General features: G+C 44.5%; 2 protein-coding genes across 2 annotated transcripts; one reads left to right on the top strand and one right to left on the bottom strand.

The window, feature by feature from the left end:
* Window positions 1-74,690: 74,690 nt before the first annotated feature.
* LOC122938632 (cytosolic beta-glucosidase-like) lies at window positions 74,691-183,741 on the bottom strand. Its single transcript, XM_044294288.1, has 6 exons — window positions 183,610-183,741; window positions 145,844-145,979; window positions 97,605-97,832; window positions 93,421-94,223; window positions 91,421-91,544; window positions 74,691-75,011 (listed from the first exon to the last, which is right to left on the bottom strand). Exons 2-6 carry the CDS (start codon window positions 145,908-145,910, stop codon window positions 74,812-74,814), a joined length of 1,422 nt encoding a protein of 473 aa, XP_044150223.1. The 5' UTR covers window positions 145,911-145,979; window positions 183,610-183,741; the 3' UTR covers window positions 74,691-74,811.
* Window positions 183,742-183,809: 68 nt separating this feature from the next.
* On the top strand, window positions 183,810-246,211 carry ADGRA3 (adhesion G protein-coupled receptor A3). The gene is made up of 19 exons (XM_044294275.1): window positions 183,810-184,301; window positions 197,684-197,755; window positions 207,313-207,384; window positions 208,192-208,263; window positions 213,870-213,941; window positions 215,630-215,790; window positions 220,215-220,428; window positions 221,094-221,258; window positions 224,700-224,901; window positions 227,282-227,431; window positions 228,711-228,872; window positions 231,481-231,684; window positions 238,691-238,910; window positions 240,120-240,328; window positions 241,398-241,522; window positions 241,988-242,111; window positions 243,933-244,078; window positions 244,470-244,565; window positions 244,646-246,211. The coding sequence occupies exons 1-19, from the start codon at window positions 184,090-184,092 to the stop codon at window positions 245,883-245,885; spliced, it is 3,918 nt and encodes a 1,305-aa protein (XP_044150210.1). The 5' UTR covers window positions 183,810-184,089; the 3' UTR covers window positions 245,886-246,211.
* The last annotated feature ends 42,147 nt before the right edge of the window (window positions 246,212-288,358 follow it).

Raw genomic sequence — 288,358 nt, 5'->3', positions numbered from 1 at the left:
ATGTTCTCACATTGCTTCTCCCCACATGGCCCCCTCCATGTTGTAACATTGCTTCTCCCCACATGGCCCCCTCCATGTTCTCACATTGCTTCTCCCCACAGATTCATGGCCCCCTCCATGTTCTCACATTGCTTCTCCCCACATGGCCCCCTCCATATTCTCACATAGCTTCTCCCCACAGATTCATGGCCCCCTCCATTTTTGTTATGTTGTCACATTTCAATTTCAGCCCCTGGTCGGTGGTCCCCTCCTTAATGCCAACTTGTCAGTGTCACACAAATCACACTCAACCAACCAGGCTGTCCTGAGTCCTGACCTGTCCAGACTCCTTTCTGTTAGGCTAGGGGCCGGCTCTTCAATCTTTCATGTCTGTGTGCGGGGTGTGGACTGTCAGCAACTAGGGCACTCTGCAGACAGTGAGAGGACTCCTCTCTCCTTCTCTGTTCTGGGCTGGCAGCTTCGCGGCGCTGCTCACTCTCAAGACACTCCCCTTTGTTGCCATGACTGCGAGGCTGGGGGCGGGGGGAGGGCGGCAGCACTGTGGAAGACTGGCTGACACACACACAGCCACGCTCACGCTGACTGACTGTAAGTAACAGCCGCTAGGGCTGCAGCTAACGATTATTTGAATAATCGATTAGTTGCCGATTAATTTCTACGATTAATCGATTAATCGGCAAAAACGACAAAATTACAAAACAGAGAGGTTTATATGATCTTACTTGAAAAAATATGTTCAAAGGCCATATTAAAACAAATTGTGGACGACACTATTATGGGGGATCTGTGGACGACACTTATGGGGGATCTGTGGACGACACTATTATGGGGGATCTGTGGACGGCGCAGTTATGGAGAGGGGGGGATCTGTGGACGACACTATTATGGGGGATTTGTGGACGGCGCAGTTATGGAGAGGGGGGATCTGTGGACGACACTATTATGGGGGATCTGTGGACGGCGCAGTTATGGAGAGGGGGGATCTGTGGATGGCGTAGTTATGGAGAGGGGGATCTGTGGATGGCGTAGTTATGGAGAGGGGGATCTGTGGGTGGCGTAGTTATGGAGAGGGGGATCTGTGGGTGGCGTAGTTATGGAGAGGGGGATCTGTGGGTGGCGCAGTTATGGAGAGGGGGATCTGTGGACGGCGCAGTTATGGAGAGGGGGATCTGTGGACGGCGCAGTTATGGAGAGGGGGATCTGTGGACGGCGTAGTTATGGAGAGGGGGATCTGTGGACGGCGTAGTTATGGAGAGGGTGATCTGTGGGTGGCGTAGTTATGGAGAGGGGGATCTGTGGACGGCGCAGTTATGGAGAGGGGGATCTGTGGATGGCGTAGTTATGGAGAGGGGGATCTGTGGACGGCGCAGTTATGGAGAGGGGGATCTGTGGATGGCGTAGTTATGGAGAGGGGGATCTGTGGACGGCGTAGTTATGGAGAGGGTGATCTGTGGGTGGCGTAGTTATGGAGAGGGGGATCTGTGGACGGCGTAGTTATGGAGAGGGGGATCTGTGGACGGTGCAGTTATGGAGAGGGGGATCTGTGGGTGGCGCAGTTATGGAGAGGGGGATCTGTGGACGGCGAAGTTATGGAGAGGGGGATCTGTGGATGGCGTAGTTATGGAGAGGGGGATCTGTGGACGGCGCAGTTATGGAGAGGGGGATCTGTGGATGGCGTAGTTATGGAGAGGGGGATCTGTGGACGGCGTAGTTATGGAGAGGGTGATCTGTGGGTGGCGTAGTTATGGAGAGGGGGATCTGTGGACGGCGTAGTTATGGAGAGGGGGATCTGTGGACGGCGCAGTTATGGAGAGGGGGATCTGTGGGTGGCGCAGTTATGGAGAGGGGGATCTGTGGACGGCGCAGTTATGGAGAGGGGGATCTGTGGATGGCGCTGTTATGGAGAGGGGGATCTGTGGGCGGCGCAGTTATGGAGAGGGGGATCTGTGGATGGCGCTGTTATGGAGAGGGATCTGTGGGTGGCGCAGTTATGGAGAGGGGGATCTGTGGGTGGCGCTGTTATGGAGAGGGGGATATGTGCACTGTTATGGGCATAACAGTGCACAGATCCCTTTCCACATAACAGTGCACAGATCCCCCTTCCCATAGCAGTGCCATACACAGATCCCCCCCCCTCCCCATAGCAGTGCCATAGACAGATCCTCCCCCCTCCCCATAGAAGTGCCATACACAGACCCCCCCTCCCCATAGCAGTGCTATACACAGACCCCCCTCCCCATAGCAGTGCCATAGACAGATCCTCCCCATAACAGCCCCGGCCCCGATGCTTATAAGTCGGACTAATCACGTCTGCATCTTTATTTTACCTTTTTACAATGACGCTCCTGTAACAGCCAGGCAGAGCGGACGGCGGCGTAACGTCACTCACGTGACGCACCTGCTCCGCCCACCTCATGAATGAAGGAGGCGGAGCAGGCGTGTCACGTGAGTGAGTGACGTTACGCCGCCGTCCGCTCTGCCTGGCTGTTACAGGAGCGTCATTGTAAAAAGGTAAAATAAAGATGCAGCGACCGCCCGCCCGGATAGCAACGAATCGGCGATTATTCGATAACTGGATTCGTCGACAACGAATCCAGTTATCGAATATAATCGATTAATCGTTGCAGCCCTAACAGCCGCAGGCTGAAAAATACAGGGGTGCAGGCGCAGCTGCAGGACCGGGTCGGGATCCCTGCTTCTCACCGGTCCTGCGAACCGCCTGTAATTTTAACAAACGGTTCGGCAGAACCGGAGAGAACCGGCTGGATCCCATGCCTGCTCGTGTCTCTTCACTGCTGCTTCTCACGTGATGTACTTGCGTGAGGTATGCAGTCGCTTGTTTCTGAGCGCTGGCGGGATGACGTAATCACTCTTTTCCAGTGCGTGTCCAGGAAATCTTTCTCTTTATATAAGTGCACTTATTCTCCAAGATAGGATTCGGGGTCTTTTCGTCTGGGATGTTACCCAGATGCTCACCAGAACAGGTGAGCATCTGGGTAACATCCCAGACGAAAAGACCCCGAATCCTATCTTGGAGAATAAGTGCACTTATATAAAGAGAAAGATTTCCTGGACACGCACTGGAAAAGAGTGATTACGTCATCCCGCCAGCGCTCAGAAACAAGCGACTGCATACCTCACGCAAGTACATCACGTGAGAAGCAGCAGTGAAGAGACACGAGGGACGCGAATACCGCAGCCGGGACGCCGGCACATCGAGCGGCCGAAAAAGACCATTTACTAGTCCCACTGAGCAGAGCGCAGGCGGAGGTAAGCCCACACCTGTGGGAAAACTTACAATCTTTTCACTGAATTGACATTCACTACAGCGATCATTGTCGCCACCGTATAAGAAACTAATAGAACCACATTATATAGTGGATTAAATAACAGCTTTCCACCCAAAGAAAATATCTTTGTGGGTAACTCTAAACAGCTGATAATTTGCTAGTGATGAGCGGCAGGGGTCATATTCGAATTCGCGATATTTCGCGAATATTTTTTAGAATATTCGTCGAATATTCGAAAATTCGAAAATTCGCGATTTTTTTTCTTGACAAAAATCGGCAAGGTAATGAGTGTGTAATATGCGAATTTTCGTAATTCGAATTTTCGGATTCGAATTTTTATTGCGAATTTTTCAACTTAACAACTATTAGACAAAGAAGATTATAGCACTATTAGCTAAATTGCTCTATATTCGATTTTTTGAATATTCGCTATATTGCTATAACAGTTTTTTCGAATATTCGTAATATATAGCAATATAGCGAATATTCGAAAAAAACGAATATAGAGCAATTTAGCTAATATAGTGCTATAATCTTTTTTTATAGTTGTAATTTTTTTCCAATCTGAACTTCAGATGAGAAAAAAATTACAACTATTAGACAAAGAAGATTATAGCACTATATTAGCTAAATTGCTCTATATTCGTTTTTTTTTCGAATATTCGCTACATTGCTATAACTTCTAAAACAAGAATATATAGCAATATAGCGAATATTCGAAAAAACGAATATAGAGCAATTTAGCTAATATAGTGCTATAATCTTCTTTGCCTAAAAGTTGAAAAATTCGCAATAAAAATTCGAATCCGAAAATTAGAATTACGAAAATTCGCATATTACACAATCATTACCTTGCCGATTTTTTCAAGAAAAAAAATCGTTCATTTTCGAATATGACCCCTGCCGCTCATCACTACTCCTAAAGTCAAGTATATTGCAGCCTTCTTATTGGCCCACAAGCTAGAAGCAGGAAGGGATCATGTGTACTGATTAAAAAAAAAAAAAAAAAGGAAAAAAAAAAATCGAATATTCGAAATTACGAATATATATAACTATATTCGAAATATTCGCGAATTTTCGAAGTACCTATATTCGCGATAAAAATTCGAAATTCGAATATTCGTGATCAACACTATAATTTGCTTGAACAGTGTCAGCTGTGGAAATTGCTACTTTGTCTTCCTGGAAATTTGCTGTGCAGGAATTATCATCCTAAACACTGACTACTAAATGTTGTCTTGCAACATTGAGGATAAATAAAACTATATTTCACATTGTATTTGTATGTAATAAACCGTGTTATTCCTTATATGAGTGCCAGTCCAACCCATTTTTCTATTACTAATTTGCTTTGAGGCGTGTCTCAATCTTTGGACTAGAGCACCTGCCCTGAGGGGACAAAGGTGAGCGGACCCTATTTTTGATTAATTCCAGGGTTTACATTAGCCCCACCTATCTTGAGGCCTGGGACAGCACAAATTTGCTGGGACTGTCTCTGAAAATCAGGGACAGTCCTGGCAAATTTGGGACAGTTGGCAGCTATGTTGTTCTGGGCCTGACTGCTGAGACCCCCCCCCCCCCCCCCCCCCCCCATGGTTATAATGGAAAATAATGGAATTCGTAAGACGGAATTCAAAACGGAAACCTTTTGAAGCATTCCATTTTGATCTGTCATGGTCTATGGGCAAGCATAACGGATCTGTCTGGTTTCCGTTATGCAGGACGGAAAAGAAAGTCCTGTCAGAACTTTATTTTCCGTATATAAACAATAACGGAATTCATAACACTGATGTGAACCCACCCCAATGGAACGCAGAGTCATTACCCATCAGGTTCTGATCCTGGGATTTGGTTCTCTATTTAAACCACTTCCTGGCCTTGTGCCAGTGATAGTCTGTGACTCACTAGCTGTTTTCCTGGTTGCGTATTTTGGATTACTAGTATTTTGACCTCGGCTTGTCCTTTTGACCACTCTCTGTCTAACGTATTGGTACTGAGTTTCCTGTCTGGTTCTGATCTCCGTTTGGCTATTTGACTACTCTCTCTCGACTTAGTACTTTGTTGTCCTCCTGGTTCTGATCCATTTCAGTACGCTTCTGTTTCTTGTTTTTGTCCCTTGGTATTGTTTGTCCTGTTGCAGACTTGCTACTTAGAGTTTGCAATGCAAGTAGGCAGGGAAAGTAGACGGGGTTCTAGTTAGGGCTCACTGTCTATGTCCATCCCTACATACTTACATTACAGTTGGGCTTGGACCAGGGGCATAGTTATATGGTAAGCGGCTGCTGTAGGGCTCTAACTCAAAAGGGGCCCATCAAGGAGGCAGACTAAAAGATATTATTGTCAGGGCCCCCTCAAAAGTATTATACAAAAGCACTGTAGGAAACATATGGATCAGCTGCCGGGCCTTGTCTGACTAGCCACAATAGTGAGGGTTGCGAAGAAGTTGCTGGGGGATGGGGGGACCCGTTCAAAAATTTGCTGTGGGCCCAGTCATTACTAGTTACTCCACTGGTTTAGACAAGGAGATAGTGCTTTTTGTCCTACTGAAGACAGTACACAGGGAAGCTCCTGCTCCAGCCACTTGTATTACACATGGCCACAGGACAATGACGAGAACATGGATCATCTCCTGGGACACAGAGGGAAAATTTATTTACATATTTCTGAGTTTTAACAGTAATAGGAAAAATAGACCGAAGGGAAAGGAGATGAAGAGGAAGTACTGGGATTTTTTTTTTTCTTTTTTTCTTTTGTGTGCTTTTTCTGTGTTTAGTGTTCCTTTAACCCCTTGGGCCCTGGAGGATTTTTCATTTTTGTGTTTTCATTTTTTACTCTCTGCCTTTCCAGAGCCATAGCTTTAAAAAATTTCCATTCACTGTTTGAAGGTTTGTTTTTTGTGAGACAAGTTGTACTTTCTAAAGGAAACATTTAGTATTGCATACAATGTAGAGGAAAGCTGTAACATAAGGTGAAATTAGGGATAAAGCACAATTTTTTTATGGGTTTTGTTCCCTATGCAGTAAAACTGACCTGTTGTCAATCTCCGTACAATTATAACAAATGCCACATTTATTTAGTTTTTATTGTGTTTTAATACTGAAAAAAAAACATCATATTCTGACTCCCATAACTTTGTTATAGTTAGGCCTACGGAGCTGTGTAAGGGCTCATTTATTGTGGGGCATTTTGTAGTGTTTACTTATTCCAGTGTGCATGACTTTTCTATCACTTTTTATAACATTTTTTGGAAGGTAAAGCAATGAAAAATTTATTCTGTTACGTCATTCACCGTATGACATAAATATTTTTATATTTTAATAGTATTGGTTTTTTTTTTATGCAGATATATGATGTTTATTTTTTATTGTTACTTTTTGTTATTTTTATATAATCTTTTGTGAAAGGGGGGATAATTAGAATTTTTATATATATTTTTTTTTTGCATTTTTAAAAACTTTTTTTTAACTTTTTTAACCACTTCAGCCCCGCTAGCTGAAACCCCCTTCATGACCAGAGCACTTTTTACACTTCGGCACTACACTACTTTCACCGTTTATCGCTCGGTCATGCAACTTACCACCCAAATGAATTTTACCTCCTTTTCTTCTCACTAATAGAGCTTTCATTTGGTGGTATTTTATTGCTGCTGACATTTTTACTTTTTTTGTTATTAATCGAAATGTAACGATTTTTTTGCAAAAAAATGACATTTTTCACTTTCAGCTGTAAAATTTTGCAAAAAAAAACGACATCCATATATAAATTTTTTGCTAAATTTATAGTTCTACATGTCTTTGATAAAAAAAAAATGTTTGGGCAAAAAAAAATGGTTTGGGTAAAAGTTATAGCGTTTACAAACTATGGTACAAAAATGTGAATTTCCGCTTTTTGAAGCAGCTCTGACTTTCTGAGCACCTGTCATGTTTCCTGAGGTTCTACAATGCCCAAACAGTAGAAAAACCCCACAAATGACCCCATTTCGGAAAGTAGACACCCTAAGGTATTCGCTGATTGGCATAGTGAGTTCATAGAACTTTTTATTTTTTGTCACAAGTTAGCGGAAAATGATGATGATTTTTTATTTTTATTTTTTTCTTACAAAGTCTCATATTCCACTAACTTGCGACAAAAAATAAAAAATTCTAGGAACTCGCCATGCCCCTCACGGAATACCTTTGGGTGTCTTCTTTCCAAAATGGGGTCACTTGTGGGGTAGTTATACTGCCCTGGCAATTTAGGGGCCCAAATGTGTGAGAAGAACTTTGCAATCAAAATGTGTAAAAAATGACCGGTGAAATCCGAAAGGTGCACTTTGGAATATGTGCCCCTTTGCCCACCTTGGCTGCAAAAAAGTGTCACACATCTGGTATCGCCGTATTTAGGAGAAGTTGGGGAATGTGTTTTGGGGTGTCATTTTACATATACCCATGCTGGGTGAGAGAAATATCTTGGCAAAAGACAACTTTTCCAATTTTTTTATACAAAGTTGGCATTTGATCAAGATATTTTTCTCACCCAGCATGGGTATATGTAAAATGACACCCCTAAACACATTCCCCAACTTCTCCTGAGTACGGCGATACCAGATGTGTGACACTTTTTTGCAGCCTAGATGCGCAAAGGTGCCCAAATTCCTTTTAGGAGGGCATTTTTAGACATTTGGATCCCAGACTTCTCACACTTTCGGGCCCCTAAAAAGCCAGGGCAGTATAAATACCCCACATGTGACCCCACTTTGGAAAGAAGACACCCCAAGGTATTCAATTAGGGGCCTGGCGAGTTCATAGAATTTTTTTTTTTTTTGCATAAGTTAGCGGATATTGATTTTTTTGGGGGTTTTTCTCACAAAGTCTCACTTTCCGCTAACTTAGGACAAAAATTTCAATCTTTCATGGACTCAATATGCCCCTCACGGAATACCTTGGGGTGTCTTCTTTCCGAAATGGGGTCACATGTGGGGTATTTATACTGCCCTGGCTTTTTAGGGGCCCTAAAGCGTGAGAAGAAGTCTGGAATATAAATGTCTAAAAATGTTTACGCATTTGGATTCCGTGAGAGGCGAGTTCATGTGAGATTTTATTTTTTGACACAAGTTAGTGGAATATGAGACTTTGTAAGAAAAAACAAAAACAAAAACAAACAAAAAATTTCCGCTAACTTGGGCCAAAAAAATGTCTGAATGGAGCCTTACAGGGGGGGTGATCAATGACAGGGGGGTGATCAATGACAGGGGGGTAATCACCCATATAGACTCCCGGATCACCCCCCTGTCATTGATCACCCCCCTGGTAAGGCTCCATTCAGACGTCCGTATGATTTTTACGGATCCATGGATCGGATCCGCAAAACACATGCGGACGTCTGAATGGAGCCTTACAGGGGGGTGATCAATGACAGGGGGGTGATCAATGACAGGGGGGTAATCACCCATATAGACTCCTTGATCACCCCCCTGTCATTGATCACCCCCCTGTAAGGCTCCATTCAGACGTCCGTATGATTTTTACGGATCCATGGATACATGGATCGGATCCGCAAAACACATGCGGACGTCTGAATGGAGCCTTACAGGGGGGTTATCAATGACAGGGGGTGATCAGGGTGATCACCCCCCTGTCACTGATCACCCCCCCTGTAAGGCTCCATTCAGACGTCCGTATGATTTTTACGGATCCATGGATACATGGATCGGATCCGCAAAACACATGCGGACGTCTGAATGGAGCCTTACAGGGGGGTTATCAATGACAGGGGGTGATCAGGGTGATCACCCCCCTGTCACTGATCACCCCCCCTGTAAGGCTCCATTCAGACGTCCGTATGATTTTTACGGATCCATGGATACATGGATCGGATCCGCAAAACACATGCGGACGTCTGAATGGAGCCTTACAGGGGGGTGATCAATGACAGGCGGGTGATCAATGACAGGGGGTGATCAGGGAGTGTATATGGGTGATCACCCGCCTGTCATTGATCACCCCCCTGTAAGGCTCCATTCAGACGTCCGCATGTGTTTTGCGGATCCGATCCATGTATCCATGGATCCGTAAAAATCATGCGGACGTCTGAATGGAGCCTTACATGGGGGTGATCAATGACAGGGGGTGATCAGGGAGTGTATATGGGTGATCACCCGCCTGTCATTGATCACCCCCCTGTAAGGCTCCATTCAGACGTCCGCATGTGTTTTGCGGATCCGATCCATGTATCCATGGATCCGTAAAAATCATACGGACGTCTGAATGGAGCCTTACATGGGGGTGATCAATGACAGGGGGGTGATCAATGACAGGGGGTGATCAGGGAGTGTATATGGGTGATCACCCGCCTGTCATTGATCACCCCCCCTGTAAGGCTCCATTCAGACGTCCGCATGTGTTTTGCGGATCCGATCCATGTATCCGTGGATCCGTAAAAATCATACGGACGTCTGAACGGAGCCTGACAGGGGGGTGATCAATGACAGGGGGGTGATCAATGACAGGGGGGTGATCAGGGAGTTTATATGGGGTGATCATGGGTGATCAGGGGTTTTTAAGGGGTTAATAAGTGACGGGGGGGGTGTAGTGTAGTGTGGTGTTTGGTGCGACTGTACTGAGCTAGCTGAGTCCTCTGGTGGTCGATCCTAACAAAAGGGACCACCAGAGGACCAGGTAGCAGGTATATTAGACGCTGTTATCAAAACAGCGTCTAATATACCTGTTAGGGGTTAAAAAATTCGGATCTCCAGCCTGCCAGCGAGCGATCGCCGCTGGCAGGCTGGAGATCCACTCGCTTACCTTCCGTTCCTGTGAGCGCGCGCGCCTGTGTGCGCGCGTTCACAGGAAATCCCGTGATAGGCATATACCTGTGAATATATTGGAATATACCTGTGATAGGCATCAGAGCCTCCAGCACATCCTAGTCTATCATTACAAGGTAACAGCTTCGCTGATCTTAGAAAGGGAAAGCTGTTACCAGCACGGGAATGCATCGCTCCCTCATTTTCACCACTCAGGTGACATGGTCACTTTTTACCATGGCATCTGAAGGGTTCAATGTCTGGGATAAGCATTATCGTCGATCACAGACAATAGCCCCAGGTGTCTGCTGTATGGCACGCCAACTGGCACTATATTTAAAGTGATAACCTCCACCATACATGGCTGCTGGCGGTTGTCTAAGGGTTATGGGGCAGATACTTTTTTCTAGCAGCGAAATGGAAGTTTAATAGCATTATCCGTAAATAAATACAGTAATATTTCAGTAACAAAAAGTGATAATGAAGGAACAATTCATGGTGCTTGGGGGTTTATTCCAAATAATTTTGTCTAATATATTTTTTCTAAAGATCAGAAACCAGTGAGTTTACCAAATATGCAATAAGAGCAGATATCTGGAGGGGGGCAAATACTTTTTGTTTATAGCACTCCACTGACATTTCTATGTAAGCGGCTGATTCTGTTGACATGGAAACTACTTTTAATGATTGCCTTTAAAATTAATGTTTTCCACTTTTTAGACGTCATTGATTACCAGTGGAGGATGGCATTTTAAAAACTGCATAATAATTTTAATCACAGTTAACGATGAGCCGCAGACCGGGGTTGTAATGCATGGATTATATGTCATCCTCATGTATGCTTTTTGTGTGTTATCGGTAAATTCTGTGAGGTCTGAACACATGGCAGATCAATACCATTGAACAGTCAGAACAGATTTTGAATAATACATAAATTAATGTTAAATGTACAGTCTAGTACATTGCCGGATCAATCCCGTCCTCGAAATCTAAGCTGGAGAAAGCGCTGACTGTGCATTTACATAATCTAAATCTTACAATTAATCATCTGCTTCTACAATTTACATTAATCTAATGTAATAGTTGAAAAGAAATTACTGTCTGATAAACATAGATTGAATCAGCAGTGTGATTTATTTTGTCTTTTTATGTGAATTCTGGCTCTGGCAATGGTATTAGGCTTTTACAGCTTGTACAAGAAAACATGATCTGAAAATTACAAATAATTGCTGTGGATTTCCTATTTAGTCATTGGGATTTCAAAGCACAGGTAAATACATAGCTATTATCAGCCCCTGATTTTTATTATTACGTCCTGTAGAGGTGTAGGTTACTCAAAATGGGAGTTCTGACTCCAAGACTACACTGTGCCTGTTACTACAGATGAGAATATTCATGCCAACATGGATGACTGGATGGGTTCAAATAAGTAGCAGTTACAGCTTTGCTCTTCTGTATGAGAGCACCCAAGGACCCTCTGCCACAGACACTGATATTATATAATATATGGAGATAAGTATTTGGACACATCTCTTAATTAGTGTTGATGAAGCATGCTCGGCCGAACACCAGTTCGGTTCGAGCATCACGATGCTCAGCACATTGCGGTGTTCGGCCGAATACCGCGTGTGCTCGAGCGCGATGCTCAAGTCTCCTCCCCGTACGTTTGTTGGCTGCTACACAGCCAATAAATGGGCAGGTAAGTACTGCCACTCACTGTAATGCCGTAGCCATGTTGGTTACTGGCATTACAGTGATTGGGTGTGGTAGCAATATATATTTTTAGCGCAGCCTGCGCTAAATTGCTAAAACTTGTTAGAGACCCAAAAGTCCTTTTAAGGACTATTGTTGTATCTGGCAGCAATATATATTTTTAGCACATCCTGCGCTAAATAGCTTGCAACTGTTTGGCCGATGCAGACAGCGACATTATCTGCGCTACATCTCTTGTGTAAAGTGTGCGCATACTAAAAATATCTGTGACATCCAGTGTACCTTTTCCATAGACGGTGTCCGCTGCGGACAGTTACATTACGTGCACTACATCTCCTGTATAAATATCAGTGACATTCCCTGTACTTTTTTATTAGACGCTGGTGACAGCAGCAACATTACCTGCGCTACATCTCCTGTATAGCGTTTGCGCATCATAAATATCAGTGACATTCAGTCTAATTTTCAGTCTAATTTTTTCGCTGCTGGTGGCAGCGACATTACTTGTGCTACATCTCCTGTATAGAGTTTGCACATCCTAAATATCAGTGACATTTATTTGTGCATACACTTACAAAACCTGTGCTAGTGTACGTGTGACAAGTTGCAAGCATACAGTGGATATAAAAAGTCTACACACCCCTGTGTAGACAAAGATAAATCATTTCAGAACTTTTTCCACCTTTAATGTGACCTATAAACTGTACCATTCAATTGAAAAACAAACTGAAATCTTTTAGGTGGAGGAAAGAAAACAAAAAACTAGAAAATTGTGGTTGCATAAGTGTGCACACCCTCTTATAACTGGGGATGTAGCTGTGTTCAGAATTAAGCAATCACATTAAAAATCATGTTAAATAGGAGTCAGCATACACCTGCCATTATTTAAAGTGCCTCTGATTAACCCCAAATAAAGTTCAGCTGCTCTAGTTGGTCTTTCCTGAAATTTTCTTAGTCGCATCCCACAGCAAAGGCCATGGTCCACAGAGAGCTTCCAAAGCATCAGAGGGATCTCATTGTTAAAAGGTATCAGTCAGGAGAAGGGGAAAAAATAATTTCCAAGGCATTAGATATACCATGGAACACAGTGAAGACAGTCATCATCAAGTGAAGAAAATATGGCACAACAGTGACATTACCACGAACTGGACGTCCCTTCAAAATTGATGAAAAGACGAGAAGAAAACTGGTCTGGGAGGCTACCAAGAGGCCTACAGCAACATTAAAGGAGCTGCAGGAATATCTGGCAAGTACTGGCTGTGTGGTACATGTGACAACAATCTCCCATATTCTTCATATGTCTGGGCTATCGGGTAGAGTGGCAAGACAAAAGCCTTTTCTTACAAAGAAAAACATCCAAGCCAGGCTACATTTTGCAAAAACACATCTGAAGTCTCCCAAAAGCATGTGGGAAAAGGTGTTATGGTCTGATGAAACCAAGGTTGAACTAATAATTCCAAAAGATATGTTTGGCGCAAAAACAACACTGCACATTACCAAAAGAACGCTATGCCCACAGTGAAGCATGGTGGTGGCAGCATCATGCTTTGGGGCTGTTTTTCTTCAGCTGGAACTGGGGCCTTAGTTAAGCTAAAAGGAATTATGAACAGCTCCAAATACCAGTCAATATTGGCACAAAACCTTCAGGCTTCTGCTAGAAAGCTGAACATGAAGAGGAACTTCATCTTTCAGCATGACAACGACCCAAAGCATACATCCAAATCAACACAGGAATAGCTTCACCAGAAGAAGATTAAAGTTTTGGAATGGCCCAGCCAGAGCCTAGGCCTGAATCCAATTGAAAATCTAATTTTTTTACAGCACAGAAACCTGACATTTTAACAGGGGTGTGTAGACTTTTTATGTCCACTGTATATACCATTTAATATGCAAAAGGCGAGCAGTAAGGGACGGGGAAGTGGCCGTGCTGCTGATGGTGCACGCAGAGGCCGTGACCCTAGACACGGTGAAAATGTGCCTGATGCCAAAGCACAAGAAACACACTCATCCACGATACCTAGCTTCATGTCCCAGTTTGCAGGGTGGCGCAGGACACCACTCTCGAAGTCAGAGCAGTGCGACCAGGTGGTCGGTTGGATTGCAGCATATAATTCTTCCAGTCTCAGTAGCCAAGAGTCTGGTAAACAGAATCCTCACCCTGATCCTCCTTACTTCCACCATGGAGAGTCTTGACAAACAAGTGATCCCACACTTGGATATTCCGAGGAGCTTTTTTCATCGCCATTCCTTGATTTGGGCCTCTCGCCAAGCCCACTTGAAGAGGGACATGAGGAGATCGTGTGCACCGATGCCCAAGCTCTTGAGCATCCACAGTCACAAGAAGATGACGGTGGGTAACGGCAATTAGTGTTTCACTAAGTGGGTGATGATGATGAGACACAGTTGCCAATAAGTCATCGGCAATTAGTGTCTCAAGAGGTTGATGATGAGGATGAGACACAGTTGTCGATAAGTAAGGTTGTTGTTAGGTCAACATGTCAGGAGGATGACCAGAGTGAGGAAGTGGAAGAGGAGGTAATGAACGATGAAATCACTGACCCAATGGGATCAAAGAGGGAGGGGCCCCCCTTCCTCCCCATCACCCGCTGCTCTGTTGTGACAGCGAGTGATGGTTACCATGGCAACCAGATGCCTTTATAGGCTTCCGGCTGCTAAAGGCAGAGGTCTGATCAGATTAAGTGTAAAGTGAAAATACAGTACAGTACACTATATAGTGTACTGTATTGTATTATACAGACATCAGACCCACTGGATCTTCAAGAACCAAGTGGGTCTGGGTAAAAAAAAGTAAAAAAAAAAACACATTTATCACTGATTAAAAAAATAAAATTCCCTACACATGTTTGATATCACCGCGTCCGTAACGACCTGATCTGTAAAACGGTCATGTTACTTTCCCCGCACAGTGAACGCCCAAAAACTATGATGAAATTAAAATTTTGCCCACCTTACTTCCCAAAAAAGGTAATAAAAGTGATAAAAAAAAGTTGTATGTACGCCAAAATAGTACCAATCAAACCTTTGCCTCATCCTGCAAAAAATGAGCCCCTACATGAGACAATGGCTTAAAAAATAAAAAAAAGTTTGGCTCTCAAACTAAAACATGATTTTTTCGTAGGAAGCCTTCCCAAAATTGTGGAAGCTGTTTTTGCTGCAAAGGGGGGATCAACTCCATATTAATGCCTAGGGATCTAGAATGGGATGCCATAAAAGCTCCTGTAGGTGTAATGTGTAGATGTCCTAATACTTTTAGCCATTTAGTATACATGGCACATGATGATTAGGAGGCTCTTTTACAGATCTTGCAATGTGGCCAAGAACGTTTAGGTAACAACTCTGACTTGTAGTAGAAGGCACTGTTATATCTAACCTAGTAAACAAGTCACAATGCTTCAATCTACTGATCATAGTGGTCCCAGGGGTCAGATCACATTCCAACATTAATGGCCTCACTTAAGGATAGACCATTGATTGAAAATTCATAAACCACTCATTAATTATAGTTATGTTAATTAATTATGGTAAGGTTGTATTAAAATTGAATCTACTTGATTATTTAATGGGGCATTTCAATTATGGAAATTCAGGGAACATTCCCAAGGTATATCATATCACTTAATCAAGCCCACCAACCAGAAAATAAAAGTGTTTTCGCAATCCAGTAGGGTTGATGGGAATTTAATGGAGCTGAACTGCAACACCACAGACAGATGTGGCGCTGTTTTTGGAAGAAATCAGCCATGTTTTACCGGGAAATTTCTTGCAGAAAGGGATTCTAAGGCCTCATGCACACGACCGTTGTTTGGGTCCGCATCCGAGCCATCATTTTGGCGACTCAGGTGATGACCCATTTATTTCAATGGAGCTGCAAAAGATGCGGACAGCACCCCGTGTGCTGTCCGCATCCGTGGCTCCGTTCCGCGGCCCCGCAACAAAAATATAACATGTCCTATTCTTGTCAGCGATTTGCGGACAAGAATAGGCATTTATATTGCCGGGGCCCGTTCCATTCCACAAATTGCAGAAGGCAACACGGGCATCTTCCGTTTTTTGCGGATCCGCGGTTTGCGGACCACAAAAACGGCACGGTCGTGTGCATGAGGCCTAAAGGGTATCTATCCCAAAACACGCTTGGACATGTTGGACTCTGTCAGATATCAGCTGCAGATGTTCCCACTCCCATCTTATTTAGGTTATCTCTAGAGATGAGTGAATCGAAGTTGACTAAGTGGAATTCGATCCGAATTTCAGGAAAAATTTTATTCGCACCGAATCTGAATCTTATTTTTTCCTAAAAAGTCGGCTGCACGCATTAGGACATGGAGCAAGGAACTCTGGGAACAAGGGATCACCCACAATGTCATGCATGCAGCCAATCAGCAGCCAGCCAGCCCTGTGATGTCACAGCCCTATAAATAGCCTCAGCCATCTTGGATTCAATAATTTTCTAGTGTGCGTAGTGCAGGGAGAGACGTCAGCAGGCACTATGAACATTGGTGGAAAATAGTGTCAAGAGAACCAGAACTGCAAAGTTCGGGTCCGTACCAAACTTTGCGAGTTCAGGTATCCGGACCGGAACCCGAACTTTGCAGCAAAAGTTTGGGTTTGAGTTCGGTGTTCAGGCATTTAACCCCTTCAGGACACAGCCTTATTTCACCTTTTTCAGCCTTATTTCATTTTTTGCTAATCTGACCAGTGTCACTTTAAGTGCTGATAACTTGAAAATGCTTTGACTTATCCACGCCATTCTGAGATTATTTTTTTCATCACATATTGTACTTCATGACAGTGGTAAAATGATGTTAAAAAAAATTCATTTTTATTTATAAAAAATACCAAATTTACCAAAAATTTGTAAAAAATTGCAAATTTCCAAGTCTACTTCCATAATACATAGTAATACCTCCAAAAATAGTTATTACTTTACATTCCCTAAATGTCTACTTCATGTTTGGATCATTTTGGGAATGATATTTTATTTTTTGGGGATGTTACAAGGCTTAGAAGTTTAGAAGCAAATCTTGAAATTTTTCAGAAATTTTCAAAAACCCAATTTTTAGGGACCAGGTCTGAGGCTGTGAGGCTTACATAATAGAAACCACCCAAAAATTACCCCATTCTATGAACTACACCTCTCAAGGTATTCAAAACTGATTTTACAAACTTTGTTAACCCTTTAGGTGTTTCACAAGAATTAATGGAAAATAGAGATATAATTTCAGAATTTCACTTTTTTGGCAGATTTTCCATTTTAATAATTGTTTTCCAGTTACAAAGCAAGGGTTAACAGCCAAACCAAACTCAATATTTATGGCCCTGATGCTGTAGTTTATAGAAACACCCAATATGTGGTCGTTAACTGCTGTACGGGCACACGGCAGGGCGTAGAAGGAAGGAAATGCCATACGGTTTTTGGAAGGCAGGTTGTGCTGGACTATTTTTTTTTACACCATGTCCCATTTGAAGCCACCCTGATGCACCCCTAGAGTAAAAACTCTATACAAGTGACCCCATCTAAGAAACTACACCCCTCAAGGTATTCAAAACTGATTTTAGAAACGTTGTTTGGTACTAGTTTAGGGTACATATGATTTTTGGTTGCTCTACAGGGAGTGCAGAATTATTAGGCAAGTTGTATTTTTGAGGATTAATTTTATTATTGAACAACAACCATGTTCTCAATGAACCCAAAAAACTCATTAATATCAAAGCTGAATATTTTTGGAAGTAGTTTTTAGTTTGTTTTTAGTTTTAGCTATTTTAGGGGGATATCTGTGTGTGCAGGTGACTATTACTGTGCATAATTATTAGGCAACTTAACAAAAAACAAATATATACCCATTTCAATTATTTATTTTTACCAGTGAAACCAATATAACATCTCAACATTCACAAATATACATTTCTGACATTCAAAAATAAAACAAAAACAAATCAGTGACCAATATAGCCACCTTTCTTTGCAAGGACACTCAAAAGCCTGCCATCCATGGATTCTGTCAGTGTTTTGATCTGTTCACCATCAACATTGCGTGCAGCAGCAACCACAGCCTCCCATACACTGTTCAGAGAGGTGTACTGTTTTCCCTCCTTGTAAATCTCACATTTGATGATGGACCACAGGTTCTCAATGGGGTTCAGATCTGGTGAACAAGGAGGCCATGTCATTAGATTTTCTTCTTTTATACCCTTTTATGCCAGCCACGTTGTGGAGTACTTGGACACGTGTGATGGAGCATTGTCCTGCATGAAAATCATGTTTTTCTTACCTTGCAGACTTCTTCCTGTTCCACTGCTTGAAGAAGGTGTCTTCCAGAAACTGGCAGTAGGACTGGGAGTTGAGCTTGACTCCATCCTCAACCCAAAAAGGCCCCACAAGCTCATCTTTGATGATACCAGCCCAAACCAGTACTCCACCTCTACCTTGCTGGCGTCTGAGTCGGACTGGAGCTCTCTGCCCTTTACCAATCCAGCCATCTGGCCCATCAAGACTCACTCTCATTTCATCAGTCCATAAAACCTTAGAAAAATCAGTCTTGAGATATTTCTTGGCCCAGTCTTGACGTTTCAGCTTGTGTGTCTTGTTCAGTGGTGGTCGTCTTTCAGCCTTTCTTACCTTGGCCATGTCTCTGAGTATTGCACACCTTGTGCTTTTGGGCACTCCAGTTATGTTGCAGCTCTGAAATATGGCCAAACTGGTGGCAAGTGGCATCTTGGCAGCTGCACGCTTGACTTTTCTCAGTTCATGGGCAGTTATTTTGTGCCTTGGTTTTTCCACATGCTTCTTGCGACCCTGTTGACTATTTTGAATGAAACGCTTGATTGTTCGATGATCACACTTCAGAAGCTTTGCAATTTTAAGAGTGCTGCATCCCTCTGCAAGATATCTCACTATTTTTGACTTTTCTGAGCCTGTCAAGTCCTTCTTTTGACCCATTTTGCCAAAGAAAAGGAAGTTGCCTAATAATTATGAACACCTGATATAGGGTGTTGATGTCATTAGACCACACCCCTTCTCATTACAGAGATGCACATCACCTAATATGCTTAATTGGTAGTAGGCTGTCGAGCCTATACAGCTTGGAGTAAGACAACATGCATAAAGAGGATGATGTGGTCAAAATACTCATTTGCCTAATAATTCTGCACGTAGTGTATATTACACTTTTTTTTTTTTTTTGGTTGATTATCTTAGGTAGGGTCTTATTTTTTGCAGGATGAGATGACGGTTTCATTGGCACTATTTTGGGGTGCGTGTGACTTTTTGATCGCTTGCTATTACACTTTTTGTGATATAAGATGACAAAAAATTGATTTTTTTACACCGTTTTTATTTTAATTTTTTTACGGTGTTCACCTGAGGGGTTAGGTCATGTAATATTTTTATAGAGTAACTTATTACGGACGCGGCGATACCTAATATGTATACTTTTTTTTATTTATGTAAGTTTTACATAATGATTTCATTTTTGAAACAAAACAAAATCATGTTTTAGTGTTTCCATAGTCTGAAATCCATCGTTTTTTTCAGTTTTTGGGCGATTACCTTGGGTAGGGTATTATTTTTGCGGGATGAGATGACGGTTTTATTGGCACTATTTTGGGGTGTGTGTGACTTTTTGATCGCTTGCTATTACACTTTTTGTAATGTAAGGTGACAAAAAATGGCTTTTTTTACACCGTTTTTATTTTTATTTTTTTACGGTATTCACCTGAGGGGTTAGGTCATGTGATATTTTTATAGAGCAAGTTACTACGGATGCTGCGATACCTAATATGTATACTTTTTATAAATTTATGTAAGTTTTACACAATGATTTCATTTTTTAAGCAAAAAAAAACATGTTTTAGTGTTTTCATAGTCTGAGAGACATAAATTTTTCAGTTTTTTGGCGATTACCTTGGGTAGGGTATGATTTATGCGGGATGAGATGACGGTTTTATTGGCACTATTTTGGGGTGCGTGTGACTTTTTGATCGTTTGCTATTACACTTTATGTGATGTAAGGTGACAAAAAATGGTTTATTTAGCACAGTTTTAATTTTTTATTTTTTACGGTGTTCATCTGAGGGGTTAGGTCATGTGATATTTTTATAGAGCCGGTCGATACGGACGCGGCGATACCTAATATGTATACTTTTTTATTTATGCAAGTTTTACACAATAATATAATTTTTGAAACAAAAAATGATGTTTTAGTGTCTCCATATTCTGAGATTGTCTTAGGTAGGGGCTCATTTTTTGCGGGATGAGGTGACGGTTTGATTGGTACTATTTTGGTGGGCAAACGCCTTTTTGATCGCTTGCTGTTGTACTTTTTGTGATGTAAGGTGACAAAAAATGGTTTATTTAGCACAGTTTTAAATTTTTATTTTTTAAGGTGTTCATCTAAGGGGTTAGGTCATGTGATATGTTTATAGAGCCGGTCGATATGGACGCGGCGATGCCTAATATGTATACTTTTTCTTTTCCCCAATTTTTTACCAATTTTTTTTTAACTTTATTTGGGGAAAATGACGGTTTAGTTTATTTTTACTTGAAACTTTTAATTTTTGGGGGGAAAACTTTATTTTTTCAACTTTTTTTCACTTTATTTTTTGTCCCACTTTGGGTCTAATCCTTTACAATGCATTCCAATACTTCTGTATTGGAATGCATTGGCTGTAAGAGTAATACTGTGTGTATTAGGCCTCATGCACACAACAGTATTTTTTCACGGTCCGCAAAAAGGGGGTCCTTTGGAGCTGCGATGTCTGTGACCGGCCGGGAGCTCCTCCTACTGGTAAGTGACAGATCATTAGGCAATGCGCCGCACAGACCGTCACTTACCAGTAGGAGGAGCTCCCGGCCGGTCACAGACATCGCAGCTCGCAGGTAAGTATAATGCGTCTACAAATTGCTAAGTAACCATGGCAACCGGGACTGCAATAGCATCCTGGTTGCCATGGTTACCGATCGGAGCCCCAGTGATTAAACTGGGACTCCGATCGGTACTCTCCGCTGCCACCAATGATAGGGGGGGAGATTTTAATTAGGAGGGGGAGGGAGGGGGAGGGCCCACTGGCCACCAACGAGTTAACTACAGGGGAGGGAGGGGGGGGCCGGCCACATTGGACAACAAAGAGTTAACTACAGGGGAGGGAGGGGGGCCCACTGGCCACCAACGAGTTAACTACAGGGGAGGGAGGGGGGGGCCGGCCGCACTGGACAACAAAGAGTTAACTACAGGGGAGGGAGGGGGGGCCCACTGGCCACCAATGAGTTAACTACAGGGGAGGGAGGGGGGGCCGGCCGCACTGGACAACAAAGAGTTAACTACAGGGGAGGGAGGGGGGGCCGGCCGCACTGGCCACCAATGTGCTAACTACAGGGGAGGGAGGGGGGGCCGGCCGCACTGGGCACCAATGTGTTCAATACAAGGGGGTGAGGGGGCAGTCATGTACACAGTTCTTTTAGTATATTCTAACTAGAAGCGTCCCCATCACTATGGGAACGCCTCTGTGTTAGAATATACTGTCGGATCTGAGTTTTCACGAAGTGAAAACTCAGCTCTGAAAAAGCTTTTATGCAGACGGATCTTCTGATCCGTCTGTATGAAAGAAACCTACGGCCACGGATCACGGACACGGATGCCAATCTTGTGTGCATCCGTGTTCTTTCACGGACCCATTGACTTGAATGGGTCCGTGAACCGTTGTCCGTCAAAAAAATAGGACAGGTCATATTTTTTTGACGGACAGGATACACAGATCACGGTCTCGGCTGCAAAACGGCGCATTTTCAGATTTTTCCATGGACCCATTGAAAGTCAATGGTTCCGCGAAAAAAAAATGAAAACGGCACAACGGCCACGGATGCACACAACGGTAGTGTGCATGAGGCCTAACTCATACAGTTTCCGGCCTGTGAGATCTAGGGGGCTGGATCTCACAGGCTCGTCACCGGAAGGCAGCGCAATGTCCTCCTTAGGCATCGCGCTGCCTTCCATGCCATCGGGTACGCCCTACAGCCGCATGGGGACCCGATTGCCGCCGCAAATCGCAGGTAGAGCCGCAAACCGCAGGTCTGAATTGACCTGCGGTTTGCGGCGATCGCCAACACGGGGCGGGGTCCTTGCATTTTGCCGAGGTGCCTGCTCAATGATTTGAGCAGGCACTGGGTTCCGATCACCGTGCGCCGGGCGGCGGTGATCGGAAATACACATGACGTACCCGTACGCCCTTTGTCCTTAAGTACCAGGACATCAGGGTGTACCGGTACACCCTGTGTCCTGAAGAGGTTAATAAAGCTTGTTGAAAGGCTGCAGGGCAGCCAATCAACAAGCTTTTAAGCTGTGGGCACTTAGAAGCCATCACAGCCATGCCTAGTAATAGCATTGCTGTGATTGGCCGGTGTATCATGTGACCCAGCCTCTATAAAAGCTGGATCACGTGTAGCACCGCCCATCAGCTCTGAGTAGTGCAGGGACAGGAAGCAGGCAGCTGAAGTGAGGGAGAGTGTTAGGAATCTCATCTGGCTATTTATTCTGTGGGTGGCCTACACCCCTGACACAGAAATATAAAAAAATAATCTGACTGTTAATTCTGTGGGTGACCTATAGCGATTTTTTTGTGGGCGCAATGCACCATCTTTGTACCCCTGACACAAAAATATAATAGTTAATCTGGCTGTTAGTTCGGTGGGTAACATATACCCAAGTTTGGTGTGAGGTACACCAGCACTCCATCCGTGACAGGGAAATGAATATAGTTAATCCGTCTGTTAGATCGGTGGGTGACATATACCCATTTTTTGTGTGAGGTACACCTGCACTGCATACGTGACAGGAAAATTTATATAGTTAATCTGTCTTTTAGTGGAGTGGTTGACCTAAAAGAATAAGGAGAGCATCAAATATGGGACGTGGCCCTGGTCATGGTGCTGCCGGTGTTGGTGGAGCTCCTGTTGCAGGGAGAGGACGTGGTCAATCTGTGACAGCTACAATCCCAAATGAAACACCTTCCTCAGGTCGCGCAGGAGACAGAACGTTCATCATTTTTTTTAGGCCCGAATACCGGTGTACGAATGGTAAAGCCAGTAAAAGTAGAGGCGGCAGTAGATTAGTTTGCTGACAGTGGCTCCAGTTCCTTCACATTGTCTCCCACCCAGTCCCCTGCTGAAACCACAGAGTTGGCACCTGCAGCCCATGGGCATCTATCTTTCACCTCACCCCTTTGCAAATCAGGCAAGCAGTCTGAGCCCCAAGTCATGCAGTAGTCTCTTATGCTTTTTTATGACTCTGCTGGCAGGGTTTCCATGGGCCATCCACCTAGCCCTGCCCCAGAAGTGGAAGAGATTGAGTGCACTGATGCCCAAGCACTTATGTTTCAGGATGTGGACATGGGAGGACCACCGCAGCACATCTCTGATGATGATGAAACACGGGTGCAAACTGCTGCGGCTTTCTGCAGTGTGCAGAACGGCAAGGAGGGCAGTGGTGAGGAGTGGGTGGAAGATGATGTGGAGGATGATGAGTTCCTAGACCCCACATGGAATCAAGGTCATACGAGTGACGTGTGCAGTTTGGAAAAAGAGGTGGTGATCACACAGCGCCAGCCGCACAACAAAAGAGGGCTCAGGGTGCAAAAGCAGAGTGGCCGTCCCCTAGCCGTGGCCATCCCCTAGCCAGTATGCCTGCTACTGCCCACTGCACCCAGGGACTGAGCACACCAAGCCAGCTCCAAGGAGTTTCCTGGCATGGCAGTTCTTCAGACAATGTGCTGACGACAAGACGTGAGTTGTTTGCACGCTGTGCATTCGGAGCCTGAAGCGAGGCATAAATGTTCTAAACCTGAGCACCACCTGTATGACCAGGCATCTAAGTGCAAAGCACGAGCTGCAGTGGAGTAGACACCTCAAAAACAATGAAAGATCTCAGGCTCCTTCTGCTCCCTCTTCTGCTGCAGTCTTGGCCTCTTCCTCCCCCTCTGGAGTGACAGGGGCACCTATCACCCTGCAAATAGATGATGTGGCAGCAACACCTCCACCACCGTCCCATGGAAGCATTCAGCTGTCCTTCTCGCAAATACTGCAGAGAAAGAGGAAGTACCCTACTACCCACCAGCAATGCCTGGCCCTTAATGCCAGCATTTTCAAATTCCTGGCCTTTGAAATGCTGTCATTCTGTCTGGTGGAGACAGAGACTTTTAAAAACCTAACAGTACGTGGATCCCAGCCGCCATTGCACAACACCATCTGTGGCAAGGTCCACATAACCACCGATACGTGGACCAGTAAGCACGGACAGGGACATTATATCTCCCTAACTGCACACTGGGTAAATGCAGTGGCGGCTGGGCCTGATAGCAGTTTGGCGCATGTCCTTCCGCCACCGAGGATTGCAGGACGTTTCTCGTTGCTCCTACTCCACTTCCTCCTCTGTTTCCTCCTCTACCACCTCCTCATCCGGTCAGCATAACACCTGCACCACCAACTTCAGCACAGCCAGGGGGAAACGACAGTGGGCTGTTTTGAAACTCATCACCGCGCAGGAGCTGTGGACGGGCATGTGTAACGCCCCAGAGTGACATTAACATTTCTGCACCCTGCTACTATCTCTAATGGTCTAACAAAATGTCATCTTATGTATTTTGTCCAGGTCCTCTACAATGTGCATTTCTAATCTTTGCAACCATTTATGGTTGTGTGCCTTGCTCACCAGCAGGTGGCAGCAAACACGGCAAAACTGCCGTTAGGTAAAATAGAGCTTCCCATTCCATTCTAACCCCCCAGGAGAGAAGTGGGCGAGTGCTACTTCTTGCAGGAAGGGTGGGGAGCAGTGAGAGTTAGTCTAGATTACACCCTACTAGGGGACAGGTGTGCAGGGACACGTCTCTGATGGAAGTCTCCAAGCCAGCCAGAGCACCTTCAGAAATGCTGGCCATGGAGGCCAAATCTTGGAACCTCAGGAGCCAGGAGAAAAGTTCCCTGGCCTATTCTAAAGACAGACCATACAGAAGAGAAGTGCAGCATACAGAAGAAGCAAAGTTATACAGTCAGTCTGTCAGTATAATAGAGCCAGAGAGAAACAGATGTAGCTAAGTCAATTTAGCCTGCCAGTTTATTGCTAAATCCTGTTGGGACAAAGAAAAAGCTTGAAGATTGTATTGGATGAACATTTTTTTCAAGTAAAGCTGCTGTTCAACTTTATATAAGGTTTGGACTAAATTTTTCTTCCAATCTCTCAATTATTCCCCCAATTTATTGCTTCGGAGCCAAAGTGTGGGGTCCAGCTATATCCAGGTAGGAGCACTGTGACACATATAAAGGGACATTTTAGGCCTCATTATACCACTCCGCATTACTATACCTGGGTCGCATTAGATAGAGGGCCCTAGTGGGGAGGAGATCGATGAGTGGTTGGTGCCACTGAGCATCAAGCCCGGCATGGTGGTGTGCGATAACGGGCGAAATCTCGTAGCAGCTCTGGGACTAGCCAGTTTGACGCACATCTCTTGCCTGCCGCATGTGCTGAATTTGGTGGTGCAGAGGTTCCTGAAAAATTATACTGATATGTCACAGCTGCTGCAGAAAGTGTGAGTTGTCTGTGTGCGGTTTCGGCGTCCTCACCCTGCTGCTGCTCGCCTGCCTGTGCTGCAGCATAACTTCGGCCTTCCCGCTCACCGCCTTATATGTGACGTACCAACAAGAGGAGGAGAAAGAGGGATCATTTCCACGGTTATCAGGCCAGTGATTCACAAGTGGCTCGGAGGGTGGGTTCCTGCACCAACAGAGGCCAGGTACGCAACTGTCCAGCCAGGGCAAAGTTCTGCAGGATTTGGAGGATGATGATAAAGAGGAGGAACCGTGTTCACAGCAGGGACACCCAAAGCAGCTCATAGGCATCATTGGAGTGTGGCTGGGGGTATACAGAGGACACAGACGATACACCTCCCACAGAGGACAGCTTGTTGTTGCCTCTGGGCAGCCTGGCACAATGTTGCAGTGCCTGCGCAACGACCGCTGAGTTGCCCATATTCTAACTTGTGCTGGTTACTCGGTGGCCACCCTGCTGGATCCCCGCTACAGGGACAACATGCCGTCCTTAATTCCATCACTGGAGCATGAGTACAAGTGCATATTGGTAGACACGCTGTTGATGGCATTCCCACCTGACAGCAGGGGCTCAGTGGAAGCACAAAGTGAAGGCAGAGGAAGAGGAAGAAGTTGCAAATGCAGCTGGGGCACCGCCAGCACCTCAGAAAGGAGGGTTAGCATGGCCAAAATGTGGAAAAGCTTTGTCAGCACGCCACAACAACCAGCACCACCAGCTGATATTGAATGTCTTAGCAGGAGGCAGCATTTCAGCAACATGCAGTATGTGGATTGGAAATAAATAAATCCAGGGAAAACAAGGACACATACAGATGTAATTGTGTATAAACAAAAACAACTTTTTGTTTATACACAATTACATCTGTATGTGTCCTTGTTTTCCCTGGATTTATTTATTTCCAATCCAGGTCTGTGAGTAGGGCTTCATTAGGGCAATAGAGAGACTTAGGTACAGGGGCAGGGTGTCTCCACCATCAGGAGACATCCCTGTGCACAGGATTTTAGATCTAGAGGGTTATCTAGGGAAAGACTTTTCCCACCCATTAACCTACTACCCCCAGTTTCCTAGTCAACATTCTATTGACCCCACCTAAAAGTTTGTCCTATCTTTAGTAGGAGTTTTTTTTTTCAAAATATCCATCGTACTTAGGATATCACCTGAGCAAACTGTCTTTGCTCCATAACCCAGTTTAATAATAAAGGTATAGTTTTTAGTAAGCACGTTAAATTCTACTTTTTTCTAACTGTCAAATGGGATGGTCACGAAATTCTGGTTTTCCAGGACCTAGCTTAAACCACTCTTAAGAAAAGGAGAGCCCTCAAGCCCCTAACAGATTGGCTCAGGGGAAGGAACATTCCCTACAGATGGACATTCCCATTCGGCCTCACCTTTGTATTTGAGGGCTGCAGGATGTCCATTACATATCACCTGGATCTGGACACAGTCTATGATCATCTGAACATTGGCCCACTTGACATCCAGGACTGGGACCCGGTTCAGGACCTGATGGGACTGCCAGCCCTTCCTCCCTCTGAATCTTGGGACAAACAGCTCACCCCTAAGCAACTAAGAGAAAGAAGAGGAATGCAGAAATCTACTCCAAAAACGCTGTCGTTAGGAGAATAAGAACTTAACATATAGGTGATCAATCAGCCTTGTCCTAATTCAAGCACTCTCAATTGCTGTTTTCCTCTTCTCCTCCCCCTCCCATGTCCTATTATCTTTATTCTCTCCCTTGGGACAGCCTCAGTCCTCAGCCCCCTCTGGTCTCACCTGACCAATAACAAAAATAAATAAATAAATGGCCACTGAAACATGTTTTTCTTTCTCTCTCCCCCCTACTTACCATCTATCTTACCTATCTAATCACCTAGTGATCTTCACATTATCACTACAACCTCAATACTATTATTGCTAATATTAATGCAAATAATAATGTGGTGCTGTTATTTCAAGTTAAAACAGTTTTATACTGTTTGTATTACAAGTAGATGTCTCGCTGATAGCAATATTGAGATATATCAGACTTGCTAATGTTGGTGATGAGAGCAGCTTCTGGAGGGCTGGCCCCTTCCCTTTTACCAGATTATGATGGCAGACCATAGCTTCATATAATGTTAAGGGTTTTAATGCCCCGTCCAAAAGATGCCAAATCCTCTCATTCGTGAAAAAAAATAACTGTTCTTTCCTGTTATTACAGGAAACACACTTTAAATTTAACCACTACCCAAACCTATCCCATTCCAAATATCCACTCTGGTTTCATTGTGGTTCAAATTCTTTAGCCTCAAGAGGCATAAGTGTGGGATTTAGAGGGGATGTGCCTTTCCAGTACTGCTCTCATATACAAGCTCCAGATAGATGCTATATTTTACTCAAGAGACATATATCCAACCAGGTCTATACACTCATTAATATTTAGGCCCCTAACACCAACCAACGAAACTGGTTAGAGAGTATCACCCCAATGATAGACACATTTAAAGAGGGCCCCCAGATTGATTCAACTTGTGACAAATCAGCCCTTTCTCACAAGGCATTAAATGCAATTAAAAAAACAGCTCCACAGCCAGCACCTTATAGATGTTTGGAGAGCCCTTAACCCAGAATCCAGAGACTACACATTCTTCTCGCATGTCCATGGCTCTTACCACAGACTGGACCATATTTTGATATCTAAAGAACACCTCAATCTCTGCAACAAAGCCTGGATTGATTCAATCCATCTATTTTACCATTCTCCAGTCATAGCATCTATCTCTACCCCTGAAATGTCCCCCAGAACTTTTAGTTGGAGGCTTAATGAACAGTTATTATCCTCAAGGGAACAGATACTTAAGCTACAGGAATCCATGGATGAATTTTCCACCAATGTCCTCCCAGATACCTCCCCCCATGTGGTTTGGGATACCCATAAAGCCTACATGAGAGGTCAGTTTATCAGCATAGGCTCACTACTTAAAAGAAAAAGGAAAGCACATGTAGACTGCCTGTTATCAGAAATCCAAAAAATAGAAACCCTCCACAAAAAATCCCTCCAAGATGCCCAATTATCCCGGCTTTGCAATCTTCGGGCAGAATTAAAAAATTATCTAAACACACAATCAGCCAAGTTCTTTTTACATTCACAATACAAATTTTTCGCACACGGAGACAAGGCCTCCAAATTCATGATGAATAGGATCAAAAAGAGAAGAGCACATAACTATATCAACAAAATAGCCAGGCCAGATGGTAGCCTTGCCCTCACAACAAAAGAAATAGCCCAGCTATTCCAAGAATATTATCAGGCCCTCTACAACATCCCCCAGAAAGAGAGGATCGCAGATTCTTCTTCCACCTATCACCAAATTAAACAGTTTCTCCAAAATATCCTTCTTCCTAAGCTAGAAGAATCCCAAAAGAAGGCACTAAGTTCACCATTCACACCGGAAGAATTGACCTTAGCTATAAAAAACCTTCCTAAAAACAAAGCCCCTGGCCCGGATGGTCTACCAGCCCTATATTATCGTACATTCAGTGGATCCCTGGTCCCTCACCTCTTAAAAATTAGCAATTTATAACTACAAGGCAATCCCCTGTCTCCAGACATGACTAAGGCACATATTACAATAGTCCCTAAAGAAGGGAAAGACCCAACTCAATGTGCGAATTACCGCCCCATATGTCTTTTGAACTTAGATCTGAAGCTCTTAGCCAAAATGATGGCCAACCGTCTTTCCCCCCTCCTCCCACTGCTTATCCACAGAGACCAGACGGGGTTTGTAGCCGGAAGAGAGGGTAAGGATAACTCAACCAGACTAATTAATGCTTTGTTCCACGCTAAAAAAACAATCCCTCCCCCTTGTTCTTATCAGCACTGATGTTGAGAAAGCATTTGATAGAGTGAAATGGGATTTCATGACCCTCATGCTAGAAAAGTTTGGATTCCCTTCAGCTTACATTATGGCAATCCTTTCAATGTACTTAAAGGGGTTGTCCAGGTTCAGAGCTGAACCTGGACATCCCTCCATTTTCACCCCGGCAGCCCACCTGACATGAGCATCGGAGCAGTTCATGCTCCGATGCTCTCCTTTGCCCTGCGCTAAATCGCGCAGGGCAAAGGCATTTTTAGGAGTTCCGGTGACGTACCGGGGCTCTCCATGGGGCTGACAGGAACCCCGGTGACGTCACCAGCACTGATGGGCGGGATTTAGCTCTGCCCTAGCCAGTAAAACGGCTAGGGCAGAGCTAAAGCCCGCCCCTCAGAGCCGGTGACGTCACCGAACACACTGCTGGGCGGAAGTTACCGCCCGGCAGTGTGTTATTGTAAACACAAGAGCCTGTGCCCTGCGCGATCTAGCGCAGGGCACGGGAGCGCATCGGAGCATGAGATGCTCCGATGCCAGGCTCAGGAGGGCTGCCGGGGTGAAAATAAGGGTATGTCCGGGTTCAGCTCTGAACCCGGACAACCCCTTTAAATGCCTCAGCATCAGTGATCGTGAATAATTCAGTTTCCCCTTTATTTGTTATAAAAAATAGAACTAGGCAGGGCTGTCCCCTCTCCCCCCTAATCTTTGTATTAGTTATGGAACCTTTACTTCAAACTATCCATCAAGAAAACAAAATAAAAGGCATTAAACTGGGGGGACAGGATCATAAGGTCGCTGCTTTTGCAGATAATCTTATGATAATCACAACCAACCCTGAAACATCCCTGCCCATTGTCTATAACATTTTGGAAGTCTTTAGTCCTCTATCAAATTTCAAGATCAACCAGAACAGATCCAACGTCCTCCCAGTAGGTCTCGGACCTTCAGTTAAACAAAAACTGGCCAAAACGTCCCCTTTCAACTGGGAAGCCCCCTTTCTCACATATATAGGGATCAAAATACCTCAGGGTATAAACAAACTCTTCACACTCAATTACACCCCTCTCCTTAAGTCCATGCAAGACCAATTGACCAAATTACACTCCCCAACACTCTCCTGGTTTGGCCGCAAAAATATGATTATGTCATTAGCCCTTCCCAGACTCAATTACCTTCAACAGGTTCTCCACATCCCCATCCCGAAAGAATACTACAACTCCCTCTCAAAACTAATCAGATCTTTTATTTGGGACGGCAAAAAATCTAGTATTTCCATAGCAGTCCTCCAGAGACCCAGAGCTTTTGGAGGTATTGGCCTTCCCTACCCTCTTTTATACAACAGAGCAATTCTCTTGACAAGAGCCTTTGACTGGTTTAGACAATCACCCCACAAATCATGAATGGGGATGGAAACCTCTCATTCGAATGACTAATTTAGGGGTCTCTTGGTGGACACTCGCAACTTCCCTTACAAATATCTAAAAGCCTGTCCAACGGTTAAAGCTACCTTGGAGACATGGAAATGGTTCCAGGATTCTAATTTTGGTATTCCTATCCACTCTCCTATTGTGCAAATTAGGGATGTACTAGACCTAGCTTCTGGTGAATTGAAACAGTGTATACCTCTTCCACTCCGTCACTCAGAAATCCCTATCCTGTCTGTGTTTAGTGACTCTGGGACTCTGTTGGAAGGTGAAACCTTTCTATCCGCTATCCAAGCTCCTTCAACCAATCCTTTTATTGTTTCCTTTCTATGGAACTACATCTCCAAAAACATACCTTACCACTCTCTAATCAGACCTCTCACGTGGTTTAAATCCCTGATACAAAACCAAGACACCGGATATAACATGTAGATCTGGAGAGGGAAGCTCGGATGTCTGTTGGCGCTGCGGTGAGAAAAGGGCAACCTTCTACCACATATGGTGGACATGTCCACCTATCCACAAATGGTGGGCAAAAATATTTTCAAGGAGCAATAAAATCTGCAACTCAACAGTCCTGCTGTCTCCTCAATTAGCCCTCTTGGGATAACACTCATTCGATACACCCCTTAGGATTCCTCCCTTATTCAACAAATTAATAATGGAAGCACGTCTCCTAGTACCGCAGTGCTAGCTCTCAACCGATATCCCCTCAGAAGATCAATGGGTCTGCAAAGTAGACACAATTTACAGATTTGAAGAAACGCCTGGGAAAATAGAACTTACACTAAGTTCAAGGTTAGCTGGAAAGATTGGGAGTTATAAAGAAATTTTAAATAGAATTGCTGCTCAACAATAACATCAATTGTAATGTCTTAACATCAATTGTAATGTCTGAACATTAATTGTAATGTCTAAACATTGTCTATCTATTGTCAATCTGATGAAACATCTACTACCCCTGTTGTACTTGTACGGCCTCTTTTGATATATATTGATGAAGCCCTGCCGATGCACCCCTAGAGTAGAAACTCCATAAAAGTGACCCCATCTAAGAAACTACACCCCTCAAGGTATTCAGAACTGATCTTACAAACGTCGTTAACCCTTTAGGTGTTACACAAGAATTAATGGAAAATAGAGATACAATTTAAAAATTTCACTTTTTGGGCAGATTTTCAATTTTAATAATTTTTTTCCAGTTACAAAGCAAGGGTTAACAGCCAAACCAAACTCAATATTTATGGCCCTGATTCTGTAGTTTACAGAAACACCCCATATGTGGTCGTAAACTGCTGTACGGGCACACGGCAGGGCGCAGAAGGAAAGTAATGCCATGGAAGGCAGGTTTTGCTGGACTGTTTTTTTTTACACCATGTCCCATTTGAAGCCACCCTGATGCACCCCTAGAGTAGAAACTCCAAAAAAGTGACCCCATTTTAGAAACTACGGGATAGGGTGGCAGTATTGTTGGTACTAGTTTAGGGTACATATGATTTTTGGTTGCTCTATATTACACTTTTTGTGAGGCAAAGTAACAAGAAAGAGCTGTTTTGGCACAGTTTTTATTTTTTGTTATTTACAACATTCGTCTGACAGGTTAGATCATGTAATATTTTTATAGACCAGGTTGTCACGGATGCTGCGATACCTAATATGTATACTTTTTTATATTTATGTAAGTTTTACACAATGATTTAATTTTTGAAGCAAAAAAAACATGTTTTAGTGTTTCCATAGTCTGAGAGCTATAATTTTTTCAGTTTTTGAGCGATTACCTTGGGTAGGGTATGATTTTTGCGGAATGAAATGACGGTTTTATTGGCACTATTTTGGGGTGCGTGTGACTTTTTGATCGCTTGCTATTATACTTTTTGTGATGTAAGGTGACAAAAAATGATTTATTTAGCACAGTTTTTTATTTTTTATTGTGTTCATCTGAGGGGTTAGGTTTTACACAATAACAGCTTTTTTAAAACAAAAAAATGATGTTTTAGTGTCTCCATATTCTGAGCCATAGATTTTTTTTTTTTGAAGCGATTGTCTCAGGTAGGGGCTCATTTTTTACAGGATGAGGTGACGGTTAGATTGGTACTATTTTGGTGGGCAAACGCCTTTTTGATCGCTTGCTGTTGTACTTCTTGTGATGTAAGGTGACAAAAAAATTGTTTATTTAGCACAGTTTTTATTTTTTATTTTTTACGGTGTTTATCTGAGGGGTTAGGTCATGTGATATGTTTATAGAGCCGGTCTATAAACAGATGATACCTAATATGTATACTCCCCCCCCCCTATTTTTTACCAATTTTTCTTTACTTTATTTCGGGAAAAATACGTGAAACTTTTAATTTTTTGGGGGAAAACTTTATTTTTTCAACTTTTATTTTCACTTTATTTTTTGTCCCACTTTGGGACTTGAACTTTTGGAGGTCTAATGCCCTTTACAATGCATTCCAATACTTCTGTATTGGAATGCATTGGCTGTATGAGTAATACTGTGTGTATTACTCATACAGCTTCCGGTCTGTGAGATTCAGGGGGCTGGATCTCACACGCTCATCACCGGAAGGCATGTCTTTCATGCCATCGGGTCCCCCCCTACAGCCACATGGGGACCCGATGGCACCACCCGCCGCAACCGCTGGTAAAAGCCGCAAACCGCAGGTCTGAATTGACCTGCGGTTTGCTGCGATCGCCGATGCGGGGGGGGTCACATGACCCCCCCGGCGTTGTGACAGGATGCCCGCTGAATGATTTCAGCGGACATCCTGTTCCGATTAACCCCCACCGCGCCGCAATGTAGTTTTAAAGTTAGGACTCGGCAAACATGGCGTACCGGTACGTCCTAAGTCCTTAAGGGGTTAAAAGTTTTATTTTGCTGTATAGAAGTTCAGGGACAGGACAGGGAAGAATCATTCCACAGTATTGAAGCAGAGCAGTGTTCAGTAGGGGAGGTTACAGCCTGGGTAATAGGAACAATCCTATTACACCTTGCTGCACTGACTACGGATCCAAATTGCCATTATACAGCTCTGTAATTCCAGCAAACCGTTCTTGTTTGATACAGCAATTAACAGGGTTTATTATAAGAAAATATTTCTACGTCTTATTTGCCCTTGTGCGGTGCAGTTATATGTTCTAAAGCATTTTTTGGCTTGCAATAGTAGGAAAAAGGTGCTTATTAGCCATTGTGTGGTGAAGTGAGAAAATTACAGCCCTTTTTGGCGTGTATTAGTGGCACAAAAAATATATTTCTTGCCGTTCAGCGGTGCAGTTATATGTTCTAAAGCATTTTTTGCATGTATTAGTGGCACACAAAAAAGTATTTGCCGACGTGTGGTGAAGTGAGAAAATACAGCCCTTTTTGGCATGTATTAGTGGCAAAACAATATATATTATTTTGCCGTTCAGCGGTGCAGTTATATGTTCTAAAGCCCATTTTCGCCTATATTAGCGGCACAAAAATGTATTTGACATTGTGTGGTGAAATGAGAAAATTACAGCCCTTTTTGGCGTTTATTAGTGGCAAAAAATATATATATTTGCCATTCAGCTGTGCAGTTATATGTTCTAAAGCCCTTTTTGGCGTGTATTAGCGGCACAAAAATGTATTTGACGTTGTGTGGTGAAGTGAGAAAATTACATCGCTTTTTGGCATGTATTAGTGGCAAAAAATATATATTATTTGCCGTTTAGAGGTGCAGTTATTGTTTTAAAGAGTTTTGTGGCATGTATAACTGGAAAAAAGTAAGGCCCTATTTGCCATTCAGCTGTGCATTTATATGTTCTAAAGCCCTTTTTGGCGTGTATTAGTGCCAAAAAAATATATATTATTTGCTGTTCAGCGGTGCAGTCATGTGTTCTAAAGTCTTTTGTGGCGTGTATAAGTGGAAAAAAATAAGGGCCTTTTTGCCATTTAGCGGTGCAGTTATATGTTCTAAAGCCTTCTTTGGCGTATATTAGTGTGCAGCGGACCGGACCGCAGGAGCAGTATATAAGTGCACGGTGGGCTGATGGGGGTAGTAGTTGTACTCACGGTTTTGCAGCTCCCTGCGTCGGCGTTCAGTGATGAGGAAGACAACACTAAATCCTCCAAGGCACTCTCCATTGCAGGGAACACCAGCCAGATGGAAGTTGAGGTGCCCTTGATAGTAGTGGGTATGCTTAGGGTGCTTTGATGGCTGGGCCCATGTGTTTGTGACGCTAGCAACGTGAGGTGCAGTTAGCAGATGATGTGGAATAAGGAAACCAAGTTTCTTTTCACAAACTCCCAGTACTTTACTGAAGCTGATCCAAAGGTCATTAATCTATGCAAAAGTCATTTACAGCAAGGCAGCTTTTACAGTGATTCATATTAGTTCCCAGAAGGTGCATAAGGGGCAGTTTTCTATGACAATCAATCTTTCTCCCTTGCTTCTCCAGGCTGGAGGGATGGACTATCTCTGCTGTACTGTTTAATCAAATACTTTTGTATTCTCTCTAGGAATATTATATTCTGACAGATGGCCTTTCTGTCCTTGGTTAACGACAATTACCTTCCTTTGCCAATATTATCACTCCCTCTCTTAGTTGCCTGGTTCTTCTGTAATCTTTCCCTTCTATGGGCTGGTACATATAATTAACTTTGGAGTCTTTCTAACTCTCCAAGATGGCTGCTGAGGTGTAGCCTTGTGCTCAGACATCACACACACACACACACACACACACTTACCTCCTTCTCATTCTCCTCTGTACAGTTGGCAAGGTGGAGTCAGCCCTGAGAAGCTTGTTAGAACCTCCCTCTCCATATGCAATTTTTTTGGAACTCATATATAAGCACAATTCACATGAAACACAATCACAGTAGAAGGCCGAATGTACACGGCCGTGTTCCGCGGCCGAGAGAGGTCCGTGGTATGCCGGGCTGGATTCCTGTTCAGGGCAGGAGCGCACGGCGTCATTGGTTGCTATGACGCCGTGCGCTTCATGCCGCCGCCGCTGTACAGTAATACACTATTACTGTATTACACATTCCATCAGCAATCGATCATCGAAGCGATTGCCAAGAGACAACAGCATGCATGCACTCATCCAACGGCGCAGAAGCTGAATGTGCTCCTGGCCAAGTTGCTGGTGCTGCAGTCCCTCCCTTTCCAAGTGGTGGACTCTGCACCTTTTCAGAGAACTGCTGGCTTGTGCCGAACCAAGGCGGAGAGTCCTAAACCATCATTGTAGAACAGAAGGTGGGCCAGTCCTTGAGCCTGTTGGTGCATGCCTAAGTGCACGGCAGCGCCGACGTCTGAAGCTGTAACTACGGTCAGGGACAATACATGTCCTTTACGGCACACTGGGTAAATGTGGTTCCTGCACAGCCATACTAGCAACTTGGCCAGGTGACGCCACTTCTACCTCCACATTCTCACACCGCTGGTCCTGTGACAATGTCCACCTCTGTCTCCTCATCCTCCACCATGTCCTCAGCCTCCACTGCAGGGACAATTCACAGTGCTTCTTCAGCATACCACATGAGCAGGGCACGGCGGTGTCACGCTGTTCTGCCTGGGCGAACTGAGTCACACAGGGGAGGAACTGCTCTGTGTCCTTCATCAAGAAATAGAATCCTGGATTTCTCCGCAGCAACTCAAAATCGGAACCATGGTGACCGACAACGGGAAAAACATAGGGTCGGCACTGTGTCAAAGAGGGCTGAGCCATGCTCCCTGCATGGCACAAGTATTCAATCTGGTTGTCAAGCGGTTCCTGAAGTCTTCCACCCATCTGCAAGACATCTGTCACCGCCAATCCTGTGAGAAGGTCTGACAGACGTTCTTCTATACCTCTTGTATGATGTTCTTTGTTTTGGTTTCACTTTCTCATCTCCTTTCCTTCTGCCAGGTGCCACTTATTCAGACTAATCCTTTTCCTTTATATTCCCTCCCACACTGCCTCACTTTGCGGTTTATATTACTTCCTGAATGAAGTGGTAATTGCTGGAGGCTGTGTCTGCCGTTCAGATAAGTCCTTTACTTTATTGTGTTTCCTTGCTGGCTTGATTCTAGGTGACCCTGACTCGGTTCGTATTAAGTGCAGGGAGCCGGTGGTCGTGTCCCCTCACTATTATAGGGTTTTCAGGTTACACAGACTTAGGTACGTGGGCATGCAATCGTCTACCATAAAGATCTTTGCATGGGCATAGCAGTCAGAGAGAGCTCTTAGGGTTTTATAGGGCTCATCTATATGCTCCTTAGTTTGGGAACAAGCCAGTCGCTCGTTTATTTATAAGTTCCAGCTTTCTGCTAACTTCATCCGTGACATTATAAACCGCCTTGCTTGTAGTTCCCGTTTTCTGCTACCTGCCAGGGTGGCGCTAGACAGCAAGAATATTGTTTGCGAGATTTTTGTAGATAGTGGAGCTGCTGTCAATCTCATTGATAATCAATTTGCAACAACGCATGGTTTTCAGGTATGCACTTTGGAAAAGGATATACTTGTTTTTGCTATCGATTCTGCTCCACTTTCTCAAAGATCGTTAAAGGGCATAGTTCACAATATCCGTTTGACGGTGGGTGACGCTCATGTTGAGGATATGTCATGTTTCGTCTTAAGCGGATTACCTACTCCTCTAGTGTTTGGGCTACCCTGGCTCACTAAACATAACCCCACCATTGATTGGCAAGCAAGGCAAATAAATGGTTGGAGTGAGTTTTGCAGAGAGAATTGCCTTACGGCGTCTCTTTCAGAGGTTTCTACCAAGACTGTGCCATCTTTTCTCTCTGAATTTTATGATGTGTTTTCCGAGAGTGGTGTCCAGGAGTTGCCCCCTCACCGGGAGTACGACTGCACTATTAATCTCATCCCAGGCGCCAAGCTGCCAAAATCACGACTATACAATCTCTCCCAACCTGAAAGGGTCGCTATGCGTACTCATATCTCTGAGAGCCTGAGAAAGGGACACATCCAACCCATAAAGTCGACTGTTGCCGCAGTTTTTTTTTGTTAAGAAAAAAGATGCTTCTTTAAGACCTTGTCTGGATTTCAGGGAGCTGAAAGGGTCATTTTGAGAATTTGGTTATGCCCTTTGGTTTAATGAATACTCCGGCTGTCTTCCAACATTTTGTGAACAGCATTTTTTATCATTTAATGGGGAAATTTGTACTGGTGTATCTAGATGACATTTAGATTTTTTTTCCCGATTTCAAGACTCATCGGGACCATCTATGTCAGGTCTTGCTGATTCTGCGGGAGACTAAATTGTACGCTAATCTGGAAAAATGAGTGTTTGCGGTTCCGGAGATTCAATTTCTTGGTTTTCTTCTCTCCGCTTCTGGTTTTCGGATGGACCCTGAGAAGGTCTGCTCTGTGCTTGATTGGGAGCTTTCTGAGAATCAGAAGGCACTGATGCGGTTTTGAGGTTTTGCCAATTATTACAGAAAGTTCATTTTGAATTATTCCTCTGTTGTTAAGCCACTCACTGATATGACTAAAAAGGGGGTGGATTTTTCCTCGTGGTCGGTAGATGCGCTTAAAGCCTTTTCTAGTATTAAAGAGAGTTTTGCTTCCACTCCCATTTTGGTACAACCTGATGTCTCTCTACCCTTTATTGTTGAGGTGGATGCTTCTGAGGTAGGTGTAGGTGCGGTCGTATCTCAGGGTCCCTCTCCTGCCAGATGGTGACCGTGTGCCTTTTTCTCAAGGAAACTCTCCTCTGCAGAGAGAAATTACGATGTGGGAGATAGGGAATTGTTGGCCATCAAATTAGCTTTTGAGGAATGGCGCCATTGGTTAGAGGGAGCCAGACACCCTATTACTGTCTTTACCGACCATAAGAATCTGGCCTACTTGGAATCGGCCAAGCGTCTGAACCCGAGACAGGCCATATGGTCTTTGTTCTTTTCTAGGTTTAATTTTGTTGTTACGTTCCGCCCTGGGGTTAAAAATGGGAAGGCGGATGCCCTGTCGCGTTGTTTTCCGGGAGGGGGGAACTTTGAAGACCCTGGTCCCATTTTGGCTGAAGGGGTGGTCGTCTCTGCTCTTTATCCTGATTTGGAGGCAGAGGTTCAGGCAGCCCAGGCAGAGGCTCCTGATCTTTGTCCTCCTGGGAGGTTGTTTGTGCCTCTCGCTTTACGACACAAGGTTTTTAAGGAGCACCACAATACTGTCCTTGCTGGGCACCCGGGGAGTAGAGCCACAGTGGATCTCATTGCTCGGAGATTCTGGTGGCCAGCTCTTCGTAAGATGGTTGAGGGTTTTGTGGCAGCCTGCGAGACCTGCGCTCGTGCCAAGGTCCCTCATTCACAGCCATCGGGTTCTCTCCTCCCGTTACCTATTCCTTCCCGTCCTTGGACGCATCTGTCCATGGACTTCATTACGGACCTGCCTCGTTCCTCGGGGAAGACCGTGATTCTGGTGGTAGTGGAACGATTTAGCAAAATGGCACATTTCATTCCCTTTCCTGGGTTACCCAATGCTAAGACGCTGGCGCAAGCGTTTGTTGATCATATTGTTAAATTGCATGGCATCCCTTTAGACATTGTTTCTGATAGGGGCACGCAATTTGTTTCCAGATTCTGGAAGTCCTTCTGTTCTCGCTTGGGGGTTCGGTTGTCATTCTCTTCTGCTTTTGACCCGCAGTCGAATGGTCAGACCGAATGCGTCAATCAGAATCTGGAGACATACCTGCGCTGTTTTGTGGCGGAGAATCAGGAAGATTGGTATTCTTTTTTGTCCCTTGCTGAGTTTGCTTTAAATAACCGTCGCCAGGAGTCCTCTGATAAGTCACCATTTTTTGGTGCATATGGGTTTCATCCGCAGTTTGGGACATTCTCTGGAGAGGGGTCTTCTGGTTTTCCTGATGCGGAGAGATTTTCCTCGTCTTTGTCATTTATTTGGCAAAAGAATCAGGGTAATCTGAAGAGGATGAGCGAGAGATATAAGCGTGTGGCGGATAAGAGACGCGTGCCTGGTCCGGACCAGAATGTGGGTGATCTGGTGTGGTTGTCTACAAAGAATATCAAACTGAAGGTTCCCTCCTGGAAGTTGGGTCCTAAGTTTATTGGGCCTTACAAGATCTTGTCCGTCATCAATCCCGTTGGCTTCCGTCTTGATCTTCCTCAGACTTGGAAGATCCATAATGTTTTTCACAAGTCCCTATTAAAACCTTATGTCCAACCCACTGTACCCTTCTCTTTGCCTCCTCCTCCGCTTATTGTTGATGGTAATCTTGAATTTCAGGTCTCTAGGATTGTGGATTCTCGCCTTATCCGTGGTTCTCTTCAGTACCTCGTTCATTGGGAGGGTTATGGTCCTGAGGAGAGGATGTGGGTCCCAGTGGCGGACATTAAGGCCACTCGTCTCATCAAGGCTTTCCATAGGTCTCATCCTGAGAAGGTGGGCTCTAAGTGTCCGGAGTCCACCCGTAGAGGGAGGGGTACTGTCACCGCCAGTTCTGTGAGAAGGTCTGGCAGACGTTCTTCTCCACCTCTTGTATGATGTTCTTTGTTTTGGTTTCACTTTCTCATCTCTTTCCTTCTGCCAGGTGCCACTTATTCAGACTAATCCTTTTCCTTTATATTCCCTCCCATACTGCCTCACTTTGCGGTTTATATTACTTCCTGGAGGAAGTAGTCATTGCTGGAGGCTGTGTCTGCTGTTTGTTAAGATAAGTCCTTTCCTTGCTGGCTTGATTCTAGGTGACCCTGACTCCGTCCGTATTAAGTGCAGGGAGATGGTGGTAGTGTCCCCTCACTATTATAGGGTTTTCAGGTGTTACACAGACTTAGGTAAGTGGGCATGCAATCGTCTACCATAAAGATTTTTGCATGGGCATAGCAGTCAGGGAGAGCTCTTAGGGTTTCATAGGGCTCACCTATAAGCTCCTTAGTTTGGGATCAAGCCAGTCGCTTGTTTATTTATAAGGTCCAGCTTTCTGCTAACTTCATCCGTGACAACATCCTAAAAATGGCCAGAGACCTTTGCATGCACTTCAGCCACTCGTACACCGCAAAGCACACCCTCCTTGAGCTGCAGCGACAGAACGGCATCCCTGAACATAGGCTGATATGCGATGTGTCCACCCATTGGAATTCCACCCTCCATATGTTGGACCAACTATACGAACAGAGAAAGGCCATAAACGATTTCTTGATGATCCAAGTGGACAGGAGTACTCCCCTGTGTAACTTCGATGTCCGCCAGTGGCAGCTCATGCGTGACACTTGCCGTTTGCTCAGGAAGGGCATAATCAGTGACGTCAAGACAAACTTACTGCTGACACCCACTCCACTCTGTCAGGGGGGCTCTCCTTGTATAAGCGTTTAATAGAACAGGTTCTGTAGGAATCTATGTGGAATCAGTGAATTGGTGTAAAAGTAATGCGCTCTTTCACACTATAGTAGAATCTTGGGCTTCTGCTCGGTTCTTTATACCTGGCGCTAACATTGACCTGTAAGGCTGAGTTCACACTTGAGTTACATATTTGTTCAGTTTTGGCCCTGTAACTGCCCAAATAAGTGAAATGTGCAGTGATTCTAAGACTGACGCCTGTCATCTGCATGTCATACTAACTTACTGTATTAATTCACTAACACAGAAGACTCCCTATGCGTGTTACTGCAAGGCACAGTGTTCTACACCACTATAAAGGCTCTCTGCAGCCAGGAAATAGGCATTTTTTAACGCGATTCTCGACTAATCAAATTTTGGAGAAATTCGCTCATCTCTAGTTATCTCACATTAAAGAGTTTGCCTGTGATACTATAGAGCTGAATTGGATGTACTTTTACAACCCTATAACCATTTGTATTTAATGTCACTCAGCATATTAAAAATCACAGTTTAACTCAGAATCTAGTCTAGAAAGAATCGATTGGAAGCTATTAATTCTGACTACATAAAAAAATTGGCTGAAAATCAGCAAAGTTATAATAAAGTGCTTTGTAATGGTCTTTATTTTTACTGTCGGTTTAGTGAGTGTTACTCGGGCTCCTTACATCTGGGATGAGAATGGTGATTTCTGGTCAGATTTTGGCTTGTCTCCAACAGCAAAAACTAATGGATTTTCTAAAAGCCTGAGTTTTTATCAGGCAACTCAATATCTTGTCCATCAGATGACTGTGTGTGGCTAATATTTCATGCCTAATTGTGATAACCTATATCATATTGGCTTGATAGTTCACTCCTTATTGGCATAGTAACACAAATAGGTCACTTGTGAGGTAGAATGGTAGATTACTTGTAATATTTCTTTGAAATTGAAAAGATTTGTTGATAATTTTTTTTTTTTCAAACAATGGTTGCCTAGCATCAGATACTACGACCAGTGACAACACTGGATCTCGTCACTCTTCTGGAGGGAAAAGCAGTCACTGAGTACAGTGCAGAAACCAAGTACTAATTGTGATTATGGTTATTATAATCTTTATTATTATTGATAAAATAATAAAACACTTTAAAGGGGTTTTCCAGTTTCAGAGCTGAACCCGAACATATTCCCTTTTTCACCCAGGCAGCCCCTCTGATATGAGCATTGGAACATTTCATGCTTTGATGCTCTCCCTTGCACTGGGTTGCATAGCACAGCGCAAGGGCTGTTTGTTTATATTTTATACACTGCTAGGCAGAGGCTTCCACCTAGCAGTGTTGCCGGTGATGGCTAAATCCCACTAGTTAGTGCCGGTGATGTCACCGGGCTCACTGCTAGGTGGAAGCCTCTGCCTAGCAGAGACCCAGTACATGACAGATCTAATGAAAATGCCCTTGCCCTGGGCAATTCAGTGCAGGGCAAGGGCGAGCATCGGAGCATATTTGGGGGGCTGCCTGGTTCAAAAAGGTGAAATGTCTGGGTTCAGCTCTAAGGCTAACGCTTAGTGACAATATTTTGAGGGCACTGTTGCCTTTTTCACATCGCATCTAGTGATTGTTAATGGGATCACATTTGGCACGTATGACCTTTTACAACCGCTACATGACGGTCGCAAGAAATCCAATACTACTGGATTTTTGGTCACTGGCCACAAGTCACATGTGAGTTTGCCATCATAGACCACAATATGAGTCGTGGTGTGCGACTTAGGTTACTTTCAAACTAGCGTTTTCTCTTTCCGCTATTAAGATCCGTCATAGTATCTCAATAGTGGGTGAAAACGCTTCCAGTACTTCAATTGGCCTGGAAATTTGTGTATGACATTTTCCGGGTAGCGGCCCAAACTCTGCTGGTCTCCATTATAGTTAGTGGGGCCGGACAGAGATTTACAGAATCCAGTAATGCCGAAATGCAGAGAGATCCGGCTTAAGAACTAGTGTGAAACTAGCCTAATGTAGTGACCCAGTGGATCACTGCTAAAGAGTTAATTTTCAGCTAAAAAAAAGTTCATTGCTTTTTTTTGTGCACTATGTATACCTCTGGCACTCCAGCTGTTAAGCTACAACTCCCAGCATGCTCTATTCACTTTATGGGAGATCCGAGTGTAGCCGAACCCTGGTCTAACCATTACAACTGAGCCTGTACAAGGGTCAAACAAAATGGCCCCTGAGACTCAGCTATATGCCACCATTATATCCGTAATCTTTTTACCCTAAAGCCTCATTCACACATCCGTGTCTGTGCTCAAATCCGTGAGCAGGTGGTCAGTGATGCATCCGAGAAGCTGTACGTGAAGGATCCGTGTGTCCGTTTTTTGCTGTCCGTGTTGCATCCCTGTTTCACTGACACTGAACAGCTGAAAAATAATTTTTAAAGCATCTTTTCTTAATGATCCGTGAAACACGAATGCAACATGGATGGCATCCGTGGTTTTCACTGACCCATAGAGTTAAATGGACGTGATGGATCCGTGAACAAGGATAAAATAGAGCGCGCATCCGTGCTAAAAACACTGACCCAAGGACCTGAATGGGGATGTGTGCTGTCCGTGGAGAACACGTACAGCACACGTCCGTGAAACACTGACGTGTGAATGAGGCGTAATCCTGATGTCTACAAGAATGTTAATCGTTAGAAAAGTTATAATCACTAAAATGAGACACAACTTCTTCTGCTGGTGACAGGTGCCCTTTAAATGAACTTCATTTCTGCCCTCCCAGAGTACCCCTTTTAGTGGCTGCTTAGAAGAGAGGTGTTAGAAGCATACAAATAATACCAGTTTTGTAAATTTCTAACAAACTGCGATAAAAAAAAAACACTAAACGAAAGTACAAAGATCGAAAGGCAACCTACTGTTTTTATGTCATTCATCTTAAATCTAATTGACTAACTTAATAAGCTTTGACAAACATATCCATCCTTGGCCTTTCAGAAGTACATGCTTGAATAGGTAATTGTGCTGCACTTAGGAAGGGCGTTACTTTGCATGCTGTCAGTGCACAATGACAAAAACTCCTCTATGGAAATGTTATCCCATGATGTTTCTTTTGAGGCCGGTGGACAGCAAGGAGTTGCATTAAAAATGATTTTCTGTCAAAGTTAGAAAGTGATCGTCCAGAGCAACATTGTAATACATAAGATTTCTTAATATTTTACAGGAGGGGGAAAAAACGTAAAGGGGATAGCAAAACAACTCAGACGGTGGTAATTGGATTTTCTACTTAATTGCAATCCTGCCACAACAATATTGTCATTCAATTTGAAAGGAAAGCTACCAAGAAAATTGTTACAATTGATATTGCGCATAAGCCTCGGAAAAGTGGCAGAGCATTCTTTACAGGAACGCAATATTGTGAGGATAAATCCAAGGAAATACAATAAAACCGTACAACTAATCATCATTATTTTATCGAGCCACTTCCGTAGTATTTCGGTAAATAACTTAAAGGACATCATTTACTTTATATTTCAAAGCTAAAAAAGTTTTCCAGTGTTATGCAAAAAATTGTAACATTAAAAAGATCAACTTATAGACTTTCGCCCATATTTGCAAATGGCCCTCTTCAGACAAGCGGGTGTCACGCTGCGGACTCGCAGCGCAGTACCCGGCCTGAACTTCCAGCACTGCCGGGGTCGTATAACATTATATTGATTTATGATGCTATTTAACCCCTAGGCCTCTTTCACACGGGCGTCATGTTTTTGGCCTGGTTTTTGGTACCCAACCCCGAACTTCTTCACAGAAGTTCGGGTTTGGGTTAGGTGTTGTGTTATAACATGGCTATAAGGGAAAATAATAGCATTCTTAATGCAGAATGCATAGTACAATAGGGCTGGAGGGGTTAAAAAAATAAATAAAAATAAGTTAACTCACCTTAATCCACTTGTTCGCGCAGCCGGCATCTCTTCTCTCTTCATCTTTGCTGTGCACAGGAAAAGGACCTGTGGTGACGTCACTGTGCTCATCACATGGTCCGTCACATGATCCATCACCATGGTAAAAAAAAAAGATCATGTGATGAGCGCAGTGACGTCATCAAAGGTCCTATTCCTCAAAGATGAAGACAGAAGAGATGCCGGCTGCGCAAACAAGTGGATTAAGGTGAGTTAAATTATTTTTAATTTTTTTAACCCCTCCAGCGCTATTGTACTATGCATTCTGTATTCAGAATGCTATTATTTCCCCTTATAACCATAAGGAAAAATAATAATGATCGGGTCCCCATCCCGATAGTCTCCTAGCAACCGTGCGTGAAAATCGCACCACATCCGCACTTGCTTGCGGATGCTTGCGATTTTCGCGCAGTCCCATTCACTTCTATGGGGACTGCGTTGTGTGAAAAACGCACAAAGAGGAGCATGCTGCGATTTTCACGCAACACACAAGTGATGTGTGAAAATCACCGCTCATGTGCACAGCCCCATAGAAGTGAATGGGTCCGGATTCAGTTCACCTCAGGCATTGCACCCGCATGGAAATCTTGCCCGTGTGAAAGAGGCCTTACAGTTCTGGAATGTATTAGATGACACTGACATAATGCTGTCAGTGTTATCCAATACATTCCAGACCTCTAAGGGTTACATAGCATCATAAATCAATATAATGCTAAGCGACACCGGCAGTGAGAGTCTGCAGCGTGACACCCACTCGTCCGAAAGGGGCTTATGTCAGAGAAGATAATGTGGCATAAACTGGCACAATCCATCCCATTTTTGGCACAATTTGGTACACCTAGTTCTTGAAAAATCCTCTGCAGCTAGGTCACCAGGGAGTGTGACCTTCCAGAAATGGGGTGTGGCTTTGTTTTTTAAAGGTCTGGCCTCAAATGCTACAGTTAGCACCACAATACGTAAAATTCTGTCTCACAGTATGTCCTGTTTCACACTTGTGTTTAAGAGATCTGACAGGCTGTTCTGACAGGGAACAGTCTGCCGGATATCTATGCATTCTGGCATTGCAGGAAGCAAACACATCGCCGTTCAGCCCCATTCACTATAATGAGGACCGGCGGCAATGCAGCCGCAACCTGGAAAATATGCTGAGAAGCAGCTGGACAAATACCACTACATGCAGCTTCCAGCAGTGCTGGATCCGAACATCTATAGCAGGCTACCCCCCTGCCGGAACAGCCTGCTGGAGATCGGAAATGCAAATGTGAAACAAGCCTAAGCCAAACAATAGTTAGTATAGTGTTATGGTCCATTCCCATGACCATTGTTACGGTTACTCCCAGGCTAGCTGGAAGCTGGACCGCTTGGATAGTCTGGATCTCTGTTTAGGGAGAGAGAGAGGAGCCGCTTCGTCTCGATATCCAGAAGGATCCTGTAAATGTAGAACAATCCCACTAGCTATCTTACAGCTAGGATAATCTTTCCCCCACAAAACGAGACGAGGCTGCGATTTGAAGGTCAAACTAGGTCTGACTGCCCTGGGGCATACAGACTCTTTTATTTACAATCCACCAACATAGTACTGCCCACAGGGGTTTGAAATACAACCAATCAATCCGTACAATAAACACAGACACTCCCACGCACAATCCTCCTCTCTGTCTGTGATAAGATTACTGAATACAATGGCAAATATAATTATCACAGGCAGAGAAATACAGTTTTATAAAACATATCACAGGAACCCCAAAACATACAATAACCCCATAACAAGTATATCCTCAGAACCGGGGGATCTGGGTGAACCACATAACCGAAATTCACCCAGATCCGTTCAGTAGTCTGGAAGATACAGTTTTATGCCAGTTACACCGAAAGTATACAAGTTATACAGAAAATAGTTACTAATAAACGTGTCCCTTGTTTGGTAGTTTCAAACTACTGAATGATGTCTCTGTGCACCAAATACCGGCGAGATGGCACCGTGTAGAAAAGTCCAAACAGTGTCTGTGAGTTAAAATGGCCGCCATCCATTGTTCTCACCATGTGCTTCATCCATTCAGACTAACAGGGTGAATAACAGTTTTGTAACAGTGCTCCCTTTTTGTGGAACACTCTGGCAGACACTGTCTGACCCCTTTTCGGGGCAGACTAAGGCTGTCCAGACCGCTGGTTATGCTGGGCTGAGGTCTGTTTGTCTGGACAACCCGTCGGCGTTGCCATTCTGTTTCCCAGGTCTGTAGGTAATGGTGAAGTTGAAGGGTTGTAACGATAAACTCCAACGTAAAAGTCTGCCGTTATCCCCAGAGACCCGGTTTAGCCACACCAACGGGTTATGGTCTGTAACCAGAGTGAATTCTTGTCCATACAAATAGGGAGTCAATTTCTTTAGTGCCCACACCAAAGCCAAACACTCTTTTTCTACCGCTGCATAGCTGACTTCGCGTAGCAGGAGCTTACGGCTGATGTAGACAACTGGGTGCTCCCCTCCGTCTTCGCCTACTTGGCTGAGGACAGCTCCCAGCCCGAACATGGAAGCGTCTGTATGGACGATAAAACGCTTGTTAAGGGCTGGGGCCGCCAAGACAGGAGCGTTAACAAGAGCATTTTTGAGAGCTTGGAAAGACGTTTCACAGTGGGGAGACCACAGGACCTGTCGAGGTAAGTTTTTCTTGGTCAGGTCAGTCAGGGGTTTGGCAAGTGTGCTGTAGTCTGGTACAAACCGTCTGTAGTACCCTGCTGTGCCCAGGAATGCTAGGACCTGAGTCTTAGTGGTGGGGGTGGGCCAATTGGCGACAGCTTCTATCTTGGCCGGTTCTGGTCGCTGTTTCCCACACCCCACCCGGTGACCCAGGTACTGTACCTCGGCCATCCCAAAGTGGCATTTTTCTGGCTTCAGAGTCAGGCCAGCAGCCCGGATCTGATCCAGAACCATTCCTATGTGAGCTAAGTGGTCCTCCCAGGACTCACTGTGGATCGCTATGTCGTCCAGGTATGCGCAAGCAAAACTCTGGAAGCCATCCAGGAGCCTATCGACCAAGCGCTGGAATGTAGCTGGGGCATTCTTCATCCCAAACGGCATTACCTTAAAATGATATAAGCCGAACGGGGTGACGAATGCCGACTTGGGGACAGCCTCCTGGGCCAGGGGGATCTGCCAGTAACCCTTGCAGAGGTCGATGGTGGTCAGATAATTTCCCCTGGCTATACGATCGAGTAGCTCGTCTACCCTGGGCATAGGGTAAGCGTCCGTCACTGTCTTTTCATTGAGCCTCCGATAGTCTACGCAAAACCGGGTTGTACCATCTTTCTTGGGCACCAGGACCACTGGGGAAGCCCAGGGACTATCGGAGGGCTCAATTACCCTGAGTTGGAGCATCTCATCGATCTCCTTCTTCATCCCTGTCCTAACTGCCTCGGGGATTCGGTAAGGAGCCTGGCGTAAAGGAGCTTGTCCCGGGGTATCTACCTGGTGGGTGGTTAAGGTAGTGTACCCTGGCTTCTGGGAGAAGGTGGGGCTTTTGGACTGCAGGAGTTGATTAAGCTGCTCCCTTTCAGTGGGGCTAAGTCGATCCCCTATCTTGACCTGAGCTACTATATCTGTGTGGGGACTCTTTTCTAACAGATCTGGAATGGGTAGACTGTCGGGGTCTTCCTGAGGGGGACAGCATACGGCCGTCACGTTCTCCGGCCGCTCAAGATATTCTTTGAGCATGTTCACATGGAATGTCTTTCTAAGATTGCTGTCATGGCAGCTAGCTATTACGTAAGTGGTGTCTCCCCTTTTCTCCACTATCTGGTAGGGGCCCTGCCAGGACGCCTGCAATTTGTCTGTCTTAACTGGCTTAAGCACTAACACCTTTTGCCCTATGGTAAAGATTCTCTTTCGGGCCCCCCGATCGTACCATACCTTCTGTCTTCTCTGGGCCGATTGGAGGTTAGCCTGCACTGATTTGGCTAATTGCTCTATTCGGTCCCTGAGTTCCAGCACGTACGGCACAATGGGGACACCGTCAGTCTCCATCTCTCCCTCCCAGTGCTCCCGAATCAGGTTTAGGGGTCCCCGTACCTTTCTTCCGTAGAGCAACTCGAAGGGAGAGAACCCGGTCGTTTCCTGGGGCACCTCCCAATAAGCAAATAGGAGGTGCGGCAGAAAACGCTCCCAGTCTCGGTATTCCTGAGTAAACGTCTTGAGCATTTGTTTGAGGGTCCAATTGAACCTCTCACAAAGTCCGTTCATCTGGGGGTGGTATGGAGAGCTCAGGAGGGACTTAATTTTGCAAACCTGCCAGAGTTGCTGAGTCAATTCGGCAGTAAATTGGGTGCCTCGGTCGGACAGGATTTCTTTCGGAAATCCTACCCGGGAGAACACCTGCACCAGCGCATTCGCTACCGTATCCGCTTGGATGTTGGATAGGGCGACAGCTTCAGGGTACCTGGTAGCGTAGTCCACTACGGTAAGAATGTAGCGCTTACCGGAGGGACTAGGGGTAGCCAGCGGTCCCACTAGGTCAATAGCAACCCTGCTGAAGGGTTCCTCCACAATGGGCATATTTACTAGATGAGCTTTAGGGTGATCGCCTCTCCTCCCTACTCGTTGACACACATCGCAGGTATTACAATAAGTCCTAACATCAGCGTGTACCCCTGGCCAAAAGAACGTGTGAGTAATGCGGTGTAGTGTGCGGGTTACAGCTAGGTGGCCTGCCAAGGGAATGTCGTGTCCTATCTTGAGTATTTCTCGACGGTATTTGTGGGGCACTACCAGCTGTCGCCTATGCTGCCCCCTTTTCTCCGTCAAGCGATATAGCTTTCCCTTTTCCCATAAAAAGGTTTCGTTATCTGACCCGCTCCCTCCGGTCTCTGCTCGTTCCCGGTACTTTTGTAATGTCGGGTCAGTCTTAGACTCTGTTTCGAAAGCATCTGGGGTGTCCCAGGGTATGGGACCTAACGGGTCAGTCAAGGTCGGGGTAGGTCTTACCTGTGTCTCCCGCACTGGTGAGAGTTCTCGCTCCGTTCGGGCTTGGGCTCGGGTAGTCACTGGGTTCGCCTCGTTGTTGTATACTGGAGCATAGGCAGAAGTCATGGGGCCCAAATCGTTGCCCAGTAGTACTTTGGCAGGTAAATTATCCATTATGCCCACGTTCACGACCCCCTTTCCCGCTCCCCAATCAAGATGTACTTTAGCGGTCGGAATTTTGTACACATCCCCCCCCGCCACTCTAACGGCCACAGTCTGCCCTGATCGCTTGTGCCCCGGCACCAAATGGCTCTGGACCAGTGTAATGGTAGCCCCCGTGTCTCTTAACCCCTCGGTAGATTGCCCCTCGAGCCATACTTTCTGCCGATGGTGCTAGCGGTTATCCGAAGCAGCATATACAGGATCTGCTTCGTGAAGTGGTCCCAAATATTCCTCCATAGGGGCCTCTTGGTTAACACAGAGCGCCCGGGCAGGACGAGATGACCCAGAGGGGTAATAATAATTCCGGGGGGTCTGGTGTGCATTAAGGGGGCAGCTAGCCATGCGGTGCCCTGGTTGCTTGCATCGGTAGCAGGTCGGTCTGGGACGATCAGAGTTGTTATTCGGTGGTCCTGAGTACCGTATGGGCCCAGCGGGCACCGGGGCTCGGAATTCGGTACTTGGCGACGTATGGTAAACATCTTGGTGTTCGACCCGTGCTGGGGTTCGGTAGTTCGTGGGTTCGTGTAGACGGGAGTCGTAATGTTCATCGGCCAATTTGGCTGCTTGTTCTAAGGTAGAAGGTCGTCTGTCTCGCAGCCATTCCTTCCCCTGCTGCTCCATGCCATTATAAAAATGTTCTAAGAGAAATAATTGTAAAATTTCCTCACCAGTCACAGCTTTACTTCCGCTCATCCAGTGATTTGCCGCTCTCCGCATTCGGTGCGCCCATTCCATATGTGTGTCGTTAGGCTTCTTTCTCGTGCTACGAAATTGTCGGCGATACGTGTCAGGAGTTACAGCGTACCGCCGCAACAGTGTCTCTTTGACCAGCGCATACTGTGTCACTTCCTCAGTGCCCAGAGTCCGAAATGCTTCCAGAGCTCGCCCGGATAGTTTCCCAGACAATATCGTGGGCCACTCTCTGTTGGGAATCTGGTGCAGGGCACATTGCCTTTCGAAGTCCGCCAAATATTCATCGATTCCTGTCTCGCTCTCTAGGAAGGGTCTAAAAGCCGCATAGGGTATCTTTGGCCTCCCGGCGTTTTCGACAGGAACGATTACCTGCGGTGCTTCGGCATTGCGATGTGCGGTCACTAGGCTGAGTTCGTGGGCTCGAGCCTTCCGTATATCCTCGTCCGCTTCTGCCATCAACTGCTGCACCAGTTCCATAGGTGGGTTCGGCCCGTATAGCGAGAGCCTCTCCCGAACAATCCTGGTCTTTTCGTCACCACTCGTGGTCGGGGTTTCTGCCATCGTGAAGCCCTGATCCAATTCGGTTAATTCTGTGATCAGTTCCCTTCTCGGACGGTTGCTGGCATTCTCCCCTCTGCTTTCGAGTAAATCCTTTAGGGTCGCACGTTAAAATTTTTTCGTAAGCGCTCTCCATCCGTTCAGTACTTCTCCTAGGAAATCCAGGACAATCCCACCGCTGCCATCCAAATGTTACGGTTACTCCCAGGCTAGCTGGAAGCTGGACCGCTTGGATAGTCTGGATCTCTGTTTAGGGAGAGAGAGAGGAGCCGCTTCGTCTCGATATCCAGAAGGATCCTGTAAATGTAGAACAATCCCACTAGCTATCTTACAGCTAGGATAATCTTTCCCCCACAAAACGAGGCGAGGCTGCGATTTGAAGGTCAAACTAGGTCTGACTGCCCTGGGGCACACAGACTCTTTTATTTACAATCCACCAACATAGTACTGCCCACAGGGGTTTGAAATACAACCAATCAATCCGTACAATAAATACAGTTTTATAAAACATATAACAGGAACCCCAAAACATACAATAACCCCATAACAAGTATATCCTCAGAACCGGGGGATCTGGGTGAACCACATATCCGAAATTCACCCAGATCCGTTCAGTAGTCTGGAAGATACAGTTTTATGCCAGTTACACCGAAAGTATACAAGTTATACAGAAAATAGTTACTAATAAACGTGTCCCTTGTTTGGTAGTTTCAAACTACTGAATGATGTCTCTGTGCACCAAATACCGGCGAGATGGCACCGTGTAGAAAAGTCCAAACAGTGTCTGTGAGTTAAAATGGCCGCCATCCATTGTTCTCACCATGTGCTTCATCCATTCAGACTAACAGGGTGAATAACAGTTTTGTAACAACCATGACCATATGGCCGCTGGTCCACAAAACACAGACACTGGCTGTGTGAACCGGGTCCGTGATCTGCAAGATACGGCAAAAAGATAGGATATGTCCTATCTTTTGTGGTACGGAGGCATGGACCCAAACGTCCATGGAAGGGCTTCCGATTGTTTGTTTCCGTATCTTGAGAGCACTGATCCATTCAAGTCAATGGGCCTGCACCTGAGATGCAGACTTCACTCGTCCGGTGCCTGTGTTTTGTGGATCCACTGTTTGCGGTCCTTACAAATGGGAGGAGAGGAGAAGAGGTAGGACGTGGAGCGCCGGGAGTGTGGCTTTGTGGGATCTGACAGCGTTGCTCCCACTGGGCTCAGTGATAGTAGGCCAGGTGCCTTCTTAAGGCAGTCGTCCCTAGGTGAGTGTTGGGCTTACTGCGACTTATGCGTTGACAGCACAGGCTGCAGATGGCAACACTATTGTCAGCAGCTGACAAGTTAAAAAAAAGCTCACACTGCAGAGCCATGTGCCGGCGTCCTGGGAGCGCAATATGTGACCGTGAGTGGTGGATGGCTCGCTCTAGATACATTTGCAGTCTGCTTTTTGCCTCCTGTGCACTGCGAGTTCTGCCTGCTTCTTCTGCTTCTCCTCCCTATCTGCTGCTCCGTCTCTCCCTCTGAACTCCCCTCCTCTTCCTCTCTGACGTCCATCGACATGTCATCATCGCCACCTTCACCACCATTGACATTAGAGATCTCGGAGTAGGCAGCAACACCAGGACCACCCTTCTTGGGCTGATCTGGGTACTGTCGTCAGACCGCTGGGTGAAGTTGCTACCTCCTCTTCGTCATCCGATGCCAAGAATGGCTGCGCATAGGTAAGTTCTGGGAATGGATGGGAAAATAATTCCTCTGACTCGAGTGGAGGGGCTATGGTGGTGGTGGTGTCTTTGGGAGTGCACACAGCAGAGAGTGAGGAGGGTGCAGATACAGAGGATGAGGAGGGTGCAGAAGCGGAAGGCTGAGTGAGCCACTCAACCAACTCTGGTGCGTCCTTTGACATAATCACACGCACCTTCTCCAACTTCCCACTTAGGCTCCGGCCTGGTGCACCTGCCAGACCCTTACCACACCTGTGGAACAGCCTGCCTCTTCCTCTGCCTGTCAATTTCAAAATGACCCTGTGCCAAAGTCCCTAGAGAAGAGCAGTATTTGTGGAAGCTGATATATGGCAGGCCTCAATCAGTTGTTAGTTGAAGCTGGTATATCACCCTCAAGCAGTAATTTTGTGGACGCAGGTATATGGAAAACCCCAATCACTATTTTGTGGCAGCTGATAGATCGCAGCCCTCAATCAGTATTTTCTGGAAGCATACAAATGCACTATAATATACTTTGTATGTTAGAAAGTATATTATAAGTATATCACACGCCTCTGTGTATCACACCTATTGATAGCACAACATTACCAGTCCTTAAAAAGACTTTTGTGGCCCTATTAGCTAGCGTTTGGTGTCCCTAAGTTTCTAACAGTCTGTCCCTGCTCCACAAAGCAACCTCTCCTTACACTGGCAAAACACATAATGTAAAATGGCTGCCAGATCAGGTTCTGTTATAGGGTTGGGGGTGTGTCTATGTGCTGAAACGTCTCAATTGGCTGTCCTGTCCCACCTGATGGATGTGTCATGGGTCAAAGTTCGGCGCAAGGCAAAAGAATATTGAGCGTACGGACATAGCCATATGTTCGCATGTTCGGCGGATCGCGAACCGACCGCCGGGCAAACTGCAAGGCCATCACTACATGTGAATAGGCCCTTAGACAGAAATGTCTATCCCTGTACCAGATTTATGAATCAGCTAGCATGAGTACCTTTTCTAAATCTGCTGCAGGTCAAGACAAGTTTGTGATATATATAGAATTAGTAAATTTGCCCCTTTATGTTTTAATTTCTCAACAGTTTCAAGATCTCTGATTGCTGTAGGTGAATAGACAGCTAAAAACCCGTCCTACTGAGATATATCCAAAGCTTGTTACTAAAAAGTACTTATACACTTAAAAGGAAGTTTCACCTTAAAGCATACCTGAATTTAAAAAAAAGTTTGCATAATGGCTTTATGTTTTTGTACAATCAGAACTGTGAAGGAACAGCAGTTTTTTTTGGGCTTCCTTAAATTAGCTTTCAGCTAAATTAATCCCTGTTTCAGCTGCACAGCTAGATGCATTTCACTCAGAAGCAGTGAGTTTCTTCCTTCTAGTGAAGTTAGACACCACTGTATGCAGTGACCTTACTTCCCTTACTCCCCACTATGTTTGTTTTCTTCTAGGGAGCTCAAAAAGCTGATGGGGTGGAGATCAGCCTTACAGAAAGACATGAGCCTCTCTGCTCTTCATAAGCAGTGTATAAGCAATGCTTCTATCAGGCTAACAATCTCAGCTAGACCCCTAGTGGCCATGACTTTTAAGCTTTTTCTCAAAAGATTTTTGAAATGATTTAGAAATTTGATAGTTACACCATTCTCTATTAAATTGTATGAAAGAATAGTGACTCTTTAAAATTTGTTAGAAAATGTCATTGGGTTATGTGCTCTATACCCCCCCTCCAAACCTACCAGTAGAATACGGGGAGCTATTGTAGAACCGCTAATCATTGGGGTGCAGGGTGTCAGACCCTTGATGATAAAATAGCATAGTAGAGCGGCCATATGAGCTGAACAGCCTGCACAAAGTGGACAATGCAGCAGTCGACTGTATAATAAGATCATTCACAAGCAAAGAGAAAGATAATTAGAGAGAAATTATGGACAGATGACTACTGGAAGGTGTGAGAAGGTTGCATTACATCATGCAATGCAGACAGTAATGGGCCTCTTAGAGATGGCAGAACATACTGGTCTAAAACCTGCTGCTCAATACTTGCTATTTGTACCATTTTCCACCTAATACTAGTTTCAAATGACCCACTAACCCAGGAGTTCAATTAGAATATTTCAATAGTCAGATGACTATAATTCCTGCTTCTGGTATTGTGATTAAAATATAACTTTTATTTCTATTTTTAATAAACAATATACCACAATAAACATAAATGTGTTATTAAAAATACATATGGAGGGCTAGTCTTTTAGAGGCAGGTTCTCTGATTTTGGAAAAAGGAAACTATGTATCACTAGAGGCCAAGTGAGGCTATTTGTGTCCATCTATATTAATAGACTTGTGTCTACCCTGTGTAATACACCTTTAATTCCTAGTGTCAGCCGACACTGGGCCTTATTCATCTAAGCCACACCTTTGTTGGCTAATCGTTTTCCTAAACATTCCCTAATTAATATATATGTATCTTTGATAGTAATCTCTCTATCGTGGTACTTCCAGTACTCTCCTATTTGACTGACACTCAATGGGTTCGGCGCCTGCAGGTCACCTATCCCTAGACCTTTTTAGCCCTTCCATATTTGTTAAAAAGACGTTAGAAACACAGCTCCCCCAACATGTTTCACCGCAAAGGGGCTTCTTCAGGGGAATGGAGCTACTGTCAACACGAGTGCTTCCTATTCCGAAAGCTTAATTCTAGAGAGGTGGGTCTCTCTTTGTAATTCACCTATCATTCTGCTTCCCCGTGTTGATTGATGTCCAACTAGGTCCAATAACATCCATTTTCCTGCGGGGAGAGACTGCGTCAGTGTCCGGTTACTGAGAAGACTTCCGGGTCGGAGGAATCAATGCGCATGCTCAAAGACTTAGATTATTTTAATGGTCCTTTGCCCCCGTATAATACGCATGCGCCAGGACTTAGAACCAGGAGTCTATCCTGCTTCTCCCGGTCTGCGTCCGCGTCCGGTATCTGCGCATGCTCAGGGACTTAAGTTTATTTTACACCTCCATTGCCCCAGTAAAATACGCATGCGCCGGAACTTATAACCAGGAGGCCATCATGCTTCTCCCAGTCTCCATCATCTCAGCAAAGTACGTATGAACTGGAACTTGGAACCAGGGGGCCATCTGGGACTTAGGCCAGATCAATCACTCTGAAGGTCCAGGGGATGGATATCGGTACTTAGATCCACAGATTAACTCAGATCTATCATTTCCATATGGGCTATGTCCCTTATGGGACTCTTTTCCTTCTTTCCTGTACTTAGCACGTTATACCGTTAGACCTATCTATATCCCATATTAATGTATATATGTATTGGTACTTTTAGATCCGGTACCCATTCATAGATAATGTTCCTCTATATTCCATTGTAGGATACCCACTCATAGATAATATTCCTCTATATTCCATTATAGGATACAGGTATTAACGCTTCAGTTTCCCTTTAGGAGATGACCAGGGACTTAGCTTTGTTAATATCACATTTCCCGGACACATATATTCGAATTAAAGACCTTTTTGCCCTCATATTCGGCCCTTACTGTCTTTTACAGGATTTTACATATACCCAAATTAAAAGCTCCAATGCTCCTCGATCTTCCCAGGCACCTAGTTGCCGAACGTACCAGGACTGTTGTTTTTTCTCATTCATATTTATTTTATGTTTTTTATCCTCATTTTCAGATCTCCTCTCGCCTTATCAAGATATTTAATATTTATTCATTGATGGAAATCCATATGTTACATTCCTTGGATGTGTCACAATCTATGCTTTCTGGACATGTTTATTCATTTATTTTATTATTATAGTGTTTTTAGAATTTTTAGATAAATATATAGGAGTCCTCTCTCTATTATCATGGAGCTCCGTTGAACTCTCTGAAAATTATTATTATTATTTCAGGGTATCATATAAATGCCGTATATGTGAAACCCTCATTCAGGCCAATTGGACTCATTGTACTGAGTCTCTGAATCCATCTAGCTTCATTCTGTAAACGTTTTTTATCTAGATCTCCCCCTCTAGGGCCTATAGTTATTTTTTCAATGCCCCAAAACCATAGGACTGATATTTTATTTGCATGTATATACTTGATGTGTCTTGCAATAGGTGTATCTTTATTAGTCTCTATAGAGCTCAGGTGACCTGATATCCTACGTCGTAGTTCCAGGAACTACGACGGGAAGCAGAATGATAGGTGAATTACAAAGAGAGACCCACCTCTCTAGAATTAAGCTTTCGGAATAGGAAGCACTCGTGTTGACAGTAGCTCCATTCCCCTGAAGAAGCCGCTTTGCGGTGAAACATGTTGGGGGAGCTGTGTTTCTAATGTCTTTTTAACAAATATGGAAGGGCTAAAAAGGTCTAGGGATAGGTGACCTGCAGGCGCCGAACCCATTGAGTGTCAGTCAAATAGGAGAGTACTGGAAGTACCACGATAGAGAGATTACTATCAAAGATACATATATATTAATTAGGGAATGTTTAGGAAAACGATTAGCCAACAAAGGTGTGGCTTAGATGAATAAGGTCCAGTGTCGGCTGACACTAGGAATTAAAGGTGTATTACACAGGGTAGACACAAGTCTATTAATATAGATGGACATAAATAGCCTCACTTGGCCTCTAGTGATACATAGTCTCCTTTTTCTCAAATCAGAGAAACTGCCTCTAAAAGACTAGCCCTCCATATGTATTTTTAATAACACATTTATGTTTATTGTGGTATATTGTTTATTAAAAATAGAAATAAAAAGTTATATTTTAATCACAATACCAGAAACAGGAATTATAGTCATCTGACTATTGAAATATTCTAATTTTCCACCTAAGCAACACTTCCCAGACAGGTGTGTCACTCCAAAGCCATCTCTCTTTGTTCCCAATCTGTTAGGATGTGACCAGGCTGCAGCGTGTTCCTGACTTTGCTGATCTGCTCATTTCCTTAATCTTTGCCTGTGCTGACTACAACACCTACCGTTCCATCCTGTGCGTGACTACTTTTCCAAGTGTCACATCTGCATATGTTCTTAAATGTGTGACCAGGCGTCAGCATCCTTATCCTGTAAGACATTTCAAGCTTCTGTCACGGCTGTAAGTGAGCAACACACAGTGAATAGCGACTGACCGGACCCAAACTAGGGAGGATAAAGGGTGACCCCTGTCAGACCCTAAAAGCTCTCCCTAAGCTGCTATGCACATGTCCGGATCCATATGGTGGATCGAGACATGCCCGCGTACCTTAGGCTGATGACCACTGAAACCCCTACATTAGTGGAAGGGGCACGGCCACCGGTGCCCTGCTCAGTATATGGACAGAACCGGGGTCGCCTCGGATCCAGTCAGCAAAGAAACAAAAACACACAATGTCTGAACACTTAATTGAAGGAGTTGCGGCTGCAGTGAAAACAGATCCAAAGTCAGCAGACAATATCCGAAGTACTTGCTTCAGCAGAACACAAATCCAGTGAAAAGATATCACACAGGTGAAGTTACTCAAGCGAGAGATACAGCTCAAATGAAAAGTATAATCCGCACCTCTACAAAGGAGGAGGGGTGATTTTGAGGCAGCGAAATCAAACACAGGAGGGACAGCTGGGAGGAAGGAAACAGAAAATAAAGACCTCATCACAGGGGCGGAGAAACAGGGCAGAGGGAACTCCTCCAAGCTCTAGTAGTGACATCATCACAGGGGTGGAGAAACAGAGCTGTGAGAACGTCTCAAAGCTCTGGTAGTGACAGCTTCTTCCTCTTTCTTTATGGCATGTGAATATTTTCGGTTCATAAAAAGGAGATAGAAATGTCAAAGTCTGTTCCAACTATGACTTCAAATTCTGTACTAAAGGAACACTAAACCTACAAATGGAAGATACAAGTAAAACTAGAGATAATTCTGCCACCACTATCTGGTTGCCTACAGGGTTTTCTGTCTGTTCCTGAAACGGTCTTGTACAAATCCTGCAGAGAAAGAAAAGGGTTAATCTTCTGCTAATTTATTCAATTTTTGGCTGGCTATGTTTGGGCTTATATAAGGGCCTTAAAGGGCATCTGTCAGCAGATTTGTAGCATTGAAACTGGGTGACCTGTTACATGTGCGCTTGGGAGCTGAAGGCATCTCTGTTGGTCCGATATTCATACGTGGCCGCATTTCTGAAGTTTTAATATATGCAAATGAGCTTCTAGGAGTTACCGTTACACCTAGAGGCTCAGCTCTCTATGCAACTGCTACACCCTCTGCACTTTGATTGTCTGGGCCAATTAGTGTGACTGTATGAATGGGTCCACAAATGTTCCACAAGTTTTAATTTCAATGGGGCCGCAAACGATGTAGACAGCACACCGTTGTTCCATTCCAGCTTCGCAAAAAAGATAGAACATGGCCAATTTTTTTCTGTTTTGCAGACAAAAATAGGCATTTTTATAACGGGCATAAATTGCAGAACGCACACATGCGGCATCCATGTTTTACGAATCTGCAATTTGCGGACCACAAAACATGGCACATCTCCAATTCATTTTCCGTTATTCTGATATACTTTGCCTGTCGTCAAGGTGTTAAAGACTATGAACACGTTGGGGAGCAAATTTTGATGATTGCACTTTACTCATTTTGGGCTAAAAATAAATTTTTCAGTTGTTCTGCACACTATCACGTTCTGTTTTACACTGATCCCATCATGTTGCTGTTCTAACGGCTCACGTGAAGCCCTTATCTCTGAAAGCCTGACAGCTCATAAACACTCATAATAGCTACATTCTTATCAAATAGATAAAAATATGGCTTAAATGAGTGTTTAGGATCTGTCAGGAATTAATAGATAAGGGCTTCACGTGAGTCGCCAGAACAGCAACATGATGGGACTCAGTGTAAAACAGAATGTAATAGTCTGCAGATAGACTGAAACTTAACCCTTTAAAAAAAATATCTATTGAAAAATTTTTTTGCCCAAAATGAGCAAAATGCAATAATAAAAAAATCGCTCCCAAAGGTCTTCATAGCCTTTACTGCTATATTCTTGTATAATCTTTATAATACAGCCCCCATCGTAATGCACTGATGACTGAATATACATCAACAATTAAGAATGCACATCCTATTTGCTTTACCATTGACAATCTAGTTCCTTTTTAATTGCTAATATGATAAATTAAGAATAAAATGCACTGAAATACTGCAGGGACTGTTGGTTTTTATTATTTTAACCTCGTTGAAACATTAATTTATAGAACTAATTACTAGACTGCCCTTTGTATTATAAATCTTTGGCAGGAAAAGCTGGCTTAAAGCAATTTACAGAGATACAGATGGTCATTTTCTTTCACAATCTCAGCATGCTAGTATCAAAAATATACAATACACTACAACTAACTAATAAATAAGGGTAGCTTTACACTAGGCATTGGGGGTGCAATTAAATTGGATCTAGAGAAACTCTTATATTGAGGTGTGAGCACAGGATTTCCTGTACATATCGTTGAACTGTTAGTGTCCCTCGTATCACTACTAGGATGATCAAACTCTCATATGCGATGGCTCCCCAGATCATCACACCAGAAGTTGGGGGAGTGTGTCGCTCTACAGCAAAGGCAGGATTGAAGTGTTCACCATGAGGCCTTCATACTCGAACCCGACTATGAAAGGATCTCAAACAGAACCTGGATTAGTTGCTAAAGGCAATACGGTTCCAGTTCGTAGCAGTCCAGGTGTCACGTGCTTACCTGTCCGTGCTCCCATGGTGAGCCTAGCTTCTCTGTGGGGGCGCCATTGCTGTGGCAACTAACCCTGGCGACACCAGGGTTGGTTGGTCTATCAGAGTGTAGGGATGCTAGGCCAATCAAGCTCAGAGCCGGTATCCCGTGCGTGCTAACATTAAAGGGAACCTGTCACCAGTTTTATGGTGTCCTAACTAAGGGCAACATAAATGACTGATTCTCTTAGCAAAATGCTGGGTCACTTTCTTTAATTGACCCAGTCAATCTGCCAACATCTTGTATTAAAAAGCTCCAGCTCATATTGATGAGTCCTGAATATTCATGAGCTCCTGACTCTCCCCGCCTACCTGCTGCTGATTGACAGTTATTTTCCATATAAATCAGCAGCAGGTGGGGAGGGGAGTGGCTATAGCTCTGAATAAAAAAAAACGCTGGACTCACTGACATCACGCTGGACTCAAATCAGCTCATTAGCATGCGGCATGTGGCATTTTTGTGTGTATATTATGAGGTAACCATCTGTCACACCAGTAAGTAAATACATCTAAGGCACTTTTTAGTAGTTAGTGATTGTATATAATTAGTTAGATTATAATCAAATATCCACATGACAGGTTCCCTTTAAGCTATCTATCAGATAGCAGGGATACCAAGCCAATCAGGCTTGGCGCCAGTGTCTCGTGCTTCCTGGGATATTTAAACAGGCGACTGCTGGCCAAAGACGCATGTGGTTGGTTTTCTTAGCCTCACTAGTGTGTTCTGAACTACCTTTTGGATTCTCTGACCTTTGGATTGCCTGTGACTTTACCTACGACTGCCAATTTTACTATTGACATAATTTCCTGGTGCTGGCTCTGTCGGGTATTGGACGGAGTTTGATTTTGGATACTGATTTGATCCTTGTTGTGCCCATCTGGTTCTGAGCTGGTCTGTCTGACTGCCCTTCTCCAACTTGTTTAGGCCCTGTGCACTTAGCCAGGTGAGGGACCATTGCCCAGTTGAGCCATTTAGGGCAGATCATGCAAGTAGGTAGGGACAATGGTGTGGGTTTAAGGCTGAACTTTCACACGTAATGGGGAGGGGGCAACACAAGAAAACACACATAAGGAAATAAACCAGAGTCTAGGCCTCAAAGCTAAGGAAGAGGGATGGTGACCTCCTAGGAATCTCTAGACCTCTCCCTGACTCCTGCCAGTATGAGTAGACCCTGAAGGTGGAAAAACTCATACACTGGAACCTAGGCCCTCGAGACCCTAGAAATCTCTAGGAACGTTGGCAGGGAAAGAGACTACTGGTTCTTTCCCAGGTGAAGGACCCAGCGTCTCCCTGAGGCCTAGAAACACAACACACAAGTGTCACAACAAAATTCACAACAAAAGCACTTATCTATAAAGAGGGAAAGGAGAAGCCGGTGATCCACAGGAACAACACACCAGCTCAACAAACACCAAGCAGGAAATATCAACCGCATGATAAGCAGTGTGAGAGTGAACTAAATAGAGCCTCAGTAATGACCACAGGCAACACCTGACAAGGGGTGTGGTCATCACTAAACAACAAACTGCAAGGTGAGACCAGAGACTGTCAGATATCCTCACGTGCTGCCAAGCTCCCTGAACTTCTGCCAATCTCCCTGACCAGGGCCGTGACACCTACCTTATGTGACAACACGTTTATCGTTCACTACACAATTGCAAACGAAGAAGACAGTGGCTGGCTGTCAATGACAAACCCGTCATGTGTGCTGTGACACCACATTTCCTTCTGCTAAGAGCCTGGAAATGCTCCAGTGAGAGACAGGGGTGTGTATTGAAGGTGCCACATGTCTCTAGATGGTGGACAATGAAACCGGGAGATGTTTGTGTTTGTTTAGCTGATCAAATAATCCTCTCTACCAGTGGTCTATCTGGGCAGCCCAGAGACTGTTCACCATGTGGGCCTGCACTCACATAACCACTGCTCTCAACACCTCGTAACAGCAGTAAATTTAACAATATCTACACTACAAGGTGCTGAAATGTTTTTCTGGATCTCTGGCATCATCAAGAGAAATTTCTATAATTGAACAGCTGTAGGCAAGCTGAGGGGCAGTACATACACCAAAATCTTCCCAAGCTTATGGCTAGCCACCACTGGATATTTAAAGTACCTTCCCACCCTTGTGGGAGGATTCCTGAGAAATAGGTTCTATTTGTCTACCTTCCTGCAAAGGTATGCTACTTGTTTTGTTCAATCCCCCTCTTGTTTCTGGATTTGACCTTTTACTGCCTAAACGGACCTCTGCCTGATCTCTGTACAAACCCTGAGCTGCCTGCCCTGACTCTTGGACTGATCTCGGCCTGTTCCTGACTACAGCTTTTCCTGACCCCTCTGTGTTTTGCACCAGTGTTTCTAGACCCCCATTCGTCAGCAGTCTACTGAACAAAGACTACTCCAAGAGATAGCAGCCTGGTGGCTTTCCTGCAGCAAAAGCATATTAAAGGTAAAGACCAGGAGGGCCACTTAGAATGGACTTGTAGGAGTAGCCCCAGGTCACATTTGTTCAGTAGACACAGAGGATCAAAATCTGCTTTGTAACAAACCCCTTTAATATGTACAGGTGAAACGCAAAACATTAGAATATTGTGCAAAGTTCATTTATTTCAGTAATGCAACTTAAAAGGTGAAACTAATGTATGAGATAGACTCATTACATGCAAAGCGAGACATTTCAAGCCTTTATTTGTTATAATTTGGATGATTATGTCCTACAGCTTATAAAAACTCCAAAGTCACAATCTCAGATCCCCTTTGCTCAGGGGGTATGGACTAATTAGCTGACACTTTGAGCCTAGAATATTGAACCTTTTCACAATATTCTAATTTTAAATTGCATTAATGCAACTCCTTTTAAGTTGCATTACTGAAATAAATGAATTTTTGCACAATGTTCTAATTTTTGGAGTTTCACCTGTATTGTAATTGACCTACCTTGAGACAAGAGGGAGATATCAGAATACTTCAGACTCCCATTAGATGTTTCAGCTAAGAGTCACTGATCATAGATATACCCAGATGCAGAGAATCTGAAAAGCAGCCAGCACTGGAGAAAATGCCCAAAGGTACTGACTACAACGAATAGTATAATGATATATTTTGAGTACAACATTTCTGGTAAAATTGGTTGTTCTCCAACAGAATCATACCTCCAATCATGCTCTGACAAAACAGCTGGTTGGAAACCACTGAACTGTCTTTATTTCAGATTTGGACTGCATGAGTACTTGTACACGACATTGAATTAAAATGTATTTGAATAGCAACATCAGTAACTGTGGCTGCAATACTATCTACTTCCTGCTGCATCAGTGACGGCCGAACATAGAGATATGACATCATTGGCTGTAGCGGGTCACCACTGCATGTGCATGTGTCCGGCAGGAAGTTGAGAATGGCGGGAGCTCTGAATTCTGGGAGCAGTGGGTGATCGTTAAGATAAGTATACATTTTTTTATTTTATTTTTACCTCCCACCTGAGCCATTTACTTTTTCCAGGAAAATGCCTATTAAGTGAAATTACGCAACAGTTTTGGTTCAATAAACTGTATTTGCTGCCTGTATGCTAGAATTACCACCACACAATAAGGTATAATCGTCCTACTTAATAACAGATGTTTCTTCCTAGAAATATTAGAAGATGGCATGGTGGATGGTGAGTTGTAGGATTTTGAGAACACAAATCCTAAGCTCATGGATATGCCTATACAGATATTTTGTTTCTTGACTTTTGTCTTGACTGAACATATCTGGAGATGTATACTGTAGTACATGATGATCAGCTTAAAAAAAACATGATTCTTAACACTGTCAGGAATTCTTTATGCTATACGTGTGGCCAGCAAGTGGTTGTGAATTGCACCATTTAAGGGTTATGCTAGCATGTTGCATTATTGTATAAAATTTGTTTTTCGAGAAGTTGAAGTCCCTAACAAAATCTGTAGAAAGGTAGGAGTGGACACATCTGTGCAATATGTGCATATAATGAAAGTGAAGCTTCAGGTATTTTGAGGGAACGTTTTGAGGTGCATCCTAAAAATGAAAATATTCAGAAGATTTGGAACCATTTTATATGTCCACTAGCATTTTGTATCATTTTTACTTTGTATCATCTCATCAGAAACTCATCACGTATTATGAAAATTTCATTATATTGATAGTATCATTATTAGTATAGCAATAATGGTACATTTCTGAAAAGTCAAGGAGCATCCTCACATTGGGGATTCTACCTTTTTATCAGTGGTACAGCTTGTTTCAATTGGGCCTCCGCACAGTGACTTTCCCCAGGCAATCACATTTCCTTCTGCTATGTTTGCACAGAACACAATGTAATAAACCAAAAGAACTGAGATCATGAATTTCTAGTGTTTTGCTATGACCTGCAGATTTCTCTGCTGCACCATATGCAGGCACCAAGATCTATGAATTTTAAGTTGTTCTCTTCCATTGTGTTCATTCTAAATGCATTACAATGAAATTCTGTGCAAATCTTGGCAAATAATGGCTTGGTAGGATTTACCAACAATAGTAATGAAACACTAAGGTAGTACACCAAATACTTACCCCCCCAGACCCATCTATGCCTCATTATAAACCTCGGCACTATACATATTTAGTCTCCTGAAGACTACCGCTTTTTCTAAAGGAAAACGATCCAGCTCCTGCAACCCCCAAATGATCAGCTGTAATTACCATGGGAGTATATTTCATTACTGCTGTGTTGCATTCAAATGAATAGCGTATGTAACAGATAGACAGTCCAGGTCAGGCAGAGCAGAGCCATATTTAGAGGCTCCCTACTCTGGCTCAAAAAGGGAGGTCATAAGTGTGGCAGCCATCCTATAAACACCTATACACTACGTGCAGAATTATTAGGCAAATGAGTATTTTGACCACATCATCCTCTTTATGCATGTTGTCTTACTCCAAGCTGTATAGGCTCGAAAGCCTACTACCAATTAAGCATATTAGGTGATGTGCATCTCTGTAATGAGAAGGGGTGTGGTCTAATGACATCAACACCCTATATCAGGTGTGCATAATTATTAGGCAACTTCCTTTCCTTTGGCAAAATGGGTCAAAAGAAGGACTTGACAGGCTCAGAAAAGTCAAAAATAGTGAGATATCTTGCAGAGGGATGCAGCACTCTTAAAATTGCAAAGCTTCTGAAGCGTGATCATCGAACAATCAAGCGTTTCATTCAAAATAGTCAACAGGGTCGCAAGAAGCGTGTGGAAAAACCAAGGCGCAAAATAACTGCCCATGAACTGAGAAAAGTCAAGCGTGCAGCTGCCAAGATGCCACTTGCCACCAGTTTGGCCATATTTCAGAGCTGCAACATCACTGGAGTGCCCAAAAGCACAAGGTGTGCAATACTCAGAGACATGGCCAAGGTAAGAAAGGCTGAAAGACGACCACCACTGAACAAGACACACAAGCTGAAACGTCAAGACTGGGCCAAGAAATATCTCAAGACTGATTTTTCTAAGGTTTTATGGACTGATGAAATGAGAATGAGTCTGGATGGGCCCGTGGCTGGATTGGTAAAGGGCAGAGAGCTCCAGTCCGACTCAGACGACAGCAAGGTGGAGGTGGAGTACTGGTTTGGGCTGGTATCATCAAAGATTAGCTTGTGGGGCCTTTTTTGGTTGAATCTGGAGTCAAGCTCAACTCCCAGTCCTACTGCCAGTTTCTGGAAGACACCTTCTTCAAGCAGTGGTACAGGAAGAAGTCTGCAAGGTAAGAAAAACATGATTTTCATGCAGGACAATGCTCCATCACACGCGTCCAAGTACTCCACAACGTGGCTGGCAAGAAAGGGTATAAAAGAATAAAATCTAATGACATGGCCTCCTTGTTCACCTGATCTGAACCCCATTGAGAACCTGTGGTCCATCATCAAATGTGAGATTTACAAGGAGGGAAAACAGTCCACCTCTCTGAACAGTGTCTGGGAGGCTGTGGTTGCTGCTGCACGCAATGTTGATGGTGAACAGATCAAAACACTGACAGAATCCATGGGTGGCAGGCTTTTGAGTGTCCTTGCAAAGAAAGGTGGCTATATTGGTCACTGATTTGTTTTTGTTTTGTTTTTGAATGTCAGAAATGTATATTTGTGAATGTTGAGATGTTATATTGGTTTCACTGGTAAAAATAAATAATTGAAATGGGTATATATTTGTTTTTTGTTAAGTTGCCTAATAATTATGTACAGTAATAGTCACCTGCACACACAGATATCCCCCTAAAATAGCTAAAACTAAAAACAAACTAAAAACTACTTCCAAAAATATTCAGCTTTGATATTAATGAGTTTTTTGGGTTCATTGAGAACATGGTTGTTGTTCAATAATAAAATTAATCCTCAAAAATACAACTTGCCTAATAATTCTGCACTCCCTGTATGCAGTAATAGGGTATTTGGACAAGGGTTGAATTTATCAGACAACTCCTTTAATTAAATGACTGTGAAGTTAAAAACCATCATCACGAGATGTGTATACAGGCAATTATGCAAGGTGGACCATTGAAAACAGAATATTTCCCTTGTGTGGTTAGTACAGGATAATGGAGGAATTGCATACTTACCTGTTACAGGAGATGCTGACAGTGGTTTCCGCCAGTGGCTATGCAAAGTTGTGTCCATCTTATCATATCTGGAACCTCTTCTGCAACACCATATTCCAGCAAAACGTTTAACCCTTAAAATGAATACATTTTATTTATATCAATTAAAATCCAGAAAAATAAATTCCATATACAAACAGACAGTAATCACTAAAGGTCCACTAAGATAAGATCCAAAGTAAGCAACCTTGGAACACCAGGGAATGTAGGGAATCTGTCCCTTTTTACTCTCCCTGGTCTATTCCTAAGCCCAGGGAAGACCCCTAATGGTGGGGACTCCCTGTCCTCGAACCTGGGCTATTACGACCCTCACACGGCCCTACCGGGGTGATGAAGGAGGGTGTAAACATACGTGATACCCTAAAAGAGTGCTTACAAACGGATAGATTATACAAAAAAAAACCCACAAAAAACACATACACCCTACCCTTAATATAGGGCCTATTGGTGGACTATATATACACTCCTAGTCCTGATGTTATAACAGGCAAATAGTTGAGTGACAGTACACCATCAGATATACGTAATTGAAAGAACTCAGACACGTTTCCCCCACTTTATGGGATCATCATGGGGTCAATAGGATTTGGGTGATGGATATCAACATAGATAATAAGATATCCGTAGTTACATAATTGATGCCACATAGGATAGAAAAAGAGCACCAGTTGTCAGTAGCTGGAGGAGATCTCAATCATTCGGACACAATACAGACAGTTTAATCAAAGCACCAGGACCATCGCATAACTTAGCCGGAGTTCATTGCAGAAATCTGGGGAAGAAAGATACAAAGTAGAAGAAAAACGTATCCTGCAAAAGACCTTCACCAGTGCCCAAAACAATAGAAAGGAACTCACAGTCTCTGTACGCTCACTTTAACATCATAGGTCCAATGGTGCAGTTAATGTATTCCTTCAATCAACATACATGACCCCTACTGCAGTGGTCAGCAACCATCGCTGTCTAGTCAGCAAAAACAAGGGGGGATAATTTCCCCAACTTACAGTCTGTTGTCCGTCTCAGGATCCGATCGTCCCCAAAGCTCCTCATTTGGCCCATCACTAAGCTCAACAGGTACCCCCTTTTTATATGCTTAACACATTCAAAAATGCCACCATACGTCAATAGACGCAACTACATCAATTCCAGTAATGTGATATGCTCAGAGACGGTCGTCTTCCGATCGGTGGAACGCAACACAGTGCGATCGCGTGCTCAGTTCCAGTCATGTGATTTCAGCCGGTGGAACGCATTGGAGCGCAGTCATGTGATCGCTTCAGATCACCTGGTTTTTTGATCTGTGACATCTTAAAACGTGTAACAAGAGTAAGAGACGCCCCAATGCGCTGTACAGCGCTCTCTATCCGAATCTTCGCCACCCTACTATATGAAGGAAGTCTATAGAGACCCAAAATATATACACACCCGTATCTAATCATTATTGTCCCAAAGAGGGCAAGATAGGTAAATATCCATTTAGTGCATCCATGAATAGTAATATATCTGCGGGCGAAGAGACACATGGTGAAAAGGTAACAAAAGTATATTAATTAAATGTGGTGAATGAAGTCTTCACCAAAAACCATCAAACAACCTAAAGATATAAAGGTTGTTATATTATCCAACGAACAGTCATGTTCGCTGGCCATAATGATACTTAAATTCAGATACTTCCCGCATCTGGCCAGTTTAAGGGCATTCAGAATTTCATCGGGCCTGGCAATACATAACAGGGGACAGTCCAGAAAAGACACCAGTTTAAAATTAAAGGTAGTCAAAGAAAACAGGCAAAAGTCAGTCTCAGTCTTGGAGGGTAAGTCTTTCTTTAGTGAAGCTAGGAAATTACAAGACAGATTCAGGGGTAGGGGATATCCACAGACTGTTTTTAAAGGAAGCCTTTAAGAATGCTCAACAACAGAATCGGGCTGATCTTTTGGTCCTGAGGTCAAGGGCTGAAGACAAACATCAACCTCTGCGGATAATCTCTACATTCGATGCAGCCAATCATCAAGTGATGACTGTATTGAAAAGATATTGGCCTATATTATGCATGGACCCTGGTTTGTCTAATGTTCTTACTGATCATCCTACTGTCACCTATCGTCGTGGGAAGAGTATAAAGGACCGTCTAGTCCATAGCCACTTTACATCTCCTATGAAAATGGGCACGTGGCTGGACTGTAAACCTATAGGTGTTTTTAAATGCGGTGACTATATGACTATATCTCAAGGTCCAAGGCCATTACTTGTTCTGTAACAAAACTGATTTTTCAGGTCAGGGACTTTATTAACTGCAGAAGTAAAGGTGCTATATACATCTGCCAGTGTACATGTCCAATGGACTATATAGGGGAAACAGTGAGACAGGTGAGCAGAAGGATCTGTTAAAAAGAACGTTACGCCAGTGGCATTACATGTCAATGAGCTCCATGGGGGGGGACCCAAGATGCCTGAGGTTCTCTATCCTTGAACTTGTGCCACCCCCCCCGGGGGGGGGGGGGGTGATTGGGATAGGAAGATCCCTCAGAAGGAATGTGAATGGATACATCGGTTCCGGTCCCAGTCCCCCCTCGGGATTAATGAGAGACTAACTGTTTTCTTTGACTACCTTTAATTTTAAAATGGTGTCTTTTCTGGACTGTCCCCTGTTAAGTATTGCCAGGCCCGATGAAATTCTGAATTCCCTTAAACTGGCCAGATGCGGGAAGTATCTGAATTTAAGTTTCATTATGGCCAGCGAACATGACTGTTCGTTGGATAATATAACAACCTTTATATCTTTAGGTTGTTTGATGGTTTTCGGTGAAGGCTTCATTCACCACATTTAAATAATATACTTTTGTTACCTTTTCACCATGTGTCTCTTCGCCCGCAGATATATTACTATTCATGGATGCACTAAATTGATATTTATCTATCTTGCCCTCTTTGGGACAATAATGATTAGGTACGGGTGTGTATATATTTTGGGTCTCTATAGACTTCCTTCATATAGTAGGGTGGTGAAGATTCGGATAGAGAGCGCTGTACAGCGCATTGGGGCGTCTCTTACTCTTGTTTTAAGATGTCACAGATCGAAAAACCAGGTCATCCGAAGCGATCACGTGACTGCGCTCCAATGCATTCCACTGGCCGGTATCACGTGACTGGAACTAAGCACGCGATCGCGCTGTGTTGCGTTCCACCGGTCGGAAGACGAGCGTCTCTGAGCATATCACACTACCGGAATTGACGTAGTCGCGTCTATTGACGTATGGTGGCATTTTTGAATGTGGTGAGCATATAAAAAAGGGGGTACCTGTTGAGCTTAGTGATGGGCCAAATGAGGAGCTTTGGGGACGATCGGATCCTGAGACGGACAACAGACTGTAAGTTGGGGAAATTATCCCCCCCTTGTTTTTGCTGACTAGACCGCGATGATTGCTGACCATTAGTGTCTGTCCTTTGCAGTAAGGGTCATCTTTGTTGATTGAAGGAATACATTAACTGCACCATTGGACCTACAGTATGATGTTAAAGTGAGAGTACAGAGACTGTGAGTTCCTTTCTATTGTTTTGGGCACTGGTGGAGGTCTTTTGCAGGATACGTTTTTCTTCTACTATGTATCTTTCTTCCACAAATTTCTGCAATGAACTCCGGCTAAGTTATGCAATGGTCCTTGTGCTTTGATTATACTGTCTGTACTGTGTCCGAATGATTGAGATCTCCTCCAGCCACTGACAACTAGTGCCCTTTTTCTATCCTATGTGGCATCAATTATGTAACTACGGATATTTTCTCTATGTTGATATCCATCACCCAAATCCTATTGACCCCCTGATGATCCCATAAAGTGTTTTTTTTTCAATTACGTATATCTGATGGTGTACTGTCACTCAACAATTTGCCTGTTATAACATCAGGACTACAAGTGTATATATAGTCCACCAATAGGCCCTATATGATAGGGTAGGGTGTATGTTTTTTTTTGTATAATCTATCCATTTGTAAGCACTCTTTTAGGGTATCACATATCTTTACACCCTGATTCATGACCCCGGTAGGGCCGTTTGAGGGTCGTAATAGCCCAGGTTCGAGGACAGGGAGTCCCAACCATTAGGGGTCATCCCTGGGCTTAGGAATAGACCAGGGGGAGGAAAAAGGGACAGATTCCCTACATTCCCTGGTGTTCCAAGGGTGCTTACTTTGGATCTTATTTTAGTGGACCTTTAGTGATTACTGTCTGTTTGTATATGGAATTTATTTTTCCGGATTTTAATTGATATAAATAAAATGTATTAATTTTAAGGGTTAAACTTTTTGCTGGAATATAGTTTACGTTGACTAACCCAGATAGATGTCATTATTTACTTATTTGCTGGACTAGTACACTTCTGCAACACCACATATTCCAAATTCTGGACATGAATTTCAACTTGCTGTTTCAGTTTGGGCACTGTCTGGGGATCCGTTTCATAAACCCTACCCTTCAGATGAGCCCCAAAGATAAAAGTCTGGTGACCGTGGAAGCCAAAACCTTTTGTTACTGTAGGTTCTTTGAATCCTCACACCCGTAAGACCTCAGCAGCTACAGGCCGGTAGCACTGACCTCAGACTTGATAAAGACCCTCTCAACCATCTTCACCCCCTGGTGAGGTCTTCATTGGATCCACTGCAGTTTGCCTACCAGCCTTCCATCGGGGTGGATGATGCCATCATGTACCTCCTACACAGAGCTCTAACTCACCTGGAGAGGCCTGGAAGCACTGTGAGGATCATGTTTTTTTTTCTTTTTCTCCAGTGCTTTTAACACCATCCAACCTGGACTTCAGAGGGACAAGCTGGAGATGGCAGACTTTTCCATCAACTCCCCAGACTGCCACCTACAGAAGTTCTCTGATGACTGCCATAGTCAGCCTTATCACAGGTGAGGAAGACTCAGAGTACAGACAGGGGACACAGGATTTTGTGGACTGGTGTCAGCGGAAACAGCTCCAGATCAACACAGGCAAAACCAAGGAGTTGGTGGTGGATTTCCGAAGACACAGGCCCTCTGCTTTGATTCCGGTGAACATACAGGGAACGGACATTGAGGTTGTGGACTCTTATAAGTACCTGGGTGTTAACCTGAACAACAAACTGGACTGGAGACATAACACTGATGCTCTTTTCAAAAAGGGTCAATGCAGACTCAATCTGTTGAGGAGACTGAGGTCCTTTGGAGTGCAGTGGACGCTCCTAAAGACCTTCTTTGACTCAGTGGTGGCATCAGCCATATTCTATGGTGTGGTTTCTTGGGGGAGCAGCTTATCTGTGGCTGAGAGACAGAGATTAGATAAGCTCATTACGAAGTCCAGCTCTGTCCTAGGTTCTCGCCTTGATCCAGTGCAGGAGGTGGGTGACAGAAGAACTCTAGCAAAATTAACATCATTGTTAGACAATGTCTCCCACCCCATGCACGAAGCTGTTATGGAGCTGGAAAGCTCCGTCAGTGACCGACTGCTGCCTCCTAGGTGCACAAAGGAAAGTTATTGGAGGTCCTTCCTCCCAGCAGAAGTTAGGATTTATAACCACCACTGTTCCCAGAAACCCGGTAGTGAATTTTTAAAGTAAATTCTGTGTTATGTTTTTCTTATATTTTACTCTTTAATTTCTAATTACTCCTATTTTGCTGCAGTTGTGAATGTGACTGCTGCTGTTATGCCAAAATTTCCCCACTGAGGGACAATAAAGGGATTTTCTTCTTCTTCTGAATCCCACTTGAATGTGTCAAAGGAACATGAGCATCATTATGTGCTTAAATATACAATATACTTGTGATCAGTTACCTGTATATATAATTGCTTAAACATGTCCATGTGTTCACAATTTCATCAAAGGATATTGGATCAGTTTCAGCACATGTCAAAATGTTCTGCTGACGTCTATCTGCTGGGATAAATTTCACATTGATTTCCTCAGGCTTCAATAATCTTCTCTTGAAGGTCTGCAACATCACGATCACAGCAACGAATCTTGTGTTAACCGCCGCACCAAATCATGTATATTGCATTCTACTGGAATAAGAAGGTCCAGAAATTGACCATCAAAACAGTTCTGCGTTTCAGCAAATGATCACGTGTGTACATGCGCATGTTCATGGAAGGAAACCAACCCACATGACAGAGCTGAAGCTGTTTTGTATGGAGGAATGGGCTAATATTCCTCCAAGCCTACGTGCAGGACTAATCAACAATTACCAGAAAATGTTTAGTTGCAGTTATTGCTGCACAAGGGGTCACACCAGATACTGAAAGCAAAGGATTATATACTTTTGCCACTCAAAGATCTGTGATATTGGACCATATTTTTTTTTTCAACAAATAAATGACCAAGTCTAATATTTTTCACTTATTTGTTGGATTAGGTTATCTTAATCTACTTTTAGGACTTGTGTGAAAATCTGATGTAGTTTTAGGTCACAATTATGCAGAACAGTAGAAAATTATAAAGGGTTCAAAAACTTTCAAGCACCACTGTAGGCCTCTATTATCAAAAGACTTTGCTGAATCAAACATAGCATGCTGGCACACACAACATTACTGCCCACTCGACTGGCAGGGAAGGTAAGATAACCCTAATCCTCATATGTTTGTTATTATCCTGTACAACCCACGGAAGGGAAGCAGGGGGCTGTTTTTTGTGGTTCACTTGTAAAACACCTGGCTAAACACTTGCTTGGAGAGAAGGTATTCCTGGCACCCCTCCTTCCATGAACACTGAGCTCATCAGCATGTGTTCTCAATAGAGAGGGGGGAGTAAGCTTCTGCCAGACAGCACTGGCAGTGGCTTATCTTTTAGATCAAACGGATCGAACATGTTGAAATCTGACTTGCTCGAACCTTCTTTCCCCCAGCTGTTGGAAACCAGTGAGAGGTCGGAGTGTCCCTCAGTAGGTTTGGTCAACCATCATTTAATGTGTATCGCCTCTTACACCACTTTCTGGGTGACAACACCAGTCACAGCGAGCTAATAGGTTCCTCTGTTCTCACTGATTTCCTGGTAGACCTGTGTTTAGGCAATAGCCCAAACAGATCTAAAGAGTTAAAAGACACATTTAGGAATATATAGCAAGGTATTTTATTGGTTCTTTCCCCCTTTTTTTTCCTTGTAATGTAGTTGGTTCGTGGTACCTGGTATTTGACTGCCGTGTTCATGAAGTCTGAAGTAACTTTCCTTGTATACGGCAGGGGCAAGGAGGCTAGAAATCAATTAGTATGTAAAAAAGAGCTTAGCTCTTACATATTTCTGAAAAAACACTGTTCCATTGAAGATGACACAAGTGTGTTCTCCAGTATCTCCAAAAAACCCAAAAACATCACAATAAGAGGAAGTTGGCACATATTCTATTTATAAATCAATTCATTTCCTTTTACTACTTTGGCATACTCAATAGCAGAAAAGTACGGCGTTCTTGGAAGATTCGGCTGGTTAAAATCCACATGGAACAATCCAAACCGAACACTGTAGCCAGAAATCCATTCAAAGTTGTCAAGTAGGGACCAAGCAAAATAACCTCTAACCTTCACCTCATCTTGTTTGATAGCTGCCAAGAAAACAGATGCAATGTGTTAATGATTATTATTACATACATCAGTACATTTTTCCCAGTTGTAAAATTGAAAAAGGATATAAGTATATAGCATATGGTGAGTAAGTAATGCAAAGCTATGAGTATTTATGATACCCTTTGTATAGTATAATAAAAGCATTATAGTTTTATATTAAATGTAACATTTTATTTAGCGGATTTCTTAGGGCTCTTTCACACCTGCGTTTTTGTCTTCCGGCATAGAGTTCCGTCATCGGGGCTCTATGCCGGAAGAATCCTGATCAGGTTTATCCTAATGCATTCTGAATGGAGAGAAATGCGTTCAGGATGCATCAGGATGTCTTCCGTTCAGGACCGGAACGTTTTTTGGCCAGAGAAAATACCGCAGCATGCTGTGCTTTTTGCTCCGCCCAAAAATCCTGAACACTTGCCGCTAGGCCGGATCCGGAATTAATGTACATTGAAAGGCATTAATCGGGACTTAAGCTAAACGTCGTTTCGGCGCATTACCGGATCTGACGTTTAGCTTTTTCTGAATGGTTACCATGGCTGCCGGGACGCTAAAGTCCTGTTTGCCATGGTAAAGTGTAGTGGGGAGCGGGGGAGCAGTATACTTACCGTCCGTGCGGCTCCCGGGGCGCTTCAGAGTGACGTTAGGGCGCCCCACGCGCATGGATGACGTGATCGCATGGATCCCGTCATCCATGCGCATGGGGCGCTCTGACGTCACTCTGGAGCGCCCCGGGAGCCGCACGGACTGTAAGTATACTGCTCCCCCGCTCCCCGCTCCTACTATGGCAACCAGGACTTTAATAGCGTCCTGGCTGCCATAGTAACACAAAACGCATTTTGAAGACTGATTCGTCTTCAAATGCTTTCAGTTCACTTGCGTTTTTCCGGATCCGGCGTGTAATTCCGGCAAATGGAGTACACGATGGATCCGGACAACGCCAGTGTGAAAGAGCCCTTACTTTTTTTTTATAAAGGTGTAATTTTAGTGGCATTTTTTTCTGGGGGAAACAGTAAACAAGCTTGTTGTCAGACAGCATAATCTTCTATAATAGAGTGAAATGGTTACATTTTTCTACATCTGAATCCAGCAGCATGCCTAAACCACCAGAACAACAAGCTCTTTGCAGACACTGAGCAAGTAGGAATGTTGGGGAGATTTCTGCTGTGAAACCTGCAGAATAGTGAATGCAGCTCTAAACTATACACACAGTGTAACTAAAGCTGCCTGTACAAATTAGATAAATGCCATTTGAACCCGCCAATTTCGGCCGGACCAGACGATCATCTAATATGTATGCATGTATGTCCCCACTAGTGATGAGCAAATCGCTCAAAATTCTAATCGGACTCGATTTGGCTAAATCGGTCAACTGGTCTAAATTAATTCTACCCAAATCGAAAGTACTTCAATTGGCCTGGAAATTTGTGTATGACATGGTCTCTTAGGGTACTTTCATCCTAGCGTTTAAGTTTTCCAGTATTGAGTTCCGTGACCCGTCATAGGGGCTCAATACCGGGAAAAAAATGCTTTAGTTTTGTCCCTATTCATTGTCAATAGGGACAAAACTGAACTGAACAGAACACAATGCTCCAAAATGCATTCCATTCCGTTTAGTTGCGTTCCCAGACCGGAGAACAAAACGCAACATGTTGTAGTTTGCTTTCCGTCCTGAGATGCGGAGCAAGACCAATCCGGCATGACCCCTAATGCAAGTCAATGGGGACGGCTATGTTAAAGATAAAACAACCGGATCCATTCATAACAGATGCAGATGGTTGTATTATCAGTAACGGGAGGGTTTTTTGCTGGACCCTGCCGCATCCAGCAAAAAAGCTAGTGTGAAAGTAGCCTTTGAACTCATATTTTTTCTCTCTTTATTCTCTTTTTTTTTTACTAATCTTTTCAATTTCTCTCACTTTGTCCTCAACATTTGCCTGAATCAAATTGCCAACAAGTCGGATTCTGATACAACTCACATTTTTGGCAGATGTTGAGGGAAAGCTGAGAGATTTCCTGCTGGCAGGTGTCTGGCAGTGGGTTATTCCCCTCTCCCTATTTAAAGGACATGCACGCTCAGCCAAATCGAGCGTACAGATGTAGCCAGCGTTATTTTGTGTTGCGTTAATGCATTAATCCAGTGAAAACATTGGTGGATACATCTGTCAGAAGAAATAGCCGTCCACCGCTATTGGCAACGTATGGCCGCCTTCAGAATCAGTACGAGATAAGTGTTCACACATTTGCAACTTTTTTTGCAAATACATTCTAGATGTAAAATTGTGTTCATGTCGTATAACAAATTATATGATATTTGTAGTTAATGTAATCTTCTCAAGAAAAATGTTTATCCAACAAATAAGAGCACAACTACTCCAAATACTGTAGAAAAAAAACACACATCCAAGTAGAACTTCTATAATCCATCCAAAGAAACCGAGAAAAAAGGCAAAGAAATGTAATAGCGTGATATGCCAATATGATTTATGAAGCACTGAGGCAGTGAAAGTAAAGTAAAAAGCAACCTTTGTGTGCTCAACTTCTCCTTAAAACTGAGTGGAATTTTAAGATAACAGACAGAATGGAATGACTGTGGATCCAAGGAAACTGGAACAAATGCGATAAGCGCTGCTCTTCTTAAGTTTCAAGAACATTCACTCGTACCTGAAGACTATATTAAGAAGAAAAGAGCAGGAGCGAACAGGCGAGATGTATCACACTATTCTTAAGGTGTCTCACTAGCTACACATTACTTAAAGCATTTGAACATGTTGCAAGACCCCCGGCTATAATTACTGTGTGATTTAGAGGATTCGGGAGGTGCTGAAGATGCCATTCAATAAAAGACGTTATCTGGCTGTGACAATGCAGTTACCCTGTCAGGTTAAGTGTACTCCCGACATAGAGGTACGTTAGCCCAAAGGAAGCCAAAAGAGCGTCCCTTTAGTCTCCGTCTGGCATATAAGTATACGTAACACAAAAACGTAACACTAACATACGCTTCTCCTTTACATGGGACACAGTGGGTGACAATGCCACTATGTGGTCTCTGTCAGAATCATCTGCTGGGACGTTATGATGTGAATCGTGTGATGAGAAAAGATCCTCGAGGGCTTGACCAATATGCTCCAGGAATCATCTCAAAGGATAGGTTGCATTCTCCATGGTTTCCATGCCAAGAAAGCATCTGCCATCTCTCCTGACCTGTCTGATCACAATAGTGTTAAAATAATCTGTCAGAGGAACAACCTGCTGGAATTCATCGCATGTGGCACAGCCGGACACGGCCTTTCTCCACTGGAGCCATTTGACTATGATGGGACTCTGTGGGAATCCAACCTGTTCATGGCATCAGTGCATGGTTTCTGCTGGTGCAAGCATAATTTTTTTGGGCCCAGCCGAATCCCGGCATTAGTGTCAGAAAAAGGGCAGATCCCGGCCAGGCCCCATTATGGTCAATAGGGCCAGGCAGTGCTCCGGCCATTTCTGGCTAGGCCGGAGACGATGATGTAATGTTTTGAACGGTAGTGTGAAACCAGCCTTAGGTTACTTTCACACTTGCGTTGTTGTTTCCCGCTATTGAGATGCGGCAGAGGATCTAAATACCGGAAAAATACATTTCCGTTTAGTCCTCATACATTCTGAATGGAAAGAGATCCGTTCAGAAATGCATCAGGATGTCTTCCGTTCCAGCAGCATTCCATTTTGTGACCGGACACCAAACCGCTGCAAGCTGCGGTTTTGTGTCTGGTCATAAAAAGGGATCCGGCACTAAAAACTATGTAGCCTAAAAAAAAAAAAAAAAGATCTGTCACCCATTGACTTTCAATGTCTTTAGTGATGGATTTTTTTTTTCCGTTTTCATTGCACACAACCGCATCCTAACGGAATGGAGGCATCCTGATGTGCAAAATCAAAACGGATCCGTTTAATTCCGGTATGGAGATCCTCTGCCGGATCCCAATACCGGATTTACCAACACAAGTGTGAAAGTAGCCTTAGTAATCAGTTTCACATGAAATAACAATTCTGCAGCATCTTTTCTTAGAATGCTGGGATGTTCCTCTGTTATTCCTCCTGGGATGGTATACAATAGATAGATAAAAGGGTGTTACCGCTTCTATGTTCATAAAGCCTGCCCGTACACAAACTTGACAACATTTCCTAGGAGGAACAACAGAGGGGCAGCCAAAATGCAGAAAATACGCTTTACATCGCTATGACTAATGGTGTGGAGTGCTTCCGAAACACGAAAGCGGTATGAAACAAGATTTTGTGGATGTATCATTGGTATTTCAAAAAAGGATGGACCTTCTTTTACCATGAACCCTGGGTGAATTGTGTCAATTACAAGTTAAACACATCTGGTCAGGACTAAATCTGTGAACTGGGTCGGGAGGTGATGGAGATCTGGTTTTCCATTCATGCATTTCACTCATCAGTCCCTGTCCCCAATGGGACTCGCAGTATTAGGCTACTTTCACACTAGCGTTCGTCGGTCCGCTCGTGAGCTCCGTTTGAAGGGGCTCACGAGCGGACCCGAACGCAGCCGTCCAGCCCTGATGCAGTCTGAATGGAGCGGATCCGCTCAGACTGCATCAGTCTGGCGGCGTTCAGCCTCCGCTCCGCTCGCCTCCGCACGGACAGGCGGACAGCTGAACGCTGCTTGCAGCGTTCGGGTGTCCGCCTGGCCGTGCGGAGGCGTGCGGATCCGTCCAGACTTACAATGTAAGGCTACTTTCACACTTGCACTTGATCGGATCCGTTCTGAACGGATCCGATCATATTAATGCAGACGGAGGCTCCGTTCAGTACGGATCCGTCTGCATTAATAACTTTTAAAAAATTCGCAAGTGCGCAAGTAGCCTGCGCGGATCCGTTCAGACTTTCAATGTAAAGTCAATGGGGGACGGATCCGCTTGAAGATTGAGCCATATGGTGACATCTTCAAGCGGATCCGTTCCCATTGACTTACATTGTAAGTCTGAACGGATCCGCACGCCTCCGCACGGCCAGGCGGACACCCGAACGCTGCAAGCAGCGTTTAGCTGTCCGCCTGTCCGTGCGGAGGCGAGCGGAGCGGAGGCTGAACGCCGCCAGACTGATGCAGTCTGAGCGGATCCGCATCCATTCAGACTGCATCAGGGCTGGACGGAGGCGTTCGGGTCCGCTCGTGAGCCCCTTCAAACGGAGCTCACGAGCGGACCAGCGAACGCTAGTGTGAAAGTAGCCTAAGTCAATGGGGACGGATCCGTTTGAAGATGCCACAATATGGCTCAATCTTCAAGCGGATCCGTCCCCCATTGACTTTACATTGAAAGTCTGGACGGATCCGTACGAGGCTATTTTCACACTTAGCTGTTATATGCTAAAATAATGCAGACGGATCCGTTCTGAACGGAGCCTCCATCTGCATTATTATGATCGGATCCGTTCAGAACGGATCCGATCGAACGCTAGTGTGAAAGTAGCCTTATTCATCAATCTCTAAAGCTAGTTTCACACCTGCGACTGATCCGGCATACAATGCCAGGAATCAGCTGGACAAAAACCATTGCGCACAGAGGTTTTTGTCCGACCGATTCCCAGTATATTTGTCGGGTAGCGGCCAGATCTCTGCCTAGTCAATAGGGTTCATTGGGCAGGCGGGAAAACCAGAGAAAAACTCTCCTTTCATTACCTAATCCGAAGAGCGATCCAGGACTACTGCACAGAACTATGGTCAAACATTTTGGGTTTTGCTAAGCTGATCTGTCTTTCCTTTTTCCATCACCCCCAATGCTATATATATATATATATATATTTGAGTGCTTTAGAGAAAAATGCTCTAAGTGAATGTCTTCCATAATTGATGGGTCTGCTTTGAATGCTACTTCAGATGGCATCAGTAGATTAAAGCCACTTACTGAAGATAATCACCACCATCAGCAGCACAGTTTAAAATATTCCTCAGACTGGAAGATTCCTATAATTCATCCTGGGCTTCCTGGTTCGTTAACCTAAAGCTAGAGATACAGAGCTGCTACAACTCCTGGCAGAAGAGCAGCAAAGAGAAAAAAAGAACACAATAAAACTGATGCATAAGCCATTCAGGATTTGTGAATAGCTTGGTGACAACTCCTGTTGGCACTATAATGGACGCCATGATGTGTTGTCACACAAGACTGGTAAAATGGTAGTAGGGCATATGCCTATGTCATATTACAGCTCCTATAGAAGTCTATGGGACCATAATGTAGTCCCATATATTTTTGTATTTCACATGGAGTGTATACACCACGTTCTGTGGGATACTGTATATGGCGGACAATAGGCTTCATGTCAATATTACATTACTCAACGTGAAAACTAGTAAGGATACTGCTGTTTTCTGGGAAGATTACATAGAAATATTTCTAACTGCTTTTCCAAAAATCTGAAACAATGCAGAACAATGTCTGATAACAGATGGCTTTTATGGAATGTCACAGTGATTGGCTGAGCGAGGCTTTCCTAGTGTTTCCTGTTGTGTCAAGGCAGGACAGGAAGTACAGAGCAGAAGGGACTGCAACAAAGAGGGGGAATCGATGGAGGTGAGTATAACTTGTAGTTTTAGTATGTTTTAGACAGTTTTTATATTTAATTTGCTTTGAAAACCCCTTTAATGTCTCGGCTGTGATAACAATTCTGGAGCATCTATTCTTATGGCTCTATGTTGTGCCATTCCTTTATTATTTCTACTAGAAGTTATAAATGAATTGCTAGCAGTCTGCAGTAAGGGTACAGATGGGAGGTAACCAGTTGGGCAGTTGGGGGGGGTGTACCTGCACAGTCTGCAACTATCCAATCAGTGCTGCCATTGTCAGACTGTGCAGGGACCCCCCCCCCCTTTTTTCCAAAAAATTGGAAAAGTTGTCTTTTGCCAAGATATTTCTCTCACCCAGCATGGGTATATGTAAAATGACACCCCAAAACACATTCCCCAACTTCTCCTGAGTACGGCGATACCAGATGTGTGACACTTTTTTGCAGCCAAGGTGGGCAAAGGGGCACATATTCCAAAGTGCACCTTTCGGATTTCACCGGTCATTTTTTACACATTTTGATTGCAAAGTTCTTCTCACACATTTGGGCCCCTAAATTGCCAGGGCAGTATAACTACGCCACAAGTGACCCCATTTTGGAAAGAAGACACCCCAAGGTATTCCGTGAGGGGCATGGCGAGTTCCTAGAATTTTTTATTTTTTGTCGCAAGTTAGTGGAATATGAGACTTTGTAAGAAAAAAATAAAAATAAAAAATCATCATCATTTTCCGCTAACTTGTGACAAAAAATAAAAAGTTCTATGAACTCACTATGCCCATAAGCGAATACCTTAGGGTGTCTACTTTCCGCAATGGGGTCATTTGTGGGTTTTTTCTACTGTCTGGGCATTGTAGAACCTCAGGAAACATGACAGGTGCTCAGAAAGTCAGAGCTGCTTCAAAAAGCGGAAATTCACATTTTTGTACCATAGTTTGTAAACGCTATAACTTTTACCCAAACCATTTTTTTTTTTTGCCCAAACATTTTTTTTTTATCAAATACATGTAGAACTATAAATTTATCAAAAAATTTATATATGGATGTCGTTTTTTTTGCAAAATTTTACAGCTGAAAGTGAAAAATGTCATTTTTTTGCAAAAAAATCGTTACATTTCGATTAATAACAAAAAAAGTAAAAATGTCAGCAGCAATAAAATACCACCAAATGAAAGCTCTATTAGTGAGAAGAAAAGGAGGTAAAATTCATTTGAGTGGTAAGTTGCATGACCGAGCGATAAACGGTGAAAGTAGTGTAGTGCCGAAGTGTAAAAAGTGCTCTGGTCATGAAGGGGGTTTCAGCTAGCGGGGCTGAAGTGGTTAAAGAGGACCTGTCACCGCTCCTGACATGCCTGTTTTAATAGCTTCATGCATACCCCTTGTGATAACAATTCTGGAGCATCTATTCTTATGGCTCTATGTTGTGCCATTCCTTTATTATTTCTACTAGAAGTTATAAATGAATTGCTAGCAGTCTGCAGTAAGGGTACAGATGGGAGGTAACCAGTTTGGCAGTACGGGGGGGTGTACCTGCACAGTCTGCAACTATCCAATCAGTGCTGCCATTGTCAGACTGTGCAGGGACCCCCCCCCCCCCCAACTAGTTACCACCCCTCTGTACCCTTACTGCAGACTGCTAGCAATTCATCACACCCGACGAAGTATGAATGGGGGCCTAGGGATACAGTTGGTGTATGAGTTGAGTAACACTCCTATATTAATAAAGTTAAAAGTCCAAAATCATGGTGACAGATTCCCTTTAACATGGAGCCGCAGGAACTCTGCATGTTGCCCTACCAGTTTCTATCAGGTGATTTATGTACAGAGCTCTTCTCCCACAGTAACTCAGCTTCTATGGGAGAAAGCTTAGTAAATAAGGCATCTGATGAAAATTGGAGGCATAGGGAGGTAAAGCCCAAAGTCCTTCCATAAACAGAGCTATAATACAGCTAACTGCATGAAGCCATAGACTGGGGCGCGTGAGATTTTGCATTTGGGGGATAATATATCTCTTATTGGGAGTGTCTAATTGGCATGCATAGTCTTACAGGCCCAGCAACGCTCCTCTGGAAATCTGGGAAGAGGGTATACAACTATGTTCTTAGCAAGCTTAGCCTCTAATGCTACCAGATGTAAGGCAGCTATCCTATAAGTCAATGTTTGACCCTTGAAACAGTATGATAACTAAGCCAGCACATCATCTGCAGACAGCTGTTTCGGGGTGATTTTGCATGAAATCTTCTGCAAGTTAGTGGAGTAGTCTATTGCACCCGCTTAGCAGGGGCCTAAACTGGGCGCAGTTCACTGACAAAGCCTTCCAGACTGAGGGGCCATATAGTCATGACTCCTTTCGACATAAGGCCATGCATATATAAAAACATAGAGACAGATTCCCAAACAGGAATGGAGGAGCCGCTGTATCTGGTCCCCTTCTATGAAGACATTCAGAATAGTACTTGCTAGCATGTCGCGCGCGACTTTGGAAGTGCACAAATACTTTGTAAGAAGTTTTCGGGATCATTTAGGGTACTTTCACACTTGCGGCAGAGGACTCCGGCAGGCAGTTCCGTTGCAATCCGGACGCAAACGGATGTATTTGTCAGACAGATCCGGATGCGGATCCGTCTCACAAATGCATTGCAATACTGGATCCATCTTTCCAGTTGTCATCCGTAAAAACAGATCCAGTATTTCTTTCTTTCTCATTTTTAAAGGTCTGTGCATGCAGAAACACTTGGGGCGGGATCCGGCATTAATGCATTTCAATGGAAATGAATGCCGGATCCGGCATTTCGGCAAGTGTTCAGTATTTTTGTCCGGAGAGAAAACTCCAGCATGCTGCGGTATTTTCTCCGTACAAAAAACGTAAGGGGGACTGAACTGATGCATCCTGCACAGAATGCTCTCCATTCAGAATGCATTAGGATAAAACTGATCAGTTCTTTTCCGGTATTGAGCCCCTGTGACGGAACTCAATACCGGAAAACAAAAAACGCTAGTGTGAAAGTACGCTTAGCTGGAGTACGGCAGCCCTGGCGTCTCCTGCCCCTCCAGCGCATTAGCTAAATCCTCCCCAAATTCTGAATTTATTACATTTTAGCTCAGGGGAGTGAAGCATTGAAGCTTCTTGTGACTTAGCACATGGGTTTCAAATGTCTCTTTTTTCGGATGCCAGCTACATGTTCCTGAAAGTAGGAACGGCGTGTGTTTGTGTCTGATTGCAGCAGAGGCTTGTGCCGTACCTTCCACGCATCCCCGGGATGTAAAAGGATTTCATGAGAGATGTGCTTCCGTTTAGAACAAAGCTGTCCTTGCTGCATGCAGAGGAGCTCTCATCCCGCATTTATTACCGTCATTTATATACATTGCCTATGTTAATGAATGGAAAGTTCGGGAAAAAGCTTTTTATTTAAGTGAAGACATTTTTCATATCGGCTTAATCTCCCTTTCCTAGAACAACTTTTGAACAGGTGTACATGCTTAGCATCTAGAAGTCGGGCACATTCTGTAGGAATCTCAAAGACGCCGGCTTTAATCCTTTAGATATAGCACTGGAGACGTGGAAGAACACTGCCCTCTCCAGTCTACGAGGAGGCACGATGGAGATAATTACACGTATCACACTTTCAAAACGATAAGAGTAATGTAATGTTTTAATCCAGAAAAATCTGCAGGGTATCATGCGGTATCTATTCCGACTTTTCCGACAGAGCATGCTGAGATATGCAGTTCCACAACTGACACAATAAAAACATTGGCAGCTGAAAGGCATATGCACACAGTAGTGTCGTTTTTGTGGCTTTTCATGCAGCTTTTGGTGCATTTCCTCACCAAATCAACCCCAAAATCTGGATGTGTTACTTGCAGATTTTGTCGTGGATTCTGTCGCAGATTTGGTCCAGATCTGTACATTGCACAGGGTGAAATCCGCACAAGCAATTGACATAACGCTAATTTCACCGCAGGTCAATTTTATGTGGAACATTTCTGCACCATATACATGACATTTTGAAAATCTCATCTACGTAGCTGGTATTATATCATGTTGTGGATTTTCCACCCAAGAAGCAGCGGAGAAACATTCTGCCCGTCAATGTAACACTGACAGGCAGCGAAAGTATTATGTAAGTGACCAGAAATTGCCTAATGAGACAAAAAAGCGAAATTTAGTTCAAGAAATTTTGAGAACATAAAATCTCCATGCCTCCTCAAAAATATAGATTTTTTTTTAAACATAGAAAAAAAATTAAATATAATAGTATTACAATTATGGCTCGACATGTAACAATTGGGTCTAACCAGAATGGACATACTTGGTACTCGTATGTCTGTTCTAGCCGGATATTGATGACCTACCCTTAGGATAGGTCATGAATATTCTCCTCCCAGAAAACCCTGTTAGACTATCCTGCATATACACAGGCTGTAGGCTTCCACGTGGCCTGCAGCAGGAGGGACTGTCCCCATGTGTCTGCTTTTTTTTTTTTTCTGTTGGAGTTTTTCTGAGATTTTGATACTGATGACCTATCCTCAGGGTAGGTCATCAATATCTGATCAGTGGGGGGCCAACGTTCGGCTCCTGTGAGTGCTGTGGCCTACTCTCAGCTTACCAAGCACAGCGCGGTACATTGTATAGTGGCTGTGGTTGGTATCATGCTCAGCCCCATAGAAGTGAGCACCGATGCCTTCTCAAACAGCTGGATCGGTCAGACCACCACCGATCAGATACTGATGACCTATCAGTATCAAAATCTCTGAAAACCCCTATAAAGGGGCTGTCCAGCCTCGCTCTCTCATCTGATCGGGCATTGCTGCACAGTTGTCTTTCTTGCTGTACAACAGTGTCTCTTCATGACGGATGTTGGACTGGGCTGATTAACCCCTTTAATGCTCAACCCCAGAATAAGAATAAATAACATATAACGTTTTAGGTAAATCGATTTAGCAACTTTTGAATAATTTTTGAGTCATTGGAACAATTTTAAACTTCAAGAAATGGGAACACAATAGAGTTCACCCAGGAACATACTTTTTGTCAGGATCCATTCAGCTTTTCTCAGGCATTTATATTTTTTATCTTCACCATCAGACCAATTTTTACACTTTTATGTCAGTCACTATGACAAAACCTGATATAGATGCAGTGCATCAAGGTAATAGCTAAAGTGCCTAATGGTGACATTAGAGTGTACTTCTCTGTTACAATAAAAAAGGACAATATAAGGTGAAGAAGATGTCCTGGGATTAACAAAAGTGCTTTTATGCATAAGGCATAAACTACATAAGCAGGCTTAGATCAATATCCCATGGTTGTAACATGGACGCACTTCACTCAGCCCTTCAGCAGATCCACTGAGCTAAACTTAAAGGGAACCTGTCACCATGAAAATGCAGTGTAATCTGCAGGCAGCCTGTTATAGAGCAGAAGGAGCTGAGCAGAGCGATATATAGTTTTATGGGGAAAGATTCTGTAAAGCTTGTATTTTATACATTTATATTCCTGCTCATTCTGAGCCTTGAGGTCCAGTAGGCGGTCCTATCAGTGACTGACAACCTTCACTCCTCCCCTGTGTATACAGAGAGAGCTGTCAATCACTGATAGGACCGCCTCCTCATAGAGGGAAGGCTGTCAATCACTGATAGGACCGCCTCCTGGACTTCAAAGCTAAGAATGAGCAGGAATTTAAATAAATGAAATACAAGTTTTACAGAGTCTTTTCCCACAAAACTATATATCAATCTGCTCAGCTCCTTCTGCTGTATAACGTGCTACCTTCAGCCCAGACACCATGTTCAAAGTGACAGGTTCCCTTTAAAGTGGTTATCCCATGAAGAGAAAAAAATAACATATCTTGAGAAATACTAACTATTATTTTAACCATATACATTCAAAAAAACACTGCTCTGTGGTGTAATTTTACACTCAAACTATCTGGAGGCTTTGTCTCTTCCCTTTCAGTGGGTGGACAGCAGCTCATCAGTTACCTGTAACTCCAGAAGTACACTGCAATGAGCTCTCCCCTGCATACACACAGCACCAGAGATTCCAGTAATATATAGCACTATGACATGTAATACACTTTACTTCCTCACTGTTTTCAGAGAGATCTAGCTATGTATTTCTATAAATTTAGAAGTATGGACCCATGTATGAAAGATGTCTACGCCACTTCACTATGAAATCATTATGCCAGCACTGAGGGGAATGGAAGCTACTGAGCATGTGGGTCCACCACTAAATACAGAAGAAGGTGGATCAGAATTTCGGTCACATGAGAAATGGCAGGGAGAGCTACCAAAGAGAAAAATAAAATGCACATGAAAAAACGAGCAATATTTTTATTGCAATATATTTGAAATTGCAAGGTAATGCCTTACGTGGGATAGCCCCTTTAAATCAGCATAGAACTCTTAGCCCAAAATAAAATTGGGGGATTATATTTTAAAACATTGGGCATCTTAACCCAAGTTTTCTCAATCTGATCCATTCATGCAAAGCTGCTACGGGAGGACCACATTGTAAGGAACAGGTTTTGAAGTGGGATTTCAGTTTCAGAAAAAAATGATAGTAATTTGCATAATGGACATTAATACATAAATAGGGAGTCTCTTCTCCCTGCGTCCAGCTCTTTTTAACATGAGGGACATTTATCCAGACGGGCGTTCCTATACACCAGTCTTGATCTCCCTGCGTTGGAGTGAGATGCGCCTTATTTATTAGGAGGCAGAAACCTCTTGATAAAGTAGGCTACTTTCACACTGGCGTTTTGGCTTTCCGTTTGTGAGATGCGTTCAGGGCTCTCACAAGCGGTCCAAAACGGATCAGTTTTGCCCTAATGCATTCTGAATGGAAAAGGATCCGCTCAGAATGCATCAGTTTGCCTCCGTTATATCTCAATTACGCTTTGGAGGCGGACACCAAAACGCTGCCTGCAGCGTTTTGGTGTCCGTCTGACGAAACTGAGCCAATGTAAGTCAATGGGGACGGATCCGTTTTCTATGACACAGATCCATTCTGAACGGATGCAGACGTTTGTATTATCTGAATGGATCCGTCTGTGCAGATCCATGACGGATACGCACCAAACGCGAGTATGAAAGTAGCCATAGTTGCATCTCTGGCTCTCCACGCAGCAGAAACTGAAGTCTACACTGGCTAGGAGCTGGAGTAGACTTCAGCTAAGGGAGCATTCACACGACCGTATAAATGGATCCGCATCCGTTCCGTTCCTAAAATTTATTTCAATGGGTCCGCAAAAGATGCGACCAGCACTCCGTGTGCTGTCCGCATCCGTTGTTTCGTTCCGTGGTCCCGCAAAAAAGATAGTCCGGTTGCAGACAAGAATAGGCATTCTCTCTATAGCGCAACGCACACAGCCGGTATCCGTGTTTTGCAATTTGCAGACCGCAAAACACTTACGGTCATGTGAATGCTCCCTTAAACTTACACCACTTTCTGGCACAAGTTATAGTAAATCCGGCAGGCCTCACTAAGACCGCCAACTCCTGTTGGGCCCCACCACTTCTCTTATAACTTTAGAAAAGTGGCAATAAGCTTAAATAGTTGCAAATTAGAGTGCACATATGCCATGCTCCAAAATTTGTGACTTTTTTATGCCGCAATAATGGCGTAAAACCTCTATGTTTTCTCTGAAATGTCACAATGTTTCAGTGTAATACTCAGCTCTTTGTAAGGTTAGGTTCTGTTGGTTTGTCATGCTGTCCATAAATAGGTTCCCTGGTCATGCGATGTCCACATAGGTACAGTACAGTTATTGAGCGTGGTATAGTTTGTGGTGTGTTACCCTGCTGTGTTTATTATATTAGGCCTCTTTCACACTTGCGTTGTCCGGATCCGTCGTGTACTCTATTTGCCGGAATTACACGCGGGATCCGGAAAAACGCAAGTAAACTGAAAGCATTTGAAGACGGATCAGTTTTCAAAATGCGTTCAGTGTTACTATGGCAGCCAGGACGCTATTAAAGTCTTGGTTGCCATAGTAGTAGTGGGGAGTGGTATACTTACAGTCCATGCGGCTCCCGGGGCGCTTCAGAATGACGTCAGAGCGCCCCATGCGCATGGATGACGTGCCATGCGATCACGTCATCCATGCGTGTGGGGCGCCCTGACGTCACTCTGAAGCGCCCCGGGAGCCGCACGGACGGTAAGTATACTGCTCCCCCGCTCCCCGCTACACTTTACCATGGCTGCCAAGACTTTAGCGTCTGGTAACCATTCTGAAAAAGCTAAACGTCGGATCCGGTAATGCGCCAAAACGACGTTTAGCTTAAGGCCGGATCCGGATTAATGCCTTTCAATGGGCATTAATTCCGGATCCGGCCTTGCGGCCTTGCGGCATGCTGCGGTATTTTCTCCGGCCATAAAACGTTCCGGTCCTGAACTGAAGACATCCTGATGCATCCTGAACGGATTTCTCTCCATTCAGAATGCATGGGGATAATCCTGATCAGGATTCTTCCGGCATAGAGCCCGGACGACGGAACTCTATGCCGGAAGAAAAGAACGCAAGTGTGAAAGAGCCCTTAAGCAATAAGCTATGTTGCACTTTTAGCACATATGTTACATTGTTTCTTTATGGTAATACTGTTATTGGTATACTGTTCTGTTATTCTTGTAATGTCTACAGCTATTGAGCTGTGTTCTGCAATGTGTGTCCATCACATGAACGGAAGATGTAAACAGGGAAGATTCATATTAACAGGTTGTCTGACCCCCAATACCAATTTTAGTTATGGACTCGAAAGTGTTTACCTTAAGGAAAAAAAAGGCACTCACCTATTCCGTGGTGCTCTCTCCTGAGCTGAGGCTCTCGTAAATGTTCCTTCTGGTCACTGGCAGACCAAAAGTGTGATGTCTCGTTCATTTACTGGCCTTGGTGGTAACAGGTCTCCAAGCGGTATGTGACCACAATGACAACCACACATCACCACTGAGGCCAGTGTATGGATGCAATGGTGCAGGTGACCCCGGACCAGACATAAGACTTCCGGTCTGCCAGTGGAGTGAGCTGCAGTGAGAGAGAAGTAGAGAGACAGACACGCACAGATACTGCTGGAGCTAATACTAAGAATAGCAAGTTATATTTCAACCCAAGTGTTTTATTCACATCAATTGTGTTTAGTATTTCTCTACAATGTCCTATATGGTGCTTCTGAGTGAGTAAGAGCATTAGAGAGCAGAATCTCCAATCTCCATGTGTAGTCTATGGGAGACATCAGATCCCTAGTCTCCACCCAGCAGCTCAGGGACAAATGAGCCTGCTAAAAAAGAAAGGAGCTAAAAATGCAAAACACAAGTTATATAATGGAACATGTTATTCCTCATGTACATACACATGGCAGATTATTCTGTAAAATTATTCGAAAGTTTAGGCATGTTTTAGTCATATGTACCCATAAATAGTACCAATAAAAACTACAGCTAGTTATGCAAAAAACGCCCTCACACAGCTATAGCAACAGAACAATAAAACCCCAAAAAACAATAGTAGGATAGCATTGTAATCCATTCCACCCAATATATAATAAAATGGTGCTCTTAAAAATGACAACTCTTTGTGTGAAAAACATAAATGTAGATGGAAAATTTTAAAAGTTATGGTCTTGGAAGAAGGGAGGAAAAAAAATGGACATTGCTGCCATACTTGTCTTGGTCAAGATGGGGTTAATCAGTGTGATAAGTAAAGCAATATGACATGCAGATATCCTCCACATCACAGCAATATTACTTCAGTCTTCAGGCATATATACAGTCCTACTATTACACAATATACTTTCCCTTGTGAACCCATATATTATGAACAAGTCTCACCTTTCAGAACTTCTCCCAAAGTTTCTTGAAAGTATCCCCATCTGTGTGTGTCTTGGAGGACTGGAGGGTCATTCTGAGCAAATCCATTCTCGGTGATGTAGATATCTGGGTCACCAAACTTGTCCTACGAAGATACATAAGGACCATGAGTAGCTAATGGACTTTATCATCAGTAATATCTGTGTGGTGAGATTTGTGAGGGATTCAGGCATCAATATTGGTTGAAAAACATCAAATGTTGTGTAGTACGTAGTTGCATGCTATAGTTTATGTTGTTGTAGTCTTGTAGCTACAGTATAGTAGTGCAGTGAAGCCGCCATCCAATTGAGAAGACCTCCAGTGATCGAGAAAAAATTTTCTCTGGCAGGTTTTCAATGCCTTATATCCCAAATATATTGGTGCTCAGTCTTGAGTGGACCAGCTCTCCAGAAGGCTATTTTTCCAAGCAATTTGGAAGTTTTATTATTTTTATACCATTGCATGCAAAGGTTTTTGTATATGAAACCCAGCATTTATGCTGGAAAGCAGTCGGATCACCGCTGGCCTCATTACAGTCAATGGGGATCCGGCGGTGAAGTAGAATATGGCAATGCTGGATCCAAGATCAGGGCGGCTGAGGTGAATGTAGCCCTACTTACAGATAGTCCATCTTTAAGATGGATCATCAATATCAGATGGGACCAAATCTCACGCCTCTGCAGAACAGCAGTTTTCAGAAGCTTCAGAGCTGGAACAGGAACCTGAACTACACATTCCTGTTCACAATGCAATTGCCATGCCTGGACAGCTTAAGGTCCTCTGTAGTTCTGGTGCCTAGTTCTAGCGTCGGAGGTTCTGAAAAGAGCTGACCAGCAGGGGTGCCAGTAGTTGCACCCCCCACCAATCTGATATTGATAACCTATGCTAAGGACAGGTCATCAATACTTGAGTCACAAAAATCACTTTTAATACATAAAGGGAATCAGCAAGGTAAAAGAGGAGAGAATATTTAAAAGAAGAAAAACTGCTACAAGAGGACATAGTTTTAAATTAGAGGGGCAAAGGTTTAAAAGTAATATCAGGAAGTATTACTTTACTGAGAGAGTAGTGGATGCATGGAATAGCCTTCCTGCAGAAGTGGTAGCTGCAAATACAGTGAAGGAGTTTAAGCATGCATGGGATAGGCATAAGGCTATCCTTCATATAAGATAGGGCCAGGGGCTATCCATAGTATTCAGTATATTGGGCAGACTAGATGGGCCAAATGGTTCTTATCTGCCGACACATTCTATGTTTCTATGTTTCTATGATTAGATTAGTCATCTAGAATACTTAATGTGAAAAAAATGTTTTAATATGTCTACAGGCCTTGGTGATCAGATGAAAACACTTCTTGTTCTGATCTCTTACAGGTTCACAGGGAAGTCATAGCAGATGGGCTCACAACTTGTATCCTAGGTTCTCACAAGAGACAAGCTGCCACCAGGAGGCCCTGACACCGGCGGACTCCCCTCTCCCCATCAGACAATTTGAGCTTGCTTGTGTACGTGGGAATCGGCAACAGCTATCTAACTTATATTGCGACTTTAAAGAGCATCTATCATCAGGATAAACCCTATTAAACCAGGCACAATGCGTGGTAGGGTTCATCCTGATGAGTAAAAGGATACCTTCTTTATGTATCTCAGTTGCACAGATGTATCCAGTTTAATGATAGATAAATTAGGTCTTTGGTGTACCGAGGGATGGGGCTAAGCCCCTCGGTGCACCAGGGCCCCTCCATGCTGCACCTTTTACTACCCCAACTGTCCAATTGATTGACAGGGCCAGACATCTTACCTAGCCATGGCATCTTACATCTTTCTTCTAGATGGATGGTTCATACATACTTAGCTAGTATTATAATATTACCCAAGGCCAGTACCTGATGCTTCAGTTAAATGATCTAATATTGTACAATACTCATGTATAACTGGTGTTGTCTTTTATTCTATATATTACCAGTAGAAGAAACTCCATACCTTTATATAAGCCAACAGTTTACGTATGCCCCAAGGAACAACAGCAAGCCATTCCACTCCAGCTTCAACCCATTCAGGATCCTTTATTCCTTCTGCTCCCATGTCGGAGCTATAACTTGGTCCACTTTGCTTTACATTGAGAGGTTTGACTTTTCGAGTAGTATAATAGTTTAGGCAGAAGAAATCGGCTGAGCCTCTTATCATGTTTTTTTCTTCATCTGTGAATTCTGGAAGTCTAGATGTCAGCAATCCTTGTTCTTGACTCTTTCTGGAAATCTCCAATTTCATCACTGCAGGATAATCCCCATCAACGAAGATAGGCTTTGCAAACCAATCGAGCTCAAACATTAAATATCTCTCACGTGCTTCTTGATCATCCCTAGAATTAGGATCCAAAGGCTCAGCCCAATCAGAATTCAGAGCAATGGAGACAAATCCTTTTTGCTTTTCTTTGAAAATGGTGGTGTAGGCATGCCATGCTTTGGCATGGGCTATGATCATGTTGTGAGCTGACTGATATGCACCAAAGCCTGGTTCCTTTTTTCCTGGGGCAATTATGCCCAGCTCATAGCCAAGCCTGGCAACCATAATTGGCTCATTAATAGTAATCCAGAATTTAACTCTGTCGCCAAAGGTAGAGAAGCAAAACTTAGCATATTGCTCAAAGACCTCTGTCGTCTTCTCCGATTTCCATCCACCTTGATCCTCTATGGCTTGAGGCATGTCAAAATGATAGAGCGTCACCAGTGGAGTTACATTCATGGCAAGGAGACTGTTGATCAACTTGTTATAATAATCAACCCCTGACAAAATGATAGCAATATGTTAATACATGATGCAACATCATGGCATAACAATCATACCACTATTTTCAGAAATTCTATGTTGGTAAATAAAAAAATAAAAAGTAGACAGTTTACCAGATAAGGGTATTATTCAACATGTCTCATAAATGGCCCTACTGACTCTATCCTACGAGTGATACATGGTGGCTCAGTATGACATTATTGGGTCATGCATAAGTTCAGAGTAAGCAGAGTTGGCCACGTTGGCTATTTTTTTAAAACCTTTAGTCTCACTAAAATCCATTGCTTTGTTGTTTTTCTATATGACTCTACTATGTTCACATTTTTCAGATCCAGTCAAGTCCTGTCCTGTATATCAATACTCACAAACACCCTGACTAAGGGAAGCATCTTATAGAAGGACAACTTATAAAAGGAGCTGCCAAGATTATTCACACCTCCATTACTCTTCCACAAATATGTTGTCTTTGGCATCAACCATTGCAGATAGGTGCAATGACTGAAGAGCTAAATGAAGTTCGATCAAGCACATGGTGTGTCATAGGATGTTCCTTCTTAACAAGCTAGTTTGTTAAATGTCTCTAGTGCTAGAGTCACCCATTGTAATCGTATGTGACTTTCAAGGAGACTGAAAGTAAGGCTATCCACATGAAATAAAAGGGCTTAGCCAACAGCCATCTCTCCCAAGCCCCCATACACTGTTCAGCTCGGCTGGAGCTTGCATGTTTTCTGAAAGTGGAGAGAGGAGAAAGCCACTGCCACACACCTCTGTCAGTGGCTTATATTCCTGAGAAAAAAAATGATTGGGCACGTTGAAATCCAGCAACCCGATTCTTATCACCCCTGACATCTGCCGTCTAGGTTGCCTCATAAACATTACACATTAGATGGTGAGTTCATCTGATGTATATAAAACAAATCAGTTCTTCATAAATGTACATAAAACAAATCAAATCCCAAATGATTAGTCCTGAATTGATCTGTTTTATATACAATTCAATTATGGGATTTGTCATATTTCATGATTTTCATGTTGTTCTTTGATGCTACTTGTCTCTTCATTATTTTGTACTCATCATCTAGATTACAGCATGCCTAGAGAGAGGACATTTATTATATACGTTGTCTCCAACTTTTGCTCCATAGGTACTGAGAGCATCGTCAGTGCACTTGGCATCCAGTTTTATCCATAGTCTGTGTGGTGAGCTACTAATATATTAACTGAACGAGAGCAGAGGACAGCCACTACACAGTGGACAGCGCCTTCTGCATCTAATACAGTTTCAAGTGCCAGTGGCCGGGACACCCCCTTTAAATCCAGTGAGCCCCCTTTGTTACTGAATATATGCAGAAGAAGGCAGCTCTTATTGCTCTTCAGGGCAACCTGACTCATGACTAACTAGGCAGATATGATGTATTCATGGATCGCTAGATATATGTGCCATACAGGATTCTGAAAAAGCTGTGTAACACCCTCTGTGGGAGCTGTAATGGCAGCCATTTTGGTTGTCAACCAGATTCCAAAATTAGAGTAGAGTAGATGCTCCAAAACTGTTATTACAAGGGAGATGCAAATAGTTACTAAAATAGACATGTCAGAAAAGGTGATAGGTTCTCTTTAAGGAGGACCTTTCACCACTCCTGACATGTCTGTTTTAATAGCTTCATGCATTCCCCATGTAATAACAATTCTGGAGCCTCTATTCGTATGGCTCTATGTGGTGCCATTCCTTTATTATTTCTACTAGAAGTTATAAATGAATTGCTAGCAGTCTGCAGTAAGGGTACAGAGGGGTGGTAACCAGTTGGGGGTCTACCTGCACAGTCTGACAATGGCAGCACTGAATGGATAGAGTGAGTATGTGCAAGGTCACACCCCCTACTGGTTACCTCCCATCTGTTCCCTTACTGCAGACTGCTAGCAATTCATTCATAACTTCTAGTAGAAATAATAAAGGAATGGAGCAACATAGAGACATAAGAATAGATGCTCCGGAATTGTTCTTACATGGGGAATGCAGGAAGCTATTAAACAGTCAGGAGCGGTGAAAGGTCCTCTTTACGGTGAAAATATGTTAATGGTGACTGGCTGACTTCAATGGGAGCATAATGTTCAACAAAACAGGGCTTTTATCATAGCTTTTTTAGCTATTTTGATCATTAGGACCACAACAAGGTCTTTTTGTTATTTTTTCTTCAATGGTAGTGCCACCAGCCTTTTTAATGATAATGCAATCTGTTCATAAAGTAGACCACCTTTGCCTCTTTATTGTAATGAAAGTGAAACAATAAAATAAAATAACACTGCTATCTTCTAAAAGTGAGAGGTTATACAGGTGAGGATCTACTTTTTAAAGGGGGTTCCCACAAAAAACATTTATTACAGCAGACTAGGTGGCAAATCTTTGATCGCTGGGGACCTTACCTATAGGACACTCACCATGAATTCCCTGGTTCTCCTCACTAGCATGACTACTTTGAGGAGGAGCTTTTATGAAGCAATGGATGAGCGTGCACACTGCTGCTCTATACATGTCTATGGGAGTTACAGAATCCCATAAGAGATGTGGGCTTAGTAGCTCAGTGGTTAGTACTGGTGTCTTGCGGCGCTGTGGTCCTAGGTTTGAATCTCACCAAGGACAACATCTGCCTGGAGTTTGTATGTTCTCCCCGTGTTTGCATCGATTTCCTCCCACACACTAAAGACATACTGATAGGGACCTTAGTGAGCCCCATTGGGGACAGCGTGATGTAAAGTGCTGTGGAATATAGTAGCGCTAAATAAGGGAATAAAATAAATAAAATCTCTGTCCCTTTAATGGAATGACAATATACATATCCATCCACTGCTCCATCGGGACTACTTGTGCACATTATTATTCTTCTGGTTACTTTATGATGTACCCCCTTCGTGAGTAATTAGCGAGGGCTATAAAAACTGCTATGCCTTGCTTTAGGCTACATCGTTATAACAGTGTATCAGTTCATCATTTATGGTCCGGGACTTGCATGTACGTGTAGTCCTAGCACTACTCTCATTATTATTATTATGCACTATGCTGTAATACTCCTTTGTATTATAACGCTTCTTCTATGTGGAGATTACAATCGACCCGGATTGCAAATGTCATACCATTTTCTACATGTGAATGGTGACCACACGGACAACGTAGCAGCTCCGCCAAGTCAATCCATGACATATAATTCTAATTAGGACATGGTAGTAACAGACAGGAAACATACCGTAGACCATTTATTTGATCTTCCGCTTGCACCCGTACATAGATTGATGCTGGTGAACACCCAGAATTAATTATGCCAGACAATAGCAATAACCTTGATTAAAGCTTCAACCTTGTATCCGTAAGAAACAATTACCTTTCTGGTTGATAAAACCTGTCGTCCCATCAGGTAACAGACGTGACCAGGAAAGAGAGAAGCGGTAATGAGTCAATCCAAGCTGTTTGATGCATTTCAAATCTTCTTCCCACAGTGTGTAGCTGCCACAAGCTACATCTCCAGTCTGGTTCTTAAAAACTCGATCTCCTCCCTGATGAGTGAACGTATCCCAGATATTGAGGCCTTTCCCATCTGCATCCCATCCTCCTGGCAAAAGTCAAACAGGCAGTGTTTTATTATAGGTCTTTGTGCAGACTATAAATACATGGTGGACATTACTGCAGGACACATCGCAGATAGCTTTACACTTTAGCAAACATGGCTAATGGAAACTGAAAGACTGCAGAGCTAATATAAGATTGCTCTTCACTATACGGCCTCTGTGTAGACCCAACAGGCTATTCCGCTCTTAGAATTAAAGGGAATCTATCAGAAAATATTTTTGAATTAAGTCTCATGCTACACACACACACACACACACACACATATATACACTCACCTAAAGAATTATTAGGAACACCATACTAATACGGTGTTGGACCCCCTTTGGCCTTCAGAACTGCCTTAATTCTACGTGGCATTGATTCAACAAGGTGCTGATAGCATTCTTTAGAAATGTTGGCCCATATTGATTGGATAGCATCTTGCAGTTGATGGAGATTTGAGGGATGCAAATCCAGGGCATGAAGCTCCCGTTCCACCACATCCCAAAGATGCTCTATTGGGTTGAGATCCGGTGACTGTGGGGCCATTTTAGTACAGTGAACTCATTGTCATGTTCAAGAAACCAATTTGAAATGATTCAAGCTTTGTGACATGGTGCATTATCCTGCTGGAAGTAGCCATCAGAGGATGGGTACATGGTGGTCATGAATGCATGGACAGGTCAGAAACAATGCTCAGGTAGCCCGTGGCATTTAAACGATGGCCAATTGGCCCTAAGGGGCCTAAAGTGTGCCCAGAAAACATCCCCCACACCATTACACCACCACCACCAGCCTGCACAGTGGTAACAAGGCATGATGGATACATGTTCTCATTTTGTTTACGCCAAATTCGGACTCTACCATTTGAATGTCTCAACAGAAATCAAGACTCGTCAGACCAGGCAACATTTTTCCAGTCTTCAACAGTCCAATTTTGGTGAGCTCGTGCAAATTGTAGCCTCTTTTTCCTATTTGTAGTGGAGATGAGTGGTACCCAGTGGGGTCTTCTGCTGTTGCAGCCCACCTTTCTTTCCCATTCTGACATTCAGTTTGGAGTTCAGGAGATTGTCTTGACCAGGACCACAACCCTACATGCATTGAAGCAACTGCCATGTGATTGATTGACTAGATAATCGCATTAATGAGAAATAGAACAGGTGTTCCTAATAATTCTTTAGGTGAGTATATATATACAGGGTGGGCCATTTATATGGATACACCTTAATACAATGGGAATGGTTGGTGATGTTAACTTCCTGTTTGTGGCACATTAGTATATGTGAGGGGGGAAACTTTTCAAGATGGATGGTGACCATGGCGGCCATTTTGAAGTCGGCCATTTTGAATCCAACTTTTGTTTTTTCAATAGGAAGGTCATGTGACACATCAAACTTATTTGATTAAGGTGTATCCATATAAATGGCCCACCCTGTATATATATATATATATATTTTTTTTTTTTTTTTTTTTTTTTTTTCATCTACAGTATATTTACGTTATCACAGGCAAGATTACACCTATATAAACCATTCTTAATAGGTGATGGTCACAGTGTATCTACTCCCCCTCCCTGCTCAATGACCTTTGCACAGGTCACAAATCATGTCTACAACTGTCTCCCATAAAAATTATAGTTACTCAGTATGGTGGAAAAAAAGACATACGGTCATCAAGTTCCACCAAGAGAGGGAGAGGGGATTTGGATGAAGGGAAGGGGAGTGGTATACCAGAATCAAATACATTTCCATAAGGACTCATTCAGGAGGCCATAGTGTTTTGAAGATTTGTAAATTGCGGATACCGGCCATGTGCATTCCGCATGGTAACTATAACTATTCTTATCCAGAAAAGAATAGGACATGCTCTATGTTTTTGGCAGGGCCGCGGAACGAAACAACGGATGCGGAGAGCACGCGGTGTGCTGTTTGCATCTTTTGCAGCCCCAATTAAATGAATGGGTTCGCACACATTACGAAAAATTGCAGAACGGAGCCCTGTTAATGTTATTCTGTTCAAAGACATCATTTAAGCCTTCCACATTTTCTGCTGTGATGACCTCCTCAGGTAGATCACTCCATAGAGTCACAGCTCTTATGGTAAAGAGGCCCGTTGCCTATGGAGGTTGTACCTGTTTTTCTATAGACAGAGACAGAGGGGATTTTACATTGAACAGTTTTTCACCATATAATTTGTAAGAGCTTTTATATATTTATATAGGTTAAGGGGGTTTACAGGAGTTCAATTTTGATGGCCTATTCTCAGGATAGGTCATCGAAATCTGATTGGAGCGGGTCCGACACCCGGCACCACAACCAATCGGCTGTTTGAAGAGGCTGCAGCACTGCGGTGAGCAATGTGGCCTCGCCATAGCTTTCCAAGCACAGCGCCTTACAATGTAAAGTGGTTGTGCTTGGTATTGCAGCCCAAGCCAATTCAATTGACTTCCTCATTGGCTCAAGAGGAGGTCACCTCACTCACTGGCTCGCTGGAGCTTCTCCAAACAGCTGATAGGTGGGAGTGCCAGGTTTTGGACCTCCACTGATCTGATATTGATTACCTATTCTGAGGAGAGGTCCTAATTTCAAACTCCTGGGAAACTCGTTTTATCATGTCTCCCCTTAGACTTCTCAAGACTAAATACAATTCTTTTAATCTTTCCTCATACAAGTATACAATTGCCAGCTTGTTAGTGGAGTTGACCGATGCATTTACATGCAGCAATCTCCTCCACAGTATGGGGAGAAGTGATCGCTAATGCCATCGCTCGTCCACATACTGAATCGTTGTTTGTGGGCAGCAGAGAGCTGTTTGGATAGCACGATCTGCTGCCCACAAACTATAATTTAGGTGTCCACACCAAGGACTATATTATCCGATCAATGAGCGTTTCGTTCGTTCATCGGGTAATAAGCAGCGCCGGAAACTGTCCGATTATCACTAAGAAGTGTCCATATGAACGTTCATTAGTGATAATCTGCCCAATGTTAAGGGGCCTTAAAATTCCTGCAGATTTTTTTTATCTATTTCCTGAACGGAGGCGGCCATCTTGCCTGAGCCATTCTTAACAGCATTTAAGAACATTTAAAACTATTAAGAAAATAGTTTTACGGCAGCCCCATAGTCCATAGACACAATGGACTGGAGCTGACCCTATTGACTCCTATGGGAGAGTTTTCTAGGCCTGCTCTGTGCCCTGTGCAGAGGTCACTGTACAAGGAAGGAATAGATAAGCTCAGCCAATCACCTATTGTGAATGGTGGATCCTGTCTTATCTGTCATTCTAATCCTGCCTGTAATGATATCACCTCTGTGCATACTGTAGATAAGCAGGTAACTGCAGTAAAGTGATCTGCACAGACCAAGAAGTGGCGCCTATTATTAGGTTTAGTGGCGAATGCGAAAACTGCAGGTTTTTATTTAAATATAAATATTGACATGGAAAGTAAAAAATAACATCACCAAAAATGATTTAAAAAGAAAGTTAAACATAAAAATGAGATTTAAACAATAGGTCATTTACAGCAGCTTCAGACGCCCCAGCTACTGTTTACAGACGATTAGCAGGTTGTTCCAGGCATCATAAAAGTGTTAGAAAATACATTTAAAAATCCCAGGACTAGAGTGAATTAGAAACTTTATTTCTCAGGATGTCCTTAAGATAATGTATTTCCAGGTAAAAGCTCCCTCACTTTAAATCACAATACAAAAATGTATGAAGCCGCCAACACGGGCAGCAAAGCTATTCCGACTATTGTGTGGATTGTGTTAAAGAGGACCTTTCACTACAATAAAAAATCTAAACTAAGCGTACAGACATGGAGAGTGGCGCCCGGGGGTCTCCCTGCACTTACTATTATCCCTGGGCGCCGCTCCGTTCTCCCGGTATAGGCTCCGGTAGCTTCAGATTTTAGGCTCAACTGGGAGGAGCCTGCCAGTGTCTCCTTCTCCCAGGCTGTAGCGCTGGCCAATCGCAGCGCTCAGCTCATAGCCTGAGAAAAAAAAAACTCCAAGGGACCAAGGGATAGGTTCCGGACGGGGTCATCCTTGTTAGGACGAGTGCCCTGTAGTCAGGCTGCTACTTATCATCTAGTATCATGGCTGAATGGCTAGTTAGCCATAGGGCTTGAACAGGGACCCTACATAGCTGTGTATCATTGCCATCTTCAAGTTGACTGGACATCATCCTTAGATGGGTATGATACGGTTTCAGCTTTTGGGGAAGGATCTGGTGACCGTCCCTTGGTACCGGTAGGACTTACTGGTTACTAGTGCCGCCATGCACTTTATTTATTGTATCATTTCATTTGGGATATTGATGATTGCACTAATCGGGGGTCCACTACCCTCTATCCCAATGTTCGTTTTTGCACACTATTTTTTGGACACCATATATTTTATCTGTATTACAAATAAATGTTATGTTTTAGGATTACCCCTTTCTGAATAATATTATCAAAAAATATCCCAAACTTTGAACATCCCATGGACCACCACTAAATCCCATTTAACGAAATGGAAAGAATATGGCACAACTGCAAACCTAACAAGAGAAGACCCCCACCAAAACTCACAGGCCGGGCAAGAGGGGCATTAAAGGGGTTGTCTCACTTCAGCAAGGGGCATTTATCATGTAGCGAAAGTTAATACAAGGCACTTACTAATGTATTTTTATCCGAATTGCTTCCTTTGCTGGCTGGATTCATTTTCCATCACATTATACATTGCTTATTTCCATGGCTATTACCACTCTACAATACAGCAGCGGTGGTTGTGCTTTTACACTATAGGAAAAAGTGGCAACCTCTCTGGTGGCTGGGACAGTGGGAGTGTGCATAGTTTCACACTTTTTACTATAGTGTACAATAGGGTGTTTCACTTTGTAATGGGAATTTTTTTTAACATTTTTGCAGACTTTGCTTACGCCCAGAGTCTCAGTGATGTAAAAGATATATATGCCAAGAAGATTGGATAATATTTAGAGGTTGCACACTTTGATAAGTTTTGTAAAAGTAGGCAAAAAATATGATTTTTCAATGTTAATTATTTTTATTGGGAAAACTAGAAACCCCAACCTAAAATAATATTAAAACTAGACACTAAGATTAATAGGTAGTGTCTTAGTGTTATATGAACTTTGTTTGTAAATATTAACTCAACTTTGACCGATGCAATCCCTTAGCTTTGCAACGACTTTTCTGTGATGCTCAACTTTTCTGTGATGCTTGTTTTTGTTGTTTGTCTCTGACTGATTCCTTAAACTTTTTTATCAGAGCAAGTCCTCTTTCTGCGGTATCATTGACCACCTTAAGAGCATTCACATGGCTTCTTATAGAATCACTGCAGTATCCTGTCACGTCGTGGATCCCAAACAATTCAAAAAACGTCTTTGTTTTATTAGTAACGAAATGGCTCAGGTCTTTACCTTCAAAAACTAGGTTTTTACCTTCTAATCGTTTCATTTCCTTTTTCTTTGCAGGTTTGGTTTCTAAATTTTTTGTCATATTTTCCTTAACAGCCTGAGTAATACGTTCGTCCAAAAAATCCAATCTTACGTTTGTTTCTGACAAATACCAAAGGCGTCTCTTAGGAACTGTGAGAGCACTTTTTTTGATGTCTGCATCTGGGTAAGTGCTCAGAAGCTGTAGCATATCCGCGACCGATGCTGCTGGACTACAGGGTGGTCGTAGCCATGGAAACGAACAGTGTATAATGTGATGGAAAAATTAAAGGGGTTCTGCACTTTGTTTACACTGATGATCTATCCTCTGGATAGATCATCAGCTTCTGATTGGCAGAACCCCTTTAATCAAGCCAGCAAAGGAAGCAATATGGACAATCACAATACATTAGAAAGTGGCTTATATTGAGTTTCTCTACATGATAAACGTAATTTGCTGAAGTGAGACAATCACTTTAATAAGAGATTTAACTAAGACACTGTCCATAGGACCACTATAAGCCATACACTCCACAGAGGGGGAGTTTATAGAAGAGTGACCAGAAAAAAAAAACATTGGTTAAAGAAAAACAAAAGATAACAGATTTGGAGTTTGCCAAAACAGCATGTGGCAGATTCCCCAAACACATGGAAGGAGGTTCCATGGTCAGATGAGACTAAAATCTCAGAAATTTTGGGCCATCATGGAAAATGCAGAAAACTAAACCATTACTGGTCTCTGACAAAACACAAGTGCATGCCATGATTTTACACTGTAGATTTCATGATTGTGGATTTGTCATGGACAAAACAGGGCACAAATTACATGGACTTGGCTGCAGTTCAGTAATGGTGAGGTTCTTTACAGTGCCACTACTGCAACATTGAAATATATCATATGCTAAGGTTTATTTACAGGTCCGTATCCATTTTGAGAATGCAAAAAGTCAGTGCAAGTTTTGTATTCGTAAAGATCCGAGTTCAGTCAGTGTTTTTTTCACTATGGTTGATCAATTGTTTTTTAAAACAAATTTAGAAGTAATTGTTTCTGCAATAGATCAGTGAAAAATGGACTACACATGGGTGGCTTCTGTGTGTAGTCTGTGGTTTTCACGGACCCATTGAATAGAATGGGTGCCCTCTGTCTGCAAACTGAACCAAAGTAGAACATGCCACACTATTTTTCCTGTGGACCAATCGGCCCCAGAAAAACATGGACATCTGAATATACTGTAACCACTACAGAGAAAGCAGTGGGTCTAGTGGATGATGCTGCAGCCAATGACAAGCAGGGACTCACAGCAGCAGGCATTAGAGCAGACTCTTCTGAGGCGAAGTGGACTACAAATCCCATGAGCACTTGCTCCTCCCTGCAGCCAATAGCAGGGGGACCGGGGGAATGGCTAAGGAAGAAAGAGTAGCCATCTTAGAGACAGCAGCATGGGCAGGAGATGGAAAGACTGAGAGATCTCCACAGACAGAAGTGTTCCCTGTTTCTGTGCAGACATTACAGCACAGTTCTGACAGCTTCTGTATGAGAAGAGAAAGCTCAGCTGCTACATTAACCCTACAGCACAGCCCAGACATCTGCTGTGTTTCCAATGTTAGAAAAGAAAGCTCAGCTGCTGCATTAACCCTACAGCACAGCCCAGACGGCTCCTGTGTTTCCAGTGTTAGAAGAGAAAGCTCAGCTGCTACATTAACTCTACAGCACAGCCCAGACGGCTCCTGTGTTTCCAGTGTTAGAAGGGAAAGCTCAGCTGCTACATTAACCCTACAGCACAGCCCAGACAGCTCCTGTGTTTCCAGTGTTAGAAGGGAAAGCTCAGCTGCTACATTAACCCTACAGCACAGCCCAGACAGCTCCTGTGTTTCCAGTGTTAGAAGAGAAAGCTCAGCTGCTACATTAACCCTACAGCACAGCCCAGACGGCTCCTGTGTTTCCAGTGTTAGAAGGGAAAGCTCAGCTGCTACATTAACCCTACAGCACAGCCCTGACAGCTCCTGTGTTTCCAGTGTTAGAAGGGAAAGCTCAGCTGCTACATTAACCCTACAGCACAGCCCAGACAGCTCCTGTGTTTCCAGTGTTAGAAGGGAAAGCTCAGCTGCTACATTAACCCTACAGCACAGCCCAGACAGCTCCTGTGTTTCCAGTGTTAGAAGAGAAAGCTCAGCTGCTACATTACCCTACAGCCCAGCCTAGACAGCTCCTGTGTTTCCAGTGTTAGAAGAGAAAGCTCAGCTGCTACATTACCCTACAGCACAGCCCAGACAGCTCCCGTGTTTCCAGTGTTAGAAGGGAAAGCTAAGCTGCTACATTAACCCTACAGCACAGCCCAGACAGCTCCTGTGTTTCCAGTGTTAAAAGTGAAAGCTCAGCTGCTACATTAACCCTAAAGCACAGCCCAGACAGCTCTTGTGTTTCCAGTGTTAGAAGAGAAAGCTCAGCTGCTACATTAACCCTACAGCACAGCCCAGACAGTTCCTGTGTTTCCAGTGTTAGAAGAGAAAGCTCAGCTGCTACATTAACCCTACAGCACAGCCCCGACAGCTCCTGTGTTTCCAGTGTTAGAAGGGAAAGCTGAGCTGCTACATTAACCCTACAGCACAGCCCCGACAGCTCCTGTGTTTCCAGTGTTAGAAGAGAAAGCTCAGCTGCTACAGTAACCCTACAGCACAGCCCAGACAGCTCCTGTGTTTCCAGTGTTAGAAGAGAAAGCTCAGCTGCTAATTAGCCCTACAGCACAGTTCTGACAGCTCCTGTGTTTCCAGTGCTAGAAGAGAAAGCTCAGCTGCTGCATTACCCTACAGCCCAGCCCAGACAGCTCCTGTGTTTCCAGTGTTAGAAGAGAAAGCTCAGCTGCTACATTAACCCTACAGCACAGCCCTGACAGCTCCTGTGTTTCCAGTGTTAGAGGGGAAAGCTCAGCTGCTACATTAACCCTACAGCACAGCCCAGACAGCTCCTGTGTTTCCAGTGTTAGAAGAGAAAGCTCAGCTGCTACATTAACTCTACAGCACAGCCCAGACGGCTCCTGTGTTTGCAGTGTTAGAAGGGAAAGCTCAGCTGCTACATTAACCCTACAGCACAGCCCTGGCAGCTTCTGTGTTTCCAGTGTTAGAAGGGAAAGCTCAGCTGCTACATTAACCCTACAGCACAGCCCAGACAGCTCCTGTGTTTCCAGTGTTAGAAGAGAAAGCTCAGCTGCTACATTAACCCTACAGCACAGCCCAGACGCTCCTGTGTTTCCAGTGTTAGAGGGGAAAGCTAAGCTGCTACATTAACCCTACAGCACAGCACAGACAGCTCCTGTGTTTCCAGTGTTAAAAGTGAAAGCTCAGCTGCTACATTAACCCTAAAGCACAGCCCAGACAGCTCTTGTGTTTCCAGTGTTAGAAGAGAAAGCTCAGCTGCTACATTAACCCTACAGCACAGCCCAGACAGCTCCTGTGTTTCCAGTGTTAGAAGAGAAAGCTCAGCTGCTACATTAGCCCTACAGCACAGCCCAGACAGCTCCTGTGTTTCCAGTGTTAGAAGAGAAAGCTCAGCTGCTACATTAACCCTACAGCACAGCCCCAACAGCTCCTGTGTTTCCAGTGTTAGAAGAGAAAGCTCAGCTGCTACAGTAACCCTACAGCACAGCCCAGACAGCTCCTGTGTTTCCAGTGTTAGAAGAGAAAGCTCAGCTGCTACATTAGCCCTACAGCACAGTTCTGACAGCTCCTGTGTTTCCAGTGCTAGAAGAGAAAGCTCAGCTGCTGCATTACCCTACAGCCCAGCCCAGACAGCTCCTGTGTTTCCAGTGTTAGAAGAGAAAGCTCAGCTGCTACATTAACCCTACAGCACAGCCCTGACAGCTCCTGTGTTTCCAGTGTTAGAGGGGAAAGCTCAGCTGCTACATTAACCCTACAGCACAGCCCAGACGGCTCCTGTGTTTCCAGTGTTAGAAGAGAAAGCTCAGCTGCTATATTACCACTACAGCCAAGCCTGTATCCCATGAGGATCTTGCCCCCAACTCCATTGCCACCCAAGCTTCTGAATGCTGCAGCCCCCAGCTGGTTCCCAGGCAAGACAATGGTAAGTACACCAAAATTAGCGCACCAATGTTTTCTGCAACCGGGCCCCAACGTTCGTACTGTGTTAATTGCTAGACTGGGGCGAGTGTGCACTGAGCTGGGCAGGGGCTTCCCAAGTTGGCCACTGGCAGAAGAGGAAGACCCTCCTGCTATCCTATAGAGCTCCAAGCAAGATTTAGGTGGAGGCACTGCATCATAGTGAGGTGAGAACCACCATACACCCCACCTACCAAGGGCTGCCCAAAGGGGTGCTTCAATACATACACTATAATCATTGAAGTTTGAATAAGTCCTTAGGCAGCTTGCTGCAGCAGAAACCTTCCTCTATTGATCTGTCTACACTGGTGACATGGCAAGCTAGACTTAGGTCTCATGCACACGACCGTTGTTTCATTCCGTGTCCGTTGTTCCGTTTTTCATGATTTTCTGTGGACCCATTGACTTTCAATGGGTCCGTTAAAAACTCGGCTAATGCACCGTTTGTCATCCGCGTCTGTCCGGTTCGCGGACCCATTCAAGTCAATAGGACCGTGAAAAAACGCGGAGGCACACAAGATTGTCATCCGCGTCCGCGTCTGTTTTCTTTCTATCATTTGCATGGCAAACTTGACTTAGACTTTTTTTTTACTTCCCTTCATGTCTGGTGATCCTCCAAAAATAAAGGAAGACACACGGAAACAAAAACGGATCACGGAACAACGGAACCCCATTATACGGAACTGAACACAACAACGGTCGTGTGCATGAGGCCTTATGCTAATTCAACCTCATGGGTGTTCCGATCCAATAATAGAGGAGTTTATGGACAGATGGACCCCAGCTTAAAAATTTTGCATTCTGGCTCCTGCAGATGGCAAAAAAACAATAAGGGAGGGAAGTCTTTATTTATTTTTTTATCTCACTCATTTCCAGATTTCTTGTGCCTTTACTTGTATTAATGAGATGTTTAATCTGCATTAAATACTGACGAGATCCACAATCGCTTCTTAAATTATTTATTTCCCAGCAGAGGGAAGATTTACATATGTCAGAAAACTAATTGTGTGTGCAGCGGTTGATTAGAAAAGGATATTTTTGGACAGGATGGACATGAAATGAGTAGCTAAGGGACATTCCTGTTAAAAGGCTGTAAATGACCTTCATCAGTAGAAGTGCGGTTTTCTATAAAAATACAGCTCCTTGTAGAATCTCTTTAGCTCCTTCTGTGATTGCACTCGTCTTTCCCCCAGGCTTTGAGCCCTCACATTAATGGTTAGCTAATGCTTTCCCTATCGGTGAGCAAGGTTTCATTAAAGCGAGAGGTCACTAAAAAGGGTATTTATTTTTTTCAACTTAATTATGAATTAATACAAATAATGTTAAACTTGTAGCACAAGAACAATTCCTGTTTCAACCTTTTCTCAAATGTCAATCCTATATAACATGTTAGTAATATTATTACTAGTGTACATGGTACAAAGGAAACCTTTCTATTGAAATTATAGTTAAAAAAAAAAAAAAAAGATTGCAAATAAGGCAGTTTATATAAAGGAACTGTGTGAAACTTGGGTTATTAAAGAGAATCTCCAGCAGACACATTCCCATCATCCCTTTATGTAGCTCATATTGTAATGGTATTCTTGCATGTTCCACCATACCACTGCTAAGAATAATCCAGCTCCTGTTCACTTTCTTGATCCCAAAAAACACGGTCTGGATAATGGAGAATTATAAATGAAGGTCTAAGGCACAGGAGAGTATAATGACTTGCCATGTGCGGCAGCATGCAGGTCACAAGCAGTGAGAAAACTCCTGCCCACTGCAAAAAGGAAATAGATAATTAGTTGGCAATAGTCGTATTTGCAGGAAGCTGTCTGGAGGAGATGCAATAGCAACTACAGAATACTAAAATATTTGTGCCATCACATTGTTCGCAATGGCCAGGGACATTCTGCCTGATGTTTTATGCCAGTAAATAGTTTAGCACATAAACCTAGTACACTAATAGATATAAAGCTAGATAGCAATTTGTGGTTGTCCAAGTCAATGACAACATGTCATCAGTGTGTTAGAAAGCAATGCAATTATGTCACAGGAGGCCTGGATCTTGGAAGAGCTCCTACGTCTAGGAGATATACCGAAAATTTTGACCAGTACTCAAAATTCCATTCATTTGGTATGGCTGGAAACCCTTTTTTTTATCACCTCTATGTTGTTATCATTAATATGCTGGGAATGTTGTAGAGCCTGTGCTGCTTTCAGGCAATTACAATGGAGAATACCTGTAGTGGCACCACTTTTTAGGCTTTATGCAGAGAAAGTGTGCTGTGAGAACTAGTGCTTGATACAACTTTGTAAAAGTGTCACGGACATACCGAGAAATACGGATGTCCCCGCGACAGTAAGTAGCAGGAGATCTTTGAGACTGGCAACACGTGGTTTGGTTTGACATGTTTATCTTGTGGATCAATGGGCGTCTGTGTTGTTTTTGGTACTGGCCACACCCTTAACCTCCAGGTGTTGTTATTGTGGTCATTTATAGTTGTCTCTCCCACAATGGTGTGTGGTTTATAGCTTCAGTTGGACCTGTGGATAGCTGGTGTTTGGATCTCGGCTGAGTTCCTGGTGCTGCCATAACTTCTTGAAAGTTAAGTGTTACCTTTTCCCTTTGTATTTTGGCTTTTCTGTGTGCTGCAATTCTTTGTTGTTTTGTATTAGGCCTTAGGGAGACTCCCGTTCATTCTTCCTTTTGGAGGAACAGGATGTCTCATTCTTGTCATTAGTACCAGGGTCCTTAGGGTTAGATAGGACCTTAGGTATTCCTGTGTATGAACTCATCTACCTCTGGGGTCTGTTCATACTGGTAGTCAGTCAGGGCTTTGATTAGGGTTTTCACTAGGTGTCCATCTTCATTCCCTAGTTTTCAGGCTTATTTCCTTTTCCCTTTCTCTCCTATGTTCGGTGTGGGGGTTTCCCCCTCACACTAGAGCGTGACATTATAAACCGCCCAAACCGTCATTTTTGTTTTTGTTTGTTCGAGTGCAGCCATGGATCTAATTGCTGCACTGGCAGGACAGTTACAGGGGCTGTCTTTGGAAGTAGATGATCCCCACACAACCGTCTTGCAGGTTCAGAGACCACAGGCTGTTGGTCCTGGTGGTGGAAACCAGGCCTATCTGGAGCGCTAAAGTTGCCCTCCCGGACAGATTCTCTAGGGGAAGTGATCATTTCATTTTGTTTAGGGAGGCATGTAAACTGTATTTTAGGCTACGTCCACACTCATCTGGGGATGAGAAACAGCAAGTCAGTGTGGTTATTTCATTGCTTAAGGGGTATGCACAGTCATGGGCTTTTTCTCTGCCAACCGGATCGCGGTCTCTCTAGTCGGTGGATGAATTTTTCGAAGCTTTGGGTCTTATTTATGACGATCCGGATCGGACATCCCTGGCCGAAACCAAGCTGTGTTGCCTTCGTCAGGGTTATCATTCTGCTGAGATTTATTGCTCTGAGTTTAGGAGGTGAGCTACGGACACTGAGTGGAATGATCAGGCTCTCCGTAGCCAGTTTTGTCGGGGTTTATCAGGGAGGCTTAAGGACGCTTTGGCCTTTCATGAAACTCCTGTGTCTCTGGAGGCTGCTATGTCTCTTACCATATGCATTGATAGACGCCTGAGAGAAAGATCTAGGGGCCCCCACTATCAGGATGTACTATCACATGATGTATCGTCCTCCTCTGACACTTTGGGTGAAGATACTCCTGAGTTTAGGTCTGGGGAAGAGCCCATGCAGTTAGGGGGAGCTACTCCTTGATCCGCTTTTAAGCATACTGGTCGTAAGAAGGGAGTGTGTTTTTTTCTGCAGACAGAAGGGACATTTTATCGGAGTATGTCCATACATTCAGCGTAAAAAAATAAAATAAAGGAAGTTTAATTCCCATCCCATTCATTCTTACTTTTTTAGTACCAGGGTTCTTTAGGGTTAGATAGGACTTTAGGTATTAATGTGTATGAACTCACCTACCTCTGGGGTCTATTCATACTGATAGTCACGGCTTTGATTAGGGTTTTCACTAGGAGGTGTTCATCTTCCTTCCCTAGTTTTCAGGCCTTATTTCCTTTTCCCTTTCTCTCCTATGTTCGGTGTGGGAGTTTCCCTCCCACACTAGAGCGTGACAAAAAGGCCATGAGGTGATATGGACCCATTAGGTCTCTAAAGGGCTAAACAAGGGAGCATAGCGTAACAGATTGTTTAATTTTCACCCTTAACCTCTGCAAGGAGGCATGGACTTTCCCAATGGGAATCCCCATGTTGCTAATCCCAAAGTAGTCAGGTTGTACACTGGTCAACAGAATTCGGTCACAAGCTGTAGACAGGCAGAGGGTAGGATGGGCAGCTGAAAAGAAGACAGGGTCAAGAACACAAGCTGGGTTGATATCAAATGAAACAGGAACAACACATTTTTGAAAACACAGGAGCCAAAATAACCTAACAGATCAGGCTATGTTGAAAGACGGCTTAAGAAGCCTAGGGGACTTGGGCATTAGCTGAAGCCAAGGGTGAATAGTGTGCACTGGCCCTTTTGAAGACCAAGAGACAATGCTCACACATGACCCACATCTGATGCTCATCATGCTAGACAAGAATAGCAGTCAAGAAAAGGATGCCAGACACCCAGAGGGGTGAGACCAAAATGGTAGTTTGCAGAAGTGGCCAGGATAATCAGGAGTGGGGTTAGGGTAATCAAGGGTTTTTATGAAATTTTTGAAGACAAAGTCAGGAGTGAATTGAAAAAAGTACAGAAGATAGATCTTCTGGTATTATCCATGCCTGATTTTGACTTTAAAAACAACATAAAAACACCTGAACATGTGGCCAGTTTCAGACGAGCATGTTCACTGTGTGAAAAACACTCTCTGTGCACAAATTCCTGTGGTGAAATCGGCTCCTTTGACCAGACCGCACAGCATGTCTCTGCCCGACCTCACCTGTAATCATTTGTACTGACTGCATTATGTGAGTACCGTTGAGGTTGGGCAGAGACACAGTGAACACGCTCGTCAAAAACTGTCCTAAGGGTGGTGCTAAGTTCAGGAAAATTGGTAACCGTTGGAATAGCTGACTAGACTTGTGAGGAGATTCAAAAAGAGGGAGGATAAGAGCAGGAGGAGTTCCCAACTGTGGGAGATGCCACTGGAGTGGTAAACAACCTGCTCCTCTCCCAGTCATATCAGTGGTATTATGAATAATTGGCTAGTTCTGATGTATGCATTATTTTATATAACTGTACAACCAGATATTATATACACACACGTCAATTGTCCTCAATAAACGAAATTCATATTTTTTATTACCACACATTATTTTATGTAAAAACATCATATTGTACAAGATAAGCTGACAAACTTCATGGAGTGACTGAACTGCGCTCTGTCGTCTTCTATCATGCTTCCTGGTCATTGCTGTGAACAGCTGTGGTAGCAAAGTGATTCAATCAGTAAGTGAATGGAGGGCTAAGTGTTCCCAATATGTTGAGAAGTCCTAAGGGCCATTCTCAATTGTTCATGCAGATGTAAATGACTCACAGTCCTCGTCAATTAGTTCTCTAATACGCCTGCTTACTCTGCAGTCTTGATGGGAACATGTTGAACAAAGTCAGAACTAGAAGAAATTCTGTATATATTCTACTTAAAGAAATTCTGCTTCCTAGATCAGCTTCCTATACACCGATCTGCCATATTAAGACCGCTTACCTAATACTGAGTACTACATTTCTATGCATCTCCATAAGCACTAAGCTAAGATGCACTGGGTCTGAGAAATAGTTTTCACCGCGAGCACTTTTTCGGCAAATCAGACCGATCAGACCACACGGGCTATACTTCATTTCCCACTTGCATGAATGAATGGAGCAAGGTGGCCCAAAAGAGCTAGTAGTCATCTCAACAATCCCATACCAGCAGAGAAGTCCTGGATTTCAGGTGCTGCACAGTCCTAACTCATGTCACCAGCGACTTCCCTATCAAACTGTTTGCATAGACACATAGCTGTGGTTCACCTGATTAAAACGCTGTTTCTCTTTTGTTGAGCCGAGGCTCCATTTCCACGTTTTCTAACAAATTAGACCTGTGGTGCAATGGAAGTGTTACCATTGATCTTGTTGCACCCAAGCTCCGCTCCTTTCTTTGGCCAGCCCCTCCCTCACTGCTTTGCTAATGCCTGGTCCTGTCAATCAAAGCAGCCAGGGAGGGGCTGGACCCGAACCTATCAGACAATGGGGGCATATCCTAGCGATATGCCCCCATTGTCTGTGACAGGAATACCCCTTTAATTGGTTAGGCTAAATCTTTTCAAACAATAATATTCTTAAGGTGCAATTAAGATGCACCGAGCAGCAGCAGATTGTCGGGGAGGAAGCATTCCTTCCTGACAGTCAGCTGCTCGTTCAGTGATAAAGACCACTGTATTTACATGCAGCGATCACCTCCACGGTATGATGACGAGCGGTCACTATTGCAATCACTCATCCTCATACAGCTGCATTGTTTCTGGGCAGCAGATTGCTGTTTAGACATCTGCTTCCCAGAAACGATGAATGGTGTGCCTGCATGAACGACAGGATCACCCAATGAAATGAGCATTTCACTCGTTCATCGGGTGATCGTGGCACCTTTATATGGGCAGATTCCTGCGAATTCTCATTCCCGACAATCTGCAGGTGTAAATCCACCTTCAGTTTTGAAGAAATGAAGATAAGCTATTTTCTCTTGGATAAGGCTTTCTTTTACTATCTTCAGTTATATCTCTTAGATTGTAAGTTCTTGAGAGCAGCCCCTCACTCCTAGTGTTTCAGTGGTATATTACCCAGTTACGTTGTGATGTCTTTTGTTTTGTACATAAACCCTCAGAATTTGTAAAGCCCTGAGGACTATAGTGGCACTATATAAATAAAGATTATTATATCATACTATTAACAAAGAAGTCGTTTTAAAGAAAGGTCTTGAAAAACTTTCAGATACACTGTCAAGGTAATGGGGTTAAAGGGAAAAAACTAACATCTCTTGTATTGATAATTGTCTAGTAAGATAAATTTTTAAGAAATGTCCTTTTCTTCTACAAAAAAACTGGCCTGGGGTGGTAGAGCTGATGAAGAAACATCAATGAGAGCAGATATTTTAAATTTTTTAAAAAGAACTCTTTAAGGCTAGGGCAACATGACAACAATAAGTCGCACGACACATAGGGAACAACTACATTGCAACATGTGTTGTGCTGGATTTTTTGCTACTGTGGTGTCGCAGTCACAGCGTGTCGCATGTCGCAGTGCAACACCATAGATTATCATTATAAAAATTGTCGCGCGACATTGGTGCAACAAAATGTCGCGTGACAAATGTCGTCGTGTAGCCTAAATCCAGCACAAAAAATATCCAATTTTTTTTACAGCCTATCGCCTATACTACTCCCCAGCTAAACTGGCAGTGTGGTGGAAATCCAGATAAGCCAGATATTTGTGATCGGTGAATACCGTGATCGGATAAATCGCCCCTTCCAACCAATGACGTCATTCCTCAAAAGCCAATTTAATGGCCAGCAACTCTCTGTTACCCACATCATAATTTTTCTCAGAGGAGGATAGTTTAAAAAAAAAAAAATGCACATGGTCGCCATTTACCAGGTGATGGGGCCCTGTGACAAAACTGCTCCTACCCCCACCTTGGATGCGTCCACTTCCACAATAAATGGTTGTGACACATCTGGCTGTACCAATATGGGAGCAGAAGAGAAGAATTCCTTGATAGCAGAATAGGCTTGCAACGCCGAATCAGACCATACAGAGACATCTATCCCTTTCTTAGTCATGTCCGTTAAGGGTTTTACTATTGTCGAATAATTCTTAATACATTTTCCGTAATAGTTGGTGAATCCTAAAAGATCCCAGTCCAATAAAGCACAGACTTTCTCCGTATCCATTTGAAAAACCCGAAGATGACAGCAGGTAGCCCAAGAACTGCACCTCGTGTACCGCAAAAACACATTTCTCAAATTTTGCGAACAATTTATTATCCCTTAGAATCTGTAACACCTTTCTCACATGATTCTGATGTGTTTCCATGTCAGGAGAATAAATAAGAATGTAATCCACAAACCTCTCCACCAGGTGATGAAAGATGTCATTCGCAAAATGTTGGAAGACCGCCGGGGCATTGGTCAACCAGAAAGGCATGACCAGGTTCTCAAAGTACCCCTCAGGAGTATTAAAAGCTGTCTTCCATTCATCCCCTTCCTTGATCCTAAACAGTTTATATGCCCCCCTTAAGTCCAATTTGGAGAACACCTTGGCACCAATAATCTCGTTAAACAAATCGGGAATGAAAGGAAGAGGGTAAGGATTGTGGATAGTAATCTGATTGAGTTCACGAAAATCCAGACATGGCCGATGACCTCCATCTTTTTTTTTATTTACAAAAACAAACCCTGCAGCCAGTGGAGGCTTGGAAGGGCTTATGTGCCCTTTCTTCAAACTCTCGGCAATATATTCTCTCAAGGCCTGCCTTTCAGATTCAGAAAGATTATACAACCTAGATTTAGGCAATTTAGCCCCGGGAATAAGATTGAAAGGGCAATCATATTCCCGATGGGAAGGTAAATCCTGACATCCACTCTCAGAAAACACATTGGCAAACTCAGATATAAAAGAGGGTACAGCCTTAGTAGTAACCACAGAAAAGGATGTATTGAGACAATTATCAATGCAATAGTCATCCCAATCCATAATCTGCCTAGCTTGCCAATCGATAGTTGCCACCTCGGCAGTCAGGAGAAATCGGGTACTACCAGCAAAGGACAAAAGCACATTCTCTGACTCCCCACTCACACCTCCGATAGTCAGATGGGATTTAGACGCCCCTTTTTGTTTCTCTTTTTGCCGCTGAATGCTTGGACATATATTGACAAAATGTCCCCTTTGACCGCAGAAAAAAGATACTCCCTGCTTGCGACTCCTACTTTTGCAAGCAGATCCCGGAGTTGCTCCCCCTTATTGCATGGGTTCATCCCCAGGTATAAGCTCAGGTGTCTCTTCACCCAAAGAGTCAAAGGAATACGGTACATTATGTAATAGAACGTCCTGAGAGAGTGGGCCCTTCGATCTCTCTCTTAGGCGTCTATCAATACGTACAGCCAAAGACATAGCGGCTTCCAAAGACTCAGGATTCTCATTAAAGGCTAAAGCGTCCTTCAGCCTCTCGGATAATCCCTGACGAAACTGGCTACGGAGAGCTGAATCGTTCCACTCAGTATCCGTAGCCCACCTCCTAAACTCGGAACAATAGATCTCCGCCGAAAGCTCTCCCTGACGCAGGCCGCGTAATTTAGTCTCGGTCAGGGAGGTTCGGTCCGGGTCATCATAGATGAGACCTAAAGCTCTGAAAAATGCATCTACTGATCGGAGTGACTGTTATCCGATCGGCAGAGAAAAAGCCCAAAACTGGGTGTCCCCTTCAAGCAACAAAATAATCACACCCACTTTCTGGCTCTCGTCCCCAGATGAGTGTGGACGCAACTTAAAGTACCATTTGCCTCCCTGAACCGAATAAATGTATCACCCCCCCCCCCCCCCCAGAATCTATCCGGGAGAGCAAATTTAGGTTCAGTACAGGTCAGGTAACCACTACTAGGATCAGCCAACAGTGGTCTCTGCATCTGTGAGACGGTCGAGCGGAGGTCATCCACCTCCAGAGACAGCCCCTACAGAGACAGCCCCTGTAGCTGTCCGGTCAGTGCAGCGATAACATCCATGGCTGAACTGATACAGACAACAAAATGACGGTTATTCGGTGGTTTATAATGTCACGATCAGTGTGGGGGGAAAAACTCCACACTAAACACAGGAGGGAAGGGGAACAGTAACTGGCCCTGGAAACTAGGGAAGGAACAGGTCACCTCCTAAACAACCCTAATCCGGGCCCTAACTACCTATCAATATGAATAGACCTTGAAGGCAGGAATATTCATATGCTGTATACCTAAGACTTTATATCCCTATAAGGCCCTGGAATGAGGTTAGGACCAGAGACAACCCATTCCTCCCCAGATGGATGAATGGAAGTCTCTGTCTCAGGCCCAGACTTATCTGAAAGTAGAAAACTGGCAACTCCAGAAGCACCGCAGAGTACAACCGACCAGCTAGTTAGAAGGCAGGAAGAAAATCTATAAACCCATAAGAAGCTGCTACTTATGGGAAAAGTAAATTACCAACAAGCAACACCTGAAGTAAGGGGTGTGGCATTCACCAAAACACAGACACAATAAGATCCACAGTGAACTTGTCAATTTAACCCACGAGTTGCCAGTCTCTCCGATCTCCTAGTACCCGCCACGGGAACGTCCGTGACAGGTATGCAGTAAGCTTCTATGCTCCCTCTAGTGGTGTCGGACTTTTTTCCTGGAAATTCTGTATAAGCGTAAATCAGAGCTCCAAACAAAAGAAACATATCTTATCAAATGAATCATTGCTGCATTTTTGGGTAAACATTCACTTTCAGGACAAACCTCTCAGGGTATTCGTTTTTGGCTTCCTATGAATCAATACAGCACTAATAGGGGTTTCCATCCAAAACACTCATTGATATAATGATACTGTATATGTCATAATTATGGGACCCTCACTAATCCAGAGATTTCATGCAATCACTATATACAGTCATGTGAAAAAATTAGGACACCCTTTGAAAGCATGTGGTTTTTTGTAACATTTTTAATAAAAGGTTATTTCATCTCCGTTTCAACAATACAGAGAGATTAAAGTAATCCAACTAAACAAAGAAAACTGAAGAAAAGTCTTTTCAAGATCTTCTGTAAATGTCATTCTACAAAAATGCCTATTCTAACTGAGGAAAAAGATAGGACACCCTCACATGTATTCCCTCTTAAATTGGCTCAGATCTCACACAGGTATATCACACCAGGTGCACATAATTAGTAGATCGTTACTCTGCATGTTGAATGAGGCTTGCCCTATTTAAACCTCAGACATTTAGTTTGGTGTGCTCCTGACTGTTGAAGTGAGAGTGAGCACCATGGTGAGAGCAAAAGAGCTGTCAGAGGACTTCAGAAAAAAGATTGTAGCAGCCTATGAGTCTGGGAAGGGACTTAAAAAGATCTCAAAAGATTTTGAAATCAGCCATTCCACTGTCCGGAAGATAGTCTACAAGTGGAGGGCTTTCAAAACAACTGCCAACATGCCCAGGACTGGTCGCCCCAGCAAGTTCACCCCAAGAGCAGACCGCAAGATGCTAAAAGAGGTCTCCAAAAACCCTAAAGTGTCATCTCGAGAACTACAGCAGGCTCTGGCTACTGTTGATGTAGAAGTACATGCCTCTACAATCAGAAAGAGACTGTACAAGTTTAACTTGCATGGGAGGTGTGCAAGGAGGAAACCTTTGCTTTCCAAGAGAAACATCGAGGCCAGACTGACATTTGCCAGAGATAAAGTTGACAAAGACCAGGACTTCTGGAATAATGTTCTTTGGACAGATGAGTCCAAAATTGAATTATTTGGACACAACAGCAGAGGACATGTTTGGCGTAAACCAAACACAGCATTCCAAGAAAAGAACCTCATACCAACTGTGAAGCATGGAGGTGGAAGTGTCATGGTTTGGGGCTGCTTTGCTGCAGCAGGACCTGGTCAGCTCACCATCATAGAATCCACGATGAATTCTACTGTGTATCAGAAGGTGCTTGAAGAACATGTGAGACCATCAGTTAGAAAATTAAAGCTGAAGCGGAACTGGACCATGCAACATGACAATGACCCAAAACATACTAGTAAATCAACCAAAGATTGGCTGAAAAAGAAGAAATGGAGAGTCCTGGAATGGCCAAGTCAAAGTCCAGATTTGAATCCCATTGAGATGCTGTGGGGTGACTTGAAAAGGGCTGTACGTGCAAGAAACCCCTCAAACATCTCACAGCTGAAAAAGTTCTGCATTGAGGAGTGGGGTAAAATTTCCTCAGACCGATGTCGAAGACTGGTAGATGGCTACAAGAACCGTCTCACTGCAGTTATTTCAGCCAAAGGAGGTAACACTCGCTATTAGGGGCAAGGGTGTCCTATCTTTTTCCTCAGTTAGAATAGGCATTTTTGTAGAATGACATTTACAGAAGATCTTGAAAAGACTTTTCTTCAGTTTTCTTTGTTTAGTCGGATTACTTTAATCTCTCTGTATTGTTGAAACGGAGATGAAATAACCTTTTATTAAAAATGTTACAAAAAACCACATGCTTTCAAAGGGTGTCCTAATTTTTTCACATGACTGTATTATAGTGTATGGAGATGCAGAAAATATAAAGAAAGAGCATGGAGTAATGGTAAGGGTCCCAGCCACTGATCAGATATTTACGGCACAAAGTAAAAATCGAGTATAAAAGTATATACTGTACATTATATTGGAATTATGGCTGTGCACACTGTTCTCATCCCTAGATAGTCAGATTCTGGTATATTAGTAATTATTATGTATATAAAGAGTGGAAGGTTTAACTAAAACAGGATATATTAAAAGGGTTCAGATTTTATTACGTGATGGCCTATCATCAAGATAGGCCATCAGTAGCTGATCGACAGGGGTGTGACACCCTGAACTGTCACTGATCAGCTGTTTGGGTGTAGCTCCAGCGCCAGGAGCAGCACTGCAGTGACAAGCTCTGCCAACCTCCTGTGCCAGAGCTACACCCAAATGGCTGATTGTCAGAGGTGTGGGGTGTTGGAGCCCACGTCGATCAAATAGTGATGGCCTATCCTGAGGATAGGCCATCGCTTAGTAAGCTGGACAACCACTTTAACCACTTCAGCCCCGCTAGGTGAAACCCCCTTCATGACCAGAGCACTTTTTACACTTCGGCACTACACTCCTTTCACCGTTTATCGCTCGGTCATGCAACTTACCACCCAAATGAATTTTACCTCCTTTTCTTCTCACTAATGGAGCTTTCATTTGGTGGTATTTTATTGCTGCTGACATTTTTACTTTTTTTGTTATTAATCAAAATGTAATGATTTTTTTGCAAAAGAATGACATTTTTCACTTTCAGCTGTAAAATTTTGCAAAAAAAACGACATCCATATATAAATTTTTCGCCAAATTTATTGTTCTACATGTCTTTGATAAAAAAAAATGTTTGGGCAAAAAAAAAATGGTTTGGGTAAAAGTTATAGCATTTACAAACTATGGTACAAAAATGTGAATTTCCGCTTTTTGAAACAGCTCTGACTTTCTGAGCACCTGTCATGATTCCTGAGGTTCTACAATGCCCAAACAGTAGAAAACCCCCACAAATGACCCCATTTCGGAAAGTAGACACCCTAAGGTATTCGCTGATGGGCATAGTGAGTTCATAGAACTTTTTATTTTTTGTCACAAGTTAGCGGAAAATGATGATGATTTTTTCTTTTTTTTTTTTTCTTACAAAGTCTCATATTCTACTAACTTGCGACAAAAAATAAAAAATTCTAGGAACTCGCCATGCCCCTCACGGAATACCTTGGGGTGTCTTCTTTCCAAAATGGGGTCACTTGTGGCGTAGTTATACTGCCCTTGCAATTTAGGGGCCCAAATGTGTGAGAAGTACTTTGCAATCAAAATCTGTAAAAAATGGCCTGCAAAATCTGAAAGGTGCACTTTGGAATATGTGCCCCTTTGCCCACCTTGGCAGCAAAAAAGTGTAACACATCTGGTATCGCCGTACTCAGGAGAAGTTGGGGAATGTGTTTTGGGGTGTCATTTTACATATACCCATGCTGGATGAGAGAAATATCTTGGCAAAAGACAACTTTTCCCATTTTTTTATACAAAGTTGGCATTTGACCAAGATATTTTTCTCACCCAGCATGGGTATATGTAAAATGACACCCCAAAACACATTCCCCAACTTCTCCTGAGTACGGCGATACCAGATGTGTGACACTTTTTTGCTGCCAAGGTGGGCAAAGGGGCACATATTCCAAAGTGCACCTTTTGGATTTCACCGGTCATTTTTTACACATTTTGATTGCAAAGTTCTTCTCACACATTTGGGCCCCTAAATTGCCAGGGCAGTATAACTACGCCACAAGTGACCCCATTTTGGAAAGAAGACACCCCAAGGTATTCTGTGAGGGGCATGGCGAGTTCCTAGAATTTTTTTTTTTTTGTCGCAAGTTAGTGGAATATGAGACTTTGTAAGGAAAAAAGAAAAAAAAAGAAAAATCATCATTTTCCGCTAACTTGTGACAAAAAATTAAAAATTCTAGGAACTCGCCGTGCCCCTCACGGAATACCTTGGGGTGTCTTCTTTCCAAAATGGGGTCACTTGTGGCGTAGTTATACTGCCCTGGCAATTTAGGGGCCCAAATGTGTAAGAAGTACCTTGCAATCAAAATCTGTAAAAAATGGCCGGTGAAATCCGAAAGGTGCACTTTGGAATATGTGCCCCTTTGCTCACCTTGGCTGCAAAAAAGTGTCACACATCTGGTATCGCCGTACTCAGGAGAAGTTGGGGAATGTGTTTTGGGGTGCCATTTTACATATAACCATGCTGGGTGAGAGAAATATCTTGGCAAAAGACAACTTTTCCTATTTTTTTATACAAAGTTGTCATTTGACCAAGATATTTTTCTCACCCAGCATGGGTATATGTAAAATGACACCCAAAACACATTCCCCAACTTCTCCTGAGTACGGCGATACCAGATGTGTGACACTTTTTTGCAGCCTAGATGCGCAAAGGGGCCCAAATTCCTTTTAGGAGGGCATTTTTAGACATTTGGATCCCAGACTTCTTCTCACACTTTCGGGCCCCTAAAAAGCCAGGGCAGTATAAATACCCCACATGTGACCCCACTTTGGAAAGAAGACACCCCAAGGTATTCAATGAGGGGCCTGGCGAGTTCCTAGAAATTTTTTATTTTTTGCATAAGTTAGCGGAAATTGATTTTTTTGGTTTTTTTCTCACAAAGTCTCACTTTCCGCTAACTTAGGACAAAAATTTCAATCTTTCATGGACTCAATATGCCCCTCACGGAATACCTTGGGGTGTCTTCTTTCCGAAATGGGGTCACATGTGGGGTATTTATACTGCCCTGGCTTTTTAGGGGCCCTAAAGCGTGAGAAGAAGTCTGGAATATAAATGTCTAAAAATGTTTACGCATTTGGATTCCGTGAGGGGTATGGTGAGTTCATGGGAGATTTTATTTTTTGACACAAGTTAGTAGAATATGAGACTTAGTAAGAAAAAACAAAAACAAACAAAAAATTTCCGCTAACTTGTGCCAAAAAAAATGTCTGAATGGAGCCTTACAGGGGAGGGTGATCAATGACAGGGGGGGTGATCAATGACAGGGGGGTGATCAATGACAGGGGGGTGATCAAAGACAGGGGGGTAATCACCCATATAGACTCCCGGATCACCCCCCTGTCATTGATCACGCCCCTGGTAAGGCTCCATTCAGACGTCCGTATAATTTTTACGGATCCATGGATCGGATCCGCAAAACACATGCGGACGTCTGAATGGAGCCTTACAGGGGGGTTATCAATGACAGGGGGTGATCAGGGTGATCACCCCCCTGTCACTGATCACCCCCCCTGTAAGGCTCCATTCAGACATCCGCATGATTTTTTACGGATCCATGGATACATGGATCGGATCCACAAAACACATGCGGACGTCTGAATGGAGCCTTACAGGGGGGTTATCAATGACAGGGGGTGATCAGGGTGATCACCCCCCTGTCACTGATCACCCCCCCTGTAAGGCTCCATTCAGACATCCACATGATTTTTTACGGATCCATGGATACATGGATCGGATCCACAAAACACATGCGGACGTCTGAATGGAGCCTTACAGGGGGGTTATCAATGACAGGGGGTGATCAGGGTGATCACCCCCCTGTCACTGATCACCCCCCCTGTAAGGCTCCATTCAGACATCCGCATGATTTTTTACGGATCCATGGATACATGGATCGGATCCACAAAACACATGCGGACGTCTGAATGGAGCCTTACAGGGGGGTTATCAATGACAGGGGGTGATCAGGGTGATCACCCCCCTGTCACTGATCACCCCCCCTGTAAGGCTCCATTCAGACATCCGCATGATTTTTTACGGATCCATGGATACATGGATCGGATCCACAAAACACATGCGGACGTCTGAATGGAGCCTTACAGGGGGGTGATCAGGGAGTGTATATGGGTGATCACCCGCCTGTCATTGATCACCCCCTGTAAGGCTCCATTCAGACGTCCGCATGTGTTTTGCGGATCCGATCCATGTATCCATGGATCCGTAAAAATCATGCGGACGTCTGAATGGAGCCTTACAGGGGGGTGATCAATGACAGGGGGTGATCAGGGAGTGTATATGGGTGATCACCCGCCTGTCATTGATCACCCCCCTGTAAGGCTCCATTTAGACGTCCGTATGCGTTTTGCGGATCCGATCCATGTATCCATGGATCCGTAAAAATCATGCGGTCGTCTGAATGGAGCCTTACAGGGGGGTGATCAATGACAGGGGGTGATCAGGGAGTGTATATGGGTGATCACCCGCCTGTCATTGATCACCCCCCTGTAAGGCTCCATTTAGACGTCCGTATGCGTTTTGCGGATCCGATCCATGTATCCATGGATCCGTAAAAATCATGCGGACGTCTGAATGGAGCCTTACAGGGGGGTGATCAATGACAGGGGGTTGATCAATGACAGGGGGTGATCAGGGAGTGTATATGGGTGATCACCCGCCTGTCATTGATCACCCCCCTGTAAGGCTCCATTTAGACGTCCGTATGCGTTTTGCGGATCCGATCCATGTATCCATGGATCCGTAAAAATCATGCGGTCGTCTGAATGGAGCCTTACAGGGGGGTGATCAATGACAGGGGGGTGATCAATGACAGGGGGTGATCAGGGAGTGTATATGGGTGATCATCCGCCTGTCATTGATCACCCCCCTGTAAGGCTCCATTTAGACGTCCGTATGCGTTTTGCGGATCCGATCCATGTATCCATGGATCCGTAAAAATCATGCGGACGTCTGAATGGAGCCTTACAGGGGGGTGATCAATGACAGGGGGGTGATCAATGACAGGGGGTGATCAGGGAGTGTATATGGGTGATCACCCGCCTGTCATTGATCACCCCCCTGTAAGGCTCCATTCAGACGTCCGTATGCTTTTTGCGGATCCGATCCATGTATCCGTGGATCCGTAAAAATCATACGGACGTCTGAACGGAGCCTGACAGGGGGGTGATCAATGACAGGGCGGTGATCAATGACAGGGGGGTGATCCGGGAGTTTATATGGGGTGATCATGGGTGATCAGGGGTTTATAAGGGGTTAATAAGTGACGGGGGGGGGGGTGTAGTGTAGTGTAGTGTGGTGTTTGGTGCGACTTTACTGACCTACCTGAGTCCTCTGGTGGTCGATCCTAACAAAAGGGACCACCAGAGGACCAGGTAGGAGGTATATTAGACGCTGTTATGAAAACAGCGTCTAATATACCTGTTAGGGGTTAAAAAATTAGGATCTCCAGCCTGCCAGCGAACGATCGCCGCTGGCATGCTGGAGATCCACTCGCTTACCTTCCGTTCCTGTGCGCGCGTTCACAGGAAATCTCGCGTCTCGCGAGATGACGCATATATGCGTGACTGTGCGCCAGCCTGCCACCTCCGGAACGCACATGTGCGTTAGGCGGTCCGGAGGTGGTTAAGCATGGAACAAACAGTATACTCATGCTGCATTTTCAGACACAAAAGCATTCAATAGCAGCTGACACAGTTGTGGAATCCCTGTCAAACAAGTCAGATCCTACACTTAACAGCTATAATTTAACAGCACTGAATCAGGTCGAGAACAGTCAGGTTGACCAGGTTCTGATGCATGGTCGGGTTATGCTCTATTTCTTTCAATTGATGTTGTCTCCCTCTAGTGGCCAAAATGTGTTAATACAGTATACAATAAAGTGTGAACCTTGTGTAGAGGAAAGCTATGTGCTTCTGACAACCGGCAACATGGATTTAATACAAATGAAATCACATAATTTGATTTGTCTCTTTGTAGCAATTTTTGTGTAAATAAATCCTCTTTTATTAGTTTTGTAATAGGTAATAAAAATCCATAGTTATAATAATCTATAAAGTTTGCTGTGCGTAATATTGGTATATTTCAGAATTTATTCTATTGATTTCTCAGTATAAAAGGTTTGAAAGTGAATTTTACTGCATTGATTTTTGGCTGAATTAATTCAAAGATCCCTCCCTCCCCTCCTTGAAATGCACCTTTTTGTTTCAATTTTCATCTGGGGTTCAATATATTAACCTTCAGTAAAATGAACATTTAATGACATTTCAGGCATGATTTTTTACAGTATAATGCCTTGGTGTCAGGGGCTGTGAAAAATAGCTATACCTTTAATTATACATATATCATTACATTATACATATACAAGAGTCCTTTAACCCAGAGCCCGATTGTCTCTCATTCTTGGTAATCCAGCACACAATAAATAAAAACCCAGCCTTGAAAATCTCCTTAAAGTCCTGCAGTAAAAGATGGATTTTTTCCCCTTACTCTTTGCTGCCCTCCACCCCACCTTATAACAGGAATCTTCCCTATTTCTTGCATAGACAATAAACTAAAGATGTCTACATGTGCCAGCCAGTAGAGGGCAGTATTGGTTTTGTGGCATGTTAAAGTATTAAAGAGGACCTTTCACCAATCCTGACCTGCCTATTTTAGTAGCTTCATGCATTCCCCACGTACTAACAATTCTGGAGCATCTGTTCTTACGGCTCTATGTTGTGCCATTCCTTTATTATTTGCACTAGAAGGCATGAATGAATTGCTAGCAGTCTGCAGTAAGGGTACAGAGGGGAGGTAACCAGTTGGGGGGGTGTACCTGCACAGTCTGAAAATAGCAGCACTGATTGGATAGAGTCAGACTGTGCAGGGACACACCCCCAACTTGTTACCTCCCCTCGGTAACCTTACTGCAGACTGCTAGCTATTCATTCATACCTTCAAGTGCCAATAATAAAGGAATTGTACAACATAGAGCCATGAGAATAGAGGCTCCAGAATTGTTAGTGCATGGGGAATGTATGGCGCTATTAAAACAGAATGTGAAGAGCCGTGAAAGGTCCTCTTTAAATCCATGAAAAGCCAGGGGCACCATCATGAGAGGGTAGTGTGTCTTTTGTATACACATAGGAGAGGACACAGGTAAATATAGCTAAACTTCTAGTGGTCAGGGACTTCTGGTAATCTACCAAGTTTGCTGAATTACTGGAATTTTACCATATTCTGTTACCGATAAGGACTCATTTTACTATTTAGATATTGATTGAATTTGCTGGCTGTCGTTGAAAACAGTCGAGAAACTTGTTACCCTAATACCATAGCTAAGCTCCTGTTTGCAGAATAGTTAGTTTTACCTACAGTAGATAACTTCTGAGACCACAAATGACTGGAGCAGGTTCTGTGCAGACACTGAGCCAGGACAGGATCCTAAGTGTCAGGCGCTGCACTGCAAGCCAGCAGCCAGGCAAACAGCGTATGAACATGGCCCTCTGCTGCTGTCAATGTGTAGTTCCAGCCACAGTATGGAGGCCTGGTGGCACGTGTGACATCCCTAGTGCAGGAACCTAGCACATTAATGTGACATGGTCGTACTAATATGTCATGGGAACTAGGATGCTCCTCAAGCTGACGTAATAGTCGGTCACAATAATGGCACAGGAACTGAGCCGGCAACATCACCTATGGGTGCCACCTGCATTGGAGATAAATACAATCCAGGTGGTTTAACCATCTAAGTGGTTCGACAAATGTAGAACTTCCCCTGTCACACCATCAGTGCCCCTCCCAACACTGGTTTCACACTGAAAGGCATAATGCACTCTAGTGTATTCAATAAGCAATCACACAGTCCAGTCCCTGAAAAAACTATATTTAATAATACAACAATATAAGAAAACATACTATTTTCCTATTATTTTGGGGGATACTATCTCTCCTTGGGGAGAGAGTGTCTTAGTCGGCGTGAGGAGGCTTATAGGCCATACATGCTTCTATGGAGGCCTATTTATAGGGTGGAACATTGACTTATAGGATAGCTGCCTTACATCTGGTGGCATCAGAGGCCGAGCTTGTTTGCATCCCTTTCTTCCCAGAATTCCAGAGGAAAATGTATGGCCTATAAGTCTTTTCCAGCCGATTATGGAGCTCTATTCCCAAGGAGAGATAGTACCCCCAGTGGCGTGCCGGGCCGGAACCATTAATTTCAATGGTTCCGCTAAAAAACCGGAATGTACTCCGTATGCATTCCGTTTCCATATTTACGTTCCGTTGAAAGATAGAACATGTCCTATTATTGCCCACAAATCACGTTCCGTGGCTCCATTCAAGTCAATGGGTCCGGAAAAAAAAAAAAGGAACACATACGGATTGTACTCCATATGTCTTCTGTATCCGTTACGTTTTTGCAGAACCATCTATTGAAAATGTTATGCTGTCACGGACGGTGTACAGGAAACAAGACAAAGCAACATGCATATATGACTGAGTGGATCCAAAGCTAAGGAACCAAAAGGGAGACCCCTGCACAAGACCTGAGACTATCCCTGGCTGCTCAGCCTATGCAAAGATCCGAAAGGTGGAGGTTTGCATATCCACGTACCTCGACTATATAACCCCTGAACACCCTACAATAGTGAGGGGACATGACCACCGGCTCCCTACTCCAGACACGGAGGGAGTCAGGGTCACCTGGGATCCAGCAAACAGAAAATAACGGATAAATGTTCAGCACTTAACTTTGTAGCAGACAGGAAAACAAGATCAGCATGCGCACACACTCCAAGAGGAAGTATAAGCCGCCCAGCAATGCACCATGGGGAGGGATTTAAAGGGAAGCAATCAGTCCAACTCCATGACAGCTGAGAGAGGCTAACGAGATGAGGAACTGAACAGCACAACAAAGAGAACTCAAGGAGGAGGTTCTGAAAGGCCTCTGTCAGAGCTTCTCAGCTGTCTGGTTGTGACAGTACCCCTCCCTCTACGAGTGGACTCCGGACACTCAGAGCCCACCTTCTCAGGATGGGACCTATGGAAAGCCCTGATGAGACGAGAGGCCTTAATGTCCGTCACTGGGACCCACATCCTCTCCTCAGGACCATAACCCTCCCAATGAACAAGGTACTGAAGAGAACCGCGAACAAGACGAGAATCCACAATCCTAGAGATCTGAAATTCAAGATTCCCATCAACCATAATCGGAGGAGGAGGCAAAGGCGAGGGTACAATGGGTTGAACATAAGGTTTCAATAAGGACTTATGAAAAACATTATGGATCTTCCAAGTCTGAGGAAGATCAAGACGGTAGGCAACAGGATTGATGACAGACAGGATTTTGTAAGGCCCAATAAACCTAGGACCCAACTTCCAGGAGGGAACCTTCAATTTGATATTCTTGGTAGACAACCACACCAGATCACCAACATTTAGTGTCCGTCAAAGCACATTTTTTGTTCTGGGTTGAAATACAATTCCCAATTTAGCAATTTCCTAATTTAGTGTTTTCTGCTGTATCAGGCCTACTTTAAATACATCCCTAAAAGGGTATATCAGAATCAAGGTGCTGATAGGGTCATTCTCAATAACTTCACACACACGCTACTGTGCATATCCCAGTCTAATTCTTTCAGTAAATCTATACCTGTCACCCAGCGCCTAAATACTAGGCCTCAAATTTATATCCTGCTAAATCTGTCGTTACTGCTGTACTGTTGTGGCTGGGCAAGTTATTTAGTGTCCGTCAAAGCACAGTTTTTGTTCTGGGTTGAAATACAATTCCCAATTTAGCAATTTCCTAATTTAGTGGTTTCTGCTGTATCAGAGCTATTTTAAATCTATCCCTAAAAGGGTATATCAGATTCAAGGTGCACATGGGGTTATGTTTAGTGATCCAGGGTAGCCCCAACACTAGAGGGGTAGGTAATCCGCTAAGGACGAAACATGACACATCCTCAACATGAGCATCACTCACAATTAAACGGATATTGTGAACTATGCCCTTTAATGATTTCTGAGAAAGTGGAGCGGAATCAATAGCAAAAACAGGAATATCCTTTCCCAAAGTGCGCACCTGGAAACCATGAGTTATCGCAAATTGATTATCAATGAGATTGACCGCTGCTCCACTTTCCACAAAAATCTCACCAAAAAATGTCTTGCTCTCTAGCGCCACCCTAGCCGGCAGGACAAAACAGGAACTACAAGCAAACGGAAAACCTTCAATTTCCGCCTCAACCCTGCCAATAGTAACAGACGGAACATTTTTAAAAGATTTTTTCCTGTTTGTTTCTTTATTACTCCCAGAAAACTGCCTGAATCTCCTAGAGGGACAAATATTTGCCAAATGATTTATACCTCCACAACAAAAACAAACCCTCCCATGCGAGCTGAATCTTCTATTGTCAGAAGCAATCAACCCCAGCTGCATGGGCTCCTGCTCAGAAGGGACTGACAGCGACTGAGACCCCTGCGCACAGAATGGGACCGCTGCACTGTCCTGGGACTGAGTATGACAGGAAGGGGACATCTCTCCTCTTTCTCTAAGACGCCTGTCAATACGAACGGCCTGAGACATAGCAGAGTCCAAAGAAATAGGCCTCTCATGAAAGGCAAATGCATCTTTCAATCCCTCTGAAAGACCATGGCAAAATTGACTTCAGAATGCAGCATCATTCCAACCAGTATCAGCTGCCCATCTCCGAAATTCTGAGCAGTATATTTCTGCGGATTGTTTACCCTGGCATAATAGACGTAGTCTATACTCAGCCAGAGCAATACGATCTGGATCATCATATATCTGACCCAGGGCTAAAAAGAATTAATCCACTGAACGGAGAGGCCGTGCCCCCTCCGGCAGCGAAAAGGCCCAGGACTGAGCATTACCTCTGAGCAGCGATATAATGATCCCCACCCTCCGTTCCTCATCACCAGAGGAATGGGGAAGAAGGCGAAAATGGAGTTTGCAAGCCTCTCTAAAACGCACAAAATTCTCACTACCCCCGGAGAACGTATCCGGGAGCGAGATCTTAGGCTCAGAACAAACTCCATGAACGCAAGCTGAACCGGTCACTTGAAGCTGAGAAAAAGTCTTACGGAGATCAGCTACCTCCAATGAAAGACCCTGGAAGCGTTCAGCCAAAAGTGAAACCGGATCCATGCTTGAGACGGTTTTGGCGGCTTATAATGTCACGGACGGTGTACAGGAAACAAGACAAAGCAACATGCATATATGACTGAGTGGATCCAAAGCTAAGGAACCAAAAGGGAGACCCCTGCACAGGACCTGAGACTATCCCTGGCTGCTCAGCCTATGCAACGATCCGAAAGGTGGAGGTTTGCATATCCACGTACCTCGACTATATAACCCCTGAACACCCTACAATAGTGAGGGGACACCACCACCGGCTCCCTACTCCAGACACGGAGGGAGTCAGGGTCACCTGGGATCCAGCAAACAGAAAATAACAGATAAATGTTCAGCACTTAACTTTGTAGCAGACAGGAAAACAAGATCAGCATGCACACACACTCCAAGAGGAAGTATAAGCCGCCCAGCAATGCACCATGGGGAGGGATTTAAAGGGATGCAATTAGTCCAACTCCATGACAGCTGAGAGAGGCTAACGAGATGAGGAACTGAACAGCACAACAAAGAGAACTCAAGGAGGAGGTTCTGAAAGGCCTCTGTCAGAGCTTCTCAGCTGTCTGGTTGTGACATATGCCCAGCCCAATTTTTTCTATGTAATTACTGTATACTGTACATGCCATACGGAATGGAAAAATGGAACAGAACCGAAACACTACTGAAAAAAAAAAGTGGGAAAAACGGCCCGCGAAACACTGAAAAAGACATATGGTCGTGTGAATGAGCCCTAAGGCTGAGTTCACACTTCAGTTATTTCCATCAGTTATTTTGAGCTGAAACACAGAACATAGCCTCAGTTCCCATGTGAAACATAGTTTACATAGCCATATGACATATTTTTTTTGCAGGACAGATTGTTTCTAATGGCACCATTGAATATTGCATAGAATGTAGTGGGAAGCGGTTTTATGGATTTTGCTTGAATGGCTTTCAGTATGCGGTAAAACAGTTCCCTTCATTCTCCGGTGCAATGGTAAGGCAATTCCGCACTAATGCTATGCTGTTATTACTATTTGCAGTTTGTGCTACATTTCTTCATGGGCACAATAGTGCAGACTGTGCCATCAAAGTGTGGGTACTACAGAATGTTACCCTACTCTGATGGCCATCTTTGCATGAGAAGAGCAATTTAGAACACTTGAGGGGCGTCATATTTGTCGCCAGTTCAGGGTAATCGGGCTGTAATTGTGGGGGTGGCTTCTGGGGTGTGGTCTGTATAATACAGGGAGAGGCTAAAGTGGAAATTCAAGCTTTTGATTTTTAGGAAAAAATAAAGCGTGCAGAAAACATCCATGAACATGCTGATCAAGAATAAACAGTAGTATCTGGTATCTATCTACAGTCAAGGTCTGTGGCCTCTTTCACACGTCTGTGATGACATCTGTGACATCAGTGGTTCATCTGAGAAGATGTCCATCAAGTATCTGTGTTTGGTCCTTGTTTAAGCTTTTTGCCCTCCATGTGTCATCCTTATTTCATGTACGCTGCTAAACTGACAATCTCCTACCAATGGTCCATGAAAATCACTGACAGAACATGGATGACATCTGTGTTTTGTCAGTGGTTTTCATGGACCCATAGTGTTGTATAGTAAGAGACAATGCAGTAGCACTCTGCAAACAAAAATAACGTACAATAATGCCATAGTTATAGAAATTCTTCTGGTGCTAATGCTACGCTTATTTAGCAAATTTGCGATTCTTGACAAATACATTTTGTACAAAATTATTTGGGCCTGTCTGCCGACGTCAAGGCAATCTCTGTCAGACAGTAACCTAACACTAAATCCTACCTGTTATGTGCCATAATGGCCACCATAAAATTCAGGGAGTGCAGGTTCCACATGCATGCTGGGTCCACTCTGCTTTTTACCATTTTTGGTGCCATAACAGCCTCCATTAAATCCAGGGATGCAGGTACCAACATGCATGCTAAGCCCACTCTATACCTCTCCTGGTGCCAAATGGCTTCCAATAAATACAATGAGAGCAGGCTACAGCTTTATACTTACTCTAATTAAAATCAGCCTATGGGGTGCAAGACCACCTGGAGTCAGCCACACTTTCAGCTCCAGTACAACTGAAAAAAAAGGGGGTCAGTCAGCACATCCCAAAGTGCAGGTGCATGCTGCCATGGCTAGAAACATACAGGAAAAAAAAGAGACAATGCAGCAGCACTCTGTATGAAGCTGTATAAAGTGTTATCTTATATTTAATCACACTTAATATATTTATTCACTTAGCCTGCGTAAGCTTATTCATTCTCAAATCTTTTGAATTCACGTTACATTACAGGTGTGTTTGGTCTGCATCACAGACAAAGGTGGTGCATGCCTCTATGGTTTTTCCACTGACCAACGGTCTGTCGAAAAATATTAATGTGTAAATAAACACATTAAAAACAATGGATAAGGGTCCATTCACACGTCCGTAGTGTATTGCGGATCCGCAATATACCCGGCCGGCACCCCCCATAGAACTCCCTATTCTTGTCCGCAATTGCGGACAAGAATAGGACATGCTCTATTTTTTGCTGAGCCGCAGACCAGAAGTTCGGGGCCGAAGCCCGGACGTTTGGGGCCGCGGCACGGAAATGCGGATGCGGACAGCACACTCTGTGCTGTCCACATCTTTTCTGTCCCATAGAGGATGAACGGATGCGGACCCATTTGTGGACGTGTGAATGGAGCCTAACTGTGCTGTCCGTGGAGAACATGGACAACACCGTGATTCATTGATGAGTGAAAGAGGCCAATCTCTTATGTACCTGATCATCTGTAGGTATCACTTACCTGCCATTACCTTCATTTTCTTAAGAATTGGTTGCTGCAAAGCTAGCCATACATATTATTTTGTTAGCTTGGCCTGCCGAGAACGGCAGGTTCGTCCGACACATTAATGTATGTGGGGAGTTCCCGACTCTCCCTCATTAGATGATGTCAGCGGAGACAAGGATCGAGCAAAATTAATATTTTTGCTTGATCCTTTTGTTCTCCCAGGAGATAAGCTGCCGCCAGAACTGCTTGGCAGCTGCCTTCTTTACTCTCCTTATAGCATACAGCCGAACATATAAGGGCTCGTTCACACGAACGTTTTTTTGCATTCCGTATACGGAGCGTTTTTGGCGTTCCGTATACGGAACCATTCATTTCAATGGTTCCGCAAAAGAAAAACTGAATGTACTCCGTATGCATTCCGTTTCCGTATTTCAGTTTTTCCGTTCCGTTGAAGCATAGAACAGGTCCTATTACTGCCTGCAAATCACGTTCTGTGGCTCTATTCAAGTCAATGGGTCTGCACAAAAAACGGAAATGCATCTGTATGTCTTCTGTATCCGTTCTGTTTTTGTGGAACCATCTATTGAAAATTTTATGCCCAGCCCAATTTTTGGGTAATTACTGTATACTATATATGCCATACAGAAAAACGGAACAGAAACGGAACAACGGATCCGTGAAAAACGCCCCGCAAAACACTGAAAAAGACATATGGTCGTGTGAACGAGCCTTAAGTATGTGGGGGAGCCTAGAGGGAGAGCTGTTGGCCTACCTTTAGATCTAGTAATTCACAGTTATGATCAATGACTGCAGCCTAGGTACATACTCTAATGGGAGTCTGAAATCCACTATAAAAATACCCACATACTATACTACAATTTATTGATACAGTGATGGTCAGTTCGCAGTGTTCGCCAGCGAACACATGTGGGCTGCCATCTTTAGTAAGGTAGACTCACCCCTCCGGCGATGCACAGGTAAGCCCTTACCTGTAACCAGAGGTCGCGCTACGTTTTTTCTGGAAGAGTAAAAATACTCCTCTTAACATTTTTGAGGAGTATTTTCAGCTGAGGAGGAGTACGAAAGTTGCGGTACTTCAAATACATTATAAATAGGCTTATATAATATTATAAGGTGGCTATTTATGCAGGGAATCCATTACTAGTGTACTCTAGAGCTGTATTCCATGCATAAAGAGCAAAATTAGACAATTTTACGTTTACCAAACAAGGCTGACATCATACAGTAAATATAAAATGATGAGTGGAAAGTTTGAACTCAGAGTACTACACATCTAAGCTAACGGATGCTAAAAATGGGTAGGAGTCGGACAATATGGCCTTTTAAAGGTTAATAAAAATTACTTCATCCACTTGCACACACAGAGCAGTCGCTCCTCTAAGTGCAAGTGGATGAGGTGATTTTCTTTTTTCTTACTCTTAGGCCTCATGCAAACGACAGTTTATTTTCACGGTCCGCAAAAACGGGGTCCGTAGGTCCGTGATCCGTGACCGTTTTTTCATCCGTGGGTCTTCCTTGATTTTTGGAGGATCCACGGACATGAAAAAATAATAGTTTTGGTGTCCGCCTGGCCGTGCGGAGCCAAACGGATCCGTCCTGAATTACAATGCAAGTCAATGGGGACGGATCCGTTTGACGTTGACACAATATGGTGCCATTTCAAACGGATCCGTCCCCATTGACTTTCAATGTAAAGTCTGGAGTTCTTTTATACCATCGGATTGGAGTTTTCTCCAATCCGATGGTATATTTTAACTTGAAGCGTCCCCATCACCATGGGAACGCCTCTATGTTAGAATATACTGTCGGATATGAGCTACATCGTGAAACTCAGATCCGACAGTATATTCTAACACAGAGGCGTTCCCATGGTGATGGGGACGCTTCAGGTTAGAATATACAAAAAAAACTGTGTACATGACTGCCCCCTGCTGCCTGGCAGGTGCTGCCAGGCAGCAGGGGGCAGACCCCCCCCCCCTGTTTTTAACTCATTGGTGGCCAGTGGCCCCCCCCTCCCCTGTAGTTAACTCGTTGGTGGCACAGTGTGCGCCCCCCATCGCCCCCCCCTCCCTCCCTCTATTGTAATAAATCGTTGGTGGCACAGTGTGCGCCCCCCATCACCCCCCCTCCCTCCCTCTATTGTAATAAATCGTTGGTGGCACAGTGTGCGCCCCCCATCGCCCCCCCCTCCCTCCCTCTATTGTAATAAATCGTTGGTGGCACAGTGTGCGCCCCCCATCGCCCCCCCTCCCTCTATTGTAATAAATCGTTGGTGGCACAGTGCGCACCCCCCATCGACCCCCCTCCCTCTATAGCAGTAACAACATTGGTGGCCAGTGTGCGGCCTCCCATCCTCCCCGATCATTGGCGTAAGCGTAGTTCCGATCGGAGTCCCCGTTTAATCGCTGGGGCTCCGATCGGTAACCATGGCAACCAGGAAGCTACTGCAGCCCTGGTTGCCATGGTTACTTAGCAATAGTACAATAGTAGAAGATTCATACTTACCTGCTTGCTGCTGCGATGTCTGTGACCGGCCGGGAGCTCCTCCTACTGGTAAGTGACAGTTCATTTAGCAATGCGCCGCACAGACCTGTCACTTACCAGTAGGAGGAGCTCCCGGCCGGACACAGACATCGCAGCAGCAAGCAGGTAACTATGAATCTTCTACTATTGTACTATTGCTAAGTAACCATGGCAACCAGGACTGCAGTAGCGTCCTGGTTGCCATGGTTACCGATCGGAGCCCCAGCGATTAAACTGGGACTCCGATCGGAACTCCGCTGCCACCAATGATCGGGGGGGGGGGGGAGATGGGAGGCCGCACACTGGCCACCAATGTTGTTACTGCTATAGAGGGAGGGGGGGCCGATGGGGGGCGCACACTGTGCCACCAACGATTTATTACAATAGAGGGAGGGAGGGGGGGGCGATGGGGGGCGCACACTGTGCCACCAACGATTTATTACAATAGAGGGAGGAAGGGGGGGGCGATGGGGGGCGCACACTGTGCCACCAACGATTTATTACAATAGAGGGAGGAAGGGGGGGGCGATGGGGGCCGCACACTGGCCACCAAGCTATTATTACAATAGAGGGAGGGGGGGGGCCGCACTGGCCACCAATGATATTCAAACTGGGGAGGGGGGGGTCTGTCCCCTGCTGCCTGGCAGCCCTAATCTCTTACAGGGCGATATGATAGTACAATTAACCCCTTCAGGTGCCGCACCTGAAGGGGTTAATTGTGCTGATCACGGCCCCCTGTAAGAGATCAGGGCTGCCAGGCAGCAGTCTTGTACACAGTTTGTAGTGTATTCTAACTAGAAGCGTCCCCATCACCATGGGAACGCCTCTGTGTTAGAATATACTGTCGGATATGAGTTTTCACGAAGTGAAAACTTAGATCTGAAAAAGCTTTTATGCAGACGGATCTTCGGATCCGTCTGTATGAAAGCAACCTACGGCCACGGATCACGGACACGGATGCCAATCTTGTGTGCATCCGTGTTCTTTCACGGACCCATTGACTTGAATGGGTCCGTGAACTGTTGTCCGTCAAAAAAATAGGACAGGTCCTATTTTTTTGACGGACAGGATACACGGATCACGGTCTCGGCTGCAAAACGGTGCATTTTCCGATTTTTCCACGGACCCATTGAAAGTCAATGGGTCCGCGAAAAAAAAAACGGAAAACGGCACAACGGCCACGGATGCACACAACGGTCATGTGCATGAGGCCTTAGGCTACTTTCACACTAGCGTTGTTTAAATCCGGCGTTCAATTCCGACACCGGAACTGCCTGCCGGATCCGGAAAAACGTGTGAAAACGGATTACATTTGAATCCTGATCAGGATTTTGATCACAATGAAAAAATGCATTGGAAAAAACGGATCCGCCATTTATGGACTTTAACTTTTTTTTCACATTTTTCGGGTTTAACATGCAAAAGCCGGATCTGGTTTGACTGAACACATTCGGTGTTAAGAAAGGTAGTAGGGAGGAATCGAGCAACTATAGACCAGTGAGTCTGACATCAATAGTAGGCAAATTAATGGAAACCCTATTAAAGGATAGGATTGTGGAACATCTAAAATCCCATGGATTGCAAGATGAAAAACAACATGGGTTTACTTCAGGGAGATCATGTCAAACAAATCTTATAGATTTTTTGACTGGGTGACTAAAATAATAGACGGTGGAGGTGCAGTAGACATCGCATATCTAGATTTTAGTAAGGCTTTTGACACTGTCCCACACAGAAGACTTATCAATAAACTGCAGTCATTGAGCATGGACTCCCATATTGTTGAGTGGATTAGGCAGTGGCTGAGTGACAGACAACAGAGGGTTGTAGTCAATGGAGAACATTCAAAACAAGGTCATGTTACCAGTGGGGTTCCACAGGGATCTGTACTGGGACCAATTTTGTTTAATATCTTCATAAGTGATGATGCAAAAGGCCTCGATGGTAAGGTTTGTCTTTTTGCTGATGACACAAAGATATGTAACAGGGTTGATGTTTCTGGAGGGAAACGCCAAATGGAAAAGGATTTAGGAAAACTAGAAGAATGGTCAGAACTCTGTCAACTGAAATTTAATGTGGATAAGTGCAAGATAATGCACCTGGGGCGTAAAAACCCAAGGGCAGAATATAGAATATTTGACACAGTCCTGACCTCAGTATCTGAGGAAAGGGATTTAGGAGTAATTATTTCAGAAGACTTAAAGGTGGGAAGACAATGTCATAGAGCAGCACGAAATGCCAGCAGAATGCTTGGATGTATAGGGAGAGGTATAAGCAGTAGAAAGAGTGAAGTGCTTATGCCGCTGTACAGATCACTGGTGAGACCTCACTTGGAGTATTGTGCGCAGTACTGGAGGCCATATCTCCAGAAGGATATAGATACTCTAGAGAGAGTTCAGAGAAGAGCTACTAAACTAGTACATGGATTGCAGGATAAAACTTACCAGGAAAGATAAAAGGACCTTAACATATATAGCTTGGAAGAAAGACGAGACAGAGGGGATATGATAGAAACTTTTAAATACTTAAAGGGAATCAACTCGGTAAAGGAGGAGAGCATATTTAAAAGAAGAAAAACTACCACAAGAGGACACAGTTTTAAATTAGAGGGGCAAAGGTTTAAAAGTAATATCAGGATGTATTACTTTACTGAGAGAGTAGTGGATGCATGGAATAGCCTTCCTGCAGAAGTGGTAGCTGCAAATACAGTGAAGGAGTTTAAGCATGCATGGGATAGGCATAAGGCTATCCTTCATATAAGATAGGGCCAGGGACTATTCATAGGATTCAGATATATTGGGCAGACTAGATGGGCCAAATGGTTCTTATCTGCCGACACATTCTATGTTTCTATGTTAATGCAAGTCAATGGGAAAAAGACCGGATCCGGCGTTCAGTCAAAGTGTTCAGGATTTTTGGCCGGAGGTAAAAATATAACATGCTACGGTTTTCTGAAAAGCCTGATCAGTCAAACAGACTGAACTGAAGACATCCTGATGCATCCTGAGGGACGGACTCTCCATTCAGAATGCATTAGGATAAAACTGATCAGTTCTTTTCCGGATTTGAGCCCCTAGGACGGAACTCAGCGCCGGAAAAGAAAACCGCTAGTGTGAAAGTACCCTAAGGGCTCTTTCACACTTGCGTTCTTGTCTTCCGGCATAGAGTTCCGTCGTCGGGGCTCTATGCCGGAAGAATCCTGATCAGTTTTATCCTAATGCATTCTGAATGGAGAGAAATCCGTTCAGGATGCATCAGGATGTCTTCAGTTCCGGAACGGAACGTTTTTTGGCCGGAGAAAATACCGCAGCATGCTGCGCTTTTTGCTCCGGCCAAAAATCCTGAAGACTTGCCGCAAGGCCGGATCCAGAATGAATGCCCATTGAAAGGCATTGATCCGGATCCGGCCTTAAGCTAAACGTCGTTTAGCTTTTTTAGAGTGGTTACCATGGCTGCCGGGACGCTAAAGTCCTGGCAGCCATGGTAAAGTGTAGCGGGGAGCGGGGGAGCGGTATACTTACCGTCCGTGCAGCTCCCGGGGCGCTCCAGAGTGACGTCAGGGCGCCCCACGCACATGGATGACGTGATCGCATGGCACGTCATCCATGCGCATGGGGCGCTCTGACGTCACTCTGGAGCGCCCCGGGAGCCGCGCGGACTGTAAGTATACCGCTCCCCCGCTCCTCCTATGGCAACCAGGACTTTAATAGCGTCCTGGGTGCCATAGTAACACTGAAAGCATTTTGAAGACGGATCCGTCTTCAAATGCTTTCAGTACACTTGCGTTTTTCCGGATACGGCGTGTAATTCCGGCAGGTGGAGTACACGCCGGATCCGGACAACGCAAGTGTGAAAGAGGCCTAAGAAGACGCGTCACAGGCTGCAATAACCCTGTGTGGACTGGCACAGTGGCCCTGTGGCCGAAATGGAGTCATGACCTTTGAACAGACTGTATGGATCCCGAAATTATATAGAGGGATCCGCATGGGATTATAATCATCCCATTAGCTTCTATTAGTTTGTGGCGGGAAAATTTCCCGCCTAAAAGTGTGTTAGGTGAGCTAAAAATAGTTGGTTACTGGGGGTCTGGGGCAGATGTCAATCATTGGGTCAGTAAGTGACCTATGGAGTAGTGTTGCTGGGCAGAGTGGCCTGAGATGCCCAGCAACAGTTGGGTCATTGGTGGGACAGTTTCAAGGCCCCCCATAGTTAGGGCTATATAGTAGCGGTAGCGGGCAGTGTTAGGCTGTCATCTCAACAGCATCTGGAGGAGGTGCTGCCCCCGCCCGCCCTTCCCTGTTGAAAGTTTGTTTTGATTGTCACGGCTGCTTTATTAGAAGGAGGGTGTAAAGTCGCTCACTGAAATGGTGAGCGGACGAGTTAAGTCTGAAGTTTAGGCCGAGCTTATGGCTGGTCTAATTATTGTTTATGAAGTTATTGGTATATATTGATACAGTTTAATTTTGGATTAAGCTAATCTTTAATAAAGCTGGCCGTGGCCTAATTTATTCCACCAAAAATATTTGTGTCCACGTGTTTTATTACTTATTTATAGAGTTGAAGATGTGTAAGTAATCTTATGATACATTCATATGATTTATAATCCCATGCTGCTTCCTCTAATTACAGAACAGGCCGTCTCCGGTTGCTATGGGCAACAGCTGTACTCCTCATGACGCATGCTGCCTGCACTATAGGAGGCTGATGCCCCATGGTTACCTGATAGCAGTGTGGAGAGGGCATTGCTGTGGCTGGCAGCCTGGCACTATTCTGGGGTAGGGTTAATATGGCTGGCAGCGCTGTTTCAGGACCTAATATGGCTGGCAGCGCTGTTTCAGGACCTAATATGGCTGGTGCTGTTCTGCCTGGGGGTAACAAAGTGCCAGTCAGACATGTTACCCCCATGCAGAACAGCACCAGCCATATTAACCCTACCCCAGAATAGTGCCAGGCTGCCAGCCACAGCAATGCCCTCTCCACACTGCTATTAGGTAACCATGGGGCATCAGTGCAGGCAGCATGATTCATGAGGAGTACAGCTGTTGCCCATAGCAACCGGAAACAGCCTGTTCTGTAATTAGAGGAAGCAGCAGTCTGTTCATAAGTCATCTCAGCCACATTACCCAGGGCCAGAACAGTGTGCCAGACCGCCTGCACAGATACGCGCGGGAAACTGTTTACAGAACAGCCCGATGAAGGCCCCCGGCGGCTGTTCTCGGAACTGCCTGCTCCCGGTGACTGCATTTGATTCCAGACCGGCTCCCGGCACAGGTAAGGGCTTACCTGTGCATCGCCGGACGGGTAAGTCTACCTTACTAAATATGGCAGCCCGCATGTGTTCGCTGAAAAAACACTGCGAACTGACCATCACCATTCACACACATGTCTTAAAAAAACACAGTAAAATAATCGGATTGCAAAGGGAAGGCATCACACAGTGGGCTCCAGCACCTGGCAACCCCCTAGACAGGGCACATCCATGAATTATACTGACAGCTTTTCATTTGAGTGTTTGCTACAAACTGAAAGAGGTTTAAAGATGGACGAGCAACGATCTGCAGACCACCACCGCCAGCTTCATTATAGAAGAAGGCTGTCCTGGTGGAACAACCCCAACCAAAAGTCCTAATGGCTTGTGATTTGTGTCTGCCTAAAATTACAGCTTTACCTTTGATTACTATTGGCAAAAGTAAAATGCAACATCTATACTGTATACATCTTTACTCCCTGTTCTAGCTGCTGTATAGAGATTATCTTTATGTGCATTTTTTTTTTTTTTGCGTACATACATACATACTGTATTTTTCACCCCATAAGACGCACTTTTTCTCCCCAAAAGTGCGTCTTATGGGGCGAATGCTTCCATTTTACATCGCAGTCTGCGATTCTGCAGCGATGTATGAGCCGGGAGAGAGGAGGGGCTGGAGTCCGGAACTAGGGGCGGGGCCCAATGCAGTCACTGTACTCTTACACCGGGCCCCGCCGCTCAGCAAAGTATTTATAAACATGAATCCTTATCCTGTTATTAAGTTTAACTAACGCTGCGCTCTCCCCTGTTCCCCTGTATCCCCACAGCACTTACAAACAAGCTTCCATAGCAGGCAGAGCGGACGGCAGCAGTAACGTCACTCACCGACGTCGAGCGTTTGCTCCTCCTACTTTTTGAATGAAGCAGGCGGACAAGGCGCTCGACGACAGTGAGTGAGTGCTTTGGGGATACAGGGGAACATGGGAGAGCGCAGCGTTAGTTAAACCTATTAACGGGATAAGAATTAATGTTTATAAATACTGCAGTAAGCGGAGGGCCGGTGTATTGGGGGACACTGTTATGAGGGGGATCTGTGGATGACATATAGCAGTGTCATGCACAGATCCCCCCCATAACAGTGCCATCTACAGATCCCCCACCCCATAACAATGCCATCCACAGATCCCCCACCCCATAACAATGCCATCCACAGATCCCCCACCCCATAGCAGTACCATCCACAGATCCCCCACCCCATAGCAGTATCATCCACAGATGCCCCACCCCATAGCAGTATCATCCACAGATGCCCCACCCCATAGCAGTTCCATCCACAGATCCCCCATAACAGTGCCATCCACAGATCCCCCATAAACAGTGCCATCCACAGATCCCCCATAACAGTGCCATCCACAGGTCCCCCATAACAGTGCCATCCACAGGTCCCCCATAACAGTGCCATCCACAGATCCCCTATAACAGTGCCATCCACAGATCCCCTATAAACAGTGCCATCCACAGCTCCCCTATAACAGTGCCATCCACAGATCCCCCATAAACAGTGCCATCCACAGATCCCCCATAACAGTGCCATCCACAGGTCCCCCATAACAGTGCCATCCACAGGTCCCCCATAACAGTGCCATCCACAGATCCCCTATAAACAGTGCCATCCACAGATCCCCTATAACAGTGACATCCACAGGTCCCCCATAACAGTGCCATCCACAGATCCCCCACATGACAGTGCGTCATCCACAGATCCCCCATAATAGTGTCATGCACAGACCACCATTAATTCTAAACCCACCAAAAGCACACCTTTTGGTTAAAAATATATTTTTCCTTATTTTCCTCCTCAAAAACCTAGGTGCGTCTTATAGGGCCAAAAATACGGTAAGCTCTCTCTTCATCTTGCTAGAAGCAGAAGAATAAGACCCAGATTGACTAATCCTGTAGATGACGTGTGACCACACGGTCAGGTTTCCTGAAGCAGTTTTTGGAAGCCAAAACCAGGAGTGAGTTAAAAAAAGAAAAGAAGTCATATCTGTCCCTGTGTATTTTCTCTCCTTTTAAGGTCCGCTCCTGATTTTGGCTTCCAAAACTGCATGCAGAAACCTGTGGCTTTAACCTTACAAAGGGGGGCACATTTACTAATGGACCTGCAACACTTTTAGACATAAAAATTGTCACAAGTCCTTTTATCTGTCCGGCCGTGCGACCGGTTTTGCGCCTTGTACGCCAGTTGGGTGTGACAGGGGTGGGGGCATGTCAGGGGCCGTCTCGGGGCTGGCAGGCGCAAATGTTAGCTTAAAACTATGCCAGACAGGGGCTGGCATAGTTTTTACTCGAGGTGCGCGGATTGCCATAGAAGCACCTAATTTATGACCAGGAGCACACCTCACCATAAATTAAACAAATCTAGCAGCAGAGCAGAGGGGGAAACTAAAGCCTCCTGCACACGACCGTATGGCTTTTTCAGTATTTTGCAATCCGCAAAAAGGAAAGAAAGAAAGGAAGAAAGAAAAAGGATGACGTCCGTGTGCATTCTGTTTTTTGCACAACTGAACAGCTGGCCCCTGATAGAACAGTACTATCCTTGTCCGTTATGCGGACAATAATAGGACATGTTCTATCTTCGAACGGAACGGAAATACGGAAACGGAAGACATACGGAGTACCATCCATTTTTTGGGTGGATCCATTGAAATGAACGGTTCGGTATACGGTCCGTATACGGAACGCAAAGAGGCAAGAGGCCTAAGATGTAAAAAGCTGGTCTTAGTAAATATGCCCCAGGATGTCTAGACCTGCAGCAGATTTACCACAGGGGCTCAGGCTGGATGATAAATCTGGTGCAAGGATAGACACTTTTCTCTGACCTTATACCAAGTATTGGGAAGATATTTCCTCCAGAATTGGCCGTGCCCAGTTTCCCGAGAGGCGCACCCCCATTCCTGCTAAGCCTTATACCTTGTTGAGCATGTTGGAAAAAAATCACAGAAACCTTTCATGCTCCAAACTGCACCAATTTGCATCCCTTTTTGGTGCAGACACATTAGTAAATCTGGGCCAAAGCATCTAATAATCAGCAGGTGTTCATTATTTTATTATCTTTGGACTCTTAACATATATGAGTAAAAGTTTCACCTTCTATCGTCCCTCTTTAGGGGACAGCCACGCAGCACGGCTGGGACGCAGCTGAGATGTGGTCGCGAGATAGGATTCTATGAACTCATGAGAACTATATTACTAATCAGTGTTCACCGTTAATGGCTGCATGGTAACCCGCAAACCTTAAAGGGACAGTCAGGCCTTCTGAGCATAATTAGCTCTTTATATGCCCTCCTAGGTCTTGTAATAAGTTTCCAATTCATATTCAAGTATTATCCCTGTGCGCATTGTAAAACGTGAAAAAAAATCTTTATAATCACCTGTCAATCAACTGCCCTTTATGCCCAAGGGGCGTTCTTTGCGCCGCATTTGTGGCCAGCCGCGCCCCAACTGCCGGATCCTTAGACACGCCCATCTCATTAGAATTCACTTCGCTGGGCGGTATTTTCCTGTCCCCGACATTCCGAGATCCCGTGCATGCCCAATACGAAGTTACGGTCATCGGCCTCAATAGGGGACGCAGGCGCGATGTGATCCCGGCGAGTGAGGGTGCTGGGCGCATGCGCAAGATCTCCGAATTTCGGAGACAGGAAAATACCGCCCAGCGAAGTGAATTCTAAAGAGATGGGCGTGTCTAAGGATCCGGCAGTTGGGGCGCGGCTGGGCACAAATGCGGCGCAAAGAACGCCCCTTGGGCATAAAGGGCAGTTGATTGACAGGTGATTATAAAGATTATTTTTCACGTTTTACAATGCGCACAGGGATAATACTTATATGAATTGGAAACTTATTACAAGACCTAGGAGGGCATATAAAGATCTAATTATGCTCAGAAGGCCTGACCGTGTCCCTTTAAAGGGGTTGTCCCACGAAAAATATTCTACAGTTTTCAAACCAGCACCTAGATCTGAATACTTTTGTAATTGCATGTCATAAAAATTTTTTGCATAGCCACTGAGTTATTCAATAAAATCTATCTGTATAGCGCCACCTGCAGTTTTTTTTTTCTTATTTCTTTGTCCTGCTGACTGAGACGGCCGCACATGCTCAGTTTCATCCTTCAACTGCCTTCTGAGCTGTGATAGGGAGAGCATGGACACGCACCCTGAGATGTGATAGGGAGAGCATGGACACACACCCTGAGCTGTGATAGGGAGAGCATGGACACACACCCTGAGCTGTGATAGGTAGAGCATGGACACACACCCTGAGCTGTGATAGGGAGAGCATGGACACACACCCTGAGCTGTGATAGGGAGAGCATGGACACACACCCTGAGCTGTGATAGGTAGAGCATGGACACGCCCCCCTGAGCTGCAGCAGAAAAGACACTCCCCTTGAGATTTCAGCTTGATATAAATCTAGCAGAGCAATGAATGGGGAGATCTCTGGATCCATGTGAGGTACAGGGCTGGTTCTAGCTTTGTTAGACTGAGATTGTCATGTACTATATGATGTCCCATTTTCATTTTGTACATTAGTCATGGGATAACCCCTTTAATAGACATTGTGGTCTTTAAACTATAATACGATTCCCATTTTAAAAAAAAGCAGATGCTTCCAGTTTTACCTTCAATCTGATAGGCCGCAGTTGCTGCTCCCCAAGCAAATGATTCAGGAAATGTTAAAGTCTCCATTTCTTCTCATATATCAAAAGAAAATTATGAGCTTGTTATTTTATTCTACTGTCCAACTCGGTCCTCGACCTGGAATAAAAAAATTAAGCTTATTGGATGCCAGTAACTTTCACAAAGTAAAGTATAGCCGAAGTACAGAATGTGGAACTATAAGGACCTTGCTAATAGTCATATGCACACTAGATGGCGCCATCGCTGCACAAATAGACCTGGTTACATAGTATCAGGTTGTCTGGTTTTCTTTATACTACACATTAGTTAATAATTGCATTTTTCCCTATACAGATCATATAAAAACCGCACCAATAGAAAGCTTCCGTAAACTAAGTCAAGGCAATTTCCACTGAACAATGGTGTGTAGCTTACATTCTGGGGGTCCCCTTACAAATCCAAATATTAGGTGCCTGCAATACCATAAGTGCCCGTTCACACACATACCGTGCATAAAAAAGAAAAATGAAAACTAGAAAAAAAAAAATCATCTCTTCAGGACTGCTTGGCAGTTTTGGCAAATAAACTGTGGCAAAAGGATGTACACAAAAATCCTAGGACTTCCAGCGGCATACCCCAATGAGAACTCTACTCTACAGCGCCACACCTTCAGAGAAGCCGACTCCTGCAAAAGTCATTTATTCTCCTATATTCAGAGAATGCACTGGTCCAGCTGCTCCATGCAGCCATTCCCAAGCTATCAGTGTCAGTGCTAATGCATATGGGCCATGCAATTCATACATCAAGCAATTATCACTATAATAATATGTACAAATATATCCCAATTCATAAACAGTCACTATAGATGACAAGAGAAAAGGGACGAGTACCTAGATAGAAAGTGTGCCATCAATACAACGGATATAAAGAATTATTAGGAACACCTGTTCTATTTCTCATTAATGCGATTATCTAGTCAACCAATCACATGGCAGTTGCTTCAATGCATGTCGGGTTGTGGTCCTAGTCAAGACAATCTCCTGAACTCCAAACTGAATGTCAGAATGGGAAAGAAAGGTGATTTAAGCAATTTTGAGCGTGGCATGGTTGTTGGTGCCAGACGGGCAGGTCTGAGTATTTCACAATCTGCTCAGTTACTGGGATTTTCACGCACAACCATTTCTAGGGTTTACAAAGAATGGTGTGAAAAGGGAAAAACATCCAGTATGCGGCAGTCCTGTGGGCGAAAATGCCTTGTTGATGCTAGAGGTCAGAGGAGAATGGGCCGACTGATTCAAGCTGATAGAAGAGCAACGTTGACTGAAATAACCACTCGTTACAACCGAGGTATGCAGCAAAGCATTTGTGAAGCCACAACACGCATAACCTTGAGGCGGATGGGCTACAACAGCAGAAGACCCCACCGGGTACCACTCATCTCCACTACAAATAGGAAAAAGAGGCTACAATTTGCACGAGCTCACCAAAATTGGACTGTTGAAGACTGGAAAAATGTTGCCTGGTCTGATGAGTCTCGATTTCTGTTGAGACATTTAAATGGTAGAGTCCAAATTTGGCGTAAACCGAATGAGAACATGTATCCATCATGCCTTGTTACCACTGTGCAGGCTGGTGGTGGTGGTGTAATGGTGTGGGGGATGTTTTCTGGGCACACTTTAGGCCCCTTAGTGCCAATTGGCCATCGTTTAAATGCCACGGGCTACCTGAGCATTGTTTCTGACCATGTCCATCCCTTCATGACCACCATGTGCCCATCATCTGATGGCTACTTCCAGCAGGATAATGCACCATGTCACAAAGCTCGAATCATTTCAAATTGGTTTCTTGAACATGGCAATGAGTTCACTGTACTAAAATGGCCCCCAAAGTCACCAGATCTCAACCCAATAGAGCATCTTTGGGATGTGGTGGAACGGGAGCTTCGTGCCCTGGATGTGCATCCCTCAAATCTCCATCAACTGCTAGATGCTATCCTATCAATATGGGCCAACATTTCTAAAGAATGCTATCAGCACCTTGTTGAATCAATGCCACGTAGAATTAAGGCAGTTCTGAAGGCAAAAGGGGGTCCAACACCGTATTAGTATGGTGTTCCTAATAATTCTTTAGGTGAGTGTATAATGTGTGCAATAATATAAAGCTAGTTAATGAGCAACCATGCACATGATAATTTAACCATCGGTGGTACATGATGAGGTCCGGCAGCGGGATCCACATACTTTGTACAACATGTACAGGTGTGGCCCAGGAAGTACTGGCGCAGCAATTAGCGAAGATCCTGCTGCCAGATCGCATAGCCTATGGCCAGCATATGGGAAAACCACACAGGCTGTCATCAAAAGTATCTAGTGTGCAGGTCCGGAACACTTTAACGCAGTGTCCGAATAGCACTATGTCTCCAGAGAGACAGAATTTAAGCCAGCGCATGCGCAGTGCTGGCTCCAGAACAGTGGGCGCCATATTGGTAATTGGAAGCCTATAGCAGGTGGATATACCAACTGTAGAAAAAAAAAGGGCAGGAGAAAAAGAAATATATGAATTCTTAGATGCAAAGAGGTATCTCCCAAGGAAGAGAACCATCTCACCAGCACCACCTCTGGGAAGTGGCTCGCTACGAGTCAAAATCCAGCTTTCCAACAAGAATGGAATTTGATAAGGGAATATAACCGAGCCAAATGTCCATCTGTAGACAGCTGTTTCAGGGTGCTTGCCCCTCGCCAGTATGGAGTAGGATTCAGGCTGGCTCAGTGCGATGCCTTGACTGCAGCTCAGACAGGGCGCTGAATCTCCTTAACCACCTCAGCCCCCCTAGCTTAAACCCCCTTAATGACCAGACCACTTTTTACACTTCTGCACTACACTACTTTCACCGTTTATCGCTCGGTCATGCAACTTACCACCCAAATGAATTTTACCTCCTTTTCTTCTCACTAATAGAGCTTTCATTTGGTGGTATTTTATTGCTGATGACATTTTTACTTTTTTTATATTAATCGAAATTGACCAAAATTTTTGCAAAAAAATGACATTTTTCACTTTCTGTTGTAAAATTTTTCAAATAAAACTACATTTCTATATAAATTTTTCTCTAAATTTATTGTTCTACATGTCTTTGATAAAAAAAAAATGCAATAAGTGTATATTTATTGGTTTGGGTAAAAGTTATAGCGTTTACAAACTATGGTGCAAAAAAATTAATTTACGCACTTTGACTTTCTGAGCACCTGTCATGTTTCCTGAGTTTCTACAATGCCCAGACAGTAGAAACACCCCACAAATGACCCCATTTCGGAAAGTAGACACCCTAAGGTATTCGCTGATGGGCATAGTGAGTTCATGGAAGTTTTTATTTTTTGTCACAAGTTAGCGGAAAATGTTTTTTTTTTTTTTTTTCTTACAAAGTCTCATATTCCACTAACTTGTGACAAAAAATAAAATTTTACATGAACTCACCATACCCCTCACAGAATACCTTGGGGTGTCTTCTTTCCAAAATGGTGTCACATGTGGGGTATTTATACTGACCTGGCATTTTAGGGGCCCTAAAGCGTGAGAAGTAGTTTGGAATCCAAATGCGTAAAAAATGCCCTGTGAAATCCTAAAAGTACTCATTGGAATTCAGGCCCCTTTGCGCACCTAGGCTGCAAAAAAGTGTCACACATGTGGTATTTCCGTACTCAGAAGAAGTAGGGCAATGTGTTTTGGGGTGTATTTTTACATATACCCATGCTGGGTGAGATAAATATCTCTGTAAAAGACAACTTTTCCCATTTTTTTTTATACAAAGTTGTCATTTTACAGAGATATTTCTCTCACCCAGCATGGGTATATGTAAAATGACACCCCAAAACACATTCCCTAACTTCTCCTGAGTACGGCGATACCACATGTGTGACACTTTTTTGCAGCCAAGATGCGCAAAGGGGCCCAAATTCCAATGAGTACCTTTAGGATTTCACAGGGCATTTTTACGCATTTGGATTCCGTGAGGGGTATGGTGAGTTCATGTAAGATTTTATTTTTTGTCACAAGTTAGTGGAATATGAGACTTTGTAAGAAAAAAAAAAGAAAAAATAATTTCCGCCAACTTGTGCCAAAAAAAATAAATCTTCTATGAACTCGCCATGCCACTCAAAAGTGATCTTTATAGCGCCGCAGTGATTTTTTACGGTGTTTTTGCAGTGATCAGAAAAAAAAAATTCTGTCACTGTGGTGGGGCGGACTGAACGCAATTGTGCGCACAAGATCAGGCCTGATCAGGCGAACACTGCATTTTTTGTAGAGCCTATAGAACATGTCCTATTCTTGTCCGCAATTGCGGACAAGAAAAGGCATTTTCTATATAGTTCTGGCAATGTGCGGATCCGCAAAATGTGGAAAGCACATTGCCGGTGTCCAGGTTTTGCGGATCCGCGGATCCTCAAAACACATACGGACGTCTGAATGGAGCCTTACAGGGGGGTGATCAATGACAGGGGGGTGATCAGGGAGTCTATATGGGGTGATTAGGGGTTAATAAGTGACGGAGGGGGGTGTAGTGTAGTGTGGTGATTGGTGCTACTTACAGAGCTGCCTGTGTCCTCTGGTGGTCGATCCAAGCAAAAGGGACCACCAGAGGACCAGGTAGCAGGTATATTAGACGCTGTTAACAAAACAGCGTCTAATATACCTTTTTGGAGTTAAAAAAAATCGCATCTACAGCCTGCCAACGAATGATCGCTGCTGACAGGCTGTAGATCAACTCGTTTACCTCGCAATCCTGTGAACGCGGGCTCCTGTGAGCGCGCGTTCACAGGAAATCTCGCGTCTTGCGAGATGACGCGCCGACGCGTCAAGAAGGAATAACCCGGCCGCCCGCAGGACACATCCCTGCGCTAGGCGGTCGGGAGGCGGTTAAAGGATAACCGTCATATTTTCAGCAAAAAAACAATTTTAGCATATGTTACTGCTGCAGCAGCATTATGCATAAAGCAATCTTTAGTTTCTTCACATACCACAGTTTTCCTTGAGTTTTCTCCTTAGTTACGGCTGTTTTGAATCCTACATTATGAGGATCTTCTCAAGGTGGCTCCTCTGCCAGTTCTCTGAGGCCAAAACTGCTTTCCCTCACTTCCCATACACACTTGCTGTAGACAGCAGCTCCCTGTCAGCCAATCAGATTGGATTACTGAGAGACACGCCTCCTCACTCTGAAGCCTAATGCAGGCATGCAGTGTGAAGGACCGCCCCTCTGTCTTCCTAGCCAGAGACAGATGAGCCATAGCAATGGTCTTTTAAGGGAGCAGTGGAAAGGGACAGAGGACATTAATGAAAGCTGTTATTATAGGTAATTACAGATCTTTTGGCACTCATTGACAGACTAACTCGGGTATACATGCCTAGCTCTAATAAACTAGCAAATAAAAAAATATATGATAGTTATCCTTTAAAGAGACCAGACCCATATGGAGATTTACTGGGAGAACCTCATGGTATGGAGACTTATTGGCAATTCTCCATGGGAAAAGGATATGCAAAGAGGTAAGAGAACCATCTCGCCAGGGCCACCTCTCGGAAGTCGCTCCCTAGGAGTCAAAATTCCCTTGTCAAATCCTGTTGGAAAGTCAGACTTCCTTGGGAGACACCTCTTTGCATATTAATTTCCCAAGAAGCATTGCCAATAAGTCTCCATACCATGAAATACTTCCAGTAAGTCTCCATACAGGACTGGTCTCTTAAGGAGATGCATCACTAAGGCCCCTCTCAGACGAGCGTGTGTCACGCTCCGGACTCACAGCACCAGGCCTGAACTCCCAGCACTGTCGGAGTCACAAAGCATTATAATGATTTATGATGCTATGCAACCCTTAGGACCCTTTCACACGAGCAAGATTTCCGCGCGGGTGCAATGCGTGAGGTGAACGCATTGCACCCGCCCTGAATCCGGACCCATTCATTTCTATGGGACTGTGCACATGAGCGGTGATTTCCATCACTTGTGTGTTGAGTGAAAATCGCTGCATGTTCTATATTGTGCGTTTTTCACGCAATGCAGGCCCCACAGAAGTGAATAGGGCTGCGTGAAAATCACAAGCAAGTGCGGATGCGGTGCGATTTTCACGCACGGTTGCTAGGAGACGATCGGGATGGGGACCCAATCATTATTATTTTCCCTTATAACATGGTTATAAGGGAAAATATCAGCATTCTTGATACAGAATGCATAGTACAATAGGGCTGGAGGGGTTAAAAAAAAAATATAAAAAAATTTAACTCACCTTAATCCACTTGATCGCGCAGCCCGGCTTCTCTTCTGTCTTCATCATTGCTGTGCACAGGAAAAGGACCTGTGGTGACGTCACTGCGCTCATCACATGGTCCGCCACATGATCCATCCATGGTGGTGATGGATCATGTGATGGACTATGTGATGAGCGCAGTGACGTCATCAAAGGTCCTATTCCTGTGCACAGCAAAGATGAAGACAGAAGAGAAGCCGGGCTGCGCGATCAAGTGGATTAAGGTGAGTTAATTTATATTTATTTTTTAACCCCTGCAGCCCTATTGTACTAAGCATTCTGTATTCAGAATGCTATTATTTTCCCTTATAACCATGTTATAAGGGAAAATAATGCAATCTACAGAACACTGATCCCAAACCCGAACTTCTAAGAAGAAGTCCTGGTTCGGGTCTGGGTACCAAACATGCCGATTTTTCTCACACGCGTGCAAAACGCATTACAATGTTTTTCACTCGCGTGGAAAATTGCGCATGTTCCCGCAACGCACCCGCATCTTTTCCCGCAACGCCCGAGTGAAACCAGCCTTACAGTTCTGGAATATATTAGATCAGTGTTTCCCAACCAGTGTGCCTCCAGCTGTTGCAAAACTACAACTCCCAGCATGCCTGGACAGCCTTTGGCTGTGCGGGCATGCTGGGAGTCGTAGTTTTGCAACAGCTGGAGGCACACTGGTTGGGAAACACTGATCTAATACATTCCAGAACTGCAAGGGGCCTATGGGGTTAAATTAGTTGGAGAGGCTATCCATGTCCAGTTCCCCACCCACTTTTCAAAACTGGAGTCAGTGGTGTAAAAATGCGATAAGTTGCAAAAACTTTGTGCAAATAAATTTCCATTTTTACATTTTGGATTTTTCTTCCCCACATTACAATAGACATAACTTTTTTTTTTTTCATTCAAATTAAAAAAATAGCTTATTTTTTGAGGGACAAAATGCATTTTTTTATGACACCGTTTAATTTACCATGTCTTGCATTAGAAAATGGGAAAAAAAATATTTGTGTGGCAAAATTTAAAAAATAACAAAATTCTGTCAAGTTTTTGGGGTTTCATCACAGAGTTCGTACTAAAAATGACATGACGACCTTATTCTGTGGTTCAATATGAATGCGGCGATACCAAACTTGAAGATTTTTTTTTTTACTACTTAATTTAAAAAAAAAATAAAACCTTTGTAAAAATCTCCATTTTCTTTGCATCACTATATTCTGACAACCATAACTTTTTTATATTTCGGTATAAAGAGCTTTATGAAGACTTGTTTTTTGCATAACAAACTGTAATTTTTTTATTGGTACCATTTTTGTAGTATGTAGGACTTTTTGATTACCTTTATTCATTTTTTTGGGGGGGACAAGATGACCAAAAAATGGCAAATAGCGTCTTTTTAATTTTTTTCCATTACGGCGTTCACTGCACTGCAATCAAAAAAAAATTTTTTTTAATAGTTTTGACATTTTCGGATGTGGCGATACCCAATGTGTTAATTTTTTTATTGTTTATATATTTTTATAATTGGGAAAGGGGGATGATTTAAACTTTTAATATATTGGTGTTTTTTTTGTTTTGCTTTTTGTAATAACTTTTTCACTTTTTTTTTATAACTATTAGCCCCCTTAGGGGCCCCGTACATGGGATCTTTTGATCCCCTCTCCTATTCACCCTAATAGATCTCTATTAGGGCTCATACACATGGCCGTTGCCGTGACGTAGCCGTATTGTGGCCCACATACAGCAGGTCCGCAATACACAGGCACCAGCCATGTGCACCGCGCACCATGGATGCGGACCCATTTACTTGAATCGGTCCGCAATCCGGGAAATGTGGTGCTGTGCGGAACGGAGGCACGGATTGGAAGCCCACGGAAGCACCTGCTGTAGGGTTGGGCTTTAACATGGTGTGTACAGAGCCTTATACAATGGCAGCCATGTTTTTTTCTAGTACATTTATGGAAGGGGAAGCAATGTATTGTATCAGGGACAAATGTTAACTCATATCTGCTGCTGATAAAGCGACTAAGATGAGCGATAATTCCCGTTTTACCCCTTCGTAGTCTACACTGAGTGACTTCATCCCCAGCTGAAGACACATGTTAAGCTATGCCTGGCAGCAGATTACCGGCTGATCTGTGATGACAGCTGGAGGGGAGCACTTAGCATGACTCCACTGCTGGACAACCAGAGACGCTTCACCACCAGTAACACATAATTCATGTCAGTAGTCCTGTATGCATTACCTGGAAATTCCTCAAATTAGCTTGGAATCTGGTGATTCAGCAAGGACGTGAAGGGGGCACACGAAGTCTTAGAAAAATAGACTTAGAAAAGATCCTTTAGTGTACAGTCGTGGCCAAAAGTTTTGAGAATGACACAAATATTAGTTTTCACAAAGTTTGCTGCTAAACTGCTTTTAGATCTTTGTTTCAGTTGTTTCTGTGATGTAGTGAAATATAATTACACGCACTTCATACGTTTCAAAGGCTTTTATCGACAATTACATGACATTTATGCAAAGAATCAGTATTTGCAGTGTTGGCCCTTCTTTTTCAGGACCTCTGCAATTCGACTGGGCATGCTCTCAATCAACTTCTGGGCCAATTCCTGACTGATAGCAACCCATTCTTTCATAATCACTTCTTGGAGTTTGTCAGAATTAGTGGGTTTTTGTTTGTCCACCCGCCTCTTGAGGATTGACCACAAGTTCTCAATGGGATCAAGATCTGGGGAGTTTCCAGGCCATGGACCCAAAATGTCAACGTTTTGGTCCCCGAGCCACTTAGTTATCACTTTTGCCTTATGGCACGGTGCACCATCGTGCTGGAAAATGCATTGTTCTTCACCAAACTGTTGTTGGATTGTTGGAAGAAGTTGCTGTTGGAGGGTGTTTTGGTACCATTCTTTATTCATGGCTGTGTTTTTGGGCAAAATTGTGAGTCAGCCCACTCCCTTGGATGAGAAGCAACCCCACACATGAATGGTCTCAGGATGCTTTACTGTTGGCATGACACAGGACTGATGGTAGCGCTCACCTTTTCTTCTCCGGACAAGCCTTTTTCCTGATGCCCCAAACAATCGGAAAGAGGCTTCATCGGAGAATATGACTTTGCCCTAGTCCTCAGCAGTCCATTCACCAAATTTTCTGCAGAAGATCAATCTGTCCCTGATGTTTTTTTTTGGAGAGAAGTGGCTTCTTTGCTGCCCTTCTTGACACCAGGCCATCTTCCAAAAGTCTTCGCCTCACTGTGCGTGCAGATGCACTCACACCTTCACTGGTGGCAGTCCGATCCCGCAGCTGAATCCTCTTTAGGAGATGATCCTGGCGCTTGCTGGACTTTCTTGGACGCACCAGTGCTCCAGACTAAAAAAAATACCTAGTAGCCATTGGCTCCTGAACTGAAAAATTTAGTCACCAAATCAAATTTTTAGTCACCAAATCGAAACCGAATCAAAATTTTGGTATCGTGACAACGCTACGCCGATCAGATCGGCATAGGGTTGTTTTGATACTTATGAAACATTCGGCCCATAATATAACAGTCCTATCCTATTTTTTGGGGTGACAAGGTGACTAAAAAATGGCGAATGCTCACCGCATAGGAGATATTTTTTTATAATTTAATAGTTTGGACAGCGCTATGTAATATGTTTATTTATTTATTGTTTATATATTTTATATGTAAAATTGGGAAAGGGGGGATTTAGGGCTCTTTCACACCTGCTTTATTGTCTTCCAGCATAGAGTTCCGTCGTCGGGGCTCTATGCCAGAAGAATCCTGATCAGTTTTATCCTAATGCATTCTGAATGGAGTGAAATCCGTTCAGGATGCATCAGGATGTCTTCAGTACCGGACCGGAACGTTTTTTGGCCGGAGAAAATACCGCAGCATGCTGCGCTTTTTGCTCCGGCCAAAAATCCTGAAGACTTGCCGCAAGGCCGGATCCGGAATTAATGCCCATTGAAAGGCATTGATCCGGATCCGGCCTTATGCTAAGCTTTTTCTGAATGGTTATGGTTACCATGGCTGCCGGGACGCTAAAGTCCTGGCAGCCATGGTAAAGTGTAGCGGGGAGCGGGGGAGCAGTATACTTACCGTCCGTGCGGCTCCCGGGGCGCTCCAGAGTGACGTCAGGGCGCCCCAGGCGCATGGATGACGTGATCGCGTGGCACGTCATCCATGCGCATGGGGCGCTCTGACATCATTCTGGAGCGCCCCGGGAGCCGCACGGACTGTAAGTATACCGCTCCCCCGCTCCCCACTACTACTATGGCAACCAGGACTTTAATAGCGTCCTGGCTGCCATAGTAACACTGAACGCATTTTGAAGACGGATCCGTCTTCAAATGCTTTCAGTTCACTTGCGTTTTTCCGGATCCAGCGTGTAATTCCGGCAAGTGGAGTACACGCCGGATCCGGACAACGCAAGTGTGAAAGAGCCCTTAAACTTAATATTTCAAGGTACTTTCACACTAGCGTTTTTATTTTCAGGCATAGAGTTCTGTCACACAGGGGCTCTATACCAGAAAAGAACTGATCAGGCATATCCCCATTCATTCTGAATAGAGAGTAATCTGTTCAGGATGCATCAGGATGTCTTCAGTTCAGTCATTTTGACTGATCAGGCAAAAGATAAAACCGCAGCATGCTACGGTTTTATCTCCGGCAGAAAAAACTGAAGATTTGCCTGAATGCCGGATCCAGCATTTTTTCCCATAGGAATGTATTAGTGCCGGATCTGGCATTCAAAATACCGGAATGCACCCGCACTAAATCCGGACCCATTCACTTCTATGGGGCTGTGCACATGAGCGGTGATTTTCACACATCACTTGTGCGTTGCGTGAAAATCACAGCATGCTCTATGTTGTGCGTTTTTCACACAATGCAGGCCCCATAGAAGCTAATGGGGCTGCGTGAAAATCGCAAGCAAGTGCGGATGCGGTGCGATTTTCACTCATGGTTGCTAAGATGACAGTCTACTCACTGTATTATTTTCCCTTATAACATGGCTATAAGGGAAAATAATAGCATTCTTTAATACAGAATGCATAGTAGAAGGTCAATATAATAAACATTGGTGGCGCAGTGCGCCCCCCCAACACCCCAGTATGATAAACATTGGGGGGCGCAGTGTACCCCCCCTCAATATAATAAACATTGGTGGCGCAGTGTGCACCCCCCCAACACCCCTGTATAATAAACATTGGTGGCGCAGTGTGCCCCCCCCCTCAATATAATAAACATTGGTGGCGCAGTGCGCCCCCTCAATATAATGAACATTGGTGGCGCAGTGGGCAGTGCCAATGAGGGTTAAAAAAATAAATAAAAATTAACTCACCTCCTCCAATTGATTGTCTCCTGTTCTTTCTTCAGGACCTGTCAAAGGACCTGTGGTGACATCACTGTGCTCATCACATGATACATCACATGATTCATCACCATGGTAATGGACCATGTGATGAGCTCAGTGACGTCACCACAGGTCCTGAAGAAAGAACAGGAGACCGGCAGCTGCGCGATCAACTGGAGGAGGGGAGTTAATTTTTTTAAATTTTATTTTTTAACCCTCATTGGCACTTCCCACTGAGCCACCAATGTTTCTTATACTGGGGTGTTGGGGGGCGCACTGTGCCACCAATGTTTCTTATACTGGGGTGTTGGGGGGGGCGCACTGTGCCACCAATGTTTCTTATACTGGGGTGTTGGGGGGGGGGCGCACTGTGCCACCAATGTTTCTTATACTGGGGTGTTGGGGGGGGGGCGCACTGTGCCACCAATGTTTCTTATACTGGGGTGTCTGGGGGGGGCACACTGTGCCACCAATGTTTCCTATACTGGGGTGTTGGGGGGGCACACTGTGCCACCAATGTTTCTTATACTGGGGTGTTGGGGGGGGCACACTGTGCCACTAATGTTTCTTATACTGGGGTGTTGGGGGGGGGCGCACTGTGCCACCAATGTTTCTTATACTGGGGTGTTGGGGGGGGGGGGCGCACTGTGCCACCAATGTTTCTTATACTGGGGTGTCTGGGGGGGGCACACTGTGCCACCAATGTTTCCTATACTGGGGTGTTGGGGGGGGGGCACACTGTGCCACCAATGTTTCTTATACTGGGGTGTTGGGGGGGGGGCACACTGTGCCACTAATGTTTCTTATACTGGGGTGTTGGGGGGGCACACTGTGCCACCAATGTTTCTTATGCTGGGGTGTTGGGGGGGCACACTGTGCCACCAATGTTTCTTATGCTGGGGCATTGGGGGGGCACACTGTGCCACCAATGTTTCTTATACTGGGGTGTTGGGGGGGCACACTGTACCACCAATGTTTCTTATACTGGGGTGTTGGGGGGGCACACTGTACAGGGAGTCTAAGGGCTGTTTCACACGAGCGGATGCCGTGCGTGGCATCCGCTCCGTGAAAGAGTGCCAAGACCCGATGCAGACTGCAGAGGCACGGAGCATTAACATGACTGATAATGCTCCGTGCCTCTCTGTGATCTCTTTACTACAAAATCACAGTTGTCATTGTGATTTCGTAGTAAAGAGGTCACAGAGAGGCACGGAGCATTATCAGTCATGTTAATGCTCCGTGCCTCTGCAGTCTGCATCGGGTCTTGGCACTCTTTCACGGAGCGGATGCCACCCCCCCAAAAAATAGAATAGGAATGTTTTATAAAGGGGCCGGACGTTCCATAAAATATGGATTGCATATGACTTTTTTGGTGTTTTATATATTTTTTGAGTGGTATCGAATGGTATCGAGTATCGCAATACATTTTTATGGTATCGAAATCGAATCAAAATTTTGGTATCGAGACAACCCTACTTGATACTGTACTTTATGTAACATACTAAAAAGTATGTTGCTAAAAAGTTAATTCTATGCTAAAGGTTTACATGTTGTGATTTACAGCCTTCCTGGAACATTGGGCCACCGATTTCTTGGCAATATGTTATCAGTAAGGCTACTTTCACACTAGCGTTCGGGTGTCCGCTTGTGAGCTCCGTTTGAAGGCTCTCACAAGCGGCCCCGAACTCATCCATCCAGCACTAATGCATTCTGAGTGGACGCGGATCCGCTCAGAATGCATCAGTCTGGCAGCGTTCAGCCTCCGCTCCGCTCAGCAGGCGGACACCTGAACGCTGCTTGCCGTGCGGAGGCGTGCGGATCCGTCCAGACTTACAATGTAAGTCAATGGGGACGGATCAGTTTGAAGATGACACAATATGGCTCAATCTTCAAACGGATCCGTCCCCCATTGACTTTCAATGTAAAGTCTGGACGGATCCGTTCTTAGAATTTTTTTTAACAATATAATGCAGACGGATCCTTTCTGAACGGAGCCACCGTCTGCATTATATGAGCGGATCCGCTCTGAACGCAAGTGTGAAAGTAGCCTTAATTGCCAAGATCAATGTTTCCTTACATCTGGACGGGGAGCTAAGTGAAAAATCTATTATCTTTTTCTCACCCATGAGCCTTGCCTTAGGTGAAACGCGTAGGGGTTCTTTTTTGTATAAAGGAAGTGTTGGTGTGTGACTACCTGCGGCACACTAAACACTATCCATATATCTACATATTATTGTTTTTGTTGTTTTTCTATCTTCTTGACATTTGTTATATCCCATATCTATAGGGTTTTAACAGGGATACTCTAGGAGTAGACACGGGGACAGGGAACCTCCACCACTAGGGGGCAACCCTGGACTGAGGATAGACTAGGGTCTTACAGGGTTAGTATTCCCTGTGGTCCCCTGATCATCCTCCTTTTGATTTATCTTTTTCCCGTTGCCATTCCATTATTATATTTTTTCTCCTCTGAAGGATTACATCACTTATTATTAGTTACTAGGTACCGTCGAACCAATACCCATTACTCTACCATTAAAGGTATTTTTATAAGTCACGTTCATTCTCTATACTTTATGTGATTTATTACCCAAGTACTCAAAAGGTAGAGTATTCTCTTTTGAATCCCCAATGGTTATGTGTGGGTGGCATATAGTTAACAGGCGGTCTTGGTTAGGTTGCCGGTAGACACGCTGCTCCCCCATGTAGAGCAGAGAGTTCCTATTCAGCAGATCTAGGGACAATACTTGTTTTTGTAAGCTGAAAGCTGCCAGAGAAGCAACTGAACTGAGAGACTGACCCTGAGTGAAAGAGAGCGGACATTTATGGATGGTCGAGAAAAACTTTCAAGGTCGTGCAGGAAAGACTTTACCCCATGTGGAAAGGGTTAATTACCTCCCACCGATCTAATAGTTACTAATACGCCTTTAATATAATCAAACCATGAATGTTAAAAAACACTCAGTTAAGCCGTAACCCCAAAACTACACCCACTTTTTACCCATGTAAATGTGTCTGGTATTTTTTGTTGTGAAAGGTACTACAACTCCCATTCTGCATTTTAGTAATAATACATGTTTGATTTCTACCTCTGGTCTGGTTACTGACTACAGCACCATATGCCGGCCAATACACCCTACATTATCTACAGGGCCATAGCTTTAGTGGAAGCAGGGGAAGCTGCAGCTATGAACACAGAAGAGGACCACCAAGGAGGAGGACTAAAAAGGCATTATATTCAGTACAGACCAAAAGTTTGGACACACCTTCTCATTCAAAGAGTTTTCTTTATTTTCATGACTATGAAAATTGTAGATTCACACTGAAGGCATCAAAACTACCAGGGGGGACACTGATTTCAGATGAGACTCCACCATTGTATGCTCTGTCAAGCTATCATGGCAGGGAATGAACAGAGGTCAATTACATCCACTAAACCGATATGGATGTAGATGTGGATAACGGTATCTACACGGGATGGAGTCTTAAACAGGCATAAGTATAATTGATATGAATATATCTTCCTGTCCTAACCCCTGGTAGAGCGTCCTTTTCACTTGTGCGTTTAGGCTTTTTAGCCGGCATATATCATTGAGCACCCCTTTTATGTGACCCAGCCCTATACTGGCACTTTTGTAGTCACATATAATGGTTTGCACATTTAATATATAATTACACCTCCAGATGATCCCACAATCTACACGTGGGTGAAACGCGTCGAGGCAAGTGAGGTGTTTGACTACAATGTCAACCCTTTAAGTGTATGATCATAATATCAACACTGAATAAGTGTATGTTTGTGTATTTGTGTGTTTGTCTGTATCACTGTTGTGTCTATATTTGTGCATTTCCCATCCAGTCTATTCATATAGCTGATAAATTTAATACCTTAATCTCTTACCTATAAAAAATAATCCACGTGCATTGCTGCACCCCTTTAGGGAGCAGGAAGGGTTAGCAGCATAGGCACGCGGACAGGGGGTCTCCACCATCAGGAGCCCTCCCTGGGCTAAGGGCTTTAGGGTAGGGGTAGATTTAGGGACAGTGTTCTCCCCATACCCCAGTATAAAACCTCATCTGGATGTGGTTTTTGGTCACTATTTGTGTGTATGTCTAATAGATCGACTAAGTGGATCCTTTAGGGATCATTTTAATGTATACCATTAAAATAATATTTTTTAGGGGTTTAATTAATACTACGCTGGATACACATCAAAACTATGAATTAACACATGTGGAATTATATACATAACAAAAAAGTGTGAAACAACTGAAAATATGTCATATTCTAGGTTCTTCAAAGTAGCCACCTTTTGCTTTGATTACTGCTTTGCACACTATTCAAAATTGAAGGCATACTGAACCAGCATGGCTACCACAGCATCTTGCAGCGGCATGCTATTCTATCCGGTTTGCGTTTAGTTGGACCATCATTTATTTTTCAACAGGACAATGACCCCAAACACACCTCCAGGCTGTGTAAGGGCTATTTGACCATGAAGGAGAGTGATTGGGTGCTGCGCCAGATGACCTGGCCTCCACAGTTACCGGACCTGAACCCAATCGAGATGGTTTGGGGTGAGCTGGACCGCAGAGTGAAGGCAAAAGGGCCAACAAGTGCTAAGCATCTCTGGGAACTCCTTCAAGACTGTTGGAAGACCATTTCAGGTGACTACCTCTTGAAGCTCATCAAGAGAATGCCAAGAGTGTGCAAAGCAGTAATCAAAGCAAAAGGTGGCTACTTTGAAGAACCTAGAATATGACATATTTTCAGTTGTTTCACACTTTTTTGTTATGTATATAATTCCACATGTGTTAATTCACAGTTTTGATGCCTTCAGTGTGAATCTACAATTTTCATAGTCATGAAAATAAAGAAAACTCTTTGAATGAGAAGGTGTGTCCAAACTTTTGGTCTGTACTGTATATATATATACACAGTACAGACCAAAAGGGTTAAATGTCGAATTCAGGGTAACAGGAGGGATGGTTAGCTAATGCCCCTTTATAGTGCCTATGCTCTGATGTATACAGTATGCTGTATGGGGTGGACCCAATGGAAGTTACATGGATTAACCATGTTATAATGTGATGTGTTGATATATTTGTATTATTTGAATGTGTAATTCAGGCGTTTACCTATGCTGGGTGACAATTTAGGCAGTGGGGAATAGCAGGAGAAAGAGAGGCGCAAGATATAGTCATTGCCCAAATGATTGCCCTAATGTAAAATGGCGGAATAGGCAGGTGACGTGGCGCGGGTGACTGTTGCAGCACACTGGCGTGCACATGATGCGCGTGGTGTGTGCTGACGCAGCTGACCAGACGTCACAACGCTGGGTCTCTGCTTGCGGGTGACGTACAGCGGTTATGTACCGCTTCACAAGGGGGGAAGGACTGACACATGCGCACTAACGAGGAATAGACGCGGAGTAGTGGCGTGCCTCCATAGAAATCAAGACGCCATCTCCTTCTATTCCATAAATCCCAAGCAAGGTATTATAGATTTTAGGAGATTTTTTATTGCACTATGCACTTTTATACACTAATTATGATTATGAATAATCACTATTGATATGGAAGCTATTAGGACACACATTGATCCGCTTGTATTCATGTTAGCATGTGGTGTTAATGAATGAAGTGTAACATGTCCTGGAAGGGGAGTGCACTGTTTTTGTATTGGTTGATGAAATAATTGGTAACAATTTGATGATGTATTTATACTGGCACGTATGCACTTTATTTTCACCTGACTTGAGAAAGGTTCTGTGAGAGAACCGAAACGTTGTCAAAATTCGACATGTGTGAATAAAGAACACATTTTCTATATTTCAAGGAGTGCTGCGGACTTTCTTTGTTGTCGTCCGTCCTGAATCGAGGGACCACCGCGGGCACCTTACATCTGCATGTGAAGGGAGTGCTGCCAGATTTTATCTATGGATCTATATATATATATATATATATATATATATATATCTGCTTAGAAAATAGATGGAGAGGCTGCCTGGCATGGTCTAAGAGAACTATCTTGACTAGCTACAGCAGGGAAGGTTGCATGGGAGGAGGGGGTTGTGAAGTAGTTGCTGGGAGGTAGAGGGGGAGGGTTATATATTTCCTGTGGGGCCCAATAAATTCTAGTTACGCCACTGATCACAAAGTATGGGTAGCATGTGACAGCATTAAGGATTCCATTATGATGTCACAGTGAATGGTTAGCAGGTGATGGTATCCAGGATTCGATGATGACATCAAAAAGTATGGTCAGCAGGTACAGTATTTAGGATTCCATTACGATGTCACAATATTAAAATAGGAAAGGTGAAGTCCAGTAGACTTCCCCTTTTTTATTCGAGATTTTGTATGGCCGAATCCAGGCTGTGTCCACCCTTCTTTAGCAATTAACGCAGGTGAGCGCTGCATCTATTTGTTTTCTGATTATGATGTCACAATGCATGGTCAGCCGGTGATGGTATACAGGATTCCACTATGATGTCATAACGTCTGGGCAGTGAATAATGGCATCCAGGATTTTATTATGATGTTACAAACTATGATCAGCAAGTGATAGTATTCCGTAATCCATTATGATGTCACAATGTATAGGCAGTGAATGGTGGTATCCAGGATTACATAATGATGTGACCATGTATGGTCAGTAGGTGATGGTATGAAGGATTCCATTATGAAGTCAAATATATAGGACGTGAATGATTGGATCCAGGATTCCATTATAATGTCACAATGAATGGTCAGCAGTAACTAGGTTTTTTTTTATGATGTCATAATGTATGGTCGGTGAATAATGGTATCCAGCATTCCATTATGATGTCACAACGTATGGGCAGAAGGTAATGGTTTACAGGATTCTATTATGAAGTCATAATGTAAGGTCAACAGTTGACGGTATCAAGGATTTCATTATGATGTCACAATGTATGGTCAGCAGATGGTGGTATCAAGGATTCCATTATGATGCAATAATGTATGTTCAGGTGGTGTTGGTATCCAAGATTCCATTATGATGTCACAGTGAATCGTTAGCAGGTGATGGTATCCAGGATTCCATTATTATATCCCAATGTATGATCAGCAGGTACAGTATTTAGGATTCCATTATGATGTCACAATGTATGTTCAGCAGATGATGGTGATCAGGATTCCATTATGATGTCACACGGTATGATCAGCAGGTGATAGTATCCAGGATTCCATTATGATGTCACAAAGTATGGTTAGCAGGTGATGGTACATAGGATTCCATAATCATGTCACAATGAATGGTCAGCAGGTGATGGTATTATGGATTCCATTATGATGTCATAATGTATGGTCAGCAGGTCATGGTATTCAGGATTCCGTTATGATGTCACAATGTATGGGCAGTGAATAATGGCATCCAGGATTCCATTATGATATCACAATGCAGGGTCAGCAGGTGATGGTATCCAGGATTCCATTTTGATGTTATAATGTATGGTAAGCTAGTACAGAATTTAGGATTTCATTATAATGTCACAATGAATAGTAAGCAGTTGATGTAAATAGGATTTTATTATTGTAACGGATCTCCTAGCACCCCGACCGGGTGCCTCCGTTGATGGATGCTCCCAGTGCTTCCCGAGGACTCCAAGCACTCCGCTCTACACCAAAACCACCACAGGAGCCAGGAACAGGAGCAGCTCTTACAAGAGCTAGAAGCAATAGCCAGGAGAGTATACACGTATAGCAATCCCCACACACATGAGATGAGGCTCTATGTTGAATGTAAAACAGCAACTCTTTAATGGGTTATTTTTCAGCCTTTTATGCAGGTCTCCTAGCAAGGGACACTTCCCTTGGCGCCCTTGTAGAAGACTGTGATAGTTTATATTTTAGCCAATCACATGCATTTACAGAATTGAAACCTTCCCAGCAATTGTACACAAAACTCCCTTCCCTCTGTCTGTAACGCAATCAACAAAATACAATCAGAATTGTCTTTGACGCAATTAACTAACACACTGGCATTGTCTGAGACGCAATCCACAAAATACAATTACCAATAACACAAAGGCTACAACCCACATAGAATCCTCCCCTCTGCCTGTGATATAATCATGGCACACCATGGTTAACATAATCATCACAGGCAGGAGAATACACAATGTCCTCTGTCCTGGAGACAACTGAGTTGTAATTCAATTATCTCTCAGGACAGAGGGCAATCGCCAATACACACAGAGAGACAATGGAACAGACCTCACTACTCAACGTATACAATGTCCCACCCTTTACAATACACATAGACATTTAACATCCCAACATAGCGCGTATTGGTTATAAAAGTCTCTTGGACCAGGTTGTACTCATGGCTTTTCTGTCCAAAACAGTTCCACAGATTTAAGCTGTGCGGCCGGTCTGTCTTCTCCTTCAAAGTTAGTATGGGCCATAATCCTGGGGCAAGAGGCTGGCATCCAGGCCCCTCCAAAACCCAGTGGCGAGGTTGGTTTTGCCACAATTATGTCACAATGTATGGTCAATAAATGATAGTATCCAGCATTCCATTATGATGTCACAACATATGGGCAGAAGGTAATGGTTTTCAGGATTCTATTATGAAGTCATAATGTATGGGCAGTAAATGATGGTATCAAGGATTCCATTATGATGTCAAACTGTATGGTTAGTAGGTGATGGTATCCAGGATTCCATTATGATGTCACAATGTATGGGCAGTATAGGGGATGATGAGACCCGCACACCCTGTTTTAGTGGTGGGTGCCCACGGAGGACGATAAAACGTCACGTAGCACAGTAAAGAAATTCGTGGCACACCAGAGTAAATTTGATGCAATTTAATTCATTGATGTTTTACATCATTTCATAACTTCATGTATATATACATAATTTATACATCTGGTGTATAACGTGTCCCAACATTTCGGCCATATATCTGGCCTTTGTCAAGGGATCTGTGAAAAATTATATAAATAGAAATCACTAATAAGTACATAATGATGAAAGTGAAATGAGGGTCATATGCAAAAAATAAACAATAAATGGTCAGGTATATATGTCAAATCAAGAAACAAAACAAGAGAAAATATAATTTCATGGGTATCATCCCTAAAAGAAAAATCACAGTGCGGCATTGACAGAGAACATATGTGGGGTAATAGTAAAGGCGCCATATAATCAAATGGTAGACATGAGTCAGTGGAAGTCACTGAATGCATCCATGTTGGTAAAGTATTGTCATATAAACCAGGGAGTATGGCTGGGTGCCCCACTATAAGTTGTCAGAGGTATCAGGAGATACCTGTTACTGTAAACAGACCTGTTAGGGAGGAAAGAGAAGACCAGCGATTACCTGTGGTTATGATAGCGGAGACCTCGACCGGATGTGTCCGCAGTGAGAGGCGCGCTGGGATTTATAAAGGGTACTAGATTGTATCGTCTCTGTGGTGGCTGCGTGCGTCCTTGATGACGTCACGCCGCTCGCGCATGCGCGATAGCCTCTGCTGGACAAGTGAGGGCATGTGAGTTGCCCTTACTACAGGAATCAAACTACTGATATATAGAGGGCCCTGGTATCGCGTTATAGCTATATGGAGGGCGCTATTGAGTCACAGCTAATGTCTGGTCTGTTGGAGATGTGAAATAATAAAGACAAATAATAAAAACAAATGACATTATGTAGATAGCACCGTCCTCTGTTAGTCACAGGTAATGGCATATAATAATAACTGGGTTATATGGATGAGTGGGAAGGGGGAAGGAACAGTGGGAGGGTAAAGGGTTAGGGGAAGGGAAACAGGGGGAAGGGAAAGGATAAGGAAAGGGGGAGGTTGTGGTGATTGGAGGGGTAATCTCACCCATATGTTCTAGATCTAAACTCCCATTTTATCGAATCTGTGAGGAGAAACATATAATAATTGTTATTAGGGATATAGGATTGAACAGTGATAATAATAACAGCATAAAGTCCATTATATATTAAAGAAGAAATCGCATTCCCGGTTTAATCCTCTAGGGTTCAATGTGTCCAGGCGGTGGATCCAGTAAGATTCCCTTTGTTTAAGCAATAGTAGTACCCTCACAGAGTACCACAAAAATAATCGTATACCAAGAGGCCTGCGCTCGCATCTACGTCCGACATTATTCAAGGACGACGCCGACTTTTGTGACCGCTTCGAGAACATTATCAATAAATGCTCATTTGATCTTATGTTACTAACTATTGACAAAGCCCGGCATACCATAGAAGACCTTCAGAAACAAATTACAGCAACTGAAGAACAACTATCAAGCCTACTATCTACGGAAGAGTGGACAACACTAAAAGAAAAAACATCTAAACAAACCTCTGAATATCAAAAATACACAGAAGGAACCAAAAGGGCCAAATTCATCCGCGACGCCGAGGATTATAGGCTGAACAGAGTGTACAGATGGCGCGACCCCAATTCACAAGCAAGCTGGGACAACAGAAACCACGACTTCTCTTCAGGACAAAGTTCATCCGGCTCGGAAAGCGGAAGGATCAACACCCAACGCCGCCAGCATTTTTTAGGACGAGGACGCAATCGTTACAGACAAGGAAGAGGCGACCGCGGAGAAGCCAGAGGAGGAGATCCAGACAACCGCATTCTGACTCGATCACAGGTAACATGAACAATTTAGTGATGAACATTTCCTCTGTGATTCTCTCACCTGCTCAAATTTCAGTCTTACAAAAAGGGCTATCATTCTGTCCCACTACTCCACTTAATACTTTCCTTCTGGAACAAGAGCTACAACGGTTCTACCGAACCATTAGACTAAAAACACACTTTGGCCAATGTGACCAACCAAGTGTGGTATCAAGTGGAAACATGAATGATGCCCTGGCACTACAAACATTAGGCCTGAGAAACAAAAGCTCCTACATGCCCCCTAAATCATACCACCCAGTAGAGACCTATATCTCATTTACAAAACAAACCATACAACAGACCCTGGATTCATACACCAGGGGTGATTTCAAACATTCCTCTAACCTGACGGTAGAGGAACAGAGAGCAATAAAAGAATTACAAACAAACACAAAAATCATGATCAAACCAGCAGACAAGGGAGGGGCCATAGTGGTCATGGATAAAACAATGTACATTACAGACATTTCCAACCAATTGAATGACCTTGACACATATGAACCTCTCAAAACTGATCCAACCCCGAGCATTGCTAAAAAAATTAAAGACATACTCCGACACTACCAAGAACAAGAGATAATAGATGACAAGACTATCACCTTCTTGACAAAACAACACCCAATTACGCCAGTTTTTTACACTCTCCCCAAAATCCATAAGAACCTTAGCAATCCCCCTGGGAGACCGATAGTTGCTTCAACAGATTCGATACTTTCACCTTTATCCATTTATCTAGATAAGATTCTGACCCCCCTTATCAAAAAATCACGCTCTTTTTTACTAGATACCCAAGATTTTATCACCAAATTGAGTCAGAGCACACCAACAGCTAACTCCATATTAATAACTTTGGATGTTAATAGTCTATACACGTCAATAGAACATCAGAAGGGCATTGAAGCAACTGCTAACATACTCAAAACACAATCCGTACTCACTGGTCAGCAACAAGCATTTTGTCTAGCCCTCCTTTCCACAGTACTACATGAGAATTTCTTCCTCTTTGGCGACACATTCTACATTCAGAAACGGGGAACCGCGATGGGGCAAATGTGGCCCCCCCGTATGCTAATGCATACATGATTTACTTCGAGGAGACACATGTGTACAAACACCCTCTTTTTCAGCAACATGCCCGGGTGTGGTTACGCTTCATTGACGACATTTTTTGTCTATGGAGTGGACCCACATCCAGCGCAGAAGCTTTTCACCAGTATCTTAATAGTATACACCCTGAGCTGAGCTTCACTATGCAAATTGATAGTAATAAGATTAGCTTTCTGGACACTCTAGTACTAAAAGACGAAGATGGTAATGTAGCCTTTGATCTATACAATAAACCAACGGATAGAAACAGCCTCCTACTATACACCAGTAATCACCCAAAAGCCACTAAGAAATCATTACCACGCTCCCAACTTACTCGGGTAGAACGCATCGTCAGCGATTCCTCCACAAAGGTAAAAAGATTAGACGAAATGACTAAGAAATTCATTGAGAGAGGCTACCCCAATGATTCCTTTGCACAGCAACCCAAATCTACAGATATGACCAAGTCACAGCCACAATCCTCTAGACGTATACCCAGTATACTTACTTACCATCCTTTAACACCAAAGATTCAGTACATACTCAAACGTCATTGGCATATACTGACACAAGCCTATCCAAGGATAGCAGAATTTCAAACTCCGCCGCTAACCTGCTATAAACGTACCAAAAACATCAGGGATGGATTGGTCCGAGCAGATATCGGACCATTGACAAAACTCCCACGGCAGAGGTTCCTTGGCACCCCACAATCAGGCACCTTTCCTTGCCTTCACTGTGCACAGTGCTCAAGTGTGATTAAAGGGAACACGGTAACACACCCACATTCGGGTAAACGCTACACCATTAATGACTTTTTTACATGCGACTCCACAAATGTGGTGTATCTGATCAAATGCCCATGCGGACTTTGTTATGTGGGTGAAACCACCCAACATATCAGAGACAGGATCTCGAAGCACAAGTCCACTATCAGGACCAATCAGTTACTTCTACCTATCCCTGCTCACTTTAAGGAACGAAATCACCAGATCTCATCTTTAAGATTTCAGGTATTAGAGCAGATAAAAAACCCACGGAGGGGTGGAAATCAGATACTATTGCTTAAACAAAGGGAATCTTACTGGATCCACCGCCTGGACACATTGAACCCTAGAGGATTAAACCGGGAATGCGATTTCTTCTTTAATATATAATGGACTTTATGCTGTTATTATTATCACTGTTCAATCCTATATCCCTAATAACAATTATTATATGTTTCTCCTCACAGATTCGATAAAATGGGAGTTTAGATCTAGAACATATGGGTGAGATTACCCCTCCAATCCCCACAACCTCCCCCTTTCCTTATCCTTTCCCTTCCCCCTGTTTCCCTTCCCCTAACCCTTTACCCTCCCACTGTTCCTTCCCCCTTCCCACTCATCCATATAACCCAGTTATTATTATATGCCATTACCTGTGACTAACAGAGGACGGTGCTATCTACATAATGTCATTTGTTTTTATTATTTGTCTTTATTATTTCACATCTCCAACAGACCAGACATTAGCTGTGACTCAATAGCGCCCTCCATATAGCTATAACGCGATACCAGGGCCCTCTATATATCAGTAGTTTGATTCCTGTAGTAAGGGCAACTCACATGCCCTCACTTGTCCAGCAGAGGCTATCGCGCATGCGCGAGCGGCGTGACGTCATCAAGGACGCACGCAGCCACCACAGAGACGATACAATCTAGTACCCTTTATAAATCCCAGCGCGCCTCTCACTGCAGACACATCCGGTCGAGGTCTCCGCTATCATAACCACAGGTAATCGCTGGTCTTCTCTTTCCTCCCTAACAGGTCTGTTTACAGTAACAGGTATCTCCTGATACCTCTGACAACATATAGTGGGGCCCCCAGCCACACTCCCTGGTTTATATGACAATACTTTACCAACATGGATGCATTCAGTGACTTCCACTGACTCATGTCTACCATTCGATTATATGGCGCCTTTACTATTACTCCACATATGTTCTCTGTCAATGCCGCACTGTGATTTTCCTTTTAGGGATGATACCCATGAAATTATATTTTCTCTTGTTTTGTTTCTTGATTTGACATATATACCTGACCATTTATTGTTTATTTTTTGCATATGACCCTCATTTCACTTTCATCATTATGTACTTATTAGTGATTTCTATTTATATAATTTTTCACAGATCCCTTGACAAAGGCCAGATATATGGCCGAAACGTTGGGACACGTTATACACCGGATGTATCAATTATGTATATATACATGAAGTTATGAAATGATGTAAAACATCAATGAATTAAATTGCATCAAATTTACTCTGGTGTGCCACGAATTTCTTTACTGTACAGTGTATGGGCATTGAATGATGGTATCCAGGATTCCATGATGATGTCATAACGAATGGGCAGTAGGTGTTGGTATCCAGGATTCCATTATAATGTCACAATTAATGGTCAGCAGTTGATGCAACTAGTTTTTTTTTTTATGATGTCACAATGTATGGTCTGTGAATGATGGTATTCAGCATTCCATTATGATGTCACAACGTTTAGGCAGAAGGTAATGGTTTACAGGATTCTATTATAAAGTCATAATGTAAGGTCAGCAGATGATGGTATCAAGGATTCCATTATGATGTCACAATCTATGGTCAGCAGGTGAAAGTATGCAAGATTCCATTATGATGTCATAATGTATGTTCAGGTGGTGTTGGTATCCAAGATTCCATTATGATGTCACAGTGAATCGTTAGCAGGTGATGGTATCCAGGATTCCATTATTATGTCACAATGTATGATCAGCAGGTACAGTATTTAGGATTCCATTATGATGTCACACGGTATGATCAGCAGGTGATAGTATCCAGGATTCCATTTTGATGTTACAATGTATGGGCAGTGAATGATGGTATCCAGGATTCCATGATGATGTCATAACTAATGGGTAGTAGGTGATGGTATCCAGGATTTCATTATGATGTCACAACGTATGGGCAGAGGGTAATGGTTTACAGGATTCTATTATGAAGTCATAATGTATGGGCAGAGAATGATGGGATCAAGGATTCCATTATGATGTCACACTGCCTGGTCAGCAGGTGATGATATCCAGGATTCCATTATGATGTTACAATGTATGGGTAGTAAATTATAATATCCAGGATTCCATGATGATGTCACAACGTATGGGCAGTAGGTGATGGTATCTAGGATTCCATTATGATGTCACAATGTATGGGCAGAAGGTGACGGTATCCAGGATTCCATTATGATGTCACAATGTATTATCAGCAGATGATGGTATCAAGGATTCTATTATGACGTCATAATATATGGGCAGTGAATGATGGTATCCAGGATTCCATGATGACATCAAAAAGTATGGTCAGCAGGTACAGTATTTAGGATTCCATTACAATGTCACAATATTAAAATAGGAAAGGTGTAGTCCAGTAGACTTCCCCTTTTTTATTTGAGATTTTGTATGGCCGAATCCAGGCTGTGTCCGCCCTTCTTTAGCAATTAACGCAGGTGAGCGCTGCATCTATTTGTTTTCTGATTATGATGTCACAATGTATGGTCAGCCGGTGATGGTATACAGGATTCCACTATGATGTCATAACGTCTGGGCAGTGAATAATGGCATCCAGGATTTTATTATGATGTTACAAACTATGGTCAGCAAGTGATAGTATTCAGTATTCCATTATGATGTCACAATGTATAGGCAGTGAATAGTGGTATCCAGGATTCTATAATGATGTCACCATGTAGGGTCAGAAGGTGATGGTATCAAGGATTCCATTATGATGTCACAATATATAGGACGTGAATGATTGGATCCAGGATTCCATTATAATGTCACAATGAATGGTCAGCAGTTGATGTAACTATTTTTTTTTTATGATGTCACAATGTATGGTCGGTGAATGATGGTATCCAGCATTCCATTATGATGTCACAACGTATGGGCAGAAGGTAATGGTTTACAGGATTCTATTATGAAGTCATAATGTAAGGTCAGCAGATGATGGTATCAAGGATTCCATTATGATGTCACAATTTATGGTCAGTGAATGATGGTATCCAGCATTCCATGATGATGTGATAATGAATGGGCAGTAGGTGATGGTATCCAGGATTCCATTATAATGTCACAATTAATGGTCAGCAGTTGATGTAACTAGTTTTATTTTTATGATGTCACAATGTATGGTCAGTGAATGATGGTATCCAGCATTCCATTATGATGTCACAACGTATGGGCAGAAGGTAATGGTTTACAGGATTCTATTATTAAGTCATAATGTATGGACAGTGAATGATGGGATCAAGGATTCCATTATAATGTCACACTGTATGGTCAGCAGATGATGGTATCAAGGATTCCATGATGATGTCACAATGTATGATGAGCAAGTACAGTATTTAGGATTTCATTATGATGTCACAATGTATGTTCAGCAGATGATGGTATCCAGGATTCCATGATGATGTCACAATTTATGGGCAGTGAATGATGGTATCCAGGATTCCATTATAATGTCACACTGTATGGTCAGCAGGTGATGATATCCAGGATTCCATTATGATGTCACAATGTATGGGCAGTGAAATATAATATCCAGGACTCCATGATGATGTCACAACGTATGGGCAGTAGGTGATAGTATCTAGGATTCCATTATGATGTCATAATGTATGGGCAGTAGGTGATGTTATCAAGGATTTCATGATGATGTCAGAATGTAAGATCTGCAGGTGACGGTATGCGGTATTCCATTATGATGTCACAATGTACGATCAGCAGGTGATAGTATCCAAGATTCCATTATGATGACACAGTGAATGGTTAGCAGGTGATGGTACCTAGGATTCTATTATGATGTCACAATGTATGGTCTGTAGCTGATGGTATCCAGGATTCCATTATATTGCCATAATGTATAGGCAGTGAATGATGGTATTTAGGATTCCATTATGAAGTCACAATGCATGGTCAGCCGGTCATGGGATCCAGGATTTCATTATGATGTCACAATGTATAGTCAGCAGGTGATGGTATCAAGGGTTCCATTATGATGTCAAAATGTATGGGCAATGAATGATCGCATTGAGGATTCCATTATGATGTCACAATGTACGGGCAGTAGGTTATGGTATTCAGATTTCATTGGTGATGTCACAATATAATGTCAGCAGGTGCTGGTATCAATTATTCCATTATGGGATCCAGGATTTCATTATGATGTCACAATGTACGGGCAGTAGGTGATGGTATTCAGATATCATTGGTGATGTCACAATATAATGTCAGCAGGTGCTGGTATCAATTATTCCATTATGATGTCACAATGTATGGTCAGCCGATGATGGTACATAGGATTTCATTATGATGTCTCAATGTATGGTCAGCAGGTGATGGTATTATGGATTCTATTATGATGTCACAATGTATGGTCAGCAGGTGATGGTACCTAGGAATACATTATGATGTCTCAATGTATGGTCAGCAGGTGATGGTATTATGGATTCCATTATGATGTCACAATGTATGGTCAGCCGGTCATGGTATTCAGGATTCAGTTATGATATCACAATGTATGGTAAGCGGGTACAGAATGTAGTATTCCATTATAATATCACATTGAATGGTCAGCAGTTGATTTAAATAGGATTTTATTATGATGTTACAATGTATGGGCAGTGAATGATGGTATTTAGGACTCCATTATGATGTCACAATATATGTTCAGTAGATATAGTATTTAGGATTCCATTATGATGCCATAATATATGGGCAGTGAATGATCGTATACAGGATTCTTCTATGATGTTACAATGTATGGTCAGTAGGTGATGGTATCCAGGATTCCATTATGATGTCACAAAACATGGGCATTGAATGATGGTATCAAGGATTCTCTTATGATGTCACAAGGTATGGGAAGTGAATGATGGTATCCAGTATTCCATTATGATGTCACAATGTATGGTTAGCAAGTGATGGTACCCAGGATTCCATTATGATGTCACAATGTATGGTCAGCAGGTGATGGTATTCAGGATTCCATTATGTTGTCACAATATGTGGGCAGTAGGTGATGGTATCAAGGATTCCATTATGATTTCAAAATGTATGGTCAGCAGGTGATGGTATTCAGGATTCCATTATGATGTCACAATGTATAGGCAGTGAATAGCGGTATCCAGGATTCTATAATGATATCATGTCACCATGTATGATCAGCAGTTAATAGTATTCAGGATTCCATTATGATGTCACAATGTATGGTCAGCAGGTGATGGTATCCAGGATTATATTGCCATAATGTATGGAAAGTGAATAATGTTATCCAAGATTCCATTATGATGTCACAGTGAATGGTTAGCAAGTGATGGTATCCAGGATTTCATTATGATGTCATAATGTATGGTCAGTAGGTGATGGTATCCAGATATCAATGGTGATGTCACAATATAATGTCAGCAGGTGCTGGTATCAAGGATTTCATTATGATGTCACAATGTATGGTTAACCGGTGATGGTATACAGGATTCCATTATAATGTCATAATGTATCGGCAGTGAATGATGATATTGAGGATTCCATTCTGATGTTACAATACATGGTCAGCAGTTGATGGTATCAAGGATTCCATTATGATGTCACAATGTATGGGCAGTATATGATGGTATCCAGAATTCCATTATGATGTCACAATGTATGGTCAGCAGGTGATGGTATCGAAGATTCCGTTATGATGTCACAACGTGTTTAGCAGGTGATGGTACATAGGATTACATTATGATGTCACATGGTATGTGCGACGGACTGAACCATCACTGGGGCTGCTGGAGAAGCCTGAGGGCCAGCCTCCTTCCTACAGACTATGGACCGAGAACTATGAAGACCCCCTAAGACCTTTTAGGGTTACAAGGAACTATGAACCCTGATTTTTGTGTGTAATTTATATGCCACATATTTCCTATTGCCCATTAAAAAGGCATGGTGTGGATTCAGCAACACAAAAAGGGTTAACTCTGCACTGAGACTCCCACTGATTGTGTTAGTGATGGGATTAAGATAGTTGATTATAATAGCAGCCGACTCCTAGATGAGTAGATCACCATATGATACACTCAGGAGATAATCCCATCACATGTGTCTCCACTGTCCCTATTCATTCATTATGGAGAGGGTGAAGATGTCTGTTTGCATGTTGCGTTTGTTAATTGCGTCACAGACAATGCCATTGTGTTTATTGAATAGGGTTAGTTTTTGTGTTTAAACTGTAAAGGATTGGCTGCTCATGTCCTCAGTTCCCAACCAGGTCCACGGGGGTGGTACCCTTGTTGGAAAATGTGTATATAAGTCAATGCTTGTGTGTTCAATAAAGAGTTCCTGTTTTACATTCAACATAGAGCCTCGTCTCATGTGTATGGGGATTGCTATACGCTGTATACTCCCCTGGCTATAACTCCTAGCTCTTGTAAGAGTTGTTCCTGCTCTCTGGATTTAGGACAGGTTCACCCACTGGAGCCTGGAGCCTTGCCATAGGTTCAGGGTGGGTAGGAGACGGTGAGACCTCAACCAAGCTTTGGCGGTTTGTGGGGTCTGCCGTGCTTACGGTGTCAAGTGGAGTGCTTGGTATCCTCGGGAAGCACTAGGAGCATCCATCGACGGAGGTTCCCGGTCGGGCTGCCAGGAGATCCGTTACAGTATGGTCAGCAGGTGATAGTATCCAGGATTCCATTATGATGTGACAAGGTATAGAACGTTAATGATGGTATCCAGGATTCCATTATGATGTCACAATGTATGGTTAGCAGGTAATGGTACCTAGAATTCCATTATGATGTCTCAATGTATGGTCAGCAGGTGATGGTATTATGGATTCCATTATGATGTCACAATGTATGGTCAGCAGGTGATGGCAACTAGGATTGGATTATGATGACACAACTTATGGTCAGCAGGTGATGGTATCAAGGATCCATTATGATGTCACAATGTACGATCAGCAGTTAATAGTATTCAGGATTCCATTATGATGTTACAAACTATGGTCAGCAAGTGATGGTATTCAGTATTCAATTATGATGTCACAATGTATAGGCAGTGAATAGTGGTATCCTGGATTCTATAATGATGTCATAATGTATGATCAGCAGTTAATAGTATTCAGGATTCCATTATGATGTCACAATGTATGGTCAGCAGGTGATGGTATCCAGGATTCCATTATATTGCCATTGTAACGGATCTCCTGGCACCCCGACCGGGTACCTCTGTTGATAGATGCTCCTAGTGCTTTCCCAGGACTCCAAGCACTCCACTTGACACCGTACGCACTGCAGACCCCACGAACCGCCGAAGCTTGGTTGAGGTCTCACCGTCTCCTACCCACCCTGGACCTACGACAAGGCTCCAGGCTCCAGTGGGTGAACCTCTCCTAAATCCAGAGAGCAGGAACAGCTCTTACAAGAGCTAGTAGCTATGCCAAGGGAGTATAGCAAATCTTCAGCGTATAGCAATCCCCCAGTGTCGATCAGTTACCCAAACACCAGCCTCAACATGGTAAAGGGTAAAAACAGGAACTCTTTATTTGAACACACAAGCATTGATTTATACACATCTTCGAACAAGGTTACCACCCACAGGGTTTTGTAAAAACAGCCAATAACCACGTACAATAAACTCAGACACTCCCACACAAAATCCTCCCCTCTGCCTCTGATACAATTACCTCACACTGGGTTGATGTAATCATCACAGGCAGGAGAATATACAATGTCTTCTGTCCTGGAGACAACCGAGACGTAATTCAATTATCTCTCAGGACAAAGGGACATCGCCAATACACACAGAGAGACAATGGAACAGACCTCACTACTCAACATATACAATGTCCCACCCTTTACAATACACATAGACATTTAACATCCCAACATAGCTCGAATTAGTTGTAAAAGTCTCTTGGGCCTGGCTGTACTCATGGGTTTTCTGTCCAAAACAGTTCCACAGATTTAAGTTGTGCGGCCGGTCTGTCTTCTCCTTCAAAGTTAGTATGGGCCATAATCCTGGGCCAAGAGGCTGGCAACCAGGCCCCTCCAAAACCCAGTGGCGAGGTTGGTTTCGCCACAATTATGATGTCACAATGTATGGTCAATAAATGATGGTATCCAGCATTCCATTATGATGTCACAACGTATGGGCAAAAGGTAATGGTTTTCAGGATTCTATTATGAAGTCATAATGTATGGGCAGTAAATGATGGTATCAAGGATTCCATTATGATGTCTCAATGTATGGTCAGCAGCTGATGGTATCCAGGATTCCATTGATGTCACAATGTATGGGCAGTAGGTGATGATATCCAGGATTCCAATAACTGTGGCGGCACGGTGGTTAGGTCACTGGTGCCTTGCAGTGCTGGGGTCCTAGGTTTGAATTTGACCAAGGACAACATCTGCATAGAGTTTGTATGTTCTTCCCATGTTTGCGTGGATTTCCTCCGGGTTCTCCAGTTTCCTCCCACACTCCAAAAGACATACTGATGGAATCCTGAATCTAAGGTCCCTATTATGATATCACAATGTATGTTCAGCAGGTGATGGCATCCAGGATTCCATTATGATGTCACAATGTATGGGCATAGCTATATTGGCGGTAGGGGAAGCGGATGCTATGGGCCAAAACTCAGAAGGAGCCCACCCAGGGGAAGGAGTGAAAGAGTGCATTGTCAAGGCCCCCTTAACAGTATTATACATTGACATGAAAAGTAGTATATACTTGCTCTGCGCTTCTAAGAATTCTCATAGAAATGAATGGGGCATGTTGGGAACTGTAGTTTCACAACAAGCTGGAGTACCGGAGGTTGCTGATCCCTGCTCTATATAATATATACTCTATATACCACTATACTCTATATAATATATACTCTATATACCACTATACTCTATATAATACATACTCTATATAATACATGCTCTATATACCACTATACTCTATATAATACATACTCTGTATACCACTATGCTCTACAGGGCTCCAAATGGCGACTAAAATGGTCACCAATGCGACTTAGAATTGCAAAATGGCGACAGACTTTACAGTCTTGTCGCCATTTGCGCCTAGACCCTCCGCTGAAGTAAGGTCTTGCATCCAGCAGACACAGCAATCCAATAACAGAGCTCCGTACCGTACAGAGCTCTGTTATTAGTGAGGAGGCTGCTGATTGGTCAGTATCAGCGTGCTGCCGTGCCATTGGCTGCTTCTATCACCCCCCTTCTCCCGCGCTGAACGCAGCAGCTTGCTTTTCAGTTATGAAAACGGGAAGTGCGCGCACAGCCGACTGCTCCATAGACAAGGAGCAGCTAAAGTAGACAAGTTTTTCAGTCATGCGACGGACGTAGGTGAGCGTTCTGCGTACACTGCACCATGTGCTGAGAGTGCCCTGTGCCCCCCATGTAAGGGGTAAGTGGTGGAGAAGAGAGGGCAATGATGGTGGACGGCTGCAGTGCGCTCAGCCAGTAACGCTGGGCTTTATGTCTCCTCGCACTAGCAGATGAAACGGATTCCATAGCTGGTTTACGCAATTCTGTCCCAGGACCAATCATCGTAATGTTGTGCAGGGGTTCAAATCGTGACAGTGAATGGGGTCGCATTGCAACCCTACAGTTGTGAGAATTATTGGGGCTGTCATGACAATGTGCAGGTCCCAAAATGACCCCTCTCACTAGTGGTAATGCAGCATTGCTACACTGCGATCTCTGGCCATGTGATGTTTGTCACAGCCAAAGGCCCCTTGCAGACGAGCGTTCCTCCCGCAGCGAGTCCGCAACGTGACTCCCAGCGCTGCCGGGGGGGTCACATAGCATTATATTGATTTATGATGCTATGTAACCCTTACAGTTCTGCAATGTATTGGATAACACTGGCATGATGCTGTCCGTGTTATCCAATACATTCCAGAACTCTAAGGGTTACATAGCATCATAAATCAATATAATGCTATGCGACCCCCGGCCGCGCTGGGAGGTCAGGCCGGGTGCTGTGTTGCGGACTCGCTGCGGGAGTAAAGCTCGTCTGCAAGGGGCCAAGGTCACCATGTAGCCCCAGGCTTATCTAACCTGTGGTTATGTAATAAATGGCCATTTGGGACAACCACTTTGCACTTAGTCCATCCTTTTTGTATGCACAGTACGGCTGATGTGCAGGAGAGGTCCAACGGCGCTCCTCATTAAAACATGGCTGTTACCTGCCAGGCTTCAGGTGGAGTCTCGACAGAAGAGCAGGGTTAGGGCATGCAGCGTCGCAGACATGGTGAGCAGGAGAGGTCGCAATTAGGGAACAAAGTTTTATGCGAATGTTTTCATCCAAAGTCGGTTCGCTCATCCCTAGTCGCAATAACGACTGTACAAGCGTCATTTTCTCCCTAAAAAATGGCTAATGTGTATGAATGCGCACGATAATTTAACTGCCATTCATGGAACAGGGGAGCACACGCCACTGCCGACTGCTCATGAAGTGCCAGGGACAGCATGGCGGGAACGGAGCCTCTGCTGAGTAAAGACCATGTGCCCAGGTGTGCCCTGCAGGCTTCTATCTGCTGCTGGGAGCTCATTGTGGAGGTTTATGAATGGAAAATCTAATAGCCAAGAGGCTAAAGAAAACGCAGTTTCTGACCCTTATGTTACAACAAAAATTTGGCAACTAAAAAAATTTAATTTGGCTCCTAAGTTTTTCAGATTAGGAGCCAATGGCTCCTTGATGTTTTTTTTTTTGTCTAGGGCACTGCTCTATATGATACATACTGTATATACCACTATACTCTATGTGATACATACTCTATATACTACTATACTCCATGTAATACATACCTTATATGCCACTATACTCTATATGTGATACATACTATATATACCACTATACTCTATGTGATACATACTATATATACCACTATACTCTATGTGATACATACTATATATACCACTATACTCTATGTGATACATAGAAACATAGAATGTGTCGGCAGATAAGAACCATTTGGCCCATCTAGTCTGCCCAATATACTGAATACTATGGATAGCCCCTGGCCCTATCTTATATGAAGGATAGCCTTATGCCTATCCCATGCATGCTTAAACTCCTCCACTGTATTTGCAGCTACCACTTCTGCAGGAAGGCTATTCCATGCATCCACTACTCTCTCAGTAAAGAGATGGAATCGCCAACCAACAGCTGCTTACTATCAATCCTCACCTTCTCCTTTTTGTCTTTGGCTGCAGTCTTACATACTTTAGGCATAGGAGATGATTGTTTCTCACCCACTGTGCCTGAGCCATCCTCCATGTTGCTCTTGCACTCTGAAAGTGCTGCAAATGAATTATGGAGAGCCACAGACTGCGGGACATGCCTTCTATCCACAACTCTCAGTCTACCAGAACCTACAGTAACCCATCTTCCATTTCTAGGGGGCCTCTGTGGCAGTGGCATTGCAATGTTCTCAGCCTGAGTTTGTTTACTGGTTAATTTACAAATCTCATATTTCAAAGAGGTAATTTCCTGCTGCATTATGGAGAGCTGTCTACAGATCAGACAGTATCCAAACCTCTGAAGAGTGGAACCTGAAATAAAAGCACAACAATTCCTGCACAGAACCAGGTCTGCCATTGTAAAGAGGGGAAAGATTTTAAATAAACAAATCTTACTTGTTTAGAATGTATCCACCTCCAGATTACCTCCTGAATATCTCCAGTCTTGGAAAAGCAGCAAGCTAATACTGTGTGGATATATATACACACACTCCCACAAAGGCTCCTCCCCCAACAGCAAATTAACACCTTACTCGCCTATGCTCATTTGCAATCAGACAATAGAGATACCGTGTCTAGCAAATTCCTTACCTCTTTTGAAACAGTGACTGAGAATTCACCAGAAACACCCCTGAAGTTCTGCTACAGCGGAAAAACTCTGAGTTAGACTAAGTTAGTCTCCTGAGTATCTCCAATGCTCTTGTAGATCAGCTCTTGGTAAAGCAAGAGCCAGGCTTCAGGTGGAGTCCCGACAGAAGAGCAGGGTTAGGGCATGCAGCGTCGCAGACATGGTGAGCGGGAGAGGTCGCAATTAGGGAACAAAGCTTTATGCGAATCGACTTCGGATGACTACTGTATATACCACTATACTCTATGTGATACATACTATATATACCACTATACTCTATATGTGATACATACTCTATATACCACTATACTCTAGGTGATACATACTGTATATAACACTATACCCTATATGATACATACTGTATATACCACTATACTATATGTAATACATACTCTATATACCACTATACTCCATGTGATACATACTCTATATACCACTATACTCTATATGATACATACTCTATATACCACTATACTCTAGGTAACACATACTGTATATACTACTTTACTCTAAGTGATACATACTGTATATACCACTATACTCTAGGACAGGTGATACATACTCTATATATACACATACTCTATGTGATACATACTGTATCACATAGAGTATATACACTATACTATATGTGATACATACTGTATATACCACAATACTCTAGGTGATACATACTCTATATACCACAATACTCTAGGTGATACATACTCTATATACCACAATACTCTAGGTGATACATACTCTATATATACCACAATACTCTAGGTGATACATACTCTATATATACCACTATACTCTATGTGATACATACTCTATATATACCACTATACTCTATGTGATACATACTCTATATACCACAATACTCTAGGTGATACATACTCTATATATACCATTATACTCTAAGTGATACATACTGTATATACCACTATAATCTAGGTGATACATACTGTATATACCACTATACTCTATGTGATACATACTATATATACCACTATACTCTAGGTAACACATACTGCATATACCACTATACTCTATGTGATACATACTCTATATACCACAATACTCTAGGTGATACATACTCTATATATACCACTATACTCTAAGTGATACATACTGTATATACCACTATAATCTAGGTGATACATACTGTATATACCACTATACTCTATGTGATACATACTATATATACCACTATACTCTATGTGATACATACTATATATACCACTATACTCTAGGTAACACATACTGCATATACCACAATACTCTATGTGATACATACTCTATATACCACAATACTCTAGGTGATACACACTGTATATACCACTATTCTCTAGGTGACACATACTCAATATACCACAATACTCTAGGTGATACACACTGTATATACCACTATAATCTAGGACAGGTGATACATACTACACATGACACCGGCAGTCTATCACACGTCTTGTAGGATACCACGTGACTCCGGGTAGTACAGCGCCGTGGCGCCGCTCGTGTGCTCGCGCAGTCGGGGCTGGTATTGTGTACGTTAGTGCGGGATCCCCCCCTCTTCCCGCTGACATGTCTGTGCCTGGAGAGGAGGAGACAGGGGGGAGGAGGAGACCATCCCGGGAGAGTGGGGGGAGGACAGTCTGGAGCAGCTGTGTGTGCATGGGAAGGAAGGGGCCTCCTCCATACCACAGCCTGGGGCAATAATGTGAGCGGACCTCCCAAGCTGTGCAGCCAGGGACCGTCACCCCGCCGCCGGATCAGTCCTCCCTGGACTGTGCGAGGACTTAGCGCCGAATATTCTCCGCTCAGCAGACAGGGGGCGCCCGCACACAGTCCGGAGACTCTGGCGCCGCCAACGGACAGTACAGTCTGCTCCGGCCCGGGCTGGTAGTCGTCGCTGGGATGGAGGCCCGGGGCCTGGCGCTGCTCGCGCTCCTCTCTCTGGTAGCGTCTGAATGGGCGCTGCCGCCCGGGTGTAAGCAGGACGGGAGGCCCCGGGGAGCGGGAGCGAGGACGGCAGGAACCGGAGGGGACGCGGGCAAGGTGGTGTGTAGCAGCCCGGACAACGGGAGGACCTTACCGCTGGGAGCTCTGCCCAACCGGACCTCCAGCCTGTGAGTACTGCCAGCATGCCGTCTCTAGTCCTACTACAGGCATCACATCTGGTGTAATGTGTGTGTGTATATACCCCTGGTATACTGTGTGTATATGCTCTCATGGTGTAATGTGTATATATACTCACCCCTGGTATACTGTGTGTATATATACTCACCCCTGGTATACTGTGTGTATATATACCCCTGGTATACTGTGTGTATATATACCCCTGGTATACTGTGTGTATATATACCCCTGGTATACTGTGTGTATATACTCTCATGGTGTAATGTCTGTGTGTGTGTGTATATATACTCACCCCTGGTGTAATGTGTGTGTGTGTATATACTCTCATGGTGTAATGTCTGTGTGTGTGTGTATATATACTCACCCCTGGTGTAATGTGTGTGTGTGTGTGTGTGTATATACTCTCATGGTGTAATGTGTGTGTGTGTGTGTGTGTATATATATATACTCACCCCTGGTATACTGTGTGTATATACTCTCATGGTGTAATGTGTGTGTGTGTGTGTGTATATATATATATACTCACCCCTGGTATACTGTGTGTGTATATGCTCTCATGGTGTAATGTGTGTGTATATATACTCACCCCTGGTATACTGTGTGTGTATATGCTCTCATGGTGTAATGTGTGTGTATATATACTCACCCCTGGTATACTGTGTGTGTATATGCTCTCATGGTGTAATGTGTGTGTATATATACTCACCCCTGGTATACTGTGTGTGTATATGCTCTCATGGTGTAATGTGTGTGTATATATACTCACCCCTGGTATACTGTGTGTGTATATGCTCTCATGGTGTAATGTGTGTGTATATATACTCACCCCTGGTATACTGTGTGTGTATATGCTCTCATGGTGTAATGTGTGTGTATATATACTCACCCCTGGTATACTGTGTGTGTATATGCTCTCATGGTGTAATGTGTGTGTATATATACTCACCCCTGGTATACTGTGTGTGTATATGCTCTCATGGTGTAATGTGTGTGTATATATACTCACCCCTGGTATACTGTGTGTGTATATGCTCTCATGGTGTAATGTGTGTGTATATATACTCACCCCTGGTATACTGTGTGTGTATATGCTCTCATTGTGTAATGTGTGTGTGTATATATACTCACCCCTGGTATACTGTGTGTGTATATGCTCTCATGGTGTAATGTGTGTGTGTGTGTGTGTGTATATATATACTCACTCCTGGTATACTGTGTGTATATGCTCTATACTCCTGGTATACTGTGTGTGTATGCTCTCATGGTGTAATATGTGTGTGTGTGTGTATATATATATATATATATATATATATTACACTCACCCCTGGTATACTGTGTGTGCTGATGGTATACAGTCTATGTACAATACACACTCCTGTTATTGTGTGCACACCTGTTCTGCTGTATGTACCTCCGATATTGTTTGTGCCCATTTTGCTGTAGGTGGTATATAACCTCCTTATACTGTGTATACGCCTGTTGGGCTCGATATACAACTGCTATACTGTGTATGCCGGTTATGCTGCGCTGTGCCTGTTGCGCTCTGTGTACCCCTCTTAGGGTACTTTCACACTTGCGGCAGAGGATTTCGGCAGGGAGTTCCGTCGCCGGAACTGCCTAGCAGATCCGGATGCAGATCCGTCTGACAATTGCATTGAAATACCTGATCCGTCTCGCCAGTGTCATCCAGAAAAACAGATCCTGTATACATTTTTTTTTTGTATTTTTAAAGGTCTGCGCAGACCGAAAGGACGGATCCGTTTTGCTGGAACACTTAATGCCGCATCCGTCACTAATATACTTCAATGGAAATGAATGCCCGATCCAGCATTTCGGCAAGTGTTCAGGATTTTTGGCCAGAGAGAGAACTGCAGCATGCTGTGGTATTTTCTCCGTCCAAAAAACGTAAAAGGGACTTAACTGATGCATCCTGAACAGATTGCTCTCCATTCAGAATGCATTAGGATAAAACTGATCAGTTCTTTTCCGATATTGAGCCCCTAGGACGGAACTCAATACCAGAAAACAAAAACGCTAGTGTGAAAGTACCCTAAAACTGGGTATGTTGCGCTCTGTGTCCCCCTCTTATACCGGGTATGTTGTGCTCTGTGTACCCCTCCTATACCGGGTATGTTGTGCTCTGTGTACCCCTCCTATACCGGGTATGTTGTGCTCTGTGTACCCCTCCTATACCGGGTATGTTGTGCTCTGTGTACCCCTCCTATACCGGGTATGTTGTGCTCTGTGTGCCCCTCCTATACCGGGTATGTTGTGCTCTGTGTGCCCCTCCTATACCGGGTATGTTGCGCTCTGTGTGCCCCTCCTATACCGGGTATGTTGCGCTCTGTGTACCCCTCTTTCACACCGGGTATGTTGCGCTCTGTGTACCCCTCTTTCACACCGGGTATGTTGCGCTCTGTGTACCCCTCTTTCACACCGGGTATGTTGCGCTCTGTGTACCCCTCTTTCACACCGGGTATGTTGCGCTCTGTGTACCCCTCTTTCACACCGGGTATGTTGCGCTCTGTGTACCCCTCTTTCACACCGGGTATGTTGCGCTCTGTGTACCCCTCTTTCACACCGGGTATGTTGCGCTCTGTGTACCCCTCTTTCACACCGGGTATGTTGCGCTCTGTGTACCCCTCTTTCACACCGGGTATGTTGCGCTCTGTGTACCCCTCTTTCACACCGGGTATGTTGCGCTCTGTGTACCCCTCTTTCACACCGGGTATGTTGCGCTCTGTGTACCCCTCTTTCGCACCGGGTATGTTGCGCTCTGTGTACCCCTCTTTCGCACCGGGTATGTTGCGCTCTGTGTACCCCTCTTATACCGGGTATGTTGCGCTCTGTGTACCCCTCTTATACCGGGTATGTTGCGCTCTGTGTACCCCTCTCTTATACCGGGTATGTTGCGCTCTGTGTACCCCTCTCTTATACCGGGTATGTTGCGCTCTGTGTACCCCTCTCTTATACCGGGTATGTTGCGCTCTGTGTACCCCTCTCTTATACCGGGTATGTTGCGCTCTGTGTACCCCTCTTTCACACTCGGTATGTTGCGCTCTGTGTACCCCTCTTTTGCACTGGGTATGTTGCCCTCCGTCTACCCCTCTTTTGCACTGTGGGTTTACCTGTAGGGTTTGCTGTCCCGGCCGGCCGTCTCAGTGTGAGCGGTGGATCGCCGTCTGATCCGGTGTCTGCAGTTTTGCTTGTGGACTTTGCTCAGACCTTTAGACAAGTCTTCCGGCTATACCTAATAAAATGCCTCTGTACAGCTCTCCTGCCCTGGCGTCTAGTGTTAAAAACCCGTCCCATGGCTCCAGTGCACGTCCTCTCCTGGTGGCACGGAGCACTTGTAGCACCACGTGTAGTCCCCGTGTGTTATGTGCCGCCGTATGCACGGCAGTGTATTTTCCCTAGAGGCAATAATACTCTTATACAGCGTCGGTATATCCTGCAGCACTTCCCAGCTTTACATGTACAAACATAGACCTTACAGAATAATAAAGGAATTGACAACCCAAGAGCTTACAATCTAATCAGCAATGTGGCTGGTGGCTGGGCACTGTGGCTGGTGGCTGAGGCGGCGGGCATGAGCCTTTAGAGGTATCTGCCAGAAGCAGCTTCGTTCTCCTTAGGAGTCATGCACCCGGCCGTGGCCGTATTGCAGCCCGCAATCGGTGGGTCCACAATACACGGGCACCGGCCGTGTGCACCCCACATCACGGATGCGGCCCATTCACTTGAATGGGTCCACAATCTGGGAGGTACGGATCAGAAGCACTACAGAGTGCTTCCATGAGTTTTCTGTCCATGCCTCCACACCGCAAAAAAGTAGTGCATGTGCACTATTTTTTTGCAGTGCACATAGTCAGATGTGGATCGTGGACCCCGTTCAAGTGAACGGGTCCGCGATCCGCATGTGGCAGCCCCATGGTCGGTGCCCGTGCATTGAGGCCTTAATAAAATAACATGTATGCTCAGCTGAGCCATGTGTGCATGTTTTTGAGAGCTCAGGAGGAATAGCTTTTGGCAGAATGAGCATTGGGCGCACTTAGGGCTGAAACGATTATTCGAATAACTCGATTAAATCGAGTCAAAAAATTCATCGATGCAGTTTCCCTGCATCGAGGAATCGTTTAGATCACGTGATCACGGAGCGGGAGTGAAATTAAGGCCTCCTGCACACGACAGTTTTTTTTCACGGTCCGCAAAAACAGGATCCGTGGGTCCGTGATCCGTGACCGTTTTTTCGTCCGTGGGTCTTCCTTGATTTTTGGAGGATCCACGGACATGAAAAAAAAGTCGTTTTGGTGTCCGCCTGCCCGTGCGGAGCCAAACGTTTCCGTCCTGAATTACAATGCAAGTCAATGGGGACGGATCCGTTTGATGTTGACACAATATGGTGCCATTTCAAACGGATCCGTCCCCATTGACTTTCAATGTAAAGTCTGGAGTTCTTTTATACCATCGGATCGGAGTTTTCTCCAATCCGATGGTATATTTTAACTTGAAGCGTCCCCGTCACCATGGGAACGCCTCTATGTTAGAATATACTGTCGGATATGAGCTACTTCGTGAACCTCAGATCCGACAGTATATTCTAACACAGAGGCGTTCCCATGGTGATGGGGACGCTTCAGGTTAGAATACACTACAAACTTTGTACAAGACTGCCCCCTGCTGCCTGGCAGCACCCGATCTCTTACAGGGGGATATGATAGCACAATTAACCCCTTCAGGTGCGGCACCTAAAGGGGTTAATTGTACTATCATATTCCACTGTAAGAGATCACGGCTGCCAGGCAGCAGGGGGCAGACCCCCCCCCCCTCCCCAGTTTGAATATCGTTGGTGGCACAGTGTGCGCCCACCATCGCCCCCCCTCCCTCTATTGTATTAAATCGTTGGTGGCACAGTGTGCCCCCACCATCGCCCCCCCTCCCTCCCTCTATTGTAATAAATCGTTGGTGGCAGTGTGTGCCAACCACCATCGCCCCCCCCCCCCTCCCTCTATAGCAGTAACATTGGTGGCAGTGTGCGGTCTCCCACCCCCCCCCCCCATCATTGGTGGCAGCGGAGTTCCGATCGGAGTCCCAGTTTAATCGCTGGGGCTCCGATCGGTAACCATGGCAACCAGGAAGCTACTGCAGCCCTGGTTGCCATGGTTACTTAGCAATAGTACAACAGTAGAAGATTCATACTTACCTGCTTGCTGCTGCGATGTCTGTGAACGGCCGGGAGCTCCTCCTACTGGTAAGTGACAGGTCTGTGCGGCGCATTGCTAAAGAACTGTCACTTACCAGTAGGAGGAGCTCCCGGTCGGACACAGACATCGCAGCAGCAAGCAGGTAAGTATGAATCTTCTACTGTTGTACTATTGCTAAGTAACCATGGCAACCAGGGCTGCAGTAGCTTCCTGGTTGCCATGGTTACCGATCGGAGCCCCAGCGATTAAACTGGGACTCCGATCGGAACTCTGCTGCCACCAATGATGGGGGGGGGGGGGAATGGGAGGCCGCACACTGCCACCAATGTTGTTGCTGCTATAGAGGGAGGGGGGGGGGCGATGGTGGTTGGCACACTGTGCCACCAACTATTTATTACAATAGAGGGAGGGGGGGGGGGGCGATGGTGGGGGCACACTGTGCCACCAACGATTTATTACAATAGAGGGAGGGGGGGCGATGGGGGGCGCACACTGTGCCACCAACGATATTCAAACTGGGGAGGGGGGGGGGTCTGCCCCCTGCTGCCTGGCAGCACCTGATCTCTTACAGGGGAATATGATAGTACAATTAACCCCTTTAGGTGCCGCACCTGAAGGGGTTAATTGTGCTATCATATCCCCCTGTAAGAGATCGGGTGCTGCCAGGCAGCAGGGGGCAGTCTTGTACAAAGTTTGCAGTGTATTCTAACTAGAAGCGTCCCCATCACCATGGGAACGCCTCTGTGTTAGAATATACTGTCGGAAATGAGTTTTCACGAAGTGAAAACTTAGATCAGAAAAAGCTTTTATGCAGACGGATCTTCGGATCCGTCTGTATGAAAGCAACCTACGGCCACGGATGCCAATCTTGTGCATTATACTCGCGTGCGCTGTGGCCGGCAGTCGCTCCTTCTCATAGGTCTGTGCGGCGCATTGCTAATGCTGTAAGCATTAGCAATCCGCCGCACAGACAGAAGAAGGAGCGACCGCCGGCCACAGCGCACGTGAGTATAATGCGCTGCTCTCTGCTCACTAACATACCATGGCAGCCAGGGCTTCAGTAGCGTCCTGGCTGCCATGGTAACCGATCGGAGCCCCAGCATTACACTGCTGGGGCTCCGATCGGAACTGACACTGCCACCAATGATTAATACTGGGGGGGGGGGGGGGGGGGTTGCGTTACCAGAGGGGGCAGGCAGATCAGAGGCTGGGGGGGGGGAGGCAGATCAGAGGCTGGGGGGAGGCAGATGGAGAGAGAGTGGTTAATGGAGGCTGCAAGCACCACCATGGCATGTATAAAGTTATTGGTTTAGAGAGGGGTTAATGAAGGCACCTCAAAGGTGCTTTCATTAACCTCTTCAAACCAATAACTTTATACATGCCTAATGCCAAGGTGCTTCCATTAACCCCTCCAAACCCAATGGGCATGTATAAAGTTATTGGTTTGGAGGGGTTAATGGAAGCACCTTGGCATTAGGCATGTATAAAGTTATTAACCCCTTCAAACCAATAACTTTATACATACCTAATTACGTACGTTATTTTAAGTAGCTTTTTCTTATTAGATTACTCGATGAATCGAGAAATATAATCGATAGAATACTCGATTACAAAAATATTCGTTTACTGCAGCCCTAGGCGCACTGATTGGCTGTAGTAGTCTATTCAAATTTTATTTTACCTATCTTCCTGAAGACTATGTTCTGAGATTGTGTCCTTTTCTAGGAGCAGGGGCGTAACTGCCATAGCAGCAGACCATGCGACTGCTGTGGGGGCCAGGACAAGAGGGGGCCCAGTCTTAAGCCTCATGCATACGTCCGTGGAACACGGACCGTGAGATACCGGCCTGGATTTCTGCTGAGTGCAGGAGCACACGGTGTCATTGGTTGCTATGACGCCGTGCGCTTCGTGCCGCCGCTGCTGTACTACACAGCAGCGTCAGCACGACGCGCACAGCATCATAGCAACCAATGACGCTCCTGCACTCAGCAGGAATCCAGGCCGGTATCTCACGGTCCGTTTTCCACGAGGCTTTAGTTGGCATCATCTCCTCTTCTACTGCAGCTGAAAACTCGGTCAGGACTCTGGCCTCTAAAGGAACAACTTTTAGGAAATGAGGCAGTGGAAAAATCGCCCAAGGTTCACTGGTAGGGGTTTAGGCAGGGGGGCCTGGTTTGATCCTTACTATGGGGCCCTTACTTCTCTATGTACACCACTGTCTAGGAGTGTCCGATAATCCAGAATATATAATAATCTGGCACCTATCAGTTCCTGGAGATCTGTGATTTAAGGTCCACAGAGTTATTATACATATTAGTTTTACAGGTAGGATTTACAATGTTATGGTGAGATCTTTATATGACCAGTCTGCTTTTCCAGTGTCGTCATAAACATTAGCGGTCACCCATCATACAGTCATGGCTACCGAGGTGTTAACATGAAAGAGATGAATAATGGACCTCTTCCTGTGGGAAACTCCCAACAGTCCATTTACAGGAGGTGATAAATCCCGGCCATTGACCTGCCAGCCTTCCACCTCTTCTCCTTTATGGCTTGCAGGCTTGGTTTACTAGAGGTCTCCATAGCTAAGACGTCTTCTGCTTGCTTCGCTGTAAATTCCCAAACTTCAGATGATTCTCAAAAGTGGAAACATTCTTAGAAACCACATCAAAGACCCCACAGCTTTGTGGAGGCTCTCTAGTCATTGTGCTCCGGGATTGCTGAGAGGGAACATAACCCCCCCAGCCTAAACATTACATGTCCGAACTGGTTCTCGTCTGGTGTTTCCTGTCATGTATGATGGGTTATTAAGTATCACCGCTTACATAATTGTCACAGATGTCTCACTGGTTAATCAAGACTGGGATGTGGTTATATGGTAATTACAGGACATTATGTATCGGGCACATAATAAAGTCATACAAAGGAAAAGTATCTGGCCTTCATATTCCGAGATAATATTAATGGGCACTTTTTTGGGGTTCAGGGTCCATTACCACTGTGTTTGTCTATGTTTAAAGATGCCCTTTCATGGGTCCAGACATTATAAACAAAGTATCAGGATACGTAGGGCATAGTGCAGGGATCTAACTGCGCTTACTATTTTTCCTGGGCGCCGCTCCGTTCGCCCGCTGTGGCCCCCGTTGTATTTTCCCGCTTGGTATGCTAATTTTAGCATCAGAGCAATGAGAAGGAGACGGAGTCTTGCTCTCTGCTTTGATTGGACAGCGCTACAGCCAGAGAGGAGACAACTCCCACGGAGAAAGACTAAGTCTCCTCCTCATTGCTCCGATGCAAAAATTTGCATACCAAGCGGGAGAATACAACGGGGGCCACTTTGGGTGAACGGAGCGGCGCCCAGAAAAAATAGTAAGCGCAGTTAGATCCCTGCACTATGCCCTACGTATCCTGATACTTCGTTTATAATGTCTGGGCCCATGAAAGGGCATCTGTCAGCAGATTTGCATCTATGACACCGGCTGACCTGTTACATGTGCACTTGGCAGCTGAAGGCATCTGTGTTGGTCCCATGTTCATATGTGCCCGCATTGCTGAGAAAAATAATCTTTTAATATATGCAAATGAACCTCTAGGAGCAATGGGGGCGTTGTCGTTACACCTAGAGGCTCAGCTCTCTCTGCAACTGCCGCTCCCTCTGCACTTTGACAGGGTCAGGCATGAAGATATTTACACTGTCCTGTCAGTCAAAGTGCAGAGGCTGCAGCAGTTGCAGAGAGATGGAGGGACTCTGGCAAGAGCTGAGCCACAGCATGCTGGTTGATGCAGGTATGCTGAGGTGAAGTTATCATCGACAGTCCCTGTCATTGGTGGAGGCGGTAGCATTACCCGCCAGCTTCATAGCGTGACTCTCATTATTATAATGTCATTATGAACGGGGGGAGCGGTGCATGGCGTCTTCCTGACATATGTCCACCACTGCATTAGTGATTACCTACAGTGCAAAGATCTGTGCCATCCATGAAGATCAAGCTGTGTGCAGGGACAGTGATGGCAGTCCAGCAAGATCAAGGTGCGTGCAGGGACAGTGATGGCAGTCCAGCAAGATCAAGGTGCGTGCAGGGACAGTGATGGCAGTCCAGCAAGATCAAGGTGCGTGCAGGGACAGTGATGGCAGTCCAGCAAGATCAAGGTGCGTGCAGGGACAGTGATGGCAGTCCAGCAAGATCAAGGTGCGTGCAGGGACAGTGATGGCAGTCCAGCAAGATCAAGGTGCGTGCAGGGACAGTGATGGCAGTCCAGCAAGATCAAGGTGCGTGCAGGGACAGTGATGGCAGTCCAGCAAGATCAAGGTGCGTGCAGGGACAGTGATGGCAGTCCAGCAAGATCAAGGTGCGTGCAGGGACAGTGATGGCAGTCCAGCAAGATCAAGGTGCGTGCAGGGACAGTGATGGCAGTCCAGCAAGATCAAGGTGCGTGCAGGGACAGTGATGGCTGTCCAGCAAGATCAAGGTGCGTGCAGGGACAGTGATGACAGCATCAGTACAACTTAATTACAGCTGATTGAAGGATATTGGGTGGAGCGTGTATAGGCGACTATATGTCAGGAAATTCAACATGGACTGTAAACACAACGTGAGTAGACCCTTCCAGGATTGCAAAATTTGAGTTGTAGTGAAATAGTAATGGGTGATGCTTGGGTAAGTATTTTATATTGTGTTTGAAACTATGTTATATATAAAAAAAATTAAAATAGATTTCCATTGCTAAAGGTGGGACCCATAGCAGGCCATACCACACCTGTAATGTTTGTACGTGTGTCGCTACTTTTGGGAGACGTGCATACATTTTACATTTTGCTTTTTGCGTTTGGAAAGCCGTTTGTTTAGAGCTTGCAATCCTCCAGGGTCCTGATTTTACCCCAGATGAAAGGCATAATCCCAGTCATCTAACAACTCTTATCATAAACACTTATTTAAGCCCCATTGTTATCAGTAAGATAAGAACTGAGCTATGAGAGCAGAAATAAGGAGCCCATCAGCTCCATGTCTGATGGAGCAGATAGAAATCTCAGCTCTGTACAGAGAAAAGGGTTCAATATTTTTAATAAAGACCAACTGAAAAAATTGATTTTTAGCTCATAATGAGTACAATGCACTAATAAAAAAAAAAAATGTCTAAAGATGTACATAGCCTAGATCTGTGATGGCTAACCTCCAGCTGTGGTAAAATTACAACTCTCAAGATTCACCCCTGCTTGGCTGTTCTCAGAACTCCATAGAAATGAATGGAGAATGCTTGGCGTGCCAGAGGTTAGCCATCACTGGCCTAGATGGTCACTATATCTTCTTTATCACAATCTGGGTAACTCCAGTCCATATGACTTTTTAGAATGAAGAGGGAACCCACTGTTATCCCTGGTAAAGAGACAGAATATAGAGGACTTCACTGGACACCAGTTGAGCAATGGGGTGCGCTCTTCCCCAAAGATCAGATCACTGCTGAGGGATTGAACACAAGAATGGGGAATGTCCCAGTTTCAAACCCATATGAGACAAATCACTGTCATAGGAAAAAGTTGCAATAATCTGCAGGCAGGGCATTAACACATACAACCCCCCTATGCTGTGTACTTGCTGCATGGTCAGTCAGATAGTTGAAAAACCCTCAGGGTGCGTTCAGCCTTGGCAGCAAATGACAGTCCCATGCATATGGATGGCGTTTAGTCACCGTTGTTCAAACTTCTATATCAAAAACAAGCTGGCCGTGGAGTTGTAAATCCACAGCAACACATTAAAGGGGTTCTGCAGTTTTTTTAAACTGATGATCTATCTTCTGGATAGATCATCAGCATCTGATTGGCGGGGGTCCGACACCAGGGACCCCCGCCGATCAGCTGCTTGAGAAGGCAGCAGGTGCTTGGCATTAGCGCTGCGGCCTTCTTGCAGTTTACCGCAGGCCCAGTGACGTCACGACTAGTATCAATGGCCTGGACGGGGCTAAGCTCTGTTCACTTGAATGGCGCTTAGCCGCGCCCAGACCATTGATACAAGTCGTCACTGGGCCTGCGGTAAACAGCGAGAAGGCTGCTGCCAGCGCCGCTGCCTTATCAAATAGCTGATCAGCGGGGGTCCCTGGCATCGGACCCCGGCCGATCAGATGCTGATGATCTATCCAGAGGATTAGATCATCAGTCTAAAAAAAACTGCAGAACCCCTTTACTGTGTTGCTGTGGATTTCACCCCTTCATTGTACAGGGCTGAAATCTGTAAGTCCGCTGTACAAACCGGATTTTCAACAAAGTTTTCACACCTCAAAATTTAATCCGAGGTGTTTTATTTATTTATTTAATTTCTATTAGGCCTGCACAATATATCGCCAAAGCAAATCGCAATTAATCGCCATATCGCAACCGCCAATTGGCCGACCCAAAAATGCTGCAATTATATTACCATATTTTTCACTTTATAAGGCCTCTTTCACACTTGTGTTGTCCGGATCCGGCGTGTACTCCACTTGCCGGAATTACACGCCGGATCCGGAAAAACGCAAGTGTACTGAAAGCATTTGAAGTGTTACTATGGCACGCAGGATGCTATTAAAGTCCTGGTTGCCATAGTAGGAGCGGGGGAGCGGTATACTTGCCATCCGTGCGGCTCCCGGGGCGCTCCAGAGTGATGTCAGAGCGCCCCATGCGCATGGATGACGTGCCATGTGATCACGTCATCCATGCGCCTGGGGCGCCCTGACGTCACTCTGGAGCGCCCCGGGAGCCGCACGGATGGTAAGTATGCTGCTCCCCGCTACACTTTACCATGGCTGCCGGGACTTTAGCGTCCCGGCAGCCATGGTAACCACTCTAAAAAAGCTAAACGTCGTATCCGGCAATGCGCCGAAACAACGTTTAGCTTAAGGCCGGATCCGGATCAATGCCTTTCAATGGGCATTCATTCCGGATCCGGCCTTGCGGCAAGTCTTCAGTTTTTTTGGCCGGAGCAAAAAGCGCAGCATGCTGCGGTATTTTCTCCGGCCAAAAAACGTTCCGTTCCGGAACTGAAGACATCCTGATGCATCCTGAACGGATTTCTCTCCATTCAAAATGCATTAGGATAAAACTGATCAGGATTCTTCCGGCATAGAGCCCCGACGACGGAACTCTATGCCGGAAGACAATAACGCAGGTGTGAAAGAGCCCTAAGACAAACTTTCCCCCCCCCCCCCCCCCCCCAAAAGTGGGGGGAAAATGGCAGTGCGCCTTATAAAGCGATGGTTGACTTTTTACGTGGTTGACACGGATGTATCGCCGGCCGCTATGCTGCACAGCGCGGCCGGCGATACATCAGTTACAGTGCGGGGAGGGAGGAGGGGCTGGAGGCAAGTCGTTATTTTAATGAACAAATGTTCTTTTATTTATTCTATTTTATTTATCTGTTCTGTGCAGTGCTATTAAGAAAATGGCAAGTTTTGTATTTTGTACTTTTGCAGTAATGCAAATATGTTATTTAATTTAGTAAAAGATGTTTTATTTTGAAAAACACTGTGCATTTCAGTTCTTGAGTTAAGGATAACTACATTTCAGCATTATCAGTAATTTGTGTGTGCTTTTGCCTTGAAAATCCAAGCAAATAGACCTCTAGCACAATTCCCTTAAAATATCGCATACCGTTATCGCAATTTTTAGGGCCCTAATCGCGATCGCCCTAATTTCTATGCTGATGCTCGGTATTCTGTGGTTGATTTGCCCTCAAGGTTTGCACCGGTCACTGAGTGAGGATAAACCACAGTCAGTCCTATAGCTCTTCTTCTTTTCTCTGCAGCTTGTGAAAAATGTGCAGATTTTGTTGTCCGACATACGTGATGCGATATAAACATTTTGGCATTGGATGCAGAATGTCAGCAGATACGATGAAGTATCAAATCCTGTGTAATGCTAACCGTTTCTGAAGGGACGCTGGGACAATGACATGGCATGCTGTATGCGAGCTTTGTGGCATGTGGCCCACTCACAATGCACACAGGCGGGATACAGGACATCTAAAGTCACCTTTTTACACAGAAGTTGTAATGTTCAGATCAGGAACTGGAGCCTGATGACATGACCATCACCAGTTCTCTGGCGGACGGAGAGACGATGGTTGAGTTGTGATGGTTTTTGTGCCTCGGACGTATTCTCTTATTTTCCTCACACTGATTCTTCTTGGTCTTTCTAGGATTCTGAATAGCAATAAGATCTCTGACCTGAAGAACGCATCTTTCGAGGGGCTGAGCTTCCTGGAGAGGCTGTAAGTATTTTCCTTGTGATATAATCAAAGACCATGATAAAATGGGAAAGCCCATGCATACTTGGCAGATCTTTATACGAAGCGCCCACTGACAAATTTTCGTGTAACACGGACGCTCCGGCTTGTGAAACGAGTTTTCAAATTTTGTGCAACTTTAAACCACTTGCCTTTTAGAGGTCTCCGAGGAGGTGGCGTTACACAAGTGCTCCTGGTTGCTGTGCTGTAATGGGTCACTGAATTTCAGATTGTTGACCGTCTGACATTTGCGCCATTTTTCTGACGTCATATAAGGCACTTTTTCTTTTTTTGTCCATTTCTACCCTGTACAGTGTCTGCAAGCATGTATTATATCATCACATCAGGTAAGTCCTCATGCACACAACTGTATGTATTTTGCTTCAAAAATGTGCATGGCACGTGGACAGTATCCACGGTTTGCAGACCGCAAAATACATACGTGGTGGGATGGAGCCTAAAGCAGTGGTCTAGCTCTGAGCTTTGATGCCCTGCTGCGCCCTGGCATTGTCTGCGTGGCGTTTGTCACTATGATGCTATGTGAGTAATACGCCATAACCAAGTATAGTAGTATAGGAGGTTTTCTTCTTTTTAGATGAAGTGTTGTGGGAATGCGACTCTTGTGATTGGAGTGGCAGCTTCGAGCGAACCCGGCCTGTTGGGGGAGGTTGTGGTTTTTTGTGTGTTTTACTCTGCAGGAAATTGACTCTCTGGGGGATAAGTCCAAGAACGCTCCATTCATTTTACTTGACTTGCTGCTTTTTCCACATAGTTTCCATGTGCAAATACCACCCAGAGTGTTTTTATTTTTTTTATCTTTTACTTACCTGCTTCATTTCTATTAGTACGGACAATTGGAGGTCACAGATCTGTGATCTGGAAGCCCTGAATGCACTTGCAGTATTCGCGCAGCTAGAGAAGTCCGTTCTTGCCGCATTGTTTTGCCATGTACAGAGCTAATGAAATGGCTCCATGTGTCTCGATTGTCCGTGGACGAGTCCTTTTACTCCACCCGATGTTTTTTCTGTGCTACACATACAGTATTTGAAGCATTGTAATTCTGTGAATTGGGGAAACGTGTCCATCTAATTTTATCATAGATTTGAAAAAGTATGGGTGGGTTTTATAGACTGGAAAATAAAAAAAAAACACACTAAAAACTTAATACGATTGATCTGAGATTGACCAAGGTGCCCCCTTTATTTTGGGTTCTGCAGCAGGGTGTATATTGGGGCAGGGTCACATTAATGCTGCAGTACCGGCTGCACCTCTGGTTTGGTAACAGTCATACAGATGCTGGATATTTTCCTGTGGATTTTAGTTCATACAAGGTGGTTGCCCACCTATTCTCAATGGCAAACAGATATATAGTGATCAAGGTGGCCAGGGGAGCTACTGGATACCATGAAGAGCACATTGTGTAGCATGGGCAGGAACATTACATCTCCTAACCGAGTCAAAAAGAGCAGTAGGACTGGTTCCATGATGTCCTGGACATGCCAAAGGCTGGTCAGTGTTCCATAAAAACCAGATAAGAACGGCCATGGTAGCTAATGACGTTCTACACCATGACACCAGGTGTTGGTCCTGTGTGTCTCTGCACTATGCATAATGGCAGTAGGTGCTCCCCAGCCCTTCTGCGAACTGAAAGAATTTTATTTAAAGTGTTACGGCAAAGCACCCCATCCTAATATACTGTATGTCTAGATGTGATTGAAGCCTAAACAAGAAGTTTCTCATTCACGGCCAGGAAACAGATGTAATGTAGTAATGGAGAGGAATTGAAACGCTGAGAAAGTTAAAACAAAATAGAAAAACTTTGAGCTCGTGCACACGGCCTTAAAGAGGACCTTTCATCAGGCCAGCTCTAGTCTAATTATTATCCTACCTTATAGGCGGCCCCCGCTGATGCCATGGCACTTTTTATTAAAAAAATTCTACAGAACCCACCGTTCATCCGCTGTTTGGCGCCTTATATTATAATAAGGTGACTCTGTTATACTAGGCGGAGACTTGTATTTTCCCTGGGAGTGGTTATCTTCTCACTGGCTGTGAGCGCATCCAGTCAGAGCGCCCCGCTCTTAGGCCCCATTCATACGTCCGCAATTTCGTTCCGCAATTTCGTTCCGCATTTTGCGGATCCGGAAATGCGGACCCACACTACAAAAAAATAGAACGTGTCCTATTCTTGTCCACAATTGCGGACAAGAATAGGCATATTCTATTAGTGCCGTCAAAATGCGGAACGCACATTGCCGGTGTCCGTGTTTTGTGGATCCGAAAAACACACTACGGACGTGTGAATGGGCCCTTAGCCAGGGAGAATGAGCTTAAGTTCTTGCGAGAACTTGAGCATGTAGACATCCTTGAGCTCATTCTCCCTGGCTAAGAGCGGGGCGCTCTGATTGAATGCGCTCACAGCCAGGGAGAAGATAACCACTCCCAGGGAAAATGCATGTCTCCTCCTAGTATAACCGAGTCGCCTTATTATAACATAAGGCGCCAAAATATACGGGGCCAACAGCGGACGAACGGGGGGGGGGGGGGGGGTTCTGTAGAGAAAAATAAAGTGCCATTAGTGGGGGCTCTGTTGCAGATTCTGTTGGAAGACCAGACAAAAAAGCCTCATGCAGCACTCTTTTGTTTGGTAAAAAGACAGGATCTCGAACGGAAACTGAACGGATCCCATCGTAGTCGGGAGAGTCTGTTCAGCTTCTTCCCTGTGAGGTGAAAGTAGGAGGAGGGGGAGCAGGGTCACCAGTGGCTGACAGAAGGAGGGGGAGCAGGGTCACTAGTGGGGTGACGGGGGGGAGCAGGGTCACTAGTGGGGTGACGGGGGGGGAGCAGGGTCACTAGTGGGGTGACGGGGGGGAGCAGGGTCACTAGTGGGGTGACGGGGGGGAGCAGGGTCACTAGTGGGGTGACGGGGGGGAGCAGGGTCACTAGTGGGGTGACGGGGGGGAGCAGGGTCACTAGTGGGGTGACGGGGGGGAGCAGGGTCACTAGTGGGGTGACGGGGGGGGGGGAGCAGGGTCACTAGTGGGGTGACGGGGGGGGAGCAGGGTCACTAGTGGGGTGACGGGGGGGAGCAGGGTCACTAGTGGGGTGACGGGGGGGAGCAGGGTCACTAGTGGGGTGACGGGGGGGGAGCAGGGTCACTAGTGGGGTGACGGGGGGGAGCAGGGTCACTAGTGGGGTGACGGGGGGGAGCAGGGTCACTAGTGGGGTGACGGGGGGGGAGCAGGGTCACTAGTGGGGTGACGGGGGGGAGCAGGGTCACTAGTGGGGTGACGGGGGGGAGCAGGGTCACTAGTGGGGTGACGGGGGGGGAGCAGGGTCACTAGTGGGGTGACGGGGGGGGGAGCAGGGTCACTAGTGGGGTGACGGGGGGGGGAGCAGGGTCACTAGTGGGGTGACGGGGGGGAGCAGGGTCACTAGTGGGGTGACGGGGGGGAGCAGGGTCACTAGTGGGGTGACGGGGGGGAGCAGGGTCACTAGTGGGGTGACGGGGGGGGAGCAGGGTCACTAGTGGGGTGACGGGGGGGAGCAGGGTCACTAGTGGGGTGACGGGGGGGAGCAGGGTCACTAGTGGGGTGACGGGGGGGAGCAGGGTCACTAGTGGGGTGACGGGGGGGAGCAGGGTCACTAGTGGGGTGACGGGGGGGAGCAGGGTCACTAGTGGGGTGACGGGGGGGAGCAGGGTCACTAGTGGGGTGACGGAGGGGAGCAGGGTCACTAGTGGGGTGACGGGGGGGGAGCAGGGTCACTAGTGGGGTGACGGGGGGGGGAGCAGGGTCACTAGTGGGGTGACGGGGGGAGCAGGGTCACTAGTGGGGTGACGGGGGGGGGAGCAGGGTCACTAGTGGGGTGACGGGGGGGGGAGCAGGGTCACTAGTGGGGTGACGGGGGGAGCAGGGTCACTAGTGGGGTGACGGGGGGGGAGCAGGGTCACTAGTGGGGTGACGGGGGGGAGCAGGGTCACTAGTGGGGTGACGGGGGGGGAGCAGGGTCACTAGTGGGGTGACGGGGGGGAGCAGGGTCACTAGTGGGGTGACGGGGGGGAGCAGGGTCACTAGTGGGGTGACGGGGGGGAGCAGGGTCACTAGTGGGGTGACGGGGGGGAACAGGGTCACTAGTGGGGTGACTGACGGGCCAGGCTTTTCACTGCCATACCATGGCCAGGGGGGGGGGGGGGGGGGGGGGGTCTTCTCTCAGATCAGTCACGCAAGTCTGCAGCTCCTTAGCTCTCCAGCGGCCCTGTCATGTTTCCCGGGGTCCTTGGGCAGCGCACACTACTCTCCTTACTACAGCCACCCCCGGGAGCCGGCCCCTTCTCCTTCCAGCTCCCGACGGCTTTCCCTGGCTGACCCGACCTGTATCGCCCTAGCTCGCCAATACCCAACCAATAACAAAGCTCTTTTCTGTAAGGAGCTTTGTTATTGGTTATTTCAGGCGCAGGCTGCATCTCTGCGCTGCCTATGCCATTCACTGCGCTGTTGAATGTGGGGGAAAAGTCTAAGGCGTATTGATACGCCTTAGACTTTTTCCAAGGAGTAAAATCGCCTGAACACGCGTCAGACGCTTGTACAGGCGTAAATGCGACCTCTGGCAGCATGTCTCCCCTCCGTCTGTCCATTTGGTAATGGGGGGTTGTTCTATCTCACATTCCAGTACAGCAGAGGATATTTTTAGCTGTAAGGAGTGACAGGCACTTACAGGGGATAATGGTTTAGTGCTGGACATGGTGACACGTTCAGTCCAGCTCACATCCATATAGTTTCTGGGCAGAGTTTATGGACTCTTATGGAGACGGTAAAACTTCCATTGCTGTTGGATCTGCTGCTCCTAGTTTCAGACGTGTTCTCCCTGTAATACACGCTGGATGTGAGGTCTGTGTGTCCAGCATGCTGCTGTCTTCACTAGCACTCGTGTCAGCACAGCGCCATTCCCAGTCTGATTTCTCCTTCTGAAGCCTATGAGGGAGCTCCTCTCATTTCTGCTGACAGACTGATGGTGTGGAGTGTGATTCCTACCTTCCCCTGCCGTCTGCGTGGGTGCTGTCCTTTTTCTACATTTACATACGTTGTGTGATCTGTCACCCCCCATTAGGCTGCCGGTTTGTGTGCCTTTCTCCTACCTGCCCTCTGATACTGTACAGCTTGTGTTATCTGCCATCCCTGAACACACAGACCCGGCAAAAGGAGTGTACAGTTTAATGAACACTATGTAGAAACTTGCTTAACTTTGCAATGAGACAGCAAATGATCAATAACAAGAAAAAATCATCTGTGCCAAGGGGTCCATAGCCTTGAACATAAGTAAGCCATTAAGAGAACATTACTTTATAACAAGTTTGAATATTTTAACCCATTCCTGCACCATGCCATAAATGCTTGGCATTGCAGGTAGCACGTTCGCACAGCACATCGTGCATTTATGGCATCGGCTCTGGACTCCATGTTGCAACATCCATGTTTGTGTCAAACCCCTTTGCCCCACCCCCACATGATGTGATTAGTACCTCAAATAGGCCTCCTGGTCTGCCAGCGACAGAAGATGATTAGACCTTGCCTTTGGCAGTGTAAAGCTGACAGGTATACTACACTGAACAAAAATATAACACTTTCAGATCTTTGAGTTCAGCTCATGCAAAATGGGAGCAACACTGCTCCAATTTTCCATGAGCTGAACTCAAAGATCTGAAACATTTTCTACATACACACAAGACCCATTACTCTCAAATATTGTTCACAAATCTGTATAAATCTGTGTTAGTGAGCACTTCTCCTTTGCCGAGATAATCCATCCCACCTCACAGGTGTGGCATATCAAGGTGCTGATTAGATAGCATGACTATTGCACAGGTGTGCCTTAGACTGCCCACAATAAAAGACCACTCTGAAATGTGCACAGTTTTGCCTTACTGGGGGGGGGGGGGGGGGTCAGAAAACCAGTCAGTATCTGATGTGGCCACCATTTGTCTCACGCAGTGCAACACATCTCCGTCGCATAGAGTTGATCAGGTTGATGATTGTGGCCTGTGGGATGTTGGTCCACTCCTCTTCTGTGCGACGTTGCAGAATATTGGCAGGAACTGGGACACGCTGTCGTATACGCCGATCTAGAGCATCCCAAACATGCTCAATGGGTGACATGTCCGGTGAGTATGCTGGCCATGCAACAACTGGGATGTTTTCAGCTTCCAGGAATTGTGTACAGATCCTTGCAATATGGGGCCGTGCATTATCATGCTGCAACAATGAGGTAATGGCCGTGGATGAATGGCACAACAATGGGCCTCAGGATCTCGTCACGGTATCTCTGTGCATTCAAAATGCCATCAATAAAATACACCTGTGTTCGTTGTCCATAACATACGCCTGCCCATACCATAACCCCACTGCTACAATGGGCCACTCGATCCACAATGTTGACGTCGGCAAACCGCTCAGCCACACACGCTGTCTGCCATCTGCCCTGAACAGTGAAAACAGTGACTCATCCGTAAACAGAACTCCTCTCCAACGTGCCAGACTCCATCGAATGTGAGCATTTGCCCACTCAAGTAGGTTACGATGACTAACTGCAGTCAGGTCCAGACCCCGATGAGGACGACGAGCATGCAGATGAGCTTCCCTGAGACGGTTTCTGACAGTTTGTGCAGAAATTCTTTGGTTATGCAAACTGATTGTTGCTGCAGCTGTCCGGGTGGCTGGTCTCAGACGATCATGGAGGTGAACATGCTGGATGTGAAGGTCCTGGGTTGTTGTGGTTACACGTGGACTGCGGTTGTGAGGCCGGTGGAATGTACTGCCAAATTCTCTGAAACGCCTTTTGGAGACTGCTTATGGTAGATAAATGAACATTTATTGCACGGGCAACAGCTCTGGTAGACATTCCTGCAGTCAGCATGCCAATTGCACGCTCCCTCAAATGTTGCGACAACTGTAGCATTGTGATGTGTGATCAAACTGCACATTTCAGAGTGGGCTTTTATTGTGGGCAGTCTAAGGCACACCTGTGCAATATTTATGCTGTCTAATTCGCACCTTGATATGCCACACCTGTGAGGTGGGATGGATTATCTCGGCAAAGGAGAAGTGCTCACTAACGCATATTTAGACAGATTTATGAACAATATTTGAGAGTAATGGGTCTTTTGTGTATGTAGAAAATGTTTCAGATCTTTGAGTTCAGCTCATGCAAAATGGGAGCAAAACCGAAAGTGTTGCGTTTATATTTTTGTTCAGTGTACATTGCAATACAGAAGTATGGCAGAATGTTACACTAGCAATCAAAGTGTTAAGTTGCCTAGAAGATAAATGACAAATATAACAATAAGGGCTCATTCACTCGGCCGTATGAATGGATCTGCACCCGTTCCCCAATTTTGCCCAAGGTCTGCGGATCCACAGTGTGCTGTCCGCATCCGTTATTCCGTACCACGGCTCCGCAGAAAAGATAGAACATGTCTTATTCTTGTCCGCAAGATTGCAGACAAGAATAGGCAGTTTTTTATTATGGTTGCGGCCATGTGTGGTCTGCAAATTGCGGAACGCACATGGCCGGTATCCGTGTTTTCTGATGGCATTCATTAACATGCCTTGCAACCAAGGTATCCCTTTTATTTCGTACGTCGTTGAGATGTTCCCCAATGTGACGGCTAAGCGCTCTCCTTGTTTTGCCTACATATTGTGTTCGACAATCACAGGTGATCAAGTAGATGACTCCCGTGGGACGGCAATTGACAAAACCATTGATGTAATGGTTGTATCCACTATCTTTATTGACAAAGGATTTACCTGTCTGTACATAGTCACAGAAACTGCAGTTGCCACATCTGTAGCATCCCTTTACCGGGTTCTCAAGCCAAGTTCTTGGGCTTCGTACGCTGGTGAAGTGGCTATGCACCAGGCGATCCCTCAGGTTTCTGCCCCTCCTATAGGTGATGGATGGATAGGAGTTCAAGGCATACCCTAGATCTGGATCCATTAACAAGGTCTCCCAGTGTCTGGAGATGGTACTGCGGATCTGAGTGGAGGCAGTATCGAAAGTACTTATCACTCTGATAATATCTGTGATTTATTTCTTTGGGCGGTTGGTTGGGTGTAGTAACTCAGTACGCTCCTGACCCCGAACCCTCTGAGATGCGGTATGTAGGACCCCGTCCGGGTATCCACGTTCCTGAAATCTCCTCTGTAAATCACCTGCCTAATTTAATGAATTCTCTTTCTTCCGAGCAATTACGTCTAAGGCACAAATATTGCCCGGTGGGAATACCCTGTTTAAGTGGTCCTGGGTGGTTACTTTCCCGTCTCAACAGGGAATTGGTTGATGTTGGCTTACAGTACATACTCGTCTCTATCTGTCCCGTTCGTTTCTGGATGCAAATGTCTAAAAAGGTAAACAATCCTTCTCGATTACTGATGTGAATCTCAGGTTCATCGTGTTTACATTTAAACAATCCACAAATTTCCTGAATTCCCTGTCTGTACCGCTCCAGATGACAAAAATGTAATCAATGAAGCGTGACCATAACACCACATTGGTAGGACCTGGTGTAGGGGGGCCCCCAAAAACGATGGTCTCCTCCCACCAGCCCACGAGCAAATCTGCATATGACGGCGCACAAGAACTGCCCATCGCAGTGCCCCTGAGCTGGTGGAAGAAGTGACGATCAAAAAGAAAACAATTCCTTGTCAGTACAAACTGTAACAGTTCAACAATGAAGTCGTTATGACTCGAGGATTGTTGGCCCGTGGCTCTCAGGAAATGTCTCCCTGCCGAGATGCCCGCCTCATAAGGTATTGATGAGTAAAGGGCTTCAACATCCACTGATGCCAGGAACCAATTTTCTTCAATCACTATACCCTCTAGCTTAGTCAATAAGTCACCGGTGTCACTGACTAAAGGGTAAACTAACTTTCTGAATGCCGTTTTGAACACTGAGAGGTATAGTTTTTAACGTTTGGGTGATTTATGCGGGAGGGGTTGGGTTCTTTTATAGAGGCCCCTTGAGCCGAATTGCTCCCTAACAGTGTTTCCCAACCAGTGTGCCTCCAGCTGTTGCAAAACTACAACTCCCAGCATGCCCGGACAGCCTTTGGCTGTGCGGGCATGCTGGGAGGTGTAGTTTTGCAACAGCTGGAGGCACACTGGTTGGGAAACACTGCCCTAAAAGATGGGTTTTAGAAACTTTCCTTGAAAGTGTGAGAACATTTCTGCTAAACTTGTAAGACCTCTAAGGTCCCTGAAAAATAAAAGTACTTTCAAAAAATGATGGCAATAAATGTTTAACTATTTTGTGAGGTATTACTACCTCTTTTAAAATGTGACACATGGGATTTGGCTGTGATTTTAGGGCCAATACAGGCTGTGTGCTCAAGGGGTTAACGGTCGGCGATATAGGCAAATCCATGGCTTATTCACTATGCACAGAGGATCCGATCGCCCGGATACATGGTTATAACGCTCTGCATGTTCTGTTATTTGTAAAAGGACAATCTATACGGTGTCTGATCTGTATTCTCCTCTGATTACAGGGATCTTCGGAATAACCTGATCAGCACAATTGAACCCGGTGCCTTTTGGGGACTTTCATCTCTTAAACGGCTGTAAGTAACCCTACAGTATATAGAAATGAATCCAAGATCCATAAGGGGAGACCCCCAGCAGTCACTAGAAAGAGAAGGGTCTGCCATTCAACCCTAAACTTGGAGATTTACATTTCTCAAGGTTGAATGGGACCCTTATGTGCACCGGTCTAAGGTGCTAAAATGTGTAAAGTGGAGGCATTGACATTGAAATCAATGTAATTGTAAAGAGCGTTAGAATTCATTCACTTCCATTACTGTGCGATGTATTCTACATAAGATACACAAGTCTCCTCCGTTCAGCTCCTTCTTTCTAGCAATCACTGGTGGTCTCAGTTTTGCAAATGAAATAAAATGTTCACATAGTTTCTGTATAGATTTGGTAATATATGGTATGTGTAGTATCTGGTGATCGAAGAGGCCACGGCAGTGGTCCAGGTTTTAGGTCTTTAGATACACAGACGGATGGATAGATAGGTAGGTTATGGGGCAGATAGGTAGGTTATGGGGCCGAACTTTGTGTTGAAAACTTGTGAACCAAGAGAGATATTGCAAATCTGATTACAGTAATCGATTTCTGAGAAAATCCCTTGATATGCTACAAGCCCCCCTTCCCATTGGAAAAATGTTCCCATAATTCAGTATGGCTCCTTTCAAGATGGCAGCCATGTTCTGGAAATAGCCTAAAAGATAGGAACCTATAGACATCTATAGATATGAACTTGAAGGAATCTAGTGGTTTCACAAGCGTTAGTGGAGGAAGAAAGCAGACTATATACTGGTTATAGCAGATCTGTAATAATTAATCACTGGTCTTTTTTTTTTCAGAGATCTAGCCAATAATAGGATTGGATGCCTTAATGCTGACATATTTAACGGACTCCCCAACCTGGTTAGATTGTAAGTATATGTGATAAGGATGAACAGCCATATAAAGTAAAATAAAAATAAAATTTGTGAAATTATATAGTTTGGTATTTTAAAAGAATACCACCTCCTCCTCCGATAAATAATCGGTGTGCACCGCCAAAACTAAAAATAATTTGATGTAAACAAAGGGGGAGATTTATCAAAAGGAGGAAAAGTAGAACTGGCTTAGTTGCCAATAGCAACCAATCAGATTTAACCTTTCATTTTTCACAGCTCCTTTGGAAAATGAAAGGTGGAATCTGATTGGCTGCTATGGGCAACTAAGCCAGTTCTACTTTACACCGGTTTGATAAATCTCCCCCAAAGTCTCCTAAGGGTACATTCACAGTTAATGCAACGTATCCGCCGTATTTCACCGGATCTGGCATTGCCAGAGTATCGTTCACGGTCAGAACCCCATGGTCTGCCTGTGGTCTGACCCCTTTCCAACATAAATGCCGGACACAAACTGTTGCAGCATTGGTGCTGGATCAGGCATGCCGCAGTTGTGAACGTTCCCCAACGTATCCTCATCAGTCATTTTTACTCTTTAAGGGCTCTTTCACACTTGCGTTCTTTTCTTCCGGCATAGAGTTCCGTCGTCGGGGGTCTATGCCGGAAGAATCCTGATCAGTTTTATCCTAATGCATTCTGAATGGAGAGAAATCCGTTCAGGATGTCTTGAGTTCCGGACCGGAACGTTTTTTGTCCGGAGAAAATACCGCAGCATGCTGTGCTTTTTGCTCCGGCCAAAAATGCTGAACACTTGCCGCAAGGCCGGATCCGGAATTAATGCCCATTGAAAGGTCTTAAGCTAAACGTCGTTTCGGCGCATTGCCGGATCCGACGTTTAGCTTTTTCTGAATGGTTACCATGGCTGCCGGGACGCTAAAGTCCTGGCAGCCATGGTAAAGTGTAGTGGGGAGCGGGGAGCAGCATACTTACCGTCCGTGCGGCTCCCGGGGCGCTCCAGAGTGACGTCAGGGCGCCCCACGCGCATGGATGACGTGATCGCATGGCACGTCATCCATGCGCATGGGGCCCTCTGACGTCATTCTGGAGCGCCCCGGGAGCCGCACGGACTGTAAGTATACCGCTCCCCCGCTCCCCACTACTACTATGGCAACCAGGACTTTAATAGCGTCCTGGCTGCCATAGTAACACTGAACGCATTTTGAAGACGGATCCGTCTTCAAATGCTTTCAGTTCACTTGCGTTTTTCCGGATCCGGCGTGTAATTCCGGCAAATGGAGTACACGCCGGATCCGGACAACGCAAGTGTGAAAGAGCCCTAAAGGGGTTCTTCAAGATTTTGTAAAACTAGGCAGTGAGCAGAGGGCTTTGTAAATTATATTAAAAAAAAGTTTTAAAAATGCTGCTTCTCCGGTCTCTTCCAGGTCTGCCTTGGGCACATGACGGGTTCAGCCAATCAGAGTCCAGTGATTGGCTGCAGCTGTCAGGTGACCAATGTAGGTAATCACCGCAGGCCCAGCAGTAGCAGTGGCAGTGGACAGACTGGACTAAGGGTCCATTCACACGTCCTGTTTTTTTTCATCCTGAAAAACGGTCCGTTTTTTGCGGATCCGTTGTTCCTGAAAATGTTTCCGTGTGTCATCTGTTTTTTGCGGATCCGCAAAAAACGGAAACATGTATACATTTCAATAATCAAATAAAGTTGTTTGGATTTCTTTGAAAAAAAATTTGAAAAATAAAAAATAAATAAAAATATTTGTTGTGTTTCCAGGAACAGAATGCGCAAAAAACGGATGACATCCGAATGTCATCCGTTTTTTGCGGATCCATTGACTTTGTATTGTACCAGGATCCGATTTTTCAGGACAAGAATAGGACATGTTTTATATTTAAACGGACATGCGGAACGGAACAACGGAAACATTGTGCTGTCCGATTTTTTTCCAGGACCCATTGAAAATGAATGGGTCCAGATCTGGTCCTGATCTGTTCCTGAAAAAACGGAACAGATCAGGAAAGAAAAAATGGACGTGTGAATGGACCCTTATTGTATACAGCTCCCTGCTTGATTTAACAAAGCCTTGGAGAACCCCTTTAATTTGTCCTCATTTTTTAAATGGCTGAACATTTTATTCAGTGATTTTTGTCTGCAGTTGTCAGAGTTCTCCACTGCGGTTACAAATCATTCCTCGGCGCTGATGTTTCCTGGGCAGTCGGCCAGATATGCTTACTATTGACATGGTCCTGCCGTGAATCATGGATTGGCAGACAAGTACTTTTTAGGAAAAGAAAATAGTCCATTTGCTAGGAGTGAGGCCACAAAGGACTTTGCTTCCTCCTAGCAGAGTCTTTAAAGGGGCTGGCCACTTTGTGATGTATTCTGTGCCAGCTTCTGTTATTTCCATCCCTGTCTTTCATTTGTGCTGTTTTTGGCTGGGGCTGCTGCTCCTTTAAACAGGAGCGCTGGCCTCTCGTATTTACATCCCCCCCCCCCCCCCGTCTTGACGGCTGTGCATACTCCCATTATCTGCTCTGCTCTGATGCGCAGACTCCATGTCTGGAGTGCTGCGCCTGCGCATGTGAACCGCATTGGCCAGCATTATAAAGAGGAGGACAACTATTCATATTTGCTGAAGAGGAGCGAGCACTGGAGCGCAGAATGCCAGTGTGCACGCTTCTGTCTGAAGCCGGACCAGAGATAGTAGGGGGACATCTGTGCCGTGAAAAACTTCAACTGCGCAGGCACAGCACTCCGGATATGGGCATCAAAGCAGACTACGGGAGTGCAAGCGCAATTGTAGTTGCAACTATTTCCGTGAAACTAAGCCTTGGGGTACCTGGTGTTGCGTTAAGTCTTAAGTCTGGAGACTTACTGGAAGTACCCCATGGTATGGACGGAGTAGGGTTGTCATGATGCCAAAATTTTGATGCCATAAAAAACTATTGCAGTACTCAATACCACACAAAAAAAATAGACACAAAAAAAGCTGCGTGCATTCTGCATTTTATGGAACGTTCAGCCCATAATAGAATAATCCGATCCTATTTTTTGGGGGCACAATGTAAGGCTACTTTCACACTTGCGTTCGGGGCTCCGCTTGTGAGTTCCGTTTGAAGGCTCTCACAAGCGGCCCCGAACGGATCCGTCCAGCCCTAATGCATTCTGAGTGGACGTGGATCCGCTCAGAATGCATCAGTCTGGCACCATCTGTCCTCCGCTCAGCAGGCGGACACCCGAACGCTGCTTGCAGCGTTCGGGTGTCCGCCTGGCCGTGCGGAGGCAAACGGATCCGTCCAGAGTTACAATGGAAGTCAATGGGGGTGGATCCGTTCGAAGGTGACACAGTATGGCTCAATTTTCAAACGGATCCGTCCCCCATTGACTTTCAATGTAAAGTCTGGACGGATCCGTCTGAATACAAATTGTACTTAGACTTTTTTAGTAAAATATAATGCAGACGGATACCATTGTTTGCATTATAGGAGCGGATCCGTCTGTACAAATACCAGACGGATCCGCTCCAAACGCAAGTGTGAAAGTAGCCTAACAAAAAAGGCAAATCTCGTGGGCTTTTTTTTTTTTTTTTTTTCCTCTTTATGGCGTTCACCACATAGGAGATATTTTAAAATCTTTTAATAGTTCTGACTTTTTCGGACATGGTGATATGTAATATTTTTTTTTGTATTTATATCTTTATATGTAAAATTGGGAAAGGGGGTGATTAGGGGGCATTAGGGTCAATAGCATTTCACACTGTCCCTGCTGCCCTGTGCGTTTTGCAGCCATGGACGGCTTTAGTAGCATCCTGGCTGCCATGCTAACCGACCGGAGCCCCGCGATTTAGCTGCTGGGGCTCCAGTCGGAAACTGCCACTGCCACCAATTATAATACTGAGGAGGAGGGGGGACACACCCTGTGGTCACTGCCACCAATGATTATAATACTGAGGAGGGTGGGGGGCACACTGCGCCACCAATGCATATAATTTGCCACTAAATACAAATGTAGGTGGCGGGTCCCGGCCATATCACACAGCTGGCACCCGACCTCTATGAGAAGGCACAGCGATCCGCCGAAAGACGTCTAATAACCCCTCAGGTGCCTCACCTGAATGGTTCATTGCAGTGGTTCGGCAGATCGACGCGCCCTGTCGATAAGGCCGGGACTCGACGCCTACGTTTGTATTTAGGGGTAAATTATGTTCACTGGTGGCACTGTTGCCACAACCTCTCCCCTCCTTCTCAGAACTATCTCTTCATTGGTGGCAGTGGCAGCCGCGTCACAGTGCGGCAGGAGGGACTCCTCCTTCTCTACTGTGCCGGCTGATGAGAACATGGTGCTAGCCAAGGGCGGCGCATGCCATGGTCTCTAACAGATAACGCAGCCTAGTATCGGAAAATAGCGAATCCCGGTATTGTATCGATCCGGGTACAAAAGTATCGATTGGGTATCGAAAATTCATTCGATACCCGGTGCAGCCCTAGTATGGAGGCTTATTGGCAAAGCTCCATGGAGATTGAATGTGCAAAAAGGTATCCCAGGGAGGAGAACCAGCTTGCCAGTGCCACCTCTTGGAAGTGTCTCTCTATAGATATCTGGACTGGCTTTATTCCGTTGGAAAGTCGTATTTTGACTCCTAGGGAGCCACTTCCAGAAAGTGATGCTGGCGAGATGGTTCTCTTCCTTGGGAAATACTTCTTTGCATTAATGTGACATAAAAGTGTTCCACTCCGAAATCCCGACCATCTTTTCGCTCCACTCTTGAAAATGATGCGGCTCTGAAAATGTCGCAGAATTTTGCGTAAATCCCAGCGTGCGACAGCACTGCAGCATTTACATGTCAAAAACCTGGCATGCTAGATATGATAAATGTTCCCATATTGTCTATTTGAGAGGACAAGGTTTTACCAAATGAGGGCAGATTGTGTGGTTTCCAGAACTGCATTCAGTCTTCCTTGGAAGGATGCTTCTGGAGCCTCGCAGGGCTGGGGTTTGTATGTTCTCCCCGTATGTTTAAGGGTTTCCTCCAGGTACTTTAGTTTCCCCCCACACTCCATAGATAGGGAATTTAGATTGTGAGCTCCACTGGGGACATCGGGTAAAAATAATGGGGGAGATTTATCAAAACTGGTGCAAGGGGAAAACTGGCTTCGTTGCCCATAGGAACCACTCAGATTCCACCTTTCATTTTCCAAAGAAGCTGTGAAAGATGTAAGGTGGAATCTGATTGATCGCTGTGGGCAAGCATCATGATATTAATAAGGGGGGGGGGCGTATAAGACTCTGCATACCGCCACAGATGTCCTCGCACCATAAGAGGGTCTGAGTCCGTTACCTGCTGCGGTCTTCTCATGTCCTGCTCTGTGTTCTGCGTGCACCGTTCAGATCTACAGATAATTACTGGCGTCTAGGCTGCCAGCTCTCTGGTGAGTAATTGCTTTCTTACCTTCATTAGGCTGAGTTAATATTTTTCTCTCCTCCATTAGTTCTATGATTCACTCACAAAATGCCCTTAAACTATGATATCCAGTGAGTGTTCTTGGCGCGACGCCTTCATTGTAGTCAATGATTATGCTGTAATCTGATCATGTATTTACCCTGCGTATGTTTTTTTTCTTTCTAGAAATCTCTCTGGGAATTTATTTTCTTCGCTGCCACAAGGAACTTTTGCTAACCTCATTGCCCTAAAGTCGCTGTAAGTTTCCCGGGTGTCGGATAATGATGGATGTTATAGAGCAGCCCGTGTTCTGCGGATAGGTCTATGGGGAAACTGAAATTCTCACAACCCTGCAAGTTATCACTGAGCAAGTCCCTATTTTCACAGTGTGCCTAGGAAATGCTTGAATGATTCTATAACATTATATTAACATTCACTGGGTATGGAGTCTGATTTCAGATGGGGGTAAATTTGTGTTATATAGGAGCAGTCGCCTCTCCTGACATGTCTGTTTTAGTAACTACTTGCATTTCCCTTGTAATATTTCTGGAGCATCTAGTCTTATGACTAAGTTGTGCCATTCCTTTATTATTCCTACTAGAAGTTATGGATGATTTACTAGCAGTTTACAGTAAAGGTCCAGCTGGGTGTTACCAGTTGGGTGTGTCCCTGCACACTGTCTGACACTGGCACCAATTATTGGATGATGTCAGATTATGAAGGGACACACCCTCGACTGGTACCACCCAGATGGACCTTGATTGCAGACTCCTGGTGATTCATAACTAGTAGGGATAATAAAGAAATGGCATAAGGCAGAGTAATAAGAATAGATGTTCCAGAACTGTAATTACACTGTAATGCAAGTAGTTACTAAAACAGACATGTCAGGAGGGGTGACAGGTTCTCTTCAAACCCTTTTTTTACACTAGGACAGTTTTCACACTGTTAATATACACTAATAAAACCTGAATTATACAATAAAAAAAAAATAATGTTCTAAACCTATACACACATATTTTCGTGAAGACCTGGCACATCATGAAGATGCCATCTGCCATTTGACAGAAATGCATTAAAAAAAATCATATTTGTGTCTTCAGGTCTGTGATGCACAGCACCACCTAAAAGTAAAAGTACAGTATTGGCAGAGTTCATGCTATTTACATCATGACTGTCTGTATGCACATATTCTCACAAAATAATCAATACCAAAGCTCCCCATGACCCAAATACAAGTAAACCTCTGAGGCCCATTTACACGGGAGGAAAGTTGGGCCAATTATTGGGCACAGATGTAACCCGTGTAAATGTGCCAGTGAATGAGCATTTTCTTGTTTGGTGACCCATTGTTTATGCGGCACAGAATGTCATCCTTCGTGGACAGCCCAATGCCTCATGAAAATAAAATATCCTGCTGACAAATAATAGAACTGTATGGGGGGCTAATAATCATAATAGCGATCATTCATCCCCATACAGAGAGGATTATTGCTGCATGTAAATACTAATCGGGAATGAATCTTCATTCTGATCACTGCCCGGTTTATTGACTCCGAGTCAAAAAATATGCTTATTAGATATGCAATGTCCCATTTTCTCAACCCTTTAGCAGAGAAAATATGTGCCTCTTTAATGGCAGCGTGTCCGGAAGAGTTTTCTTAATGAACCAAGCCAGGCGCACATACTCTCCAAGTGCGGCCCCATAAATATTGCCTTTGTTTTGGTATTTAAAATTTTAATATAATTCCAAGATTTCCGTCGTAGCCCTTCTATTATAGTCATGGGAAGTGTTTTACATACATCCTGGGTACTGAGAGGGTAACTCCAACTACAATACGTCTTCTGCATCTTCAGGTTGCACAGTTATTTAGGCAGTGATCTACTGCGTTTTTAAAAGTCACTTAAAATCCTGGTTTCTGACCCATTTTTCTGGTCACTTTCAGTGAATTTCAGACAGAATATCTTCTGTGTGACTGCAATCTTCTGTGGATGCTGCAGTGGGTCAAGGCAAAGAATATAACGGTCCGTGAAACAAAATGTTCCTACCCCAAATCTCTGCAAGGGCAGGCAGTGACGGCGGTGAAACCTGAGCAGCTGACCTGTGGTAAGTAGATGTGCATTTTCAGGGTAATGGGGACCCCCACGTACCTGAGAAGAGGGGTGCCTGGTTCCCCGCTGGGGTGTTAGCAATAAAAGCACAGTCTGAGCATGCCCATTCTCCTGTTTCCATGTCTCCCATAGACTAGTGCAGTGATGGCGAACCTTTTACAGACCGAGTGCCCAAACTGCAACCGAAAACCCACTTATTTATCGCAAAGTGTCAACCTAGCGATTTACCCTGAATACCAATACAGTATATCTTCCATATACTTTATCATTTAGCTATAATAGCCTGCCTACATTCAGTGTGCTGCCTATGCTGTTCATAGTGCGCCCTACTCTGATAAATTTGTCAGGAAAAGTCTAAGGCATACTGGTACACCATAGACTTTTTCCAGGGCGTCAGTGCCCACTGAGAGGGCTCTGAGTGCCGCCTCTGGCACCCGTCCCATAGGTTCGCCACCACTGGACTAGTGGATGTTTAGCTAACACTCCTCTTGTAGGTGAGGGTCCTACAGACTGGTGTGCCATAAATATTCTGTTATTCCATTAAATGGGTCTTCCGTGACTTTTAAACCTCTGGATAGGTTATCAGTATCTGATCAGTGGGGGTCTGACACCCAGGACCCCCGCTGATCAGCTGTTTGAGAAGGCACCGGTGCTCACAATAGTTGCGACCTTCTCTCTGCTCGCCAAGCACAGCGCTGTACATTGTTGGGTGGCTGTGCTTGGTATCACACTCGGCCCTATTCACTTCTATGGGGATGAGCTGTGCCTAGGCCACGTGACTGATGACATCACTGGCCTAGGCAAAGCTGAAGTAAGGTGGCGGGGGTCCCAGATGTCAGACCCCCACCGATCAGATACTGATGACCGATCCAGTAAAAAGGGAGAGCTGATTATCTTATTTTAGTCTGTTTTAGTTAGTATGGCTATTACCTATGGCATAACAATTCTGGAGCCTCTTTTCTCACATCTCTGCATTTTATGGGTCCTCTGCTCACCTCCGGAGCGTTCATGAATGTATCGACAATTCCATGTTACTGTTTCGGTTGTCAGAGGGGTGTATGTTACTACATAGTCAGCACTGATTGCCCAGGGACACAACCCCATATGGTTACACCCAATTGTCAGTGTATGGCTAGGATGAATAATGGAGTAATGGCACAAAAGGGAACCTGCATTGGTTTAAATGGCTAAATTCCAGATGTTACTGAGTCCTTTCCCACAGGACTGTATCTGCTCCGCTCCTTCTGCTCTATAACCTGCTGCCTGCAGACTGCACTGCATTTTCTTGGTGACAGGTTTAGTCACATAATAAAGGATGCAAATGGACGCCTCACGATTCCCTGCCTGCTGCCCTCCACTTCTTCTTCCATCCTGACACATTCTGCTTAGCCAATCACTGTCTGCAGCAGTGACCCGCCTCACACAGTGATTGGCTCATCACAGTCATTATCCGCTGTATGGGGATGGGTGCAGGAAGTGGGCCACCGCTGGCATGCAGGCTCTGTTGGACCGGTGAGAATAAACTTTTTTTTATCTTATTTTTACCCTTTTTGCATCTTAGGGTGGGTTCACATCACCTTTTATGCCTCCTTTTGGTGTATACGTTACAAAAAAAAGATACAAAAACATGGAACTCTGTGGTGGGTGGACGCCACTGTATGGCAACATTCTGAGGCATCCACTTAATGTATATGTTTTTTGGATACGTTAAAAGGATGGAAACAACGTGATGTGAGGCCGCCCTAATTACCACAGTTGAAAGACTCTGTGATGGTTGTGGAATATGTCAGAACACGACTTCATGAAATAGACGCTCTAATCCACCACAGTCTCAACCATTCCTGGGAGTTCCCCAGTCATCTCCTGGTTCTTACTGGTACTGAAAGTAGTGATCCCAGTGTGTTGTGTCCTTGGGCCAGCTTGTAGATCCCCTGCACGTCATGGTTCCCATGTCAGCGGCTGACTGAGGCATGACTTCACTTTCTTGTCAGCGGGTAGATTACGCCTTGGATGTTTACTGAGTAAATAAAACAAGGCAGGACCTGCAGGAGGTATGTATTCAAACAGTGTGCCCCGTACCATGTAGCTACATACACACCACTCCACCCCCGCCTTCACATTGTGTCTTCATGCCCTGCTGCTCTGTGAAGGTGCTGCTGATTGCCCTGGATGCACTGTCAGAACTGCCATATGTGTTGCAGATTTAGATGAGTATCTGATGAGTGACGGGCATTATGGGCACTGTATCGGAGGTCATTCAGTATCTTCTGCATCAAATAAGGTTTACAAAGTGCTAGGAGAAAGACATTGGACTTAAAGAGGACCTTTCACCTGGAAAAACATTGTGAACTAAGTATCCTGACATATACAGCGGCGCCCAGGGATCTCACTGCACTTACTATTATCCCCGGGCGCCGCTCCGTTCTCCCGTTATGTCCTCCGGAATCTTCGCTCAGTAAGTTATAGTAGGCGGAGACTGCCCTTGTTCTGCTGGGCGTCTCCTCCTCCTAGGCTGTAGCGCTGGCCAATCGCAGCGCACAGCTCACAGAAGGAGACGCCCAGCAGAACAAGGGCAGTCTCCGCCTACTATAACTTACTGAGCGAAGATTCCGGAGGACATAACGGGAGAACGGAGCGGCGCCCAGGGATAATAGTAAGTGCAGTGAGATCCCTGGGCGCCGCTGTATATGTCAGGATACTTAGTTCACAATGTTTTTCCAGGTGAAAGGTCCTCTTTAAGAGGCTGGCCATGCACATAAGATCGCTGTCAGCCAGCAGGTGTCACTGTTGATTTCCCCCCTTCCCCATGCACTGAGCCTGCCAGGAAGAGGGGAGGAAGCCACTGCCAATTGAAATCCAATATGCCCGATCCTTATCTGCCACCAGGGAAGAGTCAGGAGGCCTCCATACACATTAGATCAGGGATCAGCAATCTTTGGCACTCCAGCTGCTGTGAAACTACAACTCCCAGCATGCACACTTTCTTGGCTGTTCTTTTAACTCCCATAGAAGTGAAAGGAGGATTCTGGGAGGTTGCTGATCCCTGCATTAGATGGTCCCAAAGTCGGCAGGGTTCAGCTGACATCCAGCTCGTATGGTCAGCTTGTGCGGGATTATAAAGGTTTATTCCCATATCCTAATGTGATGGCATATTTTTTCTCTTAATACCGATACTTCATGAAAAAATGTTAGAACATCTATTCATGAATGCATTGTGCTATTCCTCTATTATTCCTGCTGGAAATATAGGTATATGTTAGCATTACCATTTCCAAGGCTTAACCCTACACATTCTGACATTGTCCAATTAGTGGTGAGTGTGTCGACACTGTAGGGACACCTCCTATTGATAAAAGGAATGGTAACGCCCAGTTGTCAGTTTATTACCATATTTCCATTAGGAACAACAGGGGACTGGAGCAGAGTTATAACAAAAGAGGCTTGTTTTAATGAAAAAAGCAAGTTACAGACTTGCCAAGAGAGCTTCTATGTCCTCTTTAAGGGAACGCTACCCTCACAATTTTTTACCTTATATTAACAACCTATATATGAATATTGTTTGTTTTTTGTAAAAAAAAAAAAAAAAAAAAAGCGGATGTTTTTCTGGAAATATTTTTTGGGGAAGTTACAGCATGTGTTCTATTTCCTGCCCTGGCTATTCATTTCCATACTGTTTGAATTTTACCATGGAAATAGCGACTCAGAGCATCATACATTACACCGATGAGAGCATCTAGTAGAGCTGTTATTCTAATTCTACAATATACTATTTTACTACTAGATATCTTTTCCTCAAAGCAACAGAAAGCTAACAATGGGTTCCTTATCTGCAAATAAGAGCAATATTTTGTATTTAAAGGAATTGGCATCTCAGACATTGATTGCATATGCCCCCAATGTCAAGTAGGTGCAGGTCCCACCTCTGGGGACCCCAAAATGAAGGAGAGTGCACTGATCATGTGTGGCGTGCTCTCCATTCACTTCTATGGGAGTTCTGAAAATAGCTGTATGAGAGTACTCTGCAATCTTCTGAACACCCATAGAAGTGACTGGAGGGCAGCAACCTCACTTCTGAGCGACTTGTTCTGGAGATAGGCGCAGGTCCCACCTCTGGGACCCACGCCTATCTGAGATTGGGGGTGTATCGTAGCGATATGCCATATATGTCTGAGATGACACAAACCCTTTCATTTTTAATGGTATGGTACTGCTGAAATGAAAAAGAAAAACTGACAGAAGTATACCTTTAAGTCCAGTTGGGACAGGGTGCACAGAACTTTTTAACCCTTTATGAACATACTATAGGTGACAGCAACTGTTGCATGTCATATGAGTCCCCATTGACCACTTGGGCTCTGACTGGAGAATAATTTCATATATAACCTTTCATGTAATAAATGTTTTTTCACTTGATTCCAGATTCACCTCTTGAGCTACCTTCTTTTTACATGACCCCTTCTCATCGCCAAGTGGTCTTTGAAGGGGATAGCCTCCCCTTCCAGTGCATGGCTTCCTATATAGATCAGGACATGCAGGTTTTATGGTATCAGGATGGGAAGATTGTGGAAACGGACGAGTCGCAGGGGATTTTCGTTCAGAAGAACATGATCCACAACTGCTCACTGATTGCCAGGTATGTTCTGTCATGTATGGTAATGTTAAGTACTAGGAGCATCATTTACAGCCCAGCAGTACCTGCCTCATCTAGGTAGAGAGTTAAGAGGTTATCTAATTATTATTATTAAAGCACCATTCATTCCATAGCGCTGTACATATGATACGGGGTGCACATACATAATACAGACAATTGCACTAATCATAAACAAGACGGGTTACAAACTGGTACAGAAGGAGAGAGGGCCCTGCCCGTGAGGGCTTACAAGCTACATGGTATGGGAGAAGGACACAGTAGGTGAGGGTGAAGCTGGTCATGGCGGTATAGAGGCAGCAGGGTCACTGGTTGTAGGCTTGTCTGAAGATGTGGGTTTTCAGGTTTCTTTTGAACAGATAAGAAAATTTGATGTCATACAAGCCAGCATCAACCAGTATAGAATTGTTAACCAAAAGTCGTGAGGGAACCTGCCCATTTGGACACCATTGACATTGCTTACGCCTCCCGCATCATCCTTCGTTATCTGCAAAGAAGTCAGTCATGCCTAGGTTGGGAGGGTTGTCTACTGAGGAGACGGCCAGCGGACACCTAGAGAGTAATTTGCATGTGGGGCAGGAATTATGTTAAAGTTGTACATTTATGATAACAGTATTGTCTTGGTGTTGACCCCTTGTATCCCTTTTTAGCGCGCTGACAATTTCCAACATACAAGCTGGATCCACAGGGAACTGGGGCTGCCGGGTTCAGAGCAGGCGCGGTAATAACACCAGGACGGTGGACATTGTGGTGCTGGAGAGCTCAGCCCAGTACTGCCCGATGGAGAGAGTGGTAAACAACAAGGGCGACTTCAGGTGGGTGAACGTTTCATAGCTCAGGGTGAGCGAGCATTAGCCATTTCACAGTGGGTTCATCAGAAGCCTCTCGGTGGCTGTATGGCAGCAGGCTGACCCTGTGAGTACACCCTCTGAGCAGCCATCAGGAGGACAAACCTTCTCACTTGGTCAAAAGCTAAAGGCACTCCTTTGATTTGAGGGAGATTTGTGAGGCAATTTAATGCTGGCGGCTGGCGCTCGCTTTAGTTGGATTTGTTTAACAGCGGTGTATTGTGATGTACATATGACTGTATGATTTGGCCGCTGTTGTTTGGGGATTTCCCTTCCCCCACCGGCTTCAGTAGGTTGTCATGTAAGATCACCAGCAACCTGAGGCCTCTTTCACACTTGCGTTGTCCGGATCCGGCGTGTACTCCACTTGCCGGAATTACACGCCGGATCCGGAAAAACGCAAGTGTACTGAAAGCATTTGAAGACTGATCAGTCTTCAAAATGCTTTCAGTGTTACTATGGCACCCAGGACGCTATTAAAGTCCTGGTTGCCATAGTAGGAGCGGGGGAGCGGTATACTTACAGTCCGCGCGGCTCCCGGGGCGCTCCAGAGTGACGTCAGAGCGCCCCATGCGCATGGATGACGTGCCATGCGATCACGTGATCCATGCGCGTGGGGCGCCCTGACGGTAAGTATGCTGCTCCCCGCTACACCTTACCATGGCTGCCAGGACTTTAGCGTCCCGGCAGCCATGGTAACCACTCTAAAAAAAGCTAAACGTCGGATCCAGCAATGCGCCGAAACAACGTTTAGCTTAAGGCCGGATCCGGATCAATGCCTTTCAATAGGCATTCATTCCGGATCCGGCCTTGCGGCAAGTCTTCAGGATTTTTGGCCGGAGCAAAAAGCGCAGCATGCTGCGGTATTTTCTCCGGCCAAAAAACTTTCCGGTCCGGAACTGAAGACATCCTGATGCATCCTGAACGGATTTCACTCCATTCAGAATGCATGGGGATAATCCTGATCAGGATTCTTCCGGCATAGAGCCCTGACGACGGAACTCTATGCCGGAACAAAAGAACGCAAGTGTGAAAGAGCCCTGAGACAGCAGCAACCAGGCAGCAGTGGAGACCCATGAGGGAAACAAGCAAAGAATAATATAACGGTTATAAGGACTAAAAGGAAACAAAACCCAAACCGCCCTGAACCAGCCACTAACAACAGGGCGCGCTCTAACACTCTATGCTGCCAGTCATCAGCCCCTCTGAACAAGGCCAGTGAGCACTACTACCCCTATCATCCTCTGGCCATACCGGCACAGGTGACACAGCTCTAACTAGAAGTCCATGCTCATAGGAGTTCTCCGTGCCGGGACACACATGGCGAGCACTACTCACCCAGTGCCCCTCCACACATGCAGCCACTTACCAGCCTTCCACTGATAACCAGCAGCTCTGATCTGTACTGCCACTCGCGCCCGCCTCCTCCGCTGCCAGCCAATCTACACGCAGCGTCTGGTCATAGTGCTTGCTTACGTGCATAATGACCTGACGATGTGTCAGAATACAGTACAGCGCGTTGCGGGCCAGTGGGTGACCACGTAATAGCAAGCGCTTCATTCCCACTCTGTGGTCACATGACACAAACAAATCCTCGATGCAAAAAAATTTGCATCGAGGATTTTTTGGTGTCGAATTAGTGTGCACGTATAGGTACAATGCAGTATAGATTTTTTGTTTTGTGGCAGTCCATTTTGTTAGAGAAAAAAAAAGTATGCTGACACATACCCGCCCGATCAAGGCCAAAAGGACATTTTTTTGGGCCTCAGATATATGATGGCCTTTAGTGTTCATGTACGGTGGAATATATGAAGCTGGACCTGCTCCATTAACAACAGACCTCGGCTGTGGTACACAGCTCACAGCCACCTGCAGTGCCGAGTACAGGGATGACTCCCATCCAGTCTATTTAACACTGTAGATACAACAATTAGACACAGAGGGGTCCCGCCGTCACTTGATTCATAAAAACTGTCTGTGACAGGAAGGGATTAAACATGTGAACACAGCCCTAGTCAGATCGGTTTCTCCCATTTTCAGTCCCTGTTGTAGTTAGACACCAGCATGGAAAATCTCCTCTTTATGCAGCCATACAGTGGCACGTGAATATATTTTTGGGATTGTCCCACCTGCAAAGACCTAATGTGTCCGGTGTGGAGGAGGATATGAGGTGCTCATTATTTTTCAGTAAAAGACGTTCTGTTGCTGGGATGGACTTTCTGCTCATTGTAGATCTGTCAAGTATTATCTAATGCAGGCATCCTCAAACTGCGGCCCTCCAGCTGTTGTAAAACTACAACTCCCACAATGCCCTGCTGTAGGCTGATACCTGTAGGCTGTTCGGGCATGCTGGGAGTTGTAGTTTTGCAACAGCTGGAGGGCCGCAGTTTGAGGATGCCTGATGTAATGGCTATGTAGGAGACCCCTCTCTCCTCATCTGCCTATTCCTATAATTGTGGTATGAGAAGATTGGGAGCAGTCTGCAGAGCTGTGAGGACCCACCTGTCACATACTCATTGAGGAGGCTCGTCTCCCTAATACTCAGAGGTGTTCCAAGTGCAGTATCTTTGTGATCACAGCCCACGAGAGATGTAAGGCACTTTGATCAGACGACCGTTATTGAAGATGTAATGTACCTCCTACCATTAGACGGTGAAAGCCGCTGAAATCCCTGCCCCCGTACTTGTGACGGTTCCTGTAAAACGCAGATTATCATCAGCCAAACATGCGGCAGGGACAGTCTACAATGTAATGTGAACGGAGCTGTCCTGAATTTTTAGATGTCTGAGGAAAGAATGATTAGGCATGTTGGATTTCAGCATGCTCAATCCCTTTGGCGGCAGGAGAGTGATAGCGGTCAGCTGCAGTATGTGTGGGCAGCCTGACTGTGTTGGTGCTGTGAATCTGGCAGTGTCTGCCTTAGGCCTCATGCACACAGCCGTGGTTTGGGTCCGCATCCAAGCCGGATGCGGACCCATTCACTTCAATGGGGCCGCAAAAGATGCGGACAGCACTCCGTGTGCTGTCCGCATCCGTTGCTCCGTTCCGCGGCCCGCCCAAAAATATAACCTGTCCTATTCTTGTCCGCAAAACAAGAATAGGCAGTTATATCAATGGCCGCCCATTCCGTTCCGCAAATTGCGGAAGCCACGCAGGCGGCTTCCGTTTTTTGCGGATCCGCGGTTTGCGGACCGCAAAAAAACAGCACGGTCGTGTGCCTGTAGCCTTACACTGTGTCCCACTCGATTCTGCGGTGTGCCTAATTGTCAACCATAACTCCGTGTTACATGATCTAGATTTAATTTATGGCCTTTTGTGTGTAGCTGTTGTATCGCGTGGTAAGTTGAGTTGTCATTTGCCAGTTAATTGTCTGCCGTAGCTCTGATATGTAATTGTATAACCTGCTAGGTGGCCGAGGACGCTGGCTGGGATCACTGCGTATCAACTGTGCACACGTTACTCAGCCGGAGGTGGAATCTACCCTGGTAATCATCAAGATGACATCCGAGCCTGGCGACGGTGTGACCGAGGCGGCTTCTGGGCAGAGGACGACTATTCTCGATGCCAGTATGCCAATGATGTGACACGAGTGCTGTACATGTTTAATCAGGTACCGTGTCTATTTAGAACGCTAGCTTATCATTCAGTTCTGTGATTTCACACGTGATTCACAACTTTGCAGAATTACTGTTTTACAGTCCATCTGTGTAATTGTAAAGAAAGCAGCTCCTTGTAATCTGAGGACTGCAGACAAAATGCCATCTGAGGTGCTTAAAAGGTTCATATTCCACACCCCATCAACACATTGTGAGCATGGAATACTTGCTGCTTCCAGGGGGGGGGGCCTGAATAAAAGCATTTTTTGGGTTTGTATATATAATGCTCTCCAGTTCCTTAGACCCCATTGACACGACCGTAGGGCCACCCTGCCCTTGTTGCAGACCGCTTTGACTTGAATTGGCCCGCGATGCAATACGCAACGTACGGCAAAAGATAGGACATGTTTTGTGCATTTGCGTGGACATGTCCTAATCTTTTGCTCTATGTTGCAGATTGCCGACCCATTCAAGTCGATGGATCCTCACTGCATTGTGGAGTTCACCTGGTAGGTGCCAGTGTTTTGCGAACGTTCAGTTTGCCATCCGCAACACGGGCACGCAATACGGGCACAGCAGCCCTGCGATCGTGTGAATGGGCCTAAAGTTTAGCACCTCAGTGTACAATATAGTTGGTGCACGTTTGCGTCACCTTGCTCAAGTCATTTAAGCCAAAAAGACAAGGTGGCATTAGCAGGAGGTGCTCAAACCCACATGCAGTCGTGCATATATACAGGGGAGCAAATCCTGCACTTGTGGCCCGTTGCTAATGGCGATCCCCAGCAAAATGCATACGGTGGAGGATGCCCGCGGCGAACCACAAGTACCACAATAGACATCTCACACAAGGTAACAAGTGCGTATGTCATAATCAATATAACAATATAACAAAACAATAACAAATACAGGTGCACTCTGCGGTCTCACTAAACCCTCAAACTGGTTTTAAAATTGAGAGATTAGTCAACATGTCCTACGGTGTAGGACATGTCTAAGCCCGGGCACCACGTCAAGGTTTCTCAAGTAGCCCGAGACCTAACGCTCTCCTACCTGAGCCGTATGGGCGATACCAGGAGCCAGTGGGCAAATTACAGGAGCATGAGGCCGACTCACAAACAGCTCACCAGTTACCTCCAGCATGTAACCATGCTTGCAATGGGAGGAGGGAGGAGTCTGTGAGTCCCACTCAAGACTGACTGATATGGCCCAGGCCTCACAGGTGCACCTAAATGTGGCCTGTAGATGGAAAACAGGCACATTTAAATTGGAGTTTATACACCTCCAGGAATCTATATATACAAACCAAAAAGACAAGGTGGCATTAGCAGGAGGTGCTCAAACCCACATGCAGTCGTGCATATATACAGGGGAGCAAATCCTGCACTTGTGGCCCGTTGCTAATGGCGATCCCCAGCAAAATGCATACGGTGGAGGATGCCCGCGGCGAACCACAAGTCATTTAAGACATCCAGTACAGTAATGTTCCAGAATATCTGGCTCTCCATCTGTCAGGACATGCTGGGAGTTGTAGTTTTGAGAGGCTCAGGTTTGGTAATGGCGCAGTTGGATGTCTTTTGCAGTCTACCTAGCTGCCGGAAAAGGCAAGAGACATCTGATGCCTTGGGGTACATTCACACAATTTGTCAGATGTACAAATCTTCCATTGCAGAATCCCTTCAAGTTTCTGCTGAGTTTTGCATTTTGAATGAGGTGAATCCCAATCATTGTGGCTAATCCACAAGCGGAAACCCGTGTCTGTATGAAAATTGCACTGTCTGTGCCGTATGTCCAGGGAAGGCGTCCCACTAGTATATAGCGAAGAAGGAGCTGCACTCTGTGCAGTCTGGAAGACCATGCAGAAAAAAAAACTGCATTGCGGACACCCATTGAAAACAATGGGAGACTGCTCCGTTTTTGCTGCTGAGTCTGCACTAAAAACTCCTGTGTACAAGGCCTTAAATGGATTCCCGTTTTATAACTATTAGGTTTTGGTCACACCACAAAATTGTAAGCTGAAGTAATGTGGATCCAGCAGGAAGGAGAAGTATGTCTTTTATATGATTTCCCACCACCAACCAGAACCTCTTATGTATATCAAATGACCATTAATAAATACCCATAATATAACAGTTCTGGACTAAACTGTTCCACTTTTATTCCTCCTGGAAAAGTATGACTACTGCATGTTACCATTCGTCTCGTCGATAAACAGACTGACATGGTCCTCACTATAGTGTCGGTATGTATAGGGAGGTGTCCCACTGACAAGAGGCATGGTAACTTAGTCACCTGAGGAGTAACAGAGGAACAGCCCACGGCAGCTCCAGTGCAGATCATATAGTCAATGGTTGAGCTTGCCTGGTCTTCACTCTCATTTTTTTCATACGTTTTTAGATGCCCCTTAACCTCACCAATGCCGTTGCCACTGCAAAGCAGCTTCTGGCCTACACCGTGGAGGCCGCCAACTTCTCTGACAAGATGGATGTTATCTTTGTGGCGGAAATGATTGAAAAATTTGGCCGTTTCGCAGATAAATACAAAGAGGTAATGGTGACCATGAGACGTGTTCACACATATCACAGTGCTAGGGACATGGGACACATCAGAACGTCGTGTGACATATCACATTCTGGATTATTCCTCATATCGTTTAGTGAATATGCAGTGAGCCTAGGATTGCATCTGATTTACAGGTATTACACACATGCAGATACAAGGTTGCCCAAGACTGTTTGGGTGTGGATGTAGCAGAGCAGAATTTGTCATTTGGCACAACTCTTAAAGGGAACCTGTCACCGGGATTTTGGGTATAGAGCTGAGGACATGGGTTACTAGATCGCTGCTAGCACATCCACAATCCCCAGTCCCCATAGCTCTGTGTGCTTTTATTGTGTAAAAAAACGATTTGATACATATGCAAGTTAACCTGATATGAGTCCTGTCCCTGAGATGAGTCATCTCAGGTTAATTTGCATATGTATCAAATCAGTTTTTTTACACAATAAAAGCACGCAGAGCTATGGGGACTGGGTATTGCGGATGTGCTAGCAGCCCAGGTCCTCAGCTCTATACACGAAATCCTGGTGACAGGTTCCCTTTAATAAAACATTACAAACGTAAATCCTGCCATTGCCCCCATGTCTTTCTATTACAGTTGTTCATGGACCTTATTCAGCCCAGTGTTCTGTGCTGCCCTGGAGCGTGTTCTTGGCTGCATAATAACAGCTAAGCTTATGCTCTATTGGCCAGGATTGGAGGAAGCTCCAATCCTTACTGCTTAACCCTTTGTTGTATGCAGTAGTAACTGACTTTAATTGGGTCACCCAGTGATGTGATGTGAGCTGAGACAGAGGGAACCATGTGCGGTCCGCCCTGAAGCCTTAGCAAGAGCCCCAGGACTGTTATTAAAGGATTACTGTCCTAATTTTATTTGCTAATTTATTAGAGCTAGGTATGTATACCTGAGTTAGTCTGTCAATGATTGCTAAAAGATATGTATTGACCTCGATAATAACAGCTTTCATTAATGCGGACCCATTCATTCTTAGTGGGGCAGGAATGGATGCGGAGAGCACACAGTATGCTCTCCGCGTCCGCATTTCATAAGACTACAGTTCGTTATGTGTTAGGTATCCTTATGCATATAGCCAGAGACCTGTCAATCAAGACGAGCGAGCAAGGGGCCGCTACTTCTGCCCGACTCTTATTAAAACAGTTTTTTTTTTCTAAAACTCAGCAATGTTTCTGAATAAAAAAAGTTCTGTAAAATGTAAATGGTGGTCTGTACGATGCACATAGGTTTACAATCCCTTACTTGTTGCAGCTTGGTGATGTAATGGTTGATATAGCAAGTAACATCATGCTGGCTGATGAACGTGTCCTGCTGATGGCACAGAAAGATGCCAAGGCCTGCACACGTATAGTGCAGTGCTTACAGCGGATCGCTACTTACCGGCTCGCCAACGGGGCACAAGTATACTCCACAGTAAGTCCGTCAGAATTGTGTATTAAACTAATGTGATCTGTACATGCATTGGCTCTCTGTGTGGGCACACCGCATCTGCAGGACAGAATGGGAAAACATACTGGCTTCTATGTACCCGTCTAAGAGTGTTCTCTCAGAAGTCTAGCCAGTATGTGGGCATACCTTATGTTTGTCAGGTGAGAAGTGTGGTCGACTGCAATATTCATTACAAAGATATCGCACTGGTTGGAAAGATGGATACATAGATATGAGAGAGAGAGATAGATTAATGTTTGTGTGTGACATCTACAGCACCGGCCCCTTAACAGTGACCTCCACAGACACCCACCCCCCTTAACTTTGACCTTCACAGGCGCCTGCCCCCTTAACAATGACCTCTATAGCACCCGCCGCTTAATATTGACCATGGGTTACAGTCCCCTTAACTGACCACCACCACAGCGACTGCCCCTTTAACAGTGACCTTCACTGTACCCTGCTCCCTTAAGTGACCTTCATTCCACGCCGCTGCCTTAACAGTGACCTCACAGTACCCTGCTGCCTCTTTAATGGTGGCCTCCACAGTCCCCTCCTCCCTTAAGTGACCTCCACAGTGACCGCCCCTTTAACAGTGACCTTCACAGGGGCAGTCTTGTTAACAGTGATTTCCGCAATAACCCGCCCCTTTAACAGTGACCTCCACAGATCTCCGTTCCCTTAAAATGTGACCTCCACAACATCCCGCCCCTGTAACGGTGACCTCTACAGCACCCTGCCCCTTAACACTGACCTCCATAGCGGACCATCCCTTTAACTGTGACCTCCACTGTTCCCTGCCCCCTTAACAGTGATATCCACAGCGGCTGCCCCTTTATTAGTGACCTCCACAGTACCCCCATCTCCTGAACAGTGATTTCCACAATACCAGCCCCCTTAACAGTGGCCTCTATAGTAATCTGCCTCTTAACACTGACCTCCATAGCGGACTGTCCCCTTAACTGTGACCTCCACATTAGCCTGCCCCTAGGGTGGCCATAGGTCCAGCTTTCAGACTCCCTGTCCTCCATCCGGCGCATGGCCTAGACGGACACAGGGATGTCCTTTTGAACAGCTCACTCTGACAGCAGCACTGTGCTATCTGAGCCTGAGCTGCAGGGAGAAAGTCACCCTCCCTCCCACCCCTGCAGCTGACAGAATTTGATTTTTAGCTTCATTTTTTTAATCCATGTTGGCTGTAGAGTGGGAGTGGGCGTGGCCTAACCAGGACCCTCAAAAGTCTGTCTTTTGAGGGTGGCCTGAATGGCCGCCCTACCTGCCCCCTTAACTGTGACCTCCACAGCACTCCGCTCCCTTAACAGTGTCATCCACAGCAGCCTGGCTCTTTAAGGCCTCTTTCACACTACCGTATGGCAGTGTTTTGCGGTCGGTTTTTCACGGATCCGTTGTTCCGTTGTGTTTCCGTTCTGTTTTTCCGTATGGCATATACAGTATACAGTAATTACATAGAAACATTTGGGCTGGGCATAACATTTTCAATAGATGGTTCAGAAAAAAACGGAACGGATACGGAAGACATACGGATGCATTTCCGTATGTGTTCTGTTTTTTTTTTGCGGACCCATTGACTTGAATAGAGCCACAGAACGTGATTTGCTGTCAATAATAGGACATGTTCTATCCATCAACTGAACGGAAATACGGAAACGGAATGCATACAGAGTACATTCAGTTTTTTTTGCGGAACCATTGAAATGAATGGTTCCGTATACGGAACGCAAACAACGGCCTGCAAAACGGGGAAAAAAAAAAACTGTAGTGTGAAAGAGGCCTAAAGCTGACCTACAGCAGTGAAGAAAAATGGCTGGAAATGGCTGGGTTGGTATGGAAACCTGGTGTAAAACTGTGTGTATGTGGAGACTAAGGGCCTGCGAGCTTCTATTGGCTGATGAGGTTCATGTGACTGTGTGTGTGTGTGTGTGTGGCAGTTGGGATATGAGGAGAAAGACCTGCAGGCTTCTATTGGCTAATGCAAGTCATGTGATGTTCCATATTTGCATTTTTTGGGAATATCTCAGAAAAGATACATCCTAGAGAGCCGAGACCCGGTCGAAAACTTTCCCGGACACCTGATGTACCTGTGTGCCAAATTTTGTGATTGTAAATGCGACGGTGCAGGTTCCTTTAGTGGATACACACACACACACTCACTCTTACACACACACACTCTTACACTTACACACACTCTTACACTTACACACACTCTTACACTTACACACACTCTTACACTTACACACACACACACTCTTACACACACACACACACACACACACACACTCTTACACTTACACACACACACACTTACACACACACACACACACTCTTACACTTACACACACACACACACTTACACTCTTACACACACACTCTTACACACACACACACACACTCTTACACACACACACACTCTTACACACACACACACACACACTCTTACACACACACACACACTCTTACACACACACACACACTCTTACACACACACACACTCTTACACACACTTTTCTACTACAAGATGTAACTGGTAGAACGTGCAGTCATTGATTTGACAATTCCTTTTTTTCTTTTCCAGTATTCTCCCAACATTGTCCTGGAAGCCTATGTGATAAAATCCACCCTCTTTACTGGCATGACCTGCGCGGTGTTCCAGAAACTGGCCCCGTCTGACCGCCCAGTAATGGCCGATTTTGGGAGGAGAGACCCAGATGGGAACCTGGATAAACAATTGAGCTTTAAGTGCAATATGTCCAGTACTTTCAGTGCGGTGGCCTTAAAGGTAACGGTTACATATTTAATATCACTTTTACACGTTTCTCAATCGGGTTATTAACCCCTTATAGACACAGCCCTAATTTTCAAACTTGACGTGTCACTTTGTGAAACTGAGGAATGCTTTTACTCGTTCAAGTGATTCTGAAATTCTTTTCTCATTGTACTTTTATGTTAGTGACACTTTGGTCAATATAGTGTTTTTCCAAATTAAATCGAACCTGTCACCATGGAAATGCAGTGTAATCTACAGGCAGCCTGTTATAGAGAAGGAGGAGCGGAGCAGAGCGATATATAGTTTTATGGGAAAAGATTCTGTAAAACTTGTAATTTATTAATTTACATTCCTGCTGATTCTGAAGTCCAGGAGGCGGTCCTATCAGTGATTGACAGCTATCTCCTAGAGGGAAGGCTGTCAATCACTGACCGCCTCCTGGACTTCAGAACCAGCAGGAATGTAAACAAATAAATTGCAAGTTTTATAGAATCTGTTAGCACAAAACTATATGTCAATCAGTTGTCATAGTTTTAAAAAAAATGATTTATTTTTTATTTTAACGGTGCTCACCACTCTAGATGAGGAACATGATCCTTTTTATAAATTTTGGTTCTTACAGACGTAATACCAATTATGTGTAGTTTATCTATATTTTTCATTTTTTAACCAAATATAAATAAGTGGTAAACTACACGCGTTCTCTAGTTTATTTTCATGTCTGTTTTACATAGACACTTCGTCTACCAGACTCTGCCCCTGGCAGGCTTCTGTACATGGTAGACCAGGAGGCCTTTGTAGCAACCGTCAGAACCTTGGGATCGCCTTGGGTGCGGGGCCTGATAGAGGAGAGAGGGAGCCCCTTCTCTCTGTAAACTTCTTAGATGCTATGATCTCTATGGACTGCAGCATTTAACCCTTTTAGGACCACTTTTTTTTTTTGTTTTGCGCTCCCTGCCTTACCAGAGCCATAACTTTTTTTATTTGTATTTGTCTGTTCACATAGCCATATGAAGGCTTGTTTTTTGTGGGACAAGTTGTACTTTCCAGCGCCACCATTTAATATTGCATATGATGTAGTAGGAAGGAGGGAAAAAATTCCAAATGAGGTGAAATTGCAAAAAAAAAGCAATTCCACCACAGTTTTACGGGTTTTTTAAATACGAAGTTCGATGTACGATAAAACTGACCAGTTACTTTTATTCTACAGGTCAGTACGAATCTGGCGATACCTTATACAGTGAGGAACAGAAGTATTTGAACACCCTGCGATTTTGCAAGTTCTCCCACTTAGAAATCATGGGGGGGTCTGAAATTCACATTGTAGGTGCATTCCTACTCTGAGAGACAGAATAAAAAAATAAAAATTCTGGAAATCACATTGTATGATTTTTAAAGAATTTATTTGTCTTGCACTGCTGAACATAAGTATTTGAACACCTGAGAAACAGCAAGAATTCTGTCTCTTAAAGACCTGTTACTGTGCCTTTAAAAAGTCCACCTCTACTCCACTCATTAATCTAACTTCGGAGCACTTGTCTGAGCTCTTTAAAGACCCCTGTCCACCCCACAGTCAGTCAGACGCCAACTACTACCATGGGCAAGACCAAAGAGCTGTCAAAAGACACCTGAGACAGAATTGTGGACCTCCACAAGGCTGGAAAGGGCTACGGGGCAATTGCCAAGCAGCTTGGTGAAAATAGATAAACTGTTAGAGAAATTGTTAGAAAATCGAAAAGGCTAAAGACGACTGTCAGTCTCCCTCGGACTGAGGCTCCATGCAAGATCTCACCTCGTGGGGTATCACTGATAATAAGAAAGGTGAGAAATCACCCGAGAACTACAAGGGAGGAGCTGGTCAATGACATGAAGAGAGCTGCCTGGGACCATAGTTTCAAAGGTCACTGTCGGTAGAACACTACGCCGTCATGGTTTCAAATCATGCATTGCACGGAAGGTTCCACTGCTCAAGTCATCACATGTCCAGGCCCGTCTGAAGTTTGCCAATGACCATGTGGATGATCCAGAGGAGGCATGGGAGAAAGTCATGTGGTCAGATGAGACCAAAGTAGAACTTTTTGGTCTAAAATTCCCTCGTTGTGTTTGGAAGAAAAAAAAGAATGAGTTGCATCCCAAGAACACCGTCCCTACTGTGAAGCATGAGGTGGTAACATCCTGCTTTGGGGGTGATTTTCTGTGAAGAGGACAGGACGACTGCACTGTATTAAGGAGAGGATGAATGGGGCCATTTATGGTGAGATTTTGAGCAACAACCTCCTTTCCTCAGGCAGAGCATTGAAGATGGGTCGTGGCTGGGTCTTCCAACATGACAACGACCCAAAGCACACAGCCAGGATAACCAAGGAGTGGCTCCCCCCGTAAGAAGTATATCAAGGTTCTGGAGTGGCCGAGCCAGTCTCCAGACCTAAATCCAATAGAGCATCTTTGGAGGGAGCTGAAACTCTGTGTTGCTCAGTGACAGAGCCGAAACCTGACAGATCTAGAGGAGATCTGTGTAGAGGAGTGGGCCAAAATCCCTGTTGCAGTGTGTGCAAACCTGGTCAAGAACTACAGGAAGCATTTGACCTCTGTAATTGCAAACAAAGGCTTCTGTACTGTATATTAACACTGATTTTCTCAGGTGTTCAAATACTTATGTTCAGCAGTGCAAGACAAATAAATTCTTTAAAAATCATATACCGTATTTTTCGCCGTATAAGACGCACCGGCCTATAAGACGCACCTAGGTTTTTGAGGAGGAAAATAAGAAAAAAAATATTTTGAACCAAAAGGTGTGCTTTTGGTGGGTTTTGAACTAATTGTGGTCTGTGGATGGCACTGTTATGGGGGATCTGTGGGTGACGCACTGTTATGGGGGATCTGTGGGTGACGCACTGTTATGGGGGATCTGTGGGTGACACTTATGGGGGATCTGTGGGTGACACTTATGGGGGATCTGTGGGTGACACTTATGGGGGATCTGTGGGTGACACTTATGGGGGATCTGTGGGTGACACTTATGGGGGATCTGTGGGTGGCTCTTATTGGGGTCTCTGTGTATGACAGTTATGGGGGGGATCTGTGGATGACACATATATAGCATCTTATGCTATGTGTCATCCACAGATCCCCTCCATAAGTGTCCCTGTAGTGAATGACCCTCAATACAGGGCTGGGGGCCGGCATCTGGCTTTATAATGACAGCGGGGCCCGTGCAGTGACTGTATTCTACTACACGGGCCCCGCTCACTGTATAATCGTATGTCTAATAGTAAATAGTTATGTGCATAATCGCATAATGAGCGGAGTACTTACAACTACAAGCGCTCGCCGAGAGGAGGGAGGAGGCAGGCCGGGAGGACAGGCGCTGGCAGCGTGAGTCATACGTCATGCGCCCACGCCGCCTGCTTCATTCATAAAGTGGGCGGCGCAGGCGCGTGACGTATGACTTACACACTGCCAGCGCCCGTCCTCCCAGCCTGCCTCCTCCCTCCTCTCGGCGAGCGTTTGTAGTTGTAAGTACTCCGCTCATTATGCGATTATGTACATAACTATTTACTATTAGACATACGATTATACAGTGAGCGGGGCCTGTGTAGTAGAATAGTCACTGCACGGGCCCCGCTGTCATTATAAAAGCAGACGCCGGCCCCCAGCCCCTCCTCCCTCACAGCTGATACACCCGCCGCGCGGCATCGCGGCGGGTGTATCATTGAAAATCGCTAAATAATTCGCGCAAAAAATTCGCGCAAAAAATTGCTCGAAAATTCGCAAATCGCAAAATAAGCTGCATTCGCCGTATAAGACGCACTGCTATTTTCCCCCCACTTTTGGGGGGGAAAAAGTGCGTCTTATACAGCGAAATATACGGTAATTTGATTTCCTGAAAAAAAATAATAATTCTGTCTCTCAGAGTGGGAATGCACCGACAATGTAAATTTCAGACCCCTCCATGATTTCTAAGTGGGAGAACTTGCAAAATTGCAGGGTGTTCAAATACTTCTGTTCCTCACTGTATGTATAGTTTTTCTTGTGTTTTAATAGTGATAAAAAAAAAGTGGGAAAAAAATCTGTTATTTTTTGTCACCATATTTTGGTCCCTATAACTTTTTTGTAATTATGTGTATGGAGCTGTATGGGGGCAAATTTTTTGGCGGGTCAACCTGAACTTTTCATTGATACCATTCTAGGGTGTGTATGACTTTTTTTTGATCACATTTTATTTTGTAGAAAATGAAGCGACCAAAAACGGCGAATCGGCCATTTGGACGCTTTTTCTTGTATAGCTGTTTGCCGTATGGGGAATATATTTTTATACTAGGGGCGTTTTCGCACATTGCAACACCCATTATGTGTATTTTTTTAATTCTTTAATTTTTATTTTGGGAAAAGAGGGGTGATTAGAACTTTTTTGTATTTCTTTATTGATTTATTTTTTTTCTTTGCACTTTTTTTATAGTTCCTATAGGGAACTATAACATGCAATCATCTGATTGCTATTATCATAGATTCCAATGCACTTGCATTGGAATCTATGATGATTTCACTACTTTCCTATGGAGCCCTATTACAGGCAAGAGCTCCATAGGGAATACTATGCATCAGCCTCCTGTCATTCATAGACAGGGAGTGCTGCATACACGCTCTGGCTCCTCCGATCGCCACACGGGGGAGCCGGAGCACAACCGAAAGTGCGCACTTTCGGTTACAGCGTGCTCAGATGCCGTGGTCAGGATTGACCACAGCATCTGAGGGGTTAAATGTCCGCGGTCGGCTTTACTGCCGGTTGCGGACATGAGCCGTGGGTGTCTGCTAAAAGAAGCAGACGGCTATGGCGCCCCGGAGCGGGTGCCATCTTTAAACACCCACCCAGCGCCGTATTTGTACGGTGCTGCCCGTGAAGGGGTTAAGGGATTAAACGGCCAGTTCGATCTCAGCCACCGATCGATCTCAGCCAGTGCAGCAGGCTGTCCTCTGTATGTCACAGCTGGCAGCCACTGCTGAAGGTGGTTCCTGTGCCTGAGCGATCTTCATGCCATAAATATACAGCATGGTGTGTAAACATATCGCTTCCCATGCCAGAATGGTGCATGAAATGTTTAAAGAGGTTTTTATCTATCCCCAGCTTAGGTCATCAATATGTGATCAATGGGGTCTGATATCCAGCTCATGAGCAGTTTAAAGATGCCACAAGGGTTTACTGAGCACCACCGGCTCATCTATACGGCCTGTGACGTGGCATTCATTGGTCACGTGGCCTTTGTGCAGCTCAGTCCTATTCAAGTGAATGGCCCTGAGCTACAGTACACATCCGCTATACAATCTGCGAGGAGACCACAGCTGATGAGAAGGGTGCCAAGACTGAGACTCCCACCAATCAGATATAGATGACCTCTGCTGAGGGAGGCCATCAGTATTCCATGTCTGAAAAAATAAAAATCATTAGTTTGCCGATTATTGAGCCAGTATGGCAAGAAAGGAGCTACATGTAATGTGATTACAACCAACACATCCAGATAACCCAGAGAAAATATTCCAAGAAAACCCCATTAGTGTACATCCACGTGGGACGTAAAATGCAGCAGGAAATCTGCAGCAACATTCACAGGTGTTTGCATGTGGATTTTGCTGGAACGTTTAAAATCCATGGAAGAAATCTGCATTGTGAACTGGCATTCTCCAAATTTAGGCTAGATCCACACAATCGTTCACAGATCCCGCAGGCTTATAATGGGGTCCCACGGAGATCCGCCAGCTATCTGGTAAATATGCAGAAAATTGGCTGGACATATACCGCTGAGTTTTTGTCGGAGCAGCCTGCCGGTAGACTGTACCGGTGATGAGACCAGCCTTACGGCCCACACCGTGAGATTTGTCATCCACTTTGCTAGTATTGTAAGATGCTGCAGATTTTCAGCATATATCTCAGCAACATTTTGATCCCACGTGGACTTACCCTTATAGGTCTTCTTTTCTCATTCTTCCACCTGCTCCTCATTCATTTTGTTTGTCTTCCCCTTGACGGGTTTTTGATTAGAGGACACGTCACCTTTCCCGACATGTCTATTTCAGTAAACGCTTGTATTTCCAGTAATATACAAATGTTGGAGCATCTCTTCTTTTAACTCTATTTTGTGTCTTTCCTCTGCTTTTCATACTGGAATTGATGAATAAACAATGGCTGTACCAGTTGGTGGGGGAGCGGAGGGGGTTTATATACAATCTGACACTGTCCAACCAGTGCTGAAGGTAGCAGACTCAGTAGGGACACGCCTGTTTGACAAGGGGAATGGTAGCACCCAGTTGTCAATTTCTGCATACATTTCTAAGAGGAATAACAGATGGACAGCATGATCAGAAATTATTACACGGGGAATACAAGCAGTTGCTAAAACAGACATGTCAGGAGCGGGGACAGGTCCTCTATAGGTCGCTGTGGCCGGGCATCCAGTGTAATGCTCCATGCAGGCATACAATCCGACATAGAATTCACCTTTGTGCAATGCCAAGGGTACAAACTGCCGTCTTTCTGATGCGATATAGAGCATTTTATTTTGGTGCAGCTTCTGCTTGAAATATCCTCGTATAAAAAAGTGCTTATTCTCTACTGTAACTGACAAAATAAAAATAAATAAAATGAAAAAATTGCTGTAATACCATTTCCTAGCTTTTTCTTCGAATGCCAAAATAAAAAATAAGTCTTCTATGTATGAACCATTATAAATCCCAGTGCATAACCTCCAAAAACAGCAAAATAGCATGAGGATACCTAAGTGAAAACAATACTATTCATTAGAACATGCCCAAAAAAGGAAAAATGTCTGCCAACTGGTAAAATAGAGCGTACTACAATGAAATGTATGGAGGACTGGCGAGGTCAAGAACTAGTTGTCTGACTGTTCCTCTTTCCATCCTACAGGAATCGTAATCACATTGACTTGATTATACATTTTTCAGTTTTTATGTATATTATATTTCCTTTTGCGTTAAGCAGCCCTCTTGTGTCTTTTCTCCCCAGAACACGGTTGTGGAGGCGTCCATCCAGCTGCCGGCTGCACTCTTTGTACCTAAAGACAGAGAGAAGCGTGAGAGGCGAGCAGCGGATGAGTTTGTGTACAAGCTGCAGCTCATAGCGTTCAGAAATGGAAAGCTATTCCCAGCCACGGGGAACTCCACGCACCTCGCTGACGATGGAATGAGACGCTCCGTGGTGACGCCCGTCATTCTAGCCAAGCTAGGTTTGTACTGAAATATCTTCGTCTCTGTAAAATGGACGGGTATCCGAGTATGTCCCCGCGTCAGGGGTGTTGCGTACCGTCAGTACCCTTGTGTATGGAGGGGTTGTACTCATTCCTAAAAGGAATACTCCCAGTATACACTCCAGGCATGGAGAGAGACTACTTCACATTGAGCAGATATGTTGCCAAGCGCACTGTCCGATAGTCGGTGAGTATCACACATGGGGCATGCTCGAATTTAAGGGAACCCGTGCACGGTACTCGTAGGACATCGGGTGGTTGGTGAGACAACCACACCACCAGCGTGCAGTTTCGTAGCTCCACACTTGATGTCAGATCAAAATGACAGTATGTCCAGACAGCCCCTGTAATGAGCAAGAGAGCTTACAAAAAATATCCCAGAGAAAGGACTTTATGGAATGCCTGTGCAAGTTACTGATGCATGGAGACTAAATCATTACAGCAATATCTGGAACCAGATACCATGAGACAGAAATCTGTTGGGCTCATATAAGTCATTGAGGTCCCTCAGGATCTGTCGTAAAATGAACAGTAACAGCCGTTACTCCCGTCATGGCTCCCGTGAAATGACACTCCGCATCAAGAGAGCTTTACATGACACCATTTAACCTTTTGTGCGAACATAAAAAATTCCAGCCGTCTCTAGCAAACATCGCTGTAGCTACTATGCTCAGAGTATGCAAACAGCAATAGGAATCTGTCAAACGGATCGAAGCGTTTGAGGACTTGTTTTATGAATGACTACCCAGGCTGAATCGTGGGGCTGCACTCCGAGATCACATCATAAGGGTACATTCACACGACCGTATTTTTGGCTCTGCATCCGTTCCGCAATTTTAATGATAGAGCACCTCCTATTCTTGTCCGCAATTGCGGACAAGAATATGCATTTCTATTATAGGGCCAATTACATTCACACGGCCGGTATCCGTGTTTTGCGGATCCGCAATTTACGGACCGCAAAACATACGGTCTAAAAGTGAACAGGTGAACAATCGGGAGGAGGTGAGAAAATTGAGATGATGTGCCAGAATGAGGATACCCATTGCAATTACAGTTCTACACAAAGTGAGGGATCTTCCAAATTGGGCAGAAAACCTGTGTTTTCATGAACAGTGCGTTGTCTTCAAAATCTCTTCTCTCGATCTCTGATCGCTGTATCATGTGTTGTTTTTGTGGCTTTTCTAGATGGTCCAAACAAGAACCCTCCTAGCGTGCCCATTAACATTACCCTCCGCCGCATTGCTCATGGGAAGGACCCTGTGGCAGCTCAGTGGGACTTTGACCTTCTCAATGGACAAGGTGGATGGAAGTCAGAAGGCTGCAGTATCATAGCATCCGATGAAAATACCACCACAATACAGTGCCTGACGCTCAGCAACTACGCTGTGTTAATGGTAGGATTTATAGCTCAGCACGCTGCCCGTCAGTATATAAAGCCTAGTTTATATTACACAGTGTGACATAGACAACTACCGATCCAGCACATGTATAAATCACTGGAGTGCGCACCATCATCTTTATAATTAGTGTCTAACTTTTATGTTTTTTCCACTCGTATAGTTATTTCAGGTCTGGAAGGAAGCCTGCTGTACTGTAGGAGGGAAAGGCAATGCACACGCTTTAGTTTAGTTTTAGCACTTTTAAGATATCTAGTGTTGAATAGCACTGCCTTGTTATTTAAAGGGGTTGTCCAGTATTGGGTGAAAGAGGTCCTGCTTTACAAAAACAGTCCCATTAATGTCAATAGGATAGCTTTGGTGTTGCATCTCATCTCCATTGAAATGAATAGTGCAATTCAAATGATCACAGCACGCATCTATTAACTGGCTTCCTCTGGGTGCTCGCCTGGATTCGTTCCCAGCTCCACCTCAGGAACACTTGTGTCAATCTAAGTGTACAATTAGACAGCACTTGGTGTGTAATAAATATATGTAGCCCTTCATCAGGCCTGGTGTATAGACACAATCATGTGGACGCCGGCGCTGAATCTCCATTGCAATGAATAAGACTACTCAACCCCTTTTAAATGGTTGTCCCACAAGTGTATAGGATGTTTATTGTATGGATCATAAAAATGATCAATGCCTTATATGCTGCTAAAAATGATCCTATGAAGAGATTACGTTTGCTTATGTAGTATGGCGCCACCTGGTGCAGACAGTGTATACCAATGTGCACATCCTCCTAATGAGCCGAGTGTGTGGACACACAGGTTCTCAGCCACTCTCCTCCACATCCGGGTCTCTTCGTGGTGATCCTCGGGTCACTGCATGGCTTTCTGCCCTGCTTGTCAGGAGAGAAGGTACAGCACAAATTAGCAGCAAGGGGGACACATGGAGGCAAAAATGATCAAAAGGGTATTTAGTTCAAAATGACAATTAAGAGCTATTCTGGACTTTTGTTATGAATTTGATTCATGAGATTATCCCTTTTTAACCTTTCCTGTTTCCCTTTTCTGTAAAGGATCTAACTGGAGCAGAGATCTACACGTATCCTGTGACTCTCCTGCATCCGGTGGTGTATGCGGCTACCGTGGTGCTGCTTCTGTGCCTGCTGTTGCTGATTATCAGCTATTTGTACTATCACAGGTATGGTGACCCTCCACAACATCATCCTCTTTGTTTGTTTTTCTTGATTTTGCCAAATTAGATGCCATTTATCTACATGACTAGTACATCTGGCCTTTGTATTATTGTAGTATTAGGCTGCATTCACATGACCGTGTGCACTTTGAAATGTGGCCCATGTGACGGCCACATTTACCGGACCGACCTGAGCTGAAGTCACTGCATCATAGTGATTTACAATGCTGTGAGTTCCTGTTCACCTGAGGGTCTAATGCTCCATGCTGAAGTGATGCTGTGAGTACAGGACCATAGACGTGCGGTGGGGCTGGTCACGAGCTGCGGTCAGTCCGGGAACTGTGTCGAGCATTTCACAGACCAAACATGGCCATGTGGAAGCAGCCTGATTTCTATGTTCTATTGCTAGGGCAGGACCCTTCATCAGGACTGTCTGTTCTCATTGTAATTTTACTTGTTTGTATCCTTTAGTGTTATCCGGGTCAGCCTGAAGTCCTGGCACATGTTGGTTAACCTCTGTCTTCACATCTTCCTGACCTGCACAGTGTATGTGGGAGGCGTAAACCAGACCAGGAATGCCCGTGTTTGTCAGGCGGTAAGTATGAAGACTTCCGTATAAGAATAAAGCTCCGGAATACCATTAAAACACCACCAGGGATTACCGCTTTAACAATTTCCAATAATGATTGATACATTCCCAAACCCCAAAGGGACCCTCACTAACCATATAAATAACTGTAAGGGTAGGAGTAAACCCTACTACAGGCTGTGCAAAGCTAGTCTCATACCATCCCTCCTGACATGTCTTGTGGTAGAAACGTCACATGACAGAGCCACATCGGAGACGTTCTAAAGCTGGGGCTACACAGAGACACGTGTAACACAGCCGGCAAAACAGCGTATGGTTGCATGTGTGGCTGTGCCAGAAGGTGGTATGTTGCATTAATGTGCATAAACATATTTACTAAAGCCTTTATAGAAAAAACATGATTTTTTATGTTTTTGTTTTTTACAATGTCTTAATAATTATAATTGTTACAACCACCCATATTAGATCATGGGGGTCATTTTAGTCATAATTGCAGCTGGTATTGTACGAAACTGCTTCGTCAGCCAGGACACAGTGGGGCATCAACTTGTAAAAAGGAAAACGGATTTAGTTGCCCCCAAAGATTTCTGGGCCTCTGAACACTGGCTGTAGTCCGTGCCAAAATGGTTTCTTTTTTTACCTGAATTTATCTTAACGTTTGTTCCGTCAACTCAAGTAGAAATTTAAAGATAAGCACTGGTCATTATTCTGAATCGCAGACCGATGACTATCAAGCAGCACTTCACCACCAACATCTGGTTGGGACCTCAGTTTGAGAAGCAGTGACTAAAGCTTCATCCCAGTGAAGGGAATGGGACTGAGCTGTGCTACTGGTGCAGCAGCACCTTCAGACAGCTTGCTGGTGGATAAACTGAGTCGGACCTCCACCAATACACTACCTTTGAGAAAGTAGTTGATGATTTTCCTGTTTTGTGCGTTATGAAATTAAAATTGATTAATGGGGGACGCATTTGGTGTACAGAACATGTCTACCATTGTAAAGATGCAAATTTTTTTTTTTTTTTTTATGGTTACACAAACGATTAAGACAAAAAAAAATGTGCTGAAAATCCAAACTTTCCCCTTATTTCACCTTTTTGCCGTGCAAGGGTAAGATCGGGCGAAAATGCACAGCAATCGACACCAAAAAAGTGAGAGATTTCTGTTTTGAAATCTGCCCTCGTGTGTCTGTCCCCTTATACATCCATCATGTGACAGGCCATGGGGCGCTTTGATTGCACACAGAGGGATCTTATTCAAGTCGTCATTTAATTTTCCTCTGCGGGAAACGCTCTGTGAGGGGTCGGGATGTGACATGAGCGCATGACATTATACTAATTTATAATGCTGTGTGTCTGCCTGACCTAAACTGTAACGATTTTTACTCCCATAACGCCATCCGTACAAATCATTACAGCATGGGCAGAGACGCACAGCATTATAAAACATTTTAATGTCATGCACTCATGCCACATAACGCTGCCGCCTTGAGTGTGCTTCCCAGTGTGGTCACGCTCGTCTGAAATTAGCTTTAGGGGTCTGAAAACTTATGCACTCACAGCTTTTCTTGTTTAAAAATAAGGTATCCGTTTCATTCCACTGTAGCCATCTGGACTACTTGGTCAGGTCCCTTAGATAAAATCTAAATTAAAAACCTTTTTAATGACGGGTTGTAATGCAACAAAACAGGAAAAACCGCAGGGAGGGTGAATACTTTCACAAGCACTGCGTTCATGGCCATCTGTTTTAAAGTATCGGATATCCTCTTTAACATCATGGATCTCCCAGCCGCATGGTCAGTCGAAGTAACACTACATTTCTTTGCAGGTTGGGATTCTCCTCCATTACTGTACACTGGCCACTTTGCTATGGGTCGGAGTCACAGCGCGCAACATATACAAGCAGGTCACCAAAAAAGCCAAGCGCTGTCAGGATCCTGATGAGCTCCCTCCGCCTCCTAGACCGATGCTGAGGTGTGTGATAAATGACTAAATAGTTGCCTATGTGAAGATGATGTAGTCATTCTTACTGCCTTATTGTAGTTCTGCTGGTTTATCCAGTAGGTGGCGCAAAAGTCCTAATGGAGCCTCGTTAATTTTTTTTTTATCCCCTTTAACTTTTGGACTGTATCCAAGGAAAATACTTCTGACATTGTGTATATATGTGTGAAAGTGATGAATGAAGTGGTCATGTTTGCTTAAAGGAAGTGTCAATGAAGTCAAATATTCAGCAGAAGTAGGAAACCATTAAGGAAATGGTTGTTTACATTGAGTTTTTCCTCGTGTTGGGTTGTGTTTAATTACTATTTTTGTTGGCGTAATTTATCGGTTTCCTTTTATTTATAAATTATTTTTTTCTTCTCAGATTTTATCTTATTGGAGGCGGCATTCCTATCATTGTATGTGGAATAACAGCAGCAGCAAACATTAAGAACTACGGTAGCCGGCCAACTGCCCCATAGTGAGTGTCTGATACGAAGTCCTATGCTGTTCTACACAATCATGATGATAGGTCTAACAATCTTTTTATTATGTTTTTAGTTGCTGGATGGCATGGGAGCCCAGCCTGGGAGCCTTCTATGGTCCTGCCAGTTTCATTGTATTCATCAACTGTATGTACTTCCTCAGTATATTCATTCAGCTGAAGCGTCATCCCGACAGAGTATTTGAACTGAAGGAGCAAACCGAGGAACAGCAGCGCTTAGCGGCCAGCGAAAACGGGGAGGGGAACCAGCAGGACTCACTGTCAGTGTCTTTGGTATCTACATCTGCCTTGGAGAACGAGCAGACGTTCCAAGCTCAGCTTCTCGGCGCCAGCCTTACTTTGTTCCTCTACGTTTCCCTTTGGATATTTGGTGCTTTATCAGTCTCCTTGTACTATCCAATGGACGTGGTCTTCAGTTGCTTTTTTGGCGTGACTTGTTTAAGCCTTGGTGCCTTTTTGGTTGTACATCACTGTATGAACCGGGAGGATGTGAGACGGGCGTTAATCAATATGTTATGCCCAGGTAGGAGCACATATTCGGTGCAAGTCAACGTCCCACCTTCCAACTCTTCTGCTGCCAACGGTGAGGCGCCAAAGTGTACAAACAGCAGCGCTGAGTCTTCATGTACCAATAAAAGCGCATCCAGTGTCAAAAACTCCTCGCAGGGATGCAAGTTGACTAATTTACAAGCGGCGGCAGCGCAATGTAACACAAACCCCTTACCAGTCAACACTGCACCCCAACTTGACAATAGCTTGACTGAACATTCCTTGGACAACGATATAAAGATGCATGTTGCGCCGGTGGAGGTGCAGTATCGGCCAAATGGTCACCCGTCCAGGCATCACAAAAACAGAAGTAAACACCGCTCTAGTAGGCTCACCGTTCTTAGGGAGTACGCATATGACGTTCCCACCAGCGTCGATGGCAGCGTACAGAACGCAGTACCAAAAAGTCGTCCGAGCTACTCAGAAGGTCACTCACGTAGCCGGAGGGCTTACTTAGCCTACAGAGAGCGCCATTTTAACCAGAGCCATCAAGACAGTAGCGACGCTGGAAGCACGCTTCCTAGGTATAGCAGAAATATGGAAAGGCCTCCGTCCGCCAACCACAAAAAAGACATTTTGAGGGAACCCATTGCCGTGGAGCTTGAAAGTCAGCAGAAATCATACGGCCTAAATTTGGCAGTCCAAAGCGAACCGGTTAAAAATGAAGTGACCGAGGAGCCACCCACAAACACAGACAGCAATGGAAATGTTAGGACTGGTCTTTGGAAACATGAAACTACTGTGTAGTCTCTCCATGCTGGTTCGCCCTTTTGAAGTTGAGACAAGGGACAATTCCATGACTTCAAAGGCTTTTCCAAACAGTTTACAGGGACTTCTTTTAGCCTATACACTACGAGAGGATACTATGAAGGAGGAGATCTGCTATAACTTCAAGAGACTTTGTATTTCAAAAAGAGACTGTTTTTGTCCACGCGTGATTTTTAATATTTTTTTATATAATTTTTTTTTTTTAAGAAAAGCAAAAGGAAAAAAAAAATTTTTATGTATTTTTTGACACATACCGGATGCCTTGTTTCTTATCGGATTTGTATTTAAACATGTAATAAACAGCGTTTGCCACTGTCACTTCTTTTTTTTTTTTTTTTTTTTATAACTGTTGTCTTTAGACTGTCAGACTGTGTAGGGACATAAATTATAATACCTAGTTGTCACTATTGATTATTTTAATGCATCTTTATAAGAAAAGATGCTCTAGAATTTATACAGATTCCTCATAATTTTGATTTCATGGTAAAGCATGGGGTGTCGCAGTACGTGACATGAAGCAGCAGTCGCAAAAAAAAATCTGACTTGATGGAAAGTCTCCATTGAGTTTAATAAAAGTCACGTTTGACATGGTTGTGTTTTTGCAGCTGAATCACAGCTCTAAAATATTCATGCGACAGCAAAGTCCAAATTAACATATATGCACATTTTTAGATTGTGGGAAGAAACCCATGCAAACACAGCGAGAACATGCAGATATTGTCCACATGTGAATTGGAGCCCAGGATCTTTGTGCTGCAAGGTAACAGTACTAACCACTGAACCAGACCACATGTGAACTAGGCCACGTTCACATCTAATACACCTAGAAAAAGGGCCAAAAGTATTCCTCACCGGCAGGTGCAATTAAGTGATAACCCCCGAAAAATAAATATCAAGCACACTGCATACACAGATTTATATGAAAATAAGTCAATATTTTATTAAATATAAGTAAAAAATTACAAACATATGATATGGACATATCCACACAGAGGTGCCACAACATGGGTCACATAGACAGTAGTGTATGTAACAGCAGTGAATAGAAGTATAGACCAAAATATGGCACTGCAAATAACACATAATAGTATACAGACCAAGAAGTGTGCTCCTCCTAAAACACCCCAACACGTGTTTCGTGTCGGCTTCCTCAGGGGAAATGTTTTATCCAATTAAAGTTATCCCATGAGCAGCAGTAGTCGCATATCTACTGGATAGGTTATAAATGTGGAGTTGCAGGGAGATCAACTGCTGCTAGTCCTACGGCACCTGAAAATGGAGCCCTTCCCTCTTTAGTACCCCCATTTGAATGGAGCAGTAGTGCACTTGTCGATCCACGGCTCCATTCACTTTTATAATACAGCAAGCTGTCTGTGTCAGTCTCTTAGAGGTCAATGGAGCTTTGGATCAACGTGCGTAATACTGTTCCAGCCAAACTGGAGACTCTGGGGTGCGAGAAACCAGTTCATGGTATCAGTGGGCGTCTCCGTGGTTGGATACTCAGCAACATAGTTACGGTATGTCACCTGTGGAAAGCTGATAAATGCTGTCCTGGGATATGCCTTGTAAGCCTCTATGCACATGGCTGGCACCATCCCACCACTGAGTTGTACGCAGCTGTAATATGGTGCCCATGAAAGTGTATGATTCTATACTGTCCCTCTATGTGCTTCAGACTTCATATAGAGAAATTTTCTTTTGGCTTTCTGCTCCATCAGATGTCAGGTTCAGAGGAATTTGTGGTACGTACATTACCCAGCATACAGTATCTTCCCCTCAATTTTTGTAAATATTTTATTATATTTTTTCATGGGACAACACTAAAGATCTGACACTTTGATGCAATGTAAAGTAGTCATTGTACAGCTTTTATAAAAGTGTATATTTTGGCTGTGCCCTCGGCACACAGCCATTAATGTCTAAACTGCTGGCAAAAAAAGTATACCCCCCAGTGAAAATGGCCAAATTGTGCCCAAAGTGACTATTTTGTGTGACCACCCAATATTTCTCAACACTGCCTTAACTCTCTTGGGCATGGAGTTCACTAGAGCTTCACAGGTTGTCACTGGAATCCTCTTCACTCCACTCCTCCATAACGACATCACGGAGCCGGTGAATGTTAACCCCTTCCCGACCCATGACGTACTACTACGTCATGGGAACCACTGCATTCCTGCAATTTGACATAATAGTACGTCATGGTGATTGCGCGGGCACCGGATAGCCGGGCCCCTGCTGTATCCGCCGGCATCACTGTAAAATCCGATGCCGGCGGATTAACCCATTCTATGCCGCTGTTAACCCTTGCTTTGCTACTGGAAAAAAAAATTAAATGTCAAATCTGCCAAAAAATTCTGAAATTTCATCTCCATTTACTATTAATTCTTGTGGAACACCTAAAGGGTTAACAAAGTTTGTAAAATCAGTTTTGTATACTTTGAGGGGTGTAGTTTCTAAAATGGGGTAATTTTTGGGTGGTTTCTATTACGTAAGCCTCACAAAGTGACTTCAGATCTGAACTGGTCCTTAAGAAGTGGAACCAATGTGTCATGAGAAAACCATTTCAGAATGGCTTGGATAAGTAAGTGTTCCAAAGTTATTACCACATAAAGTGACACATGTCTGATTTTGCAAAAAATGGCCTGGGCAGGAAGGTGAAAACGGGTTGAAGGGGTTAAAGATGTTTGTGCTTCTCTGCCTTTCCTTTGAGGATGCCCCACAGATGCTCAATAGGGTTTAGGTCTGGAGACATGCTTGGCCAGTCCAGCACCTTTTACCCTCAGTTTCTTTAGCAAGGCAGTGGTCGTCTCGGAGGTGTGTTTGGGGTCGTTATGTTGGAATACTGCCCAGCGGCCCAGTTTCTGGAGGGAGGAGATATGCTCTGCTTCAGAATGTCTCGGTACATGTAGGCATTTATGGTTCCCTCAATGAACTGTAGCTCCCCACAGCCGACAGCACTCATGCAGTCCCAAACCATAACACTACCACCACCAGACTTGACTGTAGGCAAGACACACTTGTCTTTGTACTTCTCACCTGGTTGCCACCACACACCCTTGACACCATCTGAACCAAATAAGTTTATCTTGGTTTCATTAGACCACAGAACATGGTTCTAGTAATCCAGAAGTCTGCTTGTCTTCAGCAAATTGTTTGTGGGCTTTCTTGTGCATAATCTTTAGAAGAGGCTTTCTTCTGGGACAAGCCATGAAGACCAATTTAATGCAGTGCCTGAGCATTGAAAGGCTGACCCCTACTCCTTTAACCCCTGCAGCAATGCTGGCAGCATTCATTCGTCTATTTTGAAAAGACAACCTCTATATATGACGCTGAACATGTGAACTCAACTTCCTTGGTCAACCATGGCGAGGCCTGTTCGGAGTGGAACCTGTCTGTTAAACCGCTATATGGCCTTGGCCACTGTGCTGCAGCTCAGTATCAGGGTGTTGGCAATCTTCTTATAGCCTATGCCATCTTTATGTAGAGCAACAATTCTTTTTTTTTTTTTTCAGATCCTCAGAGTTCTTTGCCATGAGGTGCCATGTTGAACTTTCAGTGACCAGTGTGGGAGCGATAACACCAAATTTAACACACCTCCTCCCCATTCCACTTCAGACCTTGTAACACTAACGAGTGACATGACACCGGGCAGGGAAAATGGGTAATTGGGCACAATTTGGCAATTTTCACTTAGGGGTGTACTCACTTTTGTTGCCAGGGGTTTAGAAATTAATGGCTGTGTGTTGAGTTATTTTGAGGACACACCAAATTTACACTGTTATACAAGCTGTACACTGACTACATTGGATCAAAGAGCCAGATCTTCAGCGTTGTCCCATGAAAAGATATAATTAAATATTTACAAAAATGTGAAGGGTGTACTCACTTTTGTGAGATACTGTAACTTTGTACAACAGTACATGAAGGTCCTACAGCTCCATCCTTGAGAGCCATTGGCTCTTTCATGTGAGTGTGGCCTACATATGCAGTATATTCTCTCAGAGCAGTACACACAGCATTATGGGTTTCACATCATTCCTTGTACATTTAGTATTTGTACTGAGATATATTCATGGATGTGTTATAGGAGGCAGATATAAGATACATGATATCTCCCAGTATACAGTGCAGCAGAGTACATTAAAGGGGTTATCCCATCATAATGATCACTGTTAAATCTGTTAATGATTTGACAGTGATCATTTTTGTAAATATACTTTATTAACAAATCCCCACCGATTAGGATAAAATTCATACCCACTTACCTGATTGTTGTGACTCGGTCTCCCCTGGTTACGACCACTGCTCTTCTCCAAAAGCCGGAAGGTCGCGCTTGCCCAGAAGACTCCTTCTTTTCTCCCGGCCGGTCCGCTCGCTGTTCTGAACGCACACGCTGCCGCGCATGCGCGACGGTGACTTCTTCCCGGCCAGAATAGTACAGAGCTGCGAACGTGCACGCCGGCTCTGTAGGAATAAGTCACCATTGCGCATGCGCGGCGGCGTGCGCATTCAGTCCAGCGCGCGGCACGGCCGGGAGAAGACTTCAATCAAGATGAAGCCCGCCCCCAGCCAGAATCCAGTAAGTGAACGCGCGGTGGCAGCAGGTAAGTATAAAAACGCTAAGTGGGATAACCCCTTTAAAGGCTATGTGCACCTCTGTAACAGTTTGTATTGCTTTTGTGCATCTAAAATGAAAATGAAGCGATATTAAGAATAGTCATCTTTACTAATTTCCTTTGGTTTTCAGTCTACAGCTGTAATGCAGAGACCTACTTGTCTCTATGGTAACAGACAACAATCGTACTTTATGTAGTCTGATCCTGCAGTGAAACTCGCTTCTATTTGTATATTAGCAGACAGACTGAAATGAATTAACTACATGATCTGTGGGAATATATATACACACATGGTTCTATTAAAGGGGTTTTCCTGTGGATAGGTCAGCAGTATCTGATCGGTGGGAGTCTGACACCCAGGACCCCTACTGATAAGTTGTTTGAGAGGGCACTGGCACTCGCAGTAGTGCTGCAGCCTTCTCGCAGCTTAGCCTAGGGCATGTGATACCACGTTCATCAGTCACATGGCCTAGGAGCAGCTCAGCCCCATTGAAATGAATAGGGCTGAGCTGCGATACCAAGCACAGCCACTATACAATGGGTGACTCTGTGCTTGGTATGCTGCGAGGAGCCTAGAAGACTATTGTAAGCTCCGGTGCCTTCTCAAACAGCTCATTGGTGGGGGTCTCAAGTCTTCAGAGGATAGGTCATCAGTATGAAAGTCTTGGAAAATCCCTTTAAAGCTAGTTATTAAAGTGACTGTAATGGTGCTAACAAAATAGGAGACCATGAACTCTTCCTTGGAAGTGTTTAGTGCAGCGAGTGCCTACCCCCTACCCAATATTTCCTAGAAAGTGGGGCTTATTAAAATCATTTTGCGAAAACAGGTGGACAGTTGGCTAATGCACGGAGCCGTCCTCCTCCTACTTATTGCTTTGATTTTGTTTCTCGCAGCCAACAGAAGTCATGCTACATTTAAGAGCGGGTTAAGAGCCTGTACATTAAGGCTTGCACATTAAACCAGTGATGTGTATAGCAACACAAAATCCTAATTGTTTTCCAAAATAAAAGAGTGAGAATCCATACAAATGTCATGAATACTCAGCACGGCCTTGTGTTGTAGGCATTAGAGATAACACACAAAATTCAATAAAGACCGTGCTATAAATCAGGAACCCCCAAAAGTAGCAGAAGGGTGAACATGTACTTTCTGGCAATCATTGTCCTTACAAGTTCACCATTTATGACACATTGATCATTTTCCCTGATTTGCTTTATTAGGTTCATTTTTAACTTTCTCATTGCATCTGGGAGATACAGTTTTGTGCAGTTCACAATATTTAGGGCTTTCTTCGGATCTACACTTAAAGGACCTTCCCAACCATAGATATCTATGGCATATCCAAAAATTTCTAGAACACTATTCTACAGGCTGTGGCACCAGCAGAGGTCGCATCCAGGTAGAAACAGATAAGGTAACCAAGCATGTCTGTCTATTGAATTCAAGGTGTTGAGGAAACACAGGGACCCCCCATTCTCCCAATAAATATAGCAAATTATGTAAATGTTTAAGGTGAGAAAACTGATCTACTTGTGTTTTATGTTATTTTGAGATGAGATCTTGGGGACCACCTCTGCATGAGAGTAGTATCTTGACTAAAGTTGGACATGTACATAAGTTCTTCTTAGTCGGCTATCTCCTGAATTTTCCAGGTTTTTGTCATCTCCAGTGTTAGTGGGAAAGTTTACAAGTCTTTGATAGTTGGAACCCAGGCACATACAGTCAATATGACGTACATGGTGGACCGTATGAATAACAAAGGATCCGATGATGATATCTGTAAGTTGTGACGTGGGACCTCCATGGATCAGACTCTATTTCCAAGCATATCCTACATATTCTAAGTCTGTTTGAGTTCCTTGCAATTTGGAGTCCAAGTCATCTTGAATTCTCACGTTTCTCAAACCATTCAGGAACATTATTTCCAGTGTGACACATGAATGGTAGGACCCAAAGTTTTTATAGCAGGACATTCCCCAGAGTATCACGCTACCGCCAGTTTGCCTCCTTCCCATAGTGCATCCTGATGCCAACTTTTTAGTAGTTAAGTGACACACATGCATCTGGCCATCCACATTATGTAAGAGATTGGGATTTATCAGTCTAGCCCTCTTCTTCCATTGCTGCGTGGTCCAATTCTGATGCCCATGTGCTCATTGTGGGCAGTGGTCTACATCGGCACTCTGGCTATGCTGCCCTATGTACTGTAAGCTGTGATATTATGTGCATTCTGACACCTTTATATCCTAGCCTACAGTAACTTTTTCAGCAATTGGTACTACATTAAGTCTTCTGCGTTAACCTTAATCCCGTTCACCGGATGAGATTCCTTGGACCACTTTTGGGAGGTACTAATTAAAGGGGTATTCCGGTAAAGTAACTACATTTTTCCAAAACTGCATTAAGGCTGCAAACTGTCATCAATTCAGAACCCATACCTATACATATAACCAGAACTTCAATTTACCTTGTAATCCATTTGTTTAGTTCCTGTGTGAGCCTGCAACACACTGAGAGTATCATGGCGCCTGATCTTCCCTCAAAAAACTACAATCCCCACAATCCCTAGCTTTCCTGGTGTGAGTTTGTGCTTGTTCATGAGTGTTGCTGTTTATTGATTGGCTGTCTGATATACAGTCTGGCCACGCCCCTCTTTACTCAGTAATCACCAACACACTAAGGCCCCTTTCACACGAGCGAGTTTTCCATGCGGGTGCAGTGCGTGATGCGAACACATTGTGCCTGCACGGAATCCGGACCCATTTATTTCAATGGGTCTGTGTACATGAGCGTTGTTTTTCACGCATCACTTGTGTGTTGCGTGAAAATCGCAGCATGTTCTATATCCTGCGTTTTTCACACAACACTGGCCCCATAGAGGTGAATGGGGGCTTCAGTGAAAAACGCATTGCACTCGCGCGGAAAAAACTGAACGCAATCGCAGACTAAACTGACTGAACTTGCTTGCAAAATGGTGCGAGTTTCACTGAACGCGTTTTTCACGCACGTGATAAAAAAAACGGAAGGTTTACAAACAACATCTCTTAGCAACCATCAGTGAAAAACGCATCGCACCCGCACTTGCTTGTGTTTTTCACTGAAGCCCCATTCACTTCTATAGGGCCAGCGTTGCGTGAAAAACACAGAATATAAAACATACTGAGATTTTCACACAGCGCACAAGTGATGTGTGAAAAACAACGTTCATGTGCACAGACCCATTTAAATGAATGGGTCCGGATTCAGTGCGGGTGCTATGTGTTCGCATCACGCGGAAAACTCGCTCGTCTGAAAGGGGCCTTACACTTCCTTTTGTTTCACAAGACATTTAGCTAGGGAATGAATAGCAACACATTGAGCATGCTCGACCTAACAAAGGCTCAGAACTACAGGTCGATGCCAAGGTAATTTATGAGGAAACACAGTGGGTAGCAGAGGAAGAAAACTACTTAGAAAACTACTAATTAATGGTAAATATTGGAAATTTACATATTGGGTAATTATTAATGATGAATTAGTCTAAAACACACGTTATATTTATGGTAACCGGAATACCCCTTTAACCATTGCATTCTGGGAACACCCCACAAAACCTGCCATTTTGGAGATGCACTGACCCAGTCATCATGCCATCACAATTTGTGCCCTGTTAAAATCATTTAGATCTTTCCACTTGTCCTTTTTACTAATTGCAAAATGGAAAATTCAGGAACGGACTGTTCACTTGCTGCCTGATAGATAACTGTTACCCACTGAAATGTGCCTTCACCTGTGAGTGGTCTTCATATTATGACTGATCGGGGTACCAAGTATAAGTTATGGCCTTATTAGTGTTCAGTCGTGGCCAAAAGTTTTGAGAATTACATAAATATCGGAAATTGGAAAAGTTGCTGCTTAAGTTTTTATAATACCAATTTGCATATACTCCAGAATGTTATGAAGAGTGATCAGATGAATTGCATAGTCCTTCTTTGCCATGAAAATTAACTTAATCCCAAAAAAACCTTTCCATTGCATTTCATTGCTGTCATTAAAGGACCTGCTGAGATCATTTCAGTAATTGTCTTGTTAACTCAGGTGAGAATGTTGACGAGCACAAGGCTGGAGATCATTATGTCAGGCTGATTGGGTTAAAATGGCAGACTTGACCTGGTGATGCTTGAAATCATTGTTCTTCCATTGTTAACCATGGTGACCTGCAAAGAAACGCGTGCAGCCATCATTGCGTTGCATAAAAATGGCTTCACAGGCAAGGATATTGTGGCTACTAAGATTGCACCTCAATCAACAATTTATAGGATCATCAAGAACTTCAAGGAAAGAGGTTCAATTCTTGTTAAGAAGGGACAGATTGATCTTCTGCAGGAAATATGGTGAATGGACTGCTGAGGACTGGGGCAAAGTCATATTCTCCGATGAAGCCTCTTTCCAATTGTTTGGGGCATCAGGAAAAAGGCTTGTCCAGAGAAGAAAAGGTGAACACTACCATCAGTCCTGTGTCATGCCAACAGTAAAGCATCCTGAGACCATTCATGTGTGGGGTTGCTTCTCATCCAAGGGAGTGGGCTCACTCACAATTATGCCCTAAAACACAGCCATGAATAAAGAATGGTACCAAAACACCCTCCAACAGCAACTTCTTCCAACAATCCAACAACGGTTTGGTGAAGAACAATGCATTTTCCAGCACAATGGAGCACCGTGCCATAAGGCAAAAGTGATAACTAAGTGGCTCAGGGACCAAAACGTTGACATTTTGGGTCCATGGCCTGGAAACTCCCCAGATCTTAATCCCATTGAGAACTTGTGGTCAATCCTCAAGAGGCGTGTGGACAAACAAAAACCCACTAATTCTGACAAACTCCAAGAAGTGATTATGAAAGAATGGGTTGCTATCAGTCAGGAATTGGCCCAGTAGTTGATTGAGAGCATGCCCAGTCGAATTGCAGAGGTCCTGAAAAAGAAGGGCCAACACTGCAAATACTGACTCTTTGCATAAATGTCATGTAATTGTCGATAAAAGCCTTTGAAACGTATGAAGTGCGTGTAATTATATTTCACTACATCACAGAAACAACTGAAACAAAGATCTAAAAGTAGTTTAGCAGCAAACTTGGTGAAAACTAATATTTGTGTCATTCTCAAAACTTTTGGCCACGACTGTACATACCTGTTCAATTGTTTACCAATTTACAGTACTGTGTCAAAGTTTTAGGCAGGTGTAGAAAAAAGAAGTAACAAATAGAAGTATTAGTAGTTTATTTTTATCAATTAGCAAAGTGAATAAACAAAGGAGAAATCTGAATCCAATCAATATTTGATGTGGCCACCCTTTGCCTTCAAATCAGCATTAGTTCTTCTAGGTGCACTTGCACAAAGTCTTTGAAGGAAATCGTCAGGGAGGTTGTTCCAGACATCTTAGAGAACTAACCACAGATCTTCTGTGGATGTAGGCTTGCTCGAATCCTTCTGTCTCTTCGTGCAGTCCCAGACAGACTCAATGATGTTGAGATCGGGCTCTGTGAGGGTCATAGCATCACTTCCATGACTCCTTGTCTTTCTTTACACTGAAAATAGTTCTTAATAGAGTTGAGCGAACACCTGGATGTTCGGGTTCGAGAAGTTCGGCCGAACATCCCGGAAATGTTCGGGTTCGGGATCCGAACCCGATCCGAACTTCGTCCCGAACCCGAACCCCATTGAAGTCAATGGGGACCCGAACTTTTCGGCACTAAAAAGGCTGTAAAACAGCCCAGGAAAGAGCTAGAGGGCTGCAAAAGGCAGCAACATGTAGGTAAATCCCCTGCAAACAAATGTGGATAGGGAAATGAATTAAAATAAAAATTAAATAAATAAAAATTAACCAAAATCAATTGGAGAGAGGTTCCATAGCAGAGAATCTGGCTTCCCGTCACCCACCACTGGAACAGTCCATTCTCAGATATTTAGGCCCCGGCACCCAGGCAGAGGAGAGAGGTCCCGTAACAGAGAATCTGTCTTCATGTCAGCAGAGAATTAGTCTGCATGTCATAGCAGAGAATGAGGCTTCACGTCAGCCACCACTGCAACAGTCCATTGGCATATATTTAGGCCCAGCACACACACAGGCAGAGGAGAGAGGTCCCGTAACAGAGAATCTGGCTTCATGTCAGCAGAGAATCAGTCTGCATGTCATAGCAGAGAATGAGGCTTCACGTCAGCCACCACTGCAACAGTCCATTGGCATATATTTAGGCCCAGCACCCAGGCAGAGGAGGGAGGTCCCGTAACAGAGAATCTGTCTTCATGTCAGCAGAGAATTAGTCTGCATGTCATAGCAGAGAATGAGGCTTCACGTCAGCCACCACTGCAACAGTCCATTGGCATATATTTAGGCCCAGCACCCAGGCAGAGGAGAGAGGTCCCGTAACAGACAATCTGGCTTCATGTCAGCAGAGAATCAGTCTGCATGTCATAGCAGAGAATGAGGCTTCACGTCAGCCACCACTGCAACAGTCCATTGGCATATATTTAGGCCCAGCACACACACAGGCAGAGGAGAGAGGTCCCGTAACAGACAATCTGGCTTCATGTCAGCAGAGAATCAGTCTGCATGTCATAGCAGAGAATGAGGCTTCACGTCACCCACCACTGCAACAGTCCATTGGCATATATTTAGGCCTAGCACACAGGCAGAGCAGAGAGGTCCCGTAACAGACAATCTGGCTTCATGACAGCAGAGAATCAGTCTGCATGTCATAGCAGAGAATGAGGCTTCACGTCACCCACCACTGCAACAGTCCATTGGCATATATTTAGGCCTAGCACACAGGCAGAGCAGAGAGGTCCCGTAACAGACGATCTGGCTTCATGTCAGCAGAGAATCAGTCTGCATGTCATAGCAGAGAATGAGGCTTCACGTCACCCACCACTGCAACAGTCCATTGGCATATATTTAGGCCCAGCACCCAGGCAGAGGAGGGAGGTCCCGTAACAGAGAATCTGTCTTCATGTCAGCAGAGAATTAGTCTGCATGTCATAGCAGAGAATGAGGCTTCACGTCAGCCACCACTGCAACAGTCCATTGGCATATATTTAGGCCCAGCACCCAGGCAGAGGAGGGAGGTCCCGTAACAGACAATCTGGCTTCATGTCAGCAGAGAATCAGTCTGCATGTCATAGCAGAGAATCAGGCTTCACGTCAGCCACCACTGCAACAGTCCATTGTCATAAATTTAGGCCCAGCACCCAGGCAGAGGAGAGAGGTCCCGTAACAGACAATCTGGCTTCATGTCAGCAGAGAATTAGTCTGCATGTCATAGCAGAGAATGAGGCTTCACGTCAGCCACCACTGCAACAGTCCATTGGCATATATTTAGGCCTAGCACACAGGCAGAGGAGAGAGGTCCCGTAACAGACAATCTGGCTTCATGTCAGCAGAGAATCAGTCTGCATGTCATAGCAGAGAATCAGGCTTCACGTCACCCACCACTGCAACAGTCCATTGGCATATATTTAGGCCTAGCACACAGGCAGAGCAGAGAGGTCCCGTAACAGACGATCTGGCTTCATGTCAGCAGAGAATCAGTCTGCATGTCATAGCAGAGAATCAGGCTTCACGTCAGCCACCACTGCAACAGTCCATTGTCATAAATTTAGGCCCAGCACCCAGGCAGAGGAGAGAGGTCCCGTAACAGACAATCTGGCTTCATGTCAGCAGAGAATTAGTCTGCATGTCATAGCAGAGAATCAGGCTTCATGTCAGCCACCACTGCAACAGTCCATTGGCATATATTTAGGCCTAGCACACAGGCAGAGGAGAGGTTCATTCAACTTTGGGTAGCCTCGCAATATAATGGTAAAATGAAAATAAAAATAGGATTGAATGAGGAAGTGCCCTGGAGTCCAATAATATATGGTTATGGGGAGGTAGTTAATGTCTAATCTGGACAAGGGACGGACAGGTCCTGTGGGATCCATGCCTGGTTCATTTTTATGAACGTCAGCTTGTCCACATTGGCTGTAGACAGGCGGCTGCGTTTGTCTGTAATGACGCCCCCTGCCGTGCTGAATACACGTTCAGACAAAACGCTGGCTGCCGGGCAGGCCAGCACCTCCAAGGCATAAAAGGCTAGCTCTGGCCACGTGGACAATTTAGAGACCCAGAAGTTGAATGGGGCCGAACCATCAGTCAGTACGTGGAGGGGTGTGCACACGTACTGTTCCACCATGTTAGTGAAATGTTGCCTCCTGCTAACACGTTGCGTATCAGGTGGTGGTGCAGTTAGCTGTGGCGTGTTGACAAAAGTTTTCCACATCTCTGCCATGCTAACCCTGCCCTCAGAGGAGCTGGCCGTGACACAGCTGCCTTGGCGACCTCTTGCTCCTCCTCTGCCTTGGCCTTGGGCTTCCACTTGTTCCCCTGTGACATTTGGGAATGCTCTCAGTAGCGCGTCTACCAACGTGCGCTTGTACTCGCGCATCTTCCTATCACGCTCCAGTGCAGGAAGTAAGGTGGGCACATTGTCTTTGTAGCGTGGATCCAGCAGGGTGGCAACCCAGTAGTCCGCACAGGTTAAAATGTGGGCAACTCTGCTGTCGTTGCGCAGGCACTGCAGCATGTAGTCGCTCATGTGTGCCAGGCTGCCCAGGGGTAAGGACAAGCTGTCCTCTGTGGGAGGCGTATCGTCATCGTCCTGCCTTTCCCCCCAGCCACGCACCAGTGATGGACCCGAGCTGCGTTGGGTGCCACCCCACTGTGACCATGCTTCATCCTCATCCTCCTCCACCTCCTCCTCATCCTCGTCCTCCTCGTCCTCCAGTAGTGGGCCCTGGCTGGCCACATTTGTACCTGGCCTCTGCTGTTGCCAAAAACCTCCCTCTGAGTCACTTCGAAGAGACTGGCCTGAAAGTGCTAAAAATGACCCCTCTTCCTCCTCCTCCTCCTCCTGGGCCACCTCCTCTTCCATCATCGCCCTAAGTGTTTTCTCAAGGAGACATAGAAGTGGTATTGTAACGCTGATAACGGTGTCATCGCCACTGGCCATGTTGGTGGAGTACTCGAAACAGCGCAACAGGGCACACAGGTCTCGCATGGAGGCCCAGTCATTGGTGGTGAAGTGGTGCTGTTCTGTAGTGCGACTGACCCGTGCGTGCTGCAGCTGAAACTCCACTATGGCCTGCTGCTGCTCGCACAGTCTGTCCAGCATGTGCAAGGTGGAGTTCCACCTGGTGGGCACGTCGCATATGAGGCGGTGAGCGGGAAGGCCGAAGTTACGCTGTAGCGCAGACAGGCGAGCAGCAGCAGGATGTGAACGCCGGAAGTGCGAACAGACGGCCCGCACTTTATGCAGCAGCTCTGACATGTCGGGGTAGTTGTGAATGAACTTCTGCACCACCAAATTCAGCACATGCGCCAAGCAAGGGATGTGCGTCAAATTGGCTAGTCCCAGAGCTGCAACGAGATTTCGCCCATTATCACACACCACCAGGCCGGGCTTGAGGCTCACCGGCAGCAACCACTCGTCGGTCTGTTGTTCAATACTCCGCCACAACTCCTGTGCGGTGTGGGGCCTGTCCCCCAAACATATGAGTTTCAGAATGGCCTGCTGACGTTTACCCCGGGCTGTGCTGAAGTTGGTGGTGAAGGTGTGTGGCTGACTGGATGAGCAGGTGGAAGAAGAGGAGGAGGAAGCCGAGAAGGAGGAGGTGGCAACAGGAGGCAAAGAATGTTGCCCTGCGATCCTTGGCGGCGGAAGGACGTGCGCCAAACAGCTCTCCGCCTGGGGCCCAGCTGCCACTACATTTACCCAGTGTGCAGTTAGGGAGATATAGCGTCCCTGGCCGTGCTTACTGGTCCACGTATCTGTGGTTAGGTGGACCTTGCTACAGATGGCGTTGCGCAGTGCACACTTGATTTTATGGGATACTTGGTTGTGCAGGGAAGGCACGGCTCTCTTGGAGAAGTAGTGCCGGCTGGGAACAACATACTGTGGGACAGCAAGCGACATGAGCTGTTTGAAGCTGTCTGTGTCCACCAGCCTAAATGACAGCATTTCATAGGCCAGTAGTTTAGAAATGCTGGCATTCAGGGCCAGGGATCGAGGGTGGCTAGGTGGGAATTTACGCTTTCTATCAAATGTTTGTGAGATGGAGAGCTGAACGCTGGCGTGTGACATGGTTGAGACGCTTGGTGACGGAGGTGGTGGTGGTGGTGGTGTTGGTGGTACATCCCCTGTTTGCTGGGCGGCAGGTGCCAACGTTCCTCCAGAGGCGGAGGAAGAGGCCGAGGCGGCAGCAGCAGAATAGGCCGAGGCGGCAGCAGCAGAAGAGGTAGCAGGGGGAGCCTGAGTGACTTCCTTGGTTTTAAGGTGTTTACTCCACTGCAGTTCATGCTTTGCATGCAGGTGCCTGGTCATGCAGGTTGTGCTCAGGTTCAGAACGTTAATGCCTCGCTTCAGGCTCTGATGGCACAGCGTGCAAACCACTCGGGTCTTGTCGTCAGCACATTGTTTGAAGAAGTGCCATGCCAGGGAACTCCTTGAAGCTGCCTTTGGGGTGCTCGGTCCCAGATGGCGGCGGTCAGTAGCAGGCGGAGTCTCTTGGCGGCGGGTGTTCTGCTTTTGCCCACTGCTCCCTCTTTTGCTACGCTGTTGGCTCGGTCTCACCACTGCCTCTTCCTCCGAACTGTGAAAGTCAGTGGCACGACCTTCATTCCATGTGGGGTCTAGGACCTCATCGTCCCCTGCATCGTCTTCCACCCAGTCTTGATCCCTGACCTCCTGTTCAGTCTGCACACTGCAGAAAGACGCAGCAGTTGGCACCTGTGTTTCGTCATCATCAGAGACATGCTGAGGTGGTATTCCCATGTCCTCATCATCAGGAAACATAAGTGGTTGTGCGTCAGTGCATTCTATGTCTTTCACCGCTGGGGAAGGGCTAGGTGGATGCCCTTGGGAAACCCTGCCAGCGGAGTCTTCAAACAGCATAAGAGACTGCTGCATAACTTGAGGCTGAGACAGTTTCCCTGGTATGCATGGGGGTGATGTGACAGACTGATGGGGTTGGTTTTCAGGCGCCATCTGTGCGCTTTCTGCAGAAGACTGGGTGGGAGATAATGTGAACGTGCTGGATCCACTGTCGGCCACCCAATTGACTAATGCCTGTACCTGCTCAGGCCTTACCATCCTTAGAACGGCATTGGGCCCCACCATATATCGCTGTAAATTCTGGCGGCTACTGGGACCTGAGGTAGTTGGTACACTAGGACGTGTGGATGTGGCAGAACGGCCACGTCCTCTCCCAGCACCAGAGGGTCCACTAACACCACCACGACCATGTCCACGTCCGCGTCCCTAACTAGATGTTTTTCTCATTGTTATGGTTCACCACAACAACAAATATATTATTTGGCCCAATGTATTGTATTCAAATTCAGCGGGATATAAATTTGAGGCCTAGTATTTAGGCGCTGGGTGACCGGTATGGATTTAGTGACAGAATTAGACTTGGAAATGCACAGAAGCGTGTGTGTGAAGTTATTCTGAATGACCCTATGTGCACCTTGAATATTATATACCCTTTTAGGGATAGATTTCAAATAGCTCTGATATAGCAGAAACCACTAAATTATGAAATTGCTAAATTGGGAATTGTATTTCAACCCAGAACAAAAAATGTGCTTTGACGGACACTAAATAACTCGCCCAGCTACAGCACTAGGGACAGATTTAGCTGGATATAAATTTGAGGCCTAGTATTTAGGCGCTGCGTGACAGGTATGGGTTTAGTGACAGAATTAGACTTGGAAATACACAGTAGCGGGTGTGTGTGAAGTTATTCTGAATGACCCAATGTGCACCTTGAATATTATATACCCTTTTAGGGATAGATTTCAAATAGCTCTGATATAGCAGAAACCACTAAATTATGAAATTGCTAAATTGGGAATTGTATTTCAACCCAGAACAAGAAATGTGCTTGAACGGACACTAAATAACTCGCCCAGCTACAGCACTAGGGACAGATTTAGCTGGATATAAATTTGAGGCCTAGTATTTAGGCGCTGCGTGACAGGTATGGGTTTAGTGACAGAATTAGACTTGGAAATACACAGTAGCGGGTGTGTGTGAAGTTATTCTGAATGACCCAATGTGCACCTTGAATATTATATACCCTTTTAGGGATAGATTTCAAATAGCTCTGATATAGCAGAAACCACTAAATTATGAAATTGCTAAATTGGGAATTGTATTTCAACCCAGAACAAGAAATGTGCTTGAACGGACACTAAATAACTCGCCCAGCTACAGCACTAAGGACAGATTTAGCTGGATATAAATTTGAGGCCTAGTATTTAGGCGCTGGGTGACAGGTATGGGTTTAGTGACAGAATTAGACTTGGAAATACACAGTAGCGGGTGTGTGTGAAGTTATTCTGAATGACCCAATGTGCACCTTGAATATTATATACCCTTTTAGGGATAGATTTCAAATAGCTCTGATATAGCAGAAACCACTAAATTATGAAATTGCTAAATTGGGAATTGTATTTCAACCCAGAACAAGAAATGTGCTTGAACGGACACTAAATAACTCGCCCAGCTACAGCACTAAGGACAGATTTAGCTGGATATAAATTTGAGGCCTAGTATTTAGGCGCTGGGTGACAGGTATGGGTTTAGTGACAGAATTAGACTTGGAAATACACAGTAGCGGGTGTGTGTGAAGTTATTCTGAATGACCCAATGTGCACCTTGAATATTATATACCCTTTTAGGGATAGATTTCAAATAGCTCTGATATAGCAGAAACCACTAAATTATGAAATTGCTAAATTGGGAATTGTATTTCAACCCAGAACAAGAAATGTGCTTGAACGGACACTAAATAACTCGCCCAGCTACAGCACTAAGGACAGATTTAGCTGGATATAAATTTGAGGCCTAGTATTTAGGCGCTGGGTGACAGGTATGGGTTTAGTGACAGAATTAGACTTGGAAATACACAGTAGCGGGTGTGTGTGAAGTTATTCTGAATGACCCAATGTGCACCTTGAATATTATATACCCTTTTAGGGATAGATTTCAAATAGCTCTGATATAGCAGAAACCACTAAATTATGAAATTGCTAAATTGGGAATTGTATTTCAACCCAGAACAAGAAATGTGCTTGAACGGACACTAAATAACTCGCCCAGCTACAGCACTAAGGACAGATTTAGCTGGATATAAATTTGAGGCCTAGTATTTAGGCGCTGGGTGACAGGTATGGGTTTAGTGACAGAATTAGACTTGGAAATACACAGTAGCGGGTGTGTGTGAAGTTATTCTGAATGACCCAATGTGCACCTTGAATATTATATACCCTTTTAGGGATAGATTTCAAATAGCTCTGATATAGCAGAAACCACTAAATTATGAAATTGCTAAATTGGGAATTGTATTTCAACCCAGAACAAGAAATGTGCTTGAACGGACACTAAATAACTCGCCCAGCTACAGCACTAGGGACAGATTTAGCTGGATATAAATTTGAGGCCTAGTATTTAGGCGCTGCGTGACAGGTATGGGTTTAGTGACAGAATTAGACTTGGAAATACACAGTAGCGGGTGTGTGTGAAGTTATTCTGAATGACCCAATGTGCACCTTGAATATTATATACCCTTTTAGGGATAGATTTCAAATAGCTCTGATATAGCAGAAACCACTAAATTATGAAATTGCTAAATTGGGAATTGTATTTCAACCCAGAACAAGAAATGTGCTTGAACGGACACTAAATAACTCGCCCAGCTACAGCACTAGGGACAGATTTAGCTGGATATAAATTTGAGGCCTAGTATTTAGGCGCTGGGTGACAGGTATGGGTTTAGTGACAGAATTAGACTTGGAAATACACAGTAGCGGGTGTGTGTGAAGTTATTCTGAATGACCCAATGTGCACCTTGAATATTATATACCCTTTTAGGGATAGATTTCAAATAGCTCTGATATAGCAGAAACCACTAAATTATGAAATTGCTAAATTGGGAATTGTATTTCAACCCAGAACAAGAAATGTGCTTGAACGGACACTAAATAACTCGCCCAGCTACAGCACTAAGGACAGATTTAGCTGGATATAAATTTGAGGCCTAGTATTTAGGCGCTGGGTGACAGGTATGGGTTTAGTGACAGAATTAGACTTGGAAATACACAGTAGCGGGTGTGTGTGAAGTTATTCTGAATGACCCAATGTGCACCTTGAATATTATATACCCTTTTAGGGATAGATTTCAAATAGCTCTGATATAGCAGAAACCACTAAATTATGAAATTGCTAAATTGGGAATTGTATTTCAACCCAGAACAAGAAATGTGCTTGAACGGACACTAAATAACTCGCCCAGCTACAGCACTAGGGACAGATTTAGCTGGATATAAATTTGAGGCCTAGTATTTAGGCGCTGCGTGACAGTTATGGGTTTAGTGACAGAATTAGACTTGGAAATACACAGTAGCGGGTGTGTGTGAAGTTATTCTGAATGACCCAATGTGCACCTTGAATATTATATACCCTTTTAGGGATAGATTTCAAATAGCTCTGATATAGCAGAAACCACTAAATTATGAAATTGCTAAATTGGGAATTGTATTTCAACCCAGAACAAGAAATGTGCTTGAACGGACACTAAATAACTCGCCCAGCTACAGCACTAAGGACAGATTTAGCTGGATATAAATTTGAGGCCTAGTATTTAGGCGCTGGGTGACAGGTATGGGTTTAGTGACAGAATTAGACTTGGAAATACACAGTAGCGGGTGTGTGTGAAGTTATTCTGAATGACCCAATGTGCACCTTGAATATTATATACCCTTTTAGGGATAGATTTCAAATAGCTCTGATATAGCAGAAACCACTAAATTATGAAATTGCTAAATTGGGAATTGTATTTCAACCCAGAACAAGAAATGTGCTTGAACGGACACTAAATAACTCGCCCAGCTACAGCACTAAGGACAGATTTAGCTGGATATAAATTTGAGGCCTAGTATTTAGGCGCTGGGTGACAGGTATGGGTTTAGTGACAGAATTAGACTTGGAAATACACAGTAGCGGGTGTGTGTGAAGTTATTCTGAATGACCCAATGTGCACCTTGAATATTATATACCCTTTTAGGGATAGATTTCAAATAGCTCTGATATAGCAGAAACCACTAAATTATGAAATTGCTAAATTGGGAATTGTATTTCAACCCAGAACAAGAAATGTGCTTGAACGGACACTAAATAACTCGCCCAGCTACAGCACTAAGGACAGATTTAGCGGGATATAAATTTGAGGCCTAGTATTTAGGCGCTGGGTGACCGGTATGGATTTAGTGACAGAATTAGACTGGGATATGGCCAAAAAATAAACAGACTATTGCTGGTTAAATGCACTTGGTGTGACAGCTTCACCCTGATGTAGGCTTTAGCCAAAAAACAACCACACCATTGAGGGTTAAATGCACTTGGTGACAGGCGCAGCTTGCCCCTGATTTAGTATATGGCCAAAAAATGAACAGACTATTGCTGGTTAAATGCACTTGGTGTGACAGCTTCACCCTGATGTAGGCTTTAGCCAAAAAACAACCACACCATTGAGGGTTAAATGCACTTGGTCGCAGCTTGTGCTGGCGCACCACAAGACACAAAATGGCCGCCGATCACCCCAGAAAAATGTGACTGACAAACGGTCTGTGCAGCCTAAAAACAGTGAGCAATTGAGGATCAGCAGCTCAATGATCCACAGCTGCAGATCGATCAGTTAATCAAGTCCTTTGGAGGAGTTAATCTGCCTAATCTCGCCCTACTGTCGCAGCCGCAACCTCTCCCTACGCTAATCAGAGCAGAGTGACGGGCGGCGCTATGTGACTCCAGCTTAAATAGAGGCTGGGTCACATGGTGCTCTGGCCAATCACAGCCATGCCAATAGTAGGCATGGCTGTGATGGCCTCTTGGGGCAAGTAGTATGACGCTTGTTGATTGGCTGCTTTGCAGCCTTTCAAAAAGCGCCAAGAAAGCGTCACAAAAGCGCAAAGAAAGCGACGAACACCGAACCCGAACCCGGACTATTTTTACGAAAATGTCCGGGTTCGGGTCCGTGTCACGGACACCCCAAAATTCGGTACGAACCCGAACTATACAGTTCGAGTTCGCTCATCCCTAGTTCTTAACATTGCCTGTACGTTTGGAGTTGTTGTCCTGCTGCAGAATAAATTTGGAGCCTGACTCTTTCCTGCTGGTGTTGTATGATGGAGAAGTATCCACCTGTTCTTACTATACGCTTATTTAATTACTGGAGGTTTTAAGTGTTTCTATACAATTTACTTTTTATGTACTGTACATTTCTTAATTTAGGTACTGCCACAGTATAAGAGTGATCTCCAACCGGAGGTTATTACTCTTTGTTTAGTCATACCATAGGTTACAATACTTTATTTTATATTAAATAATAGTCACCACTGCCAGGGTCATGGCAGTCATCCAATCAGGCGCATCAGTATTGCTACACTGAAAAAAAGACTTATCAAGCCCCCTGTGAAGCTGGTAGACTCTACGGAGGTAATTTATCAAACAGAAGTATGCCTAAATTAGGTGTATTTCTGGTGCAGATTGTGGCGCAAAGGTTTTATTCCCCGCTCACTCCAGGTCTAAGAAAGTGGGCATGGTATGGGCAGAGAAGGCGAGTGGCCGGGGCAGGCCCATATCATTCGTCATTTTCTATGCCTGTTTTAGGCGCACAAAATGGTCTAAATGTAAGTCAGCTAGGAAGCTATCTTACATTTAGAAGTGGCGGAGGATCTACCAAAGTTATGTAGAGGCCGGCTCCTTTTTATAACTCCAGCGGATCCACCGCCAGCTATGGGGCTTTATTAAGACAGCGTCTAAAATGCTGGTCTTATTAAATGTGCCCCCATATGCATATCTGGGGATACATAAATTATGAACCGCACATGGGATACATAAATTTACATTGGAGGGGGACTGCTAACATTGTGAGTTTGGCAGAAAATTTTATTTGTATGGCTTTTTTTTATTTTTTTTTTATGCTTTTCCATTTAGTTAATTAAGCACAGATTTTTAATCCCACTTTGATTTTATTCAGTTAATGAGTCACCAGGCAATTATTACCAGAAACTCATTAAAGTCAGGTTTTAGACAGGATCAGCAACTTCTTCCATATGAACTAATAAAACAAAACTTTTTTTTATTTTGTTGCGTTTTACATAAATGTTAAATGAGCTTTACAATATTGCACCACCGGGATCGATCGAGCACATTATTGGGCCCAGCAATAGTAGTTCCCCACCGGCCAAAACATTTCCATATGCTACAACACCCGCACGCTCTAAAGAGAAACTAATAACGTAGTCCACAGCAGAATTTACAGGAGAGCCCATTATGGGTTGTGCACAGCAGCAGTATACACAATTCAGGGATTGCGCAGGTTAACAGTGGTGTAAATAATACCTAATAATTCCTTGCACTGACCCAGGAGGGAGGCTTTATCATGATCTATGGGGTATGAGTTTTCATGAAAGACAACTCCCTGGTGTAGGAAGACATTTTTTCATTTTAAAATATTTGCTTATTGAAGTTTCGCCATTTCTACACGGCTCAGACGGTCCCCCGCGCACTGTTTACATCTCTTTATTTTTGTCTAACTTCCTGCCGCTCTGCACTGTGGGTCCCAGCGCAGCGCGGCATCACGTGCTTTCCGACAATTCTCATCTCCGCCGTGACTCCGCCCCCTCATTGTTATTCTGCCTCCTGCCACACATCCTCCATGCACCCGCCCCCCTTTAATCATATTCCACCTCCTGCCGCACATTTTCCTCCCTGCTTACTAACGCCCCTAAGCTCCTCCTGGCTCAGTCCTTTGAAACGTGATTAGGTCCGAGTATTGCTTCTATCTCCATCCTGCCACCCCATTTGCCTGCATTGGAGGCGTTTACTATGCTAATTAGCATAGCTCCCTTGCCTCATTCGTTGTGAACAATGTCTGGTGATGTCACCGGACTGGAGGGGCGTGGCTTAGCGCGATCTGTTGCCGCCGAGGTACCGCCCCTCCGAGCACTCTGCATAATGCCTGCGGCTGATGGTGACGTCACCGGGCTCCCTGCGAAGCGGAAGAAGCGACTTCGCTCTGCAGAAGGGACCCGGTACGTCACTGAATGTGAGAAAAGACTCACTTCCGGCTGAGAATTTTCTGTAATTAATACGGGGCATCAGAAAAGTATGGGAAGGGTAGGACAGTCATGTAGGAGATAGTTATGTCCTTGTTAAACAATTAAACCAATGTCCCCAATCCCGGACAACCCCTTTAACAGGACAATTGTGGTTTCCCATAGTGCATATTGGTAAGATGAAAACACTTACACGGTATCACCTTATCTATCTGCCTGAAAGAGCAGTTGGGCCTATAAAAGCAGTAAGCAGTGAACTTGGTGAAGGAATGAAAAAGGGGGAAAGAGAGAATAAAGACGCGCATACCTTCCGTCCTTATTAGAAGATGATTGGGCTGTGCTTTGAGATATGCAGTGTACTGTAGTATCACAATCTGTTCATCCAATAAATTAATAAGTTAGGGGCTAACCACATGATCCATAAAGCTGAGCTCTATGAGAGGTTCAGGTAGACCAAATTCGTATAAAAGTTTGATAGGAACTGAATGACAGTTCTAGTCCACTTTATTGAGCTTTTGTCGAATGGGAGGTGTTTCCTGGTAGATATGTACAGTATTATTATGCGGGCTGTCGCTATCTAACATAATAAAAAAAAATGTAAGGATTTGGGTGGAAAAAGGGAGAGTAATGCTATCTCAGGCTGGGAAGAGACCTCGTCTATAGTCTTAAAAATCTGTTGCCAAAAAAAGGTTTCAGACTCCCACCAAATATGTACATCTCCAGCAAGTGGCAATAACTGAGAGAATTTGTACTGAGAGAATTTTGTATATTGATGTGGTGTGATACAGATTTTAGATATGAGATCTACGAGGATGAGAACTTGTCTTGCAACTCCTTATTAATCCGTTATAAATATGGAACTGCTTGCTTGCATAGGAAGAAGATATATTTAGCTAGGCAGATTGAATTACTAAGGGTAGTTTCACACTTGCGTCATGGAACCCTGGCATGCTGTTCCAGTAGAGAACACCCTGCCGGAGTTCTCTGGATCAGGCATTGCCGGATACTACCACCTTTCCGCAGGACCTTATTGACTATAGTGGGGTTCAGCAGAGATCTGGCCGCTACCCACCAAATACTGCATGCAGCGTTTTTTTGTCCAACCGATTCCCGGCATTGTGAAAGAAGCCTTAGTAGAAAGTGAAGTTTTATCATTAGGGAGAGCATAGGGGTAATTAGTGTACTGTGTTTTTAATGCGTCAAAAGCAGTGAATAATGGGATTGCAGCCAGGGGATGCTTCATTGTAATTAACTGTATTCCTTACAAAAAATCTGTAGCAATTTTTCTACTGTATAAAACTGCATAATAAAGTGTATTTTAGTGCGTCAATAAGTGTTTTCTAATAAAAATTGTTTTGTTTTCAAAAGCATAACAAATCTAACCGTGCGGTGTGTTGTTAAACAGGCTGTTTAACACCATCAACCATGCGTTTACCCATAGCTATATATGTGTGTCACTCAGAAATTATTTACAATGGCTGTCATGTTGTTAAAGAGCTTATAAGGAGGCGGTGGAATAGGATGAGAGAAATAAACAATTTTGGGTGGAAAAATAACGAAAAGAAAGAAGAGAGGAGACCCTAGAGTGTCATGTACCAATTTTGCAAGCCAATTGGCGCACTTTTGGTTCTAGTAGAATCTATTCAGGCCTGAATCAAATTTTTGGACTAATTTCATTAGAATCAGACCCAACATTAATTTCAAGAAATTCGCTTATCTCTAATCTGTATGTACACAAAACGTTCTTGGAACAGACCTATTCCCTGCATGCCACAAGGAAATGATTTACCACTATAAGTTATTATGGGATCCGAGGTCTCAGTTTAGTGACCCATGTACTAAGCACAGCTCCTAATGTGCATTGAAGCAACTTATGGGAGCTAATTAAGTAAAGCTCACGAGCTTAATTTCCCAGTAGAAGTACCAGTGAGTAAGAATTTAGCATTCAAATCACTGAATGATTTATTACACCAGCGCTTTCTTGATTACAACATGAAATAGTTTGTATGGTAATACATTTGAATTGCTTTTACCCCCCCAAGTAATTCTGAGATTGTTTTGACTTTTTTGTACATTATGGTAGTGATAAATGTTTGTTTTATGTTTATTTATTAAAAAAATATCAAAAATGTACAGAAAACTTAAATTAAAATTCTCTACTTTTAAGACATACAGTTATACCACTGAAAATATTTAACATTTACCATATGTCTACTTTATGTTGGCATCATTTTTTAAACATCCTTGTATTTTTGCGAGCTGTTAGAAAGCTTAAAAGTTTAATAGCTAAATTTCAAGAAAAAATCAGAATTCTATTTTTTGTGACCAATTTGAGGTACCTCTGTAATAGAAAACCCATATAAATTACCCCATTTTAGGAACTGCACCACTCCAATCATTCAAGACAGCATTTAGAAACTTTGTTAACTCTTTAGATGTTCCACAGGAATTAAAGCAACATGGAGGTGAAATAAAATATAAAAAGAATTTAGCAAATTTTTCAATTTAATTATTTTTTCCAGTAATAAAGCAATGGTTAGAAACAAAACAAACTAACATTTATTAACCTGATTCTGCAGTTTGTAGAAATATATGGTCCTAGTGTGCCACCTAACTGAAACACAGTATCACGAGGTTATCGCTGACCCTGTGGTGCCTGGGGTCAGAAGGTCGCAGCGGGTGGCTACTCGTCCAATTTCAAGGGATCGCTCCATAACTTAGTTGTGGGAATGGATTCCGGTCCAGGTTTTCCTGTTTTGGTTTACTATCCTTTTTGTCCTATCTAGGTATCGGTAGTTTTCATTTCAGCTGTTCTTTGGTCTGCCACTCCCAGCCACTATTTAGTCTCTCTTACTACTTCCCTTGTTGCCAGATAAAGACCTTCCTTTCAGGTTATCTATTCTGACTTCAGGTGGTGTTGCTGTAGAGTTGCTGGAGCAGTTGGAACCAGTGCGGTTGGATCTCGGTCCTCTTCAGTTTGTTGTATACTGTTGGTTGTCTCCCTTTGGGGTTATATGTGGTGTTTGTGGTGTTTGTCCACTCCCTGTTGTTACCCTAGGTGTCAGTGGTGAGGACTAGTGATCCCACCGCCCTACTCAGTACCTAGGGCTTCTTCCAGGGTAAGCTAGGGACGAGGCACGTGATCGGCATATGGATGAGCAACCCGTCTAGGGATGTCAGTGTAGCCAGGCGGCTCTAGACTTTGTGAGGCCTTAGGCGAAACTCAAACATGAGGCCCCCACGAAGATCGTTGGGATGCCCGTGATCTCCCTCACGGCGCCCCGGCTCAGTCCTCTAGAAATAAGCTGTGTCAACCACCGCACGGAGCAGTAGTGTCGTCAGCACTCCCCCTCCATGTATCTCTATGGAAGACTCAGAGTTACGCAAGTGCTGTATCTGCGGCTCTCCCATAGATACATGGAGGGGGAGTGTTGACCACCGCTCCGGGCACAAGGAGATCCGGAGTACCATATAGGTGATCGTGGGGGATCCCAACGGCCAGACCCTATCCTTTGGATATGGTATTTATTTTCCTATCCCGGAGTACCCCACACTGCCCCATTAAGTAAGTTGCCCCCCACACTGCCACCATTAAGTAATTTGCCCGCCACACTGCCCCCATTAAGTATTTTGTTTGCCACGCTGTCCCCATCATGTAATTTGCCCCCCACACTGCCCCTATCATGTAATTTGCCCCCCCACACTGCCCCCATTAAGTTATTTGCCCCCCACACTGCCCCATTAAGTAATTTGTCCGCCACACTGCCCTCATCATGTAATTTGCCCCCCACACTGCCCCCATTAAGTAATTTGTTCGCCACGCTGCCCCCATCATGTAATTTGCCCCCCACACTTGCCCCATTAAGTAATTTGTCTGCCACATTTTCCCCATCATGTAATTTGCCCCCCACACTGCCCCCCATACTGCCCCCCATTAAGTAATTTGCCCCCCACACTGCCTCACAAATTTGCCCACACACTAGTGCCTCATATTATGTCATTTGCCGCCCACCTTGTACTTGGCAAGGACATCCAGGAACATCCTGGCAGAGATGCATCTGGACCTGCTGGACGTTTTAGGTCATATGGTGGTCTGCAAGTAGTTAAAGTGAAACTTCAGAGCGCAACCACGTCCTGCTGCGCGTAATCCTGCGAGACCTGTGACCTCCTGCAGCGGGTCTCGCGGGATTATGCGCTGCAGGACGGAGGGTTGCGCAGCGCTCTGAAGTGGCCAATCAGTGGACAAGTACCGGGGGGGGGGTGGAGAATAGCATTCGGGGCACTGGAGCTCAAGCCCCGAATGTTTTGACTTAAGGATGCTCCCACCCGACACTGCCACAAGTACAATTTGTACTTGTGTCGGGTGGGAGCCAGAGCGAGGCCCCCACCAGCGCGAGGCCTTAGGCGGCGGCCTAAGTGGCCTAATGGAAGAGCCGCCTCTGTGAGTTAGGGGTCACCACTCCTCCCTCTCCCTTGTGTTAGGGCACCCGGTTTCCTTTCCCTCTGCGCCTCATGTCTGGTACCTGCCATACCAGACGTGATACACAGGCCTCAGAAATGAAGGAGAAACTTATGGAATTTGCAGCCACAATTTTATTAGGAGGCTTTTCAGGCACCTTTTGAGGTTTGCAGAGGCTTTGAGGTGACAAAACATGAGAAACACCCCTAAAACATTTTGGAAACTATATCTCTCAAGGAATTTATTTAGGGTTGTAGTAATTGCTTTGTTACATAGAAATTATTAATATTGGGCTGTGAAAATGAAAAGTCTTAATCAAAACTATCCTACCACTTAATATATACAGCTCCTGTGCAGACCTATGTGTGCCTACAGTTACACAATTCCTGTGAGTAGTCCGATCAATGGTCATGTGTTTCTCCAATCTTACAGACAGAGAGAAAACAGTATAACATGACTGCAGGATGAGACCAAACAGGATTTATTTGCAGACTGTAACTCAGGCCCATAGGACTGCATAGAAGCCGTATACACCAAACTATAGGATATTTTTAATTAAGACAAAGCTGCCTCATTGTTCATTTTGGATGCAAAAGGAGCAATAAAGAAAATGTACTGTGCATAAGGAACACACCTTAGATATGCCTTAGCAGGCACTAACTATTGACAACCGTGGTGGTGGGAGGGGGTTTCCTCGGCCCTGGATCGATAGTATAAATCCCTTACCCCTCTAGATATTGCAATGCTGGGGCTGTTGGCTAGGAGAAAGGCAGTCCCTTCAGTTTGTCTGCACCACAATCAGTACTTACGGGTTCTTACTGAGCTGATCCCGATTGTTAATGCGGGTCAGACTGTCAGTCAGAGCCAACTTCACACAGCAACAGCTCATGATCACCAGCTGAGGACATCTATGCATGCTGTATCATATATAATATTTTTGTTACTATCCCTATGGCTTCTGTTGTAAAGAATACTGCCCAGAACCCAAACTACTGAAGTCTATAATGCAACGTAGTGAACGAAGTCCAAATGTAACCCAACGTGGTTGTAACACTGTCGATGTCAGTAGTCAGTCTGTTGCATGGCCAGTGTCGTAGCTAGAAATGACTGGGCCCCACAGCAAAATGTTTTATGGTGACCCCCCCCCCCCCCGGCCCCACTAACTTTTTCGCAACCCCTTCCTTTCACGCCGCCCCCATCCCTGTGGCTAGTAAAGATCGCTCTCTCAGACCTGACCACTTTCTGGGTCAGGGCCCCAAAGCAGCCACTTCCCCTGCTTCCCCTATAGCTAAACCCCTGTGCATGACGCACAGGGCCATTTTATCTATAAGGCAAACATTGCCTTACTGCTCTGCATACTTTGTGTTTGCAACTTTTTTTTAAATACTAATTTTCGCAAGTGATGTTTCTTCGCCACTTTTGTCACTCTCCCAGAAAAGGGGCATGGCCAGTTGACCTGTCACATTTTTCTTCTTTTACACCAGTTTTCTGAAATCTACGTCAGCCAGGGGATGTGTAGATTTCAGTTCAGGCACACGGACTGTTGGAGGCTGTGCCGAATTTATGATGAGCTGGGTTATCATAGACCATCCCCCGCCGCCAGGCTATGATAAATCAGGCCCTAAGTGTGAACCCAGTCTCAAAAGAGACAAAAGTGTGATTTATTGCTAAAGCACTCTGGTTGTTATAGGGTTAAGTATTTGAACAGTTATGCAGGGAACTATCCAGAGTAGAAATGATCTTTGTAATGGCCATAGATATAAATTCCTCTTTAAGTGCAATGATCACATTAGTGTATGAGTTTACATGATCCTTCACTGGACTAATATATAAAAGTCCAATTAAAATGACCAAACTGTTCAATGATCCAACAGAGCGTGAAGTAGTAGATGGAACATTGTAACAGATGGAAGGAATATTGGGGATTTCAAGGTTTCTATCTCACCACCTTTCTGCAGAGCCAAAATGTGGCTTATGTAACCATTGCCAGATTGCTGGAAAACTGAGCATGCAGTCATGTCTCATGCAGATATGTAAATGATTACAACAAGTGTGGTCTGATTACTGGGTCCTGCCACAATAAGTCATAAAAGTGCTTCCCTTACTGCCCTAAAAAAGGCTCCCAGGGGCTACTTTTGGGTAGTGTACTTCTTGGTGAGAGATTGTTGATAGCTAGTCATGCCTCACGCACTCAAAGACATTTTGCTCAGTTTACGGACTTTGAGAGGAGTCACATCACTAGACTCAAAGAAGCAGGATGGTCATTTTGACAAATTGGCATCCATCTAGGCTTTTCTGACCTAGTTGTTAGGAGCAGTGGTTACGTGAGGGGTTGCACACATGACAAACAGGCTCCAGATGGCCCAGATACACCACAAGTAGAGAGGATCAGTGGATCTGCCGAAAAGCACGAGCAGCTCCAACAGTTTGATTGTCCACCAAGGTGACACAGGAGGCACCTTCCTCACACAACCATGTCTCTGCCAGACCATTTCCAGGTGCTTAACAGAAGGAAATTTGGTATCACAGCGCCCATTCGATGCTCTGCCATTGACAGCCAGCCACTATCGCCTTTGTAGAGGTGTCGTGAACAAGAAACCTACACTGCCACAGAAACGTATCGTCTTTAGCAGCAAATCCATGTTCTCCAGCTTCAGCAACCTACCAGTGTGCAGGATCCTCAGGCCCAGCTGCACCTTCTGTGGGCAAATGTGCCACAGGATACCATATGTAACCTGTATGCCTCCATGCCCAACTGCAACTCCAACAACTACTCCTTGTTATGTTATTATTATTTTTTGTCAATGATTGGTTGTACTATTTAGAAAGGACAATAAAATGCATTGGTCTTTTTGCAGATTTGTGTCAGGCTTCTATGCTTGAATCATCTTCATTCTGGATAAGTCTAAGGCTAGACGGTGACGTGAAGATCATAGTATCACACTGCAACATCATTATCACTAGGGTTGCAAAACAACAAAACTGCAACCCAAGAGTTGCAAGTCAAATGCAACTTTGCCTTCAGAGATCACAATGCAAATCATAATTGACTGCAACTTGTTTGAGACTTTTGCGCAATTTGGGGGGTTTTTACAGCCAAATCCCAGCTCTGCCATTACTGTGCAACAGCAAGCCGCACAAATGTTTTTAGTGGTGTGACTTTTCATAGCCTCGCTGTAAAGCGTAACGCGTTACTATGTAGCTTCAGCCTAAAGGTCCATTTACACAGGAAGATGAATTGTCCATAAGGAGAGCTGATTTACAACGTAGAAAGTCAATCACCGGTCATTAGTTTTACCCCTCTCCAATTGGCAGATGCCACTTTACACGAGGAGCTGTGCTGCCAACCAGCAATGATTTTTTTATTGTCATCATTAGGGATGAGAGAATTGACTTCAGATGAAACATCCGAAGTTGATTCGCATAAAACTTCATTCTAATACTGTACAGAGCAGGAGCTCCGTACAGTATTAGAATGTATTGGCTCCGATGAGCCAAAGTTATTACTTTGCAAAGTCTCGCGAGACTTCACATAAAAACTTCATAAATCAATTTCTACTTTAAAAAAATATTTCCCAAACTCGGGATTGGTTTGGGAAATGTTTTTTTTTTACATTAGAAATTGATTTATGAAGTTTTTATGTGAAGTCTCGCAAGACTTTGCGAAGTAATAACTTCGGCTCATCAGAGCCAATACATTCTAATACTGTACGAAGCTCCTGCTCTGTACAGTATTAGAATGAAGTTTTATGCGAATCGACTTCAGATGTTACATGTACAATTTTTAAATGAATATGTATGCCACTGGGTTACTACTGTACTCCTGTGATCTGCCACCATCTTGTGCTGTATGCCACTGCTACTACCCCCCTCTCCACTCTGTCATGGGGCCACTATTTTCCCCGCTACTGTCGCTGCGGTTGGAACCCATCCCCACTCTGTTATCTTACAAATCCCTGTTTGTCCATGTTGACATCACCGTTTATTTTTCCGTTCTTCTTATCCATCAGAAGAACAGAAAAAAAAGGTTTCCTGTATTTTGAACATCTGTAAGGCTTTTTTCACACAGTCAGTATGTAGTCAGTATTTAATCAGTATTTGTAAGCCAAAAGCAGGAGTGGGTCCAAAACAAAGAACAGGTGCAAATATCTCCATTGCATTTTATCTCTGTTTTGGACCCACTCCTGTTTTTAGTTTTCTGTTCTTCTGATTCTTCTGACGGATCAGAAGAAGAACAGAAAAATAAAGAGTTATGTGAACACAGCCTTACTGCCACTGCTGCTGCCTCCCCCCCCCCCCCCACTCTGTGATGGGGCCACTATTGTCACTGTTTCCGCCACTGCTGTCACCCTCACCATTCTGTCATGGGGCCACGCACAGTAAATCTACAATCTACAATGGAAGGGATTAAAAAGCATGTGTTTGGATTTTCACAATATGCATTAAAGGAAAAAAAAATCTCTACTACTTTATTGGCGTTGCCTCTATTTCTTTATGTTGTTCCTCTAAGGAACCATTTGGATACAGCTCCTGCAAGGTTGTGCATGAGTTTTTGGTTTTACTGAAGGGTGCTGTATGCTTTTGTTTTTGTTTAACCCAAGGGATTAGATATGAATCTTGGTGCACTGCTAAATGATGTAGATGGTGATAAATTACACCTGTAATACTGACGGCACAGTACCCTACAGAGCGGATTATCTATAAATGTGAGTGCACTAGAATTTCTGCTCACGGTGATACACTCTCCCTGCAATCTCCCTGCAGTTTAACTTCTAAACCTTCACACTGAGATTGGGCCACCAAGTGGAATGTATTTGATTAGGCAGAGTGGCCTGGGTACTCTGATTTATCGTAATTTCTTGTTGAAGTTCGGCAAATCGGCCAAATTGAATTCTTCGCTCATCTCTATTATACAGGTCAAAGTTAAAGATGAGAGAATCAAGTCTTAATGAATTGGGTTCTGTCCGAATTTAAAAAAATTTCAGATGATGGGTGAATCTGAACCTTTTCAGGTTTGTTTTGGATGATCCCAGTAGGGAGGAAGAAGGATGCTCCTATGTCCCTGAGAGGAAGTGGGCGTGTGGGGGTTGCCCTGATTAACACCCAGGACTACACACAGCCTGGATGAGCCAAACAGTACTGCAGCCGGCAGGGAGTTGCCCTATCAGAACGAGTAGAATGCATTCTGTGTTGGGCTGTGAATGAGGGTGGTTGGGTCTTACTACTAGGGGAGACTGACTGGCATATGCAATGGCTCCTCAGATCATCACACCAGCAATTGGGGAAGATTGTCGCTCCACAGCAAAGGCAGGGCTGAAGCGCTTAACATGAGGCCTCCATATTTGAACCTGACCATCGTTGCATGCCAAACAGAACCTAGATTTGTTGCTAAAAACAATATGGTTCCACTCAATAGCAGTGCAGGTTTCTTGTTCATGACACCACTTCAAACAGTGGCGGGCTGTCAATGGCAGGAAAATAATGGATGCACCAAATTGCCTTTCATTAAGAACCTGGAAATTGCCACTGTGTGTTGTGAAGGTACCACCGGTGTCTGGATGGTAGGCAACAAAACTATAGGAGCTGCAGGTGCTTGTTGGCATATCAAACAATCCTCTTTACTGGTGTTCTGTCTGGGGCATCTGGAGCCTGTTCGCCATATGTGTGTGCCCTCACTTAACCACTGCTCCCAATAGTTAGGCCAGAAAGGCCTAGAAGGCAGACAATTCGTCAAAACAATCATCCTGTTTCTCTCAGTCCAATGAAGCACCCCCTTTCAAAGTCTGTAATCTGTTCAAAATGTTTTTGAGTGTGTCATAGAAGCATGTGTAACAGCCAAAGATCTCTCGCTAACAGGGGCAGCCATTGACAGACCTTTTGTAGGCCAGCAGGGGAAGATGTTTTGGGCCCTTTTGTGGCAGGACCCAGTTTCTAATTACACCACAACTGTAAATATTTATGTATCTACCTACAAAATAACTGCCTGCCCAGTTTTGCAGTGATCTGACATTTCTATCTGGGCGCGTTTTTTTTTCTTTCAACGAGTATGTGTATATATATATATATAATCAAAAAAAGATGGGCGGCACTCCGATGAAAAGAGCAAAGGAACTTTAATCACCCACGGTGGTGCAACGTTTCGGTTCCACACTAGAACCTTTTTCCTGCTTGAAAAAGGTTCTAGTGTGGAACCGAAACGTTGCACCACCGTGGGTGATTAAAGTTCCTTTGCTCTTTTCATCGGAGTGCCGCCCATCTTTTTTTGATTATCTATTGGGGTAAGAAACCTATTCCCCTGGAGACGTGCACCCTTACCATAACGGTTTTTGCATCAGTGCCGCCATTTTTTCTTGATATATATATATATATATACACACATTGTATTTTTGGACTATAAGACGCAGCGAACTATAAAATTCCCTCACTTTTGGTGGAAAAATAATTGGAGTAATTTATCAAACTAGTGTAAAGTAGAACTGGCTTAGTTGTCCATAGCATCTAATCAGATTCTACCTTTTATTTTCCAAAGGAGCTGTCCAAAATGAAAAGTGGAATATAGAAACATAGAATGTGTCGGCAGATAAGAACCATTTGGCCCATCTAGTCTGCCCAATATACTAAATACTATGAATAGCCCTTGGCCCTATGTTATATGAAGGATGGCCTTATGCCTATCCCATGCATGCTTAAACTCCTTCACTGTATTTGCAGCTACCACTTCTGCAGGAAGGCTATTCCATGCATCAACTACTCTCTCAGTAAAGTAATACTTCCTGATATTACTTTTAAACCTTTGCCCCTCTAATTTAAAACTATGTCCTCTTGTAGCAGTTTTTCTTCTTTAAAGGGGTTGTACGAGTTATTAAAAAAAAAAATATAGCACTGAAAATCTGATATATAACCGAGCTAAGCAAGTTTTATGCAACAAAAAAATATATATTTCCTCATTTCCCTGGTTCTTTTCTGGCCCTTTGTTTACATGCAATAAAAACAATCTCTGCCCCTCCCCCTGCTCTGCTAAGGGAGTGAATACAAGAGCTGCCCTGAGTGACATGTCTGCCTGCTGGGAGACTCAGCAGCATCTTGTATGTGTAGGACTACAAGTCCCAGCTGTATAATGACACTGCTAATACACACAGGATCTTCACCCTACCTTCTTGTGCAATGCTCTCTCTAGTCCTTCAGCTTCTGTGCCCAGAATTGTCTCCTCACTGCCTGCAGAGCTGTGCAGCTGAAGGGGTTAAGAATCCTAGCAGAGAGTAGACGGCAGTGAAGGTGGGGGCGTGGCCAGCACAGTGACGTCCCGTTTACAGGCTTGTAAACGACCTTTATCAGAGCAGGGAGAGAAGCTGACATCACAGGTCATGTGACCCTCAGTGAAATCTGAGAAACCAGCCACTGGAGATAAAGTGAGTTAATTGGAAAGCTGTTACATTTGCTTAGTTAGGAACATAGAAAGAACAAAAAAATTGCTTGGATAACCCCTTTAACCACTTCAGCCCCGCTAGGTGAAACCCCCTTCATGACCAGAGCACTTTTTACACTTCGGCACTACACTCCTTTCACCGTTTATCGCTCGGTCATGCAACTTACCACCCAAATGAATTTTACCTCCTTTTCTTCTCACTGATGGAGCTTTCATTTGGTGGTATTTTATTGCTGCTGACATTTTTACTTTTTTTGTTATTAATCAAAATGTAACGATTTTTTTGCAAAAAAATGACATTTTTCACATTCAGCTGTAAAATTTTGCAAAAAAAACGACATCCATATATAAATTTTTCGCCAAATTTATTGTTCTACATGTCTCTGATAAAAAAAAAATGTTTGGGCAAAAAAAAATGGTTTGGGTAAAAGTTATAGCTTTTACAAACTATGGTACAAAAATGTGAATTTCCGCTTTTTGAAACAGCTCAGATTTTCGGAGCACCTGTCATGATTCCTGAGGTTCTACAATGCCCAAACAGTAGAAAAACCCCACAAATGACCCCATTTCGGAAAGTAGACACCCTAAGGTATTCGCTGATGGGCATAGGGAGTTCATAGAACTTTTTATTTTTTGTCACAAGTTAGCGGAAAATGATGATGATTTTTTATTTTTATTTTTCTTACAAAGTCTCATATTCCGCTAACTTGTGACAAAAAATAAAAAATTCTAGGAACTCACCATGCCCCTCACAGAATACCTTGGGGTGTCTTCTTTCCAAAATGGGGTCACTTGTGGGGTAGTTATACTGCCCTGGCAATTTAGGGGCCCTAATGTGTGAGAAGAACTTTGCAATCAAAATGTGTAAAAAATGACCGGTGAAATCCGAAAGGTGCACTTTGGAATATGTGCCCCTTTGCCCACCTTGGCATCAAAAAAGTGTCACACATCTGGTATCGCCGTACTCAGGAGAAGTTGGGGAATGTGTTTTGGGGTGTCATTTTACATATACCCATGCTGGGTGAGAGAAATATCTTGGCAAAAGACAACTTTTCCAATTTTTTTATACAAAGTTGGCATTTGACCAAGATATTTTTCTCACCCAGCATGGGTATATGTAAAATGACACCCCAAAACACATTGCCCAACTTCTTCTGAGTACGGCTATACCACATGTGTGACACTTTTTTGCAGCCAAGGTGGGCAAAGGGGCACATATTCCAAAGTGCACCTTTCGGATTTCGCAGGCCATTTTTTACACATTTTGATTGCAAGGTACTTCTTACACATTTGGGCCCCTAAATTGCCAGGGCAGTATAACTACGCCACAAGTGACCCCATTTTGGAAAGAAGACACCCCAAGGTATTCCGTGAGGGGCATGGCGAGTTCCTAGAATTTTCTTTTTTTTGTCACAAGTTAGCGGAAAATGATGATTTTTTTTTTCTTCTCTTTTTTCCTTACAAAGTCTCATATTCCACTAACTTGCGACAAAAAATAAAAAATTCTGGGAACTCGCCATGCCCCTCACAGAATACCTTGGGGTGTCTTCTTTCCAAAATGGGGTCACTTGTGGCGTAGTTATACTGCCCTGGCAATTTAGGGGCCCATATGTGTGAGAAGTACTTTGCGATCAAAATCTGGAAAAAATAACCGGTGAAATCCGAAAGGTGCACTTTGGAATATGCGCCCCTTTGCCCACCTTGGCATCAAAAAAGTGTCACACATCTGGTATCGCCGTACTCAGGAGAAGTTGGGGAATGTGTTTTGGGGTGTCATTTTACATATACCCATGCTGGGTGAGAGAAATATTTTGGCAAAAGACAACTTTTCCCATTTTTTTATACAAAGTTGGCATTTGACCAAGATAGTTATCTCACCCAGCATGGGTATATGTAAAATGACACCCCAAAACACATTCCCCAACTTCTCCTGAGTACGGCGATACCAGATGTGTGACACTTTTTTGCAGCCTAGATGCGCAAAGGTGCCCACATTCCTTTTAGGAGGGCATTTTTAGACATTTGGATCCCAGACTTCTTCTCACGCTTTAGGGCCCCTAAAAAGCCAGGGCAGTATAAATACCCCACATGTGACCCCACTTTGGAAAGAAGACACCCCAAGGTATCCAATGAGGGGCCTGGCAAGTTCATAGAATTTTTTTTTTTTTCGCATAAGTTAGCGGAAATTGATTTTGTTTTTGTTTTTTCTCACAAAGTCTCACTTTCCGCTAACTTAGGACAAAAATTTAAATCTTTCATGGACTCAATATGCCCCTCAGCAAATACCTTGGGGTGTCTTCTTTCCAAAATGGGGTCAGTTGTGGGGTGTTTGTACTGCCCTGGCATTTGAGGGTCTCCGCAATCATTACATGTATGGCCAGCATTAGGAGTTTCTGCTATTCTCCTTATATTGAGCATACAGGTAATGAGATTTTTTTTTCCGTTCAGCCTCTGGGCTGAAAGAAAAAAATGAACGGCACAGATTTCTTCATTCGCATCGATCAATGTGGATGAAAAAATCTCTGCCAAAAAAAAAAAAAATGGAGGGGAAAGGCGTCTGCCAGGACATAGGAGCTCCGCCCTACATCCATACCCACTTAGCTCGTATGCCCTGGCAAACCAGATTTCTCCATTCGCATCAATCGATGTGGATGAATAAATCATTGCCGGGATTTTTTATTTTTTTTTATATATATACAAAGTGTTTGCCAAAGCATAGGAACGCCGCCTCCTCCTCAGCTCGTATGCCTCGGCAAACGTATCTGTCACTGCAGAGGAGAAAATCCCGTCTTGCAGCGCCGCATACACCGACTTGCGTGTAATCTGACAGCAGCGCAATGCTTCTGTCAGAATGCACATCGGTGCTGCAGCTAGTAGATCGGTTGGTCCACCTGGAAGGTAAAAAGACAAAAAAAAAAATAAATTAAAAAACCAGGCCACAACGCAATAATTTTATTAACTTTGGAACAGAACATGTAACTTTAACTTTTTGAACTAAACATTAACGTGTTTGCTTACTGGTGTTTTTTTTTTTTTTTTTTTTTTGTTTTTTTACCTTTATAGAACAAACCTCTCCTTCCCCATGGGTCAATGTGCAAAGCGCAAATCGCCCAAAGATGTGGCGAAGTGCGTTATGCACTTTGTCCCATGTGAAAGGAGACGTTTGCAGCAGCTGTGAGTGAATGGGCCCTAATAGCCCTGTGTGCCTATCCTGGTGAGATGATCCCTATGCTAATAGTGTACCTGTGAGTGGTACTTCCGGAAACACTCTCCAAAGCATAGGGCAGGGTGGTCCGGACAGTCAGGACAGAAATAGCGGGTGTCACGCCTTATTCCACTCCTGCTACAGACACGACATTTTTTTCGGGGTGGCGGTCGGTTTGAGGTACCAGCAACGACACTGGGGAAGTGTCGCTCGTGTAGACGGCTAACTACACTGGTGGATGGGGCCACGGAACCTCCTGGATACAGGAGGTTCGCGATGATCTCTTCCTGAAATTTGAGGAAGGATCCAGTTCTCCCAGCCTTACTGTAGAGAACAAAACTATTATATGCAGCCAATTGAATTAAATATACAGACACCTTCTTATACCAGCGTCTGGTGCGTCGGGAAACTAAATACGGAGCCAACATCTGGTCATTGAAGTCGACCCCTCCCATGTGGAGGTTATAGTCGTGGACTGAGAGGGGCTTTTCAATGACACGGGTTGCTCGCTCAATTTGGATTGTCGTGTCTGCGTGAATGGAGGAGAGCATGTAAACGTCACGCTTGTCTCTCCATTTCACCGCGAGCAGTTCTTCGTTACACAGTGCGGCCCTCTGCCCCCTTGCAAGACGGGTGGTAACGAGCCGTTGGGGGAAGCCCGCGCGACTAGTTCGCGCGGTACCACAGGCGCCAATCCGTTCTAGAAACAAATGCCTAAAGAGGGCCACACTTGTGTAAAAATTGTCCACATAAAGATGGTACCCCTTGCCGAATAAGGGTGACACCAAGTCCCAAACTGTCTTCCCACTGCTCCCCAGGTAGTCAGGGCAACCGACCGGCTCCAGGGTCTGATCTTTTCCCTCATAGATCCGAAATTTGTGGGTATAGCTTGTGGCCCTTTCACAGAGCTTATACAATTTGACCCCATACCGGGCGCGCTTGCTTGGGATGTATTGTTTGAAGCCAAGGCGCCCGGTAAAATGTATAAGGGACTCGTCTACGCAGATGTTTTGCTCTGGGGTATAAATATCTGCAAATTTCCGGTTGAAATGGTCTATGAGGGGCCGAATTTTGTGGAGCCGGTCAAAAGCAGGGTGGCCCCTGGGACGGGAGGTGCTGTTATCACTAAAGTGCAGGAAACGCAGGATGGTCTCAAATCGTGTCCTGGACATAGCAGCAGAGAACATGGGCATGTGATGAATTGGGTTCGTGGACCAATATGACCGCAATTCATGCTTTTTTGTCAGGCCCATGTTGAGGAGGAGGCCCAGAAAAGTTTTAATTTCGGAAACTTGGACTGGTTTCCACCGGAAAGGCTGGGCATAAGAGCTTCCCGGGTTAGCGGTGATAAATTGTGTGGCATACTGATTTGTTTCTGCCACAACTAAGTCTAAAAGCTCCGCAGTCAAGAACAGCTCAAAAAATCCCAGGGCCGAACCGATCTGAGCTGTCTCAACCCGAACTCCAGACTGGGCAGTGAAAGGGAAAACTACGGGTGCGGCTGAAGTTGGGGACTGCCAATCAGGGTTTGCCAGCACCTCTGGGATTCTAGGGGCTCTACGGGCACGTCTTTGCGGTGGCTGCGACGGGGTCACTACTGCACGTGCCACCGTACCAGCTTCAACTGCCCTTCTGGTGCTCGCTACTTCACCAGGTTGTACGGCAGTGCTGGTACTAGGTCCAGGAAGGGCTGGGCTGCTGGTGTATGCCTCACCACGTAATCCGACAGCACCAGCCCCACTCTGCTGCTCTTGAAGCGGATCCTGCGCAACCTGCGGTCTAGCGACACGGGGCCGGGTACGCCTGCTGCTATCAGGGACCTCAACCTCCTCGTCCGAACTTTGGGTCAGAGAGCCACTGCTTTCTACAGGTTCGTATTCTGACCCGCTGGATTCATCAGATGAGGGTTCCCACTCCTCATCCGACTGGGTCAGAAGCCTGTAGGCCTCTTCAGAGGAATACCCCCTGTTAGACATGTGGGCAACTAAATTTAGGGGTATTCCCTGAGACTACCCAAGAAAAAAAAAGCAAGCCTGTCTTACAAAGGGGAGGCTAGCGAAGTACCGGAGGCCGCTGCGGTTGATAAAAAATATCAAAACTGATTTTTTTATCGCCGCAGTGCGTGTAAAGTGAATGTGCAGTGATCAAAAAAAAAAATTTTTTTGGTCACTGCGGTGGGGCGGGCGTGGGCGAACGCACGTGTGGGCGACCGATCAGGCCTGATCGGGCAAACACTGCGTTTTGGGTGGAGGGCGAACTAAAGTGACACTAGTACAATTATAGATCTGACCGTGATCAGTTTTGATCACTTTCAGATACTATAAAAGTACAAATGCTGATTAGCGATACGCTAATCAGCGAATAACGGACTGCGGTGCGGTGGGCTGGGCGCTAACTGATCGCTAACTACCTAACCAAGGGACCTAAACTATACCTAAAACCTAACGGTCAATACCAGTGAAAAAAAAAAGTGACAGTTTACACTGATCACTTTTTTTCCTTTTCACTAGTGATTGACAGGGGCAAGAAGGGGTGATCAAAGGGTTAATTGGGTGCTGGGAGGTGATCTGGGGGCTAAGTGTACTGTAGTGGGTACTCACAGTGATGATGTGCTCCTCTGCTCCTCTCCTGGAACCAACCGACCAAAAGAAGGAGCAGAGGAGCACAGCAGCCATATAACCCCATCATATTTACTAATATGTGGGGTTAAATGGCTGCTGATTGGATTTTTTGAAAATCATCAACCTGCCAGCCAATGATCGTGGCCGGCAGGTTGATGACGAACTTCTTCTTTGAATTTTGCCGGCCCGCGATGCGCATGCGCGGGCCGGCATACCCGGAAATCTCGCGTCTCGCGAGAGGACGTACCGGCGCGTCCACTCAGAAGAGCACGACCGCCGCGAAGACGCAATCCTGCGTACGGCGGTCGTGAGGAAGTTAAGTATTCTCTCCTCTATTACCTTGTTGATTCCCTTTAGTTGCTATGGGCAACTAAGCCAGTTCTACTTTACACCGGTTTGTTAAATGACTCCAAGTGTGTCTTATACTGTCTGAAAAATATGGTATATATATATATATATATATATATATACTACTCACAAAAAGTTAGGGATATTTGGCTTGTGGGTGAAATTTCATGATGGACCTAGTATGCTCTCTAACCTTTACAGATGAACTTAATGTGACCTTCTCTAAACTTTTGAATGCACATGTCCAACTGTTCAATGTTTTAGTACTTTTTGCACAACTTGCTGTTCTCTAATAAGGAGCTTAGCAGCAAAATTCACAACAGGTGTTTGATCCATGAATCGGCCAATAAATTTCCTGGTTCAATTAGAATTAGTATTTAAACAGTCCTCATCATGCTGTTTACATTTTTACATAATAAGACTAAAACGACACCCAACAATTGATCAACAATACCTCACCATTGTGAGGCTTTCCAAGATACAGAAAGACTGGTAGAGTCACAGAACAGCATAGAAGTGGAAGTCCTTTGGCCACATCCCACACTGATAACCGCTTCATTGTGAACAGTGTCCTGCGGACTGCGGAACAGGATGATGAATGCCACACAACTCCAGGCACATTTAAGGGAGGTGAGAGGCACCCAAGTGTCACGTCAGACCATTTGAAACTGTTTACATCAGCATGGTCTGCATGCTGGATGACCTGCAAGGGTACCTGACCACACCACCAGACACAGGCGTCATCGTCTTGCATGGACCAGGGAGCATCTACGCTGAATGAGGGACCAGTGGGCCTCAGTGCTGTTCACTGATGAAAGTCGATTCACGCTGAGAATGAAATTATGGCTGCCAACGATGTTGTAGACATGAGAACGATAACTGTTGCCACCAGACGAGCCTTTGTTGGTGGTGATGTTATAGTGTGGGCAGTTATGTCTAGTCAATACAGAACTGCCCAACACTTTGTGACAAGCCCATACTACTTGAATAACATCATTATCCAGTCATTGTGCCTCTGCATGAACAACACAGGCCTAATTTCATCTTCGTAGACGACAATGCACCAGCAAATCGAGGTCGCAATATTAGGGAACAGCTGTGAGAGACTGGGGTACCTCAAATGGAGTGGCCTGAACTTTCTCCAGACCTGAATTCCAATGAAAACCTATGGGATTAGCTGGGTCGCTGTGTAGAAGCTCATAAATCTGTATCCCAGAATCTCAATGACCTGAGGGCCTCCCTTCAAGAAGAGTGGAATGCCATGCCTCAGCAGACAATAAGTTGACTTGTAAACAGCATGAGATGTTGTTGTCAAGCTGTAATTGATGCTCAAGGCCACATGACAAGTGATTGAGACATTGCCATTTTTGTGGGATATAACCACCACTGTTGCTGGCTTTTGTTTCAATAAATTGTTTGATATGAGGAAATTACATATATATACACACCATAATTTTCACCCTATTAGACACACGTGCCCATACAGTAAGATAAGGTTTTAGAGGCTGAAAATAATTTTTTTTAATATTTTTCAGCAGGTCAGACCCCCAATGTTAATCAGACCTCACATAAGACACCCAATG

The sequence above is a fragment of the Bufo gargarizans genome, chromosome 1 (assembly GCF_014858855.1).
Source record: "Bufo gargarizans isolate SCDJY-AF-19 chromosome 1, ASM1485885v1, whole genome shotgun sequence".
Lineage (NCBI taxonomy): Eukaryota > Metazoa > Chordata > Amphibia > Anura > Bufonidae > Bufo > Bufo gargarizans.
The sequence above is the reverse complement of the archived record's forward strand: the minus strand, read 5'-3'. Positions and strand labels throughout refer to the sequence as shown.

What these genes read in the sequence shown, in the direction of transcription:
- LOC122938632 (XM_044294288.1), bottom strand. Translation starts at nt 145,910, where the DNA reads ATGGAGACTTTAACATTTCCTGAATCATTTGCTTGGGGAGCAGCAACT. An exon ending in TGCGGCCTATCAGATTGAAG is followed by an intron (nt 97,833 to 145,843) that starts GTAAAACTGGAA and finishes GACTTTTGCCAG; the next exon opens with GAGGATGGGATGCAGATGGG. An exon ending in AACTGTTGGCTTATATAAAG is followed by an intron (nt 91,545 to 93,420) that starts GTATGGAGTTTC and finishes GTATCTTCGTAG; the next exon opens with GACAAGTTTGGTGACCCAGA.
- ADGRA3 (XM_044294275.1), top strand. Translation starts at nt 184,090, where the DNA reads ATGGAGGCCCGGGGCCTGGCGCTGCTCGCGCTCCTCTCTCTGGTAGCG. An exon ending in ACCTGAGCAGCTGACCTGTG is followed by an intron (nt 215,791 to 220,214) that starts GTAAGTAGATGT and finishes ACTTGATTCCAG; the next exon opens with ATTCACCTCTTGAGCTACCT. An exon ending in AACAACAAGGGCGACTTCAG is followed by an intron (nt 221,259 to 224,699) that starts GTGGGTGAACGT and finishes ATAACCTGCTAG; the next exon opens with GTGGCCGAGGACGCTGGCTG.